Source organism: Felis catus, chromosome F1, assembly GCF_018350175.1.
Source record: "Felis catus isolate Fca126 chromosome F1, F.catus_Fca126_mat1.0, whole genome shotgun sequence".
Lineage (NCBI taxonomy): Eukaryota > Metazoa > Chordata > Mammalia > Carnivora > Felidae > Felis > Felis catus.
Window position 1 is genome coordinate 29,428,556 of NC_058384.1, and position 288,358 is coordinate 29,716,913.

At 44.2% G+C, this 288,358-nt stretch overlaps 2 protein-coding genes, 2 long non-coding RNA genes and 4 pseudogenes across 9 annotated transcripts; 4 read left to right on the forward strand and 4 right to left on the reverse strand.

Annotated features, from left to right (window-relative positions):
* Positions 1 to 10,185: 10,185 nt before the first annotated feature.
* Positions 10,186 to 62,477, reverse strand: PROX1 (prospero homeobox 1). 6 transcript variants are annotated; one of them, XM_003999296.6, is made up of 6 exons: positions 62,339 to 62,477; positions 62,102 to 62,207; positions 52,513 to 54,304; positions 45,414 to 45,521; positions 38,823 to 39,017; positions 10,186 to 15,851 (listed from the first exon to the last, which is right to left on the reverse strand). In XM_003999296.6, exons 3-6 carry the CDS (start codon positions 54,235 to 54,237, stop codon positions 15,666 to 15,668), a joined length of 2,214 nt encoding a protein of 737 aa, XP_003999345.1. In that variant the 5' UTR covers positions 54,238 to 54,304; positions 62,102 to 62,207; positions 62,339 to 62,477; the 3' UTR covers positions 10,186 to 15,665. The 6 variants fall into 6 exon arrangements, with proteins under 6 accessions (XP_003999345.1, XP_019677363.1, XP_044905210.1 ...); XM_019821804.3 differs by having other exon boundaries at positions 10,186 to 15,854; XM_045049275.1 differs by lacking the exons at positions 62,102 to 62,207; positions 62,339 to 62,477 and adding exons at positions 56,374 to 56,418; positions 61,495 to 61,634 and having other exon boundaries at positions 10,186 to 15,854.
* On the reverse strand, positions 19,201 to 34,463 carry LOC123382914. Its single transcript, XR_006592062.1, has 2 exons — positions 29,857 to 34,463; positions 19,201 to 29,809 (listed from the first exon to the last, which is right to left on the reverse strand). It is a non-coding gene; the product is annotated as an uncharacterized LOC123382914 (long non-coding RNA).
* A 4,298-nt stretch (positions 62,478 to 66,775) lies between the features above and the next one.
* LOC109495639 (collagen alpha-1(II) chain-like) lies at positions 66,776 to 235,909 on the forward strand. The gene is made up of 7 exons (XM_045048628.1): positions 66,776 to 67,081; positions 67,678 to 68,266; positions 69,382 to 69,492; positions 84,637 to 84,824; positions 157,543 to 157,607; positions 166,580 to 166,652; positions 234,938 to 235,909. Exons 1-4 carry the CDS (start codon positions 66,776 to 66,778, stop codon positions 84,705 to 84,707), a joined length of 1,077 nt encoding a protein of 358 aa, XP_044904563.1. The 3' UTR covers positions 84,708 to 84,824; positions 157,543 to 157,607; positions 166,580 to 166,652; positions 234,938 to 235,909.
* LOC123382739 lies at positions 157,781 to 159,844 on the reverse strand (annotated as a pseudogene).
* On the reverse strand, positions 169,064 to 169,406 carry LOC101081694 (annotated as a pseudogene).
* Positions 193,713 to 212,430, forward strand: LOC101081947 (annotated as a pseudogene).
* Positions 235,910 to 237,416: 1,507 nt separating the features above from the next.
* On the forward strand, positions 237,417 to 242,777 carry LOC123382741 (annotated as a pseudogene).
* A 10,770-nt stretch (positions 242,778 to 253,547) lies between these two features.
* On the forward strand, positions 253,548 to 257,669 carry LOC109497058. The gene is made up of 3 exons (XR_002739247.2): positions 253,548 to 253,841; positions 254,664 to 254,849; positions 256,445 to 257,669. It is a non-coding gene; the product is annotated as an uncharacterized LOC109497058 (long non-coding RNA).
* Positions 257,670 to 288,358: the final 30,689 nt, after the last annotated feature.

Sequence of the window (288,358 nt, forward strand, 5' to 3'; positions counted from 1 at the left end):
CAGGTCTCCAGGATTCCTTGAGACAAGACTGATGCAATACTGGGTCCGAAGATGAGGCTAAGTGGGTTGGACCTGTCCACTTAGCCCTGGGTTTCTTTACTGGGAAAGCGTTCCGTCAAGCTCTCCCCTGGTGCGCGGGTCAAAATTCTTTCCAACCGAATGTAGACCTGTAGTCATCATGGGAATGTTGCTATGTTGTTCTTTCAGCTCCAAACTCTTCTTCTTGGAAACCGGGTCACAGACTTGTAGGAGTTTCCATCCACGGTTCTGCTTAGTCTGTTAAGATCAGATGAACAGGGCTGAGGAAGCTGTAGGCAGACAGAATTAGCGGTAATTCTTTCCCACAATACTGCGCTCCATTCTTCTAACATACCTCAAGTGCATGCCCTCGGCCAAAACAGATCTGGCAAGAGGGAGATTAACAATGATGACAAAAATAGTCCCTGACTTGATAAAACAAATATCAACTGGGTCAGGGGACAAGAACTGCCCATAACCAACCTTGGGATCTAATATGTTCTTCATTAGGACAGGATTGCACCACCTTAAGTATTTCACCTCATGCTAACTCTGAAGTTAGACCTTATACCCCTGCCCTTGAACTTAGTCAATATTTGCAAACTGCAGGGGGAAGAAAAAAGTATACACATCAGCAAGTGGGGCAAATGTAAGACATTTGGGAATAACGTTTTTGGTTTTCTGGAAGCTCCTAATTCCCTATCCGTTAATCTTTGAGAACGGACCTTCGGAGACCCGGTGATTCGGGCAGATGTTTTTACGTGGTCGTGCGTGCATCGTCGCGGGGTGGGGGGCGGAGGGGGCGGTGCTAAGTTTTCACTGAATAAAATGTGGCTTTGTCTAGGTCTGGTCTCCCGAATTTCCTCTCAAGATAAAGATGAGCTCATTTGCACCTATCCGCCTCTAGATCAGTAAACACTCTGCCTGGGTCAAATTCCAATGCCAGACCTGAGGCCCCGGTACTTCAGGAGCCCATTGATTTTCCCTTTCTGAGGCTTCAGGGTGAGGGGTCGGGGCAGGTGGGGGTGCGGGCGGCCTGGATTTCCTCTGCCTCCCACCTTTGCCACCATACGTGCTCTGCCCGCGTCTCCAGCCCCCAGAAGTGTGAGCGTCAAATCCCACTCCGCCCAGGGCAAGTGTCTGTACCTGACCGCGCCTTCCTCACCGTCTCCTTCTGTCGCCCATTCTGCCCTCTACCCAGACTTCCAGTGTGGTTTTGGTGCCATCTGTTTCACAAGTTAATTTTTTTTTTTTTTTTCCTGCTCACTCACCCTGAACTCTGGTCTTCGTAAATAAGGTTCCTCTGCCTCTTTCCCCACTTCTTCCTTCCCTGCGGTAGGGAACTACGAACCCATTATCACAGGGACCCACGCGAAACACAGCATATCCCTTCTGCACATTTGACGCCCCCCCCCCCCATGTGTCACAGACACATCGACATCCCACTTGGCGCGTCCTTGTTTGAGGAAAACAAGGGCACCCTGCTAGCTTCCCCTACCAGATGCTTGGCGACGGTCGATATGGGCTCTCGAATTGGCGAGGGAAAAGACAAAGGAAGCAAGCAGCCGTGGTGGCATTTAAAATGTCAGTGACCACCCTGTGGGGGCAGCCGTGTTTCCCAGACCTCAAGGTTAACGAGAATTCTTCCTACCTGACCGCCTCTTCCGCCTACCATTTATTGAGCACGTTGTATACGATGCACTGTGCCCAGCAGAGCTCATTTACTCCTTGGTGTGAGAGGTGGGTGTTCTTTTTATAAGAGATCTTGATTTTATAAAGCGATGATTCAAAAAGATGAAAAACCTGACATGCCACGGACTAGGCTTCAGATGTAGGTGTGTTTGGCCCCGTGCCCCCACCTTCTTCGGGAGTCACTGACCGCTGAGGTGAGCCCTGCAGGACAGACTCCCCCGCCCCCGCCCCTGCCCCGGCCCCCGAGGACACAGACCAGACCAGGGGATCCATTGATCCAGGTCAGGACCTCACTTCCTCTCGGTGGTGAAGGGTGCACTCTTCCCTCAGTGCTTTCGTATTCTAATACCTATGCCTCTTACAAACAAAAGTTGTGCTTGTTTGCTGAAAAAAAAATTAAATGCATACATTTAGGCAGAACTGTATAAAGCCAATGTTTAAACTCCCCCCTCGCTGAAATGCCTCCTTGCCTATTTTCACTCCTCAGGAGTAGCATTTACTATGAAGGTGCGTGTTCTCACAAATAGTGTGTGTGCACATGCATGTGGATATAGATAAAGGTATAGCAACTTAAAAAAAAAAAAAAAAAAAAAACCCAAGGGTGCCTGGGTGGCTCAGGCGGTTAAGCATCTGACTTCAGCTCAGGTCAGGATCTCAAGGTTCCTGACTCCTGCATCAGGTGAGCCCTGCTTCCCTCTCCCTCTCTCTCTCCCCCCTCACTCCCTTGCGCCCCCCCCCCCTTAAAAAAAACAAAAACAGAAACAAAAAGCCCGAGTGGAGTCATGTTACAGAAATATATTGCTCTATTACTTTAAAAAATCAACAACATATTATGGATAACCTTCCATTTCACTACATAGCTATAGCTCAACCTCAAACTTTAATTGGATACATAATATTCCATAGGCCATGGACTTAAAATACAAATCTTACTACTAAAGGCACGAATAAAACTTAAAAAAGGCACGGATAAATTTTTTTTTTTTTTTGCATGGCTGTGGTAACATAACAGGGAAACTTATTCTTGACCTCATTTGTACCCACGTTAAAGATACCTCAAAGAGGAGTAAAGGAACGTATTTTAACAATTTGCCAAGTGATGGATACTTAATTTGTCTCCAATTTCCCCTTATTACTCCATAATCTTGCAGTGACTATCCTCGAACATTCCCCATGAAATTTACATATAGTAACTGAGATCTTTCCGTCTTTAAACCAGTATCTGTGACTCTTCCTTGTTCAGTCAGGGGCTTCTAGAAGGGATTCATGGCGCAAATGCAGAGAATTAAGAATCGAAGTTTTGACTTTAGAATTTCTAAATAGGGTCCTAAAATTTAGTATTGAGCTAATAGTCTTGAAAGTCAAGGCTTTTAATTTGCCAGTCAGGCTTTTTTTTTTTTTTTTTTTTTGATAAGAAAGACTGTTTCATGTTCTTTGCGGCATTATTTACAGTAGCCAAGATATGGGAACAACCTAAATGTCCATGTATGGATGAATGGCTAAAGAAAAGGTGGTATATACAAACAATGGAATATTATTCAGCCATAAAAAAGAATGAAATCTTGCCATTTATGACAACATGGATGGACCTTAAGGGTAGTATGCTAAGTGAAATAAGTCAGATAATGAAAGACAAACACTGGATGACCTAACTTATGCGTGGAACCTGAAAAACAAATAAACAAACAAACCAAGCTTAGAGATACAGAAACGAGATTGGTGGTTGTCAGAGGTGGGAGGTGGAGGATAGAAGAGACGGGCGAAGGGGGTCAAAGAGACAAACATCCAGTTATAAAATAAATAAGTCATGGGGAAAAATCCCCACAAACAGTTATTGCTATTTTATTACATATTGGATGTGGGAAGGGGGTAGAGAAGAATAAATCTTGAAATTTACCTGAAAACTGATTTTGACAGGGTAAGAGAAGAAGTGTATTTTAAAATGCTAAAAGAAAAGACTGTTTTTAGTTTCAAAAGCAAAGCACCAAAGGAATCAAGGCAAAATCTTCATCCACAATGAAGAACCTAGAGCAGTAACAAATGAAGAGGACTTTTAGGTGACCCTCACTGGCTGGAAGCTTTCTTGGACAGAGAAACAAAATGGATGAGAGACTTGCTTGCAAAGGCACTTTGCCCCTCTTGTCCTGGGCTGAGCCTGAGGCTTCGGTAGAGGTGACAGAGCAGCCAAGGAGGTCTGGGGTTCAGAAGAAGGAATGTGTATCTATGCTTTACCCGGCACCTAGAATGTAGAAGGCATGCAGACGTTGCCCTGGGCCACACGGTGTGGCTGTGGTGGGGTACAGACGTTATGAGCACCAAGTCCAAAGTGGCTTGAGAGGAGTCAAATGTTCCTGTGACCAGACCACTGGACACGGGATGGTGAAGAAATGAGCCACTGAGGGCCTGAGAATGCCCCAGAGGAAAATGGTATGAACCCTGCATGTCAGACGCCCGATGCAGAAATGACCATTTTAGCAAAGCATGGTGAATTGATGACAACTGGGAATCCAATGCCTCATGTCTTCCTGCTCTAAGACTAGAGAGGACATCCGCCAGGACAGAAGCCTCCTGGCTAGCCCATCTTTTCTCATCCTCAGGGAAAGGCGCAGAAAGGGATAAAACCTAGTCTGGGACAGTGGCGATGCCTGAAGTGACCGGATTGTTTCTCCCAGCAGACAAAAGGGGAGTTTGATGAAAGAATTTAAGTTGAGTTGTAAAAAAAAAGAAAAAAAAAGTCACAGATTTTGATGTAACCAGATACGTGCCTTTATAATTCCTGTTTGTCCATGGGTACAAATATTCTTAAAAGCTGACTGCTGCTTTTGTTGAGTTCGGTGGGTTGGTGAGGCAAGGCATGCACATTTTGAATAAAAAAACTATGCCACGTTCCTCTCCAGTGTCCTGTTGCTCACAACACAAGCTCTCGTAAGCATCACCAAATTGTCTGCAGTCCGTGCTGCCCAACTCACTTCTTTAGAGCCTGGTATCTGATTCTTTCCTCTTAGAATATGAACAAATGGGTTTTTATTTTCAGTTGATATTCCAGAAAATGAAAATCTCAGGATTCCTTTTCTGTAGAACGAAGAGCCTGTTTTTAATTAGCATTATTTTTCTGGATTTCTTATCTTCTTCGTCTTTTTTAAATTGTTGAGGGAAATCCTTAGAGCTCCTCTATGTGAACCCATCTTTATTCAAAGACTTGGAATTTCCAAAAGGTATATTAAACTGAGACATGACCTCTGAGTTAGGCAGCCAGGCAAACTAAAATGGCTGAAAGAGCAAAGGCTACTTGGCCCTTGCTGGAGAAAAAATTAGGAGACGGTCCCACATAGTGGTTGGGTTAGCTAACAGTGCCAACAAGAAATATTTGTTTCCGTTATCATTAGAAGGTAGGAAAAATAAAACAAATCAACACACCAAGAAACTTTTTCCTGCTTTTCACCAAGAAGTAAATCCAGATCTTCCTATATACATCCCAGTTTGTTATAAAAAATGAGCCTTGCTGGTTGGTAGTATAGCATTTATTATTATTTTTTACTACACTGCTCAACTAAACTTACTTACATTTTATTTGGACTTTTTGCCCTTGTATTACTAGATGTAGGTTTTATAAAACAAATTGGGATGAACCATGTATCCAATATGATCTCTTTTTGAATAGTTGGTATATTTCACCCATAAAACTATAAAGGCCAGATGCCTTTGGAAAAGAGATTTTTGTTTGTTTTAGTTTTGTTTTTTGGACAACTTTTACAATTTCTTCTGTGGCCTTGATTCTTAAAAAAAAATTTTTTTTTTACCTATAGAGTAATATGTGATAACTACTTTTTGCTTAGAAATGTGCCCATCTCATTGAGATTTCTCACTTGTCTAACCAAAGTGTTGATTCGACAAATTCTTGAATATCAAATAGAGAAAAGGCATTAATAATATTCAATTTGGTAATGTGTGATTATTCATGAGTTTTTCTAGAATGCACATACCTACACTCAGATGCGCACGCACCTACCTCCAGACTCGTTTGCTCAACCTTACTATCAGTCACTGGGCTGGGATTTAGTGAGAACATTTCTTCCGGTTACCAAAGATTTTCCACTTGTGAATAATTGGAAATAGGACCATGGACTTTTGGAATTATTTCCCAATAGGCCAAGGGTAACAACAATAACAAGAAATCCATAGCTCCAATTTTGATGGTCTAGAACTACCCACACCAAGGAATTTCCAATACCAGCAAAACACAGGGTACTATTTGCACAAGCAATGGGGAAAACCCAGTGCTTTCTCTACTGGCAGATTTATTTGCAGAGACACAGGCATTTTTTCCAGGGCGGCTGCCAAACTATCCCCTGAGCCTGTCTAGCTAGCACCTGGACAACTCAGCAGGGGGCTTTGCAAATAATACCCTCCCCTTGGCCAGGGTAGAGGCAGCCTGAGTGATTCTGTTTCAGGCTGCTGTGGCACCTTAATCTTTCTAAGCTGCTTCACCCCTATTCTGGGGCCTACCCAAGCAGGCCGGCTGGAGGTGTGGCCACAACAGCTCTATGCCTGAGGCTGAGGGCAAGGGCCTGAGGAAATGGTAGGTGTGGGAGAGAAGCTCTCAGTTCCTGGAGAACTTCTGTGTTCTTCAAAATTTGAATGTTCTGGGAAGTTGCGATGAGTCTGGGCGTAATTCTTCCATCACAACTTAAAACAACATGGCAAGAGGAGAGACGCTGTCAACTGTGGGAGAAGAAAGGAAACTAACAGTGATTCAGCACAAACCTATGTGCCAGGCTCTGTGTGCTTTCTTTTTTGAAGGTTTGATAGAAATCACTGCTTCTTAATTTTTTACGCTCATCCACGAAGATCCCTCCCTCTACCCAATGAGTGGGGCTGAGCAGAAAACTGCTTTCTTTAAGTGAAGGTTTGACAGAACCCGTTATTTCATACCCATATTGATACTTAGAGATCTGCTCCATCACACCTGACAAGATCATTGTTATTTTACGCAGAGAACTCCTTGTTTTTTTCAACGAACATTTTATTGTACCTTAGTATAAAGATGAAGCTCCTTTGGTTAAAAGAGGTCTCAATCTGGTGGCCCCTGAGATAATATCAAATTGCCGTTGAGATCTGGGGCATAAAAGCCACTGATGTTGATTCTCTCTAAAATGTCTTGAGTGCTAATCATTTTCCTCTACCACAAAAATCTCCAAGAACCAAGGGTGAAGGGTCTCTCCTTCTGTGCCTTCTTATGATCGATTTTGGGCACGTTTGGAAGGACTCTAGGACAGTGGGCAGGAAACAAGTACTGGAGAGGGAGGGAAAGAGGGCTGAGAGGAGGAAATGCCTTGACAGACTCCTGCATTCGGGCAAGGTGTAGCCACGAGTGATACCACCCGAAAGACCTGGCTTTATGTTTTCTGGGGGAGCCCTCCAGCCCTTAATCACTTGCATTTAGGTGACCTTGGACCTAATATGAAAATGTGAAAGGTATTCCTGTGCACCATCTATCTTTTTATGCATATACCACTGGAAGAGAAACATAACCAAGTCAGCGATGGCTTGTTAACTTTACCAGATGGCTCATCCCTGTGAACAGAAGGAGGCTGGGGCAACACGAGAGCACTACGTGCTTGACAAGGGGTTGAAACACTGAAGGAAGAATGGATCATGAACACGGAGAAAAAGATCCAAACTCACACCTGGTCAACTTCAGAACTTTGTCCTTGCCTGGTCCTGCATCTTAAATTGCCTTTCTCATGAGAAGCAAAAATATTTTACTAAACTTTTTTTTTTCCCACATAGGACTCTGCCAGAGAAAGTCAACAGGGTGGCTACACTGATCATAAGACTCCATTATAGCCTTTTGTAATTCTTTGGAGTCTTCTGGGCGCTCAGGGGTTAAGGGTCTTGCTTAGGTTTCCCTGGATAGTAAAGGTTTTTAGAAATGAACCAATTAAGGGGCACGTGGGTGGCTCAGTTGGTTGAGCTGGTTGAGCATCTGACTTCAGGTCAGGTCATGATCTCACATTCGAGAGTTCGAGCCCTACATTGGACTCTGTGCTGTAGGTGTGGAGCCTACTCAGAATTCTGTCTCCTTCTCTCTGCCCCTCCACTGCTTACCCTCTCTCTCTCTCTCTCAAAATAAATAAAAATTAAAAAAAAAAAAAAGAAATGAACTGGTTAAAGGCAAGTCTTCTGACATCCAAAGCAGTGCTCTCTTGATTACTTTTCTTTTAGTTAAAGAAGTTACCTTTTTTAAAAAAATTTTTTTAATGTTTATTTATTTTTGAGACAGAGAGAAACAGAGCATGAACGGGGGAGGGGCGGAGAGAGAAGGAGACACAGAATCTGAAACAGGCTCCAGGCTCTGAGCCATCAGCCCAGAGCCCGATGCGGGGCTTGAACCCGCGGACCGCGAGATTGTGACCTGAGCCGAAGTCGGACGCTTAACCGACTGAGCCACCCAGGTGCCCCAAAGAAGTTACCTTTTAGGTTTTTACCCCAGTGTCTCGACCCTCCCTCCAAAGCGTTATATTATTGGTTGAGAGGAATGTAGCATTTATATAAATGTAGATGTAGTAATCTTTCACAATTTTTAGACATCGTATCAGAAGGTTTTTTTTTCTTCCTTTAAACAGTATTAGCTCTTTTCCTTTATATATACTCCCCTTGTATTTTATGCCTTTTAAAATACTGGAGCATTCAAGGATTCTAGAATTTGCAACGTGTGGCAAATATCTGAAGTTTTCCTGTGACGTTCATTCAGGGGCATTTATTCCTTACCTTCGCGCGTGCTCGTAAATTAATTGTCGAATTGTGGTGCTTTTTAGCTGTCAGTCTTTAAGAAAAACTTGTAAATTACTTATGTTGGTAAATGGAGATAGCAGTGAATAAGCCCAGCATTTTCTTTATTATTAGTTTGTAGAGTTTATAGTTTCAAGTAGAACATGAGTCATGGCAGACGTGGAGACATCTGTGGAACAAGTTTTGGTCATCAAGGGTTGGATCGCTGTTGAGGATGGCAGTGCATATTATTCTAGACCAACGCCATCGGAGAGTCGAGAGTCACAAAAGTAATGATTTGGCGTTATATTTTTAACAAACCTGTCAGAAAACATTACCACTTACTGTAACTTTTCAGTAATTTAGCTGCTACCTGGGTTACCCAATCTAGTTTAAAGTGGATCGATTTCAAATAAATACAAGGAGATGAAACGGTCATTATATTACTTCAAATGCCTTCTTCCTTCCTTCTGAGTGCAGGTGGAAGAGGGGGCAAATCTTTTTTATTTTTTTTTTCCCTCCAATCAGGGAATAAATATTTTGGCATAGAGGGACATAAGCATGCTCTTTTGCCCAATTTAGTTAGGAAGACTGGAATTTAAATCTGTGCCACAGATAGAAACATAACTTTAAGTGAAAAAAATACTGTTATTTACTAGTTTTGATATTGCATCGATTCTAAGCATCTTCGTGTGAACAGGGTCAAAATAGAATTTCATCATTCAGGTGAAAGTCAATGAAATCGGAGATTAAGAAGACTCAGTCTACGATAATATGGAAGCCAGAAAGGGAGGTGCAGCTGTGAATGATGTATAATAGAGTCAGTTTCGAGGAGGTAAAGGATTTTTGCTAATTCTTCATGCTCCTGATTCAAGGATAAAAGAGACAGGATTTTAAACCAAAGCGAAAGAGATGAAGGAAATTTTCAAAAGCCACAGACCAGTGTTCTTAGTATGAAATATGCTGCCAGTCATCATGTCTAAAGGAACATTCTAGAAAGGTTTTGGAAAATTTACATTAGTACTTAGTTCTGAGTCCAACCAGAGTAGAAACAATACGAGCTCTCTTTCCACTTATTTCAGTGACATATTTGCCATTCTTTGACTTTAGGGAACATGTCCCCTTGTTCTGAGAATCGTCAGACATTTGCAGTTGGTGAATTAAATTGAGCTCCCAACATTGTTTTGAGCCAAAGCTTTTATCATTTAAAAATTTTGAGGGCTAAGTAAAGTTAAGTAAAGTTAAATCTGTGAGAATAGATAGATTTAAAAAGAGATCTAATCAATTACTACAATAGTCTCAAGTCAAAAAAATCATTGCTAGGAGTCGTGTGCATTCATGTGAGGCTTGTGTAATTAAGCATTTTAATAAAAGCAAAGCTCCATAATTGATATTAGTCACAACTTGCCTGTTGTCCTCCAATGAGACGCAGGTCCAAAAGTTAAATGTCACATGTTTAAAAACCAAATCAGGGGTGCCTGGGTGGCTCAATTGGTTGAGCATCTGACTTCGGCTCAGGTCATGATCTCGTGGTTTGTGGGTTCAAGCCCCATGTCGGGCTCTGTGATGACAGCTCAGAGCCTGGGGCCTGGTTCGGATTCTGCGTCTCCCTCTCTCTTTGCCCCTCCCCTGCTCACACTCTGTCAATCTCTCTCTCAAAAAAAAAAAAAAAACCAAAAATTAAAAAAAAAAATCAAACGGCACTGAGCTTGTAATGTATATTTTATTTTGCACAAGCTTGCATATATACTGCACATACATTCAGTTTAAGAGAAGATGAAAGGCACACAAGGCAATTGGACTACTGTATCCTTTAAGTGGTACAAAGCAAAAGGTAAAAGTTTGGAGAGTATACAAAAGCTTAAAACACACAAAGTAAAACCCCCTACCCACCCACCCCCCAACAACTTTTTTCTGTTTTAAAATTTAGTAGCTGCCAAACTAAATTTTTGTACTTTGACTTTAAAATCAATTGTCTACTGCACCTTTTTATTTTCTTTTTAATATGGACAGGGAGTCTCATTTTTTTATCATATCAATTAATATTACAGTACATCCTTGGTAATACAAAATTGTACACCTTCATCAAATAAATTAGGATAAATTAAACCAATAAATTATGCAAAGTCTTCAGAACAATAGACAACAACAAAAATCCACAATTGAAATTGCCTCTAGCTAAAAAAAAAAAATCAAAAATTGACTTTATCAGTTCAGTTATTGTACTATATTCAAATCAAAGGGTCTTTATTACAAAAAAAAAAGAGCTTAATAATGCTATTTACAACATATTGCTAAATAATAGAAAGGCAGTGTTTTGTCACGGTTTATACTATATACATATGAAAAATGGCTGGGACGACATTGGGAGAAACTATGACCTTGGATTTTTCTAGGTAGCTCTGAGACCAACCCCAAATACGTTGTTGTTCTAATTCTAATTTTGAAGTGGTAATATGCAATTTCAAAATGCCTTTTCCTCCCACGTAGAGGATTCAAATATTTTTAAAATACAGAATGAATGCATTTTCACAAAAGAGGGCCAGTCTGTTTGCCTTTTCCGCTCACGTTTGTGCATTTTAGGGGGTATCCGATTTGAGAGAGGGCTCCGTTGAATGACTCAAAGTCCAGAGGCTTCCAGATCCTGTTATATTCTTAGAAGGATAATTATAAGAAGATGCAAAGGTTAAATGCCAGTTTTGATCCCAGCTCTGAATATGAACATTTTAGCTTTAGTTTTTTAAGATGGTTTACAACCAACAGATCGACAGAAAACAAAACTGCATTTCCTTCAACATAACATTTAAGTGCAATACAGTAACTGCTTACTCATATAAATCAGTTACATTCTTTTAAGGGGAGCTTTTTGAAAACAATGCTTCTTGTAATTTGCAAACACAGAGTTTTGTACCAGAAGGAAACATTTGTACTATTCACACCAATGAATATTCTATAATATACATGGCAAAGAGACTTTGCTCTGTCCTCACATGTACAGCTTTCAGGGAGTCTGTAAACCACTTTTTCTTTGATGAATTTATGATTGCTTCTGAGGGACAGCCTATTTTTAAAGCCCCCACATCTTCAGCTTTCTGACTTAGTATTAACCTGTGTGTGTGTGTGTGTGTGTGTGTGTGTGTGTGTGTGTGTTGGGGGTTACTTACTGTTTTCATGTACATAAAAAGAAATTTCATAAATTTACAGAAACTGCATTACCCTTGCCCTTGACATCTGATGAAAGAGACTGTTATCTTTTAAAAGTAGAGAGCAGGATTTTCAAGAATGCTTTCAACTGTCTATACAGTCGCTGTAGTGTTCCTAATAAATTCAACAGATGTTGTGAGAATGTAGTTATTTATTAAAATCTCATGTCTTACGTAACCACAGCCATGAGGTTAAATATTTACATTGCTTTATAAAAGTTCCCCTCTCGCTTTAGTGTTTTTGTTTTGCTTTTTTTGTTGTTTTTTACAATTTTTAAAAACGATATTCACCCACATCCCTAGCACAGCAACAAAGATTCTGCAAACATAAAACACTTTAATTAAATAATACTCGGAGGCACAAAGCAAACTTCAGGAATATGTGGGTGAACGTTTCCTTAAATAATGACTACATCCTACCATGTTCCAAGTGGTTTTACCATTTAATGCGAAACGTCCTCCTTAAACAGCCAGAGATACAGTAAGAATTAAATGTTTTGTTGTTGCAAATAGAACATTCTTTTCACAAAACGTAACAAATGTCTAAAATAGGTCCTTAAATCTAGATAGGAAAAGGTAAGCTTTCCACCTCACACGCATATATATATGTATATTTTTACATGTGTGTATATGTGTGCGTGTGTTTACGTTTACCCACCCGCACACACATATATAGCACATGGTGTGAAATATTGCTTCTATACTACTTTTCATTAGGCTAAGAAAACACAAGATTTGCACCACAGTTACAAAAAATTGGCTTCTACAAGAATTTTCAAAACTCGGATGCTGCTCAAACAATTGAAGAAAAAATAATTTGCGGTATCAAACTGTTCTAAAAATTCTCTTCTTCAAAAACGTATTCTCCCGCTTTGTTTTAAAAAGACACAAAATATGCATAGCTATCAACGTTATGTCAAACAGCCAGAAAAAAAATCTAGTGTTTATTGCAGCTGTAGTAATTGGAAATAAAGTCAAAAAAGATGAAATCCAAAGCCACAGAAGGCACAAGAACAATTGTACTTGTGGGAAAAAACTGGTATTTTTGAAGGATTTTTAAAAATCCCCCGCTGGTGCATTTTAGGTCTAGGCACAGACTATAACCTCAAGTGTATATGCAAAAATAATTTCGGGTTAGCAGAAAATAACTGGAAATGTGGTATTTCAACATGCACTTTAGACTTTTTTTCCTATGTAAACTGTCCCTCATCCTTCACCCTCCCACCTTCGTAGAAAGTTAACTTTCTCCCAAGTAGCCAATTTTTTTTCACTTGGTGAGAGTTGAGCTGAGATTTGAAAGATGGTGATTTAAAAACAAACAAACAAACAAAAACAAAAACAGAAAAGAAAAACCCCAAAATTGTTCAAGAGGAGTTTTGAGAGACAGGCTTTTGTCACTTTCCAATGCACTGGGAGGCACAAGATTTTACGATCGTAAAAGAGGAAAAACCACCTAAAAACAAAAGTGATCGAGTTCTGTTTTCAGAACAGCGAGATGAGTTTATCCTCAAGCAATTTCTACTCTGAAATAATTTCTACGCCTCAGTGAACATTGAGCGGATGTTATCATAGATAAGCACAATCAACGTTGGTTGTGAACACACACTTTTGCTTAATTTGTCTATTTAAATTAGAAAGGCAGGGGAAAATAATACGAAAGACCCAAATAAGTCTGGAATCAATACTGAATTTGCCCCAGATCAGAAGATACTCGCAATCTGTCTACATAGGTGAATACCCTACGGTTTTGCCTTCTACCTTGCGAATGGCAACACAATGTTGATACGAATTACATGGAACAGCAAAGACCCGGGTGTGTAATGACGTGAACAATGAATTCATACTCTTTCACATGAAGGAAGGCAAAAGAGTGTGACCACAAGTTGAGATTGCTTCCCTACTTTGTGCCGATTCGATTTTCTTTCTTTCTTTTTTTTTTTGTGGTTTGCATTTTATTCCAATGTAATGATTATCCGAACACGTTTTTTTTTTTTTTTTTCCACCCCCAGGCAAAGCCAGAACAAGAACAAATTGGATCTGATGGCTCTGTGTGCGTTATGTAGGGGGACACGAGTCGGATGATGCATTTGGCTGTGGGGTGCAGAGTGAAGCCAGGGGCGCTCCTGCCTGTGTTTGCTGCACTCCGTCCACACTGTGTGAGCCTGTTAGCCTCCTGAATGATGCAGGGGCATCATAGGACTGTGCCGTTTAATTTAAAGTCAGCAGGTTTTAAGGCTTTGTGCTGACAATAATTGCCTCCATACATTCCTGTCCATCAGCAGAATTTATAAATGATGTTAAATTGCGGCGATTGGGTCAGCTAGTTAGTCACATGGGCCAACCTGCATTTCTCCAAAGTCAAAGGTGGTTTTTATAAAAATTAAGGAAAAATGGTATTTGTGTTCTCTATAATCTAAATACCAGGTTTGTTCCTGTGTCATTTTAAGTGCATATCAAATGACTTACGGAGGGGGGGCGGGGAGGGGGGCTTAGAAAAGCCTGTTAGGATGAACAAGGAATTCTTACTGCATCTGTACACAAAACCCATCTGAGAAAACAAGCGTGAATGCCATACGACTTTTTAAAAGCAAGCATGGGACACTGTACACCTTTGAAAAACTGGAAAAAAAATCGAAAAAGGAAAAAGAGGAGAACCATTGAAGAAAGCATAAAATAGCAGCTAGCTTTCTTATGTATGCTGAAATTGTGTCTTTTGGGTTAACCCCAAACCTTCCTATGCCATCCATACACTGTTCGCACATTTTGGTCAGTACTAGCTTCTGAATTAGAAGAGACTTTATCAGTTGCTTTAAAATGTTGTACCTAAAATGAAGAAACACTTAATTAGACTGTCACCGCTCTGAATATCCATCAGGGTACTGTGGAATTGTATATGAAAATGGGTCATTCTCACACGTGCTCCTCTCCAGAGGTGAAGATCAAGTCAGCCAACGAGGTTCTAATGCAGGCAGGAATTGTACGGGTCAACTTGGGATGTCCTTTATTCCTTGCTATAGAAAGGTATTCAGAAAATAGTGTTTTCTTGAAAAGCGTGTCAAATATTCAGCAGAAATTATAATCCTTCGAAGCACATCAACGAAGTTGAGCAAAGAGTACATTGGAAACGTATGCGCCTCTTAATAGCTGAAGTAAGACAATAGAAAATGATGCTCTAGGGTTTTTTTCTCTATGAAGAATGATATATACTCGCTGATGATGAAGAGCCTGCTGTAAAATTTAGAGAGGTAATTTGAACACCATGTACAAATTCCTAGTCTCATTATGAAAGAGTCAGTTTTGTGTAAAACTGCTTTGCCTCCGTAAGAAACTGGCCCTAGCTTGGGCTCTTTGCCACTTTTCCTTGGAAAAGCTGGAGAGTGATTATTTTCCTTTTTGAAATTTGGCCTTTCGGGGTAACTTTTGAAAAGTGAGCTGTTTACCTGCCGCTGGCATTGTTTTTCAACGTGTGATAAAAAGCTACGTACGGAGTTCCAACCAAACAAAATATTTAAGTTTATGTAGTGGTCTCGTTGAGTTTTCTGGCCTTCTTAGCAGTAAAAACAAGAGACACCCCACCGTTTGGAGAGCGGTCCTGTGTCACGGGCCTCCCTCCACCAACTGCCATTTGCGATAAACCATCAATCGAGCAGAGGCACCTTTGAAATGCCTTTCCTTGCTAATAGAGATTTTACACACATCAACATTCTTTTTCCCTGAAAATTAACCCTATTTTTAAGTCTCCAAATGTTAAGGGCTTTGGGCAAAAGTAAACTAAAGACAGAAGGAAAAATAACCATCCCCTTGCGATGGAAAACGAAAGGAAATGAGCGAAAGATGATAAGGGGGAATTACCAGCTGATTTCATAACACATCCATGCCTCCCATACACATATATATGAAATCAAAATCTAGACACGTACAACGTGGACATCCAAAGGGGACTGCTACTATTCATACATTCGAAAAGAGTTGTTGAAATTTCTACTCATGAAGCAGCTCTTGTAGGCAGTTCGGGGATTTGAAAATCTCGGGGACTTCACTATCCAGCTTGCAGATGACCTTGTATATGGCCTTCTTCCAGGAAGGATCAACATCTTTGCCTGCGATAATGGCATTGAAAAACTCTCGTAATGTGATCTGCGCAACTTCCAGGAATCTCTCTGGAACCTGCTGATACAAGGAGACAATGGCATTAATAAAGTTTTCAGTTTCAAGTCTCCAGTTCTTCAAAGGAAACTGAGCTAAGTTCTTTCTTTCAGGAAGGGGCTTACACGGCACCTGCATTTGCTAAAAATGGCCGGCCTCTATTCTCTTATGTACATTTGTTATATATAGTAGCATTGTAATGTGGGGTTGACAGCTTTGCGAAGTTTTAGAAAGGGACTCATGCAAAGGATCCATGCAGACATACTGAAAAACTAGGGTCCCCTTCTGAATATCTGGGTGAGAAAAGGGGACACGCACTGTTGGGATTCCCCACTTCATAAACAGGTGTATTCCAGGTGCAAGTTTCCAGCTAATCTTTCAGAACTTCAATCCTATTTCTCTTTGATTCCCGTTATGAAAACAAAACGTGTTCCCAAAAGCAGGGTAAGAAATAATTGGCCTTTGATAGAAACGAACCCCCCGTAAAGGAAGAAAACCTAGAATTTGCTTCCCGCATAAGTGGAGGGTTATTGACTCACCTGCTAAATTGGATATGAGAGTAATATGCATCACAAAGCACTCTGCATACAGAAAGGAATGAGATAATGACACTAACGCTGAATCTCCAAATACAAAGTTTTAGTGACTCCTAAAATTCTACATCAGAAAGTACTTCACTTTGAGATTAGAATTGTCCCACAACAGTGATTTATGCAGCTGATAATAGTAACGAAAGCTAACATTTTTGGGGTGCTCATTACGTGTCAGGCGCTGTGTTGTGTACTGACTGTGAATGATGCCATTCAATTCTCCCAACATCTCTATAAGGTGTCATTATCCTCTTTTTTTACAGTGGAGAAAACTGAGGCTCAGAGAGATCAAGGTAATTTTTCAAAGCCCTTATACTCTAAGATAAACATTCTCCAAATGTTCTTTTCAGAACCCCTATTTGTTTATCCTTTTCTTCCAGAGTAACTTAATAGAAATGTGCATGGGTGTGTGTGCCCGTGTTCTTAATTGTTTATTTAATAGTCTGACCTCTTGTCCAAGAAAACGGTAGCTATTGATGTACTTAGTATTCTTTGTCAGTTACTCAAGGTAAAGCATCCACACCAAGATAAAGGATTTGCAGAACGACTCGGTGAACTCATAATTTTCCAAGTACACACTGACACTCAGTAGATTTCTTTTAGTGGGGGTACTTATACGTTAGTAATGTTTTATTTAATAGCAAGAGCAGATATATGAGGAAGTAAATGCACTGTAGTTGTATGTGTGGACAAGCCTGTCCACACATACGTAAGAAGTGAAAGATTTTCATCTCAGTTCACGTATGCCTCTTAACCAAAGTCCAAGGGAGGTAGTGTCATGTTGAACATATATGATCTCTTCCTCCCCACCTTTTCTCAATTTGTACAATAGACCATTTTAAAATGAGAGTAACTATTAAAGATAACTAAAATGATCACCAGGCATCCCCGTTTGATACATTTAAAGGTGGACAAAGAAGTTCACTCCTTCCAGTGGTCAGTCACTTGTCTTCTGTAAAGAAAACTAGTAATTCCCCAGAAAAAGAAGGGACCCCATCTGGGGTCTATCGGAGTCTAGAAAAAGTGAAAATTTTGAGTATCCCCTTCCAAAGACATACACACTGGCCAGTTTCTCAGGACATAGCTCCCCCAGATCATCCCAATACCTCCCTGTCCTCCATGGATGGGCAAACTCATACACCCCAATGGCCATTCCCCGATGAGAATTCATCTGGATTTTCTAGAGAACGTTGGCGATTTCTCCCCCAAACCCCCGAAGATACATTTGTATTTGTGGAACAGGAAGAGCCTGGAGGAGAGATTAGCTCTCCAACTCACCTCGCACTAAATAAAAAGTCATTAAGCAGCCTTTTGGAGTACTCTCCTCTCTTCCCTCAAAGATAATCCTTCACATTTTATCAGATGGGCATTTCTGAGGGAGGGAATCTGGCTGGAGAACGGCGAGGCAGTACAACTACACACTCTAACTACTTGGTTTGGGAGCTGTTAGCCAAATGCTACAGAAACATAATCATAGGCATTTATTAAAATAAACATTTCAAGAAGCGTGGTTTTCCCGGCCATTGGCAACAGAGGCATGACAAAGATCGATGTTCCTCCAGCACTTGGGAGACTCAGCATAGCATGAGAGCTGTAAAGGACAGTGGGTATGTCCTTTACAGATGAAGTCAGAGAAGGCCAGAAGCCCCTCCACGCCAAGGGCCCCACAGGAGGGCTGGGGCACCGGGGGCCAAGAGGTATTGCTGGAGATCGTCAGAGGACAGAGATACATCTAGAACAGCATCAGCACTACAGGAGGGAGGGAAGCGTAGTTCTAGGGTTTGCCTGAGAACAAATCAAAGGAACTTCTCTGGGGGAGCACGTGGATTCCACCCTATCGTTATCATCCGCCATGCTTGTTAATGGTTTTTAGTGGGTTTTTATCTTGTTTGAAACATTCATTTCTTTCAGTAGCCATCTTGGGCTGTCCTCTCCCATCTTTTGTATTTATGCCTTGTGTTGTTTAAGTAATGAATTTATCACAAGATGTCTTTAGATAAAGAGCCATGGTTTCTATTCTTTGTCTCCCCCATGATGCTTAGTCTTTCATATTGAGAACTTGCCTTCTACTTTAATCCATATTACTCTAGAGTCACACTTACCTTCTCCCTCAATATTAAAAAAAAAAGAAGTTTTAAAATAACGATGAAGAAAGATAGCATTTAAAGAGTTGGACTAGATCTCAAAACTCATTTTCTAGACAAAGAAACGAGACTCTACAAGATGACTAAATTATGAGAGGAGACTCATGTGAAATAACATGTCCAGGTGTCTTATCATTAAACCACGCTGGCTCCTTCTTAATGCCTTTTCAGTAACTTCTATTTACATGAGGCATCAAAACCTTGACAAGCTGTGAATCTGTGACTGAGAAAAATCACGAAGAGCTGGTAACTTCAAAATAAATGTGAATGGTACAAAGGATTTCCAGGGGGAGACTTGGGTTATTAGTTTATGTTTGAGAAGGGATGAATACTTTTGGAACAAATGGAATGGTTTGCTAATTTAGTGCTTACTTTGAAGCAATAACTCCTACAACGGATTGGGCTGGTTTAAAACAGTTGATAACGAGAAATCCTCTAATACTAGAGCAATGAATCTTTTTTGGTGGCTCCAGAGAGGTAAACTGATGAGTAACAACTGATCTTTTGAGAGAGTGGTCAAGGAGTTCCATCCACAGGTAGAAATACCACCCATGAGAGAAGAGACCTTTACCTTTCTGCTTCAAAACTTTCCCCAGCTCCATTTAACAGAGTAAGAAGGGGGTCCTTTCTGACTTGGGGGGGGGGGCGACTATCTTAGAATTCGGGCTTAGGAGAATGATGTTGCCATATTTTTCTGTACCTCTTCACACCTAATGGATTTCCAATCACTAACAAACATCTGCAGAAAATCCCTTAGTGACAAGTAATCCCTTATCTAGGTTTCTTTTAATAGAACCCAACAATCTGCAGAATGAACCCCAGAGTCTCTCCTCAGCATCAGGTGGTAACAGTCAATCAAGCCCCTGGAATGCAAGACAATGCAGGCTGCTGGGAGGGGGGAGGGAAGGCCATGCCTTTGGACATGCCACAGGGGAAAAACAAAAGGCTTCCAAAGACTCTGGCTGCAACTCCGAGGCTATTGTGAGAGCTGCTGGTGCCGAGTGTTCTTCAGGAGAGGAGAATGGAAAGTTTGCCTGATACAAAGGCATCCCAATATAGGAACCTCACCCCAAATGGTCTTGCCTCTCCTTGCCTTGATATTTGGAGGAGAATATAATTGCGAGGAGGTACTTGAAGGCACTTAAAAATTTGAAGGGGGCTGGCTACCAGCATCTACCAATTTCATCACAATTGTTTGTACTTGAGTCTCCTCAGAGCAAACAAGGGCCTTACGGGCTTTGATGAAATGGGGAAATCGGGAGGATGTTTTCCAACCTGCTCCAGCTGTGCCCGGGTTGCGCGTGCGCGCACACACGCATCCAGGCGCACGCACTCACGCGCACGCACGGTATGTTGGGTGAACGGCTGTTTTGCTGGGTGGTGGTGGTTGGTTTTTTTTTTTTTTTTTTTTTTTTTCCTTTCTCGGAGTGAGTGGCAAAGACACATTTTCCCCCTGTCTTCCTCCTCCTCTTCCCAGTTGCTTTACCTTCAAGGATGATTTGTTTTATTAAACTGACTGTCCCTAGCCTCTGCAGTACATAATAAAAGCCTGACAGAGCAGGCTGCCTGCCTTCTGTGTCCTGCAGACACTCATCATAAGTGTCAGGACATACCAAGGTTAGTGGTCACTGCAAGTGTGCTCGCTGGCCCAAACCTTGCCAAACGCTCTTGGCAGCTGAATGAATGTCACAGAGAATAGAAAGGGAATTACAAAGGTTAAAAAGAAGACAGCCTCTCTTATTTTCTGGAGACGAGAGAAGCTGATTTTTCACACCTCTGAAATATCCCCAAGCTCATCCCTTGGCCTTCTGCAGGGGACCTGAGCCTGGTCCCTCGCACAACTCCCCACGGATGCCTCTCCATCCTCGATCCCCTTTAAAAATCGGTCCACTGGCCTAATTTCAGCAGTGAGATGATCTGCGCTGAAACGGACAGAAAACAAACCAGGCATGGTGCTCTCTCCCCTGCCCCTCCCCCATGACCAAAGGCTCAAATGGCTTATCAAGGTTATCAATAGATCACAATCTTATCAAGGGAGATCATCTTTTCAACTAGTTTTTTTTTTTTTTTTTTTCCCCAACTTACTCTGACTGGGAAATGTAAAAGGAAACCTATGCATGGGCAGGAGTATTTAAGGGATGGAAAAGTAAAATCCTGGCTAGTATTTTGGTGAATTAGTTTGTGTGTGGGTTTTCTTTCTTCTTCCTCCTCCATTTTTTTTTTAATACTATAAAAGGGCAATAAAATGCTGACTGTAAGAAGACAATGTCAAGGAGAAAAGGGTACTGGTATTTTGGATACTCTTCACTGCTCGCCTTGGAGAGAGAGTTATTCTTGTCACAAACCCTTTTGTCTGCATCTGCTGACTGCTTGCCTGTAGCCAGCAGCATACTTTAACTGTTTTGTCACCTCCTAACATCACATGCATCAGCTGTTGGGCTTTTGTTACGGGTATTGTAGAACTAATCCACTGTGGCTGTTCTACTGTGCAGTAAATAAAACAGAAACGGGCTTCTCAGACAATTCTGCATGAATATTTCAGATGGCTTTACAACTCCAATTCACAAAATCAAATAAATAAATAACTCCCCCAGCCTCTACCCGCACAGAAACAAAACCCCTCAAACTAGACCCAGATGCCTCCAAGTCAACCGCATTGAAGACACTGACTTGAGCCTTCAAGCAATTGTTTCAGTGAAGTTGAAAGAATAGTGCTCTCTACACTTGAACACCGCGGTATTCATACTTGTTATTAGCGTTAGACACATCTAATTCCAAAAGCTGGGTAAGCAGCTTTGGAAATCTGGAGAGCCACTTTTCTCCTTGGGCTTTGTACAAAACTTAAAAAAAAAAAAAAAAGTAATGCCATCAGAAATACATAGAGTTGCCTTGTCAAACCCCTTTCACTGTTTCCATCTGCATTTTCTTCCCTCCCACTTATCAAAGGGGTCAAAGGAAGATGCTTGTGTATCTAGTTCATCCCAAGAGCCTTTCCAAAATGTTTAACCTGGGTAGGAGCACAAAAGGAAAATCGAACTTCGGGCTGGGATTTACATCATGAGTTCTCTTACAGTATAAACAATACACTAATCATACACAGCGAGGCATTTTCTGGATGACTTCTAAGTGTCTTTGGAGAAGCTACAAAGAGAAAGGGTCTCTGCACACACACGCACATGTGCACACACACACAGACACACACACACACACACACACACACACACACACACAGGTCCTAGGAAAGAAGACAAAGTTGAAGTACTTTCCCCAGCATTCATTCACCCTGGTGTGCACATGATTCCTCTAAACAAACTCTCCCATCCCCGCTGTTTGTTAAGTAAATATTGATCAAGGAGAGACACAGCTCCTGACGGCAGTGGCACAAGCTGGGGACTTAAACTGCAGACAGAGTGGACTTAAATGGATAAACTCAGATGCTTTAGTTACTCCTCACAGAGATTATCAGATGAAAAGGCAAGAACAGATACGTTATGGCTGCTCCTCTCCGCTGTCTTGTTCGTACTGAATTCTTCTGTCAGAGGCAGAGGAGGAAACCCGGAGCTTTGAAATGTGGTTACAGGACACTGTTACTAAGGGTCTCCCCTGCAGTCGTGCACGCGTTTATCCTGTGTGTATGACCGGGGACTAGCTGGGCCCGAAGGCAGACAGGGTGCAGGATGCTGCCCAGGGTGCATTGTGGGATTGTGTCCCAAAGCCCTGTCATGGTGGGGAAGCCTTAGGTAGGAAAGCAAACACGAATGTGCTTTGGAGAGCATAAAATACCACCCAGATGTAAGGTGGTGCTTCGAACCTTTAAGGAAGAATCCAATAACTGGGAAGAGTTCCACTGTGATTAATAAATGTGCGCAAAGCAGTATTTTGAAAGATGCCTTGAGGATGTTTGCTTGAGTAATTTTACTGGCTGAGTCAACAAGTTGACAAAGTTGCTCTGCATTTCCTAAGTTTTATTCCAGTCATGTCACGATTGTGACTTGAGTCCCTATCAGGAGCTGCAGGGCCCTGGGTGCTTCCCTGGGAAGGCCAGGTTTTAAATCGTCTCTAGAGATTAGGTTTTGTACCTTAATTAATCACTGAGCACCACGGTCAAAGAACAAGGTGTTGTATTTAGAGTTCCCACCAAATGGCTACGTGGTGTTTAAATCTTACGAGGTTGCTCACACCTATGTTTGGAAGGCCTGGCATTATCTGGGGAGCACTGGTCGAGAAGCCACTTGCCTACGTCTGCCGGGTTATACCTGATGAGGCAAAGGAAGGTTCTATGGCAGCAACCCGGCTTCAGACTAAAGTCTCTTTCACTCTGATGTTCCAAGTGGCGTTCATCTTTCAGGGAACTTAACAGGATTGGATCAGCGTGATCATGCAGTTTCAGGCCTACGAGTGGGCTCACTTCCTAGTAACATGTTTTGCTACTTAAATATGTGAAGAGTAAATGCTTATAGGAAGTGGCTATAGTTCAAGGCTGTCCTTAAAAAAAAAACCCAAAAAAACAATAAAACAAAAACACCCCCCCTCCATGTTTCCTCTAAGCAAAGGAACACATAGCAATAACAGTCTGTATCATATTTTTTTTTTTACAAACCTTCAAAAGAACAATGTTCTGTTGAGCAAAATTCAGTAGCATTCTGTAAACATTAATTTAAGGAAATCAATAGACTCAGTGAGCTAAAGCCATATTGCAAGATAAACTGGCCAGAGTGCCACTTTGTCAAATAGATTTTCGTTTTCTCGGCTAGATAAAGACAGTTTCAAAACGGGGCAAACGTGTTGCAACCAAGGTTTGAAAAGTATGTGGCCTTCAAACAGTCTGCTTGTTCCTACTGCAAAGCTGGACAAACATACTTTAAAAATGATAAGATGGCTCAGAATTGATGTGGCTTTCAGATTTTATGGACAGTAGATTTCTTGGTTGTCTCCCAGGCAAAAAGTAAAACAAAATCCCATGCGTTCTGAACACAAAAAATTGTACTTGGGAGAAAGGGTTAAACTGTCTTGAGAAAGGGAGCTTTGGGGGCAGTGTCAGTTGGTGCTTGACTTTAAAAAAGAAAGGAAGAAAGAAATCTTTATTCATGCTGACCTGATGGGCAACAGGCCTTCTTGCCAAAATCCAAAAGCCAAACTCTCTGGTGGGTTTGGGATCAGAGGTTTCAGCTGGTGGGAGCCGCTCCAGTTCTGTGCTCGCCATGCAATGTCATGTTAATGCGCGAGGGGTGGGGGCGGGGATGGACACCAGGGCCCCCAGGTTTCTCCAGGCCAGCCTGAGAGAGCGGCAGGGATCGTCGGAAAAAGTGGCAAAAGGAAAGCATGTCTCTCCGTCTGTCACTGCGGCAGGGACAGACACTGAGGCTGTGGCAGGACACTTCCAAGTTAAACCGCCTGCCATCATCCTCCGGTGCCATACCAGTCCGTACACCTGCCAATGGAGGGGCAAAAAAGATGGGACGTGGTAGAAATGGCCCACTGGAGGGAATGCAATAAAAAGAAGGAACAGTCACGTGGAAACTGCAAGGAGGGAGGTTAGGGGCCCGCCTTGAGTGGAGAAAGGAACTCCACGACAAAGCATCACGCGTGGGCTTTGGTCTGTAGCGCGGGCAGTGGGGGGCTACTCCAGGCTATCACCCTCACGCGGAGCTCTCTGACAGCAGCCTGAAGGAAGCACAGAGGCATGCCCTGAGTCTTTTCTTGGTTTCCTCACCTGACTTGAGTCTTTCTCTTTTCCAAGTGCTCTTTAGAATATACAGAATGCACCATAAAATGTCTACACCCTTAAGAGGTTGATAACATCTGTACGGATACAAACAGCGTACGATTATCAACGCATGTGCTAGGATGGAGCGTTTTGAGCAGTTGTGACTTCCGGTGATAAAAAAAAAGAATGTCTTAACATCTATTCTACCTGTTAACGATTTGTGTGTACTTCTTAAACGGCGTAAACATTCCAGCGGTAACGCTGCGTAGAGATGTCAAGATAAATAAAACCATCTCTCCCCTATCCCAAGAAAAGGAGGTACCATATAATAAGCTCTTATGGTAGAGTTTAGAAGAAACTCTATGACACTGGCAACAATTGTTCAGAGGGGCTGAAATGTGGTTCACCGAATATGATGAAAATGGCCTGGAAGTCTTGGTGATGTACGTGTCAGGCAACACAATGATTGTCACGTCATTTCTGGTGACGGAGTCAATTGTCCTTGCTTCCCAAACTCTGCACACGTTTCAAAGAGTGATTCCACGTTTTAACAAACAAAACAAACAAATGAATAAAATTCGCCAAAAAGAAAATCAGGGGCAAAGTATTAAAAACTAAAGTCTAACACTTTCCCCAGTCTCTGCACCCCCCCAGACACTATGAAAAGACTCTTAGACCTTAAAAACAATTGGAAGCCTTCTGCTGGAATAATGCGTCTGGCAGGCTCTTCAGGTAAGAGCTCGAGCAAGACTATTTCGTCAAAGAATCAGAGGGTTTGGGGACCCCAGGACTAGGAGAGAGTCCATATTCTCCAAAAGAGTGAAACAACCTAAGCCAGCCGTTGGCAATCTTTCTCTGCAAAGGGCTAGAGAGCAAACACATAAGCTTTGTGGGCCACATTCTGTCTCCGTTGCACGTTCTTCTTGTTTACAACTTTTTAAAAATATAAAAACCCTTCTGAGCTTGGAGTCATAAAAGACAGGCCGCAGGCCAGATCTGGCCCATCCGCCAATAGTCTGCCAACCTCTGCTCTTAGCCAAACTTGAGGGCTAACCCTTCTCCTGAATGCGCCTTCATTCTTCACTAATCCTGTGTGCCTCACTGGATCAGCACACTCCTTGTTCTCGCTGGGTAGCTGGGATTGATTCACCCAAATTCAACCTGCAAAGTCACGCCATTCCGCAGATGCGCTGAAGGCTGCCCGTGTCTATGGGATCAGAGCTAAACCACGCCCAGAGATGGTCAAGGACCGGGAAGACTTGAGTCTTGCTCTGCCTTGATGGGGAGCTTCTCGTGAGGAACTTTCCTGCCAGTAAATATTCGATCGTACGAGACGGAGGGATCTGTACCTCCTTCACAACACATCAAATGAATCAGCTCGATACTTAGATTAAAAAAACAAACAAAAAAAACCCCAAAATAAGCAGCGTACCAGTCACCGTGCAGTGTTAACTAACTTCCCTTCAAGGCAGCCCCACGAATTATGTGCCACTGGTGTCTGAGTTCAAGACAGGCTGAGAGTGCTTAAAGTTTAACTTTTGCTACAATTACTGGGTGAGGTGGTAAGATAAATAGGGCCAAGCTCGGTGCCATTCTTGGACGGGAGATTATCCAAAAACAACAAGACATAAACTCTCCAATATTGCACAAAAGGAAGCTGGGGCACAGATAATCCACAGTTACTCCTGTTTCGTTCGAGAATGCATTACGTGATTGTTTTCTACGGCAGGTTTATCTTCGTAATTAAGCTTTGCCGAGGCTGACATGGAAACTGGTCTGCGTTGCCCTGTATTCCTGCTGATGGAGCATGTGAGGGAGAAGCCCAAGGAGAAACTGTTAGGAAGCAGAGTTCAGGCAGGACCATGAGAACAGCACCACTCACCGCGAGCACCAGGAAAGGCACTGTGAGATGTGGGTGATCATCCAAAGAGTGCTTCCAAGAACACCGGATCCTGGGAGAGCCTGTCACTCTGCTAACAACAGAGGATGCGTCCCAAATCATATCCGGGCTGCTCTGAGAAAGGACTGGGATTAAACACCCCAGTCCCATCTTTTGGTTTTGCCCAAAACATCTTTGTTCTGTCAGACAAATTCTATTTTGTGCTTCTAGAGTATCCTGTTGGTCTCTCCTCCACAATTACCCTTTGCAAAACTAAGGATGAGCTGTATTTCAAAGCAACCTGAGGGCTTGTGAATGGCTTTGAAATTCCCTTTTCAAGAAAGGTAAATAGTTTGGAGAAGGGGAGAAACAGATTCCAGAATGGCCCCTGGGGCCCCTGGGAGCCCCCTCCACCCATGTCAACGGCTCACTGGGCTTGAGGTGACATTCACGGTGGGGAGTTTTAGGGTGGTGTCCGGGATTGGCCCTTGCCTTGGCCCTGCTGAAAGGCACTTACAGGAGTCTACATAAAAATGATCTTGTGTACCTTCAGGTCACTGACAATGATACATCTTGGAAAATCGTCTCTATATTAAAGGAAATGCAGTGGCCTTGAAACCAAAGCCTCGCATCTTCTTCTACCTACTTTTGGTTATTTCTCGACCGTTAGAACCACTCAAACCCCCACACTTGTTCTCAGTCAACGTTATTGTCACCTTTTACGAAAAGTCACTTGTACAACCAGATTTCACTTTAAAATGTTACGGTGGCCCTCCCCCCCCCCGAAAAAAAAAAAAGAGAAGTTGGGGACTACGACCAGAGGAAGATAAAACAAAACACTTATCCAAATGACTTGTGTGAAGATTTGCCACCTGTCAACCACACACATGAGCACACACAAAACCCCAGTGGAAAAGACTTTCCTGATGGAGACTGTCACCATGTTGGGCATCCCTAAAAGACAAGGTGGTAGTGCCTTTGCAAAAATTACCAGCCAAGACTAGGAAGGAAGGTAGTTGTCTGAGGGGAGGCGTTGTAGATTAAACAGAGGTTGATGCGTATCACAAATGCCAGCGGTCTGGGTCCATGTCGGGCATACAGGAAGACGTGCGGGAACAGGTACACAGACAATCCCTTAGTTGTCCTGTTCTATACCATCTCCCAGAAAACCCACTTGCACGAGGGCCTCAAGGACGAATGCCCTCATTGCTTGGCTGCCCTAGCCAACACAACGAATAAAGTGAGCAGCAAGTATCACGACTAGTGCCAACTCAGTCAACAAATGTTTATGAATTTAAAAAATTAGTCCCTATAATCTCAGCGAGGGAGCTGCCACGTCTCCAAGGGCACCGCTGAGATTTAGATCTGCGAAGAGGGCCTTGGGAGAACACTGAAATGGGCACCCTAGAGATGTTCGCTGAGATAATTAAGCCACAGCAGAGCCACACGGGTGGAAGTGGCCCCACATGGACACCATCTGGATTCCTAGGGGCTCCGCAATCACTGCTTAAAGCTTTGCATCATGCCCAGGATTTATTTAGAGAATGCAGAATGTCTTTATTCTAGAATCACAGAATTTCAGAGAGAGAACAAAGCTCCGTGTTTAATCGTATCACTTTACAGGTGAGCAGAGTAGAGCCCAAAATAGACAGGTGTTGCCAGAACTAGACCCTCCGATCCAGGGTTCCCTCCCCCAGACCCCATCACCCCATCGCTGCTCTTCTCATCTAGAACCCATGACTCCAGAATCCTGGAGCTGTGCCAGGCTGGTGTCACCTTTACAGCCACACTTGGGGCAGGAAGAATCACTTTCTCTTTTTAAAACCAGTTTTGCATTGACTCTTTGTCCCAATTCTGATGAGAACTCCCTCTTCCTCTCATTTGTTTGTTTGCCTATTTAGGGTCAGCGGGAAATGGCGCAACCGTGGAGCTGATAATGGCAACAAGGTAACTTTTACTTGGCTCTAGGAATTAATAAAAGCAAATGCTTATACGCACTTACTTTGGGCTAATATATTTGTGCGTATTCATTTAATTCTCAAGACCACTCGGTGAGATACTTGCTATCATTTCCCCCATCTTATAGATGAGGAGACTGAGGCACAGAGAGCGGGTAAGACATTTGCCAAGGTTTCAATGCTAGAAAGTGGCAGAGCTGGGTTTTGATCCCAGGAACCGGTTCCAGGATGCATGCTGTTCGTGAGGCTCTACTCTATTAAAATCAGTTCAGGACCACGGACATGGCAAAGACTCCCCAAAGGATTTCCTTTTTCAGATTTCAAGGTGATGCTTTTATTTATATAAAATAACACCTACTTGTAAGTGAACATTTTGTTTCCTGCCTGAGAATAATTTAGAGACCAGAGCTTTCTTGCTGTAGTTATCATTGTTATAGGCTCAAACCCAAGACTAGGGCCATATCTTCCCGATATCAAACACTCTGATACTTTATCAACAAAAACACTGAAAACATCCAGACAGTAGGGCGGATCTGCCCATTTTTCATCTGGCTGGATATGTCCCGTGGACACATTAAGATCTGCCAGAATTCTCGCCAAGCGTCTCATAAATTGGTCTCATGGGATCATTTTAGCCAAAAAGTGCTAACTGAGAAGCTACTCAAGAAATCCAACTTCCGAGGATAAACTTTTGGGACAATCAAAGCAAATCGCATTGGGTGTGTGTGAGAGAGTTATCATCACCAAAGCGTGGCGTGGTGGCCCACAGCTGGAATTCTGTCCCCTTGGCCAGTAACTGCACTGTCCCTCACGAAGACACAGTCATGCCAGAAGCGCATTACAGAAGGGCAGCTAAAATGATCAGGGGTGGCCCACGGACTGTATGAGATTAGACTTTTAAAAAGGATTAGAGCCCCTTAATCTGGACAGATGAAGATTAAGAGGGAGGAATGATCAAAGTCTATAAAATCAGAAAGGAAATGGAGAATATGGCTACAGTTCTGTTCACAAATCCCAGGATATCGTAACAAGGGCTATCCCTTTGGAGTTCCAGGAAAATGACTTTAAGAGCCATAAAAAGAAGACACAATTTTCACAGCAGGTAATAAATTTAGAGAATTATCATCTTGAGGAGTGGTATACTCTGAGAACGCAGTTAGGTTTGAAAAAGGCTTAAATAAACCTATGGGTGATAAAACCATAATGAGGTAATAATGGAAGGTTGGGAATGTTCTAGGGACATCCTGAGTCTTTTGAAAACGATTCCATCAATGACAGGTACCAGCCCCTCCTCAGAGGCTTCCCGCCTGGGGCTGGGTGGCCTCCTGATGCGACCACCTCTCTTCCCTTCCCTTTGCCAGACAGGTTATTCCTAAAATTCCGAACGGGCTCCGTGACTGGAAAGCTTTCGGACCTGGTCCAATATGACAACTCATTCCTTGGAGGGAGTTTTCTTTACTCCTCACCAATGTCTTTGTCCTAGTGTCTGTGATTCCCATAAAAATATGAACTTAATCCTGAAAACAAACAAAAAAATCTATGTTTTGCTCAAAGATAGAGACATTAAAACATCTTCTGTTGCAGTGGTTGGGGGGATAAAAACTGGTGAAACTCTCCCCTGGGGAAGCTACTCATTGTATGCTAACACAGACCAAGGAATTCAAACTTAAGGGGAAATTAAGCGTCCCGATTATGTAGCACCTATCACAGCCCAAGGTATGAAATTAAACGTCCCGATTATGTAGCACCTATCACAGCCCAAGGTATTGAACTCTGAAATTTCCCGCAGTTAATAGAAAAACCCGCACACCTGAACAAATGCCATGGTTCTGTGAAATATACAGAATAAAACTTAAGAGAAAAGCTTTAGCTCCTTTCCCAAAGAGCCAAGTGTTAATCACTTTAAATATCTAATAATAGGTCATTGTTGGGGGCTGGGGAGGTTAGGGCCACGGAAGGAGGCAGGGGACTTCGGTAGGGGGTAGAAAGGGGATGAAGATTCCATTCAGAGAAAGGGAACCTTCAGACAACTGTAACATGCACAGCGAAGCACGAAGAACCTTTTCTGTACTCACATTTTAGACTGCTTTCTGAAAATTGACAAAATGTGGCAAATGAAGGAACCAAGGGGAGGAAAGGGGTGGGGATGGAGGAGAAAGGCATTCGTCCAATAAGCAATATCTAATAACTCCTAACCCCAACCCTATCTACCTACCGTCACAGAGTGGGGGCTGTCCCTGGGCATCTATTCAAACTCCAAGTTTGAAAATGTGAGTCCTCACGTTGGGGAGCCATTCCAAGTCACTGTTCACTTGGGGAATGGAAAAGTAGGAAGGTGGCAAGGGGCGGGGACGGGTTAAGGGGTAGAGTCACCCCGTTTCTCTTTGTAGCCTGCAGAGTGATTTGGGCAAGAAAGCTGGGACATCTGGAGTTCAGAAGTCGAGGAAAATGGGGAAGAACCGGGAAGATGAATACATGATCATCAGCTACACAAAAGAACGGAGCAGAAAGAAGCCTGGATTTGGGCACTCGCGTCTGGCAAGGAGGCCAGCAGCAGGGCTAATGAAGCATTTGTGGTGTGGGACGCTTGCCAGCACAACAAAGAAGATGTGCTGGGGCTCTGCACATGTGCCGGGGCCCCCAGAGCAAAATAAGGACATAATCACCATCAGTGTCACAGACCAGACTGTACACAAGGTGACAGGGGAGGGGGGGGGGGCTGTAATACACACACAGGGAGGACGCGCCATGGCCCACGGCGGCTGCTGCCCTGAGGCCGGGGATGCAAGCAGTTACCCACCTCTCTGTCTCTAGCTGTCTCTCAAATCCTGAGGTCGGGCTCGGCCCCACCATTGGTGGGTGTTTCCCGTGCAACCCAAGTTACTCCTGACGGGGCAGCGGACAGCTGAGAAGCTGAAGAGAGTGTTAGACTGGTGGAAAAGGGCTGAATAAAGGGAAGCCGAAGGAGTGGGGGGGGGGGGGAACGGAAGGAGAGAGTTCTGAGGCCAACTCCCTCTGTCTTGTGCCAAGTTCTGTGCTCTCACTTTCGAGAACCTGACCCTGGCCATACCACCTGAGGTACGGTATTATCACGGACGGCCATGTTTTTATGCTGTCAAGAAAAGGCAAGAGAAACGGGGGGGGGGGGACACACACCCGCAGCGGAGGGTCCCCCTCGGCGTGAGCGCAAGAGCACCTCGCAGGCAGGAGGAAGCGGCCCCCGCCCATTTGAAATGAGGTCTCCTCAGAGGGCCCGGCACCTGCCTGTGGCTCCCGCTCGCTAAGGTGGGTGTGTTAGTACAGCTGTCTCGCTTTTAAGTGACTTTTGTCAGTTTGAAAGTGAAAGTCTGTTTGAGGAGCTGCTTGAACAATAGCCCAGAGCCCGGAAGAAGAGCTCGCAGCACAAAGGACTTAGACGACACTCGTGTCCCTTTTCACTGCCTCTGATGAAAGATTCATAAGAATAACTTTAATTTTTTATGACCCCCTTTTTGGTATGACTATATTAGTTGTGTCAACTTCCACACACAGGTTCTCTTTAAATACCCAAAGGTCCGTGCTGAAAGTTGTTCAAGGAGCCACGGGGCAGATATCCTTATGGGTCCCTTCCTCCAGGACAAACCGCTCTGCGAGACACAGAGATTTCCTTTCGAGATGGTTCCCTTCAGCCTCGACATCACTGGGAACACTACCGTGAGGTGATCTGAAAGCTTTCTAATGTGCCAATTCAACCTCTCTTTGGAAGAACAATTATATTTGTTTTTCTTGGCTTCACCCTATTTAGCAGGAACAGAAGTATAATAATCATTAATGGCCCTCCTTTGCCTTTACTTCTCAGATGGCTGTTTCCATGTTGCATCTTTATTTTGTGTCTCAGCCAAAAGCAGGCGTTGGCGGGGGTGGGGGGCGGGGGGCACACAGACTGTGCTTGTTTTATGGCACGTTACCAAAGAGCACCCAAGACCGGCTTAAGGCAGTCACTGAAGGTGATACAATAGTTCTGAACCAGAATTATCTACTTTCAAGAACCAAAGTCCTACGCTTCCCCGAAAAGAATGTTTGCAAAAATACCTGATGCTGGCAAATTTACACGGAGAGACTTAAGAGGGATGAGCGAACGAGCACTACATTTTCTGCCCTACGGCTGCAAAGAGAACCAAACAATTACAGTGAAATAAAATCCGGGCAGTGGGAGGAAGATGAGGAAATTTGATTTAAAACACTCTCTGCCGTGTGAAAAGGGATCACCAACTTTCGAACGCGCTTTGGGCTGCTCAATGAGTCTGTTTCATCTCGACGAAATAAACAGGCTCATTTCCAAAAGGCTGTTAGAACTTCTTCAGACGTTTCATTCAGGATGGGCCCAACACAATGCTAACATCCCACCGAAAGATCCGACCACGACCGGCCGCTTGCTCTCTGCAGAGAACTTGCTTCTTTTCTCCTATTGATAACCCTTTGTGGGACGAAGAAAAAGAGCAGAGGCAAGGAGGAGTGAATGTCAGACAATAGCCATCCCTCCACGCACTGTCTCTGAACTTCCCTCATCTCTGAAGGACAATTAATTATGAAGGCCTTAGGGGTAGGTCGAAGCAAGGGAAAACCCACTGCCATCTTCGTAACGCGCCTGCCACCTCTGTGTTTGCTAAATGGCTTCTCCTGTTGGGGTACAGCCACCAAGAGAGCCAATAGATCATGGGGGGGGGGGGTGGCGGGGAGGGAGGAAAGCAAAAGATTTTTTTTTGTGTGTGCGTCTGCCCTTGTATAATTCTATTCTCACTGTGAACTCATCCATACACAAAACACAAGGACAATTTTTTTTTTTTTTTAAAGAGAGAAAAGCCACAGGGTATGTTGCAGCAGAAACGGCCTCTCAGTGGTGTGTTAAAAAGGATGGTCTTTTCACCAAATCATTTCACAGAGGCAAAACAGACAAACACAAAGGGTTGAGGCTTTTTCTCCGACATTAAATGGAGTAACTGGTAAGGTCAGACATATGATACCTAAAGACATGAATCTGTGAACTCTTGAAGTCAAAAGGCCTCTCTGTGCTGAGGAACAATCTTTCAAAGGAAATAGATCATAGAACTCCACTGAATCCGCTTTAAACTTTATGAAGCAGGAGGAGAAAAAGTTCTAAGTAGGGAAGCTTGACAGAAGAGCCTTGAACTATTTTCTGAAGGAAAGATGAGACCCTCCCTAGGCTGCCACAAAACATTTTTTTTTTCTAAAGGCTCCTCTGAACTTTGATATGTGCCAAGACACTGCCATTGAAAGCTGTATAATTATGTGCTATCGCCACTGTAGAAAATGCTTTGTTCACCCCAACAAAGGACAATAAGCAAAGTAAAGCGACGTTACACTGTATCTTTTTCTTTAAGAATGTTGAGAAAGGTCATGGAATGCTATAACTAATAAAGCTGTTGAGTAAGGAGGTTTTAAAGCTGATCTTACTGGGCTTGAATGTAACCCAATGACAAAAAAGACACAGGGAGCTAAAAATGCAATGACATTACCAAACAGATGATAAATCAATGGGCCCGCTTCATTATACTGATCAACACCTTGAATCCCGAAAGGACACACGGCGCAAAACTGAAGCTCTGGTCCGCACACAATTCCGCCTCTGCCCTACCCCCCAACCCTTCAAGCCCACCTTGAAGCCGGGCGTCTTTACCACTCTCTCCTTCACCCTTCAGGCCATCACTTCGCACAGGAATATGCTCCCAGACAGCCGTGTGTGTACGTATATTTAGAGAACATTCATTTAGTCTCTTAACAGATCAATTTGGCTTGTCAGTGGCGGGACTGGCAGGGGAAGAAGTGCTAAGAGTCTCTTTCCCTCCTCGCCACCCACCAAGGGCGTGTGTCACGTGACCATTCAAACGGCTCGGCGGCTCTGGGGCCAAAAGACTGCAACGGCAGTAAAAGGTTTTCACTCATGTGCCAGTTTTCCGAGCGATCACTCATATTTAAGTATCTATTTGGAGCGGAGGGAAGCGCTTCCTAAATCCACCTGTCCTCATTTTTCTTTAAAGAGATGACGACGTGAACGAGAGATTTCCAAACACATTAAATCTTCCTCAATGTGCGCGGTGCGGGCAGCGGGAGGGTTGGGCACGGGGGCGGGCAGGGTGGGGACGGTGTATTCAGCATGTGCATTTCCGAGTGTGTGTGCCTGGGGGTAGGGGTGGAGGCGAGGGGTGCGGCTTCTTAATTTTCTCTTTCCAAGCGGAAGGCGAGGCAACCCACAAGTTGGGTCTGCGGAAGCACCCTTCTTGCCTGTCATGTGACACCCAGAAAGAAGTCGAAGCACAGGGTCTATGATGGAGCATCGACATAGACATCAGTGTCTTGGGATGGGACATCAGTGTCTTGGGATACGGTACGTACAAGCCCGCTAGTCAGCGAATCAGGCTCCCCGTTCTGTTTATTTCTAAGCCTTCCATCCCCAAACCTGGGTCTTCAGTGAGGGCAATGGAGGCCGGTCAGTGTCGCAGGCATGTGCACCCTGCCCACAGACCAGTAGCTACCACCAGGAGGCCCGTGAAGGACGCTGGCTGCCTGCTGAGGGGGAAGAGCTACCCCTCTGGTACTGGAGAAGGACACACAGCGCTCAGTGCAGCCTTGGAGACTGACAGCCATCACTACCTTCCTTCCTGCCACGGTGGGGAGGGCCACAAAAGAGTAATAAAATCCAACTCGTGTGCCCCTCAAGTCAGAAGTATCAGCACGATTTAAAAACTGGGAAGGAATCCCAACCCTCCTATCCCTCCCCATAAAAAAAAAAAAAATGTTGGACCCTCTTCAAAGCGAAGTGCGAATGGAGCATGGAAATACATCCCATAACACCTGGAAAGACAAATTTATTGTCGCCAATCTCATTAAACGTGAGAAGTAGGAGTGAAACAAGCAGCCTGTAATTAACCCCCCCTCTCCTGCACACCTTCGCAAACTCACCTTCAGCAGCGAGGCGCCCCGCCCCGTGTGAGGTGGCCAACTTTCTTTCCTTCCTTCGCACAAGCCGACCGCGGCGTTGGTGCCCCTCCCCCTGCAGTGCCTTCTCCCGCTTCCCCTGGGTCTTCTCAAGCTCTCACCACACTGAGCCTGAGCGCTGTGCCAAGAATCTTGGCCATTGTGTAAACTGATACAAAAGGCAGAGCAAGCTCTCCTGTCACTTAGAAGGCCCTGACTCATAAAGGCCAGGAAACGCAGGGTCTAGAGGAGGAGAGAGATTCAAGCCACTCCTCCCTCCTTGCGAGTGATAAACCTTCCCCATCTGCTTCATTTTCCTGTAGGCCAGGGGTCAGCAACCACTCTGGCCTTGAGAGCCAGGAGCAGCAGGGGCGGGAGGGGGAGGGTGCCTAGCAGTCACAGAGGTGGCACCAGCCAGCTTAGGACACAGACGGCGCAGAGAGCTGAAAAAAGACAAGCAGCAGAAGAGAAAGAAGGAAGGAGAAAGTCCCAGCGAAGGAGGGAAGGCATCAGCCTCCTTCTCCCTCACCCCCCTCTCTCCCTGCCTCTACCGGTTCCCACTAGTTTAGAATTACTTTATAAACAGTATAGAGCGTTAGGCACACTAAACTTTTTCTCCTATTAATATCTCTATCATTATTCCCGCTCACGTCAAATCAGTTAATATTGGTAAGACATCTGGAAGGATGCTCAGGACGTCATCAATAAACATTAGCTATTTTGTTATTGTTAACAAACCTCTGATTGAGAGATCTAAAAATGCAATCAATAAGCTGTTTTATTAGTTGACCGGCTAATACTCGGTTGGGTTAAAATATTCCTTCAAATGTAGACAAAACTTGAAAGTCCCTCTACCTTTGCTTCATCTCCGTTTAAAAATTAGAAAATGGGGGTGCCTGGGTAGCTCGGTGATTGAGCGTCCGACTCCTGATTTCAGCTCAGGTCATGGTCTTGCGGTTCCTGAGTTCGAGCCCCACATCAGGATGGAGCCTGCTTGGGATTCTCTCTCTTTCTCCCTCTCTCTGCCCCTCCCCGCTCATGCTCGCGCTCTCTCTCTCTCTCTCTCTCTCTCTCTCTCGTTCTCTCAAAAAAAAAAAAAAAGAAAGAAAATTAGAAAAGAAACAAGGCACCCAGTTCTCTACTTGGCCATCTTCATTTGCTCCTCTTAGAGTACACATTCACTTTGGTTGATCTTAAGAGGAGAAACTTAAATACAAAAGTCAAGCAGTGCACACAGTATGGGCTGAGATATTCAGCATGAGGTGCTGGGTCTGCTTGTGGCTGGTGGCCACGGCCCACAGTGGTAAAGCTACACTGATAAGACCAGTGGCTTTTTAAGCATCTCGCTTAAGCGCTGACCTCCGTGCACAGAAAAGAAGGGGTTGTCTTATCTGAAGCTCTAGTTAGTAAGCGCGCCAAGCTGGGAGGCTAAATTAAAAGCTATTTAGTGATCGTATGTGGTGGTGGGTAGGCCTATGGGCATACGTGTGAGGGGAGGGGGCAGGGCAGAATCCATGCTCCGGCGTTTCTTCTTACCACATTTCCGGAAAGATCCTAGTTTTTACTGAAGAAGGAAAAGACCCAGAATAGACCAAGAACTTGTCTGGAGTCACATGAGAAGTGACAGAACTGCTCCCCGGGCCCCATACTCCTTGCACTGAAGCAGTCTTAAAATAGACACTGCAGATAAAGGAGAGGTGGCCGGGCTGGAAGTGGATCTGATTCACAAAGAGAGAAATATCAGATGTTAATCATATTAAAGGAGGATTTAGATGATGCTAAATGGGGCAGCTCGTTGGGTACCTCCTGATGCCAGCCGCCCCTGTTTGTGTCATTCTGGCCCTTGTGCTGTGAGCAGGGGATTAAATTCCAACCAGGTAAGTTTTAAAAAACCCTAAAAATCCTGATGTGCCCTGTAAGGATTTGTCCTCTCGAGGATATTACACAGCAAAAATGCAGCCCTCAGCGCACGAACCTTGGGCAATTCTTTTATGAAGCCTGACGCACACTGCCAAACAAATATTTGCCGTAATCAGCCGTAAAGAGTTCACTAGTGCACAGCTGAATTCTCCTTGGGTCAAGTTTAGAGCAACAGACTTACCAGAAAGGGGCAGAAAAAGACACGGAACTCTGAATAAGGTTTCTTTAAACTATTTAGCCACAGTCCTCCTCTTCAGCTTTAAAAGAAATTCTGCTAGAGTGTCCCATCAGGTTAGTCAACCAGAGCTCTCTTTCAACACACTTTAAATACAGAGACTTTAAAATGGTGAAGCAAAACAAGGAGGATCCCCACTTTTCATGTGTTCAGCCCGAGGAAAACCTTGTTCGTAACACATTTGGCAAGAAGAACATTGTAGTCTAGGACGACAAAGGTAAATTGGTGGCTTCCAGTATAACGGTTCAAACTTCCAAGGGAAAACTGTGACCTCCCCACGGCTAAGCTTCCACCTTCGGTGCCTGGTAAGCCACCATCACTGGTCTGCGCTGCTAAAACCTGTGTGGGAAGGGCTCCCCAAGGGAATGGGCAGACAGGGGGGCAGGAAGGGGCGGATCCTTTCGTTGGCAAGTCTAGACCAAGATGCCCTTCTCTTCCTCTGCAGCTGCAAACTTCTGGGTGTTTCTGGGTGCCTATCTATGTGAGGAAAGCAAGACTATTAACATAAGGTTCCGGCAGGAGCAGATGTGGGAGAAAAAAAGATTCTTGTCCTCAAGATAACAACAAGAAAGGGACCGACTTTATCAGGCCACGGCCTGTCTACACTCACCATCGGGGGTTCAGCCTGCAGAACCCTTGCCACATTCCCACCTCCAACTATTGTTGCCTGAGCCAGCAGGGCTCAGCAAAATGCCTTTGTGAGGACTGGGAGATTCGCTAGTGTTGTCTCATGGAGAGTCATCATGTTGCAATGAAAAATGTTTGCTGAGGCACCACATTAGCCAGTAAAGAAACGCCTTACTCATAGCCACACATCTTTCACTGTTGCAGAGCTATTGCTTTCTGGGACTCGTCTATACTGCTTTGCGTGTATCTAGAATATGCATGTCGTAGATGTGTGTGCGTGCGTGCGTGTGTGTGTAAGAGGGCATGAGCGACGGGCAGCTTGGTTGCGAAGCTACGCACACGCGAAATAAACACACTAGGTTCTCTCCCGAAAAGAACAAAAACGAAACAAAAACAAAAACGAAAGATGTTGATGGCTCTCATAATACGGACTTAGTAAATTCTCGTACCATTTCTTCCATAAAGGCAATACATGCTGATTAAAGTAGAAACCACAGAATCACTCTCCCATCAACCTTTCCAGATTTTTTTTAGAAAACAACTTTTGCAGCTATCCTAGCACACAGCGTATGTCAGCCCAAGCGACATGCCAAAACCTAAATAGCAAAAAACGCCTATCAGAGTGGGGACCTCTTCTCTGGAAAGGGAATCACTGTGTGGGTGGGTTCCTTGCTGCAGTTTTCTTTGAATTCTCCAGTTCCCTCTTTCTGTGGCCAATGGGTCTTCATGCAAGCAGCCGAGCTGGGGAATGGGAAAGGAAGCAGAAGTGGGTCAGCTCCCCAGGACCCGGATGGGAACCACACAGGGGGCTCCTCACTGCTGCTTTACCTCTTACCCCAGTGGGGCATGCTCTTAGGAGATAACGAGGCTGACGCCGATCTGGGGACACTGCTAAAGAAAATAAATTTCTTAAAAAAAGAAAAGGGAAATGACCAAACGATAAAGATGAGTTCCTACCTCAAAGTCATTTGCTTTATTGTAGTGCATGTTCAGAGCCCTGTACAGCTCACAGTCTCTGGTTATAGACAGCTCTTCAGTACTGGTGACTCCGTCGTTGATGGCTTGACGCGCGTACTTCTCCATCTGAATGTAGTAAAACTCGCGGAAATTGCTAAACCACTTGATGAGCTGAGAGGTAATGCATCTGTTGAACTGTCAAATTTAAATGTTGAAAAGGATAAGAACATCACCATTTTCTTCATTTATTCTGTAAGCAAGTCTGAAGTATTTTTAAAGATCTCCTCTCCTTCTTGCTTGGATGGGTGTGTTTTTGATTTCACCAAAATGGTGGCAAGAGGGGTGAAAGCAGTAATACGTTCCTAAGATATCATAAAACCCGTCAACAATGGAAACCACTCCCCAATCCTCCACACTTCAAATGGAAAACTTGCATTCTAAATCTGATTTTCTGTGAGCTGAAGATCTTATTTTAAACATCGTTCTTCAGCTTTCAGTGGAACAAACTGTATGTGTGTACTTCTTATGGAAATTCATTCAAACCACAAAACCCTGGGAAGAGTTGTTACTCTCAAGGACAGCCTCCCCTGCTTTTCAAAAGTTCATGTTCCGCCATTTTGCTTTTACGAAAAGGCCTACCTCAGTGCCTGGTTTCGTTAACAGAAAGAAATCCAAAGAGGATTTTTGCTTCTCAGAAAAGAAAGCGAGAAGGGAAAATAGCATTCAGCATTGGTTTTGCAGCGAGCCATTACGGAGGCAGCACGCACCCCCAGCAGCAAGAGTGGCTCCACCAAGCTCCTTCCCCAGGAACGAGGCTCAGCATCTCAGCATCAAGCCGCCATAGCTTTGAACTGTGTCTGTGAGCATCTGTGCTTTATTTGATTTATTTTGTGCATCTGTTATCGAGATGTGTCCTAGGGTATCAGAAAAGTCTAAGAGAGGTTATTTTTTGGGTCTGGGAATGCTCAACATTTCCCCCATATAAATTAATGGTAATTGCTTCTTTGCTTTATGCCATTTCGGCTTATGAAAAGTTTCATAGGAACGCTCTACTTTTGGATAGCGGGGGAAACCTGTACCAGAGATGGTGAGCCACGTGACTTCACCACCAGCATGATTTCTTCTTTTAATGAGAATTTGTGTCATCACATGACAGCCCCGTACAATGCTGGAAAACAGCTTTCGGGCAAAAGGGGAGGAAGCTGGCATTTGCTTATTTTTTGGCAAATGGGTGATCCCCATGGCCATCCAGCTCTGATTCCACTTTATGTTCGCACACGGCACTCACGTCCGGTCCTGTCTGGTCAGACCGCCATGCCTGCTTGCACACTTCCCATGGCCAGCATCGGATAAGACCCACGCCCCTTTCCATTGGCGTCTCTGCCGTTTGGAAGGTGTGGTTAAGACGCAGTACGCAGATGGCAGAGGCAGAAACTATATTGCGTTTTTTTTTAAATGCCAAGTTACCATAACATGATTAGGCTTTACAACTTTGTTTACCAAGGTTCCCTGATGACCTTTTAAATGAAGATGTCTTCCTGGATTCACTGCAAATGATACCATTCTTATTGACAAACCTCTGTTCACGTAAAGGACAGATGCGTCTCAACTTGCCAAGTCAAAACCAATAAATCCATAGCTTTATATCAGGCGGGCTGACAGACAACCCCCTGCCTTTTGTCATTACAGGCATTCCCTTCCCGGGGCCCCCAGAAAAAGATGTACATTCATCAAAAATCAACAAAGACCACTTATCAAACACTGGCCGTGAGAACATCCAGACTCCAACAGGATGACAGCGAAAGTGTGTATTGGGGCTGTAATTACTACACAGAAAGTTGTTCCTATACTAGCAAAGATAATAAATGAACGAAAATTTATGGCAGAGAATGGACGTAACAAGGAAACAGAAGCAGGGAGACTGGTGTTTCTCCCAAAAGGCCAACTTGCATCATAATTGCCATGGAGTTGCAAGGGCCCTTACAGATAATTGACCAGAAAATGATTAAGTCATCAGCAAATCGCTTCTGCTTGCGAGAGTTCAAACATGTACTTAACCTATCCAAGAATTATATTTTCACTCTGTGTGTCTGCTCTGTCTCTATTCAGCCTTGCGGGGAACCCGATTAAAAAGACAACTGAAGGACCCCCCTTATCTGATCTTCTGGTTGCCGATTTCAATAGAACTTAAACCCATTACGATTTGCTGAACTTGGAGTTCTTTCCATTTTATCTCAGCAGTAAAATACACTGTCCAAATTTCCAGACACTGAGATAAGGACTACAGGCCCCCGTGACGGCTTACTGTTCCTTTTTAATTCTTTTAGAATAAGAAACAAAACATTACAAAATGATAGCAGGCTGTGCACTGGGGAATGAAAATTGCTTTGACATGGAGATTAGGCTTCTGCATTGTTACAAGACATTGTCTCCTATGGACAAGAGTACTGTAGAGGAAAAAAATAGAAGGGTGTTTTTTTTCTAGAATGGTCATGAATGACCTAATGGGGGAGGACAAAAAAGTAAGTGCACTTGCCATTATTTAGGAATGGGACATAAAGGGAGATTTAAAGCTTATTGTTAGAGAATGGAAATACCAGAGAGAAAGAATGGGCAAAAACAACAGACTCCCCCGACCTAAGACAAGTGAAATGACCATCACAACAGCTTGAAGAACAGGGCTTCCCTCCACTAGAAGTGAACTGCAATTCGTTCTGTTTCAGGCGCTGGCGAAAAGCGAAGGCAGGCCCCCTCTTTTCCAGATATTCACGTTGGGGGAGAAAAAGTGTTAAACTTTAAAGAGTTAATTTCCCCCCCCCGGTTCCGTAGTGGCTTACAAGAAAAGGATCAATTGTTCTATAAAGGAGACCTCTGTCGTGTGTTAATGTGTTACTGCAAAAACTAATCGCTACAATAAAGAGGCTGTGTTTCCACAGTGTGTGAGTCTCTGTGACTTTGATTAATGCTTCCCACGGGACATCTCAGCCTCAATATGGGCTGAAGAAACTTCCTAAATATTCAATGAGCATGGTCAAAAGATGTATAAAACAAATCAATCTGACACCTTAATCTGGCTAGGCAGCAGTTGACTCAAGGGGTGGAGGGAATGAGATACATCATTTAACACTGCCGGCGTGAAAAGCTGTGAGCGTCTGTTCTTCAAAGCTAAAATGGCACCGGATCTGTTGTCCTTAGTGGTCTAAGAGTTATTAGTTGATACATTAAAATCAGCACTCGGGAGCGCACAGGAAGATGGTGGGGCCCATTGCTCTCTGGCACGTCTCTCCCATTTGCCCCTTTGCTCTTCCCAAAGGCTGGGCTTTTCGTCTGGCTAAATGTCATGGTGAGGGAGTGAAGTTGGAGTCCGTGAGAACGTGGAACTCTGTTTCGATTCTGACTCGAGGAATGAGACCAAGGCAGCCTTGGCTTCATCCTTCCTCTGTATCAGCCCTGTAGGACTCTCACCAAGCCAGCGTCTGAACTGTAGGAGGTTTTCCTCCACCTCTCTCTTTGCAAAGCAATTTAAAAGCATTCACCTAGCCTGCCCAAACGGAAGTCGCTAGTGGAGAGTGAAGCACTGTATCCATTCCTAAGGCAAAATGCAAGGGAGGGTGGATCACTCTGGCTGGGCTCACCTTCTGGAGCTGATCAGAGGATTCACTTGGTCTAGCACGATCTTCCAACTGTGTCTTTGATGACACCTAGGCTGAGCTTCACTCATGACACAAAATATTTTCTACTGGTGTTGTTTCTTCTGTGTTTTTGTGTTTTTGTCTTTTTCACTTGCGGAAGTAACTCCTGATCCCCATTTGAAATGCAATGACTTTCATGGTTTGGAAAGGTACATTTTGCTAGGATTAGGAATTTTCATCTAAGTAGATGAATGCAGCCACAATCAAGTGTAGGCTTGTGTGATTGTGACAAGTACTGCTTGGTCCACAGACACATGAGCGTGTCTTTCTCAAGATGGGTGATGCCTCACTTCCGATAACTCCTAAGGTGCTTCCTCTAATTTCTAGGGGGTCTCTTAATTCTGTAGTGGTTTTCTTGCATCTAAACTTTGTCATATATAGAGGAAACATCTAGTTATTTCAGTCTTGCAAATAAGAATCCACCTTTATGTGTCTATATCTAGAAATAGGTACGTGTGTATATATAGATACACATACACCTAACATAATAATATAATATGACATCAAATCAAATTCCGGATTTTCCTTAATATTAAAAAATCCAAGAATGCTCTGCCATTGTTTTCCACAAAGTTTCTGGAACACCATGCCTAGAGTATCCTTCACTTTCTATGCATGCCTTTCCAATATCATCAGCATAAGCCCGGGGAATACAAATTCATTTATTACTAGCCAAAGAAAAAACATAATTAGCAAAGTTAAAAATGTATAATTCATTCCAAAAATAAAAGAGAAGTGACCTTTGGTGATTTTCTGCTATGCATTATATGCCCTACTGTTTCCCCTCCATTAGAGTGGATAATTGGGAATTAACTAGACTCAAGTATACTTTAACAGCCTTCTCTCCCAGTATGGATGGAGTATGGATAGAATCTATAATGTGAATATTAGTGCTTTTTTAAATAAAATATTCACCCCAGTATTTAATTGTTGTTTACATAGTGATTATTTGCAAAGCTGAATTACTAGTTGTATTCTAAAGGAATGGGAACAATTTCATGTCAGTTTACACTGCAGAGTATTTATAAAGATTACAGATTAACTATTACAGATTAATAATCTCCCCCATCCTTGCCCTTCTCCCACCCCCCCCCCCCCATACACACATGCTTGCGCGTGAGGAAGTTTCTAATATTTACATCTACTGTTGGATAGTGTTGCTGGCTCAGAATGGCTGCTTTCCACCCTCCAGGTGGCTGCAATTCAATGGTAGGCAAGGGATCCCTATGTGTACAGTTTGTAAAGCTCTCTGGCCTCCTTGGGATACAAAGCGCTATCTAAATAACGTAAGGTATTGCCATTATTATATCACAACACTGCAGATCATTGCTCTAAGAGGAGTGGAGGAGGTAACATGGGCACCTACACGCACACACACACATACACACACACATACACACACACACACACACACACACACACGTGTGCAGTCACACTTTCTCCCTCTCCTCCATGTCCCCCTGTCCTCGAACTAGTGTCGAGAGGACCCCGTGACAGAAGTCTGCCGGGTTCCACTAGGCTCCGGAAGCTGTCTGATCTTCAACCAGTTGACAAATTCCCTCCATGGTCTCTGTTTCAGATGGTCCCTCACAAAGTCCAGACCCTTTCCCTGGCCTGCTGTGTCGCTCAGCCTTTTCTGCGCTTTCATGATCCTCAACCAGCCATTCAAGTTACTGCCTTTCTGTGCCTTCCCATCCAGCCCAGTCTGCTGGCCCCGAGTGGGGAGAAAACATGCCTTCCACTTAAGGAGCTCCGCCAGGGGAGGAGAAAGATAAAAGGCTGAAGTTGATACACAATTCAAAAGCTAACAGGAGGGAAAACAGAACTTTTCTTAGGAGGCCAAATAAAACATCAGCGAAGGAAACTAAAATGAGTTGGCCTGCAAAGGGGGCCGACGCAGCAAACTGGGCATCGGGCACAGAACACACCACGCGGAGGGAGCGGAGGAACAACAAGCGTGTTCTGGCAGCTCCTGAGTTCTCAGCGGCAGAAAGAAGAACTTGTACATATGGGGGGTGGGCAGCAGAGGGCGGGGAAAGCGCCCAACCCCAATAAACTAATCTCAGCTAATGTAATGTTTATCAAGTCCCTCAGATAATGATACCATGCGTGTCATTATCATCATCAAAACCCAATCTATGTTTTAAAAAGTTGCAGATGATTAACACAGCATCAAGTTGTTGCAAACAATTACTTAAAACCCACACACAGACACAGGCGCGCGCGTGCACACACACACACGCACACAGAACCAGGAGGTCCCCATATTCTGTAGAATGAGGGAGGCTGCAGCTGTAGGCCGACAGCTTTCATATCCTCATTTGAATAATGTGTCCTGAATCTGTCACTTTATTCATTCTCCTTATGCTCAGTGTACTCCACATCAACAACAAATTAAGTTGTAAATAAGAGACAATCATCACTTTTGTTTTTAAGCAGCTACTGCATAGAGAATTTCAATGTACGCTCCTTCCGACAGGGGGGAAAAGACGTGCTAGAGTTTGCTTTCATAAGCACAAATATGGGGAAACCAACAGAAACGAAAACAGAAACAGTTTACTGTTGCTCAGGGGAGGAGAAAAAAAACACAACATTCTCTAAAGCACACCCATCCAGGACTAGCTGCGATTTCTTCCAAGGAGTTACTAAGACATATAAAGACAAGAGGCGAAGTTTCACGGATCACACTGGAGACCCATGTGACTTCATACCAGTCTTTTGGTCGTAAGGGCGTTCTTTGCCCAGTTCAGCTTTAGACGAAATTGCAAGAGCATTAAGTCAATTATAACACAGGTGTATTCGTGAATTGTTTTCACACTCATCTCCATTAACTTCCAAGAGTTCAAATCACTACCACATGCACAGAAATGGAAAAATTACTGATGAAAAACGTCCTTACCTTTACATCGGAGAAGTACGTCTTCAGCATATTTGAGCTGGGATAACGGGTATAAAAGAACATGAGCTTTGCTTTTTTCAAGTGATTGGGTGACAATCCTTCCTGCATGTAGGATGCATTTGGTTAAGGAAAACATTTCTTTAAACACAAGCACCTACCACCCCCATCCCCGCCCCCCCCCCAAAAAAAAGAATCTGGAGGCCCATCACAAAGCTGTGGGGATTCTGAAAGGTACAAGGCACTGGCCACGAAATCCCTCACTACTTTGCTGCACTTGCTCAGAATGACCCTTGTGTGTTAGCAAATGCCAAAGGTAATGGTGAGGATGCACAATGTAGTTGCAGAATCTTGGCTACTCCGTGGTGAAGATGGCAAAACATTGCCCTGTTGGAGGTCCTTACGCTACGTATATGTTCACTTGTTGCTAAGGAGACAAATGTACCCAACATTTTGTATCCTACAACTCTTATCGTGACAAGTCTTTTCCTTCTTCGCAATCGCAGTTCTGTTTGCTCTTCTCCCCACACTCTGCAGTTGACAGCAAATGATTATCCTAATGTGCGTGAAAATATAAAATGCATTATTTTGAACACTATTAGGCAAGCTTCACATTTTACCTTTTAGTGCTAATCTAACGGGGCATTTTGACTCACTTTCTTCCTATCTTACTATTATATCCTTTTAATTGTTTCCTTTTAAATAATAGCTAAAACTTGGGAGGGGTAGTTTTGGCAGAGAGAGAGCAGGGAGGGGGTGTCGCTTTTGTTAAAGCAACGATCCAAAACCAAATACGATTTGCCTCTCCTGGATTTATAGTTAACTCCTTTGAGAGTGGCACAGTGGTTGGGGCTAACAAATCAATAAATGCGGGTTAGCAGATCAATAAATGGCCACTTACCCAAAATAAGAAGGCCTATTTATCTGGAAACATCATTACCTTTTAGATCTGTAAACAGCAGCAACTAAAACAGTTCCCAAGAGAATGTGAGGCTAACCATAACAATCCAGGCTTCCTGATTCTCCCCCAGATTCTTGGCACTCCTCAGCAGACTCGGAGCTGGGATGGCTCTGGTCACATCTGTGCCGCAGCCTGGCCCTGCCATTTCCTCAGCAAATTAATGGCTTTATAATTTATCAGAAATGAAGATGCACGTGGAGAAAATCAATGTGGTCCCCCACAAGGTCAATTAAGGGTCCTTCCTAGAAGCTTCTCTAAGGATTTTCTCTTAAAAGAGAGTCTGGGAAAAATAAGAAAAGAAAAGAAAATATGCACTTGTGTGTGTGTGTGTGTGTGCATACACACACACACACACACACACACACACACACACACACGTTTTACTACCCAACAAAAATGCCACACCTTGTGAAAAAAAGGTCAAATAGAGACACATATTTAGGAAAAGTCAAGGTTTCTAAATGACCTCCATCAAGAACAGCGTGACCAATCTTAGGAAGACAGAGAAACCAGGAGGTGAGTAGAGAAGCATAATCAAATTAATACCGATAAGCTCTTGACTACTTATAACAGGGCGTTTAACCAACTATTCTGCAGAGAGGATTTGATCAATTAGCATCCCCTTTAACATCACGCAATTTTTAAAAGATCACCTTGGTTTGCAAAGAGAAAAGTGAGATATTGTGCTTCCCCCTACCCTCGCCAGGAATAAACACTGAAGGAAGAAATTTTGATTTTATATCTGTACGCCAAAGCAGCTTAACCGAACTTGTGTTTTTGTTTCAGATCCTTAATGATCACAAAGACGATAATTTATGACTGACATACTTCTTGTGCCAAGGAAGAGCTGAAAGGCCCTCCAGTAACCTCCATTAGACAGATAGACACGGCTAAAGGAACCCAGCGCACTTCAGGACCATCTGTCCAAATGGATAAGTGAAATAATAGTTGCAAGCTGTCTCCTATTGCCTCATGATAAGAGTTTTAGGCAAGTCCAAACTTCAGCAAACAGCCTCAGATCTGGGTTCTAATCTTTTCTAAAGACGGTGAGATTAAAAAACCACCTTGCACACTGCAATTATTCGCCGGGAGAAGTAACAGAGTTTTAAAAATTTGGTTTCCTACAAAACAGACTGTTTTGCCGTGGTCCTCAGCGATAGAGCTACCAAAAACTCGCTGACACTTCCAATACACTTAAATGATGCTCAGAGGTATTCGTTCTTTTTATTTAAAAAAACAAAACAAAACAAACTCTCCATCTTATTTTGATCAGGACTTAGGGGCTTTTTATTTCATGAAAAAATTATTCTAATTTGGGTTTCTCAAGCCCGTTTTGCTTTGAAATGCTTCCTGTCGGTAATACTTAGAATTGATCAGTTGAAATGGAACACAGAATAAATCTGTATCCCTTGCTCATCGTGTAATTAAGATAAAATTCCCATAAAATATATGTTTCTAATAAACTATTAAAAATAGCTAATGAAACATTTAAAAGCCAACAGTTAGATAATCCTTTTTTTCCTCCTCAAAATAAATCTGAACTGACCAATTGGTTAATTTCCCTTTTAAGTGCTTGTGCTGAAAAGCAACTGTTCTTCCAAGAAAGCACTAGCTGTTTCCAGGATACTTACACACGCACAATGACTCATGATGGAATAGATTCAGTAAACATACAGCTGTACTGAACACGAGCTAAGCTCCATTCAAGGCCAGGAAAGAAAATGAGCACAAATAAATATTAAGGAGGTAAGGGGGGTGGGGGGAGGGGGATGGAACGCAAACCAGATCTGTCCCGGCAGCTCATGTGGCTTTGCCTCAATTCTCTTAGCCATAGCTTTGTGAAGACAGATGACATTCAATTCTATGTGTAATGCAAAATAGACAATAACTGCTGAAACTTGAGACAGCTGCCAGGTGTAAAAAAAAAAAAAAAAAAAAAAAAAAAGAGAAGAAGAAAGAAAGAGAAAAAGGAAAAGGGGGGGAAGAAAAGATGATAAATCCATAAATTAATGAAAGACATCTGCTCAGGAATATAAAAGATCAGAGAAGGAGAGTACTGTGGCTGAACCTGAAGCGGTGTTCAAACAACCTGAGAATCTGAGTGTTGTCTGTTTACCAAGCACAGGATAACCTTACCTAAACAGCAGTGGCAGGGGAGGAACAGAGGCAGCGAAAAAAAGGCAAGTGCAAGAATATGTTGTGAAGGCTGGAGGAAGCGAATTCTTCCCACCACCACCCCCGCCCCCATGGAACCCTGAATTGTGGTTAGAGATTTTACAGGCTGCAGTGTTCCAACCAAATTGGATTGGGGCTCCTTACTTACATTTTCCAAAATGCTTTCAAACCCAAAGACTTTTAGCTTTCTCTGTATGCTCTGATTTGTTGTTTCTAAGAGATTTTTCCCTTGAATGGGGAGAAAAGATCTAACCTGTCTCATTTAATGAAAGTGATAGAACAAATTGTTTTTCCATCAAGGGGATCGGCACATGAAGGTGTGTCATTTGTGGAAATTAAAAAAAATGTTTTTGACTTAATAATTTGGGTGGGGGTAGGAACCTAGAGTCTCTCAGTCTGAAAATAAATGTTTTCCCCATAGCTAATACAGCTAATAGAATTACTATGGCCCCACAAGACTTCTAAAAAGGTCTATGGATTATTTCACATTTTAGAAATTCATTTTTAATCCATGTTTCCCAGTTGGATTTTAGTTTCAAATTACCAATTTCCCTTTCTAAACTTTACGTATTTTAAACATTCTTCCTAAAAGTCAAGTAGGAAACACTGGCTGTCACAGAGAACAGACTCAGTTTCTTCACCTGCACATCTTAAGGGCTTCTAATACTCCTCTTGTCCTTTAATTGGGTGTATGCAAATGTCCGAGGCCTGAACAAGGCTATTTTTCTTGAGATGCAAAGAGGGTGAATGACGAGGAACATCATGAAGAAAAACAATTGGCTGGCTGTTTCTTTTGGAATTTGAATAAAACTTAATATTTGATTAAATAGATTCATTTGCAAAGATACTGAACACATTTTTTTATATCCAAGACGTGAGTGAGCTCCTGGAGCAGGTGCACGGACATTGAGTTTACTGTGCGCACATTCACTATTGCCTTCCGATTAGAAAGGATAACGAGATAGTGCTTTTATATAGATTATATATGCTTAATGTGCTGAACCTAGAATGGATTTATCTGATAAGCTGGTATTCTTCATAGTTCTTATCTTGGCTACTTTGTTCAAAGACACAGATGATGCCCTTTGGGGTGTGAAAGAATCATTCCTTAAGCACTAAATCATTCATTTCTACTTGGAAAGCTATGGCTACAAATAAAAACATAATAATGACAATCGTAGAGGTATCATTTCATCCCATTTCTACTCATGTTATTGAATTTTTTCCTAGGAGTAACTGTACCACCTGAAACTGAAGTAGACACCACTCGCTATGATTCCCAGAGACTTCTTTAAACTAAAAGCTTGAGAATTTTGCCTACGACGCCATCAGATAAATCAAGGGAAGGACCCATTGCCATTCCAAGATGGAGAGAGGAGAAAAGTGGATCCAGTCTCCCAACAAACACTCAGATCCTCACTGGCTTCAGAACCATGCGGATTATAGAAAGAGAAGCCAGCCCATCTTCTTCCTGAGAAATAATAACATATCAATGAGATAAATGGTTAAAAGTATGGCATAATCAAGGGGAAAGAAACAGGAAGAGGGTCAATGGCCAGAAGGTGGAAAATGTAATCATTAACTCCAACAAGAGGCCAAAATTATTTCGCTTCATGAAAGCAACAGTTCCAGGTGTAAGCAACGTTTCACACGAACACAGGTGTGTTTCCAAACCATCACTGTTCCACAGACTCTTACATTGGGAGGAGAGGGAAGTTATTCAGCTGAAGAAGCAACTATATTCTCGTTAAATCCTTTGATATGTATGGAAATAAAAGGAACTTCTTTCAATTCAAATCCTCTAAATTCCTCAGGGGATTTAGAGAGAGCGTGAGACAATGAAAGTAGCCAACACTTAAAGCAACCTAAAAGATTTCTTTCCTAGAAGACCCAACTTACTTATAAAAAAAAAAAAGCACAGGCATAATTATCTGGTGACAATGAAAAGTCTAATACACACACACACACACACACACACACACACACACACACACACACAACCCATAAACTGGTTAAAGAGTTTTTAGTCTGCACTTAGGGCACTTTGAAATCTGGTTTCAAATGTTCCTCGAGACAGGTATGTCCCTTCCTCTGCGTGTGTGTGTGTGTGTGTGTGTGTGTAGGAGACAGAGAGAGAGAGAGAGAGAGAGAGAGAGAAACAACCCACCATCACGACTACTGCCTTCAAACTGGAGACGTCTGAGAGCAACAGGGTCTAGCCCTGGACATCATCAGCCTTGTATGAGCCTCAGAAGATGCTCTTCCTGCCAAGGGTGAAAAACCATTCAAGACACTGCATCTTCTTCCTTCGCCTTTCTCATCACCAACACTACATTACAATCATTTTGACCAAGGTTTATTGCCTGTTTATCACGAGCAAGGCATGGTGCCTGGCGCAGCTTTGGTTCATGGCTGGTAGATTAAAGTTCAGGTCTTTGAAAGGTAGAAGTTAAATCAGCAACCAAATCAAGACTCGATTTCTATTTATATGTCTAAGTCCTCAACATCTTTATGTTCCTTCCTCTCATGACATTATTCTCTTCTTCCTCACTATGGAAAGAGACTGTGTTTCACTGCCCTAAGTGGGTCTCATTATTTGTGGCTCTCATTCACCTTATCAAAAATCTCCACAACTCTTCTGAGAGCTGGTTTGAAGGACGGCCTTCACTACATAGGAAAATGTATTTCCACCATAGCTGGGGCTTTGCACTTATGTGGCAGCCTCTGGAGTGGGCTTAGATACTAAAATGTCAATCTCTAGTCATCAGGACAATTGCTCAAAATCCTCAGTTTAGCAACAGCCAACTTAATTGCTAAATTTTATATCCATCTGGCAGTTTATTATAAAAGAAACACGCCTCTACGTGCCCCCAAATGTTACCATTCTACTACCCCTACCCCAAAACACCAACAACCACAAGATTTTTAAAAATTTACTGAAAGGACCGATTTACAGAGAGAAAGAAAAAAAGTCAGTTAAAAATAGCTGGAGTTCAGGAGGGGTCTAATAAAACCTATAACTGGCATCTCTACCTAAAAGTCAGGTTCAAAATATAGAAGAGTCATAAAAAGAGCCATTTTTAAAGCCGAATACAGCTGAGTTTTATATTTAATTGTGCTCTCTCGCTTTCCAAAATAATTTGCTTTGTGTATGTTAGGACAAAAGATTTCTGTGTATGGCTGAACAGAGGTTAATCATGCATAGAGGCAGCTGCACCAAGATCCAAAGAACAGACCTTGGGTGAACGAGAGAGACCAATGCCGTCTGAATAAATCAGTACCTGTACATTTCCTTAAAGAACAAACAAACAAACAAACAAACAAACAAAAAGAACAACGACCCCCCCCCCCCACGTCTCACTTAAAGATTAAAGAAAGAATCTAACTCCCCACCCATGTCCATTTTTCTCCCACTGAAGCCTCCCACCAGGAAAGTGCTCTTCATAAAATTTAATTAGGTCTTCTTTGCAGGGACCAGGGGCCTTGCAGACGGTTTAAAGAGGGACAATTCCTCCTACGGAATCTTAGGGATCTCAAAACTGACTTTTCCCTCGACGCCATTATAAAACGTAAAACCTTTTTTAAAAACCTGATAGAATTCAACGTTACAATGAGATTTTTTTTTTTTTGTCCATCTCTGAATCTACTCCTAAAGAAAAAAAAGTGTGTGTGTGGGGGGGATAATACTGGAACAGCAGAAAGAGCACAGTTGAAAAGGGACATATTAAATACCAGCTCTTCGAGGCAATTAACAACTTGCGAAAGTTGCAAAGATGTGGGTTTCCTGGGACGCTTTTGTGCAATCAGAAGTGTGTTGATAAAAGCCTATTACTCTGGATAATAGAGAAGATTGCGTTCTTAAGAAGATACTAATCTACATTATTCTATATATTGTGGAAACCTGACCTTGGGGGAAGCCTTGTTTTGTTCTGTTTTGTTTTCCTCCAGGGGAGAATAAAAGGATATTGCACTTCCCGAATAAGGTGAGATTTCGGACATGTCTTGAAGATCGCCACACTCGGACTTGATGAGCGACAGGGAGAGCCCTTCTGCGGTGCTGGGTGGGTGTGCTGGTGAACAAGGATGGTGGCTTAGATGGTGGGATGACATCTTCGTCCTCAGACTCGTTGTCTCCCTAGTTAAGTCTAAGGATTCAGGAGAGGCTCTGTCTTTTCCCGAGAAGGAGCCGGAGGGAGCACCTAACGGACTCTGAAATGGGTAGGCCATCAAGGGAAGGGGGAAGGGGTGGCGGAAGGTAGACGTGGTGAAGCCTGCGGTGGCAGAGAGAGGCGACTGGTGCAGGGGCTGGTGGTGGCCGCCGGCCGGGGGGCCGGAGGCGGACTGGTCGGAGGAGTTTTTGCGGACAACCAGGGGCAGTGCTTCCGTCTGGTCTGTGGAACTGGGCATCTGCACGTTGCCGAAGGTGTCCAGGGGGTTCGGAATGATGACGTCGCCAAAGCACTGCAGGCGCTGGTTGGCGGTGTGGAAATTGTGGTTCTCCCCGTTGACCGCGAATCTGGCCTGGGGGATCTGGAGAGGCGGGAAGACCTGAGGAACCTGGCGGGAGGGTTTGGCTGAAAACACTTTGACCACCGTGTCCACCACTTGCGACATGGCAGTGTTCAGTTCCTGCTTCAAGGTCTCGGCCAAGTGCTTGCCTTCGGGTTGCAAGGGGTTCGGCCCGTGATCTCTTTCTTTGTTGTTGCCTTCTCGTTTCGGCTTGTTTTCAGCCAGCTCCTGCTCCCGGATCAGGGCCCGGGCCCGGTCAATGAACTGTCCTGGGTCTAGCTCGCACATCTCGTTGTCTGACCGCCCCACGGAGTCCTGGGCCCGGGCGTCCAGCATCTCCGAGCGCATGCTGTCTTCAGACAGGTTGCCATCTTCATCATTTTCGGAATCGGTGCTGTCATAGATTTGGTAGAACTTCTCCTGCAGCTGGCGCAGCTGCTTCTGCATGTCCTCCAGCTGCTGCTTCAGCTGTCGGCGCTCCTCTCGCTTCTGTTCTTTTCGGGCTGAAACCAGCTGCTGGAAACTCTGTTGCTGCTGCTGGGGCAGTTTCTGCTTGCGTTTGTTTTCTCTGTAACTTTCTCGGGGACTCACAGACTGCGGGGCCATCTCTCTTTCATTTTCATTGCCCCTTAATGCCACACTGGGGGAATGGCTCATACCCCGAATTATATTCTCAACCCGGGCGCGCTTCGCTCTCAGGTGCTCATCACATAAGCGATCCATATCAAACTGGCTCATAGTAGGCCTGCCAAAAGGGGAAAGACACTCTGGGGGGCTGTCTCTTGAAGAGTTGCTGCATATATCCTCCTGATGTACTTCGGAGCCTGTGCTAGAGAGGCCGCTGGCTTGGAAACTGGGCTCCGTGCCACCATTTTTGTTCATGTTATTTTTCAACAGCTGGGAAATTATGGTTGCTCCTGGAAAAGGCATCATGGCATCTTCATACGAGTTCGCCCTCTTCAGCAGCTTGCGGAGTACATTTGACTTTTCCCCATCTGCATGCTGCACCACTGAATACTCAACATCCTGCTCAGAACCTTGGGGATTCATGGCACTAAAAAACGTTGCTCTTGCCTTAGCAAAAAATGCAGATGCTGTCCCTACCGTCCTTTTCACTCCAATGTCAACTCTTCTCCTCTTGGTTTGCCGGCTTAAGAGGGCTGTGCTGTCATGGTCAGGCATCACTGGACAGTTATTGTGCCATCTTCAAAAGCTCGTCAGCTGGGCACAGCTCAAGAATCCCGGGACCCTGGCCAACAGAACAAAAGGACTGATGAATCATTTTCTTTAAATTTCTCCAAATTTCCTGACCTCAATCCTGAATCAAATGCAAAATGCATAGGCTCTGGGATTTATGGCACATTACAATTATTGCAATTTATTATGCACTCTGCTTGAAATGAAACATTTTTAAATATTTCTGCTCCACTGGTTTAAGATGGATTAAGATTAAAAAAAAAAAAAAAAGCAAAAACTGCTTAAGCACCAGTAATATGATTCTCTTTCACAAATGCCTAAAATGATACTGTTTATCTTCAGAAGAAACAGTAGATTATAAGAACACAGCCTCTGACAACCAATTGATTAAATTTTGGGCATTGAGATTCATATTACAAAAGAAGATGAAAGTGGTCTCTACTTAAGATATAAGGTTCAATTTTGAGGCTGTGTGAAATTTGGACGAAAAATTCCATTTCTGAATTAAAACTATTCTGGTTCTAATGCCATTAGAGGAGAAAGACTCGAAAGTACATGCAAATGCTCAACACGCCCCCTTTATTACTGAATTTTAAAATATTTCTGTCATATCTGAAATGGGAGGGAGAACACCCCCATCAGCACCTTTCCGATACAAATGGTCAATTTAACATTGAAATAAACGCACAGATATCCATTTTACAAGTCTGCTTATTTACCATGGATGTGCATTTTTATTAGTAAAATCACATTGGAAAACGCGATCTATTGCTACATCTTAACGTAAGGGTGAGAATATTTGTGAATTTTCATGATGTCCTTTTGATGACTTAAATGACCACAAAGTTGGACTCACTGTAAAAGAAGGAATTGCCACATTTTAAAAATCAGTATGGGGAACAATAAACTGAGTGAGGCAAGGATAAATGTATCTTATCTTCAGTATTAGTTCTCTTCTGTTAAAATCTGCCAAAATAATACTTCAAATGCCTAAAGAAACTTTAATACACACATCCTTTGTGAATCTTTTTTCTTATGCCAAATTCAAGGTGGGGGGAGACTAAAAGAAAGTAAATAAAGATGCAAAAGCATCAGTCAAATATATGAGAAAGAGAAACATCTTCTCTGCACATGAACTTCCATTGTTTCTTGAGGACACAATATTAAAAGAGAATATCCTTCCTGGCATTTTATGCAAGGCACCTGACATATTTTGTGACTTATTACCCAGTGATGCTAACCCCCAATTTTGTGTGCATATAAGATGTCATATCTTTTTTGCTTACAATTAACGTTTTATGAAGAAAATGAAAATATTTTTTTCACACAGGGTTTATCTAATATTAAACTTCACGTTTGCTTAACAGAGCACATCTTCACAATAACAGGGTCTATTGCCAAAGGCAGCGTGCAGAGTGTTTGGAACGGTTCCCATCTCTTTCGGTTCACCTGTAAAAACATCTACGTGCTCCCTAGGACTGCATCTGTGGCTAGTTTTAAAGAATGACTATCCATGCAAATAGGCATAATTTCAGCATGAAATAACCTGTAAAAATCAAGAAAATGCTCAATGCTTAGATGACAACGTGTGGGTTTTTTATTTTTATTTTTATTTTTATTTCTTACTCAACAAAGATTTCGTCATGCATTCCTTGTTCCTGGTTTCTATGTGAAGACACAACATTTTTTAAAAAGCCTGTTCATGCAGGCAATACGATGCTTCTTTATATGTTTTTGTATGCTTAAAATTAAAATACTTTTTGTATGCCTCAGGATAAAATTTCCCAAAGTTGGAATGGAAACAGATCTTAATAACTTCAATATTGGGTTCAAAATTGAATTCAGAATGATGGTGCACCCTCACACATCAATAATAAAACTGAGTTCAGGAATACAAAAATGCAATGACAAATATTTCACTAACACATTGGATCCCATAAATCAGGTGTAGCCATCAGGTGAGAAAAAGAAAAACACCGAGGCAAACAAGAAAAGAAATGGGTTATTTTGGAGCCCAGAAAGATTTGTGCATTGGGGGTAGGTCTCTGCAAGGAGGACCTCTTTGTGTGTGTATCAGCTTCCCCCAAAATAGAGTTCATTGCCATTGTTTTAAAATTTTACCTCTTTTCTTTTTGTGTGTGCAAATTCTCTTCTCCTTAATATCACCTGAAAAGCACAGGGATCTCTAGTCAAAACATTGAACAAACTTTCCACAGTCTTTTTTCTTCCTCTGTTCAGCTTAACCCCCAATCTGGATTTTTCTCCTGCCCATCCTTGCCAGGGGACAAGCATCTCTGCAACAGGGGCTCAGAATGACAGGCTGGTGTAAGAGATGCGCACAAGGTCATTCGCAGGCATCCTTCCTTTCCCAACTGTCATTTACCTCTGCGTCAACTGCACTTCCTCTCATAGCCTAGGTATCAACAGCTGCATCCCTGCCTTGTGCCTAAGCCAAGAAGAGAGCTGTGCTCTTCCGAAGGCAGAAATAAATGATACTCTCATTTGCAGTGGACAGTAAGTGTTAATTAAACATGTTTGGTGGGTCTTCCAAGAACCAAATACCCTGTGACTTCCTTCAAATTCACGAATCTAAACAGATTTTTTTCCATCCCCTGTCAACCAGTCAGCATTTTTAGATTAGATAATGATTTGCTTCTGTTTTGGGCTAAGAAAATATGGGAATCCTTTTAGGTCTTGTTGTAAAATGTCCAGCTGAGACATAACAAATAGGACAAAACAAATGGGAAAAAGTATATATTCTGCCAAGACCAGACATTATATTAATAGGCATGAATAAATATAGCTCTCCATATAGCTAAGATCTAAACTTAAAAATAAAGGTAGAGGGGTAGTGCACGCTGGGACCATAACCCATGGAGGCAACAGACAAGATTAAGTAATTATAACTGGCTGACATAATACTTGATTAGCAAATTGATTCGTAAACAACATATAGATGTGAATATATTTACCACATAAGAAAACGCATTGTTCAACGACTATCATATAAATTAAATCACTTGAAAACACATTTAAAGGTGCTGCCATGGGCTTCCTAATTCAGAATTTAGAGAATGCTATGGACTGACTTTATCACTGATCTCATCCTGTCCATTAAGATTTTTAAAAATTCCTTTATTTCTCAACAGATGTCCTAAGTCATAGTGTTTCAACTACAATTATTATTGACTCTTATTGTATTTTGATTTTTACATTCGTTTTGAGTTTAAACAGGCGAGATGAAACCTTTTGATCAGCCCTTGGAAACAGTAATATCAGCAAGTATGCAGAAAAAAATCCTGATGTAGAATTTGAGCCCAAATGTATTACTGTTTGGATACATATATTCTGTTCCAGTAAACTCCTCTTCAATTAACATGAAGACCCATACAGAATATTTTTATTCTTAAATAAGTTGTCACAGCTAGCATTTGGTATCTAAGTACTCAACTGCTTTAATAATTCCTATACAGTGATTATCTTGACATAGCAGATTCCTCCCAGAGAAAGATAAGAACAAACATCCAGGTATAATCGAGTCAGATTTTAACTACTCCAAAAGATTCATTAAGACCTGAATTATCTCAAGAACGTCAGGTAGCTTAACATGGAGAATGCTAAGGAACTTGATGACTTAATGTTAGAAAAGAACTTTCAGCGAGGAATTTCAAAGGAATTGGAGTAGAAAGTGGCTAAGTGCTCTGCTTGAATAAAGAAGTTATTTGGGGGAGGGGATTACAACTTTTACGTATCTATCCGGAGTCCAGATTCTGGACAAAGAAGTGTTCATTATGGTAATTATCCAAATAGTTTACACAAATCTTTTATAAGACAGGGTGAGTGTAAGGTTGGCATGGTTTCCTGTTTGGATTACTTAGATTATCTGTCTTTGTTGGTAAAATTATTTGAAGAAATTGCTCAAGCCTACACTTTACTTCTTATGGAAAACAATCTTTGAATGGGCCTCTAATCTACTTGGGTCAACCTGGTTATGAAATTTCGAATGCACTATCACTAACAAAGAACATCTTAAATCCACCTGAAAATCGGTAATTCAAGGCAGGGGGGTGGGGGAGATCAGATGATTTGATTTAGGTAGTCTCCCCTAAGGCCACCAAATCATCAAATCTTCCCCCTAACCCCTCTTCACTGTATTCAACAGTTCCTTTCTGCTAATCAGCAACTTTTCCTTCAGGGATGTTTCTGCTTGCTGTAAGGTTAAGAAAGCGTTTTATGTTTAGTTTGAAGAACCCACTTGACAGAAGTTCGTACTTCAGTTAACTGAGATTGTATCCTCAAATCTCATATCAGGTTTTAAAATTTCCTATCATAACAGAGTTCTCATATCATAACCGTTTCACTTAAAATTCCTCCAACCTATCAAAAATTCCGTACGTTTTTCACCTGCAAAATGAACACAGAATATTTTCTGAGACATGCCTGAAACATTCATGTGCACCAATAATTCACCACATTAGTAAGTAAAAGAGTAAGAAGCGATCTCAAGAAAAAACACACTTTTTTTCTTTTTTGTAGAAAATTCAAATACTCTAAATGTCCTTTGAAAGCTTTAGACTACGCTAGGCAATAAGGTTTGAGAAATTCCTGAGGTATCTGTCCTTTTCAGTTGATACAGGTACTTAACTGGAATCCAATAATAATATGTCACGCACAATCCGTCTTTATACTAGAAAAACAGTCACATTTTATAATTTATTTTGTTAATCCTAAACCTAAACATTCCTTCTATCAACAGTTGAAAATGCAAGACAATCCCAGAAATGATATAAGAAATTCATGAAAAAAAAAAAAAGGCCTATTTGCACTTTGAACAGATAAAGAGAACCCCGGCAGCTGGCTTACGTTTTAAGATTGCAAGTGCTACTTCTAGAGGAACCATGCTAGGAAATGAATAAAGTGAGAACAAAGATGCATGTGACGTAGGCATGACTTTTCTTCCCACAAGGTGATGATTAAACTAAGCAGAATTCTGCATAATGGACACATAAACATACTAGTAAGTACCAAGCACAGACAACCTCTATCAAACATAAAGGAAATGGACATATCCATAGATGACGTGAAAAAACTTCGCGAACACCCAAGACAAGTATTGAGGGAGGGACTCTGAGGTTTTAAGCCTAAAGGACAAATGACACACAGTATCTCATTTTCATGAACTCTCGATCGTCGCCCAAACAACAAAGACAACCGATAAAACCATTCACCATCTAACCTATTTCTATGTAACACAAGAAGTAGCCTGTTTAAAGAGAAACTTAAAAGGTCAAGTTTGAATAATCCAGATATAGTGCTTCCACTGAATTCTCCACAGCGTCCCTCACACATCAAGCCACGGTCCTTACCCTCGCCGATTTTACCATTATATAAACGTGGCCACGTTGTAGCATATGGACAGGGTAACACCAATGCTCAGCTTTCCCTTTCTCACCACACACAGCCCATTTCATTCTGAAAATACGCAGAAGTTCTTGCAAGAAACTCCTCACACAGCTGACTGCCCGCATCTTGCATCAAACAGAGAAAGCGCAGTTACCTCTCACGTACTTGAGATTTTCCTTCTCCATCAAAGTAATAACTAGGACATCTGGCACATGTCTGGTACAATGACAGGCTCATTCTGCTTTATGAGAGTATTTAACATAGGACTTGAAAGAGTTTATGCACATACCTATTCTTTCTGGGCAGAGAGAAGGCACGCTAAAAAGATAAGCTTTAACAACAGTAACACTTTCAAATGACTTTGGTATTCTTGGCAGTTACACACACCGCCCATGGCCGCCCAAAACACACAGGCACACAAAAGACGGCTCTCGCCCACCCCCCTTCCGCACCACAGACCTGGGAGATAGGCAGAAACTATAGAGGGAAGCACAGGGAAAGTCAATCTCTCTCCACCTGCTGCCTGAAGTGGGGGGACTTTCAGCCGCCTGGCAGGCAGAAGCCTGAGACACAGCCTCAGCAGCAGCCTGCCAACATCCTTAAGGAAAATAAACAAACACATACCAACTTATCCCCCACCCCCAAGCAAAGAACTCACATGGCCGGGCTCAAAGCATGACAACAGCCCGGTTCCCATTAGCCCGGAGAATCCTATTAAGCAGGGCACCCATAAATCCATAAACTTCTGCAACCCTGGAGTGCGCATTGTGGTCTGGAGCTGTACAGACACACACAGACACAGAGGAAATGTGCACCTGTCTTTCTTGACCCAACACACCTGTCAGGCCCTGCCCATGCACAGCGCTCTACGAATAGACTTCTGCCTACCTAGTTTAGGAAAGGAAATTATTATTATTATTTTTTTTTGGTAAGGGAGGTTATAGGTGGGAGGGAAGGAGGGGGGAAGGGAGGGGGAGAGAGCGGGAGGGGGAGAGAGAGAGAGAGAGAGAACAAGAGAAGACACTTATAGCCTTGACTTTGAGAGAAGGCCACCCTGTGCTCGCACTGTTTTTATAAGCTCTGGGAGACAACACAGACCTTCTTGGAAAAATAAAAACAAGCAGGTGAGCTCCCAGCCTTCCCCCAGGCGGAGCAGGGTTCTGGACTGCCAAGAACAGCAGTCTCACACTCCAACCTGCCTCCTTGGGCTATTTAAGACGATCGCCCAACCGCTCCTCCTCCTCGTCTCTGCCAGCCTGGAGGACTCTCAACTTCCGAAAAAAGCTGAGAAGTGGCGGGAGACGTGTGAGTCTCTCTCGAAAGCTACTCCCCCTTCACCTCCCTCCCGCCATTCCCTACCCCCCCCCCCACTCCGAACCACGCTTTCCACCGGCGTTCAGTTTTAGCAGGAGTAAGTGGCTAGCACGCCAGAAGAACCAACAACTTGCTAAACTGGACTTTGGGTGAAGTCTCCCCCCCCCCCACCCAGCGCCCCCCTGCCTGTCCCCCTCCTGGTGTGTTCAGCCAAGATAGCAGCTCTTCCCGCCCTCCTCACCATTCTCCCCGGTAACAATCACCCTCACCTCTGTTCTCCTCCCTCCCCAGTCCGCTGAACTGGGGCACAACTGCAGGTACCACCCAGACAAGACCAGATCCCAGCAGCCCCGCGGCACACACACTGCCAGCCAGGGCTGTGAGAGTCCTCGCGTCGCAGATCCGCAGCCCAAGAACATCCCCTACCCCCACCCGCACCGCCAGCACTCGGTCCCCCCGCGACGCTCCGGCCCCATCCCTCCACCACCGCCACACGACCTCCTGAGGCTCCCGCGGCCGCCTTACCCAACTCAACTTGACCTAGCCCCGGTTCCTCGGAGCTCTGGAGAGGGACGCCGCGCTGCCTTCCCGGGACCATCTCTCCACCGCTCCAACCCCGATTTCAACATTGCGGCTTCGACAGCGTTTTGCGAGTAAAGTAACAGAGCGCCCCCCTCCTCCCTCCCCCCTCCTCCCTGCTCCCCGGCCCTCTGCTGGGGTTCAAAAGGAGAAGTGAAAGGTATGCAAATGACAAGCAAATTGGAAGAGCCTGGAAGAAAGGCAGCTATAATAAACAAGACAAAGAGAAAGGACGTGGGGGCTGGCCCAGGAGTTTTAGCCGGGAGAGACGGGAAGGATGGGGCTTGGCGGAAAGCGGGGATCCAGGCGAACAAAAAGCGACCCGGTCCCCCTCGCGGTCCTCTCTCCCGAGAAGAGAGGGCAAGAAAAAGAAGGGAAGCAAACGCCTCCTCACAGCCCAGGAACAGTACACAAAAGGTGACAAGATCAGCGACAAGTCCAGCAGTATCAGCCTCCCCCGCCGCCCGCCCGCCGCCCCCCCCCCCCCATCGCCACCACCACCCCAGCCACCAGCAGGAAAGAGAAAGAAATAAAAGCCAAGCGGATCACTTACTCTTAGGAACTGGGAGGAGCGGAGCGCTGAGTTCCACGGAGGCTCCTGCTTACAAACTGTTTAGAGCCTATTTTATTATGATTCATTTAAATAACACCATTTTCTCCTGGAAAAAAAAAATGTTTACACGGGCATGAGTAATGGGAGTCTCTTTTCTTTTCTTCCCATTCAAGAACAAGCCAGGACAAGTGATTCTGGAAAAGGGGAGGGGACTGGCGAGGGGGAGAGGATACTTACGCGGTGCAGAGGGCAGTGGGACCGAGCGTGGTTTTGCCGGCAGGGAGAGGAGAACACGCGCGCGCACACACGCGGCGGTGTCTTGCGGGTGATGAATGTGATAATTGGACCGGGGCCGGTGAGTGCGCGCGAGCGAGCGAGCGAGCGGGGCGAGCGGGGCGAGCGGGCGAGGGAGAGGGGACGGTGGGAAGGGTGGGAGGGGAGAGGAGAGGAGAGGAGAGGGAAGAAGACGAGGCAGAGGAGGGCAGGGAGGAGCGGAGAGAAGAGAGGAGAGGAAGGAGGGAAGAAGAGAGGAGCCGCGGAGAGGAGCCGAGCGGAGAGGGAGCGGGCGGCCCGGCGAGAGCTCTTTTGCGCCGCTGCGCTTCCCCGGCTGCAATGGTGTATTATTTCAGAGCGCTCCCTCAGCTGAGGGCTCCGCTCCACAACAAGATTTACTTTAAGACACAGCTGAAGGAAACAGGAAGACTGCACGTCACAGTCTGACTGACGTACCCGGCCCCAGCACCCAATCGCGAGGCGCCTTCGGATTCAAGGGGGGATAGCGAGGCAAGAGAACTTGGGAGGAAAAAAAAAATATAAAAGGGGTGGGGGGTGAGGGGCTGGGAGGAGAGGAGGGGAGAGGGGCCCCGCGCTCCCCCTCCCCCGCCTCCATCCCCGGCCCCCACCCCCGCCCCCGCCCTGCCACCGCTTCGGGGCGACTGGATCGCCGCGCCGGGGCCGGAGCGAGCCATCTGCGGGCACTGTGCAAAGCGGGCGACGGCGCGAGCGGCGCTCGGCTCACACTCGCTCGTCCTGGACGCAGGTCCTTCCCCACCCCCCCCACCCCCTCTCTTCCTTTCCCAGATACAGCTGATCGAGTTCACCGAGTGGCCGAGCTTGGAGCAGACTTGGGTGGAGAAAGGCACGGAAAAGTATACTGGAGAAAAAGTGGGGTTTTAGGGGTGGAGTGGTATAGGAGGAGGGAGTGGGGAAGCTCGCAGGTCGTTCCACATTTTAAATGATCACAGACAGTATCAAGAATACATGTCACCCTTGCTTGCTTTTAGAGGCAAAGTGGACAATAAAATACAGGTAGGTTGGGGATTTAAATAATACGTGCCAGCGGCTTCACTTGGGCTCCGCTGCATTTGGTAGCAGACCAGTATTGGCTGAGTTCCAGTTAATCTCCCGTCAAAATTACTAGGAAGAAGAGTATCTGCCTTTGGTTCTTCGGATTGTAGGTATAGCAGCCTTTTTTTGGTGTGGGGGGGGGGGGGAGAAATGTTGCAAACATTACCTCGCAATTATCCCTCACTAACTCACTCACCCCACGATGACCAAAGAGAGAGGTTTCATACTGGAGTACACAATTTTGGCTCCTGGGTAGCCAACTTTAAAGTTTATTAAGTAAGAAATTTCAAACGCTTAAATTTCGGGCTTCAACGTAAAGCTATAGAAAATGCACTTTGGTTAGACATCTCTTGGAGGAAAAATAACCAGGGAGATTTCTTTAGATAACGTGGCTCTTAAAGAGCTCCTTGGAGGTTTGCAAGTTACAAATGCGAAAGGGCATTTCCAGCCGCAGCCAGAACGTGTCTTTCACCGGGCACAGTAAACGGCTTTTAATAAAGCAACCGCGTTTATGACCTAAAGATCCTATAAAAGCCAGGACTTACAAGGGCTGAGAAGCAGAAATACTCGTACCTAGTCGATTAGACACTCAGTTTTTAGGTAGGATGGGAACAAGTATTTTTTGTACGTTCCTCGAGTTCAAGCAGATCAAAGGTTTGGGACAACTGTCAAGCAGACGTTGGTTGGGACAACAGTGTTTATGGGGCGTGTTACCAGTACACTGACAGACAACCACCACCATCTTTGCCACGCACATATACCCCTTTCCTAGGACGTTTACAATTTCAGTCTCAAATTCATCACTGTGAAGAAGTCTTCTCTCTGAATAAGAATAGAGATGGTAACACGCCTGAGACTATACTCTGTAGGAAACTTTTGGCACAGGATTCAAACATTGAGAAGAAGAAGAAGAAGAAGAAGAAGAAGAAGAAGAAGAAGAAGAGGAAGAAATCAAGCCGGCCAGGGTAGGTGTCGAGGGTAAGAAAAGAGGCTTGCTTGAGCATCCCCCAGCCTTCACTTCTCTCTTTCCGCCACCCCCAGACCCTCCCTCCACACCATTTCGGAAACGACACAGATGCGGGCAAACACATCACCCGCACTCCCAGTGATCGGCTATTGTATCAAGTGTTTTAATCGAGATGTGGCAATTTAGGCTGGGGACAGAAATAATCTATCAACATGCCCATTAGATGCAGGGTGGAATAATGCTTCTATTGGTTGGGTCCTTTCGAGGTAAGCGGGTGTATTGAGCCGGGAAATTTGGGTTCTGTGAATGGATCGAGGCTACTTCCTTTCTGCCTTTCCGTCCTATTATTTTCTTTAAGTATCCCAGTTTGTACATATGTTAGCGCCAGCCCACAAATAAACTGGTAGGAGTAGAGGATATATGCCCTCCACACCTTAAAACCATCTGCTCAGTTTGACATTTACAAAAAAGGAAGGAGAGAGCAGGGAAGGAGGAGGGGGAGAGAAGGGGGGAAGAAAGGAAGCCGAGAGGGAGAGAAAAGATTCAGAATCTGCAAGGAAATGGCTTGAACTTCAGCCCACAAGTTATGTTAGTTACACCTAGCGCTCGGTTTGCACATTTTGCACACTCTACGCCCGGGAACTGGCGGCAGGAAAAGTTCCTCGCGAACCCCAGTAAGCCTTCTGTCACCCTCGGGGGGAAGGCAGGCCTGAGTGCAAGTCGGGGTAAAGCCGTCTGGCAGACAAGGAAGCTCCCCCACTCCCAGCCAACGCAGCGGAGGCTCGCAGCTCGCCACGCTCCGCCGCGGCAGTTCGCAGCCCGCATTAGGGCGCAAGAACTGCTCGTTGAAACAGGAGCGCGCGCGACGCTGGGCAAGCGAGCTCGGTCCGAAGCCCAGCTCCGTGAGCTACGTACGCGGAGCCCTGTCCTGTCCCCTGCTGTCGGGGCGCCCTACAGGCCGGGCTCCTGGTAACCTCTCTTGCCCAAGCTGCGGCGCTCTCCCAGGTCTTGGGACGCTCTAGAGCAAGGCGTGAGGCCCGAGCCCCCTATCTCGGGCGACTCCCGGTTTGTTTTCTGATAGGGGAGAAGTGATCAGTCAGGTCGGAGACGAGAAGTCGCCTAGATACTGGCTCCATCTCTGAAACCAGCGGCCAAGCCTAGGGTCAACTCCTTCCTCTGTCCATTGGAAACACAACCCCAGTAACTTAAAAGTTAACACAAGTTCTGACCGCTTTTCCAACAAACCTCATCCATGCAGACTGCATTTACTTATTTATGGGAAGGGGGATCTGCTGCGAGTTCTTAGTCAAACTCCTGCAGTCGTCACTTGTGCATCTGGTCCTGGGTTAAACGCACTTTGCCTTGACCTTTCCTCGGTGTGTTTCCGCCCCCCTTCCCGGTTCTTAAAGCCCTCAGATGAAGCTAGGAGGGAAGATTGCATATAAGTAATTTAAAACCTTACGATGAACCATCGTCAGATCCTAAACAAACCAATTCTGGGAACTTCAGCCAGATCCAGTAGAGAGGCAAACGTGGGCGTGGATTTCGGAAGAAAGATGCTGAAGATCCCTGCCTGGACGGACACGCACACAAAAGCATCCACTATCCAGCACCACCAGCACCACCCTGAAGAAGGGAAGAGAAAGAAAGAAAAACCAACTCCAGGGTGCAGGCCGGCCTGCTTCCGGCAGTCTAAAAGCAGACTGACCGCCATTCTCTCCTTCCCCACCCCCCTAGCCCCGGTGCCCAGCGCGACGCCAAGCTCAACCTGGATCTGTTCTGAATGGGGGGGAAAGTGAAATGCCACAAGATCAGTAGCAAGTAGCAGCTGCAGCGTTTCTCTCCTGGGAACCCCACTGCTTAGAAGCCTCCCGAGTGATGTTTGTTTAACCAACGGCTTTCAAAGTAAACAGAGGCGAAGCGCTCCAAAGAAGTTGAAATATAACCCTTACAAGAATTTGGGGCCGGAGTGCTGGCGGAAAAAGTAAAAAAAAAAAAAAAATTTTTTTTGTTTTAAATAATAAAGCTTCCATCCCAAATAAGAGCCCACCACAGTGCCTAAAGGAAACTAGAAGGGTCATAAAAATATAAATTTATCGAAAGGATTCATTGCAGTAAAGTGACCTCAAAATCATCCTTCGTCCACAAACACACACCTGCGGGGAGCGGGGTTGGTTGTCAGTGACTTGAAGGGGCACACTACTACTCGACTTTAGGGAAGTGGGCGAAAACAATCGAAGGGAGGTGCTTTCCCAGCCCTGCAGTAGAAAGGAGCAGGCAGGGCGCTCTGCGCCAGCCCTGGCTTTGCCTCAGGCACCGAACTTTCCAATATCAAGATATTAACAGATGGTGGTGAGCACATGGAGGGCTGTTACTTACATAATCCAGCCACTCCGCCCAGCCGCGCTGAAGCCGGCGAGGCGCCCGCCAGGCCGCGCGCGCGCCTTGCGAGGGGTGCTGCTGTCCCCCGAAATAACGTGCTTTCCCCTCCAACCCCCACCTGGTTCTTTGGGGGCCAGGGTTTGGAGAGGTCGTGCTTTCAGAAAAACATTCGCATCGATCGGGGCATGCTTTACCTTCTTCAGTCCACAGTAAAGAAGCTGGAGACCCAAGGGCAGAGGGAAGCGGAGGGAACGCTTTCGGGGAGAACCGGACGCCGTCCCTCGGTATGGGGGGGGGGTGGTCCCCGGGAGTGGAATGTTCGCAATTTACATCCCTCCTTCTTTGGCTCAGTACTAGCAGATCTTTCCCAGTCACTGAAATACAAAGGCAGGCTCGGGCCGCGGCTGAGGGGGAGCGGGGTGGGGTGAGGGTGTGAGCGCGAGGGGACGCCTCTGCACGCGGGGGCGCAGTGGGCAAAGTTACGCAAAGCCTCCGGGCACCGCTAGGCTCCCGAGCTTCTGCAGGTTTCCAAGCACTGCTTCTCGCACGCGGGGAGTCCCTTTCGGCTGTGTGGCCGCCTGCTGCCTTCACGGTCCCAGCCACCTCCCCGAGGCCCGGTCCCTCCCCGTGTGCCTGTGTACCTCCGCCCGTGGGTCGGGGGGCGCGTTTGTTTGCCGAGCCTCTCTCCCTGACGGCGACTCCGGCCGCCGAAACCCGTGAGGAACACGCCTCAGTGGGCTGGAAAAGTTTCGGGTTGGGAGGGAAGGCTGGGAGTCGCCTCTCCTGGCACCCGGCGCGAGCGGGGCCGCCTGGCCGGCGGCTACCTCCCGGTCCCCTCCTCCCTCCCGGCCCTTCCTTTTTCGCCGCGGCCCCGCGCTAGGTGTCGCGGCCTCTCGGCCGAGAGACCCGGAGCGCGAGGTGCGGCGGCAGCGGCGGCGGCGGCGGCCGGGAGCTCCGAGCGGAGGGCACGCCCCTGCCGCCCGCGCGGCCCCCGGGGGTCCCGCTCGCCCCGCCCGGGCTCTGCGGCCCCCGCCTCCTCCCGAGCCGCCGCCGGGGCCGGAGCCCCTCTCGGCTGGCCCGCGCGGGGCGCACGCCGGGCGCAGAGGGCAGCCACCTGCTCCCCGGGCTGCGCGGGGCAGCGAACATCCGACGCCGCCCTGGCCACGCGGCCCCGCGGCGCATCCCCCCGGCCCTCCCCCCACCCCCTTCCCCGCGTCCCCGCTCCGCCACGGCCCGCCTGTTGCTGCGGGGGCCGTTCCGGCGGCGGCGCGCCCGCACCCGGGGACGCGCTCCACCTGGGCGACGGGGGCCTCCCCGGGGACCCAAGGAGGGGCGGGGGCGTTTGAAAGGATGGAAGAAGCCTCCCCTCCTGTCCACCCCCTTTCTGTTGTCAATTAAGGACATTTGGCCGTTACCCCCAGCTTCTCCTTTCTTTGGTGTTTCAAGTCCAGGGTGTGAATTCCGAGGAGGTGCTCGATTTTTGGTGATTTGGGGTGATAGGACTTAAACTACCCCTCCTGTCCATCTTGCTAGGCTTTTATTCAGGAGCGGATTCGAGATAAATAGGTGTAGGCCTGACACAGGGGGAGAAGCGAAGGAAGCTCCCAGTTTGGATTTATTTGGGGGGAGAGAGCGCGACTCTGGAAAGTTGCATTTTGTTTAAATTAGAGCAAGACAGAGTTGAAAGCCAGATTTCTATAATTTTTTCTGGTGATATTTCTTTTATGAAGTATCTAAGTGTCTGTTTGTCATCATTTTGAGATCAAAAGGAAAATCCATATGCTGCATAGTTTTTCGAAATTGCTATTTAAATATGTTTTAAATGTTTTATCCAACGTGGAGAAGGCCGCTCGCTCGGAGGCAAGGCTGGTAACAGGGATAGCGGGATGGTTTGATGTGGAGCAGTGGTTCCCAAGAGTGGCCCATAATCAGGAGTCACCAAGGGAGCTTTTAAAAAACAAAGATTTCTGGGCCCACCCCAGCAAGGGAAATCAGTGGGAGGACCTGGGCCTCTGGGGGTCATGCTGTGTTTCCAATTACTGTTCAGTTACTGGTCAGTGACCTTAGGTGTGTTACTTAATCTATGTGAGCCTCAGTTCTTTTTATCTGTTAAGTGGGGGTAATATCCAACTTAGGAGTTGGAGAGAGTGTTATGTAAGTAAAATTGTTCAGCATGTGATTGGTGCTCAATGAGCCTATTTTGTCTACAAATGTGTGCTCTGTACAGTTGCACGGGATCCCTACGCCTTTTATGCAGAACCCTTTCTCCCAAAGATTTCGGTGAAACTAACTTCACCTGAGCTTGCCCTTTGATATGTTCATGTGTGCACATTTCAGCCTATGCATAGCTGCTCCACTGGGCCCTTACATGCACACCTTTAAGGCCATAAACCATAGACTTGGTGCACATTTGGAAGCTAGGCTCTGGGCTCTTGCACCTATAGAACGGTCCTTCCAGGCAGACAGGAATCATTTACTGATCTGAGGTCTGCTTTCCCCTTTCTTTCTTTCTTTCTTTCTTTCTTTCTTTCTTTCTTTCTTTCTTTCTTTCTCTTTTTTTCCTTTCACCTTCCCTGCTTTATAGATGGCAAACCTTTCCTACAGAAGCTGCCCATCAGACCAGTGAAACCGGCAGGACAAAAAGTTCTATTCAAGAAGGGAACAACAAGGAGGAAAAAAAGGTCAACATTCCCAGGTAAAACTAAAACAAATGTGTATCATCTATCGTTTGCTTTTACATGTCTGAATGGACAACTTCCCCAAATCTGTGTAAACTACAACGCTTCATAAAATTCTGTTCCAGTGAACCAATGAACACAGGCACGCCCCGACATCATTAAAAGCGAACCCGGCCAAAGGCAGCTGTGAGAAGGCAAAGAAAGATAGGCAGGAAGGTGCTATCCCTGGCTGTGACTCTGCAGTCCTGTGAGGGGAAGAAAGCCAGAGAAATGGAATGGGCTGAACTAGCAGAGAAACATCGAGAAGGCTGACAATTTTAGAACCGGAGACGGCTGACTAGCTAATTACTCATCCCAAAAAAGGTATTCGCTGGGACCCTCCGAAAGCTTGAGATATGTAATCAGGGTGTTTCGTGGAGCAAGATAAGGGAGAGATTGCCAGCTTGGGGCATCCGTGGGCCCGATCCCTGGTGAATGAACCCATGGGTTGGGAGGAGATATTCCCTGAATGAGGGAGAGCTCATGCATCACCCCTAGAGGCCTGTTCCCCCTAAGGTTTGTGGATATCTGTGGGCAAGTATGGAAGACTCCTGCTTTCTGGTTACTCTCTGTACCTGGGGGAGATGCCTCTAGGGGACAAAACAGAGACCCCCAAGACAACTCCAGAGAAACCCGCATCTGGGGCCAAGCTGTAGGGAGACAGGTGACACCGACTGACCTTTCACTCCCAAAGGCCCTCATGGTACAAACAGCGCTTTGGCCTACACTTGACATGGTGGTGGGGAGATGGGGGCAGAGGCTGAGGGGGGAAAGAGTATGTGTGGGGGGACAGAGTTTGGAGGGGCCAGGGATGGGTAGGGGGGACAGTGTCTGTGGGGGTGGGAGGGGAGTGGGTGGGGGTGAGGAAAGAGTATAGGTGGAGGTCGACAAGGTGGCAGAGTTAGGGGGAGAGTGCCACTGGGAGTACTAGGAGTGACCGGAAAGGTAGGGGAGGAGCACCAGTTCCCCCACCAGGTGGCTTGCTGGGGGCTAAGTGGCACGTGGGAGTGTGGTTGGAGGACTGAAAGGGAGTCAGGAGAAAAGGTCCAGAGGCGACATGTGGCCTTTGCTGAAGCCTGGATGAAGGGCACAGCAGCTAGGTTTCCTCAGGCCCTCACCAGTCTCGCTGAGACAGGAAGCCACTGGCTGGCTTACTAGTCCCAGCTTGACCCAAAGGCCTAGGACGCCCTGTGAGGCCCGGCCTCACTGGGTGGGGCATGGGGGGGAGGGTCTCCCGCTGGGGATGCCCCCCCCCACAGGCAGGCCTGCACCCTGCTCCCCTCTCCTACCTCAAGCCCTGCCCTCCCCCCCCTCCCAGCAGGACGTCCCCTGAAGTGCCTCCATCCCCACTCTAGGCCCAGGGTTGCTTCTGAGCCCCGGGTCTCCCTGGACACTCTTCTTACCCTCCCAGATAAGACGCCTTCACCCCTTCATCTCCTCCATGCTGATCTTCTGCTAGTGGTGCCTGGGGCGGGGAGGGCGGGTAGCAGGCAGAGGGCAAGAGAGGGCCCATAACCCAAAGTGGACTCAAAGAGAAGGGAATGACACAGTTCAACAGAGAGCTAACGTTTGCAAGACATGGCTAAGAATGGCAGTTGGTGACCCTGTTGAGGGAGCCGAGTGTACTGGAGCATTTGGGGTCTTAGCCAACATGGGGAGATAATTATCATGTGTGGGATTTAGTTGAGCCTCTGAAACTTCAATTAGGAACACGAGCCTAGAAGAATCTGGATGAGGGGCAAACACGTCCACACGTAATCCTCTCGGTATCCCAGTGGTCTCTCTGTGAGGCTTCGGAAGGAGGCAAACAGACGAAGTGAGAAACGATGATAGGCAGGTCGGCATTTATTGAGCACTTCCAGTGCCATAACTGTGCCAGATGCTTTATACCCAGCACTGCCATTTTCTTAATTCTAAAATGCCATGGATTAGAAGGTGCACCGACAACGTAAAGATGAGAGAGAAGGAAAACACGGTGACCTTAAATGCACAATAGGTGGTAAAACATACTGATTTCGGGAACATAATAAAATATGAGAAAACAGGAATCTCAGAAGTGAAGAAACAAAGTCTGTTAAGTGTAGTTGTCTCGGCAGCCCCGATAGGAATTATCCCCGCTGTATGGATGAGTAAACTGAGACTGTGGAAGCTTTCACCACTTGCTCAAGGCCACAGAACCTGTAAGTAGCAGACGCCCGGTCTGCCTGCGGTCAGAACCACAACAGTCTCTCCCAGGGCACGTAACCTCTGCAAGATTGGGCTCCTTCAGCCTCTTTCCTAGCCCGGGTTCTGTCTGGACCCTTCTACCACCGGCGACCCCTCCCCCACCCTCTAAGCTCTGGAGATTTCCAGGAGGAGAACGTAATTCATTGGGGAGAAAAGGTACAAAATAGTCAAATTACATTCTTCAGATTCAAATAGAGTCTTTAAAAGGGTAAAAAACCATGCATGCCAGGTTTTGCTGTGCACTGCAGGAAGTCGATGAATTCAAGGATCCCTGTATTGCTGAAAATAGAATTGTAAAAAATAAAAGGGGTGGGGGGAGAAAGTGAACGAAACTAATCCTATTAAACGTGGTAGCATGTTTTTGTGGCACGCAGGGAGAGATTAAGCACAGGAAAGGGGATAAGTACTGCTTCAGTTTCACTAAACTAATGTGACAACTTGTCATTGGAAATCTTTGCAGCCTGTTAGTAGATGACTAGCTGATTCAGAAGTGTTTTCTATCCTTCCCTTTGTGTCTCCCGTGAGGTTTTTTTTTTTTTAATTTTCTTTCTTTTCCTGTTTCTTTCTTACCCATGCTGCTCTATTTTGCTTTTTAATCCTTCGTGTCTCCTTCAAGTCAAAACATTTAGCTGGCTCTAATCAAGATTTGGTTTTGAAGATGCCCTTTGACCTCCAGTTGCCCAGAGAAGCCCCGGAGGGGACTGCTCTCCATCCCCAACCCAGCTTCTGTCCTGTGGCTTGAAAACCCCGAGTTTCTGGGGGAACACTCTCATTTCAGATGTTTCGACCTTCTCCTCTCCCCTTTCTCCTTTTCCTTTTTTTTTAATTTTATTTTTTATTTATTTATTTATTTATTTCAACGTTTATTTATTTTTGGGACAGAGAGAGACAGAGCATGAACGGGGGAGGGGCAGAGAGAGAGGGAGACACAGAATCGGAAACAGGCTCCAGGCTCTGAGCCATCAGCCCAGAGCCTGACGCGGGGCTCGAACTCACAGACCGCGAGATCGTGACCTGGCTGAAGTCAGACGCTTAACCGACTGCACCACCCAGGCGCCCCACTCCTTTTCCTTTTTTGTTTGCACCTTCTATTCTCTCCCATTTGACTTTCATTTCCATGCTTCTGTTTTTTTTTCCCCCTCACTTTCCCTTTCTCCTCTTATCTTTCCTAATTTCCTTCCTGTCACCTGCTTTCTTTGCATCTTCTCTTTCATTTCTTCCTTAGAATTTCTTTTCCCTCCTCAGTTACCTCCTGGGTAACTCTCTTAGTGTTTCTTTCCTTCGGCTAAGACTGTTACATTCCTCGAGAAAAGTTGTGAATCCCTCCCAGTGGTGTCCATGTTATAGCAGTGACTGCAGCTGAAGTGGGCAGTGTCCTGGGGACCGGGAAGCCCCAGGGCCCATCACAGACAGGCAGGGAACAAAAGGCCGATCTAAATCAAGAGGAAGGCAAGAATTGTAGGCTCGGTCACTGTCTTTCCAAAGCAGGTGTCTGGCTTGTTTGGAAATGTCGCTGACAGTCCCTCTCCCTCTTGCTTTGGCATCACCCTCTCCCCCGTTCCTCCTCCCTCCCCCGCTCCAACTTTCCCCACTGGCTTACCACCAGAGGCGAGATGTTGAGTCAATGGAAAAACAACATTCGCCAACATTAAAGGGAGACTGTTTAGAAAAGGAAGGCCCTGCTGAGGTGCAGAGGAAGCCTGTACATTAACACGGGCCACCTCTTATCTGGGGCAGCTGGGTCTCAGCTGCCTGGGCTGATTCCCTGGCTTTGCCAAGAGGCCTTCGGCAGAGAGGCTGCCTTGCAGAGTGGGAGGGGGGGTGGGGGGGGTACTGCTCCTTCTCATCCAGGAGCAGAGCATCCCAATCACTTTTAGAGACAAACAGTCATGGCATTTCTCCCAGGGACTTAATGGGTGTGTGTGGGGCGGGGGGGGGGGGGGGGGGAGGCAGGGGGAACCTGGACCAATAAGCAAAGTCTTGCAAAAGGCTACAGGTCCTCTGGGCCTTTGCCTCTGGACACTCCTCACCATAAACCAGACTCCTCTCATTTCCAGTCCTTTTGCGGACTCCCCAGTGCCCTACCAACTGGCCGTTCTGACCTGAACGTGAATTGTAGGGAAAGACAAGCTAAAGTGACCCAAAGGAGAATTTAAAAGAAAAAAACAAAACACGTGGGTAGGTTCGCCCTGGCTCTAAATTGCTTACCGTTAAGTCTTGAGCCAGCTCCCGATGGAAAGATAAGGTAAATCCCTAATCAGTCAATAATTAACCGAAGTTCCATGAATGGGCCAGTCGGCCAAATCCTGCTGACACCTTCAGATCCCTGCTTTAGTGGGATGCTTAGGTAGAACCTTCCGATAGACCCCACTCGTGGATCCCCATGAGAGGGGTAAAATGATGCCGGTACCTGCCAGTGAAATCTTTTCTTGGGCTCACTCCTTTGGATAACATCTGCAGATTTCACTTTGGGAAATGTGTGTGTGTGTGTGTGTGTGTGTGTGTGTGTGTGTGCGCGCGCGCAGACAGAACAGCTTGGAGATCCATTCTGGTTCCAGGTCAGTTTGAACCAAACCCCAGATGTGTTCTGATCGTTACTCCCTTAGTCTTCCTAGAGGACTGTATCTTTTTTTTTTTTCCTGCTTTTCCCATCATTGTAGTTTCTTCCCAGTGCCTATAGATATTTCTGTTCCTTGTCTCTCAAGGTCAGTGTGTCTTCAATTTGTGGTAAAAGCAGAGATGCCCTTTAAGTGATAAGCCGCCACATAGCCCTACCAAAGCATGAGAGTAATTTTCAAATTTTAAATAAGTAGAAAATTAAACGACAAATAAATACTGATTTTGGTGCTTCTGGCAGGCCAGGTTCATTTCACTTCCTACGGAAGCAAATTTTTAGTAAGAGGGGCTTAATTCTTAAATGGTTCTAATTTCAATTTTTTGGTTTTGCTTTGCTTTGTTGTTCTGTACAGCATTTAGTGCATTATGATATGTGCTTGTAGTTATACTATTAGATGAGAAAAATCAGTATATTAAGCGTGGTTTGAATTTTTCCTAAGATCAAGCTGTGGGTCACGACAGGATGCCAGTCTATGAACTTTTCCCCTAATTTTGTCTATTCAAGCCATTTGAAAAACAGGTTCTTTTAGACACAGGGGGAGTGGGGTGCAAGAGTGTGGCTTGATGTGGTTCCATCTCCATTCTGGGAGAAAAACAACAAAAATTGAACGTTTGTCTACGAAGGTATCACAAGGGTGTTATTCCTTCATGTCAAAGATGGTTCATCCATTTACACTTCTGTTGGTTCCACAGCTCAGCCTCTGTGATCACCAACACATTGTTCTCCTCTCCTAATAGAACTCAGTAGTCTGGGTGCTCAATTAATCTTTGGCTGCTTGGGGGAATTGCCAATGAGTGGAAGTTCCGCCAATGATCTGTGACACCCTTTTCAACAAACATTAATTGAATGACATTTCTTTTTTCCCCAAATCATCCATCTGTCCTTTCTTATGCAACTTGTGAGTTTCAAAAGGGCAGAAGGCAAGCTTTCTTTTGGTCACACATTTGGCCTAAGAAGACAATCTAAGAGTTAAACAACATAATCTACCACAGCCTTATACATAAGTCTAGAAGATTCATCGGCCTGAAACAACATGTTAAATATAAAACCAGTTAGGGCCAGCCGTCTTTTTCTCTTTGCCCATTAAAACTTCTTGCTTTCATCAAGGTGGTAAGTGGTTAGATTCAATGTTACGACAATCATTTGGGGATACAAGTGGGAATGGGAAAGATAAGAAGAAAAACAGTGAGAATTTTTTTTTAAACTAGTCATTAAATTTGTAGGTAAACCTGGGATCTAGGTAAACCTGAGATCCAGTTTTCTTGGGCTTTATGTTAACTTTTGATTGTTTTAAAATAGCAAAAAGTGTCTCACCTATAAGAGTGCTGGTAAGTAAAGCAGAGGACATACATCATGCTGTCTGTGTGGTCATGTTGGTTGGATATTAAAATGAGATTTTAAAAAATGAAACGAATCTATTTTTCAACAGGTTGAAAGGCATTTATAATTATACTAATAATTTGTGAGTATCATACTAATGAGGATAGGGAAATGTAGACCTTGACATTGGCACGTTTAGTTACACTCACTATGAAAAAGATGTTTACCCCTCGAGAGTTTCTTAAGAAAAAGAAAAATCAATCTCCATCAATGAGCAATATTTTTCTCCCCAAGGGATATTGATTTGAACATTGACTTCGCAATGGGTGAGTTATTTCCTTCAGGCCCCCTGTTATGAATTGTTAGGTGACATGTCTTTTATGAGCCAATAAACATGTTGTTTCTAGTATAGTAATCTTGTCAGGGAGATTCCAACTTCTGAGCTGTGGTTGGTTTGGGATATTTCAGCTTTTGGATGTCTGCGTTAAGTATTTCTATGGGATATATTCCAAGTTTAAAAAGCAATATCGCTCATCTCCCCTTTTTAAACCAAGAGTAGCCTTTCAATACTTCTGAGGGAAAATCAGGTGGCAGTGAATAATTCCCTTTTCTGCTTGCTCCTCAACTTTGTGTCCTCTCAGCTTGTGCATGGACCCATGACTCACGTGTAGTCATACAAATGTCTTCATGACTCCCTTTTCTCCCTTTACATAACGGTGCAATGTTGGTATCTCTAATTCTGAAAATAAACCAGATTGTCCATTTGCCAGAGGAACCAGTACGTCAAGGAACATCGTGATGGGTGGAAGCAGAGGAAAGGATAAGTGGCGTTGGATTCTTGTTGACACAAATGAGCGTTTTTTTCAATTCATCGGTCAGGATTTGTGTGCACTGCGTTTTCTTGATGAGCTCCTTGAAGGACGAATTTAGAATTTACATTAGATCGCCTTTGGGTTGATTCGTCCATCCGTTCGTTCTTGAATGAATATTAACCTGTGCCCATATCATGTGCCACACACCATACTCAGCACTGATGATAAAGAAGACCCATCTGAGGCTTTCACAGTGTGCTTGGGAAGGCATCGGGTCGGATAGTTCTGGATACATGTTGACACAAAATACTTTAGGAGCCCTGAGGCTTATTTTGCAGAAGCTGGGAGTAGCAAGGAAGCCTTCAGGGAGAAGTTAAGCAAAAGCGTTAATTCATCGGACCATGGGCTCAGGAGAGGAACAGAAGCGTGTGTCCCCGTTGCAAAGGGAGCGGAATCCTAAGCAAGTCACTGTATCCCCCTGAGCCTTAGTTTCCTTGTCTGCAAACTGGGAATAGTGATACCTGCCTTCTGAGATTGAAGGTTAAGTGAGATTGCATGAAGAGGTCTCGACACCGTGCACAAAGTAGACACTGCGTAAATGTCTGCTAGAAAGGTATGATAAAGTGACACCTTAGCACACTCTCTAATATTAATCCAGCAAATATTTGTTGGGCACTGACCAGGTGTCATGCCCTAGTGCTGGGTTCTGGGCAAAAGACCAGCAGTTCGTCAGGAGACACCATGAGGACGGAGCGAGAGATAGAATGACAGGTGGCTCCTGCGAGGCGTGGAGGAGGCACACTTCTGTGCGTGGCGGGCCTGAGCTGGTCTCTTACTGCTGGAGCCCAGAGCACCAGGGGCGGCCTGAAGGAGGAAGAGCCAGCAAAAGTCGGTCTTGCCCGACCAGGAAGGGCCTTGTGGGGCGGTGATGGCCTCAAAACAGGAAAGAGACAGACAGATTTGTTCATCTGTGATTTCTCAGTTTCCTCTAAGTTTTTCCACGGGTGTTCCTTGCCTTTCTGTAGCTGGATCGTGGCCTCTTCAGAAACCAAGAAGCCCATCTGTTTGCTGTTGCCTGTTCGAATGTGGCGCCTCTGATATACCCTCAGTGAACGTGGCTAGGTCTTTATACTTCCCTCTTCCCCACATGCTGAAATTTTCCAGTCCTTTCTGAAGCCCAGTCAGTTTCAGAGTGCTCAGATTTAAGTGCTTGCTTGTGTGCTTATTGAAGAGATTCGTGAATTGAGAGTTGTGATCATGTCACTGCCTAAAACTCTTCATATTGCTCTTAGGATAAAGTCCAAGGTCCTGAATGTGTGCCACGAGACTTTTCATCATCTGGCTTCTGTCCTGGGCTCCTGCCTCACCTCCTGGAACTCCCCATTCTCCCCACGTCTCCACGTCACTGGCTTTTCTCCTGTTACCTCAGCACTACTGGTACCTTATCGTGTTGCTGCCTTTGTTTGAAAGGCCTCCCCAATCCCTTGTCCAGACCAACTCCTCTCTTTAGTTAGGGTCCCACTTGAAAGTCATTCGCTCAGGAAAGGCCTCCCTCATTTCCTAGGTTAGATGTTCTAATGATACCAGCTCACATCACCTATGGTTTTCTTTTCTTCTGCTTACCCTAAGTGAAATAAGTTATTTGAGCACAGACCTTATTCACCCAACAAATACTCTCTGAGGCCTTCAGAGAATGGCCTAGATGTTGGGAATACCACACAGGAAGTCAAAGTCTCCGCCCTTGGAGCTTGTAAGTGAGGCAACAAGTAAGAAGCAGATGTGGATGGGATATAATGTCGGTGATATAAACACTCTGGAAAATAGTTAAGCTGGGTAAGGGGATGGAGAGGGCTTGAAGATAAGTTGGGAATGAAAAGAGGGAAGGCTTGTGGTTGTCTGGTTCAGTGTAGAATTCCCAATGCCCAACACAATGCCTGGCATCCAGAAAGGACCTTGCAAATATTTGCTCATTGAGAATCATCTTGGTTCAAGTAGGCCTGAAGGAATGAAGGGTTGAATTAGGCTAATGCAGTGATGCTTGCTTCTCCCCAAGTTCCCTGACTGATTCTGGGACAGTGTGGTCTGCGTGTTTACCCAACATCCAATGGGAATCCACGTCAAACCTAAGTCCCTGTTAAAGTCTACGGAGTCATACCTTTTGTGTGGTAGCCTTGCACACTTTCTTCTTAACCACCACAGGCCAAATAGGAACTAGTTGGTGAATGAAATATTTATGCTTTGGAGAAATCTTGATGTTCTAATCAGTTTCTATTTATATAATGATCAATTATGCCTATGAGGAGGAGGAGAGTTTTTTCTGTGATCTCTGTGCATCTAAGTGACTAATGAAGTCAATCTGGACTTGGCAGATTTTGCCACAACTTGGACAGACGTAGCACCCATGATGTCGTGTCACTTCTCAGCTTGCTGGTTGCCTTGTTCCCACTGCTGTGATCTCATGTTTGGCATTTTCCTTTCAGAGTGTTATCTTCCCATTTCGCATGGTCCCTCTGTGTGGCTCAGGCTTAAGGCACTGTCTACCACTTGTCTTTCAAGCAACCTTGTCTTCTTAAAGAATATTCTGAAGACCAAACATTCTGGTCTTTAGTTTGTTTTAATTTTGGAGGAGCTGAGGGGGTGGGAAGGGGAGAGGGGAATTCATGCTTTCGCAATTTTTTTCTTAATTTGAATGACAGAGCTGGACCGCGGGGCTGAGTTTGAATTGAGATTCAGACAAATTGGGTGCCTTCTCTATAGTCTTGGTTAAAGAAAATTCACACAGCACGAAGGAAATGAGCAAAAGAATGGTTCGGGTTCTCTTCTGTGGACCCTAGCATACCTTTTCTTTTGTGCTGGCCCCACAACTCCCGTGAAACAGCATCTTTCCCCGCCCTGGGGGCCTCTTCTGGTTTTGCGCTTTTATAGGAATTCATTGCTTTGTTTGTATCACTCTTTGGACCAAAAAAGCCGATCAAAGTCCATACTCTTAAGTTCACTTTGGCTCCCATCCCTGCTGTTTTGTCTGTCCCACCCCTTTCTGTGTATCACACTGTTTATCTCCACAACCAGATCTCAGAATCCCCAGCAGAAAATCACATAGTTTGTATCTGCCATTAACCAGCTTCCCCAACCACCCCATGCCCTAATCAGAGGCCTTCCGATAGTTGCTGCTCAGGGGTTTGGGTAAGAATAAGATCGGAAAGAAATGGAATAAATTTCCAGCTTCACACGGTTTCCTTCAATCTTATCAGTTTGTAATTATATATTTACTTATCTTTTTACGTATTGACTGCTCTACCTTCCCTCCAGCAAGAAGCCTCATAAAGGCTGGAAAATGTGTCTGCTTTGTTGACCAAGGTATGCCTGATGCTGGCCAGAGTAAACATATTTAATGAATCTCTGTGGAATATAGGAGTGACTATAGAGAAGAAGCTTATTCAGGGTGGATTTTCACTTACCCTTAAGAAGTGAAATGAAAGCAAACTTTGGTGGTTTTGTTTAACTGTGGGCAAATTGGTATGGACTGAGAAATTCAATTAACTGTATTCATCAATTTTTGTTTCTGGGCTAGAATCGTCAGACTGAGACCCGGAATTCTTGATTCCCTTTTGTGGCATTAAAAAACAACAACAACAACAACAACAAAAACAAAACAAAAAACCCAACCCAAACCTTGGCATATTACACCACCCAGATTTTTTTTTCTTTGTCTCAAAGAAGGCTAAGCTGAACACTAGATTCCTTACCCAGTGCAACAATCAAAAACTCCTAAAACCTCAGCTGCCTTGGATGATGTCACAAAACCCTCAAGAATGCTCACTGCTGAGTTGGGCACAGGCCCAGCAAACACAATTCTTTCTGCCAGTTATTCAGGGTCTTTGACAGATTAGGTGGTCTTTCTTATTCTTTCTTCTTCCTCTTCCCCTCCTCCTCCTCCTCCTCCTCCTCCTCCTTCTTCTTCTTCTTCTTTTTCAACCTCTGAAAAGGCAGTTCAGTTTACCTCTAAGCAAGACATTAGCTCTGACTGCCCCCAAATAACATTTTAATTGGAATCTCAGTCCAAACAAATGCCCAGCTTCTTTATTAACCCCAACAGTGTAATTTTTCAACCTCAGACGGATTCAGGGGGAAACTGTCTCACTCAAACTGCCATGCAATGGAACATGGCAGTTTTCCTCAACCAGTCTCTCTTCTGACCTTGATTTGAACCTTACTCTCTTCTACCCGTGTTTTCTTTATTAGCTGCTCATGGCTGTAGCACGAGACTAATTTTCCTGTTTTTAGACTACCAGTTTACAGAGGTATTTCACTCCCTCTTTGACTCCCAAAAGTAACCAAGATTTCATGGACCTCGTTGGGAAAGGGAAGGTAATACCCATTCTTCACATTTCTTTTTAGGTTTTGTAATTTACCGTAGCTGCTTTGCAAAATGTGCTGTAGAATTTTAGATTGTACTTTTGAGGCACCAAGTTTAGGTACAAAGAAATCATACACTTAATTGTCAGAAGAAACTAAAAAAAAAACAACCCTTCTAAATGATTACAAAAGACTTTTCATCAATAGACAGGTCCACTCTTATAAAGTGAAAACTAAGGCTATTACCCGAGTAATTTAGGCAAACACAATATGTTTTTTTTTTATTAGAAATCTCTAATCTTTTGGGGGAGATACAAATTATCCAGATAATTGCTTCAATTCCTTCATTTTTATGCTGAAATATAATCAATGAGTAATTACAGAGAAAATAATTTTTTCTCAGTTATATACGTCTGCATTTTTTGACGTTGGTAAAATGATCCAAATTAAAAAGAAAAAAAAAGGCACCCTTTTCAATAACAATGAAAAAAAACGTGTTTATTTGGAGTATACCTTAATATAGCAGAACTATGTAGGTAGAAAAACAGTGCTTATGATCGTGTGCTCAATTAGATTTATTATAGGTTTTTGTACTTTTTGGCATTAGCATGAAAGCATATTGGTTATTAGTTTTTATAACCTAATTGGAGGCTTTGTATCTAGTTACCCCTCTGTTCTCAGCTTCATACAATAGTTTGTTGATTGCAAAAATTACATTTCTGTGACTTTAAAGTCCTAGAACTAGGTCTGCCACTGCAAGTTGGGGATTCAGCCTGGTGTTTGGAGGGCAGGGACCATGTGCCCTCTGGGTGTGAGGGGGTAGGCAGCTGGGAACAATTGTCTGTCCCCCGCGGTGTTCAGTGGCATTAGCAGCACGTTGGCATGATAAACTTTGCCTTCATTTCACTGGCTCAAACAATTAGTGGGATTGAATCAGAGTTCTCCCAGATCATCGTTTATTATATGTTATTAAATTCCATTATTCAAGAAGTTGCCGCTCTGATTATAAAACTTCCCAGCATATCCTGCAAAGCCCTCATCTCCATCCCTGGCGCATTTCCTTTTACATTTATCTTTTGCTTCTCTGATAGACAAGCTTTTCTCTCTCTCTCTCTCTCTCTTTCTTTTTCTTTCCCCTTGGTACTTATTTAAAGAGCTAAGAGCTAATTTGAAAATACATCTACGAAAGGACAACAAAAATGAGATGTGAAAAAAAATGGGTGAAGATTCTTAATTAGTCCATTATTTGACACGCACGATTTAACATGGTATGCTTAGCATTGTGCATTCCCCAAAAGAACAAGGCTCTTTTTTTTTTTTTATCCCAATCTTTAACTCCCTCTCATTCATTATATCCCTTCTTGTCACTTTCCATTAGCTGATCATGACATCCTTTGCTGGAAGGGCGAGCAAGCAGATTACTTCCAAACTGGTGTAAGTGACACTCAAAAGACTGGCCTAAAGGGGGTTCTGTGATAGCAACAAGCTCTTCAGCCCCTGGAGTTGGAGAATGTCATTTCAATAATATATTGGAGTCCATTGTCACATCCTTTCTGTAGCAACTTGGCAACTCCCCAGAAGTGGCAGGAATGGTTCTTCTACCGTGATAGAATCTAATGTTACCACTGTTGCTGATGATAGAAATAATAATAATAATAAATTATTATTATGAAGAATTATTTATAAGTATATAAATAATAAAAATCATTATTATTACTATTTACTTAGCCAGTCTAACCCTTCATCTTGCATTTTGCATTTTACAGATGAGGAAACTGAGGATCAAAGTAGCTAAATAAATTGTCCATGTCCCACAGCTGATAAGTAGCAGAGCTGGGATTTTAATTGTGAGGTCTGATAGACTGCAGGCTATGCCTCTTACTGTTAGAGCAGGTTACACATAACACACCAACTTTAGGAAACGTCACCATGTCTCCCTAAGTCTAAAAGAGTAAAGAGATGATCAACAGAGCATTCATTTTAACACAACTGAAAAATAACCTGTCACCAGGCACTTTCGAACGAGGGTGGAGAGGACTGAATGAAGCAGCCAGGGATGAAACACACATGCGCAAATGGTGCTGACTAAGAAGAAAAGGGAAAGTCTGAGGCTCTGATCAGGTCAGCCCTGGAGATGCAAACTGTTCCCAGCGCATCTTCCCTGCCCCCAACAAGCCCTCTCTTACCCTCCAAAGCCCGACCCTGGGAATCATCCTCAGCCTTGGAAGGGCACTGGCCCAGGAAGAGCTGAATGGTTGCAGATAACAAGTCACAATGAACTCTGATCTGAACAGCACTGGGACCAGTCCCGGCTGTTGCTCATGCCTCATACCGGTGTCCAGCCTTCTACGCTCCTCTGTTCCTGAGAAAACATGTTTTCTTCATTCACCAAATTTTAGCCTCTTTCCTTCATTAAGCATGTTTTATCTTCTTTTCCCACCAATCTTTGAAATATTTTCGTTATAAAATAGAGAATAGGGAAATACAGGTCAATACATTAAATAAGACTTACCTGTTTTTCTACTAGCAGGAGAAAATTGGTAGTCCTATGGTGTATGTCTGTTTTGTTTAAGATATTTATTTATTTATTCATTCATTCATTCATTCATTTATTTATATGTATATAGTAGACAGTAAAACAGGGCAGACTGAAATCGGACCACCCATCTTTAAATGTAGACACTGCCACCAGCCGTGTGACCTAACCTCTCTGGACCTTAGTTTTCTCGTATGTCAAGTACCTCCCTCAAAAAGCTGTTGTGACAATGATCTGACATGTGTGAAGTAGCTGGACCATGGGGAATCACTTCCTGCATCTAGTTGCGGTTACATACACGTTCGTCAATGTTCTTGCTCTGTTTCTGACCATGCTCCAGCCTCCTTGATTCCAAGCTTGTAGCTAACTTCATCCTCAGCCACGATTCTGTCCCTTTTCAGTCCGTTTGGTGTGATCAGCTTCCCCCTTACACCTCACCGGCGATTTTCCCGGTCTCAGTTCCTGTCCGTTTAACCCCAACTCTTAAGTAGGCATCACCAGCCTCTTTTCCCCACTATGTGATGGACGCATTTCTGCCTGGGTGCCCTGTTTGCTCTGCCCGAAACCGAGGCAAAGCCTGAGCTCAGCCTTCCTTGTTCCCATCTGGTTGGAAATCCTTGAAGTGAGTGCAGATGGAGGCAATATCACGAGTTTGTGATCATAAAGACAGCAGCAACATCAACCCACAATCTGGGGGCCTCTGGAATGTCATTGAAAAACTAGCGTCCAGACGTATAGACATACGCAATGCCAAAGCAAGTGTATTTGTAATCATTTTAAATGTAAAAACTCATTTTAAATGTAAATGTAAAAAACAATCATTTTAAATGTAAAAAAGAAGGTAATTATGAATGTTTTTTTTCACCTTCCCTTTAAAAGCCCTCTGTTGTCAAGGCCACCTTCTCAATGATCTTTGTACTTCTGAGAAGGGGGAAAATATGTGTGTGTGTATGTATGTATGTATATTTTAACTGGGGGGAGGGGGAGTAGTGCATGTGCTGGGAGAGCGGTCGGCTGGTGGCAGGAATGGGGAAGAGAGAATTATATTTAATGAAACTGGGAGTTCACATGGACCTTTCAGACTTAAAAAAAAGTGTTGATTTTTACATGCCAAAGTCTTGAAAGGGGCTTGACGGCTCACGGCTTTGGTGTATTTTTCCAGACGGCAGATGCCATTTTGTGTTTTGCATAAACTGACTAAATTTGCTTGCTCTTTGTACGTATTTCAGAGGCAACCATTCTTTGCTTTCAATAGGACAGAAGAGCTCCTTGGCACTGGAACCCTCCTGGTCCGGTGAGGGAGGGATGAGGGTCGCTGGTGTATGAGGATACACGGCCATCATCCAAAACTTCCCAGTTCAGGTGGAAGGAAGAGGTTGGACCAGAACTTGGGATCCGCGTTGCCCAAAGGATGGTTCGGACGGTGTGAGTGAGTCACAGAAGGTAAGCTATGCTCAAGAACTTTCAAAAGTTATTTTTCCGGTTTGTCCATTCTTATCTCCATGGAGGACAAATAGGTTCCTTACGCTTTTATTCCAACTCCTCTACGTCTTGCAATAGCTAGTTGTGCGATCCTGTAATTTAATAACTCTGTGCTTCAGTTTCTGCAAAAAAAAAAAAATTAGGATGATAATAATAAATAGCTCATCTCTTAGGATTGTTGTGAAGATTCCATGAGTTAATCTGCGTAAAGATTTCTGAACCGCGTCTGGCATATAGCAAGTGTTCAAGAAATGTTGATAATTATTGTTGTTATGATTAATTTCTGTGGAAGTTTGCATTTTCGCCTTTATTTTCTGATGATTGACCGGTCCAGTTCCCATGGCCATTATGCTAATTCTTTGGGTTGGTTTTATGGAAATAGATAGTAACAGAGTGGTTAAGCTATTGGCTTTGCCGTCGAACAGAATCAAGTTGAAGTTCTTGAAGTAACAATCAATAGCTGTATCTCCTCAAGAAGTGACTTAACTTCTCCAGGCCTCAGTTTCTTCGTCTATAAAATAGGGATGACAATAATCATACCTGCTTCCTAACGTGACAGTGGTTGAACATTATCTGGCAAAGATGTAAAAGCATGTTGGTATTGTTATTATTTTTGCTGCCCCAAATATACCGAATAGCTCACTTATAGTCAAAAGTGCCTCTAGGAGCTTGTTAGGACTCCAGGGCTCTAGCTTCACGGCAGCTACCTCACCAGAAAAGAGAGCAAACACAGAAATAGAAAGATGCTGTGAGGCCACGACTTTACTGGGACTCTTTGCCACATAATGACACAGATTTGAGAATCAAGTCTTGCTCAACATGGATTCCAACTGAAGTTAGAAAACTCCAATTTCTGAGCAGACCAATCCCAACTCATTACATTGGGGGGTGGGTATTCCAAAGGACGGGAACTATTGGGATAGGAACCGCAGCCTTATTTTTCTGTCCTAAACCCCCCACCCCCACCCCCGGCCCACATAAAGCACAGAGCCAGGTAGATTGTAAGGAAGCATTAGTGACCCGCGCTGGTTACCTTTCATGGAGGCGTCTGGCTTTTGCCACGTTATAAATATTTACGTTTCCCATTTTCGAAAATGTTTGTTTATCTCTTCCTTAAAGCTGCGAATGGATAAAAGTTGCATCTGTGACTGAAAGAAACCCCTCTAGGGTCGTGTTATTGAAAACAGTTATTGAAAACCGTCTAGATCACACATGCCACTTTCCTCCAGCAGTGACAGGTAGTCTCCATTAATAACCGAATAAAGAGAAAAACAAAGCTTTTACCCTGAAGCTACTACAAAACCTGAAACAACCCGAAGAACATGGAACAAGGAAGTCTGAAAAGCATCACCAAACTCGCAGATACTTTGTTGGCTCTGTGAGGGTTTTTTGACCGCCCCTTCCTGCCGCTGCTGCGTCACTTCCCACAGTGAGGATAAGAGGGGACTTGAGTTGGGAGAAAAGGCACAGGAATGACTTCCTTTCTCAATTCAGACAAGACAGCAGCTCCACTTTTTGTTCCTGGCCTTACGCTTAGAAATTTCTCAGAGAGTGGAATGCCACGATTCGTTACCATTAACGGGAAAATAAGAGGGGAAGGTAAGAGCAAACAAAAGACAAAAGAAAGTGCACGTCAAAAGAAAAAGAGAAGGGGCGCCTGGGTGGCGCAGTCGGTTAAGCGTCCGACTTCAGCCAGGTCACGATCTCGCGGTCCGGGAGTTCGAGCCCCGCATCGGGCTCTGGGCTGATGGCTCAGAGCCTGGAGCCTGTTTCCGATTCTGTGTCTCCCTCTCCCTCTGCCCCTTGCCCGTTCATGCTCTGTCTCTCTCTGTCCCAAAAATAAATAAACGTTGAAAAAAAAAAAATAAATAAATAAGAAAAAGGGAAGTTGGAAAGAGCACAGAGCTGTATTGTTAACAAGGGGGAAAGAAAGTACAAAGCAGCCAACAAACGAAAGAAACGTCCCAGTCCTGTGCCAGAGGTGGCTAACTGGCCAATGAAGATTCATCCTCCCCTTCTGCCAGGTAGAGGTGTTTCTGGGATGTCAGCAGGAGACTACATTTCCCAGCCTCTCTTGTGGTGATGTGGGACCATGTGACCAGTTCTTATCAGGGGAGTATGAGCTGAAATTCAAGAGATATGTGTCACATGGGGGTTCAGTGAAGACTGTGATAGTTTCTCCGTTCTGTCTCTGTCTCTCTGTCTCTGTCCCTCTCTGTCTCTCCATCTTCTGGCTAGATAATGCCAGGGCGGTCTTGCTGTCCCCCATGCCTGGAGCCATTACAGGGAAGGAATATGGATTCCTGAATCACTGCTTAGAGAAGAGCAGCCCAGAACAGCTGCCCGACCGGGAATATCCACATTGGACGTTTTTGCGAGTGAGACGTCAACGTCCATATGTGAAGCCGCTGAGCTTTTAGGGATTGTTTGTTATACCAGCAATCATTACTTACCTTGACTAATACAGAAATTGCTACCAGAAGGGAGCTCTAGAAGCAGTTGCTTTTTCTTCTCGCCTTTGCTTAAAAACCAGTTAATTATTTCCTGATATCCTCTTTTTCTTCTATTATGTTGTCAACAGCAGCCAATAACAACCAACGCATGCTATTTTTCACCTACGAGCTCCAGAGTCACATGGTCTGACTTCCAAGTTACGAAAAGCAGCAGTTTGGCCCGGTATTTTTCCACTGCATGATATGGATCTGCAGCCATCCAGACTAATATATCTGCTTCTGGCACCTTGACCGCAAAGTCAACGCCACATATATTAGGGTCTTGTTACAGGACACCAGATCGGGCACTGAAGAGAATAGTCAAGTTTATTCAGGAAAATAGAAGCCTCTTGCGGCAGATGCAATGAACTGTGTTCACCAAATGATTTCTTTTCCCCGGGCACAGGGGAAGACCACAATCCCCTCTCCTTTGCAAGTTAATTGGGGCCAGAGGACCAGTTCTTTGTAAGGGAGTGTATGCAGAAGTACTGTGCCTCCTTTGGTCCACGGAGTTAAGAGTGTGTGTACGTTTCCCCTGTTTCTGTCTCCTCTTCTTCCATAGGGATCTTGCAGGACATGTGTTCCGGATGGTGTGGCTGCAAGATAGAAGCCACTCAGCCTGCAACGTGAACAAGAAATAACCTGTATTTTGTCATATTCTCCAGGGTTGGGGAGTTGTTTGTTACCGAAACATACCTACCGCATTCTGCCTGTACTCAGAGTGTTGCATCAGGGAGGAATTCAGTGCAAGGAATTCGAGGACGCCAAAACCAGAATCCCTGGGAGAGCCAGGGAATGAAGGGAAATCTGAAGTGAAGGCACCACCAGGACGTCAGCTTGCCACTGATGATCTCAGCTCCCTGCAGCACTGATGGGGGCGAGGCCTAGGAAGAAGCCCTGAAACTGACACGGAGCCCCCCCCCCCCCCCCCCGCTTGTCTGCAGTCTGTTAGTGCCCACACACCTGCTTGTAGCTACAGATAGAGAAAAATGGCTTTTGCCTCCCGCCTCCAATGATTGCAAGAGCATCTCTCAGTGGGAGGTAGTACCAAAAACCCTACTGCCAAAGGAGCCTGGGGATGTCATCGCCAGGCTTTCAGCCGTTATGGCACAGAGGACAGAGGTGGTGCCTCCTGAGTCTCAACAAAAAGTGTCAGGCACAAATGCTCCTCGTCCTTCCCATAAGAAATCCAAATGGTCATCCCTCCATAACCCATTTTCTCTTGACTCTTGAGGGCAGATCTTACTCCATTCTTTATCCCCCGATGCCAGACAGGACCAAACAAAAAGATTGTTCTGAAGTGATTTGGATGGAATGACAACAGAATGAGTAGCAAATCAGAAAGTTGTCTCCGTGTATTTATGTTAGATTTCAAGGTCTCGTGTCCATGGAATCTGATGATTCTCCCTAATGACTGCCCTAGTTTCTTCCCTGGCTTAAGCTCTTTCCCCTCCTAGTCTGCTCAGAGTGAAGAGCTTCTTGTTCAACAAGTGACCTTAAGCTTGAGCTCTGGATCCTGTCCACATAGGCAAAAAGAGGAGGCTTTGATAATGGGTCTGGTAGAGCCTGTCTCTGTTCTCTCTCTCTCTCTCTCTCTCTCACACACACACACACACACACACACTTATGTTTTAAACTGAAGTATCAAGTTGGTTGTGCAGAGTTAGTCCAAGTATTTCCGTATTTTATTCACTTGGTCTGAACATGACTTTTGTGCTCTGGCAGAGTTAGGACATCTTTGGAAAGGTGAGGTTTAGGAGTTCATATTGGGGCAGGGTGGGGAGTATTCTGTAAGTGAGGAGAGGGTGGGGTAGACTCGGGTGTTAGCCCGAGAAAAAGATACTCAGGAAAGGGAAGGCCAGACCTTGATGTGGTTTTACCTAGAAAGGCACCAAGTTAAAACTCTGTGGAAGATTAAAGACATCCTCTTGATATTTTCATTTTCCTCATCAAAAAATAAGACTATTGTGCCTATGGTAAAAATAATAGTAGAATGACTCAGACTTATTTACAACCATCAAAGAAATGGAAGATATGGATCATGTCACTAATTAATCTTTTTATCATTATGAAGTGGTGACTGTATCTAGCTGAAGCGTTGTGTGCATAATAGCACAATTATGGGGGATGTGATGATGTAATAGCGGCTAGTGCCCAGTATTTAGCCTCTCTTTTCCATTCCCACCCACCATGATCTCTGGCTATATTTAGTTGTTTTACACAGTGTACCTGGAGCAAAGTCTATTTTACAAAATTAAAAGAATGGAGAGAAGAGATAGAGTCTTCACAGAAAAACCAGGCTCCACAAAATCTGTTTCCCTTGGTTACTCATGTTCCTTCTTGGTTAATATATTTTCTTCTACTTTGCACCCAGAATCATGGATGGAACACAATCATGAGTTTATTTTGTGTAAAGGGAAGTAGAGCATTGAGCAATCATCTAATGAATGCAGTCAAGATGGTTAGTGAATCTGGAAAATTCCACTCTCAAAAAAAAAATTACTTTCTCTACTCTGTAGCAGATTTCCTCTTGGCCTTAATTATCCACAGAGTTGTCCAATTTTCTGATAGTCTTTACCATTGTTGACATCACCTTAATAATTTATTTAATGGATTTATTTGGGTTCATTTGGGAACCCTTTATTCTAAGTGGCTGCTTTTATAAATCATTCAATAAGCATTGAACACTATTCCAGTTATCTGTTGCTGTGTCATAAACTACCCCCAAACCTGGTGACTTAAGGAGACACTTCATTATTATCATTCTTGATTCTTATGGTTGATGGGCTCAGCCGAGCAGCTCTTGCTTGAGTCATATGGATGAAGTCTGATGGTAGCTGAGGCTGGAGTCAGCTAACTGTTTCCTTATTCATGTCTGGCTTCGGGCTCCTTGGGAATCTTTTTTGCTCCCCATAGTTAGCTTGGGTTTCCTCAGAGCCTGTTGGTCTCTTGGTAATCAGCCTTCTTACGTGACCGGCTTCCTCACGTGCAAGTGTTCTCAAATCCAGGTGCAAGCTGCAAAGCCTCTTAAGACCTAGCTTTGGAAGTCATGCCGGTAACTTCTACTTTCTGCTTGTTGAAGCAGTCACCAGCCATCCCAGATTCTAAGAGATGGAGAAATGGAGTCCACTCACAGTAGGGGAATGGCTTGTGCATTCAAAGAAGGAAAGAATTGATGGCGGTCATCTTAATGACAAGCTACTACAATTATCTACTATGCAGCAGGTACTATGATGGATACTGGAGAAATGTGTTGAGCTAAACAGGCACAGCCTCTGCCCTTGTGGAGATTCAAATCCATCTTAACTTTAGGTTGACTTGACAGTTTCCACAATCCACTGCTGAGCAGTGCCAAGTGTATTTGGCTATTAAACTGGTAAGCACTAATAGGATAATTTGTGGCCTGGTCATTCATTAGCTGACTTTCTCAATAACCAAACTGAATGGAATTTGTGATTGTCTTATCCATAACTTGGTGATCAATTTGATGAGCTGACTGATCCATGCATTCTTTTTTTTTTATTAAAAAAATTTTTTTAATGTTTATTTATTTTTGAGAGACAGAGAGAGACAGAGTGTGAGTGGGGGAGGGGCAGAGAGAGATAGAAAGACACAGAATCTGAAGAGGCTCCAGGCTCTGAGCCATCAGCACAGAGCCCGACGCAGGACTCAAACTCACAAGCTGTGAGATCATGACCCGAGCTGAAGTCGGATGCTCAACTGACTGAGCCACCCAGGTGCCCTGATCCATGCGTTCTTTAACGCATCATCTGAGCAAAGTTGGGATATCATCCAGTGCTTAACACATTGAGTTCCTGCTGTGCACAGAGGCTGAAACTAACTTTTAAAACTTGTGATAGGGAATACATAAGATACTGAAAAGCCAGATTTTGCTCCCGGTAGAGCTTCCATTCCTTTTGGAAGTTCGATCGGGAGCAGGTGGCGCAACTCATGACAATTACAAAGCAAGATATGGGACCCAGAAAACGCAGGAGAAACTAGACAGGTGGTATCTTTCCATTTCCCTCCTGACGATCGTCTTTTGGAGAGACAGAGAATTGATTATTTGCCTCAGCTTTCTTCTGTTTGGTGTCATTAAAGGAAGGTGATCTAGGTTTGTTAAGTAAAAGGAGATTTCAGGACAGGAATGTTGACAGAAGAATTGGTGGTGTTCAGCAATTCTCAGGTCTTATCGTTTTTGGCATAGTTTATGTCCATTTCGCGGTAACAGCTCTGAGGGGCTGGGGGAGGGGGCTCATGATGACACAAGAGATCCCTTGACATTTTGGAAACAAAGGTCAGAGCCTGAAAAGGTCCCAGAGCAGGTAGAATTCCTGTCCACACTTGTGAAGTTCTCTCCCATAAAGCTGGTATCATGTTGTGCCTTCTTATGTTATGTCTGTGTATCTATGTTATCTCACATAGTACGGAAGGACTATATAGGGAATATTATAAGTAAAACAACAACAATATAATACATGCTTTGCCTTCCTTACCTAGATGCTTCAAGCAAAGCTAAATTTTGGCTTAATTGTCACATAACAAGGTTCCTCTATCAACCCATTAACTTTACCTTTGTAATTCATACTTTATCAGTGTGGACACTTTTCTCACACTAGTGAATCTTGGGTCCCCTGGGTATAATTTGCTAAGTTAAACTTCTTTCCATTTCTCGTGCCAATTTATGCATCTATCTGAAGTGTCTGTCCCTACTTCTCTGGAAATTCATAATAAATTTTAATTATATCCTTCTCTTTATTCGGTCAGTGCATACTTATTTGAAGTGTTTTTGGGTTACGTTGTTATTTTGTGTCTGCTGATACATATATCACTTTACAAATTTTCATGGGCACCTGATTAGCCCAACTTCTTATCAGGTGGTAAACTGAAGGGCTGGAGTTTCCCTATACATACAAACATAGATATACATATGGATGGTATATGCATGCATACACACATACACAAGAGACATCTCCTGACAGCTAATTTATGTGCTTCATTCTCCACTTTACTTTTGTCAAAACCAAACAGGCTACGGAGCACCGGAGGGTTGCGGGGGAGGTCTTGGTTGGTTAAGCAACTGATTTTGGCTCAGGTCATGCATCTCGTGGTTTGTGAGTTTGAGCCCAGCATCGGGTTCTCTGCTATCCGATCTGCTCTCAGCCCACTTTGGATCCTCTGTCCCCCTCTCTCTCTGCCCCTCCCTTGCTCTCTGTTTCTGTCTCTCTCTCTGTCTCAAAAATAAACGTTAAATTAAAGACAACAAAAACAGCAAAAAGAAATGGACTATTTTGTGATTACCTGATGAGCTGGATCAATACATATGTCTAGTGGATTATTCCGATTTTGTAATCACTTTTACTGCATATTCCCAAGGATGAAAATAATCTAAATTTTTGCTCATCTTTTCCTCTGGGAACATTGTTTTTCATGAATTCATGATAAACATAAGTACCTGAGCTGTGTCAGTACCTGTGATTGTTTGTGGCAAAAGTGATTTTTTTCTTGAATTATAGAAGTCTTACCCCTCAACTTGAGGCTACCAAGTCTTTGAAGTTCCATGTCAACCTTGTGGGAGTTTATCAAGTTTTTTTTTTAATTGGTCTTGAGGGGGTCGTGAACATGACTTGGAGGATGTAAGCTCTTCCTCTATAATGTCTAGCTATCGTCCTGCTCTGACTTCCCAAATGAATATACAATGTAAGTAGAAACTTGGTCTTGGCCTCAGGAAAAATCTCCTACCATGTGTGGTCCCCACCCTTCCTCTTTCTAACCAGTTGGCTCTCCCTAAGACCTTTTTATATACCAAGTTTGGTGCTGCTATGGCATATTCACTACATAAGGGGCATCCCGACTTGTCTGATTTTAGGGCCACCAGGAACCGTTTTCTATCTTTCAAATATCATAAATTATTTTGACATTCCTGATATTACATTAACGTGAAATAAAGCTTTCTTCTCATAATTATGCATATACTTAAAATGCAAATCCTGCTGGAAGCATTAATCTAATGATGGGTCCTCATTCATATAAGATGATAATGACTGATGGCAGATCTTTTTTCGAAAATGGGTTTTGATTAGGGCGAGGTGGTGATTGAGTTTGGGACAGTGGTGGGTCACTGCATTCTTCTTAAAGCAGTGTGTTCAGAAGTAGAATATCCAGGCCCCGTGGAGAATCCCAAATGATCCCGTCATGTGCAGAAGGAAGATATTAAATCTTCTATTCACTTTATTTTTAAAACTCCATCTTAGGTAAAGAGTTTTTGAGATATATAATATATATTTGGGGGATATACACATAATATATATTTAAGTAAGCTCTAGGCTCAACGTGGGGTTGAATTCATGACCCTGAGATCAACTGATGCCCTACCAACTGAGCCAGCCAGGTGCCCCAGGGTGTGTGTATTTTTGATGCACAAGATCCAGTAATATGCATGGAACTTATAAGTAAAAGTACACAAATTGGATATGTCTCAAATATTTTTATCGATAGAACTATGCGACCTAAAAGTTTAGCAACTAGTGCTTACGCAGGGTAAATGTGGATAAAGTTTTCACGATGCTACATGGAAGAACAGGAAATAGCTACAGAACAAGTGTCTGCAACCTTAGAATCCTGACTGCAGTTATTACTGGTTTCAGTTATTTGATCAATAGGGAGTTTACTAACTCTCAACCTGACGCCAGACAGTCCCTTTTAAGATGTCAAGAAATTGCTCAATTTTAGGATGTTGACCAAAGAAAGTAGATTTTGGTCATGCTTTCCCCCCCCCCCCCATTTGTTTTCTCAAGGGTCTCAAAGGAACAGAAAGTTTTGAGAGAGTTTACTGTTTGTGCAAGATGGCTCGTTGAGTAAAGAAGTCCAAAGGTTATTATCTGCAGAACAAATAAAGCCTGGGCAAAGGTAACTGTAACGAATGTCTCCCACCTTGTCCCTTCAGCCCGTCTAAGGGGATATTTGCGCCAACGATTGCATAACTGAGAACCTAATCTATGCATGTCAAATGGAGAGGAGGCACATTTTAGACTCCTACTGGTTAAAAATAGTCACTGACTTTTATTCTTCTTAGTTTGACAGGCAATTGAACGTGGTGTCTATGCAAAAATCGTATGAAAAGTCTATTTGTTGATGAGAGTGTTTCTAAATATCCAGGTGTTGCTTGTCAGTGTCAGAGTAGCTGAATTAGAATTTTTTTCTCCTTCTCCCAACATAGACACAACTCTTGACAAATACTAAAATAAGTTTACCAATTCCTGGCTAATCTGGACTTTTCTGTTGGTGGTGATTAGTGATGTCAAGGATGATTGGATTGTTCTTGTGAGTACTCTATAGTAATTACAAGTATTCAGACTGGACGAACATACAGTGTGGGGATCAACGAGACTTTTAGAAGATAATATCCAATCCATAAATGTTGATGGGAAAGTTGGAGGTGACTGAGAGGTTGAGGTTAAGAGCTTACTATTGGAGGGGAAAAAAAGAACAATGCTTTGGGTCTCAGAGATTCATACTGACCACATATTTACTGAATCATTTCTCTTTATTTTGACTCCTTTTTTGTTGTTGCTTTTGTTGAAACTTGATGTCTGTAAAGCCAATTAAAGAGGCATTTTGTATAGGACAGTCATGCATTGTTGATAATGAATGAGCCAGAAGCCAGTTATGGAAGCCAAGTAAATTAAAGAGTTGACCTCTAATTTTTTTAAAGTTATTAAAAATTTTTTTTCAATGTTTATTTTTGAGAGAGAGAGAGAGAGAGAGAGAGAGAGAGAGTGCATATGAGTAGGGGAGGGGCAGAGAGAGAATCCGAAGCAGGCTCCAGGCTCTGAGCTGTCATTGCAGAGTCTGAGGCCGCCTCAAACCCACAAACCACGAGATTGTGACCTGAGCCAAAGTCAGGTGTTTAACTGACTGAGCCACTCAGGTGCCCCGACCTCTAGTTCTAAAATTAGGTACTGGAGAAGTTTATAAACTTTCTCCAAGTATGTTTATTATCCAAGAATTATTTTCTCAGAGAAATATTTTTTTAAGTTTATTTTTTTTTTTTTGAGACTGAGAGAGAACATAAGCAGGAGAGGGGCAGAGAGAATCCCAAGCATCTATATGCTGTCAGCAGAGCCGGATGTGGGGCTTGATCTCACGAACTGTGAGATCATGACCTGAGCCAAAGTGAAGAGTCAGACACTTAATCGACTGAGTCACCTAGGTACCCTTCAAAGAAATATTTAAGAAAGAGTTTAAACATGAAGAACAAAGCAATCAGAGTGAGATCCTCTGCCTAATTTTTAGATGGCTAAAGAAATCCTAATTGATTTGATGTATGGTATGAAATCCACACAGAATTGTCTCTGTCCATGTGAGTACGTATGGATACACAGGTAATCAAAACTAGTTGGCAACTAGATTATCTGAGTTTATGAGCATAATTATTTTAAAGGAAAAACCCCACAATTTTCCAGGATGGAAAAGACAAATTCCAATTTCTAAGCCTAAGCCCTGCTATGACCTATGGCTTGGAATTTCACTCATGACCAGCTATTCAAGTGGAAAAACTAATTATAGTATAAGTTTAGCTTAGACATTTGGAAATACTTCTACAGACGGAGACACTGAGCTGAATTGTAAACAGGTTGATAGCTTCAAGACTCTTTCAAAGTCTAGAGTAGACAATTATCTTTCTGAGTCTGAAAATTTGATCTTTGGAGGGTCCATCAAACTCTAGGATTTTTTAGGCCATCCAGCCATCACACGCTTAGAATATCGAGCCTGTGAATTGTCTGTTCTGCCTTTAAAAGGAGCTACTTTCTTTTTTTTAATTATAATTAAATATTTTTATTAAAGTTTACTTATTTATTTTGAGGAGGGTGGCAAAGAGAGAGGGAGAGAGAGAGAATCCCTAGCAGGTTCTTCACTGTTAGTGCAGAGCCCAGTGTCGGGCTCGAACTCATGAACCATGAGATCATGCTCTGAGACAAAACCAGAGTCTGACACTGAACCGACTGAGCCACCCAGGTGCTCCTTTCATCTGTTTATTTATTTAGTTTTGAGAGAGATAGAGATAAAGATAAGGAGATAGAGAGAGCGCGGGCCGCGCAGATGTGAGCAGGGGAGGGGCAGAGAGAGAGGGAGAGAGAGAGAATCCCAAGTAGGGTCCGCACTGTCATTGCTCAAACTCAGGAACCATGAGATCGTGACCTGAGCGGAAACCAAGAGTCGGACGCTTAACCGACTGAGCCACCCAGGTGCCCCCAAAGGAGCTACTTTCTGAGGAGCGTTGGTGACCGTGGAGACATGTGAACATTGAGGGGTAATGGGAACCTCATGACTAGAAGTGTCAGAACAGCTTGTGATTGAAAAATGGGCTTCGGAACCTGCAGAGCCCATTAAATCAGTCAATCAATAATACTAAAAACAATAATTATGAACCCAAGAACGTTAAGGCATTTGGTGAAGAAGATGACAGAATGGAAGAGAAAAAAAAAGAGAGAGAGAGAGAGCCAGAAGGACAGACATGAGAGAGCCAGAGCCCGAGCGCGCAGGAGGCACACGGCTGGCGGGCTGTAGGTGCAGAGGGCCTGGTTTTCCAATCTGGCGCTGGGCTTGATGAGTCTGTTTATTCAGCTATGGTATCAGACGTTCCCTTTTCCTGCCCGAAGAAGTCCCCTTTGAAGAACTGCTCTGCTGGGGAGTAGTTTCCCCTTGGACGGGTTACTCCTGTTTGCAGACCTAAAGGAAAAGACCTGGAAAGGCCACAAGAATGTTCTTTAAAGCGATATTCCAGCTCCACGTGAGGGGAGGATGAATAGCAGCGAAAGATTTATTTCCCGGTTGAGGTATTTTTTTCCCCTCTCAAGTGAATTTAGCACTGAACAAAGGTGTCACATGAATGCGACGGGGGTCAGCTGTACTCGGGCACCTCCAGGTCTGTGGAGTGGGGTGGGAGAGCAGGAGTATGTCAAGCTTCTGTAGGCCTGGAGAGAGCGAGGGCACACCTGCGAGAGTCGGAGGGAATTCAGTAGGGCCTGCGGCCCAGCCTGGAAAGTCAGCATCCACAGAGGGCTCCACGGCGGTGACTTCTCAGGGGACCGGCCTCCGCTTTCACAGCGAAGCAGCCGAGAGAACTTTAGTGAATCGGACGACAACATTTCATAACCAAATCGGGGGATTCAGAGGTTGAAATTTTTACTTTGGGGCTTTAAATATTAATTTCTTACAGTTCAGTGGCACTTTTTACTTTTCAAAGAAGTTTTTCATCTAGCCCTCACGTTAACCCTGCGAAATAGCCAGGGTAGATGTCAGTATCCTGAAGTTTGCTCTTTGGAAGAGGATTTGGCCAAAGAAAGACATATCGTTACCTGGCTCATCACTGGCGGGGGCAGGACGGCCACCCAGGTCTCTTGACTCCTGGACCAGGTCTCTCTTTTCTCTGTGTTCTTGTGACCTATACAAAGTGATGATGGGAGTTTCAGAAAAAAAGGAAGGTGACATTCTCCATCTCCTCCCAGGCATGTAGAAAGTTACTGTGACTTTGAAGCCACTGCTTTGCTGTGTCCAAATTCTCTCTCCGGGACTGGCCTTAGGGAGGAGATTCAAAGTGAAACCTTCAGAGGGGGAAGTCTCATATTCTAGTCACTGTGGCTGCCCATGCCTCTGGTGGATTTGTTCAATCTTTGCCTGTACCACATAAAACAGGAGCTCTCCAGAATGAAAGGGATTCTTTGTTCCATCTCTGAGATGAACCCTTTGAGTAAGAGATGCCACTTCCCGGTGAGGTCTGGCTTTCCAGGAGCGGGGACGGGACCCACACGCTCCCCTTGATTCCTGGCTGATCCTCAATGACTCATGGTGACTCTGGGACCTGGAAGTGAGGTTCACACAGAAGGGAGCCTGGAGCAGTACAGGTGCTCCACAGGGAAACTCAATGAGGTCTTACTTAAGTGCTGCCTTTTCTACTTGGCCAACACAGAGCCTTGTATTTTATCTACTTCCGGATGTTTGCCTCCTTTCTACATGTAGATCTGCGGTCGCCCAACCTTCAGCCGTATCTTCTCATTATTTGCATCCTCTAAGACTAGTTGAAAATTTCTGATGAATGAACCGGAAGCCATTTTCAGCCGAGCACTTATTCCAGTGCCCCTCCGCCTGTGGTTCAAATCCGAATCACCAGGGCAACAGGCATGCGTACTTGGAAATGAGTCTCGAGATGCATCTCGTGTGCACCAAACTTTGAGAATCATTGCTTTGTCCCCTTTCTCCTTAGCTTCCAGAGCCCTTGGTGACTGCATGATGCTACCGGCACAAAGACAATCTCAGATTTGTGTGATGGTTCCTGATTCACAAGGCTGATTTCGCGGGGTTTGTCTAATTTAATCCTAATGTTGCGGGGGTGAACTTAATAACAGCCCTATGACGTGGATCCTTTTGTCCACTCACTTTACAGATGAGGAGCCAGAGGAGTGAGGGGGTTTGGATCACGTAGCTGGTTCCTTGGCAGAGCCTGTGTTCGTCCCAAGTCTTGTGATTCCACGTGCCCTGTTCTTTCCCCCACAACCCCTGTGGCTCTATACCTTTGTGGACATTGCTGTTCTTTGCGTGGAAAGTGTTCTCGATAAAACTTGCCGTCCACGTAGCTGGGGACACTTACCGTGATACGTATGAAGCCAGGGGAAGCCAACACCATGTATATTCCTAATGAAGCCTATGGTGGGATAAGTGGCTAAGACTGATAAGGAAGTATCCTTTCATGCAAATATTAGGGTGCAACATTGTCGTTCAGTGTCAAATTGGAAAAGCAAAACTGGGACCTAGTGAGAGATGAGGGTCCTTCCAGAGAAGGACAGGCTGGTTGTTGACCTGTGATTAAATTATATTCTCCTGACTTCATTTAGCCAGGAACGGAGAAAGGGTGGGAAGCAGGCTGAGCGGGGACTCTAGATCACAGAGCAGGTGACCTAGAGTCCCCGGGATGGTCAGGCCAGCTCTACTGGGGTTGGCCGTTTTCGATATCTGTGAGGTTCACGGCTAGGGCCACACAAGACGACGAGGAAGTGGTGTGGGTGTGTAGAATGCCACGAAGGCGAGCGGGTCTCATCTCATTTCATTCGAAAGGTTCCGAACGCTCCAAAGTTCAAGATAGTGTGTAGCCATGATTTCAATGGCAATGTAATGGTTGCTAGAGTATTCTGAACAAAAATTTCTGGGAAGGGGGGGGCTCTTTACTCTTTGATTAGTTGCAACATACCGACAGCCATCAGAAACTGAGACTTGTCAACTGAAAGAAAAGGTGGGTCTGAAACTTCTGCTAGAGCCCAGTTCTCTCCCACTTAGCTGGGGAAGGACCTCTTCTTTAATCATGGAGTAACAGATGATTGATATGACTGTACCCTGATTAGAAAAGGTTTCATTTTACTTGTGCATGGTACATGGAATTAGTTAAGGGTTGCATAGGAAAAGAAGTGATGGACTATTGTTCACATTAAATTATAATGACAGCCTTCCTAACCACTGTGTATTTATTATGTAAGAAAAGAAAATGTCTAGTAAAATTCTGTATAGGTTAATAACACCTTCATAATATACTCCTTCTTTTCTATTGACTTGAATAGCCCTCCTACTGACTTTTAATGGATTATTAGAGTTAATTACATCAATTGCAATATAATTGATTCTTAAATACTATGTAGAAACCTCATACAATTATGGAAAAACAAAAGTTATCTAGACATCTCAGATCAAAAAAGATTTGGAATTCCTGCACATTTAATTTCTGATAATCACTAGTCAGTTTGGACATTAAGATTGCATGGTGTCCTGTTTTCTCTTTGCTAGGTTTTGACAGAATTGATAGTTTTACAACATTTAACTCAATACGCATGGAAATATAAGATTAAAGCTGTGAATGCAATTTTTTTTTCTAAAAAAGAGATCACTTCATGGCTTAAAAGCTGAAATGTGTTACCTGCCTAACACTGACAGAAACAAACTCAAGTGAAAATCAAAAGTGGATATGATGTTGAGTTTTAGAAATCTCTTCTCCACAGGTGTAAAGATACCTGTGGGTCTTAGGGTTTGTCACCCGAGGGCTTTAAAATATGACAAGAGGATGATTTGTGCCTAAAGGGGCCAAAAAAATTCCTTGCATTTCATTACCTGGTCACGGGCTATGTGTTCTAATGTCAAAACCACTGGTTGAAAAGTGAAGCATCGCTAATATCTGTTATTTGATGTCATACACATCAAAAGATATTCCTATAATAGGTGGTATGAATGCAACCTTTTCATTTTTAACTGATTTGGGGAAGCTAGTTTGTGGGTATTGACACAGTTATCAGTGTGAGTTTTCTAAAAGACTCTGCTGCTTCACTGACACGGATTTCTAGATCATTCTAAAACGGTTGACAAGGAAACGTGCAGTGGGTAGGTCCCCGGAACGGGAATCAGCAAACCTGATGTTTTCTGTTGCTACTTAGCTCAATGATTTAACCTGAATAGGCCTTCATGTTCTCTTCCATAAAATGAGGGGGAGAGCCTCTAAGCTTTCCTTACTGCGAATCTCCTGCCCTTGAACTCTCGTAATCTTATTTTCTATTTGATTCTTAATATGACCTACCATATCAATATGTATGTTGTGCATATCGATGTGCCTTATATGTATATGGCCATATGTCTCATCTGGTTAACTAGATTATAAATTTCCAAGGACAGAGACCATGCCACAAGTTACCTCTGTAGGCTCATAACATACACACACTATGGTATCCTAGTACAGAATGGCTACTGTTTGGTTGGCTGAGCAGCCAATCAAAAGGACATATTTCCATTTACCCCCCTGCAAGTCTTTGATATAATAAGAATAATGACAAAATATCCCACCTATGTCTTATGATAGTCTAGCTTTTCAAAGTATTGTAAAATATTTTGTTTCATGAAACTTTGTGCTCTAAATCAGATGCACTTATGATGTAAAATTCCATTCAGTTTTTTAAATCAATTACCAGGCAATCCCGGTAATAGACCTTGAGCAGTCTATTCTAAAGTTCATCCGGAAGAGCAACCACGTGACGATAGCCACGGAAAACAAACAAACAGTTAAAATGAGTGAAGACTTACCCTAGTGGTAGTGGCAGTGGTCAAAAGAACCACTCATCTTAAGCAGTAAACAGTTGTGATACCATTACCGCACAAGCACAGCGATAGAGAAATCAAATCATGAAAAAAGATCGCAGTCCAGAAACAGAGCTAAGACTACAGGGGAATTTAACAGATAACATGGAGGCCTTTCGAATCAGTGGTTGAAAAGCGGACTGCTCAGTAAATGGCATTGGGACAGCCGGCTCTCCATCTGGACTCATACCATACACAAAAGTAAATTCCAGATGGAATAAAGCTCTAAACATAAAAATCAAATCTATACAAGTATTGGAAGAAAATATGAACGAAATCATTTTTTTAAAAATAATCTTGGATTAGAAATTCTTTGTAAAAACAAGATGGGAGGGAAATCCAGAGATCATTAAGGAAAACCCGAGTTTGTAAAAAAAAAAACAAAAACATTATAAAGAAAGTTAAAAGGGAAATGACAGATTGGGACAAAATATTTGAATTACACATTACAGAATAAAGGATGTTCGGTCCATTATTTAAAGAGTGCTCCCAAGTTAATGAGAAAAATATAAATAATGTACTTGAAAATGGCAAAAGATATAAAATAAGCAATTCTCAGGAGAAATTGCCAATGGCTAACAAATAGCTGAAAAATATGTTCGATCTCATTAGTTTTAAAGAAATATACAGTGAAGAACACGAGCTGCCATTTTTTTACCCATCAGATTGGCAAAAAACTAAGGGAGCTGATTTGATATATCAGTTAAAATGAATGAACCTACTGTATAGACCGTCAAGAATAGATGTCAGTAATATATTGCTAAATGAAAGAAGCAAGTTGTAGGACATCGTACATTATATCACGTCACTTTCATAATACTTTTTAAAAAGCAAACACGAGTGAAATTTGTTAATTATTTATGCATTACATAGACACAACATTGTCTTGTATAGTCGTTATCTCTTGGAGTGGCTACAGCAAGTATAAGTATACAGCTCTAATCTTTGGATTACTTTCCTGCTGGAAAACGTTCTTTTATTATGCTTTATTTAACACCCATCAAGCTGAGTAACTGATCTTTAGGAGACAGTGTTACAAGTCATTAGTTCAGGGGTGTAATTGAATTGAGTATTATATTAATATAGTGCAGTATTTTATGGAATTTCAGTCAGCTCCGATTAAATTCTTCAAATCAGTCCTGTTGAATTGGGTTATTTAAAGAGGGTTCTGGCCCTAACTCATGGCTGTGGTAGGATCTTGTCAGGACTCCTTCAGTCTTTAGGTTCTCAGGTTTTGTGCAAGGGCTGAGATAGAACTGCCTCCTCCATCAGCTGTGATATCATTCTAAATGACATCCAAGGACACTCCCCACCTGCCCCAGGAACACTCAGTTAACTAAATCACAACACCACGGAACCCAGGCCATCAGCGGGGTTGGAGCATGTCAATGTAAATAAAGTCTTGTGATTAGTTTGAACTTGCTTCCAAGTTGTTTGTTAGCAAGGAGTTAACAAGTTCAGACCTTTGGTCGTCTGGGTCTTTAAGGAAAGCTTTTTTCCCCATTCCAATGACTTCCTGTTCATGGGAAAATGAGAGGAAATGAACCTCTAACAGAAGGATGGACCCACCCTTTTCCAGTCGTGTGGCTTAATTTGTCAGGTGTAATATTGGCACCTGGTGGCTTGTATTGGCTTCCTGCCCACCCTTGCTGGGGAAGTATCCACATACTTGCAATAGGCGGTAGAAGACTTCAAAGCCATTTGTAAGAGAAAGGATATTGTCATTAAAGAACTTAATGGTGAATACTCCCATTTAGTGATGTCAAGATAAAAGGAAAATTTTAAAAACACATTATCTAGAATTTTTTTTTCTGATGTATCATAGGACCTGTTTAAACAAAGTAATGTGGTTGGTTTAATAACCATATATTTTCAAGGATATATATTTATTGACTGGGTGTTTAGTTTTCCTGTTTTTGAGAAATTAGCAGAGGTCTCAATTATTTATAAGAAGGTAATGAATTGCTTCTTTCTGGATATAATTCTCTTTGCTCAAATTCACCTTTAAATAGGTACCCTCTTTGTGTCTACTAATGGAATCGTTTCCTTTGAATCAAAAGGGAACACTACAATAATATCAACTGGATCTGATAAATGAAAAAGGATGATATGGGTTTTCAGAATTCATTAGGAATTTTGGATGGGCACAGCTGGTTCAGTTCCATACCTCTCAATTTTCAGCTAGAAATAATTACTGCCTTTTGAACAATGGTATAGTTAATTGTCCAGCAATTCAAGGTAAATTTGTCTATGAATGAGGATTAACCAGACTATAATCAGTGGCCATTAAACCATAATGAATTCTACATAACAATGGAACTTATTTTAGTTTTTTAAAATTAATGTAAACTACATTGGCTTAGTAGATCTAAAACTCTCATGGCAGAGTCAGCATTCAGGGATGTGGAGAACAAGAATGATTAATCTCCCTAAAGCATATGTTCGTGTCTATCGCTTGTAAACCTTAATCGGTTAATTGTCATCAAATGATTAACAAGTTTTTATTAAGTTTGTATTGGTCCAACACAGTATCACAAAGTTTTATAAGCCATCGATTGAAGAGGTATTTGTTGAATGTCTATTCTATCGAAGAGTGTAGCGTTGGATTTACCCTGGCAGAGACAGAAGACTTCTATAGGGGGAACACCGAGGGTACGTTAGGGTTCCTCAACCCGAGGAGCTGGTGGCAACTTTCCACAGATCTTTCCCTCTTTTACGGTCTACCTGGCTGGCAATCCTGAGACACACGAACAGTTAGAAATAGCATATTTTGTTCTATAAACTGTAAATGGGGTGGGAGTTTGGAAAAGAGGAGATCAATGTTGATTGAACAGCCTTTGAGGAAGATGTTAGTTTACTGAATCTTAAGGGTGAGTAGTATTTAGATAGCCAGAGAGGAAAACAGTGGACTTTTAAGCGAGTGGGAGCTAGGCATGAATGAGTAGTTCCTTTGGTAAGCACAGAAGACTGCAGGATTGCCTGCAGGTTCCTGTGTGGTGAGAAATAGGGTGGTTCACTTTGGTAGCAATAATATGAAAGTTCTTGTAAGCTCAGTAGGGGAATTTAGGATTTGAAGTATGAGGTGGGGGCGTGGTAATGTGATTTGAATAGTGATCTAGGAAGGTTTTTCTGGCAGTTATTTATAGGATGACTATAGCAGGGGAGAGGCTGTCAAGAGGGAGATTTGTTAGGGGACTCCTACGAGAGAGGGTTAAAAAACAACTCCAGATGGTGATGGTGGGAGGGCTAAAGAGAAATCAACTCAAAGGACATTTTAAAGGAGGGAAGGATGGGCCAGGGTGGCATTGCATAGAGGGCTTGGGAGAGGAAAATTAAGTCAAAGATAACCCCACGATTTCTACTGTAGAAGGCTGGATAATTGATAACACCACTGATCTCTTGATGAAAGAAAATACTGACTTCTATTTTTAGACAGGTTATATCTGGGATCAATTGGGATACCCGGTGGAACCATCCTATAGGCAATTATAAACATGGGAGTAGTGAGTAGCCAAGGGGCCAGGAGAAGACACGAAGAATTGATGATGCAGAGCTCCATACTACCTGTAGATCCCAACCTCACAGCCTGATTTTCAAGGCTGCTGTCACCTAGCCCCCTCCTACTTATTCAAATTCATCTTCAGCTATCCCACATTCTGTGTACCTCCCCTCCTCGTCCAGTCAGTTAGCAAACTGCATTTGCTTTTTGGTCTTTGTGTTTAAGTGCTTGCTCATTCCCTAAATGTGTAATTATTAACATCTCTCTCCGCATCAAGGCTGTTCAGGTCCTTTCCATGTGAAGAAGTTTTTCAACAACTCCAGTGCATACTCTTCTTTCTCTTTGTCAAACTCCCGTAGCGTTTACAGCATGCACTGTTTGTGAAGCACTTGATCACTTACATGTCTGTGTTCTTGTTTAATCAGGTCAAACACAAATACCTATCTTGTTTCGTTAGTAAAACCAGAAATGCCTCGAGTGTAAGGATCAATGTTCCTCTTGCATCAGTTAGGAATTCTATTTTACTGTTAAGAACAGAAGCTCCCACACAGTGGCCTTAAGAAATTAGGAGTTTGATGTTTTTCTCGTTTATGAGAAGTATGAAGGCAGGTAATCCTAACCTGATTTGGCAAATCTTGATAAGAGCAGAGACCCAGCCTGCTCCTACCTTTCCACTGAGCCGTCCTTACCATGGATTTGTCACTTCAGAATCACAGGCTGACTGATCTTTTTCAAGTAAAGCATCTGAGCTGCAGATCAGCAGAAGGGGAAAGGCAGGGAATAAATGGGTTTTCCAACCTAATCAGCCCCACTTCTATTTTATGTTTAATGTTTATTTTTGGAGAGAGAGAGAGAGAGAGAGAGAGAGAAAGAGAGAGCGTGCGACCAGGGGAAGGGCAGAGGGAGAGGGGGACGACAGAGGATCCAAAGCAGGCTCTGTGTGACAGCAGCAAGCCCAATGCAGGGCTCAAACTCATGAACCATGAGATTATGACCTGAGCTGAAGTTGGACGCTCAACCGACTGACCCACCCAGTCACACCTGTCCTACTTTCAGTATGCTTCCCTGGACGCTCCATGCCACAAGTGCTGCTTATATTTTGCTGGTTGTCAGCAGTTGGGTATATAGCCATTCCTGTTCGCAAGCAATGCTGCAAATATTTTTTTTAGGTGGACATATTGCCTTCTCCAGAAAAATCTGGGTTATTTTAATGAACATAAGGGCTATTGACAACTTGTAGGCAACTAATTATCTGTGCTCTTTGTCTATCTGTCTGTCTCTTTCATTCTGTCTCTGTCTCTAAATATAAATTCTTGTTTGGATACACGCACGCGCACACACACACGCACACACACACGTAAATGGTGAGAGACAGAGATTATGCTATGTCTCTGTATCTTTACCTCTATTTGAATCATATAAATAAATATATATGAATATATATTATACATGTGCATATGCACATATGTATGCACACACACATAATAAAATGTTTTTGCACTTTGCAGAGATACTCTATTTTTTTTTTTTTTTACAGATCGAAGGTTTGTGGCAACCCTGTGTTGAGCAAGTCTATCGGTACTTGCTCAACAATTTTGCTCAAAAAATTTACCACTTTCCCAACAATCTTTGTTCACTTCATGTCTCTGTGTCACATTTTGGTAATTCTTGCAATGTTTCAACATGTTTCACTATTATTCTATTTAATACGATGATTTGTGATCAGTGATTTGGATGTTCCTATGGTAAGTGCTTTGGGACACCAGGAAACATGCCCATGAAAGACAGTGAACTTCATCGATAAATGTGTGTGTTCTGACTACTCCACCCACCAGCCATCGCCGCGTGTCTCTCCCTTTCCTCAGGCCTCCCCGTTCCCTGGGACGCAACGGTATTGAAATTAAGCCAATTACTAAGCGTATAATAGCCTCTAAGTGTTCAAGTGAAAGGAAGAGTTGCAGATCTCTCACTTTCAGTGAAAGGCTAGAGATAACGAAGCTCAGAGGAAGGCATGTCGGCAGCCGAGATGGGCTGAGAGCTAGGCCTCTTGTACCAGTCAGCCAAGTTGTGAACGTGAAGGAAAAGTTCTCGAAGGAAATCCAAAGCGCTGCTCCAGTGAACACATGAATGAGAAGAAACGGAAACAGCGTTTTTGCTGATATGGACAGAGTTCATAAAAACAAAAAGCAATGAAGATCGAACCAGCCACCACCTTCCCTTAAGCCAAAGCCCGATTCAGGCCCTAACTCTGTTCAGTGCTATGCAGGCTGAAAAGGGTGAGGAAGCTGCAGAAGGAAAGTCTGAAGCTAGGCGAGGTTGGTTCACGAGGTTGAAGAAAGAAGCCGTCTCGCAACATCAAAGTGCAAGGTGAAGCAGCAGGTGCTGATGTCGGAGCTGCAGTAAGTGATCCCGGAGATCCAGCTCAGAGAATTCATGAAGGCGGCTACGCTAAACAATGGATTTTCAGCGTAGACAGAACAGCCTTCTATTGGAAGAAGATGCCATCTAGGACTTTTCATAGCTAGAGAGGAGAAGTCCATACTTGGCTTCAAAGCTTCAAATGTCTTGTTAGGGGCTAATGCAGCTGGCTCCTTGAAGTTGAAGCCGATGCTCACTGACCATTCTAAACATCCCAGGAGTTTTTACCGTTTAGAATGGTAAGAATGATGCTAAATCTACTCTGCCCATATGCTCTGGAGAGAAAACAACAAATCCGGGATGACAGTGTATCTGTTTACGGCATGGTTTACTGAATATTTTAACCCTACTGTTGAGACCCACGGCTCAGAAAAAAGATTCCTTTTAAAATATTACTGCTCGGGGCGCCCGGGTGGCTCAGTCGGTTGAGCGTCTGACTTCGGCTCAGGTCATGATCTCACGGTCCGTGAGTTCAAGCCCTGCGTCGGGCTCTGTGCTGACAGCTTAGAGCCTGGAGCCTGCTTCTGATTCTGTGTCTCCCTCTCTCTCTGCCCCTCCCCTGCTCATGCTCTGTCTCTCTCTGTCTCAAAAATAAATAAAAACATTTAAAAATTAAAAAAAAATAAAATAAAATATTACTGCTCACTGATCATGCACCTGGTCACCCAACAGCTCTGATGGAGATATACAGTTAGATTAATGTTGTTTTCATTCCTGCTAACACAGCATCCAGTCTGCAGCCCATGGATCAAGGAGTAATTTGAACTTTCAATTCTTATTATTTAAGAAATACATTTTGTGAGGCTAGAGCTTCCACAGATAGTGATTCCCCTGGTGAATCTGGGCAAGGTAAATTGAAAACCTTCTGGAATTATTGGATCATATGGTACTTCTATTTTTAAGTTTTAGAGGAATCTTCCATACTGTTTTCCACAGTCAGTGGCTGCACCAATTTACATTCCCACCAACAGTGCACGAGGGTTCCTTTTTCTCCCCATCCTCACCAACACTTGTTATTTTTTGTCTTTTGATTTTAGCCACTCTGATGAGTGTGAGGTGATGGTTGAAGGGGAATGGGAGATGCAGTCTTCCAGTTATGGAGTGAATAAATCACGGACATAAAAGGCCCAGGAGAGAGAATCTAGCCAATGATACCATAACAGTGTTGCATAATGACAGATGGCAGTTATACTTGTGGTGAATATAGCATAACATACCGAGATGCTGAATCACTATGTTGTACATCTAAGATTAATGTAACGCTGTATGTCAACTATACTCAAATAAAAAATTTGTTAAATATTAAACATCATATATATTATATGTGTGTATACACGTGTGTATATACACATGTGTGTATATACATATATGTATACACATACACATGTACATATATGTATATATACACACACACATAAATGAAAACCTCTGGAAAGGATTCACCATTCTAGATGCCAATAAGAACATTCATGATTCACCGGAAGAGGTAAAACCATCAACTCTAGCAGGAGTTTGGAAGAAGTTGATCCCAACCCTCATGGATGACTTTGAGGAGTTCAAGTCTTCAGTGGAAGAAGTCACTGCAGGTGTGGTAGAAATTGCATGAGAGCTAGACTGAGAAGTGGAGCCTAAAGATGGGACTGAATTGCTGACATCTCGTGATAAACCTATAGTGGATGAAGAGTTGCTTTTTATGGATGAGCAAAGAAAAATGGTTTCTTGATGGAATCTGCTCCTGGTGAAGATGCTGTGAAGATTGTTGAAGTGACAACCAAGGATTTAGAATATTACGTACACTTCGTTGATAAAGTAGCAGCAGGGTTTGAGAGGATTGGCTCCATTTGTGAAACAAGTTCTACTGGGGGTAAAGTGCTATCAAACAGCATCACATGCTACAGAGAAATTATTCATGGGGAGAAGAGTCGATCAATGCAGCAGGCTCCATTGTTGTCTTATTTTAAGAAATTGCCACAACCACCTTGACCTTCAGTAACCACCATTCAGCAGCCACCAATACTGAGGCAGGACCCTCCACCTGCAAAAAGATTACAACTTGCTACAGTTCAGATAATAGGAGTTTTTGGAAATGGAGTATTTTAATTAAGGTATGTACATTTGATTTTTTAAGACATAACAGTATTACACACTTAAAAGACTAGAACATGGTGCAAGCATAACTATTATATGCACTGGGAAAACAAAAATTAATTTGACTTTATTGTCATACCTGCTTTATTGTAGTGGTCTAGAGCTGAGTCTGCAATATCTCCAGAGTATGCCTGTTACATGGATAGATAGATAGATAGATAGATAGATAGATAGATAGATAGATAAAGAGATTTACTATATCTGTCTCTATTTGAGAATTCACACATACACATTGTTAAAACTGAACAAAATCGAATAAATATCACTGTAAAAATAATCTGATATGGGGGCGCCCGGGTGGCTCAGTCAGTTAGGCATCCGACTTCAGCTCAGGTCATGATCTCATGGTTTGTGGGTTTGAGCTCCGCGTCGGGCTCTGTGCTGATGGCTCAGAGCCTGGAGCCTGCTGAGGATTCTATGTCTCCCTCTCGGCTCCTCCCCTGCTTGTTCCCTGTCTCTTGTCTGCCTCAAAAATCAATCAATCAATAAATAAACCTTTAAAAAATTTTTTAAAAAAGCCCTGATATGTTAAATATAATGCCAATTACCATGCTTGTTGTAGTTACACATAAGTGCAGATATTTTTGCTTAGGTAACTACCGCGATTATTTGTGCAAAATCATATCAAGTTTTTTCCATTGTATGGCAGCTTCGATTAGTTTTCTCACGCCTGTAGTCAACATCACTTTTGATAGGAATGTCTGAACGATCATACCCTCACATTTCTTAGAAGCTAAATGATTTAGTGATCCAGGGTTTAGTTTAGTTTCTGGACTTTTTAAAAAGTAGGCTCCGGGCCCAGCATGGAGCCCAAGGTCGGGCTCAAACTCACCACCCTGAGATCAAAACCTGAGCTGAGTCTGGTGCTTACCCATCTGAGCCACTCAGGTGCCCCAAGTTTAGGCCTTCTTAAGTTTCACCTTTTGTTCTCTTCCACTTCCATGATTTAATCAGTAACTTTCGAACTGTGCGTGTGACATATTTTTGAATCTTATCATCAGCAGATAGGAAAAGATAAAGATTACACCAGAGTAAACTAAGAAGAAATCGTGATAATTCCACACGATCATGGACGTTCGGATGGTGTCACAGAGTCTCTAGAAGCATCCCCAATACTGGGTCTTTCGGGTGTTCGGACGGTGTCACAGAGTCTCTAGAAGCATCCCCAATACTGGGTCTTTCAGTTGTCGCTGTTCATACTGTTCACACTGTCGCTGTTATTCATAGTAACAATAAAACAACGGCAACAATTAATGTTTTTGTAGAACTGTACAGAGGGCCTCACCAGGCATGCACGGCAGACAGAGCAAATATCATTGATCCTTTTTAGATGAGGAAGCACTATACAAAAATCACAACAGGTAGTGGGTGATCAGTAATTGGGATGCTCTCTCTTACTCAGTGGTCAACGGAGGAACTTTCCCCCACCAATTACAGATACTCAACTGTGAGCTGTTAACCAGGCGAAGAGATCGCAGTGCCCCAATCTGGATCCCTTGGGTTAATCACTTGGGATAAGGTGACATTTGCTCGTCGTGACATTTCTTAGCCACTTCCCCTGTCATTTAGTCTTAGCCAGTGTAATTATGTCTTGGTAGTGAAACAACCAAATCAGTAAGAAAAATAAAAATTTACTGTAACCACTTGTTACACATCATTGCCTTCAATATGGCACTTGAGATTTTAATTTTCTAAGACAACATTATCACTTAGGGTTTAGGCATCTCTTAATCTGCTGGCTGATGGAGTGTGTGGCAGGCATTTTCACACCAGGACCATATGTGATATAATTACCTAAGCATTACAAAGGAGATAGGTATAGGAGCAGTTGTAGATCTATTACGGGCATGACGATGCTTAGGATAACAAGGGTGGAAGCATGGATCGATGGTGGTGAAATAGTTAAAGGCAATCGATATTAATTGGAACTCCCATGTTTGTTTTCTTTTGAAACCTTAAAGTTATCCAAATGGAGTGTTAATTAAAAAAAAAAAAAAGCTGTTTTCTTGGGAGAAGACAATATTTTGAAATGTTTTGAATTTATGAGAGCCCGTTTCCTTCAGTCTCCCGTTGCCGCATGAGGTTGAACAAATGTTAGCTGCAACTAATTAATTAAGTTTGCAGAAAGTAGCAGCAGGGGATTGGAAACTTGAAGTGGAAGTGAGCTTTTTGACTGTAAACATGTTGCCTGCCTGAGAGACTATATCTGGACTGAGCGGTTGCTGAGTTATCCAAAGAAATGCAGTATCTCTGGGAAATTCAGGCTTGGCAAGGAGGAAGCATAACAATGTCTCTTGCTGGCAAATCCATCCATTTATTTCCTGGGTTCATCTCATGTGTTTTGCTTGGTTCTGGCCATGCCCTATGGCTCTGCTATCCTCTCTGTGTATGCAGGTGGCCCCACAGACTTGCTCTCGGGAGAAAAGGAACTAATTTTTATGAGTACTTTTTCTATGCCAGGTTCTTTATATATGTTCTTTCCTTTCTTTCTGTAAAGCTGATATAACTCTCTCCTTTTACAAATAAGAAAGGTAAGATTCAGAATTTAGGAACTCACTTGGGATCAGTTTATAGGCAGTGAAACTGGGATTTGAACCCTGACTAATCTGACACTGGAGCTTTTTCACTCCCAGGATGCTGAACTGCCTTATAGGGTGGGGAGGGGCTGCAGGGGGCCCTCACAGCCTCTTGCCTGGTTTCCCTTATGGCTGAGGGAAATGTAACTCAGGGGAAAGATGTAGGGACATGGAATGGGGAAGGGTGATTGTCAGGCCTGAAGGTGATCTACAGATCACACGGAAAAGTACTGAGAACAATTCCTGAGCAGGATTCCCGGGACTTGGGTCCTTATGGCCTTTAGACTACACTGGGCTGGTCACCTCCCTTCCCTCAAGAATTTGAACTTAGACATCATATCAGAAAAGGTGAGGGCATTAAAGCTGAAAGGTGATGATACAGAGAAAGGGGCCCGCATGGCCATAATGGACTCTGGGAGATCTGAGGTTAGGAGGGAGTAGCACAATCATGACGAATCACGGGAAGCTCTTTTTTTACTTCCCTCCCAAACTCCGTGTCTATCATGGGGCTGGAACTCACGACCCCGAAATTAAAGAGTTGCATGCTCTACCAACTGAGCCAACCAGGTGCCTACACAGGGAGCTTTTTGTAGACAGGAGGCGAGAGCAGAGGGAGAGAGACAAGTAAGGACAAAGCAGATTGAGATAAAGTCAACTCCCAGCCTTCAGCGCTGCTTCGGTTCCAGGGCCTTGGTCTTCTGAGCAAAGCATGTTGGTCTCGCCATTATGGGGCTACCACTTAAATTTCATCCCTTTGCCAATACAGGGTTCTACGACCATACAGAATAGACACTTGTGGAAGAAATGTGTTAGAAATGCAATAGACCAATTCAGGATGCAAACGAATTCTAGAAGAAATTTGTCAGAAATGAAATAGACCAATTCAGGATGCCAAACAAATTCTGGACTAACTGAGAGGAATTACACACAGTTTTCTCAGAGATTCAATAAGACTTCAGTCATATCATCAGTCTTGAGTTTTTAGTGGATAGTCCTGATAAAGATAATCAATACAAAGTAAAAATTATATCACCTACACCCACACTTGGTAAAATATATTCGAGTCTAAAGCATGACTGAAAAAATGAAATGTTTTTGACAAAGGTTAGATCTACAAATTTTGAATGAGTAAAATTAAACTTGATAGAAACTATGGTTGCAGGGGAAAACTCACGACGGCTGCTGCTGTGAGTGATATAATTTCATGTGGTCAAAAATACTGATCAATAAATCAAATCTTGGTTGTAAATTTACATGGAAAAAATTGAACTAGAAAAAAATCATGTCAGCAAATAAGAATGAAATGGAAAATACCGGTAAAGCTGGCCTATTCTATATAGAAAATGATTTATGGAATTAGTCTGGGCTAATGGCAACTTCTGCTCCTGAGTAGTATGTCCTGCTAGGCTATTGGCTCCTGCTGTCACAGCTGAAAAAAGTGGGATAAATTATAAAACTATTTTTAAAGACGTTGGAGAACTGAGAAGCAAAAAGTATCAGATAAATTCAAATTCCAGAGGGAAGTTCCCTTCCTGGGTTAGCTGAGATTATTGGCCATTTTCTTTCCTGCGGACGATTTCACATACGGTCACAGGCTGAGGGGCAGTTGGATTTGGCCTAGACAGACGGATTCTGCACAGGAAAGACAGACCTGCCAAGGAAACTGACAAACTAGGATCTAGAAGAGCTCTAAATGTCCTAGCCAGTTTTCTCAAGGGACGTTTATGTTTGACTCTCAAGAGTCGGGGCTCAAGAGGCTGGGCTAGGAAAGCAGAGTACAGTGTCTTACCGCCTTAAAGGGTCTTGAAACCCACCCTCCTTCCCCCACGGAAGCTCCTACAGTGAGCACACAATTGTCCTTGAGGTATTTGAAAACAGAGGTGGGCTTTTTCTAACTGAAGCTTCAGTCTGGCTCCAAGTTAGCTCAATTCCTCATGGGACGGAGGTGATCAGTCCCCCTCCCTATCTGCCCTTCAGAAGAATGTACAAACCTGCCGGGAGAAATAACAAAGACTTCAGTCTCTAAGACACTTTACGTCTGAGGTTACCTCTATTGAAAAATATTATGAAGTATGTGAAGAAGCAGAAAAATAAGACTGACAATGAACAATTAAATGAGAAGCAAGGGATAGAAGTAAGCCCAGAGATGACCCAAATATTGGAGTTAGTTCAAAGACTTTAAAATAGCTAGTATAAATATGCTAAAGAAAAATATAAATACGCTAAAGGAAAAGATGTACAAAAGAGGTGAACAGATGGGAAAGGACCAACTGAGAGTCTGAATCTATGTGGAGGAATCAATCAGATGTTCTATAACCTAAAAATATTATATCTGCTCTTTTAAAAAATTTTTTAACGTTTTATTTATTTTTGAAGGAGACAGAGACAGAGTGAGAGTGGAGGAGGGGCAGAGAGAGAGGGAGACACAGACTCTGAAGCAGGATCCAGGCTCCGAGCTATCAGCACAGAGCCAGACGCAGGGCTCGAACCCGCGAACTGTGAGATCGTGACCTGAGCTGAAGTCGGATGCTTAACCGACAGAGCCACCCAGGTGCCCCAGTATATCTGCTCTTAAGAATTCACTGTCCAGTAGCTTACTGCATGCAGTAGAAGGCAGGATTAATATACTCAAAGTCAGGCCCAAACGAAAAAGCTAAACTGAATCACAGGAAAAAAAAAACAACAAAATACTGAGCAGAAGAGATACATAGGACATAGTGAAATGTTTTAACACACATGTAAATTGGAGACCCAGGAGAATAAGAGAGAGACAATGAGGAAGGAGAAATATTTGAGGAGATAATTGTCGAGTATTTTCAAAAACTGGAGAAACACATAAACCTATAGATTCAAGAAGCTCAGCAGACTCCAAGCAGGATAAATACAAAAAGAACACACAAAAAACTACACTGAGGCATGTAATGGTGAAGCTGTTAAAAGCTGAGATTCACAGGGCCAATAGGGTTTGCTCTAGAAAATAGCTTCTCAATGAAAATTCGTTGATGTTGGTATCCCTTTGATTAAAATGTTTACATTTACAAATACTAAGCCAACATGTTCCTGAGGTCAAGTTGGAGGAGTAAAGCCAAATGAAAACAAAAGGCAGGGTTAAGGGTGCCTGGGTGGTTCAGTTGGTTGAGCGTCGGACTCTTGATATTGGCGCAGATCATGATCCCAAGGTCGTGAGATCGAGCCCTGCATTGGGCTCCCTGCTGTTAGCATGGAGCCTGCTTGGGACTCTCTCTCTCCCTCTCCCCGGCGCCTGTGTTCTCTCCTCCTCTCTCTCAAAATAAATAAAATAAACAAACAAAAAAAGGCAGGGTTAAAGCACCATCTTTTCCCTGGCATGAGTGGGTGAGTTTGTTCCTTGCAATCAAAGAGCCTAACTGAAATCCTCCTCTGGGTATTTCTACTTTACCAAGCCTCTTCTTCCCTTACCTGATCATTTTAGCTTCTTGGCTGAAGGTAGGGTTTTTAGGTCTGCTTTTTTGCTTAATCGCTGTCCTGAATCCTGGAATTCCTAGATTTTCAAAGTTACATTTCTGTTGACATTGCCATTTCACCAAGCGAGTGAACAGCCTGGAGCATCCTGATGAGAGAACCATCTTGGTCCCTGACCCTGAAAAGCAGTGTCCAGTAGTCAATCACTTTTGCCTTTGGGGTCTGTTTTCTATGTTTGGAGCAAGCAATCAGGAAGGAACAGTGCAATGGATTGTACTTACTATTCTGGGTTTGCTGAAGTGATTTTTTAAAAATAGATACTACACGCATGCTACAGAACAGGTAGTCCCTTAGAGACAGACGGATAGTGGGAGCATACTTAAAACACCTGCAGATTGATGGATTGCAACCAGTCGCCTATCTTTTCCCATAGATGAAGAGAGAGATGTGTCTTATCTCACTGGAATATTTGTCCGTGTCTACGTTTTCTAGCTCTGCCTTGCTGCAGGTCTTAGGGTTGTTCCACCTGCTTTCTCTTCCCTGTCCAGTTCTTTTTTTTTTTTAATTTTTTTTTCAACGTTTATTTATTTTTGGGACAGAGAGAGACAGAGCATGAACGGGGGAGGAGCAGAGAGAGAGGGAGACACAGAATCGGAAACAGGCTCCAGGCTCTGAGCCATCAGCCCAGAGCCTGACGCGGGGCTTGAACTCACGGACCGCGAGATCGTGATCTGGCTGAAGTCGGATGCTTAACCGACTGCGCCACCCAGGCGCCCCTTCCCTGTCCAGTTCTTGAGCCAGCACTGGTCAAACCAGGTACTGGATCAGGATCCCCATGACATGGCGAGTGCAGCCTAGAACTGTGGTTGGCTGCTTAAATCAAGAATCAGGTGTGCACAGATGTAGCCCTGGTGCGTAACCTCCCTTGTTCCTGCCAGTCCTCCCACAGATTCTGGGGCACCATCAGGACTGTGGTCCTTTTATTTGCGTCCCAGATTTCCTTTTTAGCTCTTGCCATTCTCTCTCCCAAGAGATAGATGCTGATCTGATGCTCCTGGATGTTATCTGGGGTTCACTGCCACATACTGTGACAATCGTTCACGCGTTCGTTATTTCCTTTAATGTTTTTATTGATCACTCACTACGTGTGGCTACCATGCTAGGTGCTGCAAATGCAGAGCTGGACAAAGTGGTGTAAACCTTGCTCTCGGAGAGTTTACGTTCTAGTGGGGAAGAAAGACGCTACACAAATAACCAGACAGATAAATGTCTAATTATAAATTGCGACAAGCGCTTTGAAGGATGAGAACCAGATTCCGAAAGGAAATGCCAAGCAGGATCTAACGTAGATTGGGTCAGGGACCAGGGAAAACCTTCTGGAGCCAGCCAAGTGGAGATCATGGAGAAGAGTGCTCCAGGCCGAGAGAAGGCAGGTTGAATGGCTCAGAGGTAGCGCTGAGCTTGGCCTTTTTGGTGGCTTTCGTGGTGGCCAGTGAGATTAGCACCGTGGTTGCCAAGCCTGGCTCTGTGAGTTTCCCCTGGCTGCCATAGCTAATTGTCGCAAACTTAGTGCCTTAAAACAATAGAACTTATTTTCTCAGCGATCCAGAGGCCAGAAGTCCAAAGTCACTATCACTGAGCTGAAATCCAGGTGTTAGCAGGGCAACGCGCCTTCTAGAGTCTCCAAGAGAGAATCCGTCCCTTGGCGTTCTTCAGCTTCTGGTGGCGGCCGGCATTCTTTGGCTCGCGACTGCATCACCCCAGTCTTCAATAGCGCAAGACTCTGGATCTCGAAATCTCTCTCCGTTCCCACCTTCATATTACCTTTTCTGAGGTGTGTGTTCACTTTCCCTCCGCCTCTCTTTTATTAGGACACTTGTGATCGCATTTAGAGCCCACCTGAATAATACAGCATTATTGTAGCAATATGGCATCTGAAGATCCTTAACTTAATCACATCTGCGCAATCCTCTTTTGCCATATACGGTACCATCTGTGGGTTCCAGGGATTAGCGCCTGATATCTTTGGGGGTCCCTATCCAGCCCCCTACCCTGAAATGCATTCGAATCTCTCGGGGGAACTTTCAAATATGCACTGCCTGGGCTCCACTTTAGACAGTTACATCAGAATCTCTGGGTGAGGCCTGGGCATGGGTGTTTTTTTAATGGTTCCCCAAGTGACTCTAGTGTATAGCTAGGGCTGAGAGCTACTGGGCAGAGCAGAATGAGGGACGAGTGCTTACAGTGGCAGGCAGGAAGGCACCGCCGTTTAGAGACCTCTGCTGCCCTATTAACCCTCAGCTCTCAGTGCTATCTGAATGAAGCCCTCACTCACTGTGCCTCTTTGAAAGGAAAGGTCACCTCCTTGCAGTTCTTGGTCCTGCCTCTTTCAGTTCTTACTTCTTCTTTCCATCCACCTGACACCAAGTTTCTAGAGTGTGTGACACCTGGGTCCAAGTCCAAATTACGAAGGATACGTGGAACTAACAAGGCAAAGGAGATCTAACTTCGCTGGGCTCCCATGAGTATAGGGTTCAGTGCCCCGGAGTTATAAGTCCGAGTCTGAAAGGCAGGTGCTGGCATACATTTGTAATGTGTAAAAACAATTGGCGTCAGCCTGAACTACACATGAGAGTTAGAGGCAGGCTCAGAACCGGGAATTTCAGGCTGGGACCCTGGGCCCTCCGGAACTCACTACTTGTTTTAGCCAGTAAAGAGAATTTTTTTTCTTTCTCACTGTACCCACTCAATCTATGAACATTTGACTCTTTTTCAGTGAATATATTTGAGGGAAAATAAGAATTTGGCCTATGAGGATCCCCCTGGTTATCACTAGCTTTGGCCCTAAGGACGGACCTAGTCCCACAGCCACATAGGCACGTCCCTTGGGAGCTATGAGAAAGACCATGTAATTTGCTGAGAATTTGATAATCTGGGGGAAAAAAAGCCAATTTTGGGAGTTCCTATAAAGCTCTTTATTTGCTGGTGGATCAACATTTTCAAATGGCAGTTGGAGAGACATTCCCAAGCCCACTCATTACCGGGCCCTTGGGGATTAATCTGAGGGCGGCCATCTTTGCCTCCACAGCCACTCAGTTGTCTCTGGGGAGATAAAGATGCAGTGATCTCACTTTGGAGGCTGTAGTCTCTTCATGGTCGGATCTACTAACAGGCTTCACCCACAAGAGAATGGCGGTCATGCCTGGAAAGCGTGAGTAGCATTTTTAAGCCCTGGGAATGTTTGACTGGAAATTCTTCACGGACGGGTCCCGGGTCTGGGTAGCATCATCCTCCTGACCCTGTGTCACACCATCTCTAGCGCAGGGCCACGTTCAGTTTGTTACTACTTATTGCTGACAGTCACCTTGACCAGGGCTGGACATCATGACGAGATTCAAAGGAAGCATGGTACTTCTTTTGGGACCTTCCTCCTCCTAGCCACCCTCTCCTTGTTTCCATACCTGTGTGCACTGGATGACTTCATAACACTGGGTAAAAATGTTAAAATGTGGGTGTTCTTTCAATTTAGGGAGGCTGAGTGGTGCTGTTTTCTCCTGGGTTCTTAGTGCTGAGCCTCCACAGTGCTCAAAAAGGTGTTTGAGTTTGTGATGGCCTCCTTTTCAGAACTCTTTTTTTTTTCTAAACTTTCTATTTAACATATCCTTCCTTTTCCAAAATGCTACTTGTTAGGGGCACCTGGGTGGCTCGGTCGGTTAAGCCTCAGACTCTTGATTTCGGCTTAGGTCATGTTCCCACGGTTGGTGAGATCAAGGCCCATGTTGGGCTCTGTGTTGACAGCGTGGAGTCTGCTTGGGATTCTCTCTCTCTCTCTCTCTCTCTCTCTCTCTCCTCTCTCTCTGCCCCTCCCCAGCTCATTGTCTGTCTGTCTGTCTCTCTCAAAATAAATAAATAAACATTAAAAAAAATTGGGGGCACCTGGGTGCTCAGTCAGTTAAGCGTCGGCCTTTGGCTCAGGTCATGATCTCACTGTTGGTGAGTTTGAGCCCTGCATCAGGCTCTGTGCTGAAAGTGCAGAGTCTGCTTGAGATTCTCTCTCTCTCCTCTCTCGCTGCCCCTACCCTGCTTGTGCTCTCTCTCTGAAAATAGATAAACTTAAAAATAAATAAAAATAATAAATACATAAATAGATGAATGAATGAATGAATGAATGAATAAAACAGAATGGCAGTTGAATGTCTTGTGAATCTCTTGCCTTTAGTCTTTATGATCCCATCCACGCGGAAACGTATGAGTCGCGCGTTAAGCAGAAAAAATTCTTTCCTGCTGAGATCTGGCAGGTGGTCCCGGTAACACCTTTCTCGTCTAGGAAGTAGTTCAATTATTTCCACCTTCGACAAGGTGCTGGCCTTACTCGCCAAGAGGACAGAGGGATTGGAGTTGCCAGCGCCCCCACCCCCACGTGGGGTGTGGTGTCTGCAAACAGCCTTGCTCTCAAGTATAAATTCCCCTCTTTCTCGGAAGAGCAGCAGTGTCCGAGGCATTGGCATGCAAATACTTGCAAAGTGAAAATGGATACACTTCCAGGGCTCCTCATCCCTGGCCTCCGAGGACAGCTTGCCAACTGCGCGTGCGTGTTGGGTTGGCACCGCGACAAAGGTTCCCTGGAGCATAGACGGAAACCACCAAACTGATAACCACGTGGGACGCCAGCCAAATCCTGACCTTGCTCCCTGTAGGTGAGCGGCTGTGGAATTCACCTGTGATGGTCTCCGGCTCCCACCAGGTTGGTGGCCCGGGTTTTTGTTTTCGTTTTTTTGTTGTTGTTTTTGGTGGAACGTTTGAATCCTGTTGCTTTCCTTACTCCCCTGGTATCTCCTTGCCCCCAAATCACTTTCCTGGTCTTGGCTTGTGAACAGTGGGCAGCTTCTTGGCTCCAAGAAATGGGCAGACCACACGATTTCTTCTTGCCCGGTGTCTTCTCGCCTTCCGAGAGACAAGGCCACTAGCAGACTGTTCCGGAATCGTGCCGGGGGGTGGGGGGGGGGGTGGGGGGGGGTGGGGAGGGGGCAGGGGGCAGGGCCTGCGGGCTGGCGTCGCCGGTGGCCGTGATGGCTGCCTGTTCCTTTTGCCTCCCCCTCCTCCTTCTCTACGTTTTCTCCCATTTCTCTCCAACTCTTCCCATCCCCTTGTTTTGTTTCCAACCCTTATTTATTCAGAGCTTCCAATATTCTAAGTTTTTCATGAATTCAGGGCTTTAATTTAGCATGTGGGGTGCTGGCTCTTCAAGCAGGCTGCTTTGGTCATTATTTCCAACTTGAGGGAATAAAGAGGCAGCGGGGTGCAGTGGAGAGAGTGGGGGCTGGAAGCCAGAAGGCCCAGTACTAGTCCCAGCCCTGCTTCGAACTAGCTGTGGGACCCCGGCCACCGGCCTCAGCGTCCTCTCTCATGTCGGGATGCACTGATTTCTGAGGCTTGTCCCAGTCTGTCATTCTGTGGAGCTCAGTGTCTATGTGGGATCCATATGGGGCTGTGCCAGTCCCACTTTCTCTTTTGCAAAACTTTGTTGTGAAATGAGTGAGTGAAGAGAGGTGAGCGGAGTCCCTAAGCTAGATTTCTCAAACGCAGAATATCGAGGGGGAAATCTTTGCATCAGCGTCCAGAGGCTCATAGGCTAGGAATAAAATTCACGACACTTCCTGTCTTGAAATGTGAAGCCGTGTTTTTTGTTTGTGTTTTTGTTTTTTTTAATCACCAGGATAAGAGAATGGTTCAAGCGGTATTTGCTGTGTGTGTGTGTGTGTGTGTGTGTGTGTGTGTGTGTGCGTTTAAGAATCCCATTTCTGTACTGTAGCATAAACACATATAATTGTTCAAGTAAAATTGTACTTTTGGGAGGAAAAGGTTAAAGTTGGCTACTGATATTCATCAGGAGATGGATATTTAATCTTTAATCTCTTGTCCTAGGCCTCTACTTTGGATCAGCTCATTATCCCGAATAAACGATGTGTCATTCCCATTACTTATGTCTCACTGCAGCCAAAGTATCTGGACCGCGTTTTAGTAAGCGCCATTCATTTCGACCCATTCAGTATTAATCTCCCCGCTAACATCTTTCCTGTTCCATGTGCTGTCCCCTATTTGCTTTTATGTTTTCTGCAGAGTGTTTATAAAAGGATAATCTTTTACAAAGCAGACAGAATTTTTGTGTATAAACTGCTCTGTTTGAATGCCTCATTGATATACCATCTAAAAACTGAAGTGTTCAGCAAGATTAGCAAAGCCCTGAGCTATTGAGCTGGGGGAAAACATGAGAACCAGTCCCTTCTCTACAGGAGGCAAAGGTGACGAAAGATGCCTTTGCCTTTCGCGGTAGCAGCAGAAGCAGAGCCATTTGCCCACACAGGCCCCGATAGGCCTGGTTGCCTGGAAATTGGAGCACAAAGCGAGCAGCTCAGAAGTCACTCGGAGAGGGATAACAAGCGCGGCGGTCCTCTGACTTCTTTCCTAGAATTTTCCCAGAAAATCCCATGGCTCTCCCAACGCTGAATTTGCACGTGGCCCCCACTTCGGCTAAGCTCTTTTCAACTTGCATGAGGTATGGGCGTGCTGTTGCTCAGCTGCTCGTGGAGGCTAAATGATCTGTGTTAGCCGGGTCAGCCCCGCAGAAAGGGCAGGAGGCGCGAAGCTAGGATCCGAGGTGGCCGACGGTCTCTCCTGCCTCCTCCATCTTTTCTCTCCAGGGATTTTGGGATCTCATCCAAACGGCTCTCTCTTGCAGAGACGAGGGAGAGATCACTTCATTTTACAATGGACAAAGAAGGTTCCTTTGTGGAATTTTGCATGGCATGGGGTCCCAAATATGCCACCGATAAAAAGACTTAACAGATGGACTCTGAGAATAGGAATACGTTCAAGAAAAAAAAAAAGGTTTTAAAAATCAGTGGAGGGGGGTTGCGAGTCTGGCCACCGTGGGAGCTGTGCACGGGAAGCCGCACTGAGCAAATGTTTTGTACCTTAGACAGGGCAAGTGCTGCTGGTGGCGATGCATGGAAGCATCTGAGGCACAGCCTGTGCTTGGGCTTCTAGTTGGCAATGCTGCGGGGGAAAAAAAAAAACCCCAAGATGCACAGTGCCAAAAATTATACGTGCCTTCAGAGAGTAATTGTTTCCAACAAATTGATCACTTGTTTACTCAATAGGAAGGTTTGTGATTTTCTAAGGAGCGCCCTTTGTATACATGAGAATTTTGCCTACGTTCCACGTTTACTGGGGAAAAGTTCAAAACGGACACGTGGTTGTGCCATTCTCATGGCATACGTCCTTAAATGCTAAGGGCCTGCCAAATCTCTTCTGAAGATCTAAGCTATTAAAAACACTCCAAGTGTGGGGCGCCTGGGCAGCTCAGTCAGTTAAGCGGCCGACTTCGGCTCAGGTCATGATCTCGCGGTCCGTGAGTTCGAGCCCCGCGTCGGGCTCTGTGCTGACAGCTCGGAGCCTGGAGCCTGCTTCTGATTCTGTGTCTCCCTCTCTCTGACCCTCCCCCGTTCATGCTCTGTCTCTCTCTGTCTCAAAAATAAATAAACGTTAAAAAAAAAATTTAAAAAAAAAAAACACTTCAAGTGTATCTGTCAAGACTCTGTCAACAGCCAAGCGCTGTTTAAGATTTCGTTTCAGCTCACGGCCACCATTGTTGACCGCTGATGAAGGCATTAACGAGGATGGGTGCCCTTGCCTGAATCTGCGGTCCGCCCCAAGAGGAGGGGCTGACCAACATTTGGGAAAAACTCGAATCCAGTTCTTTGGGGGCACTCTGTGTGGCCTTCAGGAAAAGTGACACCGAACGACGGTTCTGTCTCACCATGTGGCAAGAAGGCCCTGTACTGGGCGGCGGGTGGGGGGGGGGGGTGGAGGGACTGGGGAAATGGCCAATTGCGATGGCCAGAAGAGCGCAGCCATGAGGTTCTCCTGACAGAGAGCCACCCTCTTGACGGTAGGAAGTTCCCGGTGTTGGCTCCTTTGGCTTTGAAGAGCCGCCTTAACAATACACAAGATGAGCTCCTCACGTAGAGGGGTTCCATCGGTTATTCACAGCGTTGATCTCAGTGGAGCCTAGTTTGGAACTTCATTTCTTCTATTTTCTATTCCTGTTGTTTTTTTTACACGGTTCTTTTCTTCCCTTTTCTTCTCTTTCATTTTCTTTACTTCCCTTGTTCCTTTCCTCCTTCTCTTTCTTTCTCTTCCTCTGTCCACCTTTTCCTTTCTTATCTCAGAGCTAGTGGGGACAGTAAGAGTTTACCCTTGCTCTGAAAGGGTAACAATTAAAATCAGTAAATTTGGCCAGCACAAAGAGCATCTGACGTGAGGATGGCCAGTTGAGTTCATTTTGCATTTCAGCACCTATCACTTAGTAGCAGCTGCCTGGAGCCCTGTGTCGAGAGGATTCTGAGTTCAGAACTGGGCTCAGAGGGCATGGCTGTCCTGATCAACTAGATGTGACAGCAAAGGACACAAGGGGAGTGGAGAGGCGGAGCACTCATGGCAGAAACTTGCCATCCCGGGTCTAAATCAGGGTTTATCAACCGTGGCACCATTGACATTTGGACTAGATAATTCCTTGTGGTGGGGGCTGTCCTGCATGCTGCAGGATCTTTAGCAAGATGTTTAGGCCTCTGTTCACTAGATACCGGGAGCACCCCCACGGTTGTAACGACTAAAGCTATCTCTGGATATTGCCAAATGTCCCCTGGGGGTAAGAGTGCCCCCGGTTTTAAAACCATAGGTCTAAATAATTACCACCAAACTAAACATAGGGAAGCGAATGAGAAAGTTTAAAGGGGCTGGAAGGATACAGAGCTTTTGGGCGTAGGTGAGGCTGTGTGGGAAATGTGGGACGTGTGATAGCAGAGAAGAGAATCTCAGTCGCTCCTCTTGCCTGACAAGCTGGGCGTCGTGCAGCATGTCCACAATTCTAGGGTCAGATGTACGAGCAGACCAGGACCCTGGGGATTAGAGCCTGAAATCATAGCAGGAAGGATGGAAGTATACTATAGTTTGTCGATCATTAGATTGGTGGACCTCTGGATCATAGTATTGCTGTAGGTCGAGTTTTCTGTGCTGGAGATTTCAACAAAGATGATGATGCTCCTTAGGGCTCCTTAGAAGGTGGACTGGCCCAGATGTGGGAGGACAGACAGTTTCCTATGCAGCCGTGAGAATCTTTGAAAAGCCACAGGACCTGGGCAATGAGGGAAACTGGGATCATAGCCATTATCAACCCCTTTTAAGGGGGCATTATTCACCTGACATTTCCTGACTTGTTCTGAGTATCGGTAAACAGGGAACAAATACCACCGTATTTTATAAACTAAACCAATGGCTTCAGGACACATTCAAAGTGCCCAGCTCAATTCCGGACTCTGTTTCAATTTATGGAACCGATGATTTCAACCCAGGTCATTTCAGGAAGGTGATGCAGTGGAAAGGTCTGGGTTTGGCTTTGAGCTCTGCTTCTTGCTCAGGAGCTGTGAGACAAGGAGCAAGTTCCCTCGTCTCCCTGACCCTCAGATTGGTATCTGTAAAACAGGGACAGTATTTCCCGCCCAACAAGGTCGCCATGAGATGAGATAAATCAGAGGCTGTCTCAGGAATTGGTAGGGGGGTAAAAAAAGTGGTAGTTGCCTGCCTTCTCTCCCTTGTCCCTCTGAGACTTGTCGTCATTCTTCTCCTGGGTTAAGACAGTGGGAGAGGACAAAGACATCTGGTTTCTGATAAAGGTTTCCTTGAAGCTGCCTTCGACCACATTCCACCCACTTTCAGAACGCTGACGGCTAATGAACCATGTGTTAGCCTCGGGTTGGACTTAAGCTTTGGGTGCGTGTCTGTAAACCTGTCCAGTATTTTGGAGCATCCTTCCTCACCTTGTTCATATATCCGTGCAATGGGCAGGCATGATGTGGACCCGTTTCTCTAGCCCAGTAAGTTTCTTCATAGTGAATACAAACCAGAAGTCATCTAAGGAACCAAGAAGAGAGAATGTATCTATCATCTTAGACCATTTCTTCCCAGAAAGCCTGAGTATTGAGACACGAAGGGACTTCACTGAGGACAGGAAGTGTAGCTCATTCTCTCCCCAGGCGGTTCTCTAGAGCCTGGGGAGCAGGGACTCACCTGATTGGCATGACCCTCTGATTAGAAAGGGTCTTGGGACCAGAGCCTGGGCCTCTTTGGATCTGAGAGCTCAGCCCGAGCTCACAGTGTGATCCTGTCTGCATTGAGGTGCTTGAGTTGTGCTGTCCTTGACCAAATGAAAGTTGTTTATCGCTTCTGCCCTGGTTTATGGATTTAGTCTTTCCTCCTAACCAGGCCAAGGGCACACATTTACTCAACAGCACTACAGTCATTTGCGGGTATTCATCTACTGTATCCATATCACAACCTTACCACCTCACCAGCTCGGAGGCACCAGGCAGTTTACTTAACTATATGAGCCTTGCATTAGTGAAGCTTTTCCAAAAAAACACAACCAATAGGAGATGATCTATCCATCTATCTACCCTATATTGTCATCTATCCGTCTGTGAAATAGAGACATAGACATACACATATATATTCATATTGGCTCACAGGTCCCAAGGCCTGCAGTTGGGAAGCTGGAGACCCAGAAAGAACTGATGTTTTTTAGTTTGAGTCTGAAGGCAGGAAAAAACAAAAAACAAAAAGACAAACCCTGATATTCCAGCTTAAAGGCAGTCAGGCTGGAGGAAGTCCCCCTTACTCAAGGGAGAGTTAGCATTTTGTTCTGTTCAGTACTTCAACTGATTGGACAAGGCCCACCCCGTGGGGACGGAGGCCTATTCATGTGTTAATCTCCTCCAGAAACACCCTCACAGACACACCCAGAGTAATGTTTAACCAAATATTTGGGCAGCCCGTGGCCTGGTCCAGTTGACATATAAAATTAACCATCACAAACCTCCCTCTCCTTCCTCATTTGCAGAATGGGGGTGACAATAGCATTTATAGGGTTAATGTGCACCTTCTCTTGATCTCGTGAGTTAATAAAAATAAAAGTTGTGAGCGCCCTTACAGTATTTCAACAAATGCTGCTGTTATTGTTGTTATCGTTGGAGGCGCCTACAGAAGTGGAGTAAGTTCCAGAGAGAAGGAGATGCGGGTGCTGGGGAGGGCAGAGGGAGGCGGGGCTTCCCGGCCGTGTGACCTGTGTAGTCACACGCGGCCCCAAGCTTCCGAAAGGCCCCGTGCTTGGTTTAATGCGCTGTCATTGCTGTCTCAAAAAAACGCTTCATAATTTTGAAAAGACCCTGCATTTTCATTTTGCACTGGACCTTGCAAATGGTGTAGCTGGTCCTGGAGCGAGGGATAGGAAAGCTTTTAAAAATGCCCAACGAGGTGTTAGTGAGCTATCTGGGCTCTGCCGCATCCCAGATTCCCCTCCCTCCCCCGCGGAATTCTGCGGGCATGAAAACTGCCACAAGGCATTCATTTTTAATGCCTTGTTATGGGCTTCTTAGCAATATATCTTTGGGTATTAAGGTGTGGAGTCAGAGACTTAAAATGATTGATGTCTTTGCTCCACATAAGGGGTCTCCCACTCTTCCCTCGCTCCAGATATCCACTTGGGAAATTTATGGGGGCTCTTGGCAGCCTAAGCGGCCATCAAATATTAATCAAAAATATGTAATAACTAATATATACTTAAAGAATTGAAGAAAATTAATATTCAAGGGAAGCATTCAGGGACCCATAAAAATAACAAATGCTAAAGAGACTCAGTCAAGGTTGGCAGGTTCAGGGCTCACCCTGTTCTTATACTTGCTTGGAGGTTCTGGGTTGGCTGGCTGATTCTCGGACGCTGAGATGGCACGAAAGGGGACTTCGTGCTTATTCCATTGGATCCGGGCTCCTGCTAATGAAAGGAGTGAACTCCGACTTCAGGACCCTGCATTTCTACCCCCACCCCCTTTCGTCTGTACCTCTTAGCATCGCACACCCAATCTACAGCTAATTCTTTTTTTTTTTAATGTTTATTTATTTTTGAGAGAGACAGAGACAGAGCTTGAGGGGGGGAGGGGCAGAGAGAGAGGGAGACACAGAATCGGAAGCAGGCTCCAGGCTCTGAGCCGTCAGCGCAGAGCCCGACGCGGGGCTCGAACTCACGGACCGTGAGATCATGACCTGAGCTGAAGTCGGACACCCAACTGACTGAGCCACCCAGGCGCCCCTACAGCTAATTCTTTATGGGATTCTCTCTGGCAGCCTCTTGAGGATAGACTGTGTCTCATCTCCGTATGCATCTGTAACACCTAGGGCAACGGCTTGCACAAAGCATTAAGTTGGACCATAAGATATTTCCTCTTTGGGAGGTAAAAAACAGGCAAGTAACAATTTTGGTGTGTTTCAACTTTGAAAATCCTCAAGGGTTGCCTGGGTGGCTCAGTCAGTTGAGCATCTGACTCGGGCTCAGGTCATGATCTCATGGTTTGTGGGTTCGAGCCCCGCATCAGGCTCTGTGCTGCCGGCTCAGAGCCTGGAACCTGCTTTGGATTCTGTGTCTCCCTCTCTCTCTGCCCCTCCCCCACTTGTGCTCTGTTTCTCAAAAAAAAATAAACATTAAAAAAATTCTATAAGAATCCTCAAACTGGACCCGGCCTTTCTAGGAGAACTTTTTATTAGAACTGAACAGTCTCCACAGAGCAGGCTGGGAGCATTCCCTTAATTCTCAGTTTCAATGACTGAAATTTCTCTCTCTCTCTCTCTCTCTCTCTCTCTCTCTCTCTTTTAATGTTTATTTTTGAGAGAGAGAAAGCATGAGCAGGGGAGGGGCGGAGAGGTGGGGGTGGGGACAAAGGGTCCACAGTGAGCTCTTCGCTGACAGCACAGAGCCCAATGCAGGGCTTAAACGCACAAATTGTGAGATCGTGACCTGAGCTGAAGTCAGATGCTTAACTGACTGAGCCACCCAGGCACCCCAAGGACTGAAACGTCTGATTATCCCACAGGCAAGAGGCGAATGTCAAAAGCTGCCTTTCCTGAGCTGAAGCAAAGGGGTGTAGGAGTAGATCGGCCTGGGCATCGGCAAGGTTAGTTCAGTTTGTCCCCCGTTGCTGCTTTTGATTGAGAACTTCTGGAGTTTTTTTCTCCTCTCTTCTGTTTTTGGTCTTCAGCTCCTTCTCCCCCTTAGTCAGCAGTGGAACTCCGACGAGGAGGGCTGCTCGTGTGCGTAGCTTTCCCAATATTGTCCTTGGAAAGACAGGCTGCCCAGCGTCCCCAGGGACAAGGGATAGTCTTTAATCCCAGAGAAGAGTGGAGATGGGCTGATCGCATCCGCTTGGAAGGGAGTGGTTGGTTCGGATGTCGGACCACCATGGCAGTTGCTGGTCTCTTCTGTTATTATGGAAAATCAGGAGCGGAGCCTGTCACTTGTCATCTGTTCTTCGAGTGTAACCAACTTTTCTTCCATGGGCCATTTGGTGTGACTGTGAATGATGGCTCCGGCTAAATGACACCATCCTGATGGTGGAGTAAACAGAAGTGATGTTGGAACAGGCGCCTTGGATCCAGCCTGTGTTTTTGGAGAGCTGCAGAAAGGGTCTGGGATGGCAAGGGATGTGCGGCGTGCTCGGGCCCGAGGCCTTGCGTGTGTCTCCTTTAGCGTCCCTGAGCCAGTGAGGCTCAAGCCAGGCGACTGGAGAATGACCCTATCCGCGTTCACTTGCAGTAGAGATGTAGAACATGCGTGACATTTCAGTGTCGTTTGTTCTCTCGTTTCCTAAGCCAGGAGGCTAAGTGGCTTGTCGTAGGTCATATGGCCCGTCCCGGCAGAGCTGCGATGACGGCCAGCTTTCCTCCCTCCCAGTTATGTGCCCCTTCTACTCTCTTGTGGCCAGACCCCCATCCACGTCCTCTGTTCTAGGGTACCATTGTTTAAATAACAACTGCTTGGGGCGCCTGGGTGGCACAGTCGGTTAAGCGTCCGACTTCAGCCAGGTCACGATCTCGCGGTCCGTGAGTTCGAGCCCCGCGTCGGGCTCTGGGCTGATGGCTCAGAGCCTGGAGCCTGTTTCCGATTCTGTGTCTCCCTCTCTCTCTGCCCCTCCCCCGTTCACGCTCTGTCTCTCTCTGTCCCAAAAATAAATAAACGTTGAAAAAAAATAAATAAATAACAACTGCTTGTTTTTTGGAAGATTAAAAAAAAAAAACAACCCTCTGCTGCTACGTTAAATGTACACACTCATTGAAAATCTCAATTTAGAAATATTAAAAGGGGGAGCAATGCATTGCGAGGTAGTATGGAGTGATGGATAGACAAGCAAGTTGTGGGGGGGGGGGCGCCTGGGTGGCTCAGCTGGTTGAGTGTCCGACTCTTGATTTCAGCTCAGGGCATGATCTCACGGTTCGTGAACTCGAGCCCCATGTTGGGCTCTGTGCTGTCAGCGCAAAGCCTGCTTTGGATCCTCTGGCCCTCCCTCCCTCTGCCGCTTCTAACTTTGTCTCCTCTCCTTCTAACTCCTTCTAACTCTCCTTCTAACTTTGTCACCCACCTCTGATCTCAGGCAGGTTACTCTCCACGCCTCAGGCGTATCATTTGGGGGCCAAAAATAGCATCTACTTCCAAGGGTCGCCGTGATGAGTATGTCTGACCCTCTGTAACATGTTTGGCACGGTCTCTGGGACACTGTCGGTGCACAATGAATTTGGACTCTCGTTGTTATCTGTGTATGTGGTTGTGTACCTGTGTTGTACCTGTGTATAAGGGAGGTGGCACAGGCTTCTTCAGAGGGGGGAGCAGATGCCGTTTGGGGGGGATGGCTGCCTGGTTCTCGGTTTCAGTTTGCCTGTGAAGATATTCTCTGACACGTGGCGAATTGCCATAACCCACGATTTCCGAGAGCATTTACTGGTTGGGCTCTAAGCAACGCTGAAGTCTATCTCTCAGTAAGATACGCTGGGGGCTCCCGGGTGGCTCAGTGGCTTAGGCGTCCAACTTTTGATTTTGACTCAGGTCATGATTTCGGGGTTTGTGAGTTCGATCCCCGCATCGGGCTCTGCGTTGACAGTGTGGAGCCTGGTTGGGATTCTGTCTCCCTCTCTCTCTCTCTGCCCCTCCCCTGCTTGCTCTCTGCCTCTCTCTCAACATAAGTAAAAATAAACTAAAAAAAAAAAGAAATAGGATACAGCATTTCTTACGTTTTCTGCACCCTTCTTAGCATTCTCCTCCAAGGTTTAATAAGGGTTAAAGGAGATGATACGTGCAAAGTGCAACAAAGTACATTTCATGTTTATATATATTTGCTTTGCGCATATGGGACATGTAGTAACTGCTCAATAAACATCAGTGGCTGCTACTATGATACAGAGCCTACTGTGGAGTCCTATGAGGGGGGGGGGGGGGAAGAACCAAATATAGTGAATTTCACAAGCAACGTTTAGCTCCTCTGTCTGGATGGCATGCAAGTCCCCCAAGAACCCCCACAACCCATTTGGGAGGAATAGGATGTGTTCTTTCCATTGTACAGATGGAGTAACCGAGAGATTGAAAAGTGACATCACCAACAGGCGGTGACCTAAGGAGTCAGGGCCAGAACCAGGTCTGGAATACAGACTTCCTGGCTCCTGACCCAGGTTCCCTTCTGCCACGCAGCCTTCACCGGGAGGCTGGGGGGGGGGGGGGGGGGACCAGGGAAGTATCTGTCTCAGGGCTCTCTCAGCTGCCCTTGGAGGTTTATCATCTATCAACTGCATGTTGACCAAAAACACGCTAATTCCCGAAGAGACCTTACAGGATGTCCTGTTATGACTTTTCCTCCTTTTTTTTTTTTTTTGTCAGTGCTTTGCTGGCAGATTAAAATTCAGTGGACCCCATTTGTAGGAAGTCTGATAAAATATTCTCATCTCAATTGCAAACAATTTCTTCCATCTGCCACTTGGCTGAGAGGATCGGACTCAAACACCCTCACGAGAGGGGAGAGTGATACTAGCAAAGGAGGGGACAGAAAACAGCAAGGGTTTGTGTCTGAACACAATTTCTACCTGGTCTGTTGTCTGACCGGGCTGATTAGTCAGCTGGTCTGCAGCTGGTGTCTCTTCACCAAAATGACTGAATCTGCCTAAAATTACTTTTGCTTGTTTTGTAGCCTCTTGTAGATGCAATTCTATATAGGCAGTGCATGGATGTTAGGAGAAACAACAAATTTGGGGTGGGGTTGTGGGGCATGGGTGGGTAGGGGAGGAAAAGACCGGAGGCTGTATGGAGCGAGGTGAACAAAGCTGATCTGGGAAAGGTGATACAGTGTGCAAAAGAGATCGACGGAGGTCAGCACAATCCACCTAAGAAGGCATTTATAGTACCTACTCTTGGCAAAAAAAAAAAGAAAAAGTTCTGGGGTGAATAGGAAATGAAAAAGGCCTGATTCTAGATTTGAATTGGTGAGGGAAACATTTCTTCCTTCAGCAGTCCTTAGTAAATGTCAGGCTCTTTGCTGGATCTTGGAGATATACTGGTGAGCAAGAATGACGGGGAGCCTACCTCTCAGAACTTACGTCTTAGCAGGGGAAAGCAACGAGGAAAATGTGACCATGGCTTGTCATAAATCTTTAGGAGGGCGTAAGGAGGGTATGGTGATGGAGAGCATCAGGGTTGGGCACATGTTGCTATTTCAGATCAAGGAAGACCCTAGAGAGGGGTATTACAGGCTGAAGAATTTCAGCTGCAAAGATAGGGGAAGAGACATCTTGGCACATTCCAGAAACTACCTGAAATACTACATAGGTGGAGGGTAGTGGGGAGAAAGATGGCAAAATTAAAACAGGAATCTAGATGAGAAATGACAGTGGTCACACTGGGACGCAGCAGTAGGTTGGAGACAGGTGGAGAAGTTCACGATCTTTGGGATGAAGAGTGGGGGGTAATAAGGTCAATGGCTTTGGCTGAAGGAGGAGATATGGGATTCAAAGAACACCCAGGTTTCTGGTTTAAGAGTTTGGTATGTGGTGGTGCCACTTCCCCTGACAGGAAGCACAAAGGGGGAATATCTTTGCAAGAGGCAGAATAAAGACTTCCATTTGGGGGCCATGTAGTTTGAGGAGAAGGTCCAAGGAGACATGCTAAGTATGTGTGGTTAAATATGTTGGTCTGGAGCTCAAGAAGAGGTTTAGGTTGAAGACAGCAAACTATTAATTTAGAAAGAAACAGACAAAGTACTATGTGTGTTTAGAGAGTGAAGCAGTTCATTCAGGTGAGGCAATATAGACTCTAGGGACAAGTCAAGTTCTAAAAGGCCATAAGCAAAGGAGCAGAGAGTGGCTAGAAAGAGAATTAGAAAAATGCCTTTTTTTTTTTAAAATTTTTTTTTCAATGTTTTATTTATTTTTGGGACAGAGAGAGACAGAGCATGAACGGGGGAGGGGCGGAGAGAGAGGGAGACACAGAATCGGAAACAGGCTCCAGGCTCTGAGCCATCAGCCCAGAGCCCGATGCGGGGCTCGAACTCACGGACCGCGAGATTGTGACCTGGCTGAAGTCGGACGCTTAACCGACTGCGCCACCCAGGCGCCCCGAGAAATGCCTTTCTTTACATGATGAAAAGGAAAGGGTGATGATTAGTGATATCAAAAGAACTATACTCAGTCCTTCTCCAGAGAAGTTACCTGGGAGAAGGGACCAGGTGAGGCCTGCTCTCTCACTAAGAAAATGAATAGTCAAGGCATAGACTGAGAAAACACATTGCAATGTAAATGTGACCAGGATCTCCTATTCATAATATATAAAGAACACCTACAAATCAACAATAAGAAGACAAACAAAAGGAATGGGCAGAGGTCTTGGAAAGACATTTTGCAAAGATCATGTACAAATAGCAAGAAGGAGATGGAAAGTTGTTAGTCATCAGGGAAATATACGTTAAAATCAGAGTGAGCTAATACTTGACATGGCTAAAACCAGAAAGACTGTCAATACCAAATACAAACATGTGCAGTAACCAAAACTTCCTTTGATATGTTTGTTGGTAGGAATGTAAAATGATACAACCACTTTGGAGAAGTATTTGGTAGCTTCTTTAAAAAATGGAATGTGTATCTACTGCATGACTCAGAAATACCACGTTCTAGGTATTTCCTCAGGAAAAATGAAAACTTGTGCACAAAATGATTGTATAAGTATGGTAGCAATCTTAGTCATAATGGCCAAAGGCTGGAAACAGCCCAAATTTCTGTTGATGAGAGAATGGATAGGCAAATAACTTATCCACACGATGGAGTACCATTCAGCAAAGCAAAGGTACAAACCACTGATTAAGGCAACAACATCTCAAAAGCACTGAGTGAAAAGAAGCGAGACATAAAAAAGTATGTGGTTTAGGGTTCCATTTCTATTAAGTTCTAGAACAGACAAAATGAATCTATAGTAACAGAAGCCAGAAAGTGATTGCCTGCGAAGGGGCGTGAGGAAACTTACCGGGGTGGTGGAAATGGTCTATATCTTATTTAAGTGGTAGGTACACGAAAGTATACAGCTGCAAAACTCATCAAACTGAATGTCCGAAATCTTAAGATCTTGCATTTTATTGCATATAACTCATACCTCAGTTTTAAAAAAAATCTGGATAGTCTAGCTGCAGAGCCTGCGTTCTGAAAATATTTCCCAATTTCAGTGGCAAGAACAGGAAACAACTGGAGGGAGGAAATCGATTGAAATGAAATGAGTGAATTTAAATAAGCAGGATCCAATGGTCTTGGCTTGTGAGTAGCGCACAGTCTCAGCCCACACCTTCTCAGGTGGATCTGTCTTTATGTGCATATGTTGATATTAGATGAATATTATGTTGCTGAATTAGAGATCTGAAATTGTTTTTGTGGGTAAAGTTCAGTACGGCCTACATTTATGTGGCACCTACTGAATGCTAGGCACTGGGTATGCTGTGTTTCCTAAAGTTGCCTGTTGGCTCCCCAGGAGACAGGTGGTTTGGCTTCTATTTCTCTGGTTTCTTCCATGGGAGGGCTTTGCTCTTCCCTTGACTGCTCACAGAATGATGTCTGCACAGAGTGGGTGCCGAATAAATATTTCGTGACTGAGTGGATGAAGCAATGAATAATGAATATGCAAGTGTGTGATGCTCTATATGCATGTGAGAAGTCAGTGTTTAATTTCTCTAAGATAAATGTTACCATATATCCGACGTTAAAAAACAAACAAACAAAACAAAACCCTCACCAGTTTCTTTTTACTCTCTGTGAATCAGACTCGAACAAGTGAAAAAGATACAGAATATAAAATGGTCTCATTTTCTGTCCCTTTCACTTCTGGTATTAAAGGCCAATCTGATGACAACTGGTCTAGGGGTTGGACTTTGGATTATTAAAAACTATTTTGCAAGAAATAAGCTTGGCTTATATGACCCAACAATGAGATAACCTACTTTGGTAAGAATGACAGCAACAGTTGATATTTCTTGGGGAAAACACTAACCAAAACAAGAACCAAAACAACCCCTCCCAATCTCAAGAGGCAATGGGATATAAAGAAGGTTAAATTGAGTTGCAGATGCCAACAGAGAGAGCCTCTGGAAGATGTGTGTCGTGAGGATAGTTTATCAAAGTTCACTAACTGCCAATATTTTTTACTTGGCATATAAAGTGGCCAAATAAAGCATTTAATGATTTTAAATCTAGAATGTATTTATAGAAATAAAACAGAATTAACCTGGGTCAAATGCTTCATCCTTTGACTGCTTCCCTCAACACTGTGAATTAGCTTAGTGGTAAAAGAAAATAAGTTTAAATAAATCACTATGTTGAAAAATAGAATGTAATGGATAATTTGTAAGCCAACAACCTTAACTTTAAAAAGAAAACCTATTCTAATTATATACATTTCGTTTTAGATGGCAGATGGAAGCTTATTAAATATTTGGAAATTTTTATATGAAATTACAATTTATGCCCTGATTCTAAGATTTAAAAGCCCAGGTAGTGTGTGTTTACTGAATATTTTTATAAATTTGAAAGTTTATTTGTTGCAAATTAAAAAAAAATTTTTTAACATTTATTTATTATTGAGAGACAGAGAGACACAGAGCATGAGCAGGGGAGGGGCCGAGAGATGGAGAGACACAGAATCTGAAGCAGGCTCCAGGCTCTGAGCTGTCAGCACAGAGCCCGACGCGGGGCTCAAACTCACAAACTGCGAGATCATGACCTGAGCCCAAGTCGGACGCTCAACCGACTGAGCCACTCAGGCACCCCTGTTTGCTGCAAATTTAATGAAGAAAAGGATGCATTTCATTTGTCTCTGTTTTCCCATAGGATTTATGATTTCTTGCAAGAGTTCATAGTCGATTGTAAAGTGGAAAACAAATACTGTTGTCTTGAGAATATAAATAGGATAGAGAGTGGGGGTGTGATAAGAGGCAGAGTACCAAAAGAGGGAGAATTTGTAGATACGTAGACTTTCACATCTTATACTGTTCAACTGACATTGAACCACAAGTCTGGTTTTGAGTTTCCTTATGACCAAATCAAAAAGAGAAACACAACTTAAATTGACACCATATATAAGAAAATTTATATTAACTATATTGACCTTAAGCAAAGAGTATCTTAAGGAAGAAAGCCACAACTCTTAGGGCTAAAAGCGAGAGGGCTGTGTGCGTGTGTGTGTGTGTGTTGATTGTTGATTGTTGATTTCGGGAGATTGAACAACAAAATGGACAATATTCTCAACAATATGCCTTTAGTAAATGTAATAGAGAGTTTTGTTCTGAAATTTCTTCAGTGTGAACTCAAAGCAGGTAATGCTATGTATGAGGAGGGCCAAGACCGAGGACGATGGTTTGGAAACTAACTGCCAAGTCATCCGGAACGTGCTCCTCAGGTAGGCTGAGATGTAAAGAATGTGGAGTTTTCTTCCCTGACATGGGTCTAATGTGAAGATGTCGGGCAGTGATCAGTCAGCTTTAAACAGCCATCGCCTTAGAGAAAGCGTGTCGGCAGACTTCAGTGAAAATTGAGAAGCCAAACCAGGTAGGGATGTGGCACACGGGGAAGGGTAGGAAGTGGCCGATGACCTTAGTGAAGATGAAGTTCTGCAGTCCCCAAGAGTCAATCTGCGTAGATGACATGGCATCTTTGGGCGTGGCGGTCCAACGACTTGACATCACCTTTTACTAATTGGGTGTTAGGGGCGAAATCTCTTAATTTCTCTCTGGGCTTTCCCCCCTCATCTCTGTGATGATATCGGGCAGGAGGACATTGTTCCCACTCCTGATGTTTCTTTCCATATAGAAGGTGTGGCATTTTGGACCCTGTCTATTCTTTTACATCATCTGTTCCAGGGGAGTGACTTATCTGATGGATACATTTAGGAAAAATCAACTGGCTGTGTTTGACTCACGCCTCCCCTCTTCCTTCTTGGGAGCTATCTGCCTGCCTGGAGGCAGGAGTTGTCTTCCCCTCTCCGCACCGCCCACGCCATCCTGCCCAGTTCAACATGCCCCGTGCCTGGGAGGGCAATTCTGCCTAATTCTGTGGCGCTCACACCAAGCGGTGCCCTTCCAGTTGGCCTTTACTGGTCATAAGGAATTGATTTTGGCTTCCATTTGCCACTCTTGTTTTATTTATCAGTTTGTTCAGATTTTAGGTAGAGAGGGGTACTACTTGTTGGCCCCCTCCAGAGACCCTGGCAGGGTGGACTAGTTCTTAATCATACCCATCTCATATTGAGTGTGAGGTGTGAACAGGATAATGGCACAGTGGTGGTAGGGTGTTCAGTGGTTGGTGTGGAGAGACACTGCTGGTTAGTGCTCTGTTGGCTGTTTTCCCTTTAGTCTGGAGGTATATTGAATAGTGCCAATGATAGTACCCATCGCAAGACACCACAAGAGAGTCAGTGGCGTCTTGGGCATTTTCCCATCAAATCCTTACATCCTGGTTCGAGGGGCTTGCCAACACTTGACAAGTGCTCTTCTTGAATAGCTTTCTGGGGCTACCTACAGTGTCTTGTCCTCAGGGTGACCCATCTGTCTTGGCTGCAGATGTGGGTCCTGTCTCAAGATTCTTTTCAACACCAACATCAGGCCAAAGCCTTATCAGGTGAAAAAGCCTTGTTGGCTTTAGGCTGAAAAATATGAGGTCTCTAGAAGCAGGTGCCAAATTAATAAATACTAGGAATGGCTAAAGGTTCAAGGTCCTGTTGGACGCATGTATTGGGTACAGAGGACGTGGTAGACGGCTCCCCTGGGCAGCTCTTATTGTTGAAGAACAGGGCTGACACAAACACCATTTCTGGGAACGTGGTTTCCCAGCATGGCTTCGTGCACCTTCTCCATCTGCTCCAGAAGCATTATTCTGGGCATCTTGACAGGAGGCCTCCCAATGAAAACGGAGAACAAAAAAGTGCATTTTTTATCATCTCCAAATACCTACAGCTCAGGGATATGAATGAAAAACACTTATCTTGTGACCTTTCAGGCCCTATTGCAGGGGAAGGACAGGAAAGCAGACCAAAAAAACCAAAAAAAAAAACAAAACCAAAACCCAACTATTAAAACAAATACAAAAGGCACCATCTTGTTTCTTTTCTGTCCTCGTTTGCTCTTTATTGAAAAGGGAGGAAAGAAGAAATCTGCTATTTACACCAACCTGTTGACAGACGGTTTGCTTTTATTTGATTTGCACTTCATTTGCATGAATAAAAAGTACAGGGAGTGTTGTGACTTAACAGTAACATAGAAACTATTAGAGGGGACTTGACCAGTAGCTTCATCATCATAGGGCAATGATGTCTTGCTTTCAATCACCGAATGCCATTTAAAACAAAGCTATAGAGATTGATAGAATATATAGATTCCTTCACTTCAGGGCATGCTACATCTACTACAGCCTCTGGGTAAAATTCACCAGTTCCTAAAATGTAAAGGAAAGCGACTGCAAGATAATTAGTGTCTACTTGGCCAAGGACAAAGGGGGAGGGCACAATACCATCCATCAGCCAGAGCAACTCTGCCTTCTTTCTCCCAAAGGAAGCTCACCCTATCCTGCCACTACCCCGTGGACAGGACACAGGAACTTTGTGGAACTCACCTGATAATACAAGTGATTCTTCCCTAGTTCTGCCTGGGTTCTGGTAGGGGTTCTGCCCGGAAGCCCCTACTGGCCTCAAGGCCAGCCCCAAATGTAACGAGAGTGTTGAAGTTTAGCAGGTATTCATGGTAGGGTCGCTTTGGCAGGATTTGGTCTGGATCTATCCTCAGGCTTATGGGTTTCCATTCTAGGGGTATTTATATTTTAACACGGATTGAAACTTTAGCTTTTTCTGAGAGTAAGCATTCAGGAATCTTCAGGACTGTGGGTGGAGAAAGGTTTGAGGCAGGGAAGACAGGAGTACTTAGAACCTGCTGAAGGCTCACTACACAGGATAGTTTCCATAGTTTCTTAGCTTTCCAGAGGCCAGACATTTATGTTGGTGATGAACAAGTCACTGGATTTGAAGTTTGATAAGTAATACTTGTTAGGGTATGAATTTGGTTACATGTAACTGAAACGCAAATCTTTCCCATAGAACAGTCTGGAAGAAGGTGCTCCAGGGCTCATATGACAGCTTTGCTCTTTGAGATTTTCCAGAGGCCTCATGCTGATTTCTTGCTTTGCCTCCCCAGGGTATGGCACATCTCTCCTTGATCCAAGGTGGCTCACCACCACGTTCACAATGGAAAAAAAAAAAGAAGAAGAAGGGGAGAAGGACAGGGAAAGGGGGCGCATGCCTCCCTTTAAAAACATGACTCAGAATTGCACTTGAGACTTTCACTCACGTCCCCTCAACCAGGCCCTTCTCATATGGCCACATCTAACTGCACAAGGGAGGTTGGAAAATGCCATCTTTAACCGTGTGACCACATGCCAGGGTTTTGCCTCTGTTCCAAGAGATGAGTTGAAGCTCTTGGAAAGCAGAAGTTGCTCCCTAGGGAATGAAAAGAGGGGTGTTTGTGTGGGGTTGAAAGATGAACCAGGCGATAAGAAGTCTGGATGATCATTCTCCGGTGACTTCACTTTCAACAGTTTGGTTTTATGTGTTTTTAGGACTGCTTCCAGTATACTCACCCCCACGTGCCCTTGTACTTCTCAGACTTGTTTTTAACATTGGGTTAAAACAATATAGTTACAGTCCATTCAGATGGTTCAGTTGAGTGACCACCAAGTGAGCAAACGCTGCGGATTATATGACATGTGAGGTGTGGGAATATAATGCTGAAGAAGTTGTATGTCTGCCCTTAAGTATCTTACAGTCTATAGGAGGCTTTCTCAACCACGAAACTATCGATGTTTGGGACTGGTTAATTCTTTTTAGGGGGGTGTGGTGTCTCATTAGATATCAGTAGCCTTCCCCCTTCTGGCTGTGGCAACAAAAAAATGTCCCACCACGTTGCCAAATGTCTTCTGGGGGTAGAAATCACCACTAGTTGAAACCCCTTGGTTTAAAGAGTGCATTGGATCACTGGATCTCAGCGTGTGCATCCTAGGCCAGGAGTATCAGTGAAATGTCAGAATCACCTGAAACTTGTTAGCAACACACATTTTCAGACCCTCCTCCAGAAGGACTGAGTCAGAAACTCTCGGAATGCGGCTTAGGAATCTGTGCTTTATTTCACAAACTCTCCAGGTGACTCTGATACTTCTGATTCTAAGGCTTGAGAATGGCTAGACCAGATCATTCAGCAGCCTGGATTTCAATTCAATGTAGTAAGAGGGATAAGGACAGTATATGCTGAATGCCGTGGGAACCCAGAGAAGGGCAGCTAATCCAACCATAGAGGTCAGAGGAAACTTACCAGAGTAGGCAGAAGTGTTATTTGCGTCTGGAAGCTTTCTGTAGATTGTAAGCAGTTGAAGGAGTGGAGGAGGAAGGATAAAGAACATTCAAGAAATCTCCTTGGTGGCCTGCAGAAGTATGGTGCATTCGATAAGTAAGAATAGTTCAGTCCTGCTGGGTTGTGAAGTCCTAAGTCAGGAAGCCCTGGGCTTTGGGACTGGAGGGGCAGGCAGGAATTTGTTCATGAGGGGGTATAGCATGGTATGTTGGACAATTGTTTTTAAGATGCTCAGCATCTGAACCCCTTTCTAGCATCTAGTATCCATGAGGATACTGTATTGATGCAGGAGCCTTGGTGGGAGGCCAAACTCTTCCTGCATTAGAAAAGTTGAACTTCCAGAAGCTAGCTTCCTGCTGCCCCGTGGCAGGTAGGGTGTGGGCATGTACCTTAGACCCGCCAGTCAGATGCCCCCTTCCAGGCCGTGATTCTGGAATGAAGATTAAAAGACAGTGGTGGTGGAGGTGTTGAGAGCAGTGTCCACCGTGACTTGTGGCCGGGACGTTCTCCCCAGGTGGGTTTTCAGGCTTGACTTTGCCCATGGTTCTGGCCGTCTGGGCTCCCTGGATTCTTGCACATTTTCTTGCCCGGTTCTTCAAGCCTTCCGGCGAGTCTGTGAAATACTTGTCAATAAATTCCTTCCCTGTTTAGCTCTTCGCAGATCATCATCAGCCAGAGGTGATGTCTCTCAGAGGGTGTTTGCATGTGGGAAATGATGAGCCTTTGCAGAAAGGGTATTTACCACCCGCCATGTACAAAGTGAAAGCACATCGTAACCCCAAACATTTATTAAGCACTTTACCTAGATTATCTCCCAATTCCCCAACCAGCCCCTGAGTAGATACCATTATTGCCATCCTCATTTTATACATAGCAAGCTGAGTTTTGAACCCAGGGGTTCTGTCTCTAGGGCCTGTTGCCCTCCAAATCATGACCAAAGCCCAATCCGAATCCAAATCTGAAATTCCCTTCAAGGCCTGTAGCGGCCATCAAACCCCACCCACAGAGTGACATCCTTCATCAACCTTGCCTTGAGTGCCTGATGATCCTTCCATCACTGTGTCTGCTGTCTGCCCCACATCATCAGGCACTTGTTTTCACATCATCCTAGATTCACTTCGTAGCTGTCTTCCTCTTCTATCTATACCATAAACCTGACTTTGCCGCTCCCTAGGAGGTGGTCACCAGCCAGATACTTTAAGAATGTAAATATGACCTTGCAGCATTGCTGTGGGGAGGGGTGGTCTCCAAAATGCTGCATTTAACAACTGGCTCATAAGGGTACTGGCCAATCAGAATAGTCAGTGGCTGCAAATATCTGGAGAACACGTACCCTGCAAACAATTGAACATTAGCTCTGGTTGTAGAACAAAAAATGGATGAACTTCTTTGTCAGTTGTACAGCATGACAAACATCCCAAGCATTACTATTTTGCCTGCCGTGTCTCTTTTAGTTGCCACAAAGCCTAGGGTGTTCTTATGTGTTTGGTGGGTACTTGATAAGCTCTGAATTAATGGATGAATGACTGGGAAATCACCCTGGTTCAATCCCCCCCACCTTCCACGGGTGAGTATCAAAAACCAGTAATTCCCTATTTTGGTTGAATGATGACACCCCAGATCATCTCTTTGATTGCTTGGTAGTGAGGAGGTCACGGGCTTTTCAAACAGTTCTCCCACCGTACTTAACTTTGATTCACTGACTGGAACACAAAGTGATAGGGACCATACTGCCCCCTCAGAGAGATGGAGACCGGGGCCTTGAAATCAAACGAAAGCAACCGATGAGGCAATTCTCCAGCGAAGGAAGCAGCTCCTCGGATCACTCAATGGATCGGCCTCGATTGCCCCGGAGCCCACCCACCTGCCTGGCACTCAGAGCCTGTTGCCGAAAGTTCTTTTCGTCCTTCTGTTCCGTCTTCCATTGCTATCACGCCGACAGCTGCAGGAACACATGGAGGTTGCTTGGCAGCTGCTAGACACAGATGCTGGGCTCTGTAATGTACTTTTCCCTCCTCTGCTGCTGCTTCTGAGTGTTTCTCTGGCTGCCTGGATGTCTTCGTTCCTGCCTGTGGGAGGGGTGTGCTTCGAGGTGCCAGTGCGGTGTGAAGCCTTGGGGGATTGGTGCTGCTGAACAGGCAGGATGGCTGGGTCCTCAAGATCGTCTTTGCCTTTTTTTACATGCAAGTGTCAAGGTCTAACTGTTGTGCACGCCTGAGAATGGTTTCCAGCTGGCCTAGAGGAAAAGAACGTTGGGGTGTCTTTTTCTCCCCACCCTTGGAGCACCTGCTTCATCCAGGTCTTCATTATTTCCTGGATGCTTTTCTGCAGCAATCTCCTGGCTTAACTGGCCTCTTTGCCTCTTTTCTTTCTTCCTGGCGTTTCCTTCCATGGTTCTACCAGGGTGATTTTCCTACGACCAAATCTGACCGCATCTCTCCGCCTCTCTCCTTTAATCCTCATAGCTGGCAAGACAAAATATGAACTTAGTGTGACTAAAAGGCCCTTCGTGACTCATCTTTTGCTGCCGCCGCATCTATTTTGACCAGAACAAATCAGCTGTTTTTTTTTTTAACGTTGCGTTCGCTAGGCCTAGGAATTCCTTCCTTCCTCTTCTTATCTGTTCCCCGGGTTCACTCTGTGTGAGCCGGAGAGATTTCTCGAGTACTCTCTTCTGGGTATAGCCTCTCCCTTGCCCTGATCCTCGGTGGGCCAGACTGGAGAAGTCGTCAACCGAGCCACCTCCATTTGGAGACCGTCACTCAGGCAAAGCTGCTGATTAAGTAGCCTATTCGGTGCCAGATACCGGGACCCAGGTGTGCACGGGAGAGACAGCACAGTCCTCAAGGAGTTCATCGACTGTTGGACAGATGAATGAGAAAGCACACGATTAAAATATAGAATGAAATGAGCCTGATAACAGAGGTGAGTTACAGGATGTTACAGGAATTAGTTGCCCTCCCTTTGTGCTCCTGTACCATTCCCGAACCTCCTCCTATTAGCCCTGTAATACGGTTGACCCTTGAACAACATGGAGGTTAAGAGTGCCATCCTACCACACAGTCCCAAATCTGCATAGAACCTTTGGCTCCCCCCCCCCAAAACGTAACAACTAATAGCCTGCTATTGACGGGAAGCCTTACTGAGAACATAAACAGTTGATTAACACATATTTTGCGTATGTTTTACATACTGCCTTCTTGCAACAAAGCAGGCTAGGGAAAAGAAGATCTTGTTACTAAGAAGATCAGAAGGAAGAAGAAGTACGGTTATAGCACCGTCCTGTATTTATTGAAAAAACCCCAGGTGGCAAGTGTACCTGTGAAGTGCATACCAATGTTGCCCCAGAGTCAAGTGTACTTTAATAGTGTGTTTTCCACCCATCTCCCCAACAATCTCTGAGTTTCTTGAAGGCAGAGACTGTTTCTTATTTAAATTGCACCTGTCATGGTCACTCAATGCCCAGCACAAAACTCAAGAAACGTCTGTTGAGCAGTGGCACCTGCATGATTGTGTCCTCGGGGTGACGGCCGTGTCCTACCATGTGTATCGGGGTGAGTGGCAGCCCCAGGGAAGTGTCCTGGAATCCTTTTGGGCTGAAGGACACAGGAAAGAACATGGCGGGGGGGGGGCGTTAAGAGGGCGATTGCAGGTTCTGGAAATTTTCTCCCTTGTTTTGGAAAATGAAAGCCTTATCTTTCTACCAGGTCCTTGGGCCTGGCGATGGAGATCTGCAGTCACTCTGCTTAGTCCTCATCTTTCCCCTCTCCCTGAGAGCCCCTCTCCTCTGCTCTAATTTTCTTCTGCTTTTGGTCAGAGAAACCCTTTATTAAAGAAAAGTGCATCTCCTCGAAGAGTAATATTTATATACATTTAAAATAAATTAATTTGGGGAAGTTGACAAGTAAGAAGGAAAAACAAAACCTGGAGTAATTCCACCACCCAGAGCTGTCCGATACATTGCTGTTGACGTGTGGGTGCACATTTTGCCAGACTTTTCTCTACGTGTATGTACAGAGAAGTGTTTGAGTAAAGACTCCGGATTTAGGCTGCCTGATTCTGAAGACAGGCATTGTTTTAGATAATGGTTAACAGCTTCCATTCTGGTTTAACCACCAAATATGTTAACTAGTTTTGTCGTTACAAAGACTATCATATTATACGGTGTATGGAATCTGGTCTTCTCATTCACAACATCTTGCTATGCATTATATGACATTTTTCTACGTCATGAAACCTTACATTCTTCCTTTAATAGGGATAGAGGAACACACTTTAATAGTGTGTTTTCACTCATACGAAATGAGGATATTTCACTGAACGGATACCGTGCTTCATTTACCAATCTCCTTGTGCTAGGTATTTAGGTGATTTCTAATTTTTCACTCTATGTTTCATATATCATAGATTTCATATGTCACCAGTACGATGTCTCTACGCCCTTACCTGGGTATTCCATCAAGATGCAGAGCTAGGAGTGGCCTTACGGATCAGGGGTGTGCTCCTGTGTAGGGCTTTTGGTAGAGGCGGCCTCCTGTGAGGGTTACGTACCAAACTGCAGTCCCTAATGTTGTGGGAGAGAATCCCTTCCTGCACACTACCATCCGAACCAATACTGAGCTTTTAAAGTCTTTCTAAGAGTTGCATGTTAGGGCAAAAATTACATCATGTCATTTTTATTTGCATTTCCTCAGCTTCCAGCGAGGCTGACTTAATATATACACTTCATTGGCTCTTCGTGTTTCTTATTTTCCGAGTTGACTTTTTGTGCCCTCCAGAGCTTCTGTTCCGCCTTTGATGATTCTGGATGGGGCTTAGATCAGATGGCTTTTCTCTGTGGAACACCTAAACCCATGTTAGCTTTGTGAAGTGATGGTTTCGAGGGGCATGTGCCCAACCTTCTCTGCTATGTATTTGCATTTGCTACTAAAACTGTCTAACGTGTTATAAATTTGACTCTTCCGCATGTTGCCAGTGACATGGTTTTAATGCTAATGAACGCTTTGGGCACCACATCTCAGTGAGAGCAACGGCCACTTTTGCAGACTTAAAAATGCCACATGATACCTCGTGGTGTGTATGGATATATGAGCTGCTGCATTCCTGAATTTTCCTCCATGGTAGGCGCTGGCATAGCTGAGAACACGTGCATGTCTGTCTGTGTACATGTCTGGGTCTTGAGCTGAGGTCAGGAAACAACGTGTGTGTTTTTGGGTTTCTGTGAAGTTACACAAGTGCCTTTGTATGCTCGTGACCTGAATCTGTCTCCTAGGAGACATTAGGTTCAAAATTTACTTTCAGGAAGACTGCCTTGGTTATCCACCCATCCTCAGGTTACTTCTCTAACTCTAAACTTCCTGAGCACATGCGTTTCACATCGAAACTTGCTAACGCATTGCTGAAAATGCGCCCTCAATGTAATTCATAGGTAGTTGTTCTCCCACGAGAACCCTCTGCCTTTGCCTGTGACCGTTTTGAGGTCAGACTGCAGGCTTTACCACATCCCCTCAAAACAGACCCAACCCGCAGAGCATCAGTGAGTAATAATGTAAAACTGGCTGGGACTTATGGGGAGATGAAGGAGAACGCTACATGATACAACACCCAGCAATAAATAAAGGCCGCCATTTTCACCTTCTCTTGGTGAAAGTGTTCCTCTTCAGTCATGGGCCTCTGGGTCTCCCTCTCCCTCTCTCTGAAACTTTCCCTGAAGCGGCCGCTGCGTATCTCCTCCTTTTCTTTTTTCAGAGAAATTTCGCTTTCTTCTGAATTTCTTCAGAATTGATCCTAATGCCCGGGAAGGCCAGCATCTTTTCAACAAAAGTGAAACTCTTTCAGTGGGAGAGTGCATTGCTGAAAAGAGTAAGGTTTTCTTCGAGCCATTCCACCAAGCTATAGATCACAAGGTTTTGTTTCATCCCTTCTTCGGCCAGTTGGAAGACCAGGACCACATCTGTCCTGTCTCAGCCTCCATTTCTCTCAGTGCGTCCTCCAGGGCTGTGGGCAACATAGGTTCTCAATTAATGCTTGCCAACCAGTGGGGAATCGCCTGTATGTTTTCATTAGTTAGCATAACACATGCAAGTTAGAAGGGATATGAATACACAGGCAGATAAATGTTGAAGGCTTGGTCTGTGTACATCATAATGCAGGGAGTGAGGTGCTGTGATTAGCTGGCCCCTGCCCCCTCTGTTCTCTGGGGGTTGGCCTTCAGACCTGCAAGCCTCAGCCATTTACTTCCTTCTACTTCTCTTTTTACTATAGTTGACTTCTCTTCTTCTCTAATTCCTTTTGTGTCTTCCTTCATACAAAGTTGGGCCAATCCAGGAGGGGATTTATGAGATCCACTTCCCAGAATATGACCATCATGGCACGCTACCTCCTACCTCCGCCCTCAGTAATGTGGTTCCTCCCAGCCTCTCTCCTACATAGGACCTGAATTATCTGGGGCCTGTTTCTGAGGTCCGACTCCTCCCCATTTCTCCATTGACCTCCTTCGACCACATGTAGGTCAGGAAGAGGAAGGTTTCAGGAGACACAAGTAGAGATATGATGATTGCATTAAGGGGTTGAAGGGTCAGGACAAGGATGTAGGAAGAAAAAGAGGATTCCACAGAGAAGAAAGGTAGGCCTGTTCTACCTGGAAATAAAGACAACTGGATGACTGAGTCAAATCTGTTGGATTTTGCTTTGTATGGCTCCTTCCTGTGCCATGGCGTTTCCTCCTGGCTTCATTGTGTTATTTTTTTGGGAGACACACAAAATGATAAATGCCAAACAAGGATGAAATAGTGGGAAGTGACTGGGAGTCATAAAAGAATTTCAGGGTATCTTTTTACCCAACACCAAAGGGAGTCTGGAGACCAGTCTAGAAGATGGGGCCCATCACCCAGATAAAGAATCAGTCAAAAATCCCTACAGATAAAGAATGTCTCCTGGCTAACTCTCACTTGGAAGACACTGTGCTTTTCTTTCTTTTTTTCTTTTTTCTTTTTCTTTTTTTCTCTTCTTTTTTTTTTTTTTTTTTTTTTTGCATCTTCATCAATAGTTACATGGTGGAGAATTAGAGGGATCATGAATGAATGGTAAATAAAGATGAAGGTTTTCTTTTACAGGGTTTTTTAATGACCACGGGTGTTTTTGTTTGCTTCTCCAAGGGCCTCTGCTGTAGGAGTCGCAAGTCAGGTGCATCTGCCCTTTGCCTGAATCAAACCCATCCCGTATCTCTTCTGCCTAAACCCGTGCTTTCTGAAAAACTTATGTGATTGTGGCAAGAACACTTGACATGAGACCCACTCTCTGAACAGGTTTTAAAGTATACAATACAGTATTGTTCACTACAGATACGATGTTGTACATCAGAACTCTAGAATTTATTTATCTTCTTACCTGACACTATGCAGGTTTGTTAGTAACTCTCTATTTCCCCCTCCCCTAGTGACCACCGTCTGAGTCTTTGATTCTGTCAATTTGACTATTTTAGATACCTCGTATAAGAGAAATCATCATATAAGACAAATCATCATTTGTCCTTCTGCGACTTGTTTATTTCACCTAGCAAATGTCTTCAAGGTTCTCAAACCCATGCATTTGAGCCCCTGCCTGTTCTTTCGTGACAGGGTGTATACAGAACTCAGAGTCCTTGCCCGCCTCTTTTTTGTTCATATTCTACACTCTTCCTGATAATTCACTGGCCTCCTGGACCCTGGAGTCCTGTCCCTAAACCCACGGTTCTCCCCTAAGCTTTTCCCTGAGGCTCCCCAGGCCCTGCCTGTCTGGCCCTGAGAACCGCACCTGCTCCTTGGAGTCCGACTGCCTCTTCCCTGCCCAGCTCTCCTGCCTCTCCAGGCACCCAACCCTCACCCCTCCTGCCCAGACCTGCCCCGCTGAGGCCCCTGCCTGGCAGGACATGGTGCCTCTGAGGACTAAAAATAGGGGATGTATAAAAGAACGGTAGGACCCAAATAAAGTCTGAAGCAGGAAATATAATGATCCTCCAAAAATATGATTCTGGTGCTTCCACAGGAGCCCTGTATCTGCTTCAAAGCATGTGAACTATCTTTATTTTGCATTCAAACTATCTTTTGGGGCCAGGTTTCCTTCATAACACGGCTTATTGCAAAACGGATCTGAAGCCCTAGGGAGTTTATCTGTAGTTAGGTGTTTTTTTTTTTTTTTCTTTCCAGTAACTGTGGGTCGGAGGTATTCCAACCATTATTAACTAAAGGACTACTCTGTTTTATGACATCTAATCAGGTAGATGTCCCACTGGGAGAACAGATTGTGTCCTTTTTTTCCCCTCTGAACCGAGGAGATAAAGAGATAAAACTCATACGTTGTTTTTTTTTTTTTTTTTTAAATCAACAGCCTAGTCCCCTGTGAGAGCTTCACGTGAGCCTGTTATGCATGTGAGTCTGGGCCTAATGGGGAGACCTGAGGGCTTGTGAGTAGGACATTTTGTCCTCTCAGTGGCGGTGCATGGTCTGGTCCCTTCTTGAAACACCTCTTAAGACCACTCTTGTCTTGAAGTAGGATTACCTTTTATTTGCCTTGAAACTTCCCCCTTCAAGCCAGGAGGTGTCCCCTGGGTTTAGAACTTTGGGATTTGTCAACAAACCTGTGTTCACTCTGCCTGCATTTTTCTCCATGGAACACGTTCCCCCATATTCCACCAAGGGCTTGCTTTTGCCTTCAGAGTTGGACAAAGTCCCCTCCATCCCTGTGATCCTTTCAGAGTCTATCTGAATGCCTTCTGTCCATTGGCATTTGCATATGCGCATCCACAATTGTCCTGTCTTCCTTAACTGTAGGCCCCCAAAGGGCAGAGAGCCCTTTCCTCGTAATATCTCAGCCCAGGGTCGGCCATGGAGCTAACTATGCCTTTTAAGCACTTCAAAAATTGATTTTGGTAGGGGCGCCTGGGTGGCGCAGTCGGTTAAGCGTCCGACTTCAGCCAGGTCACGATCTCGCAGTCCGTGAGTTCGAGCCCCACATCGGGCTCTGGGCTGATGGCTCAGAGCCTGGAGCCTGTTTCCAATTCTGTGTCTCCCTCTCTCTCTGCCCCTCCCCCGTTCATGCTCTGTCTCTCTCTGTCCCAAAAATAAATAAACGTTGAAAAAAAAAAAATTTAAAAAAAAAAAATTGATTTTGGTGAAAAATTTACAACTAGGACCCTAAGGCAAGTCTGTCAGTTTCAGTGGCTCTGGCTCATCGGACCTCAGGGCTCTAGAAACCTCTAAGAAGAGACTCCAGTGCTGCCCAAGCTTTGGTGGACAGAGATTTCAGAGTGAGATTTAAGAGACTCAGAAAGGTACTCTGCTCACAGCTCTTTGATTTAAGGCGTATCTCTTGTCGGAGGGAAGGCCCACCTGGTATCGTGGGTCATCACACCGGCTCGGTGGCTGGGCCACCTGGCTTGAATCTTGGCTGTGCCATTTCCCAGATGTGTGACTTGACCTCTTTGTGCCTCAGTTTTCCTCTGTAAAATGGGGATAATAATAGCAACTACCTAACAGGGTTGTGAAGATGAGCTGAACTGATACTTTTTTTTTAAGTTTATTTATTTATTTATTTATTTAGAGAGAGAGCGAGCGAGAGCACTTGCAAGCGAGGGAGGGGCAGAAAGCGGGAGAGAGAATCCCAAGCAGGCTCCGCACTGTCAGCGCAGAGCCCGATGTAGGGCTCAATCTCATGAACTCTGAGATCATGACTTGAGCTGAAACAATAGTCAGATGCTTAACCGACTGAGCCACCCAGGCGCCCCTGAATTAGTATTTCTAAGGTATGAGAAGATGCCTAGAGAGAGTCAGTACCCAATAAACAGACAAACGTAGTTCCTGGGAAAAACACAGATAGATGTCACACTGAAAAATACCTATGTGAATGAATGGCTCTCTCCCACCTCATGCAGGAGAATGGAACTCCTGGGAGCTCAGACCAGTCAAAAACAGCCCCAGGGAGGGCTTCCCGGCCTGAGAGCAGAAGTGACCTCCTCAGAAGTAAATAATAAAAATAACAATGAATACTATCGTGTACTGAGCACCTGCTCTAGGCTGGACCCTGTGGTCAGGGTCCTATGTTACCCCGTTCAGTCTTCCAGCAACCTTGTGAGAAAGGGGTTGTTTCATTGTCTAGATCACACAGCGGAGACTTGGAGAGACTGGTTAACTTGCCCAATGGCACATGGTCAGCAGGGGTAGCGCCAGGAGTCCAAAGCCTGTGCTCTTAGCCAGTAGACCCTCTGTCTCCGTCTGCCTATCCGTCAGCCCAGCTTCTGGTCTTAATTTCGTTTCTCAAGTGGGGATCATCCTCACTGGGGATGCTGAAGTTCATATTATCCATTAATAATTTGGCTTAGGGGAAGAACGCTGGATTAGAAGTCAGGAGACCCAACTTCTGGTCTAGCTCTGTCACCTACTATATCAGCCAGGACAGGCTAGTTACCTGTGTTGGGCCACAGCATGGGAACTGATTGCGCCTGCCCTGCCTATCCCAGGAACTAAGATGAGGCACCAAGGAGATCGTTCACATTCAAATTCATTAAACAACGACTGCTTACTACGGGCTCCTTCCTAAGCAAACTGCATTTACCTATATTTTTCATTATTGTAGATCAGCTTAGGAAACACTTAAAAGGCAAGATAGCATTGTTCCTGTGAATTAGGACTTCGTGAACCACTTTTTTTTAAGGTGCCCGATTGTCCCCCAAACAGGCAAAACATCAAGGCTCCAGAGCCGGGGGGGACCAAGCTGTCTATTTCAGAGAGCCAGCCACACTCTCCAGACCTTCCCTGCTTTCACGAAACAATAAGCGTGTTTAGAACTGCTTCAGAACCAGGATGCCAGCGAAGGTGGGAAGCCTAGCTGAAGACCCGCCCTGAGGACCTCCGTGAGGGTGAGGGCCTCCTGTGGCCGTAGGCGCCTCCTTCCCTGTAACCGTCGGACCGTCCGTCCGTCCGTCAGCTGGCCGTGGTGGGATGTTGGGTCGGTTCTGTGCTTTCGCTAAGAAGGGGGTGTCAAGATGGAGAGGAAGGACTTAAGAGCTAAAGCAATAATAAACAAACATAAACCCGGGATCTGTTCTGATTGGGCAGTGTCCACGGTGAGACTCTCACCCCTGGATAGAGTTTGCCCGCGTTTGGTTTCGCGGAGGACCTACTCAGCTCTGTGCTCCGGCAGGTGCCAACTCTTCCCATCTGCCTCCTGGGAGCATAGCGGTGGCACAGTAAATAACATGTGGTCGAAGGGCTGGCACACCGCAGCTGACATCCGGGAGGACCTGAGGGAATGTTTCCGCCTGACTGGCTGACCTCTGAGAACAGGGGCCGGATCCTCTTTGAGTTTTCACCAACGTTCAGAAGGTGCTCAATATGCGTTCGGTGAATATATGAACCCATCAGAAAGCGTCCACTGAGCGCCAGCTGAGGGGAGGTGCTGGGTTATTTATGGTGGGAAGCGGAGGAAAAAGACTAAATCACACCTCTCAGAGAATGTTCAGCTTATGCCAGTGATCCCACCCCTACGTGACAAATAAAAAGGACCCACGGATACCGGCGTTTTATTTGTGCGAACGAGGAGATGCGATTGTTAAAGGGTAAAGGTTATCGCTAAGTAAAATAAAAGAACCAAGGGACACGGAGGGCGGATAGAGATTTTTCTTGGACGTAAAGGCCCCAGGAGAAGCGAATTCCTTTGGAAACGGCCCAACGAGAGGCATTTCCCATTCCTTCCTTTTTCAAAGGCTGGTTTTGTTGGGTTTTTAACTGAGAGCCTCAGGATGGAGGGAGAAGCTATCTTCTCAGCACAGAGTTTTCTCCCCCTTTTCCAGAGGGAAGGCAGATTTGGGAAACTGGCACTGCCCCTGCCCAGATGGCAGCCAGCAGCTGGCTCTGGCAAAAGGAAGTTCTCACTCTGGGCTGCTGGCTGCCGGGCCCCTCCCGTTTCCCCAGCAATGCCGGGCCGGGGCCATTGGAGAGGAGAGAATGTGAGAGGCCGGCCATGCCAGCAGCTCCTCGCCACCCTGACCTGCCGGTTCTGGCTCTGACACCCAGGCCTGTGGCCGGGGAGCGGAGGGAGCAGACCCAGCAGCACTAGCCAGCAGCCTCAGCCTCCCTCCTCCTGCCTTGGCGGTGGTTGGCCCTGCGCTGAACCACACAATGGCTCCTGACGACTTTGGGGCTGCAGCGTCAGGGACAAAGGGTGGTGGTGATTTCAGAGAGAGTGGCCTGGCCACGCGACCGTGGGCGGATGTGGGTTACAGGGCTCCAGAAGATCCTGCTGGCCCTCGGCTGCCCCTTCCCACACCAAACATTGCCCTGTCTTCTAGCAGACCCTGTGGGTCCCGGTTTCCTCCACCCCAGGCATAGTTTTCTTTTTTCCTCCCTCCTTTCCTCCCTCCCTCCCTCCCTCCCTCCCTCCCTCCCTCCCTCCATCCCCCTTTTCCTTTCTTCTTTCTTTCCTTTCCCCTTCCTTCCTTCCTTCCTTCCTTCCTTCCTTCCTTCCTTCCTTCCCTTTCTCTCTTCTCACAATGCCTTTCTCGCACTTTCTTGCTTTCCCCCGCCCCCTCCTCCTTTCTTTTATTCTTCAAACATCTATTGACTGCACATTCTGTATCACTCCTCTGCTAGGTTCTGAGAGTGCACAGATATAATAATACTTGGCCCTGCCCCCGAGGAGCTCACAATTCAGTGAGGACATCTGTGCCTGAGATGGGATGAGTCCGTGACAATTAACGACAATAGAGCGTGTTAAGTACTATAAAAGCACACAAATTGCTAGGAAAGCAGAGGAAAGAGCCATTAATTTCTACCTGACCCATTTTGGGGAAAAGTTAGCTGAGGTGCTGCCATTTTTCAATTTAGTTGCTCACTCCGAGTCTTATGCTCCTGAGAAAAGGTTTTATGTCGCTAAGTCTCGTTGGAAAAATGAAAGGTTTGCTTTTTGTTTCAGTTCCTGCTTATGACTCAGGTCTCGAGGCTTTGAATTTTTATCAAGTCTAATTTTATCCATTTTTTTTTCTTTTTTGCTGTTGGATCTAAGAACTTTTTGTCTAACCCAAATATTGCAAAGATTTTCTCCTTGATTTTCTTCTAGAAATTTATAATTTTACAATTACATTTGCATTTATGATCTATTTTTGCTCATCTTTGTATACGGCATGTATTGGGGGTTTTTCTTCTTTTTTTTTTTTAGTATAAAAAAATATTGTTTCCCGTACCAATTGTTCCAGAACCATTTGTCGGAAAAGCCATCCTTTCTCTATTGAATTGTCTTTGCACCTTGGTCAAAAGTTAGTTGACTATATTTGTATGGGTCTATTGCTGGATTCTTCGAGAGGAGTATTTTTATGTCCAGTATATTGTTTCATGCACTCTCTCTGTCCCTCTCAAAATAAAGGCATTCCTGCCATGCAAACAGCACCCTATATATCAACTAGAATCATGACTTGACTAGGCGAAAGAAAAGAAGCTTGGCCAACCAAGACTAGAGTTAACTTTGCCACGGATTGCTGCGTGACTTTGGCATGGGGGGCTTTGTGATCCTGAAGAAACACAGGTGAGACTCAATAAAGAGTGTCACAAAGATTAATGAGGGCCGTGGCTGGGAGAAGAGCTGGGCTTTGCCTCCTCAGCATCCACATATTTGTGTAACTCCTTCTGCCCTGTTTTACAGTGAAAATATTTGGGGGGGGGGTGGGGAACAGCACTGGGGCTAACTGTGAGGAGAAGCGTATGGTTAATTACAAGCACTTTAAAGGAAGGTCTGTCTTCTTTTGCAGAAATGAAGCTCTTCCCGTCACCCCCGAGAGTCGGTGGTAAACACGTCTTCGCTGTGTCTTGTCGCATACAACAGTTACCCAGGGGAGCCTTATTCCCGGTTACATTCTTTGGCTCTCCTTCACCAATAGAATGATTCTTTTACAACTTTGGAATGAAAAGCATGCAAAATGGTGTCTTCATACTGCTTAAATGCTTTCCACCCATGCCTCTCATTTCTGATTTTTCATGGCCTTAAACCACCATCTGCTGGGAGGGTGGGAAGGACGCTCGCAAGGTTGTTACGCCCTTCCCTCCAGTCTCAGACCCCGCTGCGCTTGGGCCACCAAATGAAAAGCATTTTTATTTTTATTTATTTATTTATTTATTTATTTTTGGTGTGTCTTTCTCTCAAGGGTTTTCAGAACTTAGTCCCCATCCTTGGAAGTTTCCTTTTCTGGGCCATGCCCAGTTCCCTCTCGGGGACTGTATTTCCCGGGTGATGGACAAGGAGACTTCGTTCATGCCAAGCACTCTGGAAAGTTCATACCACGCTAATCATTTTGTGTCTTTGATTAACTTTGCTTTCTTTTCCTTTATAAATTGTCCTAACACTTTAAGTCCAAATACTAACACTGGGGACAGCTTGTGATTAACCTCTCTCCACTCCAAGAAGTAGCCAGTGTCAGTGATTCTTCCTTCTAAAATAGCTTAACCAGTTTTTAATACACCAAAAAGACTTTTTGCCCATAGCCCTCTGGTCATCTATTTTCCTTAATAGCCTTTTATGAGGGACCTTATCAAAAGCTTGCAAGGAAATCCAAGTAAATTATGTTCCTTGGTTCACCTTTACCTACTATTTCATTAACTTTTTCAAAAACAATATGACATAGTTTTCAACATAATTAAAGGGGTTGGGAAAAAGGGAACTTTAACTACCGCTTGACAGTTTCCATAGTTGCTTAGGGGAGCTGGGTCACTGCTCACATTCTGCCTCTGCTTAAGGACACTAATTCATTTCCCAGGCTGTCTGGCTAGGTCAGCCACTGGTTCAAGGTGGAAATGACAAGTTTTTAGGCTTTCAAGTGTGCAGTACTCAGCTCTCCAGAGAGCTCGAAGGAAGGAAACCACAAGTTTATCCAGGTCTGGCCCAGAGAAAGAGGAAATGATGGGGGAAACTAAGACGAGGGCAGAGGGCGGTGTCTCTGCGGAGGGGAGAACTCGGCCCAGGGAGAGTCTCAGATATGCCCAAACAACTCTTCATTGTTTGCATGAGAAAGGGAGGGGCCAACCATAGACTTTGGGAAGACTCTCAGGTCCAGGGGAGGTATGTAATGCCAAAATGGAAGGGTGGACAGAGGCTGGTAGAACAAGGGAAGAATTAGATATGAAATCGCTAATACCAGCAGTATTAAACATATCATCATCGTAAGAATTGCAGGTGTATTGGGGCACCGTGGGTGACCTCAGCTGGTTAAGGGTCTTGGTTTCAGCTCAGGTCATGATCTCACCGCTTTGTGTGTTCGAGCTCCACATCAGGCTCTGCACTGGCCGTGCAAAGCCTGCCTGGGATTCTCTCTCTCTCTCTCTCTCTCTCTCTCTCTCTCTCTGCCCACCCCACTCATGCTGTCTCTCTGTCTCTCAAAATACATACATAAACTTAGAACGTTTTTAAAAAAATTGCAGGTGTCTTTGTTAAGTTTCTCTTGTGGGCAGGTATGTGTTGGGCACGTGCACATGTCTGCCTCATAGAAGCGTTAACAACTGGAAAGGAAGATAACATTACCCTCATTTGTAAATGAGAAAAGTAAGGTGCAGACAGTTCAAAGGACTTGAAGGTCACGCAGTTAATAAATGATCACATTTGGGAGGCAACCTTGTCCTTCTAATTCTGAAGCACGTGGGTTTTCATGATACCAGCTGGTCGATTCTTAGCTCATTCAGTCGCAAAGGTGTCCCGTAAGTCAAGTATTCTTGTTAACTAAACGTTCTAAACATTCTAAATATGAATTACCCGTTTTCATAAAGTAAGTATCATTACTCAATCATTCAAAAAATGCCAGACGCTATTTAATTTGTATCAATGATGCACAAAGGCATTTCAGGTGACAGTCTTTAAAACATCTTTATGGATCTCCATTGTCACTGGTCTGGGAATTTGGAGGTATTTGTCTGCAAAGGACTCTGGCTGACAAAATGCTAGTAAAATTGGCTTTTAATGTAGAAAGGAATAGTAAGGAAAAGCAGAAAAGCTTTCATTTCTTTCTGGCTTACTTCGTGGTTTCCACTGGCTCGATGCCTATATTTCCTTATGTCCTGAGGGATTGGCCATTTTTAGTCTTTTCCACGACTTCAGAAAGCCCACCATAATTGTCTTGCCGCATGCTTCAGGCTCCACAGGATGCGATGCCTGCATACTAGAAAGCATTTTTCTAAGTAGCTTCTGAAGACCTGCCTGCTCCCCTCAAATGGTCCTGTAGGTCGGTGTTGCAGGTCGTCCTGGTACCTCACTTTCTGGTTTGTGCACGCTTCTTGTGAAATGTCCAGCATCTAAGGGAACAGGTAGGTATCTGAAGGCACCTGGGGGAGGCTGAGCAGCCCAGCTAATCAGCTCCCCGCTCCTGCTTCTGATTTGTCAAGACAATGGTCTTTAAGACAGGAGCCTGAGAAGCTGAGGGATCAGAAAAGCAACTTGGGCTTGTCTTCAAAGAATGGAACGCACTAATTGGAACGGATGCAAGAGTGGCCATCAGAGAGAAAAAGGAAATAATTCCTTTCATCTACCATCAAAATAGGGAATCTGAAGGAAAAAGAAAAAGTCTCCTAACTTAGGAGGGCGATAGCGTGGGCTTCTGGTTCTTGCTACGCCAGATAAATTCCGAGGCTGGCAGTTTTGATAAAACATTGCGGTGTCCGTTTCCAAGGGACGGGAGGCCATCAGCCTGCTGTGTTCAGCAGGGGTGTCATCATCAGGCAGATCTCTGTATGAAACGCTGGGCAGAAGTGTGAGACCCTGGGCGAGGCAGTGGAACAGAGAGGGTTCTACTGAGGTCCTGTTGGTGCATTCCAATACTAGTTCTGGTACCTTCTAGCTTTGGTGGCCTTGGAAAAGTAAATCTTGATTTATTAATCAAAGTTTCAGTGTCCTCATCTATAATATGAGAATAACACCTGATTTACCTGGTGGTTTGAGGGATACATAAGAGAGTGCATGCAAAGTCTCTGACAACATGTAGCAAACAATCTCTTTCCCGTGACTTTCAGATGTGTAATTTTTCTAAATGACAAATCGAGATTCCTAGCACAACCACGTGTATGACTTTATGTTTTTTTGTCACAGATGTGTCTAGGAGATACTGTGGACTCAGTTCCAGACCATCGCCATAAAGCAAACAATTCAATAAAGTGAGTCAATTTTTTTTTGTTTCCCAGTACCCATAAAAGTTATATTTATGCTATGTTGTAGTCTATTAAGTGTGCAATAGCGTTATGTCTAAAAACACCCCAATGTAAATACCTTAATTTAAAATGACTTCCTTGCTGAAAAAACAGAAACCATCATCTGGGTTTTCAGTGAGTCATAATCTTTGCTGATAGCGGGTCTTGCCTCGATGATGATGGCTTGCTGAAGGCTGGGATGGCTGTGACAATTTCTTAAAATAAGACAACACTGAAGTTTGCCACTTTGATTGACTCTTCCTCTCATGAATGACTTCCCTGTAGCACATAATGTTGTTTGATAGCATTTTACCCTCAGGAGAACTTCTTTCAAATTTGGAATCAATCCTCTGCAACCCTTCCAACTTTTTTTTTTTTTTAAGTAGACTTCATGCCCAGCAGGGAACCCAACACGGGGCTTGAACTCAGGGCCCTGGGATCAAGACCTAAGCTGAGATCAATAGTCAGATGCTTAACTAACTGAGCCACCCAGGCACCCCCCTTCTGCTTCTTTATCAACTAAGTTTATGTAATATTCCAAACTCTTGGTTGTCATTTCAACAATCTATACAGCATTTTCACTAGGAGTGGACTCCATCTCAAAAAACCCTTTCATGCTCATTCTTAAGAAGCACCCTTCATCCCTTAAAGTTTTATCACGAGATTATAGCAATTCAGTCCCATCTTCAGGCTCCACCTCTCATTCTAGCTCCCTTGCTATTTCCACCACGTCTGCAGTGACTTTCTCGCCTGAAGTCTTGAACCCCTTCACATCATCCATTAGGGTTGGAATCCCTTCTCCCAAACTTCTGTTGATCTTGATATTTGGATCTCTTCCCATGAATCATGAATGTTCTCAATGGCATCGAGACTGGTGAATCCTTTCCAGAAGATTTTCAATTGACTTTGTCCAAGTTCATCAGGAGACTCATGATCTGTGGTAGCTATAGCCTTATAAAATGTATTTCTTAAATGATAAGACTTAAACATTGAAATTGTTCCTTGGTCCGTGGGCTGCAGAATGGAAGTTGTGTTAGCAGGCATGGAAACAACATGAATCTCACTGGACATCTCCATCAGAGCTCTTGGGTGAGAAGGTGCATTGTCAATGAGCAGTAATCTCTTGATAGGAATCTTTTTTCTGGACAGTAGGTCTCAACAGTGGGCTTCAAATATTCAGTAAACCATGTCGTAAACAGATGTGCTGTCATCCAGGCTTTATTGTTCCATTTCTAGAGCAGGCATCGTTCTTAAGTGCCCTACGATTTTCAGAATGGTAAAAAATATTGGTTTTAAGAGAAAGTTGCCAGCTGCCTGAGCCCCTAACAAAAGAGTCAGCCTGTCCTTTGAAGCTTTGAAGCCAGGGATGGACTTCTCTCTCTAGCTGTGAAAGTTCTAGATGGCATCTTCTTCCAATAGAAGTCTGTTTTAATCTACGTTGCAAACCTGTTGTTAGTGTGACCACCTTCATTAAGTGAGTTAGCTGGATCTTCGGGTTCACTTACTGCAGCACCTACACCAGCACCTGCTGCTTCACGTTGCACTTTGATCTTGAGGAGACGGCCTCTTTCCTTAAACCTCTTGAGCCAACCTCTGCTAGCTTCAGACTTTCCTTGTGCAGCTTCCTCACCTCTCTCAGCCTGCACAGAATTGAACAGAGTTATGGGCCTTGCTCTGGATTAGGGTTTGGCTTAACGGAATGTTGTGGTTGGTTTGATCTCCTATCCAGACCGCTGACACTTTCTCCGTATCAGCAATAAGGCTGTTTCCCTTTCTTATCATTTATGTGTTCACTGGAGCAGTACTTTTCATTTCCTCCAAGAACTTGTCCTTTGTATTCACAACTCAGCTAACTGGTGCAAGAGGTCCAGCTCTCAGCCTATCTCAGCTTTCAACATGCCTTCCCCACTGAGCTTACTCATTTCTAGCTTTTGATTTAAAGAGAGAGATGCGCACCTCTCCCTCTCACTTGAACACGTCGGAGGCCATCGTAGGGTTATTAGTTGGCCTACTTTCAATACCGTTGTGGCTCTGGGACTAGGGAGGCCTGACGAGAAGGAGAGAGATGGGGAACGGCTGCTGGGTGGAGTAGTCAGGACATAGTAACATTTGTCTGTTAAGTTTGCTTGTCTTATCCGGGAATGGATCACGGGAGCCCAGGACAATTGCAATAGTGATGTCAAAGATCGCTGAGCGCAGATCATCATAACAAAGGTAATGATGAAAAGGTTTGAAATATTGTGAGGGTTACCAAAATGTGACACCGAGACGCGAAGTGAGCAAATTGTTGGACAAATGGCACCGAAAGACTTGCTCTATGAGGAGTTGCCACAAACCTCCAATGTGTCAATGATGAAATATCAGCGGAATGTAATAAGATCGAGCGTGCCTCTGTTCTCTCCCCTGAGGGTAAGGAAATAACAATTCTTAAGCGGAAATGCAGTGACTACATCTTCTCCCTCCAGTTGGACTATCAGAACAGTTTTTTAGGTTTAACATTACAGGGAAAGCCTTACAAAACTATAGGATGTAGATGACGTGACACGTATTTCTATTCACCTGCATGACGTCGCTTAAAGCATGGGGAGGGCTTCTGGGCGTTTTGACCAGCAACTTTGCATCGTTAGTAGAGTCGGGGTTAAAAATCACGTGCCCTACACTCAGCTGTGTTACAAGCACAGAGCGTGTTGCTTTGGGATGTAATTTACCATGTTGCTCGGATCCCTCGTCCCTTTCTTGCGGGAAGTGGAGGTGAACCAGACGGGACTTAAACCTGACAATTAAAGGCAACCCTTTCTTGTGTTAACAATAGTCTTTTTGGGGGTAAATGTCAGTCTTTCAGGGTTTCTCTACTCCCTTCCCACCTGCAAGCTATAGGTAGCATTTGGGCTTGGGAGGAGTCTTACGTAGCACTGCCATGGTGGGTGGGGGAGAGAAGCTTGGGTTGGCTTACCTCTAAGTCCTTGCTAGTCTTTGCTGCAGGACAGGTCCGGTCTGTTCCCTGGGTACCCTGGGCTGGTGGCCACAAAGAAGGGGCTCTTCCGTTTGGTCTCTTGGGGTTTGTGTTTAATCCTGCCCCTGGTCCTGGCCACTCGCTTCTGGTGGTGGAGTCCTCGCACTCTGTGGCCGTCTTGTCCCAACTACAGATCCCTGCATGTCCCCTGGCATCTCAGTACCACTGTAGCCTCTCACAGGACCCTATGGAACTTCTGGATTCCACGGACACCAAGTACAAGCCTTGAGAAGCCAGAGGCTCTACTTCAGGGCACCTAAACAACCCCCTCAGCCAGGTTAACCCACCTGCCAGTGGTACCATATTGCTGAGGTTTCAATACAAAGGCAGACATGGGGGGAGGGGAGAGCAGGATTGAAATTCTGGTATGTTCATGGGAAGGCAAGAACAAGCCCTATTGCTCTGGGGAATTTCTAGTGTGGGTAGCATGGGAGGTCAGGGATATACATAACTGGCTAGGTTCCTTTTTGCTGTTGTTGTTGTTGGGTTTTCCATTTCTTCCTCCTCCCTGCTCCAGAATAACTTCCAATTTTCTCCCAAGCAGGTAAGAATGCCTCTTATGTCATATTCTAAACTTTTTATTCCTGTAAAATTCCATATTGTTACTCAAAGCATGGTTTTGCTCATGTAAAGGGAACTTTTGAAATTTAGAAGTCCCTTTTTCTCAAAGCTTAGCTTTCACGGTTATCATTTTATTAAGCACTCATGTACACAAAAAGAAATACTAATTTGATGATAAATGCTGGGCAATGACTTCCTTTTTCTTATTGGCATTTACCCATCACCTAAAAACTGGGAAGCATTGATTTGATGGTGACAACCATAATGAATCATGGTTTAAAGGAAGGGGGAAAATTGTATCACTTTAATTGAAAAAATGACACCTGTTAGATATGGGTTGGAGATCACCCACCTTGGTTATCTTAAGTCATTCAGTCATTAAGTGGAACTTAGGAAAAGCGTTAGGGAAGGAAGATGCTTTGCTGAAGGACCTATCAAAGCTTCAAGTGCATCACCAGTGTGTGCTGAGCCTGGGAAAGTGGCACTTAGACAATGACTATGTTAAAACCTTCAAAGATGAGCTTTTCCTGGGCTGTCTGCCTTTCTGGTCACTAGATAATCATCATTCGAAGCATCTACTAATTTCCTTCCTTGTGCATTCATATAAACTCCATGTAAGAGTTGATCAGCAGTCTTCACTGTCTCGTTTTTAAGGAGGCAAACTTCTACTCACTCACCTTGCCTGATTTGAAGACTACAGAAAAGCTGCAATTCTGCCAAACAAAACTTTTTCAGAACTTTACGAAACAACTTAACATTTAACAAACATTCTTTGGGTGCCTACTATGTGCTAGACCCCTGTCCCAAGTACTTGGCATGGCTCTGTTGTAGTAGCATGTATGGAGTTGAAAAGAGAACGTTTGGGAAGAGAAATAGGAAAACAAGGATTGTTGCACTGGAAAAATACCCAATATACCATACCTTTTCAAAATCGTACAGAAGGTATACATTTTAACATTTTCCTCTTTGTACAAATGTTTGCAATTACTGGAATCCATTATGGCTGTGTTCCTGTCAGTACCCTCTGGAAATGCAATGATCTCTTTGGGATGGGGATTTTGCCCTTTTTGATATAAAAATCAAGTACCCATTTTACTCCGCATGAATGTGCAGCACTGGTGATAAAGTTCATTTCTCTTTAGTTGCTATCCTCTCCTGTCTGACTGGTCTCCTCGGTGTTCTCTACTTTACCAAGCTTTATGCAGAAGCGTCCCCCAAGCTCCAGCATCCTCCAAACTCATGGAATCACCTTCTCCGTGGAACCTTCTTTGACTTGTGCAGCCAATGCTCACATGAATTCCCTCTCTGAGTTCCTGCCACATTTCTAGTTACCTTCACATGGTGGGCCTCGGGACTGGGTTGAAGACCGGGTCTACGCCTTAAATTAAATTTCTTTGTATCTTGCATAATGCCAAAAAAAAATGATAGGCCTGTTGTAGGCCTAAATAAATAAGTAGGTAGGGGCGCCTGGGTGGCTCAGCCGGTTAATTGGCCGACTTCGGCTCAGGTCATGATCTCATGGTCCATGAGTTCAAGCCCCGCATTGGGCTCTGTGCTGACTGCTCAGAGCCTGGAGCCTGTTTCAGATTCTGTGTCTCCCTCTCTCTCTGACCCTCCCCCGTTCATGCTCTGTCTCTCTCTGTCTCAAAAATAAATAAACGTTAAAAAAAATTAAAAAAGAAAGAAAGAAAGAAAAATAAATAAGTAGGTAGGTGTAGACTTATTCAGTACACTCAGGGATGATATTAAAATAGTCAAAACCTAGTACAGCATGAACACTGACCATTGAGAATACCACTACCAGCTCATATTGCCTGAATGTCAGCCATGCTGTGTGTGTGTGTGTGTGTGTGTGTGTATGTGTGTGTATCTCAGATGCTCACAATAGTATACAGCATATCCCCCATTTCACAAATGAGAGATGAGGGAACTGAGTTTCAGAGAAGTTCAAATTACTTGCACAGGACCCTAGATCTGTTTCACTCAAAACGGCTCTTTCCACTACACTACCACACTGATTACTACTTGTTGGTGGATCAGGTCCTCTGTCCCCTTGGGCTGAGGTACACTTGAGGAGAGTTGGAGTGATTAGCGAGTGCCAATAACCAGTTCACTTAGACTAAGCCATCTCCGTCATGCATGGTCATGACTAATTGTCATTTACGGCCAGTTTACACACTAATTGCTTGTGTTATACAGATTTGGTCAGAGAAGGTTATCTTTCAAAGCCAAAGTTCTGGTAGCTTGTTGGATGATCCATGGTGGGTCTTGTGAAACCTCTCACTATTCTAATTTTCTATTGTTTATTAAGTGGGAAGAAAATTATACTTGCCTTAAATTCTTCATAAATAATTTTAAAGTGCTTTGACCTTTTTTATTTTTATATAAAAAACTTTAATATAATATATATAATTTTTTAAAAATATAAATTGTGGGGCACCAGGATGGCTCAGTCGTTAAGCATCTGACTTCAGCTCAGGTCATGATTTCATGGTTCGTGAGTTCAAGTCCCACATCTGGTGAGCTCGAGCCCCATTTCGAGTAAGCCCTGATTCTCTCTCTCTCTCTCTCTCTCCCCCTTTCTCTCTCTCTCTGCCCCTCCTGGGATTCTCTCTCTCTCTCTCTCTCTCTCTCTCTCTCTCTCTCTCTTTCTGCCCCTCACTCACTTGCACGTTCTCTCTCTCTCTCAAAAAAAATTGTTTTTATTTTTAACATAAAAATAAGATGTCCTATTGTCCACGAATCTTGTTGGTGATGGAGAAAAGACAAGTAATCTTTTCTCAGTTTGGTCAATCATCAGTAGGGAGTCAATGACACGTTTCAAATAATGACACATTATCATGCAGGAAGGGGAACGATAAGCTCATCAATCCCATTTCCTGGTCCTGCACATTCAGGAACGTTTTATTCCCTCCTTGTTAGGTTGGGGTCATGTGACAGGGTTCTGGGCCCCCCCCCCAAAAAAAATTAGGACAGAAGAATACAAGCTACTTCTAGTCCTGCCCCTTCAAAATATCTTAAACAATAGCCCAGCTTCACTTCCCTTCCGCATTATTTTCAGTCACCACTGGTTTCAGATTCTAGCACCACAGAATGGAAGGAGTTTGGGTTCCTGAGTCACTACCTGGAAGAGAGCCTCCAAGGAGAGCTGCCAGAGTTGGACTGACAGTGGCCTGAGGGAGAAATGAACCTATGTGTGAGATCATGGAGATGGTTGTTACAATAATGGGTATTTATGGCTCTAATATGGAAACTGCTACCAGAAATGGGGTATTGACATAGCCAAATCATATTCCCTGACCGTTATACTATTTTAACTTTACGTATTTAATTTTTTTATTTTACAGACAGAGAGAGAGAAAGAGAGAGAGAGAGTGGAAGAAAGGGGCAGAGCAGGCTCCATGCCTGGTGTGGAGCCCGATGTGGGGCTAGATCTCACGAGCTGTGAAATGACCTGAACTGAAATCCAGAGTCTGACGCTCAACTGACTGACTGACCCAGGTGCTCCTATATTCTTGGGTGCCCCTATACTGTATGTATCACTGGTTTACTAGTTCAGCAATAGGCAGAAAGGCAATTAATACCAGAAAATGGAAGACAGAAATTCAGGTTATGCAGTGACAAATCATTTGGTATACCTATTGCCAGTTATTAATTAGAAGGCAGTCACATGCACAGTTTATACCTTTAGGGGACATGGTTAAAAAACAGAATTTCAGCACTGTTTTTAGTATTACAAGAGATCTAGATATGTATTACAAGGAAGAGATGGTTCAGGAAAGCATCAGGAGTTTGCGAGTGGAAGTAGAATCCAGAATCCAGAAATTTGGGCTCTAGGGTTGGAAACAATGAATTTATTTTAGATTCAGACAGTAAGACACGGTACCAAAAAGGGCTTGAAGTGACAAATATCTAGTAAAAGTTCTCAACTGAACGGAGTCATTTGAGGCAAAAATCAAATCAGGGGTATGGTGTTCCCATCTCTTATTTCTGAGATCCTCAAAGTATTTAGGTAATTATGTTGAGAGAGAGAGAGACATGGAGGAGAAGAGTCAAAGAAAAAAGGTGGATTTGATAACAGTGTCTAGAAAATAACTCTGGGTGTGATTCCTGGCACATGGACCTGACTGGAAGCAAATATATCATATACCTTCTAAGTTTTTGAGGATTGCATTACCAAAGACACCACGGCCCTGGACCTGAAAAGTCCTTCCTTGTTCGAAGCTTAAAATAATTCTTGAGTTCCCAGCCCAGGCCACACTGAGCAGAAGTCAAGCTTTTAAAGTGGCGCTGCTCAGAATGAAGGGTGTTCCCCCAATTTCACCTCACGTGGGGCCAAGGAGAAGCACAAAGAAGGGAGTCCTTTCTAGGGCAAACCCCACACCCCCCATGTCTGGAGGGTATGGACTTCACAGTGCTGACCCGGAAGGGTTTTATCATGGCTGTGAACCATAATGTCACATGTTGTCCATTACTTCCCTCTTTTTTTTTTTTTAATTTTCTTTTTAATGTTTTATTTGTTTTTGAGACAGAGAGAGACAGAGCATGAACGGGGCAGGGGCAGAGAGAGAGGGAGACACAGAATCAGAAGCAGGCTCCAGGCTCTGAGCCATCAGCCCAGAGCCCGACGTGGGGCTCGAAATCACGGACCGCGAGATCGTGACCTGAGCTGAAGTTGGACGCTTAACCGACTGAGCCACCCAGGCGCCCCCATTACTTCCCTCTTGAAATGGATAATTTGTTGTTCTTTTCCTACCATTATAAATGGGTTGTGACGGTGGGGAAGCTGACAAGCAGATAGCTTATCTTTTTAATTTTTTTTTTTCAACGTTCATTTATTTTTGGGACAGAGAGAGACAGAGCATGAACGGGGAGGGGCAGAGAGAGAGGGAGACACAGAATCGGAAACAGGCTCCAGGCTCCGAGCCATCAGCCCAGAGCCTGACGCGGGGCTCGAACCCACGGACCGCGAGATCGTGACCTGGCTGAAGTCGGACACTTAACCGACTGCGCCACCCAGGTGCCCCGACAGCTTATCTTTTTAATATGGAAGTGGTGATTGGATGGGACCTGGAATTGACCTTATTAGGGTGAGGTGAGTGTGCTTTGTGAGTGAAAGGAAGAGTAGAGTAGATATTTGATGTCCAGAAGTGCAGACTGTGGAAAAAAAATCTTTCACTGCTCACCATTTTGAGTTTCTTCTTGAACCCAACGAAGGTTACATCTCCCAGGCTGCCTTGAAGTTAGATGGGCCATGTGCTCCTGAGCTCTGGCCAATGGAATATGAGCAGATGACTGTTACTTCGAGGCCACTTGTATTAAAACCTGATATGTCTTCTTTACTTTTTTTTTTTCATCTGAATAGCTGGAAGCAAAGGACTCCAAGATGGGAAAAGCCACACAATGGAGGGATCCCAGCATGCACCAGATGTTCGTGAGTAAGTAATAGCCTTGTATTGGGTTGTAGTATTCATATTTGGAAATTGTATTTTATAGCCGCCTGCACTGATTACCTTAACTAAGACCCTGTTCTAAACTGAAAACTGGTTGTAAAAGGTGGAAAAGCTCTTATCTCTCTGGAAAGGAGTGAAATCCTCCTCCTTCCCCGTCGTCATCATCACCATCTTCGTCATTGTTCACAAAAATGCTTTTTGAGTATCTGTAACTTGCCAGGCACCATGGCAGAGACTGGAAGGCAAAAAGGAAGGAAACATTGTTCCTGGTCTTGTCCATAATCTGGTGGGAGAAACATCTAAATAAACAAAGAATGACATCAAGAATTAATCCTAAATCTAACACCGTTAACATACGACACAGTTAATTCTGTTTGGAGGTGGGGTGGGGCAGTGAGAGGTACAGATCTGACAGAGGTGACTTACGTATCAGGTGCTAAGGGATGAAGGGGAATTTTCTAGGCAAATAGGACAGGTGGAAGGCATTCTACGTAGAGGAAACAATTAGTGTGAAGGCATGCAGATATGAAAATCAGGAAAATGAAATTGATTTCTATACTTGGAGATGAAAAACATAAATCACTCTTATCATCATCGTCAAATGTATCATCCTACCGTCAAAATTATTCATTAATTTCCATACAGAATGACCACGTGGATTGGATCCCATTCTCCAGAGGATCCTAGCCCAAGAGACCATAGGTAACAGATAACTCACTGACCGGGAGAGTTGCCCTGTAGAAAGCTTCAGAATTTACTTGCTGTGTAATATGGGCCAAATTCCTTGACTTGTCTTTATCTTACTAGTACTGTTGTATCAAAGAGAGAACTCATGTTTATCCTTTCTGACTTGGAGAATTGTTGTGCAAATCCAGTGAATAAAATACGTGAAATCTGGTTTGAAAAAGACATATACGTACCCTAACATAGACGTCCATGTTTTAAAAAGGCAGTCAGTGAAGGAGGGTTGGGGTGGCTCTGGCCGGGGTCATGGCAGTTTCTACTGACATCACATTCAAGGGCATATTTTACTTCTTTCTGGTGGCAGTTGACTGGTATCCTCAGACCCTACCGGGTAGTGTACCTGTGGGCTGTGGCGCACCTGGAGGGAGAGCCGCTCTCGACGGATGAGGACACGCTGACATAGAGAGGTCGGGGTGGCAGTCCAGACCAGGTGACGTTTCCTCAGTGTGCACGAACGCAGTACCACCAGACCAGGAACTGGGATCAAAGTTTAGGAAGGAAATCAACATTTTAGTCAGAGGGTGGCTGGGTTCGGGGAGAGTGGGTAAGGCTCTGAAAAGGAAAACAAATAGATCTGAGGCCTCGTCAGGATGTAGAATATAAGTGAATAGGGGCAAGTGGTTCAGAGCTAAGGTTTTAAACGGGGAAGGCACTGGAGGACCGGCCCACCTGCCAAGCTGGTCTGCAGGCTCCCTGTGGACAAGCGTCTTCTCCGTGGGCTGCCGGATCCAGCTCCTGCTGGTGCTGATTGTTAAATCTTTAGGAAGTTTGCAAGCCAGTCGTTAAAGCGCTGGCAGCGTGCAATCAGAGAGTGTGTGCTCTACGGAAACTGGCAATGACTACAAATCAGAGCTAGTATTTTTTTTTAAGTTTATTTATTTATTTTGAGAGAGATAGAGAGAGGGAAAGAGAGAGAATCCCGAGCAGACCCTGAGCTGTCAGTGCAGAGCCCAGTGTGGGGCTCGAACTCACAAAACGTGAGATCGTGACCTGAGCCGAAATCCAGAGTTGGAGGCCTAACTGGTTGAGCCACCCAGGCACCCCTCGATAGCACATTTTTTGGATAGCACATTTTCATTTATACATAGGCATCGAGGACACAACAGAGACTTACGAACCTCAGTCCTTAAACTGAGAGCTCCAAGTGAAATAAACACTTGGTTAGTTGCTTCCTGCCATCTGCCCTTGTCCTCGTTTTTATGTGTGGGGCATACTTGAGAGATTCAGCATGGCAGTGACTCTCATTCCATCAGTGGCACCTAAGGAGGCTATGCAGCAGGCAGCAGGATACCATCGGTCCCCTTGATTGGAAATAAGTGCCTCAAATACCCCATTTTCTCCTGGTGATCCATCTAGAGCTGCGATCCATGCAGTTCTCTAAAACCTTCTTAAGCCTATTTAGATTATCATAATCTATAACCTTGCAAGGACACAAGTCCCCCATAGGCAGCTACTTTGTGAAGGAGTATTTCCATGTCTTTGAGATCCTAAACCTGCCTCGTTGAAGCATGAATGCTTCTGTTATTTTCTTTTATCATTACAATAGACATTTATCTAAAGTAATACGTTTGCAGCTCAAGTAGTTCTAAATTGTACATTTCCGGTTTAGCCAACTTCTCCAAAATATTTCAAGGCAGCCGCAACCACAGATTTCAATTCCAGGATTCTTTCTTTGCCCATTCTTCTCTCTCTTTCCCAAGTAACTTCCTTCAGATGCGGTTCGAGATAGATTTTACCCTCCTTATATTTTGTCCACTGCCCTGTAGGCAAAATCTGCTGCCTCCTGGTCAGATCCAATGCTCTCTTTACGCGAAACATCTTGCCGTTATGAATTTTCTCAGGAAGACTTCTTATGGCCTCTCTCTCATCATCATTCTTGTATACTGTATCATCTCACAGGAACTGGACTTTCTTGAACCCTGGAGCATTGTAATACCATTTTCAAATACCCTCCAGCCACCGACTTGGTGCTGGAGCAGCAGGCCTGCTCGCCATTTTGACCTAAGACTGAAGCACTGAATGCTTCCAGTATTTTGAGATGGGGTAAGCCACTTTGTTTTTACCTCTTGAGAGCTTAAAGACTGTGACTGAGTTCTAGAGCTTTCTCTTCATGATCTAGGCCTCTCTGGTATTACCTAACTAAAAGTCGCTAGTGATGCATCTGAGGAGTTCGTGCCGAGCAAAACCCAGCCTAGAGACTTGGGTGACATTGTGGCCCATCCAGCCTATCGATAAATCCTTCAAGCTTTAACCCTGCCCTCCACCTCCCCCCCTACTTTACAATGCCCTCTCTTTTAGGAGAAGGATGGCAGAATTACTTTGCATTGGAATTAATGGTATAAAGAGCTACCTTCTCATCTGAGTAATGCTAATTCACCTCCATCCCTGGTCATTTGCTACCTATTAGAAATATCCTGACAGCCTGCATCTCATTACCATTGTAGCAGGTCGGACTCCCAAGAATAACCTTCTAAGGAGGATGAAATGTACGCCAGTGGCATCTAATACCAGGGCATTCACATTCATATTTTTAGCAGCATATATCAGTTAGCCCAACCTTTAGTGTACTCTATGTACTTTTAATAATCTCCATAAAAGCCTGATTTCCAATCCCTGGGCTCAAGCTGACAGTGTAAATAAAATCACCCAAATCCACAGGGTAAGAGAAATGAAAATGACAAGGATTAAAATTTGGTCAAACCTCTTTCTTTTTAAAAATTCTGCTTCCCTTCCAATTGGATCACGACCCTCTGTGTGCTCAGCTTAAGACCAGACGGTATGCTTTCACTTTTATTCCTCTCTGCAGCAGGCTTACAGTATTTAGTGAGAGTCTGTAAAGAATGTGTGCTGGGTAGAGAGTTAATACCATAATCCCCTATCGTTGGGGTCAAATGCTGAATAGAGCAAAAGAATTAGAAAACATGTTACATACAATGGCAGGAAAAAAAAGCATCAGCACGCTGTTCTGTGAACGCTAGCATTCATCACCCACAAGCGATGGCCATGAGGTAACAGAGTGCGTGAGAGACGCGGACTTGAAGTCTAGTTGTGCACGGAAGCCAAGCTGGAGGAGACTTGAGCATGAGTCTTCATACCCATATACCCTGGGAGGTATTTGTCACCATTCTTCATTGCTTCTTTCCAAGTACCTGCGTGGATTTAGTTCCTAAGTAACACATTGAGCCACTAAATTGTTTCACGGAGCTGAACCTTCAGCGATCTCTTTTTACTCTTCAGCAGTGGGTGTGAATATTGTTCTCAAAGTGCTGTAATACATCTGTCTCTGGAGAATTCTCTTAATGAACGAGTAGAAATTTGAGGCACTGCAGGCAAAAAGGGTTGCACAGCCACCTCCCATTGTACCTTGGGAAAGTCAACTGAACTCCCCTGGAGTAAGATTACAAGCAAATAAATAACTTTGTCTGGAAGTTCTATACAGGGAACTTGCGTGCGTGCGTGTGTGTGTGTGTGTGTGTGTGTGTAAATGGTTTAAACATAAAGTGACAAGTCAAATTTATTTTAAATGTTAAATTTTTTTTAATGTTTTCTAAGAGAGAGAGAGACACAGAGAGAGCGTGAGTGGGGCAGAGAGAGAGGGGGAGACACAGAATCCGAAGTAGGCTCCAGGCTCTGAGATGTTAGCACAGAGCCCGACACGAGGCCTAAACCCAGGAACCATGAGAGTATGACCTGAGCCGAAGTCGGACACTTAACCGACCCTTAGATACCCGGGTGTCTCCCAAATTTTATTTTAAATAATACTCTTTGAAGTAGTAACTATCATGTCAGCAATTTAGAATTTTTGTTTACGTTTACATTTACATATAGTAAAATTCTTTGGGGTGTAGAGTGCTATAGTTTTGACAAATGCAGAGTTGTGGAAACATCACCCCAGTCAAGATACGGCACAGTTCCATCACCCCCAACAATCCCTTGTGCTGTTTCTTTATAGTCAACCCTTTACCCCCAACCCTACAAATCTTTTTTTAATTTTTTTTTCAACGTTTATTTATTTTTGGGACAGAGAGAGACAGAGCATGAACGGGGGAGGGACAGAGAGAGAGGGAGACACAGAATCGGAAACAGGCTCCAGGCTCTGAGCCATCAGCCCAGAGCCTGACGCGGGGCTCGAACTCACGGACTGCGAGATCGTGACCTGGCTGAAGTCGGACGCTTAACCGACTGCGCCACCCAGGCGCCCCACCAACCCTACAAATCTTAAATCCTTATGTAGGATTTTACATAGGTATATCTTGTACAATGACCAGGATGATAACCTGAAATCATATTTTTATATATTTACGTGTAACAAAATAAAAATAAACCAAAACAATAGCATCTGCACCTTTTAAACAAGGACATATTTATATTTAATTTATATTTATATTTATTTATAAATACATAAATAACTAGAAAGCCAGTGTTCTCCGATCAAAAAAGGCTTACTTATTGCTCAGTAAATTCAGCGGACACAGGGACAGTAACCTAACCCACTATTGTATCAGCATGAACAAAAGTGTTTATTAAATGTATATTGAATTGATTGTTAAGCCATGGGTTGAGTAATGGTTTTAAGTTCATGACAACCATAACTAAAAATGTGACATTCACAGTGTTGCAATTGTACCTTAAAGACGGCCAAAGAAGGAGAAGTGAGGTATAAGAAAGAGGGGGAAAGATTGTGTGTGTTTGTGCACATGTGCACGTAAGAGATTATATCACCAATTTGCTAGCTTACAAATGATAAAAACGGAATTGTTTTTGCACATGACCATTATTATATGTGTCTGTGACTCAGTGATTAAAAGTTAATGGCCTTAAAGAGAAAACTATTAGAAACATTAACTAGGGTTTTGAGTTATATTTGTGAGGATAATCTTTGTTTACTTAAAGAAGACAGCAGGATTTCTATGAAAATACTGAGTAAGATTGGAGTCTAACCAGGAGGCATAAGACATGTTATGAGTAATTCAGCATATCTTCCCTTTCCTGCAGGGCATGCTGACTAAATTACTAAAGAAATCTTATTTTCAAGCAAATACATCGTTATTGTTTAAAACAGAAGTATGAACATGTCCTTAATTTTATCCATTATCTTACCTACATTTCTGTGAGCCCAAGGTCAGACTATCGGTCTTCTTTACTGGCCACTCCTCTTCTCCTTAATATTCCTTTCCTCGTACTTTCATTTTCATGGAGAAATCATTTATATTCAAAATTAGATAGAGACTCTCAGTCTACATCTCCAACCCAGGTTCCCTCATGTGTTACGGACACATACTTCCAGCTTTCTACTTGATATCTCTCCCCGGATAGCCCACAAGCCCAAACTTAAATTGTCTCGAATGAAGCTCATTATCCATCAAATCGAATGGTTCCTCCCCCATAGAATTTTCCATATGCTTCCACTAGCTCTTATCTCACTTCCTGTTTCTTTCACTGGACTGAAGGCGATGAACGTGCGTCTTTTCCCTAGTGCCTGGCACGGTGCCTGGCATCTGGTAGGCATTTATAAATATTTGTGGAAGGAATGAGTGCACATGACACTCATATGCATATAAATAGGGATTTATTTCCACCCTAAACCCCAATGTTTATGAATGGTTTTTAAATGGATGAGTAGCTCTGATAGACATATAGATATAAGTATTTATTCTCACATCAACCACCAACTACTATATCTACATGAGGTCTGGAGATCGAATAATGTCTGTTTTATGCAGCAAGGAATATAATTCGCACATTTCAGGTTTCTTTCCTATTTTTTCTCACACTGAAATCCTATTGTGTTTGAATTCAGTATTATAACAGAAGCATTTTTCTGTGTCTTAGAAAGTCCCAGACATTATTTTTACTGATAGAAAAATTATGCCTTGAAAAGAAGTTCTTCAGGGGCGCCTGGGTGGCTTAGTCGGTAAGCGTCCGACGTCAGCTCAGGTCCCATGGTTCGTAGGTTCGGGCCCCGCATAGGGCTCTATGCTGACTCTGGGCTGAGGGCTTGGGGCCTGGAGCCTGCTTCAGATTCTGTGTCTCCCTCTCTCTCTGCTCCTCCCCCACTCACACTCTGTCTCTCTCTCAAAAGTAAATGAACATCGAAAAAATTAAAAAAAAGAAAAGAAAAGAAGTGCTTCATGCTTACTCCAAAAGATGAGTTTGCAACATCATAAGGACCTCATGTAGCGCCTACTTCTATTCAACCATCTCTGCTTTCCACCAGTGATTCTCAAAGTGTGGTCCCCGGACCAGCAGTATCAGCATCATCTAGGAACTTGTTTGACATGAAAATTCTTGGGCTCCACCCCACACTTTCTGAGTAAGAATCTCAGGCCAGCGGCCCAACAATCTGTGCTTTAACAAGCTCTCCAGGTGATTTCAATGTACAAACAATTTTGAGAATCACTTTCATACCCTTGCCAGTGGAAGAACCCTCCTGAACTCTTTCCACCCACTTCCCCTGTCAGTTAGGTCCCTTATTAGTCCCACATCATGTTTGGGTTGGAAAATGCCTTCTATGTTTGATAATGACTCTTTAGAACAGGGCATGGCTTCCTGTACCTAAAACATAAATATAAATGTGGTGCAAGGCAGTAGTTTTTTTAAACTCAGTTTTAACATCAGCAATATTCTTCAGATGAAATCCTAAACAGAAGCCGTGTGCGCGTGCATGCATGTGTGTTGGCTAAAAAGGAATTACTGTGATTGGATATAGTTGAGGGGGTGGGGGGAAACAGAGTTCCCATACGCCACTAGGCGCCCTCCCACCCAACGCTTTTTCCCATGCCATCTCCAGGGAATAGAACTTGAAAATTGCAGAAGCAGTGGAATAGATGAACAGTTGGGAGATCTGGGCTCTAGTTTCTTTCTTTGGGCCATTCATTTGGCATCTCTGAGCCCCATGTTCGTTGTCTGAACATGACGAGTAATATGTAATTCTTTATCCAGTTGGAAGTTTATTTATTTTTTCATTTTTTATTGCTTAGCTTCTGATAGCAAGAGATCCCGGCTGTCTTGAAAGGTCTCCCTTCCTTGGAGACGCAGGAATAAATGTTGGCCTTGCCATTTGCTTGTCTTCTGTCTTCTACTTCAGTATTGACTTCCAGGCATTAATGAATAAACAGGGCCAGGCTGCTGTCATTAGGAGTGCCAATAAAGAGAAGAAAATCTTCCACCAGAGTCACATTAACATTGAACAGATTTTCAACCCCAGCATTTGACTGGGAATGTGGGCTGGTGATAAGGGCATATGTGAAGAATTTAGAGAGTAGCACAACATAGTTGCACTGGCCTTTTCTGCAGCCTTCCCTCCATGTTCTCTTTCTGCCCCTGTTCTTCTTCCTTCCCCTCCTTCCTCTCCTCCTCTTCCTCAGAGAGCTTGCAGAGCACTGGCTTACAGTCACTCTCCCCATATTACATCACCTGACTCTATGTCTTTGTGACTCCCAAGGTCAAAATCTATGATGGGAAACCAAATGTGTAGGTGCCCCTAAGTATCACGAGTGTTACTTTCACACTCCCTCTTGCAGAGATCTCTGGATTTCCCTCTTCTCTCTCTCTGATCTTCTCTTCCTCAATTCAGTTCCCCTGACTCTGTCTGAGGCCACCTAGAGACAGCTCTAAGTTTACTGGTCAGAACTGTGCTATCCCATTGCTATAGACTGAGATATTTGTATCCCTCCAAAATTCGTATGTTGTGATGGTGTTTGTGGGGGTGGGACCTTTGGGAAGTGCTTAGTCAGGAGGACGAGCCCTTATGAATGGTAATGGTGCCCTTCTAACAGATCCCAGAGAGATCTCTCATCCCTTCCACTGTGTGAAGATACAGTGAGAAGACAGCCATGTATGAACCCAGAAGCGGGCCCCTCACCAGACACCAAATCTGCCAGCGCCTTGGTCTTCGACTCCAACCTCCAGAACCGTGAGAAATATTGTGTAGCCAGAACAGAATAAGGCACCGGCTCTTCTGTAAAGCAGGGTCTGCGTGTGTGAGGAAGGGGATGGTGGTAATGGAGCAATGGGGACCTGTGGGGTGAGGTGGGCACAGTGTCGTGTTCTCGAAACTTTACTCCCATAAAGTCTCCTATGACTTTCCTGGAAAGAAGGTCATTCTGGCCTCTGCTCGGCAAACGGCGAGGGGCTCATTCTCTGAGATGCGGAGACCTCGCTCCATCCGTCATCCCCTGGTGTGTCAGAGGTTCTGACAGAAATACCAGACGCACTTTAATTGAATTTGTGGACCAAAAATGGCCTGACAGGGAAAGCATGTTGATAAGAATCTATGTTATAGCTTACATTTTACATTAGACGGTACTACTTAGGCACATAAAATTCTTTTTTAAATGGGATTTAAAAAGTGGAACCTATATGTCTGTGCTCTTGTTTGCTTTTATCATATGGAAGACGAAAGTACTTGACTGCTTGGTCTGGACAGCTGGTAGCCTTATCCATCCTTTTCCTCTCTCTCCTGTGTTTTCAGCTCCCCGCCCCCAAGGTTCAGTCTCCATTTTCCCCTCTGCATGTAAATGAGTACAAATCTTATCTCACCTATCTTTTGCCCTTGTGCTTCCCCTTAGCCCCTAGTCTACTTCTCTTTTCCTCTCAGTCAAGCTCTTTGAGATAAGGCTTAATACTTGGGGTCCACAGCGGGGCCCCTGCTGTCTTTCTCACAACCACCCATGAATCCCCAGGCTTCCATTACTTCCAACCCCCGTTTGGGTCACCCGTCTCAAATCCTACAGCAACACTTCAGTCATTATCACGTTTGGTCTCCCTAAAAAAAAAAAAAAAGCTGATTATTTCCTTCTTGAGTCTCTTCCCTCCTTCAGAGTCCACGGCCCTACTCTCTGCCGGTTTTCTTTATAGCTCAGTAATTCATTCTCCTCAGCCTTTGCTGATCCTTTAAATGTTGGTGTTCCCTGAAGTTCTGTCTTCTGCCTCCTGCTTTTCTGTGCTATTTGCTCATCCTGGGCCAAACCATCCACATCCGGGGGCTCAGCCCTCACCTACGCGCTGACGGTTTCCAGACCTATACCCGCAGCCCAGGCCTGCCTTTCTTGGGCTCCACACATACTTATCTTCGAATGTCTCCATTTAATAGGTTCCTCAGACTTAGGTCTGTTAACAAATTCAAAATATCATCTTAACTTTTAAGCTCTGCTCCTTTTGCTTGAGGGACAACACCATCTGCCCACCCAAGTGAGAAACAGAGACTCATCCCAGACCTGGCTACACATAAGTTCCATCAATCAGATCCTCCTAATATTACATTTGACGTGTTTTTTTTTTTTTCTTTCTACTGTCTCCACCAGCTACGATCACTACTGCCTCAGATTTAGTTCAGACTGTGTCCACTTTTCACCTGGGCCAATGCCTTCTGGGCTCCCTGCCTTCAGTCTCTCACACTTCCACGTCACCCTACATCTACTCTCCAGATGATCTTTCTCAAAGGTCTAGATTGATGTTGTCCAGGATAGTAGCCTTTAGGCACACACAGCTACTTAATTAAAATTAAGTAAAATTTAAAACGCCTCAGTCATGCTAGCCACAGTTTAAGTACTTCATAATTAGCCCAAGTAGCTAATGGCTATCTACTGAACAGTACAGATAGAGAGCATTTCCATCATTGCAGAAAGTTCGACCGGATACGGCTAGTCTAGAATGTGATGTAATCATGTCTTCTCTCTGCTTGCTTCCGTAATGATTCCCCACATACTTCAGATGAAACTCCAGACTCACTAGCTTGGCAAGTAAGTCCCTGCTTTTGGTGCAGTCTCCCTGTCGCCGCCCCCTCCACTTGAACCTGTGCCTTCATCGTGTCAACCCACTGCGCCCATCCCCACGCCTCTGTGCTTTTGGTTATGCTGTTTCTGCCGCTCGGAAGGGCTGCCTTTCTCTGTCCCTTGAGAACTCTTGTTTGTTCTTCAGACTCAATTCCGGCATCAGTCCTTCTGTGAAGCTTTCCCTTGCCTTTCCAGGCAGAGTTTAGGCTCAACCTTTTTATGATTTCCACTGGCAGCTTGTAGTGCTAGGACACTCATTGTTCAAAAGAAAAATCTATTGATTCAGCATGAAAGCCTGCATAATACTCCCTTCCCCCAACACAACCATGTCCTGATCTCCCAAACTTGTGACTGTGTTACCTTACATGGTAAAAGCGCCCTTTGCATTTGTGACTGAGTTAAGCATCTTGAGATGGGGGAGGTTGTCATGGACTATCCAGACAGGTCCAATGGTAGAATCAGAAAGGTTCTTGTAAGAGGGTCGCAGGGATGTCAAGATGGATGCAGAGTTTGGAGTGATTTACTTTGAAGATGCAGGAAGGGGCCGTGAGCCAAAGAATGAAAGTAGCCTCCGGAGGCTCTAAGAGTCAAGGGAACAGATTCTTCCCTAGAACCTCCAGAAGGAACACAGCCCTGCTGACCCATTTGGGACTTCTGACTTGTAGAACTATAATAGAATAACTTTATATTCTTTTAAATCACTAAATTGGTGGTCATTTGTCACAGCAGCAATAGAAAACCAATATAGTCACCCTTTCATCTATCCATCCATCCATCCATCTATACCACATACTTCACATAGATTTACCGAGTGACTGTCTTGTGCCAGACCCAGTATTGTATGCTAAGAATACAGTAATGAAAAAGATCCAATTATTGTTGGGGAAGGTGTGATGTAGGGGCAAGGGAGAAGGCAGGAGTCCTGAAACCTGGAATTGTGAAGGGCTGCCGTCCAAAGTTGAGGCTGTTTCCTGTAGAGTCATTAAAGGTCTTTTGCCTTATTGGATCATGATTGGATCTTGGGCTGCCCTAATGTGGAAATGGGTTGATGCTCACACACCAGGAAGATGCACCAGGCTGCTCGTAATATCTAGGTGAGAAATGATGAAGGCCGCTAGGAAAGTGGATCTGGTAATATTTGGGTAGCATTGCAGAGGTAGAATTGATGGGGTTTTGTGATCAATTAGATACTGTGCCTGAGCGACAGAATCCAAGATGACTCTGCTCCAAGATGACTCTGAGAACGGGTGACTCTAAGCTCAGTGCCTGGCACACAGTGGATAAGAAACAATTGTCTTGAATTGAATTGTGTGGCAAGAAGACAATGGAGTAGATCATCACTGGGAGGGAAGGATGATGCCAATGAATCTGCACAGTGGAGGAAAATAAATAGAAGAATGTGTGTGTGTGTGTGTGTGCGTGCGTGTGTGTGTGTGTGTGTGTGTGCAGGGTGCTAGGAGAAGGATGTGAAATGTGTGCCCTGCCACCCCGTATGATTTTTACTGCCCAATTTAAGCTTTTGTGCTTTAAACCAGAACCATGTTCAGGGAGAAAATTGAGAAAACCATACAACCACCTTGAAGATGTCAGATTTCTCTCAATGGCGAGTTTAGCTACCGTTTTGATCTGAAATGGTTTTGAGCAGGGGAGGGAGAACAAGTCGTTTGGGGCGATTTTTGGTGCATTTGTTGTATCACTCTGGAAGGAGGGTAATGCCTCTGCTTTCTTCCTCTACGCATTCCCCTGTGCTGTGGGCAAGCCTGATGTCCAAACCCAGGAGTCTTCTCTGGCACCGTGTGGGATTATTTAGGACCCCGTGCCCAAGACCAGTGAACACATGGTGCTGAATGTTTACTATATTGAAAGGGTACTTAGGATTTCTGCTCCTCAGAGTGGCATCCTGTTCCACACTGATGGGAAAATAGACACAATTATTTAGCAAAGGCCCTGAAGCCCTGGTTTCCCACCAGCCTTGCTCTGTGGCGTATTGACTGTGTCCCCAGTCGAGTAGAGCCCGTGGCGAGTGAAAAATCTCTTCTTTGATTTGAATAAACCTCTTCTTTGATTTGTGTTCACGCAGAATGTTATTCTTTTTTTTTCAGTTTTTAAATGTTGATTTATATTTGAGACAGAGAGAGAGAGAAAGAGAGAGAGAGAGAAAGAGAGCCTGAGTGGGGGAGGGACAGAGAGAGAGAGGGAAACAGAGAATCTGAAGCAGGCTCTAGGCTCTGAGCTGTCAGCACACAGGGCTTGAACCCACACGAGCTGTGAGATCATGACCTGAGCTGAAGTCGGACACTTAACCGACCGGGCCACCCCTATTCTAACAGATATTTATTGTGACTCTGTGGACTGAGGGAAGGGGAAGAGTCTTATGGTCTAGTTAGTTTGGAAAATCTTGTGTTTAACAAATGTACTGAAGTCTGCAGGACTTCTCAGAAGCTTTACTTTACAAATAAACCCTGTGAATGTCTGAGAGAGAGGTAAAGATTTTCCTAAACCTATTTGACTCCAGAGCACTATGAAAATTATGTGGCAAAGTGTTCCATGCAACAGAATTTGTTCAGAAAGCGTTGTCCTACTGAAGTAGCAGATGTCCAAGGTGTTCCTGTATGCCCAGCACACTCAGCAGGAGGCCACGATGATGACATTGAGCCATTAGCCATCTTCACAAAGCCTCCAATGGGCATGAATTGCTAAAGATAGACTGAGATGGTAATCGGACGAATTTTGGTGCTGTCGTTCTGACACTTTTAGTTTGGGTTTGGACTCACTTTGCTGATGAGCCAGGATGCAGTTCTAATTCAGAGGCACTTCTATCACCGTTCCATACCTTACCACACGCATCATCTCCTTCCCCCTCCCCTCAACTGTCTTCTTATAATAAAACAATCCATGCCGGTTTCCTTCTTAAAAACTGTTTTCAAAATACTTCGAAAACACTAGGTCATTTTCTTTGGGTATCGGAGCATAATACAATAGTATCTTATTACTTACGTTCTGTGTTTCCTAATCCTCTGTGACTCCAGATGCATAGCATTTTGTGGTTTGGGGGGATTTTTATCATCTGGAATTTCATTTGATCCTTAAAACAACTTCCTAAGGAGGAGATGGTGAAATCGTGTTGTCTTAGTCTGTGTGAGCTGCTATAACAAAGCACCGCAGACTGGATGGCCTAGAAGCAGCAGAAACTTTTTGCTCCCAGTTCTGGAGGCCAGAAGTCCAAGAGCAGGGTGCCAGCATGGTGAGACTACTGGTGAGAGCCCCTCCTGGATTGGAGACAGCTGCCTTCCTGCTTCGTCCATGCAGAGTGGACTAGGCTAGGGGTCTCTTTCATAAGAGCACGAATCCCATTCATGAGAACTCCACCTTCGTGACCAAATCACCCCCCGAGGCCCCCAGCTCCTAACACCTGTCACCCTGGGCATTAGGTTTCAACATAATGAAATCTGGAAGGACACAAACATTCAGCCTATAGCGCCCAGTGTAGAGACAAGTGAAGCAAATGACATATTTGGGTGCCTAGTTTGTGGAACTAAGCGTTTTACATACCTGAGCTGGCTTAGAGCTCCTCTCCGCTCTATGTATTAGGACATGTTATCCTCATGTTAGAAATGAAGACCCTCGAGGCTAAGAGAGTGAGGAACTTCTCCAAGGTCACGTAACTTGTAAAAGGAGGTCTGGTAGTTTAAGCACATGATCGTTTAGCCCCCAAATCCACTCTCTTTCCACTGTGGCCTCCTTAAAGAGGAAGCTGAGACCAAGGGCAGGGAAAGATTGCCCAAGTTCACACAGGGAGTTTGGGAAAGCGCTAATTCACTTGACTTTTAGTCCAAGGGCCTCTCTTCTACATATTTTTGCCAGGTCACTGGAGGGCATTTTCGAGAATAAGTAATGACCTGTGAAATGTCACTGACAGCAGCAACAATAACAACCAAAGGAAAGCAGCGGGGGAGAGGGAAAATGCAGGGCCTCGAAATCTCCCCGCCCGGCCCTCAACATCCTCCGTGCTGCAAAGTAGAAGTGAGCCTGCATTTCTGAGAAAAATGCCACCCAAACCGTGTTCTCTTTTGTCACATAGGTGAGGGGCTGCGGACGGCTGTGATATGGATGAGGAGTTTTGGCTCTCCTCACCTCGTCTTGTCATGGCCAAAAAGAAAATAGAGCAAATCCCCTCCCTCCCCACCAGCCCCCTCTAGGGATACCTACTGTTTCCACTAATCAGATGCATGCGATTCAGAAGCGTTTAGCAGGTTTCTCCTATGGGCGAATCCCTGTGCTGGTGTCATGGGGACAGCAACGGAGGTGAGTAGGGCACGTTTTCTCAGTCCGAATGGAGAGGCTGGGTGTGAAAAGCACTACTGAAGAGGTACAAACTGTCGGGAAAGCAAGACTCGAGGCACTTAAGGGGATTAAGAGGGAGTCTTGGGCATTTAGCGCACATAATGTTCACCGTAATCACTCAGAACAATTACTGAGGGTGTCCTGCTTGCATTTACCGTGTACTTAGCTCGTGGGGCAGTGTGGGGGGGGGGAGGTGGTATTTGCTGTGTAGCCCCTAGCACACAACAACGGTGGGGCAAATTTTTGTTGCCACTTTCCCAAACCCACAGCCCTTCGAAAGCTTTCCTTGAGACCAGGTTGGCACAGAAAGGTAGTTATGTTTCTATATCCTAATTCCACCCTGAGGGCTCCATGACCCGCACGCCACAGGAGAGTGAATCCTGAAGCAAAAGAGAAGTGGCCCGGTCCGTACTGTGTTGTTGAGTTCCAGCCCTCTTCTCGGGAGCTGAGAGCGATTGCGTTCCTCTTCCTCCCTCTGTTTCCCCAGTGTCCCTTCCCCTCTTTAATGCAGTGGGGGGGGCAGAGTCTGCACCTGGGCCTCGCACAGGGTCGCTGCTGGTGGGAATCATGGCAAAAATCCTTCTGCTTCCTTTCTTGTTCACTGAGGCTCTGAGGGCTGGGCAGAAATAGAGTGGCCCAAAGGGGAAATCTAATGGATGGAGCAAAGGCCAGGAGGAGTCAAGGTAGCAGAATCTCTTTCCATCTGTTGGGATTATTTTATTATTCATGTATTCGTGTCTTCGGCTGTTGAATGAGGATCTGTAGGCCAGGACTGACTTCGGTGATTCACAAAAACTTTGAAGATAACTAGGGGAATATGGAAAAGGCTCCTCAAAGAAGAAAAGGCACTTTATAAATCCAAGGCAGTTACACTGTCTTGGGTGACAAATTCCAATGGGCTCATTCACATTGGCCGCACTTAGGCGTGCCAGTGCCCAGTGATTTCCCCTCTTGCGCATTTAGGCTTCCAGATCGTTAGGCCGGGAGAAGTGAGTGCTTCCCCTGGGGAGATACAGAGTCACTACTCCGCTATTCTCCCAACCTTGCCGTTGACTCAGGGAATCTCTGAGAATCTCTGGAAGGGACTTCAACAGTCATTTAGTCCAGCTGCCAGCGTACATTCCCTTGGTGAGTAGACGAGTGGGAATGCAAAGTAAAAGGGCATTAATTCTCACTTATTTGGAGACAGATTGTCCACAGGCATGGAGTGCACGATTTGTATGTTCGGAGACAGTGATCGGGGATCTTCTTACCTGTCTGTCCCTTCTCCGAGCTAAACAATCACAGATCACATTAGTGTTCCTTGGAGGGCTCATTTCAAACTCTGGAAATCGCATGAATCGAAGCCATCTTCATCTAACTAGGTTGATGCTGCCTTCATTTTCATTCCAGAAACTTTTGGCTCTTCCTCATTCAGAAGGGATTGCCTGCATTCGAAATAGGATGACGGAGGAATTACTCTCGCTGAGATTACCCTTCAGCGCCATCCCAGAACTGAGACGCTCTGCTAAATGCTATTGCCGTAATGACTAGCAATCACGGCACAATCACGGAAATGAATTAAATTATTAATTTCAATAGCACCCCACGGTGCATTTATAAATTCCACCATCTGGGGAACATAAATATGGAGGTCCGCATTCTAAACTTGGAGGCATGGTGCTCACTGCCAAGGGCTGTATCTTGGAAGGCAGTAAAGATTTTTCAAGATACTATATGTGGGGCGGCAAGCTGTGCATTTGAGAGAAGGCTCTGTCCCCAGGTCTCTATTAGCTTTGCCATTTATTTAAGGCTCTCTTTCCTCTTAATTTTTAACCAGTTCTTATCTTAGAGAGCCAATGCGTAAAAATCCACAGGACGGGAAATAAAATAGACCTCAGACTTGAACTGTTGAGTTCTTCACCCCCTTTTCTCTTCATTGAATTTCCTTTTGTCCTCCCCCAAAGTCTCTTACCGACTAGCTTCAAATATGTAAATCTCCGTGTTAATAAGTTCTTCTTACCGAGACAGCTATTCTTAGGTTTTGAATGTTTTCAAAATCCATCTAAAGCTTTAAGGTAATTGTTTCTGAAGCAGAGGGGATGGAGGTCCTGGAGCGGTGTGTAACCTACTCTAATAAAAGAGGTTTAACTTTCCTTCCTTATGTGGAACCATTTGACCAGATGTTGGGGTTCAGCAAGCCCTCCCTGTTTGCCATCTGTGACATCCCCAAGGGCCAGTGAGAGAGGGGCACTTCTAAAGAGCATATGTAAATGACTTCCACGGAGCCCTGCAGGGACACGGTAGGCCATCTTCTTCCTACTACGGATTACCAACTCAAAGCCAAGAAACAGCCCAGACCTCTCTGTCTCTATGCCACAATTTCCAAATATCCACATCGGGAATTCTAATCGATGAGTTCACTTAAGAAGCAGAAGACAAATGCATAGCTTTTCTATAGGATAAATAATTCTATGGCATCGGTGCTGTTGCGTGCTTGTGATCTCTTAGCTCTCCGTGTGTATAGGGCTTGGAAGCAACTTGAGTCTCCGCTAGCCGATGAGGAAGACGACTACTGAACATCAGAGCTGTTCATTTCCGACATAGCTCAGGCAGTTCTGTAAGTTAATGTAGGCCTGTGGGCCGCTGGTCTCTTGTTGAAACTGAAGGTTCGCCCTAAAGGTCTCCCCCTGACCCTGTGCAGCCACTACCAGTTGCCGATGTTCACTGGCTTTGGTAGGTGAGGTCAAGTGAAAACGTTTTGGGATGGGATGTTTTCTAGCAACTGTCTTGCTGGTTGATTCCCGTGCAGTTCCCTGTGGAGTCAAACATCAGGGTAGCTCGGGATATGGTGATCTGAAGCTTTGGGAATAAGTGGTTTGTGCCTAATCGGCATTTCATTTCTTCATTGTTTTAGATGCCATTCTCATAACGTGGCCAAATTAGCTTATTATTAGCCATTTACAACAAGAGAATAAACAGAACCAGTGATCACAATGGATTTGCACAAAGCTGCCGATCTTCACGGCAAGGCCCTTGCCAATAGCTTCCCTTTCTGTCCCTGGATTGTAAACATTAACGTTCATCACATTGGAGGAGCTGGACCTCTAGGGACTCCCGTGTCCTGGGTTTATTAATGATAATGAAGGACCCCAAATCAGTGATTTCTGCAGTTTAGCCACAGGGTCCCCAACCTCTGTAGGAGTTAGTAGACTGGAATAATTACAGACTAAATAGTGATGATAAGGAGGAAATGTAGTGTAGTTGGAGTTAGTGGGCTGAGAAAACCAACGTTTCCAGGATCAGGAGCATCTGTTTGCTGTTATAAAGGGGAAGGGTCGAAGCAAAGAGACCTTCCCCTGATCTGCGTGAGCTCAGTAGCTGGGAAAGACTATGCAAAGTTATCATAAAGACAAGATGTAATAAATAGCAAGACTCTCCAGCACCTTGCTCCCGGCAGTGGGAAGACGAAGAGTTGGCATGGGTTTTGAGGTGAAAATCTTGAACAGCCACTGCTTTGCTATCGCAACCAACGCTGGTGAGCCTGGAGGAGCCGTTGTGACTTTGCTGGGGAGCCTGGATTGACTTCCGACTCAAACATCAGAGAAAACGTCTCTCGCACAGAATTGAGAAGCTCACTGTCTTAAGGTGAGCCCGTCACAGCAGCAGCTCTTGGCAACTGCAACTCTTCTTTTCTCTCTGGGTGTCAGATAGCTCACCCTAAACCACCAGCAGCTTTCCATTAATGAGCTGAATTCCTCCGAGGCCCAGGTCAAGCGGCCTGCCCAAGGCCATGACGGAGGGCCCGTGTAGACTGCGGGCCCGGCAAGTATGGCTTCCTGCCGGACCATACCTCTCCCCTACAGTCTCCTTGAATCCCACTACGTGGATAGATACACCATCTGACACTGCCCCGCAGTGAATAAAGGGAAAGAGGAAACCAGCATTTCTTTCTGAGTTGAAAGCATATGGTGCTATCAAGGTGGGGAGGCGGGGAGAAGGAGGCCGGGGAAGATTCAAAAGTATGTTGGTTATACCTATAAGGGCAAGTAGCATAAGAGAGAAGAAAATGTTTTCTCACTCCTTGGACAGTATCTAAACAGCCCTCCGTCCAGGAAAGGAGAATGTCTGTCTGAGTGAGGACCAGCTCTAAACTGACTGGGCACTTCTTAGTTCAAGGGTAGTTGCTTACCCAGGTGACAATTTTCAAGTGAATGTTTCTTTTTTTTTTAAATTTTTTTTTTCAACGTTTATTTATCTTTGGGACAGAGAGAGACAGAGCATGAACGGGGAAGGGGCAGAGAGAGACGGAGACACAGAATCGGAAACAGGCTCCAGGCTCTGAGCCATCAGCCCAGAGCCTGATGCGGGGCTCGAACTCCCGGACCGCGAGATCGTGATCTGGCTGAAGTCGGACGCTTAACCGACTGCGCCACCCAGGCGCCCCGTGAATGTTTCTTTATCATAAGATTTGATGGCGAATTTAATTGGCCCCTGGGGACAGAGGACAGAGGAACAGTACAGCCCTGTGAAGAATCGTTGCAGGAGATCTAAATAAAATTCAGAAAAACTCACACCTCAATCCCTTCTGAGATGGCCACCGGAAGGTAAGAGTAAATTGGCAATCCTTAAAATAAGACCCTGATAGACTCACCTGGCTTCTTACACCATTCTTTTACTCAGATGCTTCCTGCATTTTTCATGAGGGAAGCATTATCAGTTTTTGCTTCTTTAGGGAACTTTTCTGAGGCAGTCTGGAAGAGGTAGGTTCTGCAGGAGGGCGGGGTGGGGGAGGACTCTCTGGCTGCCCCAGGCCCCACCCAGCCACCCTACAGGCTAAGAGTGGTACCTCCCAGCACGCTGGTAACCCATTCATGGAGCCTGGATGTGTCGTGCCACACCCATGAGGGAGTGCTGCGCTCCTCTACACAGGTGCACGTGGTGGGAGGCTCTGTGAAAGGAGAGTGACCCTGCTTATACCTCTGGTCGTCTGACTGCAAGCTCGTCCCCCCATCTCCAGCTTCGGGGCTGCCTCCAAAGCTCCCAAGGAACTCATCACTGGAGTCTTCTAACTTCAGGGAAATTCAGTTACATACGGATTTCTTTGGGACTTGCCTGAGTAATTCCATGTGGTCATTATTGGGCATTACTGGGAATCAGGGGACATTACCGGGTATCATTGAATAATCTTTGTGGTTGTCATGTGAATAGGTCAGGCCCACCCACACTTTAAGGCCATCTCTGGCCCTGAACAGAGGGAGGGCTGATCCGCTTCTGAAGATGAATGGCACAAAATAGAGCTGCCCAGAACCAGGCTTCGGTTCTGTCCTCTTGGGGTCCACCTGTTTTATGTTTGCTCGGATCTCTGATGTTTGCTCCCCGACTCTTTCAGATGGAAGTCTCTAGGGCATAGACTCTCAGCCAGAGATTTTTGTGTATGTGGTTTACTGGGAAGTAGTCTCAGAAACGACACCCTGTAAAGGACCAAAGGAAGCAAGATTGGGCGGGGGCGGGGGGGAGTGGAAATGTGAAACAGTTATAACAGAGGCTTGGCCAACTTCACAGTGAGCTCTAGGACGGGTATGGCCTTGCAGAGTTGTTCTGAATTGAAGCAAGTGCACCAGGCATTTTGTACTTCTGAGCTAGAGGGGTCCAGCAGAAGCCAGTTGCCATGGCAGCTCTTGGCAATAGACGGGGGCTGCTGGGGAAGGGATGTGTTTTCAGGGAGGTGGCTCCCTTCAGGTGAGGGAAATTCTCTCTCAGGAAGTCAGCTGTGAATTCTCAGGAGTCAACTCATGATTGCTGGGGGAATGAGTGTGTCGGTTCTTTGAGACGGATGGGGAGAGAGAGTGCGCGCACACGTGTGCATGTGCGTGTGTGTATGTGTGTGTGTATGTGTGTGTGTGTGTGTGTGTGTGTGTGTGTGTGTGTGGCTGAGTGGCACACCCTGGCAAACACAGTAACCACCTCTGAGTGACTCAGATACATTTCATTTGTCTAGTAAATTTGCCCCATCTGGAAATAGCTCCTCCAGGATTATGGATGGCCTCTTTGAGAAAATTTACAAGATTAAGATTAATGGGACCAACTAGTTTCCACTATTATAGCTGCTCTTCAGGCCACAACTGACACTCATCATCTTCATCCTCTGCTCCCGATTTCATACTCTCTCTTAACATGGACACCTCTGCCCTCAGTTGGCACTAAGTCTGGGTCGCTTGCCTGATGGAATGACCAGATTCTCATGCCTGAGGGGCACGAGGTCCCTGTCACCATGTCCTCCTCAGACCATGACTTGCTGGCCTTGTCCATTTGCCATCACAGTTAGGCAAGAGCGTACAAAAACGTGCTCCAGTGGATCAACTGTATGCCAGGCATATTTCTTTCTCCTCCCATTATAAGAGTCCTACCTCCTCCTCATGATCAAGGTCAATTATCCCTACCAGTATAGTGACTCCCTTTCTTGCCTGCTTGTCTCTAGGTACAAGGATCCTGAAGTGACCAGGTGGTACCTATAGCCTTAAGCCTTAAAGATATTTTTACTGTGTCCTTAATAAAACATCGCCCCTCTGGGAACCAGGACCTCTAGACCCATAGAGCCTAAAGTTATCGGGATGGAAAACTTGGATTTCTCAAGTGGGCCACCAGGAGTGATGGTAAGCAGGGCCATTCCTACTTCCATTTCCTGGTCCCCAGTCCAATGAACTCCCCCTATCAGGGCACAGCACCATATAACAGTTGTTGATTTAAGATGTAGATCTCATCCTGGAGGATGGTGTTCCATTCTTGCAGGTATCATCTTCAAGCAAACAACTTCTACTATGCCCTCAAAAAACCATTTCATTGCTTTATCAGGTCCACAGATTCTGTGTGTTGTGATATTTCATAGGACCACTGGATCCTTTGGTTTTATGCCCACTGCCACACCTCCTTTTCCATAAAATGGGTCCCTTAGAAGTGACATGAAGTGAAACATTAAGCAGGTAGTAAGTGACATATGAAGTGGATGTTAGTAGACTAAACATCTGTAGTTAAGTTGGCCAAAGCCTTGCTTGCAAGCAATCTGTATGTTGGTTTCAGTCCAGAATTGCTACCCCATCCAGGGTGAAAGGAATCTATTTTGATCAATTTGCCACCAGGTGGCTGCGTGGTCTTCTTGAAGGATGATGCCATGTAAGGGGCTCAAAACTGGTCTTTATCAATGTTGAGTTGGACATTTGGCATTGACAAATAAGTTGCCTCTGGTGAGCGGGAGCCCATAGTTTAGGATCTCTTCATGCCTCCAATTCCTGTCACAATGGCTGTCCCATTCATCACATCAGAATTAGAGTGACTAGTGATAGAGGTTGGCTGACATCAATTGGCCTAGTTGTTACATTTAGTTGATTATTTAGTTGGCTGTTAATTCCATCATGGTTACTCTCTGATGGACATTAACATACTATAAAAAGATTTTCATATTTCATGCCCACCTCTATAGATTCATAACATGTGTCTTTCTCAGATTTTTTCCCCAGTCTTCTAAGCCTCTTCATTCTAGATCCCTGTCTCGCCAAGCCATTCACCACTACTCATGAGTCTTGGTATAGTCTAACTTCAGCTGACTTTTTTTTTCCATATACAGTTTATGATCACATATACCACCTAAAGCTTTGCATATTGGAAGGATTTCCTCCTTCTTGCTGAAGGCCACCGGTTAATGGAGGTGTAGTTCATCAGGAGTGCATTTTCAGCTTGCACTTACATTTTGAGCCATCCGTATATCAAGTTTGGCCTTTTCTCACTCCCTCAGGTGCCTGCCACATGGTCATAGACGCGAACCAAGGGCAAAAGCATCAGCAGTGGCTGACACAGGTTTCTGGGCCCCTGATTTTGCCATTTGTACCTTCTGACTGTGCTTATATCTGATCCTGGATGTCCTATTCCATCTTACGATTGAAAGCTTTTGTGCCTGACCAGCCTTTCATGACTTGGTGGGTCTGATAAAGATCATCATGACGGGTAGTTCTGGCTAGTAGACCATGGCCGCTCTGTGTCCTATGGTCAATGTTCCATCTCTACGAGGGTCCGGCAGCATGCGAGGAACTCTTTTTTAAATGTTTCGTTCTTTGCTATAGATGGCATACCCTCACTTCAGAAACTTAGGGTTCTACATTCTGATTCTTCTACTAGCGTTTGCCGTATACTGTGCACGCCATCTTTTTGGATCATCAGGTCCAACAGGCTGTATCGAATACGTGGCAGGCTGCCTGTACCACAGCCTGAACCTGCTGCACAGTCCTTTCTTTCTGCGCCCCACTCAAAGCTGTGTGAATTATGCTATGGATTTCTAATTTCTACATCAGCAAGTTTCAGCCACTCTGCTTGCCAAGTTTTGCTACATTTTAGATAACCCACCTCCCCTAAATTATTACTGATAAGCACCCCTATTCTCTCATCGGCTGGCCTCCTGCCATCTAACGTGACTCTCTCCCCTTACTTCAAGGCCTTTGCTCGTTGTGTTTCACTTGTCAGATTTACCCTTTCTTTAGCTTCGTCTAATCTCTCGCCTTTCTACATAAAACCCTATCTTCCCTCTGAAGACAACTTTGACTTTTTCCAGCAAGTCGTTCCTCTCCTCTCTGCAATCCTATGGTACCTAGAGGCATGCCAATGCCAGTTGCCACTAACATACCTATTGTTGAATAACGCTTGCCCTGTGCTTCGTGTCCATTACCTGTTTTTACCCTAAAACTAAAATCTCCTTAAGGAATGCATCCAAATCTTCCTACAGTTTTCGTAGGCACGCAGCTAGTTCTTGGTAAATACTGCCTGATGGAGCTATTCCCTCCTTATCCCTCAGCCTAAACCAGGGGGGCTCGTAGTACGACCCAATGTATGCCTTGAGGGCTGAGGATATCCTAGAGTCCACACTTGTCTTCTCTATACCCAATCCAGAAAGATTCTATGCATTGATAAACTTGTCAACAATCATGCAAGCTCATGAATTGTTAGTTGTCCCTTCAAATTGCTTCAGTTTGGAAATTTTGCCTTCTTGTTTGGCACAATGGTCTGACCCTGCTGCCAGTGTGCTTCACTAAGGAAGATTGTCAGATCCTGCCTGGTTCTTAGCCTCTTTTGCCTCATGTCAAGTGTCCTAGACACCACTTACTAGGCACATCCCTCTCCCAAACTCCAGAACAAACCTGAAGTTTGAAAGATTTAAGAAGCTACAGCTGTCCATTGTGTTTCAAATCCCCTAGACCTTGGGCTAGAAAGCTGAATAGGTTGACCTTGTCCTTATTTCTGAGACAGGCTCCACATTTGCCCTGGAGCCAAGAGCCGGATCGTCTTGTGTCCCCTGTCTCAGAAATGCAACCAGTACTCCAGAATCTGTTTTATCGAGGGTTTACATCACCTTGCACACTTCCCTGATTCTGTCTGCTCCTCTGGGCCTCCTGGTGTTGACCGCAACAGAATTTACCAGTAAAGCTTCCCTTTTTAAGTCATATGAAGTCTCTTGACATTAATCTTTTGCCTAAGTTTCAGCTAAGTCCTCAGTCTACCTGTTGGATTCAACTTCTTTCACGCCTATTGTAGAATATTTCTGGCCTTTGCCTACTGAAGAGAGAGGACAAGCAGGGAGAGGAGAAACCTGTGGCTGAACCCTGGGAGAGCAGCATAATGAATAGGCAGTGTGACAGGCAGTGTGACAAACCAGGAGCGGTTCAGACAGGGTCTAAACTCAAGCCAGGTGGCATGACAGGTGTCATAGTACAGGTGGAGGCAGAAGATAACCTAAAATGACATTGATGATGTTATGGAGGTGTGGAGAGTGCTAGTATAGGGTCAACTCCCAGCTCAGAGGAAAAACGGAAGCATGAACTCAGTTACACAGTCAAGGCTAGTATTGTAGAGAGTGCCTTAGTGAGCACTTAGATTCCCGGGACTCTTGTCAAGACTTCAGATACCTGATTCCCACTGTCTGAGATGCTGAGATGCTGGAATAGTTTCTTCTGCGGTAAGGCAGTTTGGACAGACTTTGGAAAGAAACAACCCTAAACTCTCCATGGTTAAAATAACAAAGGTTGATTTCCTGCTTACCCTACCATTAAGAGGTGGTGGTGTAGGGTCAGGAGCAACTCTGTTTCACATAGACATCACTCAAGATCCCAGGCTGATGAGATGCCATCATTCCTGGTACTGACGTCTCATCTGGAGGCTCAGATTTGCCTCTGGGTTTGTTGCTGCCAAGTCTAGAGAGTTGTATATAAACTATTAAATGTTTTGGACTCTTCTGATCACATTTAATTGGCCTGAATGACTCACAAAGGCAACTTCAAAGGGTAAGGTTCTGTAATCTTCCTATACCTGGAAGGAGAGGAGAATGGGATGTTGGAACACTAGCGATGCCTACCAAATGGAGTCAGAATCAACTCATAAGCTGGACTTTGCTTGTGTCTGTGTGCTTGGTGGGAACTTAGGGGACACTTCATTGTTGTCTCATACTGGGAAGAGTAGAATAGAGGAAAAGGACAGGTTAGCTGTTAAGAATCCTCCATAGAGAAAAATGTATTCTGAACTATAGCCATAGTTTGTAGTCTGGAACCAATTCACCTTTGGTTGGGCCTCTACTTCTGGGCATGTGTCTTCTCACTCAACGCTCTTAATATAAAGCCAAACCCAGCCATCAAAATTGGCTATTGTTTTCCATTGGAGACGTTCCTACGATGAACTTCCATGCTCTGTCTCCACTTGTTGTCATTATGTAAATCACGTCACATTGAGCTAGTTGGCCCTGCCTAGGATTGTGACCCATGGCTATAGAAAAGTCCCATAACTGGTCTGGGAACTGAGCTATCTTCTTTGATTTTATTAACACCATTCCTTGACTGACTCACTCACTCATTATATCCTGGGAACTTATTGAAATAACTTCAGCTTTCGAAAAAAAAAAAAAAAAGGAGTACAACTAATGAGATGTAATTCAACTTATTTTTTTTAAAGAGATCTTTAAAAGCGTATCTATACACAGACTTGTGCAGACAGAGACACATATCCAAACTTGCTACCTTTCAGAACAAGGGAGTTGTACTTCACAGTTTAAGAACCACTCTGAAGAACCTCTATGCTGTCATAGAGTAGCAAGAGTCATTTCAATTGTAAAACCCATTGTGGAAATATCTCTGCTGTAGATCCCTCAGCGGACACTCAAAAGAAGTGTTCTGTTCATAGGCAGAGCTTCGAGTGTCAGGACTGACAGTGTGGAAGGGTTTCAAAGAAGAGGCTAGGGGTGGGGGGGGGGTCACAACTGCAGAAGATTCGAGTTGGCTCAGACCTGAGAGTCTCTCTGAGAAGCACTCTCCAGCACACTCCAGCAGGATCCATCCCAGGGCGATGCTCCCAAAGCCGTCATCACCTTCCAGACTGGAAGCCACACCGATAGCAATCCTTGCTGGACACTACCATGCAAGGAGGGAAGATTCTTAGAGATTGCTTGTGGATGTTCATGCTGTGTTTATTTGATTTGAGAAGCATTCTCTTCTTAACCAGCAGTTGTAGGCTTTTCTTAGCTCCAGGTGAAGGGGTGACTTCCGTCTTTGATTCAGTGCTCCTAATTGGGCTGTCCGTTAGCGGAGGTGGTGAGAAAACAATGCTAATGAGGTCAGGGGTTCAGTGCCCACGTGGGTCAGTTAGCTTTCCTTTGTTCTTTGGCCAAAAGTCTGTACAGGCAATACCTCGTTTTCTTGAGCTTCACTTCATCACACCTCACAGGTAGCATGGGTGCTTGCTTTTGTTTTTTGCTTTCACAAGTTGAAGGTTCAAGACTTCAGGGGAGGAAGTCACTGCAGATGTGGTGGAGAGAACAAGGGAAGTGGGATTGGAAGCAGAGCCTGTGAGCGAACTGCTGCCGTCTCAGGATAAAGCCGAACCGGCGAGGAGCTGTTTTCTCACGGATGAGCAAAGAAAGCGGTTTCCCGAGTTGGAATCCTCTCCTGGTGAAGACGCGATGAAGATTGTTGAAATGACAGCAAAGGATTTAGACTATCATATGAATTCAGTTGATAAAGCAGCGGCAGGGCTTGAGAGGACTGACTCTAGCTTTGAAAGGAATTCTGTGGGTAAAACGCTATCGAACAGCATCACATGCTGCGGAGAGATCGGTCGTGAAAGAAAAGAGTCAATGGATGCAGCCAATGTCGTTGTTGTCTTATTTTAAGACATGGCCGTAGCCGTGCTGACCTTCAGCAACCACCGCTCTGATCAGTCGGCAGCCGTCAACATCGAGGCAAGACCCTCCGCCAGCAAAAAGATTAGGATTTGCAGAAGGCTCAGATTATGGTTACCTTTTATTAGCAATGAGTATTCTTTAAATTTTTAGTTTATTTTAGAGAGAGAGAGAGAAAGAGAGAGAGAGCGCGCATGCCATCAACGGAAGGGCAGAGAGAGAGGGAGACAGAGGATCTGAAGCTGACAGCAGAGAGCCCAGTGTGGGGCTTGAACTCACAAACCATGAGATTTTGACCTGAGCCAAAGTCAGATGCTCAACCGACTGAGCCACCCAGGCACCTCAGCAATAAAGTATTTTTTAATTAAGGTGTATACATTTTTAAAGACACAATGCTATTGCGTACCTACTCGACTACAGTATAGTGTAAACATAACTTTTATATGCACTGGGAAACCAGAAAAGTCATTTGACTCGCTTTACTGTGATACTCCCTTTACTGAGGTGGTCTGGAACCAAACCCACAATATCTCCCAGGTTTGCCTGTGGTCTCTGTGTCCAGCTACTATGATGAAATAGAGATTGGGAGAGAGGAGGGGAATGCGGATCACTCTCTAATCTTAGACTCCCTGCAGTGAAGAACAACTCCAAGTTCATGTTCTTTTGCAGCAAAGTCACCTTCAGAGTTGGAAGGTGCCCGTTAAGAAGCAGTGAGGAGAATAAAAGGTAGAGTTCCACGGGGGTGTTAAGGAGCCCACAGCTACAGGATCCATGCTTCCAGCTAGAGCATCAGCTCGCTCATTTATGTCAATGAGATAACAGCAGAAGGAGAGATCATTATTATTTCCAGCCAATTTTTAATTTCTTATTAGCCAAAGTATCAAAACCTTCTCAACATTTGTGTACGGAATTAAAGTGGATTGCTTTGAGTATCGTGTCTTTTTGTTTTCTGTCACTGGCTATTGGAGACTCAAATGAACGATGACACGCTCATAGATAGCTGGAAAGAGAAGCCCTGACCTCAGCCTTAGATCTGGCTTTGCAATCTCAATGCATGGTTCCCAATGCTGTGCACAGCTTTCTCAGAATTCCTCTATCTTCTGTAATGCTTTGTAGCAACATAAATCAGAGTAGGCAGTAACCAAGCATGGCGGAAAAACTATGGGCTTCTATGTTATTTTATGACTCCTTAACTGTGTGTGTGTGTATGTGTGTGTGTGTGTGTGTGTGTGCGCACGCGCGTGTGCACATGCATCTTTGGGAAAGCTAACTGATTGCTTTGAGCCTCAGTTTGCTTGCTTGTAAAATGGGCATATTAATGCTTACCTCATAGGGCTGTTGGAAGAATCGTATAATAGTCCAATGTGGTACTTGGCATATTGTAAGTATTTTCCTTGATGACTTGAGGTCTTATTATTGACATGCATGTATTTATTTTAGTTGTTTGGCAAATTTCCCCCAGTTTATTGCAAACCCAAACGTGTAGAGCATCCATTGCTAATCCTCATTAGCAAATGCTGCTGATTGCCTTCCTGTATCCCTCAGCCCACCTGGATTCACCAGCAGTTAAGATAGACAGTCGACCTCTTCCCTCCTCAGGGACCTGGGTCTTTCTTCTTCTTTGCCTGAGGGCCTCCAAAGCCTCTTGCAAAATCTAGAAGTCTAACAGTTTGTGCTCCCAGAGGCAACCTTAATCTCAACCGAATGAAAGATGCCTGTAGTTAGAGTGTTTCTGAGACACATTCCATATGGTTTCCCAGAAGATTCTCAGCAGGACTGACCTGAAGTTGTCCACAGTGGAAACCCACTCATTAGTGCAGTCGTCTTCTTCTTCTTCTTCTTCTTCTTCTTCTTCTTCTTCTTCTTCTTCTTCTTCTTCTTCTTCCTTCTTCTTCTTCTTCTTCTTCTTCTTCTTCTTCTTCTTCTTCTTCCTTCTTCCTTCTTCTTCTTCTTCTTCTTCTTCTTCTTCTTCTTCTTCCTTCTTCTTCTTCTTCTTCTTCTTCTTCTTCTTCTTCTTCTTCTTCTTCCTTCTTCCTTCTTCTTCTTCTTCTTCTTCTTCTTCTTCTTCTTCTTCTTCTTCCTTCTTCTTCTTCTTCTTCTTCTTCTTCTTCTTCTTCTTCTTCTTCCTTCTTCTTCTTCTTCTTCTTCTTCTTCTTCTTCTTCTTCTTTCTTCTTCTTCTTTCTTCCTCTTCTTCTTTCTTCTTCTTCTTTTCTCCTTTCTCTGCCTCACCTTCCCCATTTCTTCACTTGTGATTCCTGGATTCACTTTGCAAATAAATTCCTGGCCCCCAGTTTCTTATCTCAGGGTTTTCTCTTTTTGGAGAACCCACACTAGAACACGTACCTCATAGGGTTTTTACTGTTAGTGTTTTAATTTATATGCGGTGTGCTTTGTTTGGGGGGTGGGTGCAGTTCTAGGAGTTTTAACAATGTGTATGTCCGTGTAAATACCACCACAATTAGGATCCAGAACACTTTCCTTACCCTAAAAATTCCCTCCCACTGCCTTTGTGAAGTGAAACCATCCCTCACCCCAACCCGTGGCAACAATCCCTTAGAGTTTTCTTTTCTCAGAATGTCATGCCATGTGTCCCCTTTTACAACTGGCTTCTTTCCTCGGCATAAGGCCTTTGGGATTCATCCGTGGTGCATGAGTCTCATTAGGTCATTCCTTTTCGTAGCCGAGTAGTATTCCCTTTTATGGATGTAAGACAGCTTATCAGCTCACTGTTGAAGGACATTGGGATTGTTCCCAGTTTTCTAAGATTATGAATAATGCTGCTATAAATATTCATGTGGGCTTTTATGTCTCTAGGGTGAATACCCAGGAGTGGATTTGCTAAGTCTCATGGTAAATGTATGTTTCATTTTGTAAGAAACTGCAGAATTTTTCCAGAGTGGGTGTACCATCTTGCATTCCCACCAGCAAACTGTCGCTCTATAATTCTGCAAGCACTTGGTATAGTCCTTATTTTTATTATTTTAGCCATTCCAACGGAGATACAGTGGCATTTCTTTGTGTTTTTAATTTGCATTTCCCTAATGGCTATTGATGTTGAGCATTATTTTTTGTGTGTGCTTATTTTGCCATAATATTTGTTCTTTGGTGAAGCATCTGTTTAAATCTTCTGCTTACTTTTTGGGTGATTTACTTTCTTACTGTCGTGTTTTGAGAGTTCTTTATGTATTCTGGATACAAGTTCTTTATCACATATGTGATATTTTCTCCCAGTCTGCACCTTGTCTTTTCATTGTCTCAGTCATAGGATTGTTATAAGGACTAATGAGTTTATACATGAAGTTCTTTGAAGATGAAATAAACATGCTACCTACATGTCAATTTGGGCATGTAATATGGAGAAGTTTTGACTTGGCATTCAGACACACCTGGGTTTGAATCCAGGCTCAGTCACCCAGTAACTGCTTTGCCGTGAACTGTCTTGTTAGTCTCCTCATCTGTCAACGGTAGATAACAATAGTACTTTACCATGTAGTAGGGTTGCTCTGAGGACTGAATGAAATAATATATGTCAAGGGCTTAGCCCTGGGCCAGGATACTATGAATGTCCAATAGTTGAGAAGTTTCTATTCGTAGCACAGCATTCTTTTTCATCTCTTAGCCTTCGCATAAGCTCTTTTCCTAGCTAAGATGACCCCTATTAAGGGGGCTTGGCTTGACGTGCCCAGTTTGGGCCAGGCACCCCTTCCTGGTGCTCCCACCACCCTTGAACCACCTTCCCTCACTGTGTTTTAAGCACAGTGAGATGTGATCCACTCGAGGGGCCAGGCTAATGCCTTTATCGTTGAAAAGAATTCTAGGTCGTGTTCGATGAATGACTGAATAAATAAGTGAACAAATTTATCTCATGCTTTGTCTGGGAGTTCCCATTAGCCACCCCTCTGAGCATTGCCAAGTTCAGTCCCTTTAAGACGGCCCTGAACCCCCCCATGCGGATGTCTGACTTCCACCAGGATGCTGCTTGCACTCAGCCAGATACCGAGTCTTTGACTAGTTGGATGCCGAATGGAGAAACTTGAATGCTCTGCATCTATTTACTTTTACCACATGCCATAAAAATTAAAAATACATTGTACCACAAGCGCAGTATTTAGTGTTTCACTTTAATTACATTCAAGTGTGTTGCTAAATAGTCTTGAGAAAACCTTAATGACCAGCTGTTCTACCCTTTTCCCATATGTCAGAAATGGTTTCTGAAATCACATTCTGGGACAGTAAGGTTGTATAATTAGACAGTGTATAGTTAACACTTCTAGATTTTCCCCTTAAACTGTGGACCCTTTATGCTAACATATTGCACGATTCTGCTGGTTTGGCGCAATACAATTAAGTGACGTGCCAGGCAGCAGCCGAGCTATGCAAACTCCATCAGACTTGTTATCACTGCACCATTATTTCCTCATATCTCTTTCATCGTCAGGATGGCATGCTTTTGTGTGTGTGTGTGTGCTATGCAATATTCAGCATGTTTGGCTGACAAATAAACTTAGTGAAGAGGGCTGTAAATTTTTAATATTCCTTTCATAATGCCATTTATCTTACTAGAATTAGATGTAAGAGTGGCTTTTGCATCCTTTCGAACAAAGAGCTATCACTCAAATGCATAGCAACCATTTAAGGAAACAAGACGAAACCAAAATTCCCCAAGGTCGTAATAGAAGCCAATATTTTACTCTGCTTCCGGTGGGGGAACTGGGGATTCTTTCTACCCCCAGACTGGATTTGGGAGCTAGAAGAAGTTGAATTTAGACGATTGGTTATTGTGAACATAAGTCATTACTCACTTGCAGTTGCTTGACTCTGAGCTTAATGAGTTGTTTTGAAACCATAGTAATATTTTATTTGATTAAATTCAGCTAATTCTTTGATTTTTTTTTTTTTTTGAGTTTAGACAGGAGACTGAAATAGAAATACGAAATAAGGTAATGGAAACATTCTATCAACTAATAATATTCTTTGGCTCTCCTTCTTCTTCTCCCCTCAAGAAAATGTACTTGACATTGTCCTAAATCACAAATCAAAAGGTAACTCTGATTTCTGATTGGGAATTGCCCAGATAAATACATTAAGGCCAAGTCACAGCTGAAGCTTTCTTCGGTCCTAAAGCATCACATTCATTTTTTTAAAAAGGCTGAGAGACATCTTTGGTGTTCGAAGACCGATTTCCAACATTTTTTTCTTCTAAGCTTGAATTTCCAATGACTTATTTAGATGTAGGCACTGACAGCTGTAATCATGTTTTAAATCTTGCTTTGTATCCTTAGTTATAATGTTGTTCAATTAATATTCAGAATAATGGAAGTGATGTGCCGTTTTGAAAAAGACTTGAATACAGTCCAATGCTTTGGGAAACTGACTCTCGAGAGGATTAATCAGCATTTAAAACTTGCATTAATAAAAATCTGATCTTCCCCCATGCGGCACGCATAATACTTTCCTTTTTTAAACATTTAGTTTAATAATATGGCAGCCTTTGTCATGATTTTTAAAGGGATTTTAAAATTGAGCTCCTTCAGATCAATTCTGCCTTGACCCTTGTACATAATTGGACACTTGCAATTTAAAAATATAAGGATGCTCTTTTGCATGGTACCCTAAGCTATATTTCCATTATTGAACATAAGGGCAATAGTGCACTACAACTTTGTACTTCACATTTCCTTTTTTCCCCCCTCTCTTTATATCCAGAGAGTTTTCAATCTTTCTTCAAAGCTCAATTATCTAAACCCAGTCCTCGAGAGGAAAAGAGCAAAAAACTACCTTTAAATAATGAAAAATGAGCATTAGCAGTAAGACCGGTTGCTGGAAATGGCATGATGTCAAACAATATTGATAATTTGTGGTCTCGTTTTATTTGTTTTTAAATAAGCGTAAGTAACACTGAGTTACTGACATGGAAACAAGAATTTGGATTCTAAATTCAAAATAAAATGACACGATGGAGAATGGACTGAGACACAGTGGACTGGAGGCTCTGTTTGGCTTCTAGCTAAATGGGGACGAAATCAATTTTAGAAACAGGGAAGAAAGATGATTGTGAAAGCCGAATAGAAAAAAAAATGCTGTTTTATCCTAGTCGGGTAATTGGTTGCTTTATGACCAGAAATAAAGTCAAGAGAGCACACGCTTCTGCTGGTCCTGGCTCTTAGACCAGCGGCTTGCTCTCTGGCCCGGGGCCAGCTGCCTTTCCTCCGCTGAGACCCTGTCTGACGCTGCTGACCATCGGGACAGAGCAAGGTCTCCTTCACGGTGCCAAAGGTGGCCTGGAAGGATTTTATTCTTCCCCTTGCATGGTTTTAGAAAAAATCTCTTAGCTTCTATGATGAAGCAGTAGATACCGCGGAGCAAATTCTTATCACTGCTGGGCCTTATTAGGATTTTATAGCAGGCACAGCAAATGGTCAATAAATGCTTATTGAAAGAGTCTCTTTAAAAGCCCTCATTAAGTGCCTGCCCACCTGCAGTGGCCGAACTGGCTTCCTGCTCAGGAGACTTAGGCTCACCTGGCCACCTTTCCAACAGAGGGGGCGCTGTTTTTCCTTGTAGTGCCAGGACTGCTTTGAGATGGGGGGGTCATGAAAAGAAGGCAACTGAGGCCTTCGGAAAGGCCAGGGTCACTGCCCCATGAAGGAGCAGGAGGAACGGTGGGGAAGTGCATGGGATGTTGGGACAGATAATAAGAGAATGAAAGCATTTATTTAAGATACGACTGGACAGTGAAGTGTTTTCACCATATATATGCCTAAGGGCACGTTACATTAACGGAGATGTTAAAGACACGAGGGTCAAAAACCAGTGACGCTTGATGGAAGCGTTGGTGGCCCGTGCACTTTTATCCACAGGACCAAGGACATTTGTGGAGGTGACTGAGAGCTGGTTTGAATGGAGAGAGAGGACCGCTGCTTCTGTCTTTCTTTTTCTTTTTTTTTATTTAAAACAATTTTTTTTAATCTTTATTTATTTTTGAGAGAGAGACAGTGTGAGCAGGGGAGGAGCAAAGAGAGAGGGAGACTCAGAATCTGAAGCAGGCTTCAGGCCCCAGCCGTCAGCACAGAGCCTGACACGGGGCTCGAGCCCACGAACCATGAGGTCGTGACCTGAGTCGAAGTCGGCCACTCAACCGACTGAGCCACCCAGGCGCCCCCTGTCTTTCTAATAGGAAAGTCTCTTTCTCAGACTATTGAAAGGATTTTTGTTTGCTGCTCTGTTTGTTTTTATTGCTCTGCAACATTTTTTCTGCCACGTGTGGCTGTCAGGGAGGTGGATGACAAATCTGGGCCCTGGGCCCAAGTGGGTACCCTGCCCTCTTCTAGAGGGAATGGGGCAATGAACGCCTGCCTGCTTCCTGAATACGCTTTTTCCCCCCCCCCGATCCTGGCATTTGGGGAATTTGTTTAGCTTCTGGGGGGTGGGGGGGGGGGAGGTGCGGGGGGTGGGGGGAGATCTTACCACCCTGTTTTGTGGCCAGATTAGGAACATTTTGACAGGCTCAAGACTCCCTCTTCTCTTGGCCCAGGATAATCTTTCTAAAATTCAGATGAGATTAGGTCAGTTCCTTGATTTCAAATGGTAATGGCTTCCCTTAGCCTATTAAAGGAAATCTCAAAGCTTTAGCATTACCAACAAAGCCTTCCCTATTTGACCCCAGGACTCCCGTCAGGCTGTGTCTTTTCTTTTTCCTCCACTATCCCCAGACACCTGGCACTCGGGTCTGAGTAGCCTAGACATCTCTCCTTAAACAGAAATGCTTTTCCTGACTCAGCGCCCTTGCTCAAATAACACCCTCTTTTTTGCGTTTGGTCTGCCTGGAGAGCTCCTACTCATCCTTAGGTGCCCAGATGGAATGCTTCCTCCTCTCTGTGGCTCTTCCTGGATTCCCCTGCTGCTCTCTCCTGCTTCTGCCTCCTTCACCCTATCCCCACTCAAGGAGAATTAGTCCTCCTAGATCTGTGTTCCCTCGACTACAGCATTTATCATTTGTGCTATAGGGACTTTTTATTGTTTTTCCCACAAAACTGTGTATTATGCAAGAGTTGGAATGCTAGCTCCAAAGTTGTTATTTCATAAATATTTGTTGAAGTGAATTTGCCCTTCAATAAGCACTAAGTGTATTTCAAAATGTTAGAACTAAAAGAACATAGTTTATAGTTAAAAGTTTGTTTCCCTTAAGTCCATCAAGTATAATAGTATATAAATTAAGAGCTTAGACCTACCTTAGAATTTAAAAGCTGTCTTCCGAGAGATATATATTTCTTTTCTACACCAGACCCTAAGATGCAGTGATACATCTAATAATCACAGAAATATCTTTTTTTTTTCTGATTTCAGAAAAACTTAGAATGCAGGTCGATTAATTGTTTGGTTTAGACTCTATATCTAGTAGAACTCCCTACCTCCAATAAGATTGGCACTTGAATATGGATCCCTGAAAAGCATTTGATCAGATTCAATGTAAGCATTTGTCGCTTGCAACGCAGCGGGAGATGGGACTCAAGGAAGTTTTCTGCCCGGTGATGCGGCTGGGAAAAGCGGTGTTCCTTCAGGTCACATCTGCGGTGGAGTCAGTCGGTCACACAACCTCCAAAGTCACAGTATTTTCTAGGCAAGCCAATCTCAAGCCTAGTTGCCTATGGGGAATCATCTAGAAGAGGACGTGGAAAACTACAGCCCACAAGATAAATCCAGCACGCTGCCTGTTTTTGTAACAATAAAGTTCTTTTGGAACACAGCCACACCCTCTTATTCTCCTGTTGCCTATGGCTGTTTTCATGCTACAATGGTGGCGTGAATAGTTGCAACAAAAATTGTACAACCCACAAAACTGAAAATATTTACCATGTGGCTTAAAAAAATTTTTTTTTAACGTTTTATGTTATTACTGAGAGACAGAGAGAGACCGTGAGCATGGGAGGGGCAGAGAGAGAGGGAGACACAGAATCTGAAGCAGGCTCCAGGCTCCCAGCTGTCAGTACAGAGCCCGATGTGGGGCTTGAACCCACAAACCGTGAGATCATGACCTGAGCTGAAGTCGGACGCTTAACCGACTGAGCCACCCAAGCGCCCCTACTATGTGGCTCTTTACAAAAACAACAACAACAACAACAAAAAAAACATTTGCTGACCCTTGGTCCATAAGTTTCATGTTGGTTTTGTTTTTTAAATAATATAGATGTCTGAGCCCTGACTTAGATGGATTGGTAAGTGAAGGGATACATCCTGGTCGTTAGTATCTTTAAGAAGCTCCATCCACATGTGAGTCTGATTACAGACCCTTCATTTTTATTTTTCAAGAAGTTATCCATAAATCGTGCTAAGCAAATTCTCACAGCACGAGGAATCTCTCTCTAAGGCAAGCACCACATTTTACTTATCTTTGCATCTGTAATACCCAACACAACTCCCACCATAATTTGATGTGATTAATGCTCTCGCTAAGTGAATGGGTGAAGGGTAAGGTGAGCAGTCTTAGATCACAGATGCAACTGGAACTCCCTGAAAATCACAATCAATTGCAGGTACCCTCTCAGGCCCTGGACATGTGCCCAGTTCCTTTCTAGTGAGATCTCTTTCTTTCTTCCAACTCCAAACTAACCTAGAAAGACACAAATGCTACTGATTCTCTGAGGATCTGATACCTAAAAAAAGAATTTCCAAGAGGGTCAAATGATGCGTGCTTTGGTCTGCATAAACATGGTCATCTTCTCATTGCTTGGGACATTCAGGGGGAAAAAATCAACTCATCATGAGCAATGGTACAGATGGTATATTTGGCATCAGCAGCCTGCATAGATCAGAGATGCATTTATTTACATGACTTTGTTTGCATTGCGACCATTTATCTGGGCCCTTGCTCACATTTAACCTTTTGGAGGGTCAGGAAGGAGTGAGCCACTTTGCCCTTGGGATTGGACGGAGCAAACCCCTTATACAGATGATGTTTGCATTTCCTCCTACCTGCAAAACACTCATTTCTTACAGCATCAGAAAACATTTGGTTATGTTATCTCGTGGGTCCAGGAGGAGTGTGGAGGGTGCCAAATTTAAGAGCCATTGCCAAAGGCCATGGTTCACATTATGTACACAGCACGCCAGTAGAACTGGCTCTAACTAGTTGTAGATTCAAGCTCTGGCCTCAGAGGCAAAGGACCCCTGTTAGTCATTTCCAACTGGGATCATGCCCTTTGCCTTTGGTTGTGAGATAGCTTTGTGTCTGTGCACCAACCATGGCCTGCAGGCACAGCTGATGGACCACTGTGACTGACCTCTTCCGGGCTGGGACGGTGAGCCCCCAAAGTAGTGCCAAAATGGCCTCAGACCCCCAGGGTGACATGGAGAGAATGCTCCCAAATGGCATGGGGCCTTAGAAAGGGCCTGGAAAACTTGGTTTGGTTCTAGACCTGGGAATGCCACGTGCTGGGCCGAGTCACTGGAGCTCTCATCTGCAAAATGGGGACAAGTTACTGTCTCTGAGCTTTGTTTTCCTCATCCCTCAACAGGGGTGGTCAAAGCTGTTCGTGACAGCCCAGCTAATCTGCAGAAAACAGTGGGCACGGAAACTAGAGCCAAGTAAACACTCGATGAAAGTTTGGGTTTTTTGTATTACTATTATCGTGGCCATTATTATTGACATGGGCGGCTTGCTCAATGCTCCTTGTGGTCGTGAGAATGGGGTAGCTGCTGTTGATGTGCTCTGTGAACATGCAGGACTTGGCAGATGTGAGAAACAGAGATGTCAGAGGGAAGGAAGGCTGAGTGCTTCTAAAGCCTACCTGTCAAAGCACATTTCGCCGTGGCTTTTGGGCCAAGAGTCCCGAATATTTTTTTTAAGTTTTTATTTCACTTCCAGTTAGTTAACGTACAGGGTTCTGTTAGTTTCAGGAGTACAATTTAGTGATTCGACACTTCCGTACATCACCCAGTGCTCATCACGACAAGTGTCCTCCTTAGTCCCCTTCCCCTATTTCACCCATCTCCCCACCTACCTCCCTTCTGGTCACCATCAATTTGATTTCTATGGTTAAGAGTCTGTTTCTTGGTTTGGCTGTCTGTCTCTCTTTTTCGCTTTGCTCCTTCGTTTTGTTCCTTAAATTCCACATATGAGTGAAATCACATGCTGTGTGTCTTTCTCTGGCTGACTTATTTCGCTTAGCACAACATTCTCTTGAGTTCCATCCGTGTCTTTGCAAGTGGCCCAATATTTTTGAAATAAGAAACTACTGTTTATTTTTCTAAACTCTTGAGAGACCAGTGGGCCATCCATGGGTAAGCGGTTGTTCTGGGGTCCTGTGTATCAGCGAGGAGGCAGCTGAAGTGCTGGTGGGAATGTTCCCGAGCAGAACCAGAGTGGGGCCCACGGCTGCAAGGGCTGCACTTGCTGCTGTGTGTGAGGCAGTCACAGAGGGACACGAGAGGTGCCGTGGCAGAGAAGGCAAGCACGTGGGGCCATCCACCTGGAAGAGCATTGGGAGAGAGAAGCAATTCCCTGGTGTTTTAAAAATGTGTTACTTCACTTTGCCCATGAACCCAGGGGCCCCACTCAGCAGGCCTCTTGTTGCTTCCCTCCTGTGCCTAGACCCATACAAAAGGGGCCGTGCTTTGAGGAAGCTGAGTAGAGTGATCTCTCTCCTGGTTGAAACACGAAAAGACAGAAGAAATCAAGGCTGCCCTTGAAGATGATGGGACGATGTGGATTAGAGTCCGTTATTTTGTATAAGCGCATCGCAATGGTGGTTCGTGAGGAAAAGATCATTGCCCAGTGTGTTCTACCAGTTTTTCATGAGAAGTCTTCAGTGCAACCGGAAGAAATCCCAGATGCTCAGAATGACAGCCGCTGGTCGTGACCGTGGTGTCTTAGAAGCTCTGGGACCACACGCCTCATGGTTGGGATGCCCCCAGGTGCCCTACAAGGCCTTGTTCGCACCACTTGGAAACGCTCACCTGGGTTAAGCAATTCAGGAAGTCAGGTCAGTCAACAACAACTAGCTTGTTCCCACACATCTTACCTGCCAGAGTGAAGTTCCAGGCAGATAATAGGTATTCAGTAACAATTTAAGATTAACAACCAATCGGGGCGCCTGGGTGGCTCAGTCGCTTAAGTGTCTGACTTTGGCTCAGGTCGTGATCTCGTGGTCCGTGAGTTCGAGCCCTGCGTCGGGCTCTGTGCTGACGGCTCAGAACCTGGAGCCTGCTTCTGATTCTGTGTCTCCCTCTCTCTCTGACCCTCCCCCCGTTCATGCTCTGTCTGTCTCAAAAATAAATAAACGTTAAAAAAAAAAAGAAGATTAAGATTAACAATTTATGATTAGTAGTAACATTATTAGTTACTATTATTAGTTATCAGCTATGTTATTATTAGTTATTATTAGTAGTAACAACTTATTATTAGGAATAATATATACTCTTGGTCAAAGCTTACTAGATTCCAGCCACTTTCATAACTACTTTAACATGCGTTGCTTAATATGATCCTCACAAGGGCCTGATGCGATAGTTAGCATCATCACCATCTTTAGAGGTGAACACATGTCGCCTCTGAGAACCTAACCTGGTCAAGGGCATACAGTTAAGTCGTAGAGCTGGGATTCCACCCAGGCCGACAGACTCTGAGCCCAGTAAACCATACGCAGGCCCCATAGACTTGATTTAGAAGTGATGTGCAGCTTTCAAAAGAAACAAAATGGTGAAATTAGGGGGGTGTCTGCTTAAGGCGTTTCCTTAACTGACTGCATTTTAATTTTTGACTCAACAGATTTTTTTAGCGATACAAGTTTGGTAATAACTTAGTAAAAATTATGCAAAACAAGTATTACAGCACGTAGAGCAAGTGCTCAAGGATTGGTGTGACAGCATGGAAGGAAGGAAGGACGGAGGGGAGGAAGGAGGGAAGGAGAGAGGGAAGGAGGGAAGGGAGGGAAGGAGGGAGAGGAAGGAGGGAGTGAAGGAAGGAAGGAATGAGGGAAAGGAGGAAGGAGGGAAGGAGGGAAGGGAGGGAAGGAGGGAGGGGATGGAGGGAGTGAAGGAAGGAGGGAAGGAAGGAAGGAAGGAGGGGGAGAGAGAAAGGAAGGAAGAAGGAAAGATAGACTAATTTGATGGTAAAAATAGAAATTGTGTGTGTCATTATAAGTTCTCATATTTTCTTTCCACTTTCTGCTTCTTTATAATGCACTCTCCTCAGAGAAGTGGCTAAGAGGGACCCAGCACCGAGCATAGCTTTATGTCCTCCAATGTCGGGGTGGGGTGGCCCAGAATTACAGCAAAGAGGGAATGACGCCCCCGTTCACCCTGTGTGCAACTCTACCCACGGGACTGAAGGGAAAGCTCAAATCGGCAGTTCCCTTAAGCCTGGGAGAAGGAGCGAATGACAGCCAGGCTCTCTCATCATCCAGTTACATCTTGGGTGTGTGTGTGGGGGGGGGGGGTGTTCGGATTTTCTCAGCTCTCCGCTGCCCTCTGCCCTGGCAGTCAGGGCGCCTGGAGAAGATGGGGAGTTTGCAGTCCTCCAGGGGCACCGCCTGTATCCACACCAGCCACCACCACTCTGCAGTAGCAATGGATGTGGAAGACCACACCGACGTAGAGAACTAAACCCGAGCCGATTCCAGCAGCACCTGCAGGGCAGACCACAGAGGGAGGCGAGGCGGCCACTGTGCCAGAGGAAGCTGGTGGTGGATGCATCACACAGAGCCGAGAGGCCAAGGAGAGGTGATTTGGGGGCAGCGGGGTGGGGGTGGGGGTTAGCGTGCTCTTGGATAGCACTTTGCAGGGGGACTGGACGGTCTCTGAGACAAGGGTTGCAAGAGAGATGAAAGGAGAGATTTCAGCCTGAGAGAAGGAATCATGGCGCACAGGTCCCTGGAAAGAGAGAAAAGGGAAGGCACCCAAGGACAGAGGATTGTCTCATGAAGCGGTGTTTAGCTGTTCTAGTGGAGAGGGAGGCGGGCGTTGTGGGCAGAAGGAGCACATCTTGTCTATTTCAAAGTGCCCGGGCAGTGTCCAATTCCAGGGTTGCAGAGTTAGACTCAATGTAGCAAAAGAACTCTCCTAAAGTGCTCTGAAACACAGGAGAAAGGAGCAGCAACCTCCCAAGCAGGCAGAAGGGGTAGTGGTGGGTGAGGCAACTTGCTAAGTCTTTTTCACAGTTAATTGCTGCCCCTGGGTAATTGACTTAAAGAGATGGAGAGCTGCTGCGGGTATTGTCCATGTTGACTTTGCAGTACAGTTTTTTTTTCCCCCCCAGGTGCTGTGGACCGAATTTTGTCCTGAAAGTCATGTTAAATCCTCATCCCCAATGTGACTGTATTTAGAGTAAGGAAGTAATTAAGGTTAAAAAGGGTCACAAGGGTGGCATCCCGCTCTCATAGGGTTAGTGTCCTAATGAGAAGAGGTATCAGAAAGCTCTTTCTCCTTCTCCATCATGTGAAAACACAGCAGAAAGGCTGCTGTCTGTAAGCCAGAGAGAGGTCTTAGCAGAAACAGCATTAGCTGGCACCTTGATCTTGGGCTGCCCAGAACTAGAAGAAAGTAGATTCCTGTGTGTTAGCATGGTCTGTGATATTTTGAGCCTGAGCAGACAAGAAAGGAGAAAAATGAAATGCTTTAAATTATCTGCAAGCCCAATCTCTTATAAGGTGTGCTCAGAGAAGATTGTAAAGTGAAAGGATGTTCGTGAAACTTTGGCTTTCTTTACAGGGCTGAGGAGTTATCCCCAAACGGTCCAATTGAGCCCCAAGGTTTGCACATCTGGGAGGCCAACATTTATTTGGAAAAGTCTGGATGCATTTTGGAAATGAAAAGGGCTGTATGGAAAGCAGCACTATTAAAGCAGAGAGTAAATAAAAGAGGAGGGAAGCAATCTCCCCCCACCCCCCCGCGCCGCCAACAAAAATGCTACAGACAGAAATGCTTAGGCCAACTTTACTACTGAGTATTTCCTTTAAAAAAATTCATGTCTCCTAAAACCAACTCCAAATGGGACCATATAAACCCAGACACTAGAGCCAGGGGAATTTTCCAGTGAGGGAGAACATTTTGATAACATTAGCAATTTAGTTTTCTCATAAGGAAATAAAAAGGAAATTAATTCAATGATTTGTTACGAATAGTTACAAAAATGTACAGTTTCAGAGATTAGTGGGGAATGTCGTTAGTGCTGGAGGCAGCAATTCTCTGTTCTGCTAGAGGAGATGAATTCTAGTATTTTACTTGTGTGTCAGGTGCATGAGAGGAACAAGTGGCCCCGGGGTCCCGTCCCCTTGTCCTGGAAAAGGTGCAGACGTATCGGGAATATATCTCCAGCTTTCTCGTCCTATTGAATTTCTCTTTTTTTTCCCCCTTAATATTTGCTTGAAATTTTTCCGTCTTTATTGAGATATAATTAACACATAATATTGTGTTCGTTTAAGGTGTACAACACAATGATTTGATGCATTTATATATTGCAGTATGATTACAACAGTAAGGTTAGTTAACGCATCCATGACCTCACATGGTTACTTCTGTGTGTGTGTGTGTGTGTGTGTGTGTGTGCACAAGTGCATGTGTTGAGAACTTTTAGGATCTACTCTCTTAGCAACTTTCAGTTATTTAGTACAATATTGTTAACTGTTGTCACCATGCTGTACATTAGATCCCAGATATTATTCATCTCAAAGCTAAAGGTTTGTGCCCTTGGACCACATTCACCCATTCCCCCCAGCCCCACCCTGTCCTTAGCAACTGCCAATCTACTGTTTCTGTGAGTTCAGTTTTGTTTTTTGGGTTTTTTTGTTGGATTCTGCATATAAGTGAGGTCATACAGTACTTGTCTTTCTCTGACTCATTTCACTTAGCATAATGCCCTCAAGGTTCATCCGTGTTGTTGCAAATGACAAGATTTCCTTCTTTTTCATGGCTGAATAACAGTCCATTACATGAATGGAATATATATAGATATCTCACATTTTCTTTACCCATTCACATGTTGATAGATACATCAGTTGTTTTGATGGCTTGACCTTGGCTATGCTTTATTTATTTATTTATTTATTTTTTAAGTAGGCTCCACTCCTAGTGTGGAGCCCAACATGGGGCTTGACCTCAAGACCTTGAGATGAAGACCTGAACTGAGATCAAGAGTCAGACCCTTAACCGACTGAACTCCTCAGGCACCCCATTGACCTTGGCTATCGTAAATAATGCTAAAATGAACACAGGGCACAGGTATCTCTTCAAGATAATGATTTCATTTCCTTCTCATAGATACCCAAAAGCAGAATTGATGAATCGTATGGTAGTTTATTTCAGTTTTTCTTTTGAGGAAACTCTGTACTGTTTTCCATAATGGCTGTACCAATTTATATTTCCACCAACAGTGTACGTGTTTCCTTTCCTTTATATCCTGGCCAGCACTTGTTATTTGTTGTCTTTTTGATAACAGCCATCCTAACACATGTGAGGTGGTGGTTCCTTGTGGTTTTGGTTTGCATTTTCCTGGTGATTCGTGATGTGATGGATGTGATAGACCTTTCCATGGACCTGTTGGACCATTTGTATATCTTCCTTGGGAAAATAACTATCCAGGCCTTTTGCGCATATTTAATTGGCTTATTTGGGTTTTGTTTATTTGTTTGATTTTACTATTGAGTTTGACTTCCTTATATATTTTGGACATTAATCCCTTACCAGATATATGGTTTGCATATATTTTCTCCCATTCCATAGATTGCCTTTTCATTTTCTTGATGATTTCTTTTGCGGTGTCAAAGCTTTTTGGTTGGATGTAGTACCACTTATTTTTGCTTTTGTTGCCTGTGTTTTTGAAGTCAACCCCCCAAAATAATTGCTAGGGCCAATGTCAAAGAGCTTACTCTCCTATATTTTCTTGTAGAAATTTTACAGGTTTCAGGCCTTGCATTTCAATCTTAATCCATTTCGAGTTACTTTTTGTAAATAGTGCAAGGTAAGGGTCTAGTTCATGCTTTTCCATGTGAATATCTAGTTTTACTGACACCGTTTATTGAAGAGACTGTCTTTTCTCCATTGAGTGGTATTGGCTCCGTTGTCCAATACTAGTTGATCATTTATGCATGGGTTTATTTCAGAGTTCTCAATTCTGTTCCAGGGGCCTCTGTATCTGTTTTTATGCCTACTGTCTTGATTACTCTAGCTTTGTAATATCATTTGGAATCAGGAAGTGTGATATATTCAGCTTAGTTCTTTCTCAAGATTGCTTTGGTTATTTAGGGTTTTTCATGGTTCTGTGTGAATTTTATGACTTGTTTTTCTATTTCTGTAAAGGATGCCATTCAAATCTTGACAGGGGTTGCATGGAATCTGTCAATCACTGTGACTAGTATGAGCATTTTAACTGTTCCTTCTTCTAATCCATGAACACAATATCTTTCCACTTAGTTGTGTTTTCTTTAGTTTCTTTCATCAATGTTTTATAGTTTGAAAGTACACAGATTTTCCACTTCCTTGGTTAAATTTATCCCTGAGAATTTTATTCTTTTTGATGCCATTCTAAATGCTGGGGTGAGGAGATACCCATTTCATTTTCAAATAGTTCCTTGTACGTATATAGAAATGCAACTGATTTTTGCATGCCGATTGATTCTTGTTGATTAGAAAAGGAATTGAGAGCTACTGAAAGGCAGATAAGAGATATCCAAAGAGAAAAAGGAAGAGTGAAACCATCTGTGAAAGATACTGCCAAGAAGGGCCAGAATATCTGTGTGGTTCTGACTAATGAGATGATAGGTCAAGGAAGGCTATGAACAAGCTTTACGCAAAGCTCTCATGAACTCTGTGCTCATGGAAATGAAGAATGAGCTGGTGGTTTGAAAGTGGCTGGTTCCCTAAAAAGGAGCACAGAATTGATAAAGACCATTTAGAATCTTGTGACGATTTCACCAGTCCGGGGTCCCATACAGGAATTGTCCAAAGAGATTATGAAGGCCAGGATCATGGAAGAGGTGTTAGAGGACGCTTTTGAGAGCCCGGATGATCTGGAAACAGTGGAAGAAGCAACAGAAGTGGAGTTGATAAAATTTTGTTTGAAGCAGAGCCTTTGGCAAAGCACCTAGAAATGTGACTGATATACTTCCGGAGACTAAACCTCCAGGACGAATAGCCACCTCAGAAGATAAGGAATAGGAAGAAGCCTTAGAGCCATTGCAGCCCTAGCTGGTCACGCTCCACAGTGTGGGGCTGCCTTGCAGGGCCATCGCTCTCTTCATGGCTCACACACACTCTTCTGAAACAGCCATCTTTTTATGTGTCTCTTGCATGACACCTCTGTGACGAGGCATTGCATTCTGGAGGAGGTCCTTCGCTAATATCTCTTCATTCTCTGCAGAGCTTTTAGGATCTTTGCAGGATTGTTCTTATGAGAGGTGGTGTAAGGAAAAGCGTCAGCTTTGAGATTGTAAACAGAAGGATTTTATTTTTGCAGGGAAGGCTGGAGAAATCTGTCTTCTCTCAAAGCACTTCTGAGAATAGAGTTGATGGCCTGAATAACGAGGATTCTGTACTTTTTTTGGTTTGTAAAACACTACATAAATAGATTTTTAAGAAACTTCTGCTTTCACACAGAAAAAAGTTTTAGAGTTTTCTATACCTAAGATCATGCCATCCTCAAGGAGAGACTATTTTACGTCTTCCCTTTTGATTTGGATGCTTTTAATTTTTTTTTCTTGCCTTATTGCTCTGGCTAGGACTTCCAGTACTATAGGAGTGGGCAACCTTGTCCTGTTCCTGATCTTAGAGGAAAAGCTTTCAACCTTTCACCATTGAGTGTGTTGTTAGCTGTGGGCTTGTCATATATGGCCTCTCATATATGACAAGAGTTTTTATCATGAACGGATGTTGAACTTTTTAAAATGCTTCTCCCCATCCATTTAGATGTTTATATTCATTTTATCTTTTATTCTATTAATGTGATAGACCACCTTTATTGATTTGCATGTGGTGAATCATCCTTGCATCCCAGGGATTCATCCCACTTGATCATGGTGTGTGATCTTTTATATATGCTGTTGAATTCTATTTGCTGAGAATTTCTGCATCCATATTCATCCAGAATATTGCACTATAAAACTATAGTTTTTTTTCTTGCACTGTCCTTATTTGGCTTTGGTATCAAGGTAATGCTAGCAGCATCATAGAATAAATTTGAGAGAGTTTCCTCCTCTTCATTTTTTTTTAGGAGGGGGGCAGAGTTTGAGAAAGATTGGTACTAAATCTTCTTTAAATGTTTAGTAGGATTCACTAGTGAAATAATCAGGTCCGAGGTTTTTCTTGGAGATTTTCAATTACCAATTCAATCTCCTCACTCATTATGTGTGAAGATTTTCTGTTTCTTTATGATTTGGTCCTAGTAGGTTGTATATTTCTAGTATTTATCTATTTCTTCTAGGTCATCCAATTTGTGGCATAAATTGTTCATAGTAGTCTCTTATGGTCCTTTGTATTTTATGGTATCAGCTGTAATGTATCCTTTGTTAGGTATAATTTTATTTGAATTCACTCTTTTTCTTAATTAATCTGACTAAAGTCTTGTCAACTTTACCTTTTCAAAGGACTATTAGTTGTCTTTTTTTTAAATCTTTTCTATTGTTTTCCTATTCTCTATGTCATTTGATTCTGTTCCAGTCTTTATAATTTTCTTTCTTCTGCTTACTTTAGGCTTAGTTTTTTTCTTCTTTTTCTAGTTCCTGGTAATGTTGAGTTGTTTTCTTGAGATCTAACTTTTTTCTTAATATATGCATTTATAGATATAAACTCTTCTCTTAGAACTATTTTTCTGCACCCCATAAATTTTAGTATGTTGATTTCCATTTTTGTTTGCCTCAAGGTATATTTTGACTTCCTTTTTGATTTTTTCTTTGACTCATTGGTTGTTCAAGAGTGTATTGTTTAATCTAACTGAATTAACTATTCTTTCCCTGTGCCCATGAAAGAAACAGATGGTGAATGTCACTAGCAGGGTACTTGCTGTGTTGTATGTGTATATTTCTGTCTGCACTTCTCTATGTGTGCTCCTTGGAGCAAGGAGTCTATATGTTATTAATCTTTATGTGGCCAATGGTTGCACTATGCTTAAAAATGGTTTCTGGGTAGCCATATTGGTTTTTGGATAAAGAAATAAGGGAAGGATTAGAACAAGTTTATTATTACAGGGAGAAAAGTAGACTTGAAAACAAATATGCTCATTAAAGGCTCTATAAGAAAGAAGTCTACACAGTAGTGCAAAAAAGAAAGGTAATCAGTTCTAAGTGATGAGTGGTGGCATGAAAGAGATTCAAAGAATAGGTGATTTTTGAGATTATTTTAAAAAGGTAAGTGGGGGGTGCCTGGGTGGCTCAGTCGGTTAAGCGTCCAACTTTGGCTCAGGTCATGATCTCACGGTCTGTGAGTTCGAGCCCCGCGTCGGGCTCTGTGCTGACAGCTCGGAGCCTGGAGCCTGCTTCAGATTCTGTGTCTCTCTCTCTCTCTGACCTCCCCCGTTCATGCTCTGTCTCTCCCTGTCTCAAAAATAAATAAACATTAAAAAAAATAATAATAAAAAATAAAAAGGTAAGTGGATGTTGGTTTGCTCGACAGAGATAGGGGAGGAGGTATTAGAAGCACTACAAGTTGAAAAAAAAAAGTTGAGCAGAGCTCTGGATCATGGCGGCATGGAACAGTATTGCGAGTGGCAGAAACGTGAGATGTGAGAAATTTGCCATCATGAGAACAAAAAGAATGGACAGAGGTTTGGTGAGAGACAAGTCTAGAGAAGAACATCTATATGTCATGCTAGGGAGTTTGAACTTTATCTCAAGGGTTTTGAAGGTCCGTTAGAAGTTTTTAAGCACAAGGGATTTAAGTGAAACTACTTTTTGTTTTTGTTGTTGAGGAAGACCTCAGTTGATGATTGTGTTCAGGAGTGTTTGACAAGATTAAGAATCAGAGGAGACTAACTAGTGTGGTAGGAAGAGGGAATAGTGGGAAGACTGTGGGATAGCTACAGGTCAGAAAAGGCTAGGGGGCTTCCACTTTCAAATGTCCCCTCTCCGTAAAGACAGCTTTCATATTATTCTTACTTTCTCATCTTATACTCTAATAAACTTTGCCTGCTGCTCAAAAAAAAAAAAAAAAAAAAAGGCTTGGTTCACAGAAAAAAAAAAATATTCAGAGTCGAGACACCGTACTAAGAGTTCGAAAAAGAAATGATTAGCGTAAAGCTTCAGCAGGAGGCTACAGAAGAGAGGAGAGTGACACAGGACAACTTGAAAAGGCAGCATGTGGCACTGGCTAGAGATGCGGACAGTGGACAGGGCCCTACAGACTCCCAGTCTGGCTTGGGTGACTTGGGTGGACAGTTATGCCACTTATGACAATGAAAGAGCAGTTCTGGGGATTCCATCAGTAGAGTTTTGTACATATTGTTTGGAGGTGCTTGTGGACTACGAGGTGGAGAAGGTCTAGTAAGCAGTATGCAGTTTGGGAGCAGGATTTGAAACAGAAATGACAGCGTTGGTGTCAGCAGCATACAGGCTAGGAGAAGTTCAGGGAGTGACAGAGATGACCTAGGGGAAATCTCATTCAGTGTATTGTGAAATAAGAACTATACTGAAAATAAAATCCTGGGGTAGACGGAGGGTGTCAACACGTTAAGAAACAGGCAGGAGCCAGAGAAGGAATTGCTGATTTGCTACATTTCTGACTGGGAAAGAGAGAGATCAAGTAATAAGCAATCAGAGAGATTCAAAAGAAAAATGGAAACCCAAAGGAGTTTAAAGCTTACAAATCAGTAAAGGGGAGAGGTGGAAAATACTGCAGGGTTAAATACTCTATCCGAAGAGAGATGATGGAATTGGATAAGGAATGGGTAACGGGGTCCATCTCATACTGAAGGGAGGGCGGTGTGTCCCATGAAACTGGAGGAAAGAGAATAAATTGGGGAGAGGGTCCGGAGGACTCCAGAATTATAGATTAAAGAATCAGGATTCTTACCCATATTTTCTCAATGACGCAAAGGGCAAAGAGCTGAAAGGAGGGCTGGTGGTCGGGAACAAATAAGAACATTGGAGAAGAGGCAGAGTGGAAGCTTTGGGAACTGGGAGAGGATCTGATCAGGTATAATAGTGAATTGGGGGGTTCAATGGAGTCCCATGCCCCTTCTCACTTCCCTGACGGAAAGCATGTTTCTGATTGTCAGAAAAAGGATAGATACTTCCAAAGTACATGCAACCACCTAAATAACTTGTGAAACAGAAACCATATTCTATCTTAGTGAAGTATGAAAATCCACAACGCTTTTACATGAAAACGAAAAATAAAAGCCAAGCAAACTTGGGTTATGCTGGACTGGCATCACTGGAGTCCAAAGATCCAAGACGAGAGAAAAAACGAGCATGGACCGTGGATAAAAATCATTGTTAGGGCGCCTTCCCCCCTAACTAACAGACAAACAAATAGAATCTACGCCAAGCCTAAGAGGAGCTCCGTTACACTGCTATTCTGGTAACGAGATAGACTTGCAAGCTATGACTTTGGGGTGACACAAATTTAAGCAGTCTGGACTGCTTAGCAACTCGGCCATAAGAACAGTGTCAGACGGTGGATGGCCAGTCTGACCCAACACCGAGGGGGTTTGTATCCTATGTAGCAGAAGGGCGGAGCAGAGGGTCCTTCCCTGGAGAAGCAGCTGAGTTCTAAGTGGAAGGCCACTGTCCAATTAAAAAGAGCATTGGGGGGCGCCTGGGGGGCGCAGTCGGTTAAGCGTCCGACTTCAGCCAGGTCACGATCTCGCGGTCCGTGAGTTCGAGCCGCGTCGGGCTCTGGGCTGATGGCTCGGAGCCTGGAGCCTGTTTCCGATTCTGTGTCTCCCTCTCTCTCTGCCCCTCCCCCGTTCATGCTCTGTCTCTCTCTGTCCCAAAAATAAATAAACGTTGAAAAAAAAAATTTGTTTAAAAGAGCATTGGATCAAAAGCTTCATCTTCCTCGTCCCAGTAAAACAGACAACATGCTGGCCAGTCTAACCAGGACAAAAAGACACAAATTAAACATTCATCATCAATTTGAAAAGCTATTTGTAATCTAGTAATAGAAATGTACTGTCTTGATAGGGTTTAAAATTTCTCTCTGAGACCAACACGCAATATGATATTTAAAAGTAAAACATCAGGAACGTTCTCTTTTTTTTAATCGTAATTTTTTCCCCAGAGCATTCTTATTAAAACTAAAAGCGAGGGGCGCCTGGGTGGCGCAGTCGGTTAAGCGTCCGACTTCAGCCAGGTCACGATCTCGCGGTCCGTGAGTTCGAGCCCCGCGTCGGGCTCTGGGCTGATGGCTCGGAGCCTGGAGCCTGTTTCCGATTCTGTGTCTCCCTCTCTCTCTGCCCCTCCCCCGTTCATGCTCTGTCTCTCTCTGTCCCAAAAATAAATAAAAACGTTGAAAAAAAAATTAAAAAAAAAACTAAAAGCAAAATAAAGATGACATCATAATCATTCACTGTACACTATTCTGAAGTTACAGCCAATGAAAATGAGCAGAAACTGAGAAGCAAGAGATAAAATTCTTGAAGAAGAAAGAAAAGTGATCATTTACAGACCATATGGTGGTCTACCTAGAAAACCCATGAGACTACAGTGATTATTTGAACTAGTTAGAGAGTTTAGAAACATAGTCAGTTGCAAAATTAATACATAAAAAGGTAACTACCTGCCAGAATTTTATCAATTAAAAAAGCCTGATAAAATATTCCTGTTCACTGGAGTACTAATTTATAACATCTAGGAATAAATTAAACAGAAGTTCTGCAGAAGCTACATGAAAAACAATTGGAAACTTTTACTGAGGGAGATTAGAAAAAAAAACTGAAATAAGTTGCATGGCTGCTGTATTCATGAATGGTAGAATATAGCAGTAAAAAAAATATTGTTAGTCCTCAAACAGATGTATTAATTTAATGTGATTTATGTACAAATCCCCAACTGTTTTATGAAGCTGGTTAAAATTATTATGACTTAACCTACACACGTGAGCTTGTTCTCATCAAAGCCAAGAAAAAAACTGAAAAAAAAAAGGAAATTTGTACCACCAGGCAGCTAAAAATTATTAGAAATGCACATTTGTACATCATATAGACCAATACGGAACCTGAAATAAAACCTAGCATAATGAAGAACTTAGACTCTGGCAATGTTGAAATTTAAATTGGTGGGAAAAGGATTGATTATCCATTATGTGGAGCGAGAATAAGTGGCCAGCTCTTAAAGTCACATCCTCTCCTAGACCAGTGTAAGTGCCTGTCTGGATTTGCCAGGTTCCACCAGCCCCCGGAGCACAGCCTCCAATGCTCCCTTCTATCACAGGATATACAACAGTTCCAGCACCCACGTTGGATGCGGCGGAGTCCATGGAATCCACCCTTCCCTAGCAGGGCTTGGGTAGAACAGCTCAGAAGCACGAACCTTGACCATTGAAAGAAAAGAGAAAGAGAGTTGAAAGCTCACTTCCTCTCCCCTCATCCTCTCTCTGCTCTGTTGGATTTGGGCATTGGCTCTGTGAGCCTCTCTGTTGACATCCTGCACGACTGAGCAATGGTTGCGTTTTCCTTTGAAACTCTGGCCAAGCCTGGTAGTCATGCACCACTTTTGATTTTCTTTCCTTCTGCCCTTCCTTATTTTCCCTTTCTTCTCAACTCTTGATGCCCTGGGATCTTTTGCCCCTAAACTTTTAACGTGTAAGCTTTTCCTCGGGCTCTGCTTTGCAAGGAAGTAGGGCTAAGACACAGTCTTTGCACTGCATACTAAAATATATCATAGATCGATGACACATTACAATCTAAAAACAATGCATAAAAGGTGAAAAATGGTAGTTTGTCTGTCTACAAATGTGTATGTTATTGAGGTGTGGAAAATCTTTTTAATGCAAGAATTTGATGGATTTAACTTACCAAGTTTTAAACCTATGCAGATTAGAAATATCATAAACAAAATTAAGCAACAAATTAAAATATTTGAAATGCTTTTGGCAGAAACAGATTAACATATCGATAGAGTGGGGTAGGCTTATATACAAAGAGTTCTCATAAGTCAATAAAAGTATATCTCATTAGAAAAATAGACTAAGGCTTGAACAAGTAATCCACAAAAAAGAGACACAAATGCTCCAAAAGCATATGGAAAAAAATATTCAGGCTTCCTAAAACCAAGGAAATACAATGAGCACTAAAAATGAGCAGATTTGCTAAGATTAAAACCAAAAGCAGCTCCACAAATCAGACAAGGTTGCATTTATACTTCTGCAGACCTACTAGGAGGCCTGGAAATTGCTACATTCTTTCTGGCACTATGTATCAAAAGCTTTAAAAATGTTCTTATCCTTTAAACCAGTAAATCCACGTATAAAAATTTTATGCTAAGGAAATAACCAGAGATCTAAGACCTATGTGGAAGTACATTTAGAGCCACATTACTTATAATAAATAACCAGAGACAAGGCAAATGCTAAAGAAAGGGACTATCTAGATACATTTTTGTGTATTATTAGATGGGATTCTCTGCACCTACTTCAAACTATGCTTTTGAAACTATGGAAAGTTGTGGGAAAGTGTTCTCAACACAAAATATAAAAATGCTTGTAAAAGTAGTGAAAAATAAAATGTTAAGAAGAAAACAAAGGGCTTACACAACATGTGTAGCTCTTTTTCTCTCTTTTTACATCTTTTCCCCGGCAAAACAAAGCTAAACTCAAGAACTGGAGGCAGGAACATTAAAAAATTAATGGTGAGTCACTCTGGGTTTTTTCCTAGAATAATTTGTGCTCTCAGAAGCCTAAGAGATTATTTTTAAATGATTTTGGACCATGGGCCTAAATGTAAAACACGAAACCATGAAAATTCTAGAATAAGACATAAAATCAAATCTTTGGGACCTGGAGGCAGGCAAAGATTCCTTAGGACATAAAAATCTCAAACCATAAAGAAAAAAAAAGGGACAATTGGACTTCATCACAATTTACCGTTTTACTTTGAGAAGACACTATTAAGAAAGGAAAAAGCAAGCCAGATGAAAGAAAGATGTTATCAATACATGTATTTAACACAGAAAGTGTACCTAGGTTATATGAAGAATGCTTAGAGCTCAATAAGAAGAAAACCTGATTTTGAAAACAGACAAAAGATTTGAACACACGCTTTACGAAAGATCTGCAAATGGCCAATGAGCACATAAGAAGATGGTCCAAACCGTTAGTTACCAAGGAAGTACAAATTAAAACCACAATGGGGGGTCTCGAGGTGGGGGGCTCAGTTGGTTGAGTTTCCTACTCTTGGTTGCGGCTCAGGTCACGATCTCATGGTTTGAGGGTTTGTGCCCTGCATCGGGCTCTGTGCTGGCAGTGCAGAGCCTGCTTGGGATTCTCTCTCTCCCTCTCTCTCTCTCTCTCTCTCATCTGCCCCTCCCCTGCTCGTGCTGTCTCTGCCTCTCTCAAAATAAATAAATAAACTCAGAAAAATAAAATAAAACCAGATGGACACATCACCGCATAGCTTAAATGTAAGTGACTAATAATAGTAAATGTTGTCGAGGATGTGCAGAATTCTCGTGTATTGCCGTGGGGGATGTAACATGGTGCCACCACTTTGGAAACGGTTAGTTTCTTAAAAAGTTAAACATATTCCTACCCTACCACCAGCTGTCCTATTCCTAGGTATTTACCCCCAAAGAAATAAAAATATACACCCACATAAAATATGGTGCACAATGCTCATGGCCATTTATTTGAAATAGCCTCAAACTGGAAATATTCCACGTCCACCAACAGGTGAATAAATGAGCAAATCGTGGCATATTTATACAATTGAATATCACTCAGCAATTAAGAAAGTGAATTCTCGTATGCACACTGATATGGATAAATCTCAAAGTGATTTTACGAAGTGAAAGAAGCCAGTTACAAAGGACCACATACCGTGTGACTATATCTCTATAACATGCCGGAAGAATGCATCCTAATCTAAAGTGGCAAGAAACGTCAGTGGCTGCCTGTGGCCAGGAGTAGAGGAAGGGATGGAGAGTTAAGGGACACAAGGTAACGAGGGGACTATAAAAATGTTCTATATCTTGATAGTGGTGGCAGTTTCATGGATACATACATTTGTCAAAACTCATTAAATTGTACACGTTAAATGGATGTAGTTAATATATTTTACATATAAAGAAAATTAATTACAAAAAATTTTCTTCCTGTGTCCCTCACTGGATGAAATCTGCCCGATATTGATTACTCCTTTGCTTATTGTCTTTTCTCCTACTTAGGGACACAACTATAATTGCTTCTCTGTAGGGTGTGTGTGTGTGTGTGTGTGTGTGTGAGAGAGAGAGAGAGAGAGACAGACAGAGAGACAGAGAGAGAAAGGTGGTGGGGTGCGGGGGAGAGGAAACATGACAGAGATGGGGGTGGAACTGAAGAAGAAGAGACTGAACATTCCAAAATGCCAGCAGATTTTTGGTGGTGAGAAAATTCCAGAGACATGATATCCAGAATCCAGATGGAGGCATGTGACTTGCAGTAAGGTAAAGCACTGGGAATCTGAGGTGGACACATGTGAGTCTGAAGCAGCCATGTCTCATGACCTCAAATTTCCCACAACATGAAGTCACATGTTCTGAGAGAGGGCCCTGGATGGGCGGGTGGTTGAGAATGGGGTGTACTATAGAAGTCAACAAGGGATATCTAAAGGAATCAGTTGAAACAAGGGAGGTCAAGGAATGAGCAGAAAATTCTAGACCAAGAGGAGCCCTCTCTGTGCTCTCAGTGGGTTTTCAGACCTTATCTTCTAGGATGTGCTTAAAGGACAATGTGCTGCTGACCATTGATTATCATCCCCTCCTCAATTGCTCATCCAAATCTCATAAACATTTGGCAAATGTCTAGACTTTCACTGTGGAGAAATTAGAAAACGGAGGTGCTTATGCCATGATAATTGGCAGATCTTCTTAAGCATCACCGACGAGGCATGATACTCATGATGGAGATCTGTCTCCAGCAAACAACATCCCCCATCTTCCCTTACTAAAGGATTATACTGTTTTGTGTGTAATATGTCTATTAAAGAGCCTTTGCTTTTTACTGGCAAGGTGAGAATGTAGTCTTGCTAAGGAGAATCCTTTGTGCCTACTAAGTAGACTGTGAAGTTGGAACAGTGGCCGAGAAGATCTATATGCCAAATAAATTTTATTCTAATGACTTTGGTCTGTATCATCAGTCTTAGATAATTGTGCTGCAGCAGACATGACTTTCTTCCAGAGGCCGACTGTTAGAATGCATGACATAATAATGCCGCGATCAGTCTGACCTAGCCCTCGCTGAGGGTAAAGAGGTACAAATTCACAGGCTCCTCTCACTACTGGAGCATGATACACCAACACAGTGTTTGGAGGTGAGCCATCCATCCCAAAACATATTGTTAAAACTAACACCCAACGAAAACAAACATTTGGATCTTCGGGGCTCTATAAAGAAGGCAATTAGGTTATAAATGGGGTAGGCTTCTGATGTTTTAATTTGGGGCTTCAGAATTTCAACTTATGTCTCTGATACTCATCACTGCATCATTATTGAGGCTGTATAAAGGTTCCCCTCCCACCCCACCCTTACTTCTAGGTTTTTAAAACTAGGTAGAAAATTTATGTATGGCATTGCTGAACGATACTTTCCAAATAGGAGTATCCGATCTCTCTGTGATTAATTGTGCACTTGATTAACCTTAATTGCCAAGATAGCAAAAAAAAAAAAAAAAAAAAGAGCACCCTTACTATTTTGTGTTTGATCATAGTTGTGGAAGAACCAAAAAAAAAATAAAAAATAAAAAATATTGATTTGAGGAGACAATAATTAGCAAATTAATTAATTGAGGTCTGTGTATATCTTTATTTTCAAGGCATTTATTGGCCTTGACTAAAATATTCTCTTTTTTTTTTAAAGCTTATTTATTTATTTTCACAGAGACAGAGACAGTGTGAGTGGGGGAGAGGCAGGGAGAGAGAGGGAGAGAGATAATCCCAAGCAGGCTCTGTGCCGGAAGAGGCTTGAACTCACAAAACTGTGAGATGGAGACCTGAGCCAAAACAGAGTCAGACGCTTAACCAGCTGAGCCACCCCAGCGCCCCTAGAATATTCTATTTTCATTCCCTAAAGGGTCAGCGAGGCTATTAAGTAGAGGCATAGTTAGTTAACTGGGAGGGCATGGCTGTGTTCTATCCTTTTTGCTTTCTTTTTTTAAAGTTAAGAATGAGATTGGAAATTCTAAAATACGAAGGGTTATGAAGCAGAGAGAAATAACCCAGGGGCCTCTAGAGGCATCGGATCCAGGATACACAATGAGGAATTGAGTCTGGAAAGCCCTACTCTGAGGGTTTTACACGCATTCCATTGAAAACTCACAACAACTTCCTGAAGTAGGGTTTATCATTGTTCCTATTTGTCAGATGAGAAAACTGAGGCCTAGAGAGATTAAGTAATATGTGCCTATTCACAGAGCTAGTAAGTGGGCGCATAAGGACTTTTAGCCCTGTGATGTGGCCTGAAATTCTTAGAGGTATATTATAATTAGGTACTGTAGCAAAAGTAGTTAACATGATGTCCTTCTGTCACTAGATGCTTAAAAGGTGCCAAAATATGTTAGGTAGTATTAATTTATTTGGATTTCGTAGTAAGACAAAGTCAACTGGTGTTTATGAATTTCAAGGTCTCAAGCCAAGAGGCAATGATAACCCTTAAAAACGGTAAAAGCAGGAGACTGAGAAACGTGGTCTTTGCCCTTCCCTGCTGTACTCAGTGTGGTTGAGAGAGGACCCCTATTCTGTAACCCAAGTTACACGGGTGTGTTGGGGGGGGGGATGGGGAGGTAGTGAGAAGGATAGGCCACTCCCATCAATCACAGAGAGACGGGACCTTCTTTTTGGTTTGTCCTCACAATTTTAAAACAGCCAGTGAAATCCATCACTTTGGAGTCGAGGCAGATTCATACCTGTTAGGCAACACACAGAAAATGCGGCCAAAGCGCTCGGCTGATGGCCTCCGATCGATGCTCACAAAATTAAGAAGGCCACTTGACCTGGCTCCCTTTTTCTTTCCGACCCTAAACTCCCAGCTGTTTTGTGAAAGGAGTGTACTCTAAGGGCCAACGTTGAGGCTTGGCCCCTTAAGTTTCCTGTTTCACTAGGGAGAGTGGGGTGAGGGAGTGAGGCGCCATGTATGGAGGTGGGTAAGGTGCACACCGACTTCAAACTCCTTGCTTTTTTTGAGCTATGTCTCCCTGAACTGGTCTCTAAAGAGTGCTGTGTTTGCTTAAAGACTAGCAAATTTAGAGCTTCCACTCATGTGATGTTGAAAGGTTTTGTAGCCATTCTCTTAATGTGGTTTTGACACCTTACATCCCATCATTACATAAATAAGGTCTGTGATATTTAAGCAGATTTTTATTTAAATTTCCTTTTGCTCTTTAGGGTTTTTGTCTCTTGCTTGTAACTTTGAGAGGACTGTATCAGGGCTTACACAGTTAACAAAAGCAAACTAAAGCAAATAATCACCTTCTAATACTTCTTTCAGCATATTCTAATTTTTTAATGGAGAAAATGCATTCTTAAATTAAATATGCATAATAAGGAATACTAATAATAAGAATAAAGTGGAATATGTGAGAATGAATCTAGTGTTGTAAGCAAATGCATTTGATTTTCTAAGGATAAAAGCTGGCTCGAATCCGTAAGAATCAGTGCAAAAAAAGAAAAGCCTCATAATGTTCACAAATTGTCCATAATTGTATGGATTTTAAATATAAAAGTTGGCAGTGGGAAAAGCTAAAAGCCATTAGGAAATATACCATTGTGCAATGCACTAGGAGCAGTAAGTCACAATCGTCTGAAAAAATCCCTAGTAGAGTTTTCTAAAATTTTGATAACCGTACTTGAGACTTATCTTGATGTTTACTACAATGCATGCATTGTTCAGCATGGCATGGCCTAATGCATATATGAATCATATTTGAAAAGAGCTACTAATTAACATGAATAGTCTTCGTCTGTGAAGGTCGTTTATTGCGAAGTTCTTCTTTTTTTTTTTTTTTTTTGCTTTTTCTCTAGTTGGATATTGCTAAAGGAGCCCTCAACAACAGCCATTAGTTTAAGAGACTAGTCTGTTTTCTGCCTGGCATTCGGTTATAGTTTTAAAGAGTCTTTTTCTCCTGTGAAGAAGCCATAAAAATAATATTTAAAAGTAAGAGGGAGAGAGAAGAGGAGAGGAGAAGAGAGACCTTTCTCTTACTGAGCGATACATCCGTTCATTAAGTTTTATTCTGTGATCAACTGTATTCTCTCATGAACTTCTCGCTATGGTATCTAAGAATTGTTTGGCCAAGTTGTTAGACTTTATTTCAAATGGGATTGATCAGGAGTTTTTCTTTGAAAACTGGGTTGGCCAGCACTTTCCTAGGATTCACTGGGACAGGCCCTGAAATGTTTTCCACAGAAGTAAAAACACTTTGGGGCTAGGTTCTACTATTTTGCACTGAAGGAACTTCCAGAACCTTCCACTGGTTCAATTTTGGGATGCCGTAGGTTTTTTTGGCTTAGATGTTTTAAGAAACTTAGCCAGGATGAAGGGATTTCTAAGGACTGTTGGGAAACAATATTACCCCATGCTAAAAATCTCTCTTAGCTAAAAACCTTCACTCGGAGCTTTGTCTCCATTTGTCATAGTTAATTTTATGTGTCAAATTGGCTAGGTTATGGTATCTAGTAGTCTCGTTGAACTAAACAAACAGACCGGGCTAGTCTAAATGTTGCTCTGAAGATGTTTTTTAGATGTGATTGACATTTAGATCAGTGGACTTTGAGTAAAGCAGATTACCCTCAGTAATGTGGGTGGGCCTCTGCCAATTGGTTGAAAGCTTTAAGGCGAAGACTGAAGTTTCCCAAAGAAAAAGAAACTCTGCCTCAGTAACTCAATGTGGAAATCTTGCCTGAGTTTCTCGCCTGCGGATTTTGGACTCGCGACTACACTACCAACTTCTTCCCTAATTTCCCACTTGACAGCCTGTCTAGAGACTTGCCAAGCCCCACAATCCTGCGAGCTAATTCCCTAAAATAATATCGACCTATCGACCTATGTATCAATCATCTCTCTATCTATCTATCGTCATCTCTATCCTATTGGTTCTGTTTCTCTGGAGAACCCTGACTCATCCAATACATCATGTAAAACCAGTAGTAAGTTTATAGCACAGAACATGCTCTTGGCCTCTCAAAAGAGAACTGGGTTTTGCGGCCAGGTTTTCTTGAGGCAACAAAGGGATTAACGAGCCAATCACTTTGTGAGTTTTGCCTCTAAGATACCAGATGACCTATTTGATAAATATATACATTATTTGTGCTACTGGTCAATCCGGTTGGATTAATTCCCTGAGACTTTGTTAATTATACGTGGGGTTTTTTGGTGTATGATAACTGTGGAAGTGTTGAGTGGCTGTTATTGGAATCGCCTGAATCACTCCAGCAAGACTTGGCTTTGGAAATATCAAACAGCATTTCTCACGCTGACTTTGTAACAAATACTTTTGATATTAAGTTTTGAACCATGTGAATGCTTTAAAAGACAAAATTAAATCCAAAGTACCTAAGACAACCTTCAGCTTGTACCCACTTGCCACAGGTATCTCACACTACTCGTTAGCCAGTGAGAGGAGCACACATATGGGGAGGGATGAATCCCCTCAGATATCACCTATTCCATCTTCCTGGTTCCCTCTATTCTTGAAGTCGATGTACACAGTCAGTGTTCATTGGCGGTTCATCACGTACAAGTGTCTTACTCAGCTCAGCTGCCGTAACAAAACAAAACAAAATGCCATAAACAATGTGGCTTAAATAACAGAAATTTATTTTCTGGAGATTGGGAAGTCCAAGGTCAAGGTCCAGTAGAGTTCAATGTCTTTTGAGGGCTCTCTTCCTGACTTACAGATAAGCACCTTTTTTTGCTGTGCCCTCACATGGCCTTTCTTCAGTGCATGAATGTGGAGAGAAAGACTCCAGCCTCACGATCTCGTTTAACCTTAATTACCTCCTGAAGGCCCCATTTAACCTTAATTACCTCCTGAAGGCGCTCTCTTCAAATACAGTCACGTTGGGGGGTAGGGCTTTAATACATGAATTTGTGGGAGAGGGGACCCAATTCAGTCCATCACAACAAGGCACTCTGTTTTGTACTCAAGATATTTCTTAATTGGGTACTCTCCTGGAGACTGCAATGTTGCAGGGTGTATTGGACAAATGTACAGATGTCTTGAGGCAGAATGTGATAAATGCTAAAAGCAAGGGTCTACAGGACTGTGAGGGATGGAGTGGTCACATACAGCAAGGTGATCAGGAGAAACTCCCGAAGCAGGAGCCCTTGCATTAGGCGCTGAAGGGAAGTAGGACTTTCGCCAGTGATAGGATACATAAGATAAGTAGTCGAAGGGCAAGGGATGGAGATGTTTAGGGAAGACGGGCTGGTCCAGGTTGTCTGGAGTGCACTAAAGTGCGGCAGGGATTGTGGTAAGAAGGGTAGACTGAGGTCAGAGAAGTGAGGGACTGACATTCCAAGGGACTTTTTGGGAAGGTATTGGTGAGTCACCAGAAACTTTTGCCTCAGGAGGTGCTGGTGATTTTATAAACTTCCTTTTACTGCCACTGAACACACTGCCTCAGACCTCTTTACTGGAAAAGTCTGATTTTACCATTAAGAAACTGATGCCTTCAAAGTTGGGCCATTCCCCCTCCAAATGGAACCTTGCCCTCTCACGGAAACATGTCTGTGGGGGTAACTGACAGGGGTTGGGCAGACAGTCAGGGGCAGGAAATGACGAGGCTCTGAATGAAGGAGTTTTCTCAAATGAATTGCAGAAAGGATGTTCCAGTGTGTTTTCCTGTTTGGGAAGTTTAATTCTTCACGGTTTGCTTGGCTGTCAGAACGCTTCACATTTTTATCTGTGAACATACACGGTGATCATCCTTAAGACAAAAAAATCTGATGGCAGGTCCCTCGATGCCCTTGTTCAGAGCAGATGTTGCAGTCAGAGCTGGGCTTTCAATTCTCACCTCTGAGATGTTGTAAATTGCATTAAGAAGCATCTCCCCTGGTCTTCATGTTTTACATACAACTTATTAAGGTAATGTTGGGGAAAGACGTTGAAATAGACAAAAGTTAACAGATTTGTAGATCTCTACGACAGAGCCGTCATCTGCACTGATGCAATTACTCATAGTTCATGTGACAACCAAAATATATGAACTCAACAGGGGAGTCAAAAAGAAAGAGGCACACACTCAGTTCATCAATATGGAACAGCTTTGCAGACCTAGAAAGTTCAGAAAAACGTAAACATTAGTTTTTGTGTTGGGGGGGGGGCGCTCACAGAAGGGTGATAGAAGCAGAGACGGACAGCCCAGAGGGTATCTTCCCTTAGAAAATGGTAGGGCTCAGGGACTATGGATCCTGAGCCGAGAAAGGAAGTTTTTTCTCTTAGTGGGAAATGAAGTTCTCTTGCCCCACTTCTCTTCACGGTGAGCTCTTCTCTCAGCATCCCTGATGTGGGACCATCTCACCTCTCCTTGAACCCTTCCACAGCCTGAACTTCATACATTCCAACTTGTTGTTTGGACTCTGTTGGACATAACCTACGTCTGCATGGCAGGGTGAAAATTGGATAAACAGCCACGCTGACTCCGGGGAGATTTTTTTATGCAAACATCTGTTTCTTGAATTTGGCCAGGGTAAGGCCTAGGGGAAGGCGGAATTTCGATTGACGAAATAAGATCAAGAAGATGCTGCCTCCTTTTTTTTTTTCTTCCTGTTTCAGGGCATATAAACCCTGTTTCCCTTCAGTATTACACAGGGATGAAATCCTTTGCAAGTTTCCCCTGATACTGGGTTTATGCCCAGTTCTAGTTTAGATGAGATCATGTGGATGCTTTTTCTGGTACTTTGCTGTACTACAGATGTAACTTGCTTTGAAAGAAATCTCATGCATGCATATAAAAATGTGAATTTAGAGCAAATGTGAATAGAGCAATCAACAAATATTTACGAAGCACTTCCGTGTGCCCAGCGCTGGTCAATACTCTAAAGTGTATTAAAAGTGTGGATAAATGAACCCTTGTATGTAGGGAATCTAAAGTTTTAAATTTGTTTTTTTAATGTTTATTTTTGAGACAGAGAGAGAGAGAGACAGAGCATGAGCAGGGGAGGGGCAGAGAGAGAGGGAGACGCAGAATCTGAAGCAGGCTCCAGGCTCTGAGCTCTGAGCTGTCAGCACAGAGCCAGATGTGGGGCTCGAACTCAGGAACCGAGAGATCATGACCTGAGCCGAAGTCGGATGCCCAGCCAACTGAGCCGCCCAGGTGCCCCAGGAAATCTAAAGGTTTAAGAGGAAGTTGAAGGTATAAAGGACAAGAAAATACAACCTACGGTTCGGTACTAGGTTGTAAGTCACCAATATTAGTAGCTGCGGCTATCTGTAATAGGAGAAGGCAGGGTGAACCCCCGAAGCTGAAGAATTCAAAAAGAAGCTTGAATCATGCAGGATCTAAGGTGCTGAGAAGCTCTGAGCAGGTGGAGCCTGGGAGAGGGGCCTTTCCAGTGAAGGAAATTGCAGGAGCTGTCAACAAAAGTTATCATGTCAATTGATCGTTCGCTGACTAAGGGCTAATTACATGGAACATTGTTACCCCCATTTACCAAAGGGGAGATGAAACTTGGTAACAGATAAATAACAACAATAACAACCGTAGCTAACACTCATTTAGCACTCACTATGTTCCCGGAACTGTTCTAGGTGCTTTGTGTGTTTTAATTTATTTGTGGCTTGTAACAAGCCCGATGTTGTCCAACCTCAGCGTTGTGGCTAGTGTGGCTACAAGGGGCTGGTGTTGGCGGTCACGTCTTTGTAGGTAGATTCCTGGAGGTGTGGTCGTGGTGACCTCTCCCACAGGCTTCCAGCTCTCTCTAGGCCAGCTTGCTGACCAGAGAGTACCAGGAAAATACTATCCTTATACCCCCATTAGGCACGAGGAAACTGAAGCACATAGAAATTAAGAGACTAACCCAAGGTCACCCAGGCAGTGAGTGGCTGACCTGGGATGAGACCCAAGCTTCTCCAGTTCTAAAGCCCACAGTCTGCGATGCTAAATGAATGAGGAGAGCAGAAGCTGGGCGAGCAAAAGAATTTTGACCTGGCGGGAGGGATGGGGTGCTGAGGTGGGGGAGGGGTTGCATATGAGAGGTAAGGAGAAGTGGACGGGCATTATTTCATTCTCAAACAATTCTCTGTGTGCACTTGTGAACTTAAAATGTGAGTCTGATCTCCAACATTCAGGCTTTGCAAAACATTTCAGGACACCAACATTACATACAGGAAGCACCAAGTCCTTCCTGTACAGAAGGAAACTCATCGAATATTGGTCTCAAGATCCCCCACCGATTCAGTCTTCCCCCAAGGCCCGAGCCTCCAGACAAGAGGGACACAAAAGCAAACATGGGCCTCCACACCTCTACACAGTTATGAAGTACCAGTTATTAATTTCGAAACATTCCTTGTGTCTCTATATTTACCTTCTACACGGGCCTTGATCCCTGGAATTTAGTGAAGATATAGGATCGTGTGGGCCCTCTTTGCATCTGGTGGTGGGACAACCAACAACCTAACTGGAAAAAAAAAAGATATTAGGTTGGTACTCAGAACCGGCTAAGTTGAGGGAGAGAGGCAGTGATGTAGTCAGAGGGGATCAGGCTAATTTTTCCTCTTATCGACACCCTATTGCTAAAATTCCCTTAGTAATGATTCATTTCTCTGGGCCTTTTTCCATAATAAAGCCAACAAATCTTCTGGTGGAAAAAATACCTAACCCAGTGGTTTGAAACAGCATCTTAGACCAATTTATTTTTCTTAAATGAATTCTGAATTATAAAGTCAATGTACAAGATAAAAGGTGAGATAGTCTGGAGGAATCAGGGGCCAGGAAGGGCTGGGGGCTCCTCTTGCTGGCTTAGCCTTTGCCTTATCCTCCACATTAGCCCCGGAGGCAACTCGGAGTCTTATTGGGGCTGTGGAACTTCCCAGGAAATCCTTCATGCATCTCATTTAGGACACAAGCCACAGAATGCCTGACTAACCAACGTCTTAAACACATAAGGTTCCATTTTTCTGATAAAAATAAAAATCTGAAAGGAGTGAGCTGCCAGTGTTGGTTCAGGGGATCAGAGATTTCGGGGCAAATGTCTCTGAGAGTTTCTTTTCTTTTCTTTTCTTTTCTTTTCTTTTCTTTTCTTTTCTTTTCTTTTCTTTTTTTTTTTCTTTCCTTTCCTTCCCTTCCCTCCCCTCTCCCCTCCTCTCCTCTCTTCTTTCTTTCTTTCTTTCTTTCTTTCTTTCTTTCTTTCTTTCTTTCTCTTTTTCTTTTTTCTCTTTCTTTCTTTCTTTCCTTTTTTTCCCTCCCTCCCTCCTTTCTTTCCTTCCTTCCTTCCTTCCTTCCTTCCTTCCTTCCCTCCCTCCCTCCTTTCCTTCCTTCCTTTCTTCCTTCCTCCCTCCCTCCTTTCCTTCCTTCCCTCCTTTCCTTCCTTCCTTCCTTCCTTCCTTCCTTCCTTCCTTCCTTCTCTCCCTCCCTCCTTTCCTTCCTTCCCTCCTTTCCTTCCTTCCTTCCTTCCTTCCTTCCTTCCTTCCTTCCTTCCTTCCTTCTCTCCCTCCCTCCTTTCCTTCCTTCCCTCCTTTCCTTCCTTCCTTCCTTCCTTCCTTCCTTCCTTCCTTCCTTCCCTCCCTCCCTCCTTCCTTCCTTTCTTCCTTCCCTCCCTCCCTCCTTCCTTCCTTTCTTCCTTCCCTCCCTCCCTCCTTCCTTCCTTTCTTCCTTCCCTCCCGCCCTCCTTCCTTTCTTCCTTCCCTCCCTCCTTCCTTCCTTCCTTTCCTTCCTTCCTTCCTTCCTTCCTTCCTTCCTTCCTTCCCTCCTTCCCTCCCTTCTTTCATTCTTTCTTTCCCTTGTGATCTAAAGAAAAGGAGGTTGCTTCAGCTCCAGTCATCACGTTTTTGCTCAGGGAAGGAAGACAGAAGGTCACTGCCAGCCAGTGTTCCTTAAAATCAAGAACACATAGGAATGCAAACTGGTGCAGCTGTTTTGGAAAGCAGTATGGAGTTTCCTCCAAAAGTCAAAACTAGAACTTCCCTATGACCCAGCAATTGCACTACTAGGTATTTATCCAAATATTACCAAAATGCTGGTTCAAAGAAGCACATGCACCCCATGTTTATAGCAGCACTATCAACAATAGCCAAATTATGGAAAGCACCCAAATGTCCATCGATGGATGAATGGATAAAGAAGATGTGGTTATATACACAATGGAATATTAGTTGGAGATCAAAAAGCATGAAATCTTGCCATTTGCAGCAACTTGGATGAAACTAGACTGTGTTATGTTAAGTGAAGTAAGTTAATCAGAGAAAGACAAATATGTGATTTCACTCATGTGGAATTTAAGAAACAAAACAGATAGATGAACATAGGGGAAGGGAAGGAAAAATAAAATGAGATAGAAACAGAGAGGGAGGCAAACCATAAGAGACTCATAAAAACAGAGAACAAACTGAGGGTGGCTGGAGGAGTTGTGGGGGGGGGAAGGGCTAAATGGGTGATGGGCATTAAGGGGGGGCACTTGCTGGGATGAGCACTGTGTGTCATATGTAAGTGATGAATCACTAAATTCTATTCCTGAAACCAATACTATATTATATGTTAACTAACATGAATTTAAATTAAAAAAATAAAGAAATGAAATTAAAAAAAAAAATAAAGAGCATTAAAGACTTTCCTGAAAACTTCAGCAGACATCTGCTTAAGCATTTCTGGCCTGAAATATGCCACATGGCCACTGTAAGGTGCAAAGGATTCTGGGAAAAGAAATATTCAGTTAGCCCTATTGCCACCCCAAAGAATACTGGGATTCTATTGTCAAGGAAGAATCCAGGTGTGGCTATGGAATAGATAACAGTGTAAGCCACAGCCTGGCTCTTCTCTTTATGTAGCTCATGAAGGAAAACACGACATTTTAAAGTTTTTGTTATAGAAATTGCATAGAAGATGAACTTATACTACAAAACTAGTGACTTCCCTTTTGAGGGGAGCAAGGGAGTTTAGGTCCTGGTAGGTTGCTGATGGAGAAAGGGTGCTAGAAGGGGGAAAAGGGGTAAAGAAAATGACAGAAAAGCATTGAAGATAAACTACTGGCAATTCATAGGGCGCTCCATGCAATCTTGACTGAATGTACCTGATTTGTCTGGTAGGATGGCAGATATTCTGGAACAATGAGCCTAATACGATGCTGCAGCGTCTTAACAATTGTAGAATTTGTTTCAAGTGTAAACAGCATGGCTGCCCAACCAAATACATTCGCTTGATTATCCAGGAAACTGCCTTGTTGCAGCACAACTGAACTTACTGGAATATGATAAAATAGAAGGAAATGTCAGTAAAACATGTTTCAGAACACACACACACACACACACACACACACACACACACACTAAAGCTAAAAACCCGTGTGGGGTACCTGCTTTCTCAATGCCTTTCTGCTAAACAGTGAATTTTGCTCCCATGTCTCTCCCTTCCTGCTGAACGGATCATCAGGGGACAGGTGATCGTATCTGTTTGGGGGTGTAGTTATGAAACATTTTCAGTGGAGAGCATGAATGAGCAGGGACTTGTCCTGAAAAACAGAACAAAAAGAAATTATTAATCATGTTTCCCTTTGTATATTTACTGTTTTGCTTCTGAAGGGAGTATTAGTCCACTAAGAGATGCATAATTAGGAGATATGCCAGATGGGTAATCAATGTGATTTTAAATTTTTATAGAGAGAGAACAGAGCTGTAGCTTGGGTTTTTTTTTTTTTTTAGAAGGTACTTTAGCTCTGTGCATTTAAAAACAAACATCTTGCGTTAGAAGGTTACTGTCTTCCATGCAATGACGTTGAATATGTTCTTAAATCCTTTTATTTAAAAAACAAAACAAAACAAAACTGGCCTGATGGAATAGAAGACCTGAATGGGCTACCAAATGGACAAGAAAAGCTAGCATGCAGAGATGGGGACGGAGGTCTCCTGCTAGGAGCGGCTGAGAGCTTTATTTAATTATAATCATCATTATATCAAACAAACAAACAAACAAACTGAAAATTCCACTTCCCTTTCCTGGCTTTGCAGTCCTTGAAGATTTACTTGTTCTCTCAGTTCTCGGTCTCCAGGAAGCCCTTTCTGGATCCCCTTATTTAAGCAAAGCAAGTGAGACCTTTGGTTAAAGGGGCGGCTGTCTGGCCAATGAGACGGGCTTGGTGATGGGATCACCTTATGGGACCAGGCAGCAGAGCTGACGCCTCAAGGGCAGAGTTTTTTAAAACTGTGGGTTCTGACACATTAGGGAACCGTGAAATCAATCAAGAGGGCTCTGATTGCATATTATTTCTTAATCCAAGAGAGCTGCCCAGAAAAGAATCGAATAGAAAATCTAAATGTGAGTCACATGTAAGGGTTGCATTATTTATGACATTTTTGTTCCAATAATAAATCTGCGTCCTCACAGAAATCATTTTTCTTTACGTGGGTCATGGTCAAAAAAGTTTGAAAAATACTTCAGCAGGGTTAAGTGCGAGAGGGCAGTTGGCCTTGAGCTGACAACTTGAGCCGGAAGGGAAGGGGGTGGTGGAGTCTCTGGGCCCCTCATGTCCCTGTGAACACCTGCCAGGGTTTGTAACACATTGAGCCGTGGGTGTGTGCGTCTTCCATATTCTCACACACATACTCTTTCACACGAAGTTGAGAACATTTTTGCCAAGTTAGCCATCCAAAAACACCATTTGGAATTTGATTGGGATTACGTTACATTTATAACATAACTTGGGGGAGAACTGACATCTTTGCTTAGTTGAATCTGCCAGTCCAAGGGTGTGTGTGTGTGGTGGGGGGGGGGGGGGTTCTGCACTTACTCTAGTATTTTTCTAGATCGCTCAGCTCTGTTTATGTTATTTTTTACAAATGCTTTTCATTTTTTACTTTCCTGTTGGCTCCTCTGTGTTTGGCATATATTTTAGTTCCTTGTGAGTATATGTAGGTATTTTTCTGTTTTGACACCATTTTCTTTTCTTCTTTCAGGTGTCCTGACCTCTCTGGTCACTGAACTTAGAGACGTCGTCCATGCATTCCTGCTCCTGCTCCTGCTGTTCCGCTGTGCAGAAAGCCTTTCCCTGCACTTCCCGTGGAATGTCTGCACAGTTGTTACCACGGCTTGGCTGCTCCCCTAGGCAGAGCTGTCTCTCCGGAGGATTACTGCAATTGCCTACTAACGGGTCTCTCAGTTTCTTCTCTTACCCGCCTGCCATCCCCCACATAGCCACTGGGGTGATCATAACATCCAGGTGGGACACCTGGATGGCTCAGTCAGTTGAGCATCTGACTTTGACTCCAGTCATGATCTTGCGGTTCGTGAGTTCAAGCCCCACGTCGAGCTCACTGCTGTCGGCACAGAGCCCGCTTCGGATCCTCTGCCCTCTCTCTGTCTGCCCCTCCCCAGCTTGCACCCTCTCAAAAATAAATTAAAAAAAAAAATTAAAAAAACACATAAATCAAGATCCTGTCACTTTCCTCCCTTTTCCTCTAATGGCTTCTATTGGCTTTGCAAACATCCAAACACGATTCAAGACCCATGGGGCTTCCCATGATGTGGTTCCTGCTCACTTCTTTGACGTGGTCTCTTGGACTTTTCCTCATCATTTGTGACACTTTGGCCACACTGGCTTTCCTTTAGGGCCTCAACAGTCCAAGCCTGTGCCTCCTTTGGTGCGTTGGCTATTACCTATTTCTGTGACTGCAGATGCTCCTGCTTATGAGGCCCATGTGGCTAGATCTTTCTGGACACGTGGACACCACACACGTTTTTAAATTCTGATTTTGGGAGGCCCTTTCTGAACCCCAATATAAAATGGCACTCTCCACACATCTGTTCTCAATGTATCATCTTTTTTTTAAAAAACGTTTATTTTTCAGAGAGCGAGAGAGAGAGAAAGCAAGCGCATGGGCGAGCGGGGAAGGGGCAGAGAGAGAGAAGGGGGACAGAGTATCTAAAGCAGGCTCTGTGCTTACGGCACACAGCCCAATGTGGGGCTTGAACTCACGAATGGTGAAATCATGACCCGAGCCAAAGTCAGATGCTTAATCCACTGAGCCGCCCAGGCACCCCTAATCTTTTATTAAGACTCTATATAGTATGTGCAATTTCCCTCTTTATTATCTCTTTCCCACTCCCCACCCCACCCCTGCACATGAGACTGCAGATCCATTTGAGTGGAGATGACTATCTCCCAGCCCCACAAAGGCACTAAATAAATATTTGTTGACTTAATGGATAGTTCTATAAAGCAGGTACCATACCAAATACGGAGCATAGAAAATGTTTGTTCCTTATCTTTAGAAAGTCTACACTCGGACGGCAGGGATGCTGTGATTGCCTCTGACTTTTCTGAAATCATCTTGTTGTGTATATGTGTGTGTAGAAGCAGGGCTATGTGGAAGGGAGTCCTTTAGAAATTAACTATTAGAATACATTTTAACTGGTAAGACTATGTTCGTTGTTGAGGATATTTTTAATTTGATTTTACAAAGTTTTGGCGACTTTTCTGTAGGTAAGCCGGGAACTCTGGAAGAGATGCCCAGATGAATAAACTACTTTCTGTCCTTAAAGGAGAATGCTTTTAAGTGGGGGTAAAAAGATTTCTAAAAACACAGTAAGGCATGGGCCTTAATTGCGGTGGAGTGAAGTTCTGGGACATCAGGGCTATGTCTCGAACTGTCCCAGGATTGTGGTGAATGTCCTTTGCTTTATCATACTAAACCATTACCAACTGATCTCACTTCAATTGATTTAAACTTGCCTTGGGTGGAGTTACCATTCTCCCCCTCAAAAGACGGAACGGTGATTAGATCTATAATTTGGAGGCAAACCAGAGGACGAATGAGCCTTTCTAAGGGAAGAGTCCTATGGTATGTTCCATAAAAATGAAAATCATGTGAATGAGATTCAAAAGCTTCCCACCCACGTGGTAGTGGGTGACCCTGACTCTCACACCTTCGGTGTAAGATTCTATCTCACACCTGAGGTAGGATTAGAACCTGTGTCTCCTCGTGTTGCATGTATAATGCCTCCTACCACTTGAGTCCACCTGTCTGAGGAGTCCTTTAGCTTTGGACGTGGGTTCTGTTTCCATGGCGAGTAGTACCAGGGTGTGGAAGGGCCAGGCTGATCTTCCCCTTGGATCCTAAGTTGTTTGCCACGCTCCATGTAAATTAATTGTATGTCGATAGAGGCCACAGAATCTGAAATAGAGGCAGCCTGTGTTGAATGAATGTAAAAATAATCTGAGAGCCAAGAGGAGGAGGACGGAGCATAGAATATACATGGAGAAGCTTCCGGACAGCATGGAGGGGCCGTTACCTCAGGACTTCATCGGTGACTGAGGGCGACTGGGAGCCTAGTGAGTGTTAGTCTAACAACTGAATGATCCTGGTTTTGAGTAAGAATCATCTGAAATTATTGTCATTTTCCTAGGAGGAAGTTGTCACATTCCTAGGAGGGATGATGAAGGTTAGAACACCCGGCTTACTGGAGACCAGTACCCTGGATTATCAGTGGGGTGCAGTTTGCTGGCCCTGGCCCCAGTATCACTTCTTGAGGTTCATTTCAAGATTGTTGCCATGAAGATGTGATTATAGAAGGAGTGTCTTGAGTTTCCAGTTAGGCATTGAGTATTGAGTTTGGGGGGGAGGGTTGGGTGGCGGTGAAGGCTTGCCATGTCTCCGTCACAGAGGGAGAAACAAACAAACGTGGCCATGACGTTTTCTGGGCCACAGTTTCCCGCTCTGGGGCTCTGTGAATCTAACATACAGCTCTGGACTGTGTCGTTTGCCCTTCCCTCTTCTCCTCAGCCCTTCCTAAGGCTTGGCTGAAGAAGGCTGGAGAGAGCTTGTCCCAGCCCGGCGCCCCTCTCCTCGATTGTAATACTCTCCATTACTGTTCTCTCTCTTTTTTTAAGATACACTGTTTTTAGTGTTTATTTTTGAGAGAGAGAGAGAGAGAGAGCGAGCATGAGCAGGGGAGGGGCAGCGAGAGAGGGAGACACAGAATCCAAAGCAGGTTCCAGGCTGAGCTGTCAGCATAGAACCCGACGTGGCGCTCAGACTCATGAATTGCGAGATCATGACCTGAGCCCAAGTCAGAGGCTTAACCTACTGAGATATCCGGGTATCCCTGCATTACTGTCTGTCAAGCAGGAGCCAAGTTAGGACTTCAAAGACAGGAGAAATCTCTGAGAAAGCCTGAGTTTGTGGTGGCCTGCACCCCGTCACTACAGGCAGCTCTCAGGACATGATTTTCCACTAGGCTGAGTCTATGCCTTCGCAAACCTAACTCCAAAAGTGTCACCAGAAAAGTCACGGTAAGGCCAAGAATAACCTGGGACCCTGGATCCTTATCTGGGGAGCAATTTGCAGGCGTTCACTTTGTGTGGGGGTGCCAGCATGCCCCAGAAATTTTTTGATTAGTAATTATCATGGAGCCTTTACCATATACCAGCCACACTATATCAAAATGTCTCAGAAGATTCATCTCTCAGAAATATACTGCTTTTACAAGGCAGGCGTCCCGCTCTGTAGGAGAGAGTAGAGGGGCGCCTGGGTAGCTCAGTTGGTTACGTGTCCGACTTCATCTCAGGTCATGATCTCGCAGCTCATGAGTTTGAGCCCTGAGTCAGGCTCTGTGCTGACAGCTCAGAGCCTGGAGCCCTGCTTCGGATTCTGTGTCTCCCTTTCTCTCTGCCCCTCCCCCGCTCTCTCTCAAAAATAAATAAACGTTAAAAAAATTTTCAGAAAGAGTAGAACTTCCTGAAAATTACGACGTGGGAAAATTTTTGTTGAGCCTCCACTATTTTGGAATATCACACCTTTGGCCTTCTGCCTTCACCCCATTGACATAGGCACTCTGTGGTCACACATGAATTAAACTTGTCCTGTGATAAAGACCTTTACACTTTCTGCCTCCTTACCCCTCACTGTATTGCGTGCTATCGTACCAGATTATCAAAATAGCTGATATACTAAACAGCTCATACTAAGGTATAAATATATGTCTGGCTATAGATTTATGTGCCATTCAGGGCGGTGTATGAAAGTGTTGAATGGCTATATTGTACACCTGAAACTAATATAACACCAAATGTTAGCTAACTAGAATTAAAATAAGAACTTTACAGGGGCGCCTGGGTGGCTCAGTCGGTTAAGCGTCCGACTTCAGCCAGGTCACGATCTCGCGGTCCGTGAGTTCGAGCCCCGTGTCGGGCTCCGGGCTGATGACTCGGAGCCTGGAGCCTGCTTCCGATTCTGTGTCTCCCTCTCTCTCTGCTCCTCCCCCGTTCATGCTCTATCTCTCTCTGTCCCAAAAATAAATAAACGTTTTAAAAAAATGTAAAAAGAACTTTACAAAAGAATAAGAAAATAAAAACAGTCAAAATAAATAAGTAAACAAGGAAATCAATAATGAATAAACAAACAAAAAAATGAATGAATGAATGAATAAATTTATGTGCTGTCTCTCCCATATGGCATACCTGAAATTTTATTAAGCCCTTCAAGTGTTAATTAAGGAGTGCTGAATCATGGGAATTTCAGCTACTGAGAAAGGGCCACTATAGGTGTTTTCCAGATCTCACTGTTTTGGTCCTGGCTTACAGTGTGTATACAGTGTATACAGTGTGTATACAAAGACATGATCACTTTTGCTTGTAAGCTATTCAAATCCTTCAAAAATTTTAAAATTGAACTGCATAGGGTTTTCATGAACTATCTTTGGCAAAGCCGCTAAGTGGTGATTCCAGAAATTTTTGTGCAAAGTCAGTGAGACTAGACTTCAAATATAGCACCCAAACAGAGGAGGATTATGATTCTTCTTCTTTTTTTTTTTATTCTTTTTAAAAATGTTTTATTTATGTATTTTGAGAGAGAGAGAGAGGTTGAGCAAGGAAGGGGCAGAGAGAGAAGAAGGGAAAAAGAATCCCAAGCAGGCAAAGCCTGATGCGGGGCTTGATCCCGCATGACCTGAGCGGAGTCAAGAGTCGGACACTTAACCAACTAAGCCACCCAGGTGCCCCGGGATTCTTACTGGCTTCCCACAAATAAAGGCAGTCAACTCTGCAACAGGGGTTTTATATTTACCAGCAACAAAGCTGGGTAAAGAGTATCTCTAGGTCTGCAATATTTACACTCATTAGGTAATTTTTGTTAATTTCAGTTTGTGCTTTCTCTATAGGAATCTTGAATTTGACCTTCTATAGTGTCTAAGGCAATGAGGAAAGTCCACAAGGGTTAGTTTCACGGGCAAGTGTTCCGCTCTTTAACAAACAGCATTCTGTTAAGTTGAACCGTATGAAACTGCTGTTTTTGTAGGTCGAAAACAGTTGCATATCAGCAATTTCATATGGTTAACCTAATCTGTTGTTGCATACCCTGAGAGTAATGTAAAGCATCCCACCCAGCATGCACCCTCTTGAGCCAGGAGAAGCTATTCAGTTGCAATTGGTGCCACATTTCCTATACAAAACAGAATAATGTTAAAGAAATGAATCTTCTTCTCCTAAATATTGCTTTTTAACAAATCTCTCTAATGAAATGAGTTTCTACGTCAATTTAAGCCACGGCTGAAGTTTGTATTTGGCTTTTCTCGTTAATACAGGCCTATTTCATGATTCGCCTCTATATTGTGCTTCCCAGATACTGCATTTTTTACAAACTGAAGGTTTGTGGCAACCTTGCGTTAAGCAAGGCTGTCAGCACTGGTTTCCGACCACATTTGCTCACTTTGTGTCTCCGTGTTACACTTTGGTAATTCTTGCAACATTTCAAACTTTTTCCTTGTTACCATCTTTGCTATGGTGACCTGTGCTCTGTGATCTTAGATGTTCCTACTGTAACTGTTTTGGGGAGGCCGCAAACCATGCTTCCGTAACTTAATAAATGTTGTGTGTGTCCGGACCGTTCCATCAACTGGCCAATCCCCCGTATCTCTCCCTCTCCTCTGAGCTCTCTATTCTCTGAGACAGGACAATATCGAGATTGGGCCAGTCAGTAACCTTACAGTCGTCTCTAAGTGTTCAAGTGAAAGGAAGGGTCACGTGTCTCTCACTTGAAATCAAAACCTAGAAATGAGTCAGCTCAGTGAAGAAGGCATGTCAACAGCTTATAGGCTGAGAGGCAGGGCTCTTGCAACAAACAGTTACCCAAGTCGTGAATGCAAAGGACAAGTTCTTGGAGGAAATGAAAAGCGCTGCTCCAGTGAACACATGAATGAGAAGAAAGGGAAGCAGCCATGTTGCTGATCTGGAGAAAGTCTGAGTGGTCTGGATAGGAGATCAAACCAGCCACAACCTTCTCTTAAGCCAAAGCGTAATCCAGAGCAACATCCTCACTTGCTTCAATTCTGTGCAGGCTCAGAGAAGTGAGGAAACTGCAGAAGAAAAGTTTGAAGCTAGCGGAGGTTGGTTCATGAGGTGGAAAGACAAAAGCCATCTCCATAACTTATTAAAAGTGCAACACAAAGCAGCAAGTGCTGATGTGGAAGCTATAGCAAGCTCTCCAGAAGATGTAGCCGAGATAAGTCATGAAGGTGGAGACGCTAAGCAACAGATTTTCAGTGTAGATGAAACAGCCTCCTCTTGGAAGAAGATGCCATCTTGGGACTTTCATAGCTAGAGAGGAGAAGTCAATGTCTGGCTTCAGAGCCTCAACATATAGGCTCTCTTGTTAGGGGCTCATGTAGCTGGTGACTTTCTCTTAAAGCCAATGCTAATTTACCATGTGAGAATCCTAAGAACCTTAAGAATGGTGCTGAAACTACTCTGCCTATACTCTAGAAAGGGAACAACAAAGTCTGTATGACAGCACATCTGTTTGCAATATGGTTCACTGAATATTTTAAGTCCACTGTTGAGAACTACTGCTCAAAAAAAAAAAAAAAAGATTCCTTTCAAAAGATTACTGCTCACTGACAGTGTACCTACTCCCTTAAGAGCTCTGATGGAGATGTACAATGAGATTAATGTTGTTTTTTTGCCTGCTAATATAGCATCCTTTCTACAGCCCATGGATCAAGGAATCATTTTGACTTTCAAGTCTTATTATGTAAGAAACTTATTTTGAAGGCTGCTGCTGCCATAGATCGTGATTCCTTTGTTGGATCTGGGCAAAGTAAAATGAAAACCTTCCAGAAAGGGCTTGCCATTCTAGATGTCATTGAGAACATTCATGATTCATTGGAAGAAGTCCAAATATCACCATGAACAGGAGTTTGGAAGAAGCTGATTCCAACCCTCATGGATGACTCTGAGGGGTTCGAGGCTTCCGTGGACGAAGTCACTGCAGATGTGGTGGAAACAGCAAGAGAATTAGAACAAAAAGTGGAGCCTGAAGATGTGACTGAATTGCTACAATCTTGTGTAAAACTTGAATGGATGAGGGGCTGCTTCTTATGGAGGAACAAAGAAAGTGGTTCCTTGAGATGGAATCTCCTCCCAGTGAAGATGCTGTGAAGATTGTTGACATGACAACCCAGGGTTTAGAATATTACACCTACTTAGTTGTTAAACAGTAGCAGAGTTTGAGAGGATGGATTTCATTTTGAAAGAAATTCTCCTGTGGGTAAAATCCTATCAAACAGCATCCCATACTACAGACACATTGTGCGTGAAAGGAAGAGTCAGTGGGTGCAGCAAACTTCACTGTTGTCTTATTTTAAGAAATGGCCACAGCCGTCCCAGCCTTCAGCAACCTGCACCCTGACTAGTCAGCAGCCGTCAGCATTGAGGCAAGACCCTCCACCAGCAAAAAGACTGTGACTCATTGAAAGTTCAGAGGATGGTTAGCATTTTGTAGCAATAAAATATTTTTAAATGAAGGTGTGCATTTTTTTTTTACATTTTTTAAAATGTTTATTTTTGAGAAAGAGAGAGAGAGACAGAGCGTGAGCGAGGAAGAGGCAGAGAGAGAGAGAGGGAGACACAGAATCCGAGGCAGGGTCCAGGCTGTGAGCTGTCAACACAGAGCCCGATGTGGGGCTTAAACCCACAAACCGTGAGATCATGACCCGAGCCCAAGTCAGACGCTTAACTGACTGATCGACCACGTGCCCCTAAATTAAGGCTGTGTATTGTTTTTTGACGTAATGCTATTACACACTTAATAGACTATGGTATAGTGTAAACATAACTTTCATATGTGCTTTTTAATGCAAAGATTCACTTGACTTGTCTCATTGTGACATTCACTTCATTGCAGTGCTCTAGAACCAAATCCACACCATCTCGAGGGTATGCCCGTAATTAGAAGTCGAGTCGCCATTACGAAAGTGCTGATGGCGACCTACAACGTGACAAGAGGAGTATGCAGGGTGGGAACTTGACGATCTGGGGGAAATCCGCTTCTCAGGTAGATAGGAAGAGGACAGTTTAGTGGTCCAGGAACATTGACTGAATACAAGATCCTCAGTCCTAAATCTGATTAATACTGGCCCCAAGGTATCTGATCAGTTGCTTGGAGTATAGCAACAAGATATTAAGGTGTGGGTCAAATACTGTGAGTTAAGCTAGATTTTTGTTTTCATCCAGGAATCTTTCCAAAGGTGACTGATGTATGTGGTTAAATCTGGGGGTAGAAGGGAAGGATAGGAGTCCAGAAAAGAGCCAGGTGGGGTCTTAAATTCTTATGTCAGTGGGTTGGGTTGAGGGCGTGGCTTCTGGTCCTAGACAGGAGTCCTCATCAGGGCAGACAAACAGAATTAAGTCTTCTTCCTTATAAGGTTAAAGTGCTTAGGCAGATACCTAATCCCACAATGAAGCCAACATTGTAGGCAGGTTCAGCTAGAACTTTGGAGCTACTCGAGCACCAGACTCTTCCTCAGTAGATTTGGGACCTACATAATTTTTGGCAGATAAAGATTCCTGCAGTGAGACTAGACATCTGGGTCTGGGTCACAGGACTCACAGCTTAAGAGTAGGTCAAGTTCAAATCCACTGGGTACAGACTTTTGCTTCCTGCCATTCGGGAACAAACAGGCTGAAACCCGCATGCGGATACCATCAATAGATCTGGTTGTGAGGAGATGGGGATGAAACATACAGAGGAATCAAGTAGGTGCTGACACTCTTGGTCCACAGTCACACTATGAATCAGTTTTGAGCAGTACTCCGTCAACTTTTTTACTGAGTATCTGGTATGTTCCGTATATTGAAATATATTCTTTAAAATTTTTTTTCAATGTTTATTTATTTTTGGGACAGAGAGAGACAGAGCATGAACGGGGGAGGGGCAGAGAGAGAGGGAGACACAGAATCGGAAACAGGCTCCAGGCTCCGAGCCATCAGCCCAGAGCCCGACGCGGGGCTCGAACTCACGGACCGCGAGATCGTGACCTGGCTGAAGTCGGACGCTTAACCGACTGCGCCACCCAGGCGCCCCGAAATATATTCTTTAATTTCCTAATCCTTATAACAAGTTCCTGAGCTAGTTGATTCAGAGAGTATAATAATTTATCCAAGAGAAATTCTTGTCAGAATTATTTTTGTGGGAATAATAATTACTGGAACACAAACCCAAATCTTTATGCTTCCATAGGAGACGGTGTACTTGTTTCCTCTTGCTGCTGTAACAAATTATCACAAATTTAGTGGCTTGAAATGGCACACATTCATTCTCTTATGGTCCTGGAGGTCAGAAGTCTGAAATCAAGGTGTTGGTAAGTTGGTTCCTTTTGGAGACTTAAGGACAGAATGTGTTGCCTGGCTTTTCTTAGCTCCCAGAGGCCACTCGCATCCATTGGCTTGTGGCCTTTCCTTGGATCATTCCAGCCTCTTGCTTCTGTCTTCACATCTCCTGCTATTCGTTCTAACCTCCGGCTTCCCTCTCCTATGGACTTTTGTATTAGATAGGGCCCACATGGATAGGCTCGCCGTCTCGAGATCCTTAACTTATCACATCTACAAATACCCTTTTATTGTGTAAGATATATATCCACAGGTTCTGGTGACCAGGAGGTAGACTTTGGGGGGGGGGGCATCGTTCTGCATTATTCACAGGAAGGAATGGAAGGAAGGGCTTTGAGCTGGGGAGGCAAAGTTGGCCAAATGGAAGAGAAACCATTAACTTTCTCTGAGGCTGGTATGGGGCAGGGAGAGGGCATGGAGGCGGGAGTACCTGGGCATGTAGGAACTTCAGCGGAGAATGCGTGCAGGAGAGCAGTTCTCAGTAGGGAAGGTTCATTGGTAGAGGGGTCTCTGGGCTGCCCAGAGCAGCAGGGTCTAGGGACAGGTGGCAGGACCATTTCTCAGCAGCAGCATCTTGTAGCTAAAGAAAACGCCGTAAAGGTGATGACCATCGTGTAGAAATGCGCACCGACTCCCCTTGGCTTTCTGGAAACATAAGCCAGGATTCTTTGTGTGACCTCATAGAGTCGGGGTCCGGATCTCCAAAAGACCGAGATTGAATATCGGGTTGAGCTGACCAGTGGAGACTGAAACAAGATGTGATATCATCGTTTTTCAGGAGGTTTTTAAGGGAAAGGAATGTGGTCTCGGACCTTAGTATTGTGGTTTTAAAGTCATACGCCTTGGAGTTGCAAACTTTTGCCATGGCTAGCAAAGGTGGAGGGGCCGCTGAGGGCCGAGAACAAAGAATTTTCAGCCAGTGAGCTCCAAGCAACCTTACTGCCGGGACTAAAGACGAAGGGCATCTCCCTTGCAAACGCTCCTTACTTGGGGTCTAAACCTAAACCAAACAAGCTGCTAGTGAGTCAGGCTCCTTTGATGGCAGATATTACCTGAATAACAATAGCCATATTAATAAGTATGTCCAGCAGGGGGTATACAAAGGTGGTAGGGTATTCCCAAGAGGAAAATTAATTTCTCTTTATAATCCTCCGTAGTTTATTTCACATTATTCACGACCCGCCCAGTATGCTTTTTTTTCTTTATGACGAGCCATAAAAATGACAAAATACATTAGCCAAGTTCTTCGTTTCTGCTAAAATGACCATATTCAAAAATAATAACAGAGACTTGTATCAGCGATGCAAAAGATGCATGAAGTAATTGGGGCTTAATTTGTACACAAACTGTCAAGGCAGTTTTCCTCACGGCCTGCATCTTCTGAATTCATTAGTCTCTAATTACGGCCAGTGGGGACCAGCAGTTAGAAGGTTAAAGAGGTTCTGACAGGCCTAATCATTGCTCAGGAAGCTGAAAATGTATGCAAAGTCTCAGCAGATGGGGTGAGAGCGGCTTCTGCCAAGTGATAACTGTTATTCCTTTGCACCTCCAAAGCTGTCATCCTAATAGGCACATTTTAAATTTATTAATGCTCTAGTTACAATGCATACACAGTCTCTAATGGTATGTTATTCTGAGTATATAAACTGAGCAATTAACACATATTACCTGGTAATGGTAAAATTATTTGTTGCCCGTTTGATTTTTTTTTTTTTTGGTTGTCTCCTATTCCAGTAAGAATTGTCCCAGGAAAAGCTTCCCTTTGTTAAAATAGAAGCAAAGCTATATTGTCGACGGGTGTCTCTTCTTACTCTGATATTCTAATCAGTCTGAATGGCTTCGTCGACACTCTCTGTACTCAACCTGTCTGGACTTCTGGCCTCCCATCTCAGGATCTAGTAGCCAAAAAACAATTCAAGGGAGAGGCTTCATCAGACTTTTGGGAAGTGGCAGAGAATCCCAAGTTGGGATGAAGTGACCCTTTAACGTGAGAAGAAACCCAGGGTCGTAGCTCTTGTCTGTGACTTTATCCTAAGTCGTAAAAGGAGAGATGATGTGCAGTGTCCAATTCAAAAGTCACCCATATCTTACCCTTCTTCGGTGGGCCTCCGTGACTTTAATCCTGATTGCTTTAAAGCTAACTAATCTCCAGCAAGAAGTGTGTGTGTGTGCGTGTGTGTGTGTGTGTGTGTGTGTGTGTGTGTGTGTGTTTAAACAAATGAGGTCTCTTGTCTTTCCTGTGACTATACCCATGACATGGGAAGGGCCTTTAATTAAATGCAGCACTTAGCGCAACAATTGTTTGCATGTAGGAGGCCACAGAAATGGAGACAGCTGGAATGGATAGTCCCTAAATTGTAGGCTTTGTCAGGACTACAAGATTCATAAGCGGTCCTAATAGCATGATAAGGTGTTAATCTCAGCAACAGAGCAATTATCTGTCCAGTGACTGACCGCCACTCTCTGGACCCACTAGCCAGTTTCAGTTAATTGATTTACGCCCTTTAGAAGTAATATAACAACAACAAAAAATGTCGCAGAGACTTTACGTTAATTAAAAACTGTGATTACATTTCCCTCCTAGGTGATGTGTTTGAGATTTTCATACCACACAGAAAAGATATCCAACTGTTAGGTAATAAGTTTTCTTTGCCGGAGACCAAATAACCCATCCATTGTGGTTCCTTCAGTGGCTGGAAGAATAGTCCCGATTGATTCACAGACTTGAGTTGTGTGGCCTCGGGCAAGTGTCCTCATTTCTCCGAGCTGAGCTCAGTTTCATCATCCCCCAAGAAGAGAAGTCAGCCCAGACAATCTCCGACCTCTCAGATCTTTCTCGGTTCTGAAAGTCCTCACTTCTCTGAGTTCGAATACTGTGTAGCCAGGGGAGGCTTATCCCATGGGGCCAGAGGACTAGCTCCGAGTGGGTCAGCTCTTTTATCGTCTACTTCCCATTTTCAACTTGGAAGTTCAATCTGGTTTCTGACATCCTGTTTATTTATAACTTTTTTTTCTATGTGCACAGTGGATTTTTCCGGCCCCTTTGCTGTATTTTTGCTGTATGACATAGCCATTCATTTCCAGAGATTTAAAAACTGCCTCGGCATCTCTTTAATGGGAAACCCAATGAGGAAAGTCTAGACGCGCCCTGCAGTGTTTGCTTCCTTGGTGTGATGTGGCGCTGTAGGGAGAAGGGACACCCTGGGGGGCTCTGTGGACAGATAGGTGGGGTCTGCTTGGGTGGCCTCGCCTATGCATCTGAGAGTGGACCCCAGTTTGCATCACTGGTTTCCCAGCCCATAGAGCGGACACACTGGGCTGACTGTTCCCCAATGTCTGTTTCAGCAGCAACTTTTGATGACTCTCATTCATTCTGAGGAAAAGGACTTTCCTTGAAATCAGAGCCTTAGAAGGCAAATGGGTATGTGCAAAACCAGCAGGTAGAGAGAGAAAGAGAGGCCGTGAAAGCCATTTACGGGAGCAGAGTTTGCCTGAGAAATCCTGTCATTTTGTGGACGGCAAGTCATGGGATAGGACATGACTTATTCTTCAGTGAAAAGAAAAATAGTGATGAAGATTATTAGCCAAAGAAAGCAAAACTCAGCCTTGGAATCTACCAGCCACCTGTGTGTCTTAGGGCCATGTGGCCCCTTCACGTGCACGAGCTGACCTGCTTGAACTCCCAGAAGTGGCGACGTAGCATTCTCTGCTCTTAAGATGAAGGGAGTGTGGTCAGGAGGGGATTGCTGACCTTCCTCTGGGGACATCCCCACCGTTTTGTAGGTAAAGTTTCCCAAGGAATGAACTGTCTACATCAGAATTGCTGGAGGGTTTGTTAAAAAGTCAGATTCCTGGGCTCTACCCCAGACCTATGTACTCAGGACTCTAGGGGACCGAGCATGGGAACCTCCCTTGTTTTTAAAAAAGCTTCTCAGGTGATTCTTATGTACAACTGAAGTTGGAGGATGCCAGTTCTAGAAGGCAGAAGGTCAGGCTGCCTAGTCTTCTTCCATCCGGGAACAGTGCCCTTCATTTCCCCCTCAATGTGATGAACTCACAGCCTCCTGTGGGGAAGGTAGAGTGTCCAACCTGCAAGGACACAACCATAAGCTAGAGGTCAAGGTTGTTGCAGGTAAGCCCAGTTCTGTTCAGAGCATAAGACTTTTTTCCATAATCAGAGCCTGGTGGGCTTTCTGATGTGAATCACTTGTACCCGGGCCTTAGTTCTCAAGCATCAGCAGGCTTCCATCATAAGGTCTCAATAATATGTGGGGGTCCAGGAAAAACGGTTCCCGGCTCCCTGCCCTTACACTTACTTTGCCCACCTACACCCAGTGACACACATGCAAAAGACCCCAGTCATGGCAGGTCCCCGGAAGCGTGACCACCTCGGAGTCACGCAAGCCTAGTGTTAATCTCAACGGAGCAGAAAATTAAGACTGCAGAGTGGAAGTCTATTCATATAATTTCCAGAGTCACTTCTGGAGATTGGTTACTAGAAGCTGTGTAGAACCTGGTCCTGGTCTGCCTTAGTTCAAGTCTTGCTCTACCTCGTGGACCCATGGGTAGGACCTTTAACTTTCCCATGCCTCAGTTTCCCTATCATGGGGAGAATAGGAGGGCTTTTCCGCTATGGGTGTTCTGAGGATTAAATGAATCAATAGGTGGAAAGTTCTTAGCCAGCACTGGTTAAATGTTGGCTATGGTCAAGTCTGGATCATCTATGAGCAGGCTATCAGTGGATGTGTGGTCTGTGAAGCAGCAAAAGGCCCCATGCATGTTTAATACTCTGTTGTTGTTATCTTGAGAGTCTTAGTAATTTATGAAAAAGGAACCTTCCTTTTTCACTTTGCACCGGATTCCGCAAATCTGTAGCTCGTTCCGTCTACAAGGCTGTGGTGCTAACATCTAAAGTCTATATGATGTCGATAGCAAGATGGCCAGCCTTGGCATTACCTTGTTGAGAAAGGTTACATTTTCCCTTAAAAGAATTTGTTTGGTGGGGCGCCTAGGTCGCTCCGTCGGTTAAGTGTCCGACGCTAGATTTCAGTTCAGGTCATGATCTCCCGGTTTGTGGGATCAAACCCCTTACCGGGTTCCGTGCTGACAGCAGGGAACCTGCTTGAGAGTCTCCCTCTATTTCCCTCACTCTCTCTGCTCACACACTCTCTCTCTCAAAATAAATAAATAAACATTAAAAAAGAAGAATTTGGTAGTTGAGCTAAGGTAAATATTTTGTGCATGTTTGCATGGAGCCAGTGATTACTTGTCTGTGGTGATATAATATAATGGTAATATTGTTTATTTCTAGTTGTGCTTCGGAGGTCAACTGGACTTCTATGGTTGGTCTACATTAAGATGAACAGTAGTGAGATCTTAAACTTTAAAAAATTAAAGTACGATTCTAAATGTCTTGTATTAATTTCTCATTATTTATAAATTCATCCTTTTTCTCCTAAAGATGGGGACAATTTAAGTTCTCTGCATTCTCTAGAGCGCCCATCAGAGTCCTGGCAACTACTGATTAGTTAGGAAATCATTTCAAAGTTGTCCATTCCTCGCGAGGGATGGTGAACATATCTGAGTAACAATGCAGTGAATCTACGATCAGCCCCTCCTCCCGTCACATATTTTGACTGTGCTCAGTTCATGAGCTTTGACTAAAATGTAAAAGCCAGGTTATAGGGGGGAAATGCTGCTGCTTATTTTTGGGGAAATTGCCAGCAACCACTCCACAGAGAGCAAAGGCTCTTCCTGATAATATTCCACCAGCAGCCCTTATTAAAGTCCAGTACATTAGAGCTGGAATGTGGGACTTCAGAAATTATGTTCTCATTGCCTCATTTTGTAGTCAAGGAGCCTGATACCCACACAGGTAGAGCTGTCTGAAAGTCACCCAGTTCGTTGGTGCTTAGCAAAGGGTTCATGGTGCCCTAGGTCATTGGACGGAGGATGATCCATGCGGTGGGGCAGAGTCCCAGGGCACAGACAGATTATTCTAGCCTGGACAATCCAGTAATGAAGGGCGGGGTGCAGTACAAAGGGCTGCCATTAACTGTTTCATAGAACAGCGACAAGGACGTCTCAGTCCCAACTCAGCTTCCATCTAGCACTGGGGAGAGGCTTGAGATTTCTTTTTTGTTTTAATTTGTTTCATGTTTGTTTATTTTGAGAAAGAGAGAGAGAAGGAGGGGCAGAGACAGAGCGAGAGAGAGGATCCCAAGCAGGGTCTGAGCTTGATGTGGGGCTCCGTCCCATGAACCCGTGAGCTCTGGACCTGAGCCAAAATCAAGAGGTGAATGCTCAATTGGCTGAGCCACCCAGGTGCCCCAAGGCCTGAGATTTCTTAAACTAGTGTTTTCTGTCTCCTAGCCCTTGTCTTCATTTTATCCACATGTTCTCTGGGAGACCCGCACTACAGGTCTGCCTTCAAATCTGTCTGTATTAACATTTAGACTAGCAGTCTTTGCACATTATATTTGAGTATCTGCAGCCTTTGTTTCTGGTGCTGTGAAAGGTGAGTCCTGTCTAGCTGTGAGGAGGGGACCTGGGGGTTACCCCTGAAAGCATTTGATGAGTCCAAAAGAAGGGTGAGATGGATGTAAAGCATATTATTGATGCTTCAGAGCCTTAACTATAACCCAGGAGTCTTGCTTCCCCAGATGCCCTGTAACTCCTTTTGAAATTGGTTCCATTTATCTTTTTACTTGCTCACTTACTTGGAGAGACATCCCTCCCCTTCCCCTACTCCTTCTTCTCTGGTCTGGCACTGCCTGGAGGGGGCAGAGGCCTGCTGGGAGCAGGGCCCCAATGTCTCCTGTCAGTTCTTCCCTCGAGAAAAGCAGCAGGCCTCCAGGCAGCCTGTTTGGACCACTGCCAGCATAGCAGGAGGTGGCCATCAACACGTAGGCCTTGGGGGGCGGGGGTGTCTCCATTTCTTGGCAGAGTAGATGCTGTGATTTTTTTCAGAAGGCACATGTCTTTAGGTGCTACCTGGCAGGCGAAAGGGTTGAGGACCTAGGGCATCAGGACTCCGTTTACCAGATGGAGCTGAGCTAACAAGTGGGGCCAGGGACTAAATCAGTTGCTGCATAGACTTGGTTGTTCACTTGAGGATGTGAGGCAGACACAGCCCTGAAACCAGGCTAGGAGAGAGCGTCCACAATGAGGGAGGCAGAGGGCCCTCACAGGGTGAATGAGGGGTCACTGACTTGATGACACTTTGGGTGCAATCACATTCCCTTAGTGGGCATGGGGGTCCAGGACCTTCCTCACTGCTACTTAGGATGTCCCTAACGTTTGTTGCCCTTGTCCTCATGGTATTCTTCAAAGCTTTAAGCAAGCTGGGCTAAATCTTGACAAGAGTGAGGGTGAGGGGGCCAGACGTTCGATGGGTAGGAACTCCTGGGAGACCTTTACTGAAACATTTAAAAATCTCAGAGATATTTGGCCTTTTCTCTTACCAGCCATGTAAACTTTGAAGCTACTTAATCCCTTTTGTACCTCAGTTTCCCCATCTGAATGTGGAGATGAGATTCGTACCTGCTTCACAGAGTTGTTAAGTCATCTAGATGAGATACTCTACGTAAGAGTTTAGAATCGTGCTTGGTGCTTTGTAAGATCTTAATAAAAGTTTAACTTTTATTACTTTTATTAACTTTTATTACTATTGGCGTGTGTGTGTGTGTGTGTGTGTGTGTGTGTGGTCGTAATAGCAAGCATCAAAGTTGCCATAGTTGGTGCATGAAGAGCAAAGTCTTAATGTTTTGGATAGACAGCATGGAAAGAGGGAAATTGGCCCCTTGCTCTGGGATCCTCCAACCTGGTGGGAAAAGGAAGTTGAAGTTATTACACTTAAGGAAAATGTCCCCAAAACAATAAGCTCACACAGAAGCACAATCCTAGCTCCCTCTCATTATTAAACTGTGGGTCTGGCTTGTCGATCACCAAGTCCTGATGGGCTCTCACAGGATGTAGAGCTAAAGACCTTGTCCATTCATTCATCAGTTCATTCATTAACTGAACAAATATTTATTGAGTGTCTACTATGTTCCAGACACTAAGAAAGGGCACTGGCCAAACCAGCAAAAATCCTTGCCCTCAAAGAATTTAGATTCTAGTTGGAAGAAAGACAGTAAGCGCACACACGGTTACATACTGGGCGATCGTACGGTAAGGATATGAAATGAGGCAGGGTGAAGGGAGAAATATTACTTGAGGATGGGATGGTCTGGGAAAGCCTTTCCGTAAGGGGAGATATCTGAATAGAGATGGGAACGAGCAGAGGGAGGGCCTTCAAGCAGAGGAAATAGGACATATGAAGGCCCTGGTGCACGAAGACATGTACCTGGTGATGAAGACAATGATGGCAGACACAGGTGGGGGGCAGAGAGTCAATGGGGCAAGGGGTTTAGATTGTGTTCTGGGTGTTATCAGAAGACACTGGCTTGGGGAGGGGAGACTGGCATGAGATGACTAACAATTTGGAAAGACCACGGTGACTGCTATATAGAGAATAGATTATAGAGGGTCCAAGAGGCAAAGCAAGAGCCAGTAGGGACTCTGTTACAGTAATCTGGGTGACAGCTCCAGGAGGATCGGAGTGGGGGGGAGAGGTGAGAAGGGTGCTAGCGTTAACTGGACTGCCTTCTGCAGTGCAGGAGAGAGAGACAGAGAGAGAGAGAAGAAGCAAGGAGGACTGCGGGGTTTTGCTCTGTGCAACTGGAAGAATGAAATTGTCCTGAGCAGAGACGGGGGAGACCGGGAGAGAACACACGTGACAGGGAAGCCTAGATTCCTGCCCTGAACTGCTCTGGTTCGTTTGGAGATGCCGACCAGACACCGCAGTGGAGACCGTTGGATACATGAGTCTGCGTCTCAAGGAGGTCAGGGGGTGGGGACATGGATTTGGGAGTAGCGCAGACATAGAATTAGGTGAAATCGTTGAAATAGCCACTTCGTAGATGAAAAGATTGAATATCAGATGTTTCTTATGATTCAACCAATATTTAAGTCTAAGTGACAGCGATGACAAAGAGAGTTAGTGTGATAGAGAAGAGGTTCAAGGACTGAACTCAGGCTTACTCCATCTATTAGGCATTAGGAAGAAGAGGAAGACCCAGCAAAGGAGTATCCTGGGATGTAGGAAGAACGCCAGGAGCTTGCGATCCCTGGAAACCAAATAAAGAATGTGCTTCAAGGTTAGTCTGAGTGTATACTGTGTCAGAGGCTGCCCAGGGATCAGGGGAAAGCTTAGAGGGGATCACGAGACATTGGCCCCTGGGTCACCCAGGGAAAGTGCCTGACGTTGAGGAACTGTCAGGCCAACTTCATGAGCCCAGCAGTTTCTTGGTGCCTGCATGCAACTTTGATGCTTCAACTTTGGAGGGTGACCATTCATTAGGAGCACTACAAACCTATGGGGAAGCCGCTCCTCCTTGAGGGACGCTGAGTACTAATGTCTTATTTTTCCCAATTGCTTTCCCAAATTAAAACAAATGGAATTCTCCATCGGCAGCAACCTCTCCCCGGCTCTTGGCTTTGAGTGATCTGGCTAACCTCCTCTCCCGCATGCCCTTGTCTTGTCCAAAGCCACATGTCCCCAGCAGTATCCATGTATACATTTTCTGTTCTTGGTAATTTCACCTCCTAGGAGAGGAATGAGATCTGAATGGCCCCAGGAACTGTGGCCTCACCTGCCTGCAGCCCTGGGGGGATGAGCTGGGGAAGGAGTGGCTGGGAAGGGTGGGGAAGGGCAAGATGTCTACCCAGGGTATCGAGGCGCCTGTGGTTGGGTAAGTTGTTTGGGTGTGTGAGGGAAGGAGAGTATAGATACAGGAAGAGGGAGGGAAAATCAAGACTGAAACATGGAGGTAGTCTTGAATGTTTTTATGTAACAGGCAGCAGATTTCCAGGCAAATATGTGATTTTACCAGTTACTGGCAACAGTTAGCACAAACAAGGAACGTTACGGTGGTGCTGGGCTTTGAGTAAAAGATTAACAGTCAGTGTTTTCTCTGCAGTGTCTGTTTCCTTCTGGACTTCCTTAGGGGAAAGGAGGGCTGGAACTGACGTGCCTGCTTCCCTCACCCGCAGGGGGATCTCCCCCGGGCCACTTTGTGTCGTTCGTGCATTCGTCGGTCACTCCTCAGGCATGGATGGAGCCCAATGCTTGCCCAGCACTGAGTTGGATTGCATGCGAGTCAGAGGTAAAAAAAAAAAAAAAAAAAAAAAAAAAAAAGGCACAGGGAGCATGTGACAGCGACAAATGAAAGTCATGAAGGACAGCTGATCAAGGACTAAGGAGGGAAGATTAAACCGGGAGCTTTCTAGAGATAAAGAATAGGACTGGCCTATGTTCCCTGTTTCTGCAGGCTGGTTCCCCACTGTGGGCTGTGCCCGTGGGGGATGTCAGGGGCTTGGGTCAGAGAGGAAGCCTAGAGATGAATCTGTTGGGCCCGAAGGGGAACATCGGAGACAGAAATACTTGCTCCATACTGGGTGTTGTATGTAAGCGATGAACCACGGGAATCTACCCACCCAAAAACAAAAACACACTTTACACACTGTATGTTAGCCAATTTGACAATAGATTTAAAAAAGAAAAAAGAAATACTTGCTCAAGGGGAGAGGATGGGGGCGGGGTCAGGGTCTGCCAATTCCCACTGTGCAGTTAGCTGACCGCATGGCTTAAACATGAGGCAGCTCGCTGGAGGAGTTTGCTCTCACCCCGAAATGCACTGTGGGATTGCAGTTTCTCCACGAAGGGCCAAAGCATGACTCCCCTCACTTTGTCCTTGAGGGACACCTGCTCCCGCGCAACTAGATGTGGAAATGTTAAAGTTCCCCTCTCGGAACACATTCCCCACGATGCCAGAATGCACCCAAGAGTGTCTGTGGGCCTTCCCTAATCAGAACTTTGGTTTCCTGTGTCTATTTGGCAACAATCGAGTAGGAGAGAGAGGTGGCCTGGGTGAAATGACAAACTTCTAGGAGGCTCTCTAAGTCCGGGCCACCAACCCTAGACATTAGCAGTTACTTCGTACTTCACTGGGAGCCTCTGCTGAATTCTAAAGGGAGGAGAGAGAGAGAGACAGAGAGACAGAGAGAGAATGAGAGAGGTCCCATCACAGATCGTCTGTAGGCCGTCTCCAGAGCATAATTTTTGTTTTACTTTCTTCTGATATTTGCCCTTCCTTTCCCCCAGGGAGACCAGGGAAACAGTCCTAAGGCCGCCTCAGGGCAGGCTTTTTCCAGGAAGAGGCCAGAGTCTCCCTCCACCCAGCCAGGAGACCTGTTGGAGGCTGGCTTGGGTTTGGACACGATTGCCCAAGCGCTGGGAGGGTAGACGAGTCAGAAAGAAACTGGGCATGGGCTCTAACATCCTTGTCTACATCACTGCTGTCTGCTAATGATTTTTGTTTGTTTGTTTTGTACCGATCACATCAACTTAAAGCCAGTTCTCAAGAAGCCCCCCTTGGCATACCCACCAACTGTGTCCCTTTCCTCCTGTTAGTCAGTGGCTGCTAATTAGAGAACAGACCGTTGCTTATCTACCAACACCCCCACCCCAAGGCAGCTAAATGAGTCACTCTTATTAAAAAATGACTTGTTTATCAAATCCTATTTGTGTCTCTTTCATATCCCAATTTTTTTTTTTTATAGATTTAATGACTCTGAATGATAAGGTATTAGCAATAGGAACTTATCCCTAACACAGGGCTGGGCTGTATTTCGGTGTGGAGACAACAACAGCAATAATGCCAATAATTCCTAACCTTACTGAGCATTTTCTCCTTGCTAGGCACTACGTGCAGCACCTCACCTGCGTTATGTCATTGAATTGTCACAAAAATCCCTTGGAGGTAAATATTATTATCTTCATTTGCATTTAAGGAAACTAACAGTCGAGAAACTTGAAGTCAAACCCTGGCTGCTGAGGTCGCACAGGTGGTATTTCAGAGGCGTCTGTTGCCCATCCTACTTTCTCTTAGTCCAGTACCTCTCACGATGTGGTCTTTGAACCACCGAAATCAGAAAATCGTGGGACTTTCTAACCTTCAGATCCCTGGACTCTCTCTTAGACTCAGGGGATGGAAATCCCTGGGAAGTGGTCCTGGAACCTGCATTGTAAACCACATTTTGGACCTTGGGGAGGGAGTGTGTGGTTAACCCTAGGAACAGAACCGGCCCCTCCGTGTGGAGGCTGACCTGTGTTTTAGTCATCGACTGAGTTCACGCTCTTTACTTAATCTCTCTTGGCTTCCATTTCCTCATTTGTAAACCAGGGTCTCCTGGTGGTTGTGAGGCTCGAAGATGATGTGCAGAAAGTAGAATAAAATGTTAGACGTAGAAAGCTCCGTGCAAATGCATGGGGGTATTAATCGTGGGCTTGCCTGGGGACCGGGGGCAGGGGGGCAACCAGGGTACTGTGCACAGTGCTGGGCGCTTTGTGTGGAGATGGGGAAGGGAGAGCAGAGAACCTCCGGGAGCAGGATACCTTGGGGGTCTGTCCAGCCTTCTTAGGAGGAGCCACGTCCACCCCAACTCAAAGGAGATCACTCCTTTTCTTTCAAGGGGGGGGCCCACTTTCTCTCTGGCCCCGGCCCTCACTTACCAAGCTATTTCACATGGGACCGAAGTGTGCTTTCTGCCTCAATTTCCCCAACTGTTCAGGGAAGAAAAAAGCACCCGCTCCCCCATGGCCACGCTCGCTGTCGGTTGCTGTTTCCTTAGGCCAGAATTACTCAACATTCTCTGTGTGCCAGGGTCATGATCGTTCGTTTAACTCACACAACAGGGTTACGACGTCTGTAGTTCAGTCAGACCCATTTTATAGACGAGGGGACAGACTCGGGGAGTTGAAGTGATGTGCCCAAGCCAGTAAGTGATGGAACTTCGAGACTCGAGTTCTTCCCCTCCACACCACACCCCTGGGAGAGGGCTTGGGGAAGGGCTGGGACTGAGAGTGCGCTAAGCTTTGAGCTGCTCTGAGGCTTCTGAAGGAACATCCATGTTTGAAAGCAAAATCCTTTCCCTGCCCCTCTCCACTGCGGCCTAAGTCATTCAATTAGGGAGTGAAATAATTGGCAGTGGAGAACGCCTCTAGCAGTGGTAATTACCTCCAGCGCCTTGTTGGAATAGTCAAGCTACATTTCAGTTTATGCTGTAAAACCTTAATTATAATATAAACAGCTGCCCTTCAGCCCTCCGGGGGAGCCTTTCCCCCCCGCCTCCCTTCTCTGGCCTCGGAATGGTGCCTGTCTCATGAGTGGTCAGGGAGGTCCAGGAGTGGGAAGGGGCTTTCGGGAGGAGGGGAGCTAACCCTTGTGTGTGCGCAACGGGGTTTGAAAGGCTAAGCTACGGGGAGTCCCTGTCAGGGCCCCATCTTCAAACGAGGAAGCCAGAGAACAGCGTTCCCGTCTCTACACCACTCACTGAGAGTCCCTTGGGGACGTGAGGCCCCAGAAATTAGCAGAAAGCCTAGTGCCATAGGGCTTGGATGGGGGTTACCAAGCTGTGGTGTCGCTTCAAGGTAATATTTCTTTTTGTTTCCTCTCCTGTAAGGGATAGCAGAGTCTTTCCTTCTCGCTTCCAACCCCTTGGCCATGCACAGAGCCATACCGAGCGCCCGGCGCTCTGTAGGTACCGTACTAGGCATGGTCAAAAGTGATTCCCCACTTAAACTTCACGGGGGGATTAACTTCTCCATTTGGCTGTTGAGGAAAACGAGCCTTTGAAAATTTAATCAGAGATAAGGCTTGAAATGCAAATAACCCCGTGAAATACTTAAGTCCAGGTAGGTGGATGGAAATGAGGTACTACTTTTGCTGATGCAGGGAGAGGCAGAGGGAGGGGTGGGTCACCACAGGGCACTGAGAGGGCCGAGGAGCAGGGGGATAGTGAGGGGAGGAGGGCACAGGAGCAAGAGACGCTGAAGATCCTGCTTTGCTGGACTCACGGGTTTGCTGATGACTGGTCCTGGTGTCCCTCAAGAGGATGATTGGGTTTAGGGCCTGGCCTGAAAAGATAAGATGTCAGCGCGGTGAGGCACGGTCATCTGATGGGCCCAGCTTGCTCTTCAGTTCTTGTGGGCCAGAGACAACAATGTGAGTTCTTCAGTGGGCTTCAAATAGAATACACAAGAAAATCCCCTGAAGAGCAGGTATAATTATTTGAACTTCTATTTTTTGTCATTCTTTCTTTTACATTTCTGATTTCCCCACATTTTGTCATGGGCATATGTACAATAGGGCATTTCTCTAAATGATGCACAACTAAATATATGTGTATCTATGGATGCATGTTTCCTGGCTCAAGAATAGTTTACAGCTAGGGTGGCTCCGTTGGCTTAGCACCCGACTTCGGCTCAGGTCATGATCTCACGGTTTGAGCCCCGCATCGGGCTCTGTGCTGACAACTCAGAGCCTGGAGCCTGCTTCGGATTCTGTGTCTCCCTCTCTCTGTGCCCCTCCCCCACTCACACTTTGCCTCTCTGTCAAAAATAAATAAACATGAAAACATTTAAAAGACAAAAAGAATATTTTACAACTTGAGGCATGTGATCAAAAGGTTTGAAGTCTACTGGGCTGGATGCTCACATGGTTACATGGGTTTCTAGCTTTAAGAAAACCCATGCTCAAGGGGTAATGGCTTATTGGCTATGTTGGTGACTAGAAGCGGAGATAATTATCACTCACGGAGTATCTCTTATTTAATCCCACCCAAACCAAATAATGTGTCCAGAGTATGGATGTTGGAGCCAGACTACACAGATACAAATCTCGGCTCAGTCATCTGCTGTGTGACGTGGGGTGAGTTACTCAGCCTTTCTGTGCCTCAGCGTCTTCATCTATAGAATGCAGCTCACAGAGTCTGGTCTACATCATAGGGTAACCGTGAGGATTCCACGAGTGAATGCGTAGAAAGAGCTTCTAACAGTGCTTGACTGTAAACAAACATTCGGTAAGAATTTGTGAGCGGGGGTGGGGGGTAAGGAAAGATAAGGAAATGGAGGTTCAGGGAGGTGAGTTCGGGAGCTGCCATTCTGGCCTCCTCATGGCTGATTCCAAAGCCCGTGTTTTGGGACCCACAATGGAAACTATTCTAAGTCTTTACCAACAATCAGATGGAGCTGAGAAGATATATCTGCTTCTGCTTCTGAGAATCTCCGTCTCTGAACCTCCTAGCTGCACCTGCCCTCTCTTTGCCCCCAGCCAATGCAGAGAAAAGACGATAATGCCTTTTGGTGCTGTCCTCTCGGCGGGAGGGAGCCCTGCAAGTTGTCCCTTACTGCCATCAACCCCAACGAGTGTGCTGCGCGATCTCTCTATGCTTCTCCAGAACGCTCCCAAATCCCTCCTGTGTTTTTGCTCCAAGGAGGGATTCTAGAGCCTTCTGGAATGGCAGACAAGTAGGAGTGTTGCAGAAAGGAAGGTGCTGCAAAGGACTCAGCAAAGGGTGTGCTCCCACTGGCACCCTGGGGAAGATGTCTGGGGGGGAAGGGACTGGTCTGGAACTCACATCAGTGCCTCTTCCTTCCGGTGTTCCTTGACAGTTCTTGAGGATGACGCCCACATGTTCTAATTCTGTATAAAGTTCAGGGGCAGGATATCTTTGCTGTAAAGACTTGAATCCTTTGGGGAGGTTTTAGTGACTTAATGGGCATCTCAGGTTGCTGCACTCTGACCTCCTGCCCTGATGGCAGCTGCTGGGTGCGTTTGAGGTCCGTTGAATCCATAAAGCATTTCAGATTCAGCGCTTCAAGGAGGGGAGAGGTGTTGAGTGTGGGGAGAGTAGGAAACTCTGGTGAGCTGAGGGCATCCTTTGCTGTAGACTCCCAGAAACAAACTTGCCGGTCAAAGCCCAACTCTGGCCCAGCCTTGGCGCATGGCCATCCCGTTCCCTGCTTCCAGCTGCATCCCCATAAACACCAGAGAACAGAGTCCCTGCCTCCCTCCCCCTGAAGAACATAGCCTTTAGGGGGGTTCCTAAGGGTGTTCCGTGTAAGTAGCTCTCCGAAAGTAACAGTAAGTACGATTTTCAGAAACGAAGGGAAACTTTTAACGTTCTAAGACACTTCGACGATGCACTTGAAATAAAAGTCTTGCATTAGGATTTAAATTAAAGTCCTTGAGTGGCTTTTGGTACATACATATTTTTTATTTCATGTTAACCTGACAACTTTATCTTCTCCATCCACTTCTAAGAAGTCCTTCTTTAATGAAGAGTTGAAGGATGAAGCCCTTCCTTACTCTGCGTGGGACAGGCCTGCCAGCTTCGTTCTGTTGGTTTTTCCTTGTGGCTGACCGTCCTCTAAGAGATGATTAAAATGGTGCTTTAAGAAATCCTCAGCCAATAAAAAGTTGCTTACAGACTTATAAAGCCTCTCTCTGTGTCAGTTTTCTTAACCTCCTGATCTCAACTGTCCAATTATAGGTTTACAAACCCTTGGGGACTGCTGTAGTAAGTAAATGGAAGAGGAATGGTCACATTTAGCATGAGCTAAAATCCCCAAGGCGAGTAGTAGGAAAAGGAGCTACCTATTAGGTCTTTCATAAAACCAGTCCCTAAAGTAGAAAGAATAGTTCCCTCAAGACTTGCCCTATGGACTGCCTTTCATGGGCTGGTTCATATTTATAAGCCAATTTGTCTGGAAATAAATCTCTTTAACACACTCAGCTAACTCCAGGAGGTGTGTCCCATGAGGAACAATCTTCCTAAATGAACTGGCTCAGGAAGGGGTATGGCAGCAGCCTGGAGTTTTCAACTTCAAGAGGAAAAAAATACACACACACACACACACACACACACACATACACACACACACACAGACACGTGTGTGTGTGTGTGTGTGTGTATGTGTGTGTGTACACAAATTGAATCCAGACACCTAAAAAAAATGTTTATAGGCCTAGTTAAGGAGATGGCAAGACATAGATTTTTGTTATACAATCCTAAAGTTTAGTAATGGTCCATCTGACCTGAGGTTAATTTGGACAGCAGTTGGACTGTTTGTCCGCCATAATTCCTTCCCATATGGCCAGAAAAAAGGGCATGAAACATGGGTTTTCTTCCCTTCCCTCTCTCCTTCCCTTCTCTTCTTCCCTACCCTCCCTCCGTTCCTCCCACTCTGTATGTGTGCACATGCGTGTGTGTGTGTGTGTGTGTGTGTGTGTGTGTCTTTCCATCTCTTGAGGGTAAAAAAGGGCATTTCACCAAAGTTCAAATGAAGCTTCAGGAGAAAACTGCCTTTTGGTTTTGGTTGATTGTGTGTGTGTGTGTGTGTGTGTGTGTGTGTGTGTGTGTTGTTGTTGTTTTTCTATTTTGTTTTGTTTTGGTTTGGTTTTTTGAGCTCGTACAACTTCATCTCAAACCTGGAGGTGTTTTTATTACATATTTTTCTTGAGATATAATTAATATACAATAAAGCTCTCTAATTTACAGAGTTGTTTTGAGTCATAACTTAAAAGTACACATGAAAGCACCTTTGTGCTCAACATTGATACATTGATTGGATTATAGATATGACATAACCACTGAAGCCCCTTGTTTACTTAAAAACTCTCATGGCTCCTCATTTCCCACAGAACACTCTAAAATCTAAAGCTCAAAACCCGAAGGCTCCTAATAATCCAATCCCAGTCTTATTTGCTGCCACCATCTCTTACCCATCTCAGACAAAACCGATGACCGGGAACTTTCCTGTTTCTCAAATTTTCTCAAGCAGACCCATCTTGGCCTATCAACATCCTGCCCCTCCTTGGAGGTCGGAAGCCAGTTCTTCCATGGAGCCCTCCTGACCACCCCAGGTGGCACTAATACCCTTTCCTATGTCCTATTTCACAACACTGTTTTGCTTCTAAGTGGGTTGTCACATTCCTTTTGTATTATCTACTTTTGACTAGTTCCCTTCTTTCATATAATTTCGATAAACATTTCTTGAGCATCTATAATTCGTGGGCAGCGAGTTAGGCATGAGGAGCAGAGGGGCAGTGGCACAGAGACAAATGACATGGTGTTTGCTCGGGAAGAGCTCATGGCCTGGTGGGATCCATGAGGTTGGAAATTTCACCGTGCTCAGTGCTGTGCTGTATCTCTGGCAGTGTCTAAAATGCCCCCACGTAACACAAGAATGCAGATCTGAAGGGGCACATGCACCCCAATGTTTATAGCAACACTATTGAGAACAGCCAAAGTATGGAACAAGCCCAAATGTCCATCGGCTGATGAATGGATAAAGAAGATGTGGTATATATACATAATGGAGTATTAGCGATCAAAAAGAATGAAACCTTGCCATTTGCAACAATGTGGATGGAAATAGAGTGTGTTATGCTAAATGAAATAAGTCAGTCAGAGAAAGACAAATATCATATGATTTCACTCATATGTGGAATTTAAGACACAAAACAGATGAACATAAGGGAAGGGAAGCAAAAATAATATGAAAGCAAACAGAGACACAAACATAAGAGATTCAAATACGGAGAACAAACTGAGGGTTGCTGGTGGGGTGTTGGGTGGGGAGAAAGGCTAAAAAGGGGTGAGGGGCATTAAGGAGGACACTTACTGGGATGAGCACTGGGTGTTATATGTAAGCGATGAGTCACTAAATTGTATTCCTGAAATTATTATTACACTATATGTTAACTACCTTGGATTCAAATTTTAAAAATATATAAAAAAAATAAAAATATGTCACACATACCAGATACAGATGCTAATTTAATCAAAGGGGGTTAAAGGTAAAAAAGATCTGCGTGTTAAATGTAATTTCTTCATTTAGCTAAAGAGGAAATTAAGGCTTGAGCAGGCTAAAGAACATGTCCAAGGGCACCAATGACTCCAGAATTATAAGCAGACCTACTAGAAGTCTGCACAATAAAACCAATGTGAGTCCAGATGGGAAGATCAGGCATGGGGACTGGTGTCGTTTTCTCAAAAATCTAGAAGAAATCTCGTGGTCACAAGCAGTCCCTTTTGCCCATGGAAATAAACATCATCTCCTATGAGGTGCCACCATTTGCTCAATACTCTCACATCAGTACTCATAATGCAACTACATTCTAGACAAGCCAGCAGCTGAAATTTCAAAAGTATTTTCAACTCGACTTTCATCAAGAGAGATAGAAAAGACAAGGGAATATACTGGTAATCAGAATTAGTTACAAAAAATTATTCTAGAGATTGTGTTAGAGTGAAAGCAGATTCAGACCCATCGTGTTTACCCTCTCAGTATCCCTACTGCACCATGGTCTCTGGTGGACAGATTACTACCTTATTATCAAAAGACTGCCCAGGTGCCTTGCGAATCATCAAAAGGTACAAGAGATTATATTGCAATGAGTACACTTTTGATATCGAAAATGTTGTATTTATCTCTAGTTCCTTGAAAATCAGTCATTTGTGAAGACATATATGGCAACTTTGTCCAACTAGAATATTCAGTTGTCCAGATTACTTGCATAATTCGAAGCTTTAAGAGTTCATTGAGCTATTCTATTCTATGCCAGCTCTTTATTAGACAGTCTGGAGTGGCAATTCTTAACCTCTGTGTCTGTGGACTTCTGAGAGGTTTATGAAAGGGCTTAGGAAGTGTATGAACCCACTGAGCTTGTGTGCAAAATTTGGTATGTGCTGGTTTATGTTCATTTTTCTACGAGAGAATCCGCAGCCTTCATCAGCACTGTTGTGAGTTATAAGTAGACCTTATGTCAGGACCTTAGATGGATAGGTGTTTTCACCATTATATGTGCTTTACTACGAGCATGTCACAGATTTAAATAATGTTACCAAGCATTAGCTATATTTCTCCCAGAACGTCATTAACCCAAGGGAGGGTTTCTGGTTCCAACAAAATCACTCCAAAAGTGATTCTGTTCTTTTTGTTGTCGTTTTATTTTGCTCAGACCCTAGAAATGTAGAGGATCCACACTCTCCTCACCCCCCCCCCCATGGTGAAAATTCCTTTTCTCATTTCTTTCCTCTGCCACTTCGATTTTTTCCTTCCTGCTCTTTCATTCGTGTGCTCCAAATTCTCCCCGTCTATTTCCTCCCTTTGCTTATCTCATTCCGTCTCAGTTCCCCCCACCCCCACCCCCGCCCTTGGCTGCAAACCTGCTCTGTAATTCACAAGAGAGCAGCTGTCGTTGGCTGGGAGCACCAGGCTCCTTGGTTTTAGCCGGCTCCGGAACAAGGCAACGACTTTGGTCTCGGGGCTCCTCAATAGACTGAACAACAAAGCTGTGGTGAAAGAAGGTGTCTTCTAAGAAGTTCACATTACGGCCCATAGTAAAGGAAAATGGTGATATTGTTACAGCCACCAGTTTCTTCCCATTGTCTTCCTTGTCAAAAACATGCCCCTCCAAAGGGCTGGGATGCGTTTCAGTACAATTTGAGAATGTTCAGTAACCCAATATTATCTTCATTTCCCTCCTTGTGTCATGTTACTTTCTGATCCTTGATTCTTCCAAGTTCACAGCGGTCCATGACATTATGGTGACTCACTAACTTTCCCATTATACTTACAGTCAATGGGAGAACAATAGATTGTGTTATTCTGTATTTCGCTTCCCTGTCACTCAGTGTTTTATCTCCGTTGATACCCCGGTACCAGACACAGAAACCAAAGTAGGTTGTCTTGTCTTCAGCGAATCTTGAATGCCTTTTGTTCAGAGAGGCGTTTTATATTCATCAGTCAACTGAGGACTCATCCTGAAGAAGCCCTCAGTCAGCACACAGCCCCAAGTGAAAAAGGGATACTCGGGTTGTGAAATATTCATAGCAAAAGGTACCTCAATCATGTTCACCTTTTGGCCCCCTGAGCCCTGAAGGATCACCAACTGTAACCTGCAAATCTTGTGGACGTGAACATTTCCTGGATGAAAGCGCCTGCCATGTCTCATATCCACGTTTGATATTAAACCTATTCACACAGGCCCATTTATCTTCCTACTCGATCTGCCAACACGCCTGTGTCAAACGGTTTTAATAAAAGTCCAAAGGTGAAATGACAATGATCAAGGTTTAACCCTATTCTTCCCCCTCATCTTCCAAAGAGGTAATAGATCGCTTTCCCCCCTCTCCCCCCGGCCCCACCTCCCATGCACTGCCTCTTTAACTGCCTCCCTTATGGTACTTAGAGACAGTACTAAGGCTGAATTAAATGGCAGGTTGCCTATGTTTCTAACGAATAAAATCTTACCAAATCAATAAACTCATGTCCACGCAGAGAGTAACTGGAGAATATAATGGCTGTTAATTGGATACGATCACTTGACGACTACAAGGTGTCAAATTCAACCAGAAAATAGTTGAAGAATCTAGAGCAATGCCCAGAGACGGAGGGGATAGAGGAGGAATGGGGGAGGGGGGAGATGGGGACAGATGGGGTGGGAGGACTGAAAATACCACTTCCAATAAGAGTTTCTCTCTCAGGGTCCCTGATAAAATAAGAGCTAAACAGTCAAGTTGCAGGGAAGCTTTGTCTTTATGTCGATCTAGATTTCAATGGTGAGGAGGATCTATTTCCACGGTAAAGAATGTAGATTGGTTACAACAAGGCAAGAAACAAGTCATATATTCCCCACCCAAGTACCAGGCTCTGGGGTATGAATATCAAGAGCGGCCTCTGGCCAAGTCTTTCTGCACAAGAGAAGTCTTTAAGAGATAGTTCCTCACAACTTCCCCGGGGCCTTTGGAGATGAGAAGGATTTCGGTGAAGAATGGCAAAGAGAATCCGACTTCAATGATGCCTGGGGCAGACCCTAGTTGCTGCCTTCAGTGGTGTGTTAAGCAGGATTCTGAGGCCGTGTCCAGACTCAGAGGGGAAAGAGGCAAAACAAAGCTACGTTGGAAGAGCACCTTCTCCCAAGAGGCAGGCGGAAAAGTTGGTAGGCTTTTGCCAGTCTGAGCTTAGACCCAGGTGTTCTTAGTTTCTGAATCTGTTTAAACCTCAGAACACAAGAAAAGCTGCAAAGGATTATGAAGCAGTTGACTCTGTTGGGAAATGTTGATGCTGACTTCAGATTAGGCACCTAGAGGTCCCTAGAGAGGAGGTTTCTGTCGATCTAATGAATAAACAAAAATACAAATAAAGCTTCACCTACGTTCAAGCCCGTGTGCCCCAGGGAGACATTCTCTCGGAACGCAGTGATCCAGATGCCTGGAAATCTGTCCTGGACCCATCGAGGGGGACCAGGCTGCATCGGTGCCCCGACTCCCAGTGCCTATCAGCAGCCAATCTGGCCCCAGAGAAAGCAAATAATTAAGCAGGTCATTAGGAAACCTATAAAAATACGGATGTGCAGCTACGCCCTGCCGTTAACTTCAAAAGGTGACCAAAAGGCAGAGATTCTTTGCAGCAAAGGAAAAAGCAATGGAAAAAGTGAAATCTCATGACACCCAAGAGCTACCCGGGTAGGAATTTATCCCACAAAAATCTGCAGCAGCCCAAGCAGGCCAAGTGGCTTCCCTATTAGCTAGGTCTGCGCTCTTAGAATCCACCCTGGCTTAGGCTGTCCCTGAGGCCTGCTCTGCCCTGTAACCAGCGCAGAGCCTGGGGGTGAACAGGGTTCCCCCAGGAGGCCAGCAGGCCTGAGAGTCTCAGAGCTTGCCCTTTGGCCTTGGCCTAAGCAAAGCTGTGAAGTGTGCGTCTTTCATTTCCTTCCTTCGGGGCCCTTCCCACTTACATGCCCAGTGACCGCAAACTACCCAGTGTCTTGTTTGGGCAGGAAAGGAGAATCAATTAAACCCTCAAATGCTACACGCTCAAATGTAGATGACCCAAATATCCTATCTAGGTGTATTCAACATTTCAACAGTTCTCCAGAAAGAAGACGATATTGAACGCTGGAGTTGAAGGCTGCGTGGCCCTTATGTGGAGACAATGTTTTAGGCTCTTGGAAAGTCTATTTTTCCTTCTCCCCCAAATCATATTTCTCATTCAAATGAAGGTAAAGCCACTTTATCTGCCCTAATGTAATGCAGACCCATAGCTCTAGGCCAGTGCCTGATTCCCTGGGCTTCTATGTTCTAGGCCTAAAATGGACTCCCATGGTTAGGCTAGAGCACATTGGTCCCAGGACATCCTCCAGTCCCTCCCAATTCTTATCTTGCCCTAACTGGTTTGGAGATGGAAAAAAAAAAAAAAAAAAAAAAAAAGTTTGAAATGCCAATAATAGAGAATGAATTTGGCTGGGGTAAGACTACTCTAAGTGTGCATTTGGGAAAGTAGTTAGAATATTTTCATTAATTCTTCCTTCCCCTCTGTCTGCCCTCCTGCCATCAGCTGGAAATAACATTTCATTGGGTACAGTTTTTCATTTTTAGAAGACCTGAGTTCCTTCACTAAATTTATTTATCTACTGGAGCCCTGATGTGATGTAATTTTGAAGAAGGACAACACTGAGTTGGTGTAATTATTTCTTAATATTTAAAAGCTCCCTTGGTTAATGTGTTTCGGGAACAAGCTGTTAAATCATTAGGGATGGTCTTTTGCGGCCTTTTTCTAAGCAGCAGCTAATGCTGACTGGATCTGCTGGGCTTAAACACCATCCTGGCCTGAGCTCCCCATTAGCCCGTTGGTAATGGCTTAGTCACCACCTAACAAGTCTGATTACTACAACTGTACTTGCTGGACGTGATCGTAATTGAACATTTTTTTACTTTTTAAAAAAGAAAACTAAGGGAAGTTTCCCTGTCCGACTTTATGGTGAGCTCTAGAAGCTAAGGGAAGGAGAGGAAACTTCTGGAAGCTGGAATCCGCAGATGACCTAAGGGGTCCTTCAGATGTGCTCAAGAAGTAAATGGTGGTGTGAAAGCAGTTTGAGAAGGGAGAACAGGATAAAAATCACTCTATCGTGGTTCCAGGGAGCGGAACCAGGAATAAGCTCCGATAGACGTGGTGAGAGGACCTTCAGCTTCATGTAAGGACACGTTTTTCTAATAGACAAAACTACCAAAGGACAGAAGGAGGGGTTGGTCCTACCACAAGGAATTCCACATCATCAGTAGTGTTCAGGAAGAGTCAGGAAGAGCACAGCTCTTGTAGAGGAAATTCGCATAGTGAATAGGAAGTGGGAGTGGTTTACCTCCAAGTTCTTTCCTGGCCTTAATTCTTCTGTGATTCAATATCAAATTGGAGCCAAGGATTCAGGTTGAGTTATTGGTGGAGGGAGGGGTCACTCTCACGGACGACGTTCACCAGTCAGTTTGGACAAATCTATTGATGGGAAAGGAGATCACAATTGCCCTGTGCTGTCCACGTGTGGGTCATGTGGGTACTGTAGGCAAGGGACAGTTCTCCTGGTGGACTAGAGTGGCTGAAGAAGACAGGAGCCACGAGCCCGGAAGTAACATTAGTCTGGTCCTAATGTCATCAGTCTTTCTTATCAGACACTAAACCATCACATAGTCTTCTCTTTTAATCCGGGAGAGGCAAATCTACTTCAAGGATTCAGCACCTGTGATGGCAGGAGGTGACTTCAGCTTTTATTAAAGTTTTACTTTAATAAAACTTTATTAAAATAAAACTGTAGCATCTCGGTTTGATTAGAATTGAGCTAATGTTCTTCCAGACCAATGATAGTGAACCTCAGCTGACGGGACATGTGGTTTCATGAAACTCACATTGAACCTCAACCTGGCCATTGTTGTTCAAGGCTCTTTTCCCATCCGGGTCCGGTTTTCTGGCAATCTCGGTCTCTATTCCCTTGATCTGAGGAGCGAATGTGGAGTGCAGAGACGTCTGCTGAGCTGGATCTCTCTTCATCACCTGATTTCTCTCTTGAAATTGTTGTCATTTTGTCATCTTAGTGACATCTTAATGTAGCCCCATCTTCATGGACTGGTGACAATGATGTGCTTATGATATTCTTCCAAGAGGTCACATCATATCTAAGCGGCAAAGACATGTCTTTTGTTTCTTTAGTCTTAAAGAAATGTACACATACTCAGCACAAGAAGGAAGTTTTTAAAATTTCAGTTTATTTCCTTTTACCTCTTTTCTAAGACACGACTATGATTCTGTTTCCACGTCCATGTGATGTTTTAAATAAAGTCTCGATTATATTTATGACTATATATATATATTTTATAAGACATATGCATTACAAATTAAACATATGTAAATACATAGGAAGAAAGGAAAAAGCAAGGATGAAACTCACTCAAAATAACTTGCTTTATTAAGGAGAAGCAAATGGCACAGGCATGTTGGTTAATGCTGAGTGCTTGCGATTTGGGCAGCCCATCATTGTATGGGACCGCCTTCCCTGAACTGGGCCTTTAGGAAGAAAATGGAACAAATTGGAGAGGGGAAATGGCTGGTTAAAGGCCAGATGGCTAATATGCCATGTGTAAGAAAGCGTGTACTAAGACAACTGCCCAATGGATTACTTATCCCAAATTCAGTTTTCAAACGGGATATGTGACACGAACAACGACGCTACCTGTGTTCATTGTCTTTTACGGTATCAGTAGCCACAGCTATTTCATCAGTCGGTACCAAGTCTCAAACTGGGAATTTGAATACAGAATAAATAAAGGCACTGTTTCCGCCTCTGACGATTCTTAACCTATAAAGCAGGACCTGTTACAGCTCTCCGACATATTCTAAGAAACACCAATAAGCAAATGAGTGGGAGATGAGTGGTGCACCCACCGCAGGGGAATGGCCCCAATGGAACGGAACACACCAGGCCATAGGGCAAGGAACGACCGAATGAATTTAACTCAGTTTAACTGCTACCCCTCTTTCCATAGTTTTGAATAATCCTACTGGGAAAAACACATCCCAGGCACATAGGGAAGAAGTGCTAAGAAATCCAATCTGCCGCTGCTGCTTTGGGAAGCTAAACAGCAATGGGTTTTAAACTACTTCCTGCTGGAGGTGACCCATGTCAGGAAGCCCTCCGATGTTATTGGTCACAGAAAATGGACTTGACCTCCTCGGTAGAGATACGCTTTTCCCTATCAGGGAACATGTGAGCGTTCACCTTTCTGTGGGCAGATCCGTATCTCATTTTTATGACACACGTTTTTGTATATTTGACATTTGTTAGGTGCCACTCTTTATCATGACGATCCAGGAAAAGAAGGCATTTCCACAGTATTTCTAACAATGTGACGCTTTCCCTCAGGAGATCTTGAAGACATTTTGTTGACTATTATGGAACTTCCCTTTTAAAAACAGGATTTAGGGACACCTGGGTGGCTCAGTCAGTTAAGGGTCCAACTCTTAATTTCAGCTCAGGTCATGATCTCATGGTTCATAAGATTGAGCCCCGTGTCAGGCTCTGAGCTGACAGCATGGAGCCTGCTTGGGATTCTCTCTCTCTCTCTCTCTCTCTCTCTCTCTCTGTCCCTCTCTCTGTGCTTCTCTTGCTCTCTTTCTCTCTCTCTCAAAAACAAATTAAACATGGGGCGCCTGGGTGGCGCAGTCGGTTAAGCGTCCGACTTCAGCCAGGTCATGATCTCGCGGTCCGTGAGTTCGAGCTCCGCGTCGGGCTCTGGGCTGGTGGCTCGGAGCCTGGAGCCTGTTTCCGATTCTGTGTCTCCCTCTCTCTCTGCCCCTCCCCCGTTCATGCTCCGTCTCTCTCTGTCCCAAAAATAAATAAACATTGAAAAAAAAATAGAAAAAAATAGAAAAAAAAAACAAAAAAAAAAACAAATAAAACATTAAAATAAAATAAAATAAAAACAGGATTTAGCCTCGGAAACACAGAACGTTGAGAGAGCATGTTCCCCATGCCCCACCTCCTTGGCCTCTGTTTCCTTTAATGCTTGGGGTGTGGGGAGCTATCCAACCTCTGGTCCGCCATTGACAACCAATATATACATCAGAAAGAACCGGGACTATGTCGTGTGGAGAGGAGAGGATTCTAGAGAGACATGGTGACCATCTCCACCCATGAGAGGGCTATGGAAGAAGGTAGTCAAGGAAGTTCACTTTTTCTGATAATCTGCAATGAGAGGTGCTCTAAGAGGCATTTTTCCACATCTTATGGCATCGTCACAACAACATAACCACCTTCAGAGGCAGATCGTTTAGATAAGGGAACTAAAAATCAGAGTCTCATTGCCCAGCCTGTAGCTAAGAGGCAAAGCCAGACTTAATTCTATATGACTAAAAACCCTGAAGTCCTTCCATGACCCATGATTATTCTGTATGGTCTTATGGCTAAAATGAGAGTCAGTAGACAAAAATAGTAAGGCAGTGGATTTTAGCCCATTCAATATAAAGAGGCAATTCTCAATTTCAGAGTGGTCCAGAAATGGTAGGGTCAGGGGAGGTAGTGAGGGTTATCTCTCTGGAAGCTGTGCTGGACGTCGACTCGGTGTGGGTCATCGTTCCCCAATGTGTGTTCTCCAGAACACTCTGTCTGAAGAGGGGCAAAGGTATAGAGAAAAGATGAAAAATGGGAGTGGAAAGAAGAAAGGGGTTGTGTGCTTGAATAAATGCGGACTTAAAACATGTCACTTCCTGGAGAATGTCTCTGCGGCTTTCACGTGCTAATCGTGATTTTTGAAATCTACTGACTGAGATCTACAAAATGTAGAACTTATTTCACCCTGGAACTCATTTCTCTTGGAATATCTTCAGGGACTAATGTTCCAAAGAATGCAATCAGAAAATGCTGCTGCGGATTATGCCAAAACACCGCCTGAGAGTCGGGTCAGAGGACCTTCCAGCTGCGGGCATTTCTTTCATTTATGCGCGCGTTCATTCACAGACCAGGAATCATGGGGGACTTCCTGGGTACCAGCCTCTAAGCGAGGCGTGGGAGATACAAAGGTAAATAGGATCCCGTCTTCTGTATCTTCTCCCAACCCTGGTGACCCCCCTCTGTCCCCCAAGCCACCCTCGCTTCACTCCAGCCAGCTGGGCCTCCTTTCTATTCTCACGTTTTTTTGCACTGGCTGTTCTGCTTCCCAGAAGGCTTCTTTCCCACGTAGCTGTGTGGCTGACTTAGATCCGCCCTGCAAATTGCCAAATGCCATTTCCTCGGCACAGTCTGCTCTGCCTTGCCCCCTCCCCTGGGCGTGTCTGACCCTTCGTACTCTGTTTAATATTGTTTACATAAACATACATAAACATAATTAACTTGATTATTTTTATTGTTGTCTGTCTCCTACACTAGAATGTAAGCTTTATAAGGACAAGTCTGTTTTGCTCACCGATATATCCCGAGCACCGAAAATAGCTCTTGTGACATCACAGGTGCTCAATAAATACTCGTGTAAATGAATGACTGAAACAGAAAGTTCTTACCCTCGTGGAAGTAATTTTACGAACACCCAAGAAGACTGAAATTCATTATATGAGAATTTACTTTACATACATTTATATCTCTATACATATATGTCTGTATAATATACGTATACATTCTCTTCTCCCAACCCTGGTGACCTCCCTCTGTATCCATGGATATATATATATATATATATATATATTAGGATATCAAAATAATTTTAATAATTTAATAATTTTAATAATTATTAGGATATCAAAATAATTTTAAAAACTTAGATAATGTTCCAAGGAATAGATCAAAAAGTTGTAAAAATAGATACTAAGGACCACTCTGTGCTCTAGTAACATCCCTAAATTTTACATGTGAAGCCCTTTATACCCAAACCTTGCTGACATCACCACCAGAGTCTGGAAGATTCAAGTCTTTTCTAGAAGTGCATTTATGGCCTATTTATATTTTCCTATTTGGGAGGTCAAAATCAGGTAACAGTGAGTTGAGTCCTAAGAATTTCAGGATGGCACCTACTCAAAGGTTTCAGTCAAATATGTTAAAGGTCACCACGACTTGACTATCATTTATGCCTTTATATACGGACATGAACACTTTAGAGGCTTCTAGATCTATTCTCCCCAGGCCAAACAATTAGCTGCTACCTTTTAGGTGCTGGAAGGACCCTAAAAGGGTGCCATCAGACACAGATGAGACTTTACCCTGACTTTTTGCCGATGAAACCGCTTGCTTATACATTTCAGAAACCCACCATTGTCACCGGACCAGCAAAAAAGGGAGGATTTTAAAATGGGATCTTTATTTAAACCAGCCTGGGTTTTGAGACTGTAACATTTTATTTTCCTTCTCTTTAAAGGAGGAGTAAAGCTGTGACTTGAGTTACAAAATTGCTATCACACCTTGAAGTAGTACTTGCTGAATGCCACCCCCCAAACCCGTTGTGGTTGGGCTTCCTGATTCGTGTTCCCCTAATTATTGTTCTCAGCTTTGAGAAGAGAAAGGGCAGAGAGGTGAAGGTTTCATTCCAAATATGGGAGAAAGCGAGGCATCGTGAGAAACAACCCTCTCATTGTTATTTTTACCTTTATATTTATGGAATGCTTACATTTTGTTTTATGTATACATGGCAATTTAAAAAAAAATGTTAAGTAACAGGCGTTAAGCGAATTGGAATACTTAATATGGGTTTTGAACTTCTGCCAGGAGCAGACTCCAAAGCCAGTTCTTCCTATTTGCATTGTTGCATTTATCCATTTCCAAACATTAGAAGATCCATCTATCAGATTCTGTGTCAATCCAGCACACAGATAATTTGTAAAAAAGCTTTCTTTCAAAATGTTCTGCGGTTTTTCTAATCTCGTCGCTTTTCTAATTTTCTAATCACATAACCTTGAAGTCGAAAGACACAGCCTGTGATAATCTGTGTACGCTGTCTTCATTATTATCACAGACATTTCTGGAAAAAAAAAAAAAGAAAACACACACACACAAAAACACACACACAAAAAAAACCCCTTTCCGCCCCCCACACATTCAAAGCTGCCTTTAAAGTCCCCACTTTGGTCACAGTTCAATCAGATCCACATTAGTCCTACTCATCAGACAGAAAAGTGTTCATGAGCATAAGGGGGATATTGACTTTAAAAATTTACTGGCGAGGCGTTCAGAGCCTGCAGGAATGTCAAAACTCCAACCTGCATTTTGATGTTTTTGCCTCCGGTTAGTCTTGACTGACATGCTTGGAGCACTTTGGTCTGTGCTCTGGCACCCATTAACTGTCCTTGACTCAATGTTACACAGGCCGTTATGGGCAGCTCGGTGCCTAATGGTTCCAGTGGATTAGACGCCCCAAGGTGTAAGGAAAACTCCCGCCCCGTTTTAAGGGATCACATTGGCTATTCTTGGCTTCATTAGGGGGGCATTGTTTGATCCTAAATAATGAGAGCCTGTTAATTATTATTCTGATAATTGGGCCTCATGTGGGAGCATGGCAGGGAGCGAGGTGTTTTACAAGGAAGCGAGTTTGGAAACGGGAGAAAGAAATGTCAAGGTTGAGGTGTCTTTGAGAGGAGTTTGTTTATATGCAAAGTGTTTTCACCTAGGTGGGGACGTGGTGCTGGATGGAGGAGAGGGAAGGAGGCTAGAGCGAGCTCAGGTCTATACTTACTTCAGCTACGGCAGATTACAAAATTACTACCTTGGGCGAGCCATTCAAAAAGGCTCACCAATCCCACGACCGAACCTGCAATTCCGTACAAAGAGATTGGGAATTGGTTTCTCTTGGAGGAGAGAGAATTCATAGGGAGGAGAGGGGTCCTTAGTGGAAGCCCATCTGTTCTCTAGGGAAAACTGTGAACTTTGTTTCTTTGCACACTGTTGTTTTTGCTTTTTCCCCCCATTTAGGAAATGACAACCCAGCCCATTAAGGGTATCGCGATAAGACTGCTACCTGGTCAGACGGAGGGGTGGCTGTCTGTCCAAGAGACACAAATGTCAGGAGTGCCCGTGGTGGTAGGGAGGAGATGACCTTTGAGCAGAAGGTGGTGGGGACGGCGGGGGAGATTTCCCTGAGTAGTTGAGTCTCAGATGAACTTCTGACATGCTGTAAAAATGTCGCTTTCTCGGACTCTTCCATAAGTCAAAAGGAGAGCTTTAAAGTATTAAATCTGGACTTGGTCTCTTTTTTTCCTTGGTGCATGCTGTGTTATAGCAGCCACAGCCATTTTTAATTACATTTAGGCCACTCATGTAATTGTGGGAGAGAAAAATCCAGAATCTACGAATCCACACAATATTGCCTCTTCCCTGGAATCCAAATAAGAGCCCACATTGTTTCTATCCACGTGAGGGAAGAGTGGGGTTTCAACAAATGCCTCGATTTAAAAGGAGGAGGGAGAGTTTGGGGGGAAGGTAAACTTGCATTTGAAGCTTTAGGCTGGGTTTTTGTCAGACTTACACATACTTCAGGTAGAGCTGGCCAGCTGAGATGAGAGCTGGCCTGCCTGTAGACCAGGTGACAGTGACCGACAGGAAGAGAAGAAATAGAGAGAAGGACCATACTCGTTTTGAGTTCCAGTCCTATGTTCACATGACTTCGCTTGGTTCTAAATCCCACTCTTCCAATTAAACTGGAGAGACTATCAGAAGTACGTGTTCAAAACAGTTACATAGCCTGGAGCTTTGGACTTGCCGGAGCCTTCTTCATACGGCTCTGTGATTCTCTTTTGTACGTGTGAATGTTCTTTGAGATGCACCATGGGAGTTAGAGCAGGAGGAAAGGGTGGGAGGGCCAGGGCCACGGTGTTGGGGAATTGAAGAGTTAGTGGCCAAAACAGGTGATCCTGTCTGTGATCTCTCAGCTGTTCCTAACAGCTTCAATGCACCTCATAGGTTCATCAAAATGACACTGCACTTCACTAGAACATGGCATCCTAAGTGCACAGTTATTAGAAAGCAGAGCCATCTTGGATCCTGTGCACAGGGGAGTATTAAAGTCAGAGTTGGCCAATAGAAGTAGGTAGGTAGCAATTGCAGGCCAGTGGAGACTTAGACTTCACTTGACCACTCATTCATGAGGTAACCTTGAGCTTAACTAACATTCTTGGTCTGATTCCTCATCCGTAAAATGAAGTTAGGTATGTCTGCCTTTGAACCCGATAAAGAAGTTACGAAGCTAGAGTAAGGTTGTAATCACAGAGCAATTTGTAAAAATGGAATACTATGCAAACACAAGGTATGCTATTATTTCCAGGTAAGTTAGGACAATAGGAACCCCTAACCCTACCCCTTCCTTCCCTCTCTATCTCCCATCTTGTTGCTTCTTTTTTAAAGTAAGCTCTACGCCCAATGTGGGGCTCGAACCGACGACCGCAAGATCAAGGGTCCCGTGCTCTACCGACTGAGCCAGCCGGGCACCCGCCATCTTGCTGCGGTAGCATTCTCAACTTTTCATCGCTGAGAGGATCAGCCCCCTATTGAAATTCCCATAAGAAGGATCAGAGATTTCTTCCACTGGAACAGACTAAGGACTCTTTAGGAATAGTACCTCTAATGGTGGCCTAAGTGCCCATATCTCTTAGATTTAATGCGAATCATTGGAGCTAATGTGTTATTGTGTCTGCAAACAAGTTTGGTAGCAAAGAATATATCACTTTTCCGCCCAAGATTTACCCAGACAGGTGAAGAACGTAAGACTGACTACCCTAACTTTCCTTTAGACAAGGTTCTGGAAGAGTTATTAAAACTCTTTTTCTATCTTTTTAGATTTTCATCCCATATCATTTCTCAGAATTTCAAGTCCTGGATTTTAGTTGGCCATTTTCTTTTTTTTATCTGTCCTGGAGAAGTTGTTTCATGTTTCCATGAGTGACAATGAACATGTCTTTCTGAGATTGTTGAAAAGGGGTGACATTATCCTATCCAAATCTTTCCATCTTATATACTTAAACTACCATGGTTCTGCAAGGCCATGACTTTCACATGTGAAGGCTCCTAATCTTTTTAGTTTGTTTTCCTGCAGAAGCCTCTCTCTTTCCTTTGCTTGAAGTTCCAACTGCCAATTTTATGAGATGTTTTACTACCTTACAATTATTGCAGAAACCACAGTCTCTCTCTGGAGAGCTCACAGTTTGCTAAATTAGATGAATGATAAATCATCAAGGGCCATGGGTCAGAGGCACTCCTGGAGGAAAACACTATTTAAAAAGAGGAATACAGCTTGGTTTATCCCCAGAACTTTTCTATTCCAAATAGGAAAGCTTCCTCGGGTTTACCAGTTTGCAGTGATGTCATCTTGTGTCTTGACATTCACTAGGGCAGATGATTGCCAAGGTCTTTGGTGCCTTTGAACTTGTACAAATAGTTCCACTTCAGTGACTGTGACTCAGAAGGCAATCTCACAGCTGCTGCTCTGTCCTCTGGATGGCAGGGCATTTGTGTTTCATGGATGAACCCTGGATAGTGAATGTTATGGCAAAATGTATATCCATACTCTCTCTCTCTCTCTCTCTCTCTCTCTCTCTCTCTCTCTCTCTCAATAGTTATAGAGTGCTTCCTCCACTTTTTAGCTGAGGTTCCACTGGCCATTCTTCTAAGCTTAGCATTTCCTATGGCACACAAAATATTTGCAGTTCAAAATAGCATGCTCTTTTCCGACAGTGTGTCCCCTAAGAAAAGGACTTTGTCTTGTCTATAGGTCCTCTTCTCCATCTCCTATGTCTTGCTCACTCACGTGATGGAGAGAAAGTCATAAATACCATAGATCACAAGCTCTGTCCAGGTAAAGATCACACAACTGATCAAGTGACCAAGGAGTGGATCAAAAGCTGAAGTAAACATTTAGAATTAGGCATTTGAGCTGAATAGGAACCTAGGATAAGCCAATGTGGAATGTAGTTTGGAACAACACCCAACCCCACCTCACTTCTCCCATCATCCATTTATGGGGTCACTACTATGTAGATTATCTGTGGTGATTTCGGAATGCTGGTCCAGATCAATCTTCCTAGGAACCCACCTCCTCTCCTCTGCTTTGTATCCAGAGGAAAAGTGATTGAAGAAGGAAGATTTTAGGCTATTCTGCTTTGGATTTATTCATAGCATCAAGTTAATTGAAAGTTGTTAATTCAAGAGAAAACAATTTTTTCCTGACCAGGAACAAAGACACTTCCATTTAATAGCCACAAATAACCAAAGCCTATCTAAGCTCGACTTATTCAAAAACTTCTGGTAGGGAATGGTGTGGGAAGCTGATGGGGATGGCATTAGGCAAATTTGTGAAGACATTATGAATTCATTTCTCATTTTTCTTGTCACCGTTTTCTTGTCACTGTTCTGGTAGATATAAGACTTAATGTAATTGGTCACACAGCACTCTCAAATACACTTGACAGAACACCTTATTGTCTCAAGGGAAGTATTTTTATCCCATCATCTGGGTCAGGATGGCTTCCTAGAGCCTCTGTGACTTGTGAACAAATTTGTCTAGGATTAGGAAGGGCTAAACAGGCACAGCAGGCCATGTGCGCACCTGGTGACATAGACCAGTCAAGACAAATTACCTGAGTTACAGTTGTCAAACAAGGCATAGGGCTTTTGGCTCAAATTGAGCTATCTTGGCGGTTTAAGAAATAGCTCAGGCTTACTTCTGCAGAATTCTCTGAATACTAAACTCTTTCAGAAGCAGTGCCTATAAGCACAAATGTTTTCATTAATTCCACAAAGATTTTATCTCAGATTACAACGTGCCAGGCACTACCCTAGGTGCTGGAGATGGCTAACTAGCTGAACAATATAGACATGATCCTTGTTCTTTTTGGATGTGTGTATATATCTATATCTATATCTATATCTATATCTATATCTATATCTATATCTATATCTATATAGATATATATATTTTATAGTCTAGAAGGGAGGAAAGACATAATTAACAATGCACAACAAAAGGAAGAAACATACAATTGCTATTGACTAAACTCACATCTTCTTTTCTCAAGTAAACTGGTTCAACTGAAATAACTACTTTTTTTCTCTGCCAATCGTTTACCTCCCCACTGCATGGCTTCTTTTCACTGGATAAGAGCCAAGGGACTGTCCCAGAGGAGTCTGGTCAAGTCTCAGGCTTTCAGACTTCTATAGAAATGTGCTGTTGGCCCCTGCTATTTTCTTCCTCTCTACCTCCAGAAAGCTATTTGAGACAGAGGTTTTAACATCCACCCCCTAGAAAGAAACTTTCTGTATGTGTGTCTATATGTCTGTGTGTGGAGAACGGAAATCTTAGAGATTATCCATATGACTCTATTTTCCAAATTCATGCATTTCAGTTGCCAGCTGAGACCGAGTTACCTACATCCCCAAACTCAGAAACTTCTTCACCAGGTCGGTTAGGAGGTCAGCCCCAGGAATGTGAGAAAGAATTTGTAGCTTGGGCCATCTGTGTGGTGTCAGATGAGTAACCAGAATTGCCCTCTTTTGAGAATTTGGTGCCATTCTGCATGATTAACTCTAAGTGTCCTGTAGTCCTCATTTCCATCACAGCTGCCGCACGACTCTGATAAGTATGCGTGCAGGGGTGTGGGAAGGGAGTCAAGGGAAGAATGGAATTTGTGTGGCTTGAGTGTTGGTTTGCTTTGCTATTTTCAAACTCAGAAGAAATGCACAATAAGAAATAGGTCAAGTTTAGCAGACATAGAAGACTTTGATATTCATCTAAGTAGATGATACACAGTCGCTTCTAACATTGTTAGTTTGGCATACCTAGTTGCTAAATAAAATCTTTGGCATAGGTTTACCGCACCACAGAAGAACAGAAGCCAGTTGTCTTTTGGTAAGATGCACTTTGCTCTGGTTTAGAATAGGCACGTTCCCTAGTCTGTATCTGCATCATCGCGAAGGAAAGTTGGGTGGTCGCTACACAGTGTTTCTATATCCTGAGTCAAAGCAATGTCTTCGCGATTCATAAAGTGCTAAGTCATTCAATTCAAGAGAGAAAAAAAAGACAATGTTTTTACAGAATGGGCCGTTTGATCTGGTAGTCCTCTATAAATGGCCCCTCTGTTTTCCACCATGCCACATGGGGTGGATTCAATGCAGAACTGTGAAGCATTCAAACCATGACTTCATTCCCTTCTTGCTTCTCCCTCCTAAACTTGATTCCCTTCTACCTGCGTCCTGGCCTCCACTCCGTCATCATCGTCTAGTGGCTTGCTTGACTTTATAAGGACCACCCCCATCTCACAAGTTGATTTGACATTCCTGTTCATTGTTCCATGTAAGTCCAATTTATTGAGCACTTGCTCCACACCAGATTCTCTACTAGCCCCTCGGAATGATGATCTCAAACACCAATAGGTAAGTATTGTTATGACGGCCACTGGTCAGATTTTCTAAATACTACAACAATTTTATCAACATGTTACGTCTAAAGCAGAACTCTTGCCCCCCCCCACCAAATCCTATCTTCCTCATTCGCCTTGTTGTCAAACTAACCCCTCAGAGTCATTTTTCGACTCCTTTCCTCATCCCCATACCTAATTCAGCAACAAATATTGTCCGCTCAACTTTTAATATTGATCTCAAATCTGACCATTTCTTAGGAGCTTTATTGTTATTTCCCAGATTTAAACAAGACTTTGCATTGACATTTCCTCTCCCTTGAATATTCCTCCCTCAGACTTTCCCTCTGACTCACACTCTTTCTCCATTAAGATTTAAGTAAGATACTACCTCCTCAAACAGCTTCCCTTGCCTACCCCGCGTTCCCTTCTCACCTTCTCTTCCTCTTGATTCAGTTCTTTTTATGGTAGCTTTTCTACTTCTTCTGAGTGCTTACTCTCCTGTGTTTCTTGGTTTCTATTCTGTCTTCCCTGATAAAATGTCAGCTTCATTAGGATAAAGAACTAGACTCTCAAGGTAGTTATAAGTAGTAAGACAAGGAGTAGACACTCAATAATACTTATGAATAAATAAACAGACAGACAAGGAAACACAAGCCAACAGAGATTGGGTAAACTTGCCCAAGGTTACACAGCTGGTAAATGGCCGAGCCAGGATTGGAGCCGTTGTCAGTCTGTCTCTTAATTGCTGTGCTAAACTGTGTTGCATTCTCTTTTCCTCGCCCTCGCAACACCCCTGCATCCTGACCTCTTCGTTCTGGTTTCCTAAGAAATCCGACGTGTAGCCTACTTCTAAGTAAGTATCTTCCTTCTCATAGAAAAGTAGACATCTTTAAAACTTTGCCTCAGGATGGTAATTTGATTATGCAAAAGAATGAATCTCTACTTCCAGTTAGAATTCCAATCACTAAGAAACAGGAATGGGGAGACATTGAAGAAGGCTGTGTGTTGGTGGGGGGAGCTTTGAGACAATGAAGAATGTCCTTTCCTCAAAACACAAAAAGAAGTTGGATCCATCCAGGCAAACAATAGACTAGTATTATCATCCTTCACGCGCACTCAAATACACAGTTGACAAAGGTGTTTCTTGCATATTACCTTCTTGCCATCCTCAAAATAACCCTTTAAATGAGCAAGTGAGCTTCCTTATTCCCACTTTACAAAAGAAGAAACAGAGTCTCAGACGGCTAGTTGATTCTGTTGAAGGACACTCGGCCAGGATGGCAGAGACGGGGATGATGTCTGTATCTTCTGAGTCCTCTCAGAAGGTCTCTACTCACTACCCTGTAATATATTTTCATTTCCATGTTGTCCCTCTGACAGTGTGTAGCATGAAAATAAGAAACTATATATTGACAAAGGGGAAGAGCTAGGAAGTATAGTTTGTTGTGGGTGGGGTCCTCTTTTTTTTATCCAAAATAGAACAGTTTTATTATAAACTCGAACGCTGATACTATGGTTTAAAAAGGGGGGAGACTTAAGAAATATTTTTTAATGTTTATTTATTTTTGAGAGAGAGAGAGAGACAGAGCATGAGCAGGGGAGGGGCAGAGAGAGAGGGAGACAGAATCCGAAGCAGGCTCCAGGCTCTGAGCTGTCAGCACAGAGCCCGACGCGGGGCTAGAACTCACAAACCACGAGATCATGCCCTGAGCCAAGGTAGGACGCTCAACCAACTGAGCCACTCAAGTGCCCCCAAAGGGGTGACTTTTTATGCTTCAGAATTTCTGATACTTTGTCCCAGTCCTAGTCTCCCCACCAACTCTCTGTTCTTCCTGCCAATCTTCTAGTCCATTGTTGAATCTTTCTTTCCTCACTCCCTTCTTCACTCCTAGTCTCCTTTCCTCCTTCTCCTACTTTTTCCTTTCTTCCCTCCCTCCTTTCTTCCCTCGTTTCTTCCTTCCTTTATCATTTAATTTTTGGAATAAGTGGAGTAAAGGGTTTTCTTGGTTAAAAGTTCGTTCCTTTCCTCCCTTATAGAATGATCCCAATTACTTGCATTTATCCATAGAGGCTCATCCTCAGGCTAGTAGGTTGACTCTCTCCATCATCATCATCATCATCCCTTCAATTTTATTAAGCGCTTACTATATGGCATGCCGTGTGATGATGGCTTCACATTTATTGTCATTCAACTCTCGAAACACAGAATGAGGTATTACACCCATTTTACAGATAAGAAAACTAAGTCTGAGTAGTTCATGTAAGCTCACAAAGCTAGTAAGTGCAGAACTAGGTTATAAACTCCTGGATGAGTTCAAAACTTGTTTTAACTATTCTATCAGGTCTTGAAATTACATACATATATATGTGTCTCCGCCCTTGGCAGATACTGCTAATCATTCACGATGGCTTGACTACTGAGCCCAGAGTTTTTCTTAATCCAGCCCTTCAGACCCCCCTAGCACTTATTTAGAGTGGGCATGGAGATAAAACCATTCTCATCATTACATTGTTTTATCTCACCAAAACAGCTCTGACTTGCAGGGCTAGAGATCTCATGGTTTTGTTTGGGGTTGATTTTCTTGTTTTGTAAAGTTGTCACAGTCCCAGTATTTCCAGAACAGATCTCCTGACGCTCCCAATGTGTTCTCCTTCACTTTCAGATTTAACTGCCCCCCCCCCCGTTTCTATTTTGAAGGTCTGGGAAGTTTCCAGGGGCCATCCTCTTTCTCCAGTTGTAAGCAGGCCACTTAGGATCCTTGGGTCAAAACCCCAAGCTACTTGGTAACCACCCACAGCCAAGTTGACATAACTACCTTGGTAGGAAGAGGCACAATGCCTGGTGTTCTCGATGCTGCCCCCCACAAAACTAAGTAATGAAGTAGCTGATTTGAGCTACTGGATCATTAAAGAGAAACAGATGGTCAAATATATTTGACTGGTTTCAAGGAGGTGGCATAGAACGTCACACACAAGTGAGATGTCTTGCACTGGACCACATCTAAATGAACAGCTTCCCCCTCTTTCCTAGTTTTTACTTCCATGAAGTGTCTCGGGGATTAGCAATTGTTTCCTCCTCCTTTAGTATCTCCAAGCCCAGAGGGGATAGGGAAGAGGGAGGGTGAGAGAAACCCAGTACGCACGGTACCAGGAAGTGTTGTTCTGCCTGGGATGGGAATCCGCAGGGAAGAAGGTGGTGTGGCCGGCAGCAGGAATTTGCAGGACTGTGACTTGTGCCTTTGGAGGCCAACCCTCTCCTCTCCCTGCTGAGAAGCCCCATCCGCTGTCCACTCTCCAGCTCTCATCTGCGGGTCTGCCTCAGAGGGCTGGGCGCTAGCTGGGGCCCCCATCGCTGGGTCTCAGTCCAGCTGTGCCACACGCTTGCTGTGGGACCTTCAACAAGGGTCGGAAGCTTTCTTATTCTCAGAAGCCTCCTTGCTCTAAGGGTTGATTCTCAAGCCTCTTTGGAAATCAGAATCATCCAGAGAACTTTTATAAATACAGGCGCCCGTAACATAGCCTCCGTGGAGCAGCGAAGCCTGAGCTCTTTCCTCCCCACCAGGCCCAACAACAAAAAGGAACTTCTCAAGGAAACTCTCCAGTGGAATTCAAAAGGAACAATAGACTCGGATTTGATTTGTTTAATTCCGAAATCAAGGTCACCGGCGAGTCGCCCAGCTCTTATTTGTGTGGTTTGGGTGGGTTTTCTTTTTTGTTTTGTTTTTTTGTTTTTTGTTGTTTTTTTTTTTTTTAAACAACATCTTTCTTTTCATTTGATGGTCCTGTCATCTCCAGAACTGTGTATGTTACTGATCCTGACTGTATTCAAAGCTGTTATTAAGTGGAGTCTTTTAGATTTTAGAGAAATGATAATGGTTCCAAAGATGACAGAAAGTGGCAGCTGGTGACAAAAAAACCCCTTGATAAGACGACAACAGTAAATCAAACTACCGCCACTTTTCCGTTTCATGTTTGTTAATACCACCTCGCCTTTTGAAGTTTAAAGCAAGGTTCAAAAAAGCCAGGTGCTGAATCATAATATTAAAGCAAGTAAGGAGCTCCATGAAAGCGAGGAGATCTGAGGGGGGGAAGCAACAAACACAGCTTTCAACTGCCTTTTGTCGGCCTTTCCGCAGATGTCACCAGTGGTTATCCCAGCAGAGGGTTCGGCTTGTAGCAGCGCCTCTGGCTGATTCCCGCTCTGCGTTTCAAGTGTCAATCAAAAAGGAAGGACGCAGCTTAGGTCCTGGTCATTGTCCTGTGAAAAGAGCCAAGCATTTAACATTGATTTAGCTCCCTCAATATACAAAGATAGAGCCAGCTTTGTGCATCGAAAAGGGCCTTTGGCAAGGTTACTTGTAGAGCAATTCCATTGCATCCGACGCGCCTTGGGTTCGCTGTCACACTGCGGTATCTGGAGCCCTCTGAAAAGTTATTCAGGACTGAGTGAGCAAATTAAAAAGAAATAACACATTCCCCGCAAGAGCGGTGCCGGTTAGTGGGCAAAGGCCTGTTAGCGTCTCTTGGTCTTGAGAACATTTTAAATAATAACAAGAAACAGCCAGCACTTTGGAAACGAGCCGCAGCGTGCAAGAAAGGAAGCCGGAGGAGCCCCAAGAAGCCTGGGTGGGTTGGGGGGGGGGGGGGGTGGGCGGCCTCAGCGGGGTCAGCTGGGTTTGCAACATTCGTTCCTCCGACTTCATTCTAGTTTGTTTGTAGCCCGTGTGGCCTTCCGGGCTGAAAGTTCGCACAGGTTCCTATCGTGCCCTGCCTTTATTTATGTTTCCATCTCCTGTGAGTAGACGCTAGCTTGGCCAAACCGGGCACGGGGCTTGGGGATGCGATTATAGCAACGTGTGAGTTTTACCAAACGCCCTTGTTGCCTTTGTTGCTCTTTTTCTTTTCTGTTTTTTTCTTTTCAAAACTTAATCAATCATTTTTCTGAAGTTCAGTTGACACACGAGGCTGCATCGGTTTCAGGGGTACAACATGGTGATCTGACAAGTTTATACATGATGCTATGCTCACCGCCCGCATACCTACCGTCATCAGTCACCAAACAGCGCCGGTACAATACCATTGACCATCTGCCCTATAATCTCTATATTCTTTTTTTTCTTCCTCCTCCTCCTCCTCCTCCCCTTCATTCTTCTTTTTGCCTTTGTTTTCCTGCAACAATATGCAATTACAGAATTATAGTTTGACTTGTGTTTTTAATTTTCAACTGCTTGGCCTGACCCTCATGGGGATAGTCAGGCGCATGTGTTGTTCCAGTTCTCATTTTGCAGGTGTTTTTCTCCTGATCACTTAAGAGTCAAGCTCCCCGAGGGGCGCCTGGGTGGCTCAGTCGGTTAGGCATCCCATTTCGGCTCAGGTCACGATCTCACGGTCCGTGAGTTCGAGCCCCGCATCGGGCTCTGTGCTGACAGCTCGGAGCCTGGAGCCTGCTTCCGATTCTGTGTCTCTCTCTCTCTGACCATCCCCCTCCCCCTTCATGCTCTGTCTCTCTCTGTCTCAAAAATAAATAAACATTAAAAAAAAAAAAGAGTGGATCTCCCTGAAACTTACTAAGTGGAGGTCTTGGGATACTTGGTGGTTGATCCGGTTTAACACACGTGATGGATGCTTCCTGAATGTCTGTGTGCTCTCCTTCACTTCCCAGCTTTCTTTGCAGTTGGTTTGGGGAACTGGGATGAGTTGGAGCTCATGGGAATGTGGACAAGGGGTTGTATCACTCCTGCTTTGAGATGCAAATAATCAGTATGCCTCATCTATCCTTGCTGCCCCTTTAGAGACTGAGCGCTGAGATGTCAAAAGCCATAAAGTAGAAGCAACTGTTGTTACCCCTAAGTAAGGGCAAGCTAACCGGGATGGTCACCCCACCCCCAGTGGATTTTGCATGAGCAAGAAGAAATAAACATCTTGGGGGGGGGTGGTTAAACCACTGCAGTAGTGCCTCACCGGTCGTGTCTGATATGCCAGGTGTAGCTAGAAGTATCCTGATCAGGCAGTCGTCGAAAGGGGTGGTTCTGAAATTTGGGCTTGGCATAGAGCTTTTCCTGGCAGCTGATCTAATCTGTGCAAATATAGCGAGATGATAAATGGAAACACAACAACGCAAAAATGGTTCATGTTCCATTTAGCCAAAGTTCTGAGTCCTCAAACAATGAGCAGAGTGTTGTACTGAGGGATCACCTCTCCCTTCACGCCCCACCCCGGACCCTCAACTCCTTTGTCAAATTGTGCTTTAGCTGCATCTGCCTGTCACCATCTTGACACAGAATAAACCAAACCTTCTGCCTTTTTCACTCTTGCACCCAGTGTGACTTACAGAAAAGAAATCAACCACGCTGATGAGTGCCACTGCTGATTTGGAGTCTCCAGGCTCAGTTGCCCCCTCAGTGCCAATTGGCAGTTCCATCACACGTCCTTAGTTTCTTCTTCCGTCCTCTTAGCAGATTATATTGTTTTCAATTTCACAGCAAAACAACAAAGGCAATTGACATGGTTTGCCTAAAATTTCTATCCATACCTCACAAGGTTTTCTGTGTCTCCCTCCAATATCTCAAAGGATTCCTCCTTTCCTCCAAGGATGAGCCACACACCTGTCCTCTGGAATTCATCTCCTAGGACTTTGCTCCCTCTCTTTTTTTAATGGTTATTTATTTTTGAGAGACAGAGCATGAGCCTGGGAGGAACAGAGAGAGAGCGAGACGCAGACTCTGAAGCAGGCTCCAGGCTCTGAGCTGTCAGCAAAGAGCCCGACGCAGGGCTCAAACCCACGAACCGCGAGATCATGACCTGAGCCGAAGTCGGTTGCTTAACCACCTGAGCCATGCGGGCACCCCAACTTTGCTCTATTAATTATCTTTTTAGTTAGTGGGATTTCCAACTTCAATGGCTGCATCTTCCCAGCATAGAAACCAAGCCTGCTCTGTGGGTTTTTGGATAGAATGGTCTTCAGTGACATTCTCCTTCTTCTCATTCCCCAGCTATTACTGGCTCCACAACAATCTGCTTTCTTTCTTCTCCATTTAAACCAATAACCTCCATGTTACTTCATAGGAACATTAGATCGTTGCCTTGTCTACACCTGTCTGTTCTACGTAGACCTTTCACACTGCCTTCCTACTGCATTCTCCAATCTTGGTTTCCATCATGTTATTTTCTCCCAACTTGCCATCCTCTGCTTTGGCCTCTCTTTCTGGATTTCTTTTGCTAGATTCCTATCCTTTTGAACACCATCCCTTCCCTGGAATGCCATCTCTTGAGCTCTAACTGTGGCCCTTTTTCTTTTCTGATTCATGGTTTTTGAGATAGTCTTCATGGTGCCGGCTAGAATCTGAAAAAGGACTGAGTTAAAAAAACTCAACATAGGGGCACCTGGGTGGCTTAGTTGGTTAAGCATCCAAATTCAGCTCAGGTCATGATCTCATGTTTCATGGGTTCAAGTCCCACGTCAGGTTCCGTGCAGACAGCTCAGAGCCTGGAGCCTGCTTCGGATTCTGTGTCTCCCTCTCTCTCTGCCCCTCCCCCTGCTCTCTCTCTCTCTCTCTCTGAGAATAAATAAACATAAAAAAATTTTAAAGCTCAAAATAATCTATTCGTTAGCAG

What these genes read in the sequence shown, in the direction of transcription:
- PROX1 (XM_019821804.3), bottom strand. Translation starts at nt 54,237, where the DNA reads ATGCCTGACCATGACAGCACAGCCCTCTTAAGCCGGCAAACCAAGAGG. An exon ending in CGTACTTCTCCGATGTAAAG is followed by an intron (nt 39,018 to 45,413) that starts GTAAGGACGTTT and finishes TAAATTTGACAG; the next exon opens with TTCAACAGATGCATTACCTC. An exon ending in ATAAAGCAAATGACTTTGAG is followed by an intron (nt 15,855 to 38,822) that starts GTAGGAACTCAT and finishes TCCTTGTATCAG; the next exon opens with CAGGTTCCAGAGAGATTCCT.
- LOC109495639 (XM_045048628.1), top strand. Translation starts at nt 66,776, where the DNA reads ATGGAGGGCTGTTACTTACATAATCCAGCCACTCCGCCCAGCCGCGCT. An exon ending in AGGGTGTGAATTCCGAGGAG is followed by an intron (nt 68,267 to 69,381) that starts GTGCTCGATTTT and finishes CCTGCTTTATAG; the next exon opens with ATGGCAAACCTTTCCTACAG. An exon ending in AAAAAGGTCAACATTCCCAG is followed by an intron (nt 69,493 to 84,636) that starts GTAAAACTAAAA and finishes TGCTTTCAATAG; the next exon opens with GACAGAAGAGCTCCTTGGCA.